At 41.8% G+C, this 284,837-nt stretch overlaps 10 protein-coding genes, 2 long non-coding RNA genes and 4 other non-coding genes across 65 annotated transcripts; 8 read left to right on the top strand and 8 right to left on the bottom strand.

Annotated features, from left to right (window-relative positions):
• Positions 1–21,516: 21,516 nt before the first annotated feature.
• Positions 21,517–23,090, bottom strand: LOC141425764 (uncharacterized). The gene is made up of 2 exons (XR_012450852.1): positions 22,559–23,090; positions 21,517–21,683 (listed from the first exon to the last, which is right to left on the bottom strand). It is a non-coding gene; the product is annotated as an uncharacterized lncRNA (long non-coding RNA).
• Positions 22,386–29,943, top strand: Atp5mc2 (ATP synthase membrane subunit c locus 2). The gene is made up of 5 exons (XM_020160308.2): positions 22,386–22,473; positions 25,407–25,475; positions 27,157–27,234; positions 27,963–28,156; positions 29,680–29,943. Exons 2-5 carry the CDS (start codon positions 25,437–25,439, stop codon positions 29,792–29,794), a joined length of 426 nt encoding a protein of 141 aa, XP_020015897.1. The 5' UTR covers positions 22,386–22,473; positions 25,407–25,436; the 3' UTR covers positions 29,795–29,943.
• Positions 29,944–62,881: 32,938 nt separating this feature from the next.
• Positions 62,882–153,788, top strand: Atf7 (activating transcription factor 7). Of its 5 annotated transcripts, none has more exons than XM_074083491.1 (12): positions 62,882–62,905; positions 83,517–83,585; positions 123,605–123,701; positions 128,207–128,325; positions 132,128–132,265; positions 135,559–135,716; positions 137,350–137,449; positions 137,966–138,079; positions 138,691–138,843; positions 142,725–142,922; positions 144,975–145,083; positions 148,497–152,197. In XM_074083491.1, exons 2-12 carry the CDS (start codon positions 83,538–83,540, stop codon positions 148,712–148,714), a joined length of 1,452 nt encoding a protein of 483 aa, XP_073939592.1. In that variant the 5' UTR covers positions 62,882–62,905; positions 83,517–83,537; the 3' UTR covers positions 148,715–152,197. The 5 variants fall into 5 exon arrangements, with proteins under 5 accessions (XP_073939592.1, XP_020015893.1, XP_073939593.1 ...); XM_020160304.2 differs by lacking the exon at positions 62,882–62,905 and adding an exon at positions 62,985–63,103; XM_074083492.1 differs by lacking the exon at positions 62,882–62,905 and adding an exon at positions 63,146–63,430 and having other exon boundaries at positions 152,054–153,788.
• Positions 66,641–66,803, top strand: LOC141425965 (U1 spliceosomal RNA). Its single transcript, XR_012451091.1, has one exon. It is a non-coding gene; the product is annotated as a U1 spliceosomal RNA (small nuclear RNA).
• On the bottom strand, positions 84,016–84,118 carry LOC141426020 (U6 spliceosomal RNA). Its single transcript, XR_012451134.1, has one exon. It is a non-coding gene; the product is annotated as a U6 spliceosomal RNA (small nuclear RNA).
• LOC141426015 (U6 spliceosomal RNA) lies at positions 130,220–130,326 on the top strand. Its single transcript, XR_012451129.1, has one exon. It is a non-coding gene; the product is annotated as a U6 spliceosomal RNA (small nuclear RNA).
• On the top strand, positions 141,598–141,727 carry LOC141410588 (small nucleolar RNA SNORA44). Its single transcript, XR_012435429.1, has one exon. It is a non-coding gene; the product is annotated as a small nucleolar RNA SNORA44 (small nucleolar RNA).
• A 130-nt stretch (positions 153,789–153,918) lies between the features above and the next one.
• Positions 153,919–157,571, top strand: Npff (neuropeptide FF-amide peptide precursor). Its single transcript, XM_020160223.2, has 3 exons — positions 153,919–157,040; positions 157,245–157,366; positions 157,469–157,571. Exons 1-3 carry the CDS (start codon positions 156,804–156,806, stop codon positions 157,569–157,571), a joined length of 462 nt encoding a protein of 153 aa, XP_020015812.1. The 5' UTR covers positions 153,919–156,803.
• A 585-nt stretch (positions 157,572–158,156) lies between these two features.
• Tarbp2 (TARBP2 subunit of RISC loading complex) lies at positions 158,157–163,325 on the bottom strand. 8 transcript variants are annotated; one of them, XM_020160301.2, is made up of 9 exons: positions 163,093–163,325; positions 162,380–162,544; positions 161,467–161,569; positions 160,797–160,892; positions 160,144–160,216; positions 159,810–159,927; positions 159,367–159,494; positions 158,738–158,939; positions 158,157–158,597 (listed from the first exon to the last, which is right to left on the bottom strand). In XM_020160301.2, the coding sequence occupies exons 2-9, from the start codon at positions 162,537–162,539 to the stop codon at positions 158,440–158,442; spliced, it is 1,038 nt and encodes a 345-aa protein (XP_020015890.1). In that variant the 5' UTR covers positions 162,540–162,544; positions 163,093–163,325; the 3' UTR covers positions 158,157–158,439. The 8 variants fall into 8 exon arrangements, with proteins under 8 accessions (XP_020015890.1, XP_020015888.1, XP_020015889.1 ...); XM_020160299.2 differs by having other exon boundaries at positions 162,380–162,549; positions 163,093–163,318; XM_020160300.2 differs by lacking the exon at positions 163,093–163,325 and adding an exon at positions 162,846–162,993 and having other exon boundaries at positions 162,380–162,549.
• A 566-nt stretch (positions 163,326–163,891) lies between these two features.
• On the top strand, positions 163,892–181,324 carry Map3k12 (mitogen-activated protein kinase kinase kinase 12). Of its 4 annotated transcripts, none has more exons than XM_074083490.1 (15): positions 164,462–164,993; positions 174,412–174,585; positions 174,760–174,893; positions 175,250–175,433; positions 175,615–175,806; positions 176,061–176,219; positions 176,370–176,528; positions 177,431–177,539; positions 177,747–177,856; positions 177,974–178,090; positions 178,206–178,343; positions 178,510–179,125; positions 179,301–179,371; positions 179,460–179,727; positions 180,132–181,324. In XM_074083490.1, exons 2-15 carry the CDS (start codon positions 174,449–174,451, stop codon positions 180,228–180,230), a joined length of 2,493 nt encoding a protein of 830 aa, XP_073939591.1. In that variant the 5' UTR covers positions 164,462–164,993; positions 174,412–174,448; the 3' UTR covers positions 180,231–181,324. The 4 variants fall into 4 exon arrangements, with proteins under 4 accessions (XP_073939589.1, XP_073939591.1, XP_073939590.1 ...); XM_074083489.1 differs by having other exon boundaries at positions 174,685–174,893; XM_074083488.1 differs by lacking the exon at positions 164,462–164,993 and adding an exon at positions 163,892–164,455 and having other exon boundaries at positions 174,412–174,893.
• A 147-nt stretch (positions 181,325–181,471) lies between these two features.
• Pcbp2 (poly(rC) binding protein 2) lies at positions 181,472–211,924 on the bottom strand. 25 transcript variants are annotated; one of them, XM_074083509.1, is made up of 17 exons: positions 210,277–210,292; positions 208,269–208,346; positions 205,214–205,357; positions 204,375–204,398; positions 204,257–204,289; positions 203,723–203,839; positions 200,983–201,114; positions 199,114–199,241; positions 197,529–197,616; positions 195,653–195,745; positions 194,393–194,434; positions 192,981–193,053; positions 192,419–192,457; positions 191,452–191,507; positions 190,257–190,426; positions 184,131–184,206; positions 181,472–181,950 (listed from the first exon to the last, which is right to left on the bottom strand). In XM_074083509.1, the coding sequence occupies exons 3-16, from the start codon at positions 205,280–205,282 to the stop codon at positions 184,137–184,139; spliced, it is 1,134 nt and encodes a 377-aa protein (XP_073939610.1). In that variant the 5' UTR covers positions 205,283–205,357; positions 208,269–208,346; positions 210,277–210,292; the 3' UTR covers positions 181,472–181,950; positions 184,131–184,136. The 25 variants fall into 25 exon arrangements, with proteins under 25 accessions (XP_073939610.1, XP_073939617.1, XP_073939615.1 ...); XM_074083497.1 differs by lacking the exons at positions 181,472–181,950; positions 184,131–184,206 and adding an exon at positions 184,213–187,545 and having other exon boundaries at positions 197,529–197,603; positions 199,113–199,241; positions 210,277–210,424; XM_074083494.1 differs by lacking the exons at positions 181,472–181,950; positions 184,131–184,206 and adding an exon at positions 184,213–187,545 and having other exon boundaries at positions 210,277–210,353.
• On the top strand, positions 207,115–210,118 carry LOC109684080 (uncharacterized). The gene is made up of 3 exons (XR_002212155.2): positions 207,115–207,361; positions 207,823–208,045; positions 208,286–210,118. It is a non-coding gene; the product is annotated as an uncharacterized lncRNA (long non-coding RNA).
• A 1,978-nt stretch (positions 211,925–213,902) lies between the features above and the next one.
• LOC109684075 (proline-rich protein 13) lies at positions 213,903–217,557 on the bottom strand. Of its 6 annotated transcripts, none has more exons than XM_020160271.2 (4): positions 217,472–217,557; positions 216,923–216,964; positions 216,213–216,559; positions 213,903–214,531 (listed from the first exon to the last, which is right to left on the bottom strand). In XM_020160271.2, the coding sequence occupies exons 2-4, from the start codon at positions 216,939–216,941 to the stop codon at positions 214,493–214,495; spliced, it is 405 nt and encodes a 134-aa protein (XP_020015860.1). In that variant the 5' UTR covers positions 216,942–216,964; positions 217,472–217,557; the 3' UTR covers positions 213,903–214,492. The 6 variants fall into 6 exon arrangements, with proteins under 6 accessions (XP_020015860.1, XP_073939630.1, XP_073939629.1 ...); XM_074083529.1 differs by lacking the exon at positions 217,472–217,557 and adding an exon at positions 217,416–217,439; XM_074083528.1 differs by lacking the exon at positions 217,472–217,557 and adding an exon at positions 217,067–217,409.
• A 7,189-nt stretch (positions 217,558–224,746) lies between these two features.
• LOC109684074 (proline-rich protein 13-like) lies at positions 224,747–228,430 on the bottom strand. Of its 6 annotated transcripts, none has more exons than XM_020160267.2 (4): positions 228,327–228,430; positions 227,778–227,819; positions 227,062–227,414; positions 224,747–225,378 (listed from the first exon to the last, which is right to left on the bottom strand). In XM_020160267.2, exons 2-4 carry the CDS (start codon positions 227,794–227,796, stop codon positions 225,337–225,339), a joined length of 414 nt encoding a protein of 137 aa, XP_020015856.2. In that variant the 5' UTR covers positions 227,797–227,819; positions 228,327–228,430; the 3' UTR covers positions 224,747–225,336. The 6 variants fall into 6 exon arrangements, with proteins under 6 accessions (XP_020015856.2, XP_020015854.2, XP_020015853.2 ...); XM_020160265.2 differs by having other exon boundaries at positions 228,319–228,342; XM_020160264.2 differs by lacking the exon at positions 228,327–228,430 and adding an exon at positions 227,951–228,264.
• A 10,547-nt stretch (positions 228,431–238,977) lies between these two features.
• On the bottom strand, positions 238,978–246,289 carry Amhr2 (anti-Mullerian hormone receptor type 2). Its single transcript, XM_074084853.1, is given in 12 exon segments — positions 238,978–239,046; positions 239,049–239,255; positions 240,327–240,463; positions 240,615–240,762; positions 240,967–241,139; positions 241,290–241,404; positions 243,738–243,968; positions 244,105–244,223; positions 244,418–244,489; positions 244,747–244,935; positions 245,210–245,392; positions 245,693–246,289. Coding segments are annotated over 12 exon segments (1,692 nt in total). The 5' UTR covers positions 245,742–246,289.
• Positions 246,290–254,254: 7,965 nt separating this feature from the next.
• On the bottom strand, positions 254,255–284,514 carry Sp1 (Sp1 transcription factor). Of its 2 annotated transcripts, none has more exons than XM_074083487.1 (6): positions 284,412–284,514; positions 282,990–283,141; positions 281,164–282,676; positions 263,457–263,625; positions 259,866–260,065; positions 254,255–258,958 (listed from the first exon to the last, which is right to left on the bottom strand). In XM_074083487.1, exons 2-6 carry the CDS (start codon positions 283,125–283,127, stop codon positions 258,645–258,647), a joined length of 2,334 nt encoding a protein of 777 aa, XP_073939588.1. In that variant the 5' UTR covers positions 283,128–283,141; positions 284,412–284,514; the 3' UTR covers positions 254,255–258,644. The 2 variants fall into 2 exon arrangements, with proteins under 2 accessions (XP_073939588.1, XP_020015852.2); XM_020160263.2 differs by lacking the exon at positions 284,412–284,514 and adding an exon at positions 284,194–284,317.
• Between the last annotated feature and the right edge of the window lie 323 nt (positions 284,515–284,837).

Genomic DNA, 284,837 nt, shown 5'->3' with positions numbered 1-284,837 from the left:
CTCCTGCTCTTTAATCCCCCAAACTCCCAATATCCCTCATAGTAGGAAGACAAATTCCTGGAATTCCAAAGACTGCATTCTTGATGTACCCCTATGCTTCATAATCCCAATCCCATAACCTAGGGCAGAGACTTCAATCTGTCTCAAAAATCCCATCTCCAGGGTTCTCCTGGCCTGGTCAATCACACTTTTTCTTTTTCTTTTGATACTCAGATAAGAGTAAAGATGTCCTTTTCCAACTCACAAAAGATTTTCTTTAATTGCGATGCACACCTGTAATCCCAGCTACTCAGGAGTCTGAAGTAGGAGGCTCATGAGTTGGAGGCCAGCCTAGACTACATAGTGAGATACTGTCTCAAAATTAAAAAGGGCTGGGAACATAGTTCAGTGGTACAATGCTTGCTACCATGTACAGGAGTCTGGGTTCAATACCTAGTATTGCTATGCCAAAAAAGAAAAGGAAGGAAGGAAGGAAGGAAGGAAGGGCCAGAATTTCTCTTCCTGTTTCTTCCATTTCTTACCCCCTTCTTTGCCTTTCCTCCTTTCTGAAACTGTGGGAATCTCCTGAATTAGTAAACATAGAGTCGTGGAAATCAATCAGGCTTTAGAGCCCCATAGACCTAGCTTGTCATACTTCCTAATCACATGACCCGGAACAAAATATTATCTCTCTGGGTTCTTACTTGCAAAATGTGGATAACTCCTACCTAGAAAAGTTGCCATGAAGATTAAATGAGACCACATGTACAAAATACCTGTACTGAGTCTGGCTCACAGTAGGCACTTGTATTTTGGGTTTCCCCCTTTGCCTCTTACCCCTGCAGATTGGGAGAAGTACAGAAAGATACAGAATAAACCCAGGACTGTATATAAGATCTCATATAACCTTAAAACCAAAAGGGTTCTTAGAGATATATTTCCAGCTTCTCATTCAGTGCAAAAATTCCCTGGTTCACATCCTTCATTGGTAGTCATCCAACCTCTGCTTAAACATCTCCAGGGGCCATTCATTGGTTCACTCAACAAACAAGAACAAGGCACTGTGGGAGCCACAAAGAAGGACAGACACAGATCTTGCCATTAAGGAGCGTATATTTTAGCAAGAAGATATATAGAGAAAAATCTATAAGGTAAATGTGGTATGTATCCATTAAGATGCTATGGCAGAGAGCTAACAACCTTGCAAGTTAATTCATGCTCAACAAAGGGTACCTTTAATTCCAAAATCCCTCCCAAATCTCAGAGCTCAATTTTCCCATTCATTTCATGGAACATGGAACAAGATGCTCCCATACCAGGTCCACAAATTGCCCTCAAGGAGTCCTCCTTCTGCAATAGCCTTAAAATTCCAGGAGAATGTGCACAGAAAAGAGGTCAGCATGTGTGAATGGCAGCACCCATGTGGGGGAGAACTGGGATCAGTTACAAGATCCTCCAGCCTGTTCTGAATCACAGAAAGATTTTTGAGAGTCCCTAAATACCCACCCAGCCCCCTACCTACTGCTCACAATTCCTGTCCCCACCTTGGAAAGGTTTTCACATCCCTTGTGCAGATGTTTTTTTGTCTGTACTTTCTTCTCCCTCTTTTTCCTGTCCCTATTGCGTCTTTTATCATCACCTGTATAATTTCTTTGTGTCCATCTCTGCTTCAGTCCGTCCCTTTTGTCACTTTGATATCTGCTTCTGTCTCTGTCTGTCTGTCTCTCTTGCTCACTCGCTTTCATCATTCTATATTTCTTGGTCGATTTCCATTTTTCTGTCTCTGGCCTTGCTTTCTCCCCAGCTGCTGCAAAGCCATAAACCTAGCCGGCCCTGCAGCAGGCAGCCGCCAATCACTGAGCTCCAAGAGTTGAGGAGGAGGGGGCAGCAGAGAGATGGGGATGGAAAACCTTGTTGCTGCAACAAGGGAGGGGAGAGGCGCAGAAAAGAACAGAATGGTGCCCCTCCCAGAAAGCAGTCACAGCTGCCTCTACAGTCATGTCTGGACCTCTTTCCTGCAGAATACAGACATCTGTTGTCTCTGCTGTGAGACAGGAACCTGGTCCCTCTCCTGTCCCAAACCAAGGTGTTTCACTCAAACCCACTGATCACAGATCACTCGATGACAGATTTGCCTCTTTTATTCTTAGGCCCTCCCAAGATGAGGAAGCTAAAGGACCCTGGGGGTCTGTGGATACCCGGGGCAGATGCTCATATGGGTATCGGGACAATAAAAGAATGGTCAAGACAGGGTGTGATGGAAGACACTGAGACAGGTCTGGGAAAGCACTGAGAGGAGGGAAAAGTTCTAAGCAGCCGAGGTGGAAGCCAAAGGTTGGATGCTCCAGGCTTCTTACCAGTTCCCTGGCCATTCCTAAAACAAGACTGTCAGCAGAATCCTTGGTTCCTGGTCTGGCTTGGGGGTTCAGCAACTTAGAGGGCTACCTGAGGGCAATTACTCAGCTCATCCTTAGAAACCTATAGGATCTGGTGGGCTAGAAGGGGAAGGCAGGAGAAGGGAAGGATCAGCAAGGTATTTTAAGAGAAGAGCATAGGATGAGGAACATTTCTGTCCTGTTGGGGTAGAAGGAGGCATACCTGGAAAGTGATAATTCCTGGTGTGCCGGCGACCCCTGCTGGCTGTGCATACCACCGCCTAGGAGATGGGAAGTTAAAGCCAACCTGTGTGTGAGTTCTGGTGTGTGTCAGTTGTGATACTGTTATATGAGTGTGTCACTGTACAATAATGATGGTGTATGCAGCACTGCCCACAATCATGTTTAGGCACCCCTGGGTGAAGGCAGTAATGTGACCAAGCACGAAAGCCACCAAGTTCAGGCGCTTAACTCTTGTCTCCCCTCTGGAAACTCTGGGTATCTGGGGAGAGAGTGAGGTGACCAAGCCCAGTGTATCTATCTCCCCTCCAGTGTCACGTCAATAGTAGAGATCCACTTAGTGAGGCTCTGTTGGAGTCAAAGTAAAAAGTTAACCAATCCAAGTAGAGGGAGAGTACACACTTTGGAATTAGATTTACCTGGATTAAAATTCTGGTCTCCTGGCTGCTACCTGGATGACCTTAGGCAAGTTACTTAACTACTTTGAGCCCAATTTCCTAACCTATAAGGACACAGGGATATTGGGAGTGTTCAGCCTACCAATGGTAAGTATTTAATAATTTTGTGCCTTCCTCTTCCTTTATGTACTTCCCACCCTCAAGGTCAGGCAGGGATTTCAAAAGGCAAATAAACTGGGGATGATGTTGACGATGAGTGGTAGATTATATTTACGCCACTCATGCAAATCACTTTAAACATATTTTAATGCATGTTTTTTTTCCTTTTTATTAGCCAAGCACATCGTGATCATGTTTTATTGGGATAGAACTATCCTGATGTTATGGCAGGTTTCTAGAAGAATGGCCTTATGAAGTGATAACAAGGCATGACAAATCTTTCTTTATTGTGATACATTTTCATTACTCAGGTTAATCAGGAATTACCCATTAGAACAAGGGCTTAAGATAAGTACATGACAGTCATCTGCAAAGATCAAAATCTCCTGATTTTCCAATGGGTATCTAATTGTTATTGCTATTGTGGGGGGACGATTAATGCTTAAATTGAACTGGTCTTAAAACATTAGATAACTCAAGGAGATATGGCAGGTAGAATTAGTATATTCTGAAATTAAAAAGAAGACAGATTTCAATTCCACCGAAGAATATTCTAACCCCTACAGCTGTCCAGCGCCAGGGGCAGACTGCATATGAAGTAAAGAGCTCCATTTCAGCAGGAATGTCAAAGCAGAGGTCGGCTGACTCCTGGGCAAGCTTACCATGAAAGACATTCCAACTGCAAAGGAAGATTGGGTAAGAGGTCCTCCGAGGTCCCTCTATAAACACACTCAAGTGTACGATGAATACTTAGCTCAGTACAAGTGTTGTTCCAAACAGCATTACTGCCATATCCACAGTCATTGTTTGTCACCACCGGGAGTGGGGGCAGAAATAATAACAGTGGTGCCCTTTTCCTCCCTTAGACTTTGTTCTTCCCAAGGAAAAGCAAGAGTCCAGGATCATTCCCTCTCCAACCATCCCCACGTTTCTCCTGATTAATTCTGCAGTCCTCACCTTTTTCTTCATAGGATCATCTCCAAGCACCTTAAAGCAAACCTTACTTAAGGAAAGAGCTTTCTTCAACTTTTAGTTTCTTGCCTCTACGGAGTGGATAAGCAATGGGGGGGGGAGAACACAAACATTTGCTAGATACTACAAATGTTGACCTTGACTAAGAAAGGTGTATATCTGGTTTTATGTCGGTAAATGTGTGTGCGTGTTGCTTATACACAGAGATGTAAATGTAGAAAGGTCTGAAGGAATTCTTTGCTATTAAAGCCCCTCTGAGGGCTCTCCGTATCTAGCTTGCTATGGGGAAGTCTGTGTGCACTCCTCTGAGAATTTCAATACCTTCCATGTGCATACAGACTAGCCAGGAGTTACTCTTCTGGTTTCTAGATCTTTGTGCATGATTCCCAGGTGTGTCTGTCTCCATCCTGGGCATAAGTATGTTAACACATCAGGACTTCTCTGCTTCCTTGCTTTCCACTTGTGCATCATTGCATTTCCCATCTCTGTCAAGGTACATGCAGATCCATGTATCCAACCTGTCTCACATGAAGCCACGTATGTCCTGCAGCCCCTCCTCCCAAGGAGGACTCAGCAAAGAGTCCTTGGCACCTTCCCCTCCCAGCCACCCCCACTCCCCACTTTCCATGCCAGGAGAGATCTAATTACACAGAAATTAGTACAGAGAAGGATCGTTTGCTTTTATGGCATCAGCGCCAGGGCAGCTGTAAATCTAGAGCTGCTGCTGTAGCCGCCTCTGGGCACTGTGCAGGATATGGGGGGGTGGGCTGACACCTCCACACACCCCTTTACTCTTGGGTCTATACCCTTGTACAGGACCTGACACCCCTTTTAGGTACCCATCTCAGCAGAGGCAGGGTGCTAAAGGGGAGGGTGTGGTCAATCAAAAGAAGACACATAGTAGGTGCTCAATAAATGTTCACCAAGTGATTAGAGAAGACTAAATCCCAGCAATGTTAACCACTACCCAACTGCCTAAATCCAATGACCAAAGGGAGAATATTCCTAGTAAAATTTCTCTTAGAACCTTCAAGCTCTCACCAGTCTTCCTGACTTTCTTATGCACTCATATAAAGTATATTGAGCGATCAGTCATCCTTGCTTCTATTTTAGAGGACTTGAACTCCTTAGGTAGCATCAGCTAATGAAGACAGATCAGTTTTGGGTCTTGATTCTTCTGTTAATTAGCTAAGTGACTTTGAGTACACCTCCCCCAACTTGAGCCTTGGTTTCCCCATCTGTGAAATGGTAGTCATGAAACCTACATCTCAGCTTATTGTGAGACATCAATAACAAAGCACTAGGCCAGAAGGAAAGTGGTCCACTAATTGTTGTTATTATCACTACTAACATCTTGCTAGCTAACACTTCTACTTTCCTTCCACTACTTCTACCTCCTCTCTCCCACCACCCTCTAAGGTAGCCTTTATCACAATCAATCCCCACTCAAGTGCCATGGCACAATATGACATGCAGGCAGGCTGTGTCCAACCAGGAGTGTTTCTTTATTTTAAGAGTCTTATCAGAAGACAGGATGAGGACGGATGAACCCAGCAATCCCTAGGCACCAGGAGGCAGTACTTCACCTATAGCCAACATACTCTAAGCTCCTACCTTGGAAGTGGTTATTTAGATCTCCATTATTCCATAGAAGGTATGAATTTGTACCTTGGAGTACTGGAGGATTTAGTTGTAAGTGACTGAGAAGAAAGTATCAAAGATTCAGGAAATTGGGAGATAGCAGGAGCTGGGGAATTGGCATGAAGACAGGAGACTTGAACTCATCCCAGAACAAAGTCAAAGAGCCCTTTAGTGAGAAGCAGAGTCAGAAACCAACTGCCCAGACTCCCAACTTCCTGCCAACACAGTTCCCAAATCCAGGGCCTTGGAGTCTCCTTCCTCTTGTTCTTCCTACTCTGAGATCTCCTTCCCAAGGCACTGTAGCCAAGAATTTCTGAATGTACTCCATGTGGATTACCTGGAGAGCTCTAAGTGGTGTGCAGATCAGGAAGGGATGAGTCAAAGAAAGGAAGGGTGCTTCCCTTCCCCTAACCCCAACCTACCCAGATCTCCAAGCACCATTTATGCAGGACCCCCTGCTCCCATCATTCAGGGACAGGAAGAGGTGGAGGCACATCCTCTGTGTCTGGCCTCTCACCCCCTGATCTGCGTCCCAGGGAGGGTGAGGATTTGGCGTGAAGGGCAGAGTGGTGGGGGGATCTCTGGCCCCCGCCTCCCCCACCCCCAACCCCAACTCAGGCTGCAGTCGCTCCTCGTTGTAGCAGAGCGAGAGCAAAGGGACGGGCAGTAAAGATGAGTGATGGCGCGGAGACAAGCAGAAATACACCATCATGAAAATGCTAATGACTCCTTGCTCTCTTTCTTTATGGTTGGAGTAATACAGACTTCAATCATAAAAACAATCTCCCAACATTTTAATGGGCTCCATCATGCCCGCACTTGTCGGTATATTTGAAGAATAAATCACCCTCCCCGCTCGGAATGAATTCGCTGTCAAACTCGGCTCCCTCGGAGAAAATGGATGGGGAAAGAGGATGGAGGGGGGTTTTTTGGTGGGGAGCGCTTTTCCCCCCTCTAACTCCCTCCTAACCCGGATTGTTGTAAGAGATGCCTGGACCCTGAGTGGGAGGCAGGGGCTCTCAGAAATTGAGGGGAGCTGAGCTCAGAAAATGTTTTGGGAAACAGGGGGCAGTGACTGAGGGACTCCACACGAAGAAAAGCCGCCCCTGGGTAGACGTGGAAGAATAAAAGGGGCAGGAACAGTAGCAGCATTGAAGGGAGGGGACAAAATTCTGACATTGAACTGGGAGAATGCAAAGAAGATGCAAAAAGTATGCAAATCCACATTATTTTCGCGTTATTTGGTCGGATTTCTTTCAGACTGGGCCCCAGGCAGGAGTGCAAACAGAAATGGGGAAAGGTTCGAGAGATCTTTTTATGGGAAGAGAAGGACTAGGCAAGAAGCAAGCCCAGGAGTTCCGGCTCTGAACTTGCAGGTTTCAGCGCCGTAAGCCACAGGTCTGCACTGCTGAGAACTGCCAGAGTACCGGGTAATTCTCATTTCCATACAGGTGGCCGTTAGCCAATGAAAACTTGTGATGGGCCTGGCACGAGTAGCCAATCCCAGTTAAGGATGAGCTGAGCTGGCAGGTTTAATTGCATCTTGATTGGTTGTGATGTTGCTAGGCAAAAATCGGATCCTGGAGATTGATGCGGGCAAGACTGAAAAGACAGGTTGAATATGAAAATATCTGGAAATCTAGACTCCGGGGTTGACACTTTTTTTCTTCCCGATATCTTTCATTCTTAAAGGATTGATAGGGTCAGGCGAATGACTCTCCCTTTTCTCCTGTCAAGTGGGCCAGAGCCAAATAGTTGTTCTATCTTTTCCCACCCCCCAAAAGCCTTCAGAGAAATCTACTTCGAGGGTCTTCTAATCCGAAAACTACCCAGGGGAGGTATTTCAACTTCATCCTGGTCTTCCTGAAGCTTAGCTTCAAGCTTTTCGGCTGTAGTTTGGGGCCAATTTTCTCTAATATGCTCAGGAAATGGAGACATCGTGCCCCGTATTCTCCCTTCACATCGCATTATCAAAGAGCAAGAGATGTTCCTACCTCCTGGCCATTCTGCCAAGACTCAGCGGCTGCCCCGCAGACCCTGAGATGGGTCAGAATCCCACACCCAAAGGCCTGTGAAATGGTATTCCCAAATTCGCAGCTTCTGAGCCTTCATTTGCATCTAATTTGTATAAATCATCCTCCGGTCCCAACCCCGACCAAACGGCACCTGCAGCCCCTCACGCCTCTCCCCGCCACCTGGCGTCTCCGGTTCCTCTCCCTCTGAGTCACCCTCCCCGCCCGACCCCGCTCCGGGTCGGCTCGCCCCCACCCTGGCGCACCCCCGCCTGCAGCGCCCCCTCTGGCTACGGGGCCCGGAGCTTCCCGCAGCGAAGTCGCAGCCTCCTGGGAGGCCGCAGGGGCACGAAGGAGGGGGAGAGGCTGGGGCCCCCACTGGACGCAGCGAACCCGCGGGTCTCAACTAGACCGTCCGTGAACAATATGCCACCATTTAAATCTGAATGCGCGCCAGCCGCCGATTGTGATGTTAATTCGGCGATGATTTAGGGGGGCGGGACGAAGAGGGGGCTGGCCGCCTCTCTGTCAAAGTGCTGTCCGGGGGCTTAATATTTGTAATTGAAGCTGATGAGGACTCCGTCTCTGTTTCTACTGATAAAAAAAGGCAGGGAGGGAAAAAAGCGCAACTAAATTATGGGGCCGGGAGAAAAACATGATTAATCAAAGGTTTGAACTGTCGCCGTGTTCGAGGCCCAGTAAATCTCACCCGGCGGGGGCCTGCAGAGGCCGGAGGATAAATCTGAGGCGCCTGATGTCTGCCGCCCCTTTCTGTTTGCCTCTCGGTTCGCACGTCAATTAATTCGATAATTGGATTTGAAGAGATGTCAGAAGATTATCCAGGGGGAGCCTCGAGGGGCACTGGGAATAGGGAGAGAAGAGGCCAGCGCCTTTGGGGTCAGGTCGTGCAGGGACAGGAGAGCCAGGCCTGCCCGGAGCACTTCATCCAGCTCGCCTTTTCTAGGGGGAGAAAGGAAAAGGCGCTGGCCAGTGCCTTAACCCTCCAGTGCCTTAACCCTCAAACTGTGGTTCTCAGCCTATCTCTTGGAGAGAGCAGGGGAGTGCAGAGATAGGCTCTGCCCTGTGCCAATGCTGACTCCTTCCCCAATTCTCTCCTTTTGAAGCTTTTGGATGTTCCTCTGTGAATTCATCTGCAGTGTTTGTATCCTGATTTTAAATAAAGAGTCAGTGTTCCCAGGTCCCCTGTGAACACCTGATTCACCCCATGTGGCTAGGTATTTTATGCCAAACACTGAGCGTTCCCAGGAAGGCAGGGACCAACATTTCCCTTTGAATCCCCACCCTCAGTAGTCAGAACATTTTTTTCCCTTACCTAGCCCCCCCCAAGGTCCCTTCCCATAAACATTTAGAATCTAACCTACCATCAAAGCTTCCATCTGTTTAGTGAAAATAACTTTACAAACACATTACATACACATGCACACTGACCCTAACCCACCAGGCTCTTGGCTGCAGCCTGCCAAGAAGTAGATGCTTCAGAAATTCAACCTTTCAGCAACCTCGGGTGGATCCCCCAAAACAGTGGACCTAGGAGAGTCACTCCTAGAAGGGGAGTGACTTGAAGACTCAGGGGCACCAGACAATGGTGGCTCACCTCTGTAATCCTAGCTACTCAGCAGGCAGACATCAGGAGGATCATGTTTGGAAGCCACCCCGGCAAATAGTTCACAAGATCCTATCTCGAAAAAACCCAGCAGAAGAAAAGGGGTGACGAGTGGCTGAAGGTGAAAGCCCTGAGTTCAAACTCCAGTACCAAAAAAAAAAAAAAAAAAAAGACTCAGGGGCATGGTAAGGTCAGGGGAAGCATTGGAAGGTTGGGAGAGAGATGAAATTGGCCTACCACTGTAAGGGTGTGTGAGTGTGAGTGTGAGTGTGTGTGTGTATATGTGTGTGTGTGAGAGACAGACTGAGAGAGTTTTTGAGGATTTCCCCCTCCAGTTTCTGTCAAATTCTATGCAAGGGTGGAGAAAAAGGTTGGGGAGAGCAAGGTGCTAGTGGGTCACACCTCTAAGCCTAGCTACTCAGGAAGCAGAGATTAGGAGGATCTCGGTTCAAAGCCAGCCCAGGTAAACAGTTCAAGAGAACTTATCTCAAAAAAACCTAACACAAAAAAGGTCTGGTGGAGTGGCTCAAAGTGTAGGCCCTGAGTTCAAACCCCAGTACCAGAAAAAAAAAAAAAGGATTGGGAGGAGGGCAGAAGAACCAGGCAAATAATTCTGAAAACCGACATGATGAAATTGGAGGAAAAGGAAGGTAATAAAGGCAGGCACACAAGGCCTATCCTGCCAGGCTGACTGGTAGTAAAGAAGTCCTGGGAAGGACACTAGTAGGCACCCTAGGGGAGTACCCATCCTGAGGCTCCCTGGTGAGGACAGAATATATACCTATCCTTAAAACATAGCAAGGGAGGATAAGGAGGGAGAGCTGAGTCAAATAACCACATGAGCAATACAGCAAGCCAGTTTTTATTTAAGCATACCAGTTTAAAACACTGATGCCACCCAACCATGCACACTCATTCAGATAATCATCCTTTGTCTGTATAAATGGGAGGCAAAATTCCATCTATGAAGGGAAAATGTGGAGGATTTAGGCAGCTTTGGTTTCTAGACAGAGGCTCCTCAAGAAGTCAGCTTTTCTCTGCTCTTTCTTGTTATCTGGTCTGTCTCATGAAAACATCAATGGAGCTCCATACTGAGAAAGAAACTGGACCCACCACCTGTCATAGTTTTGGTTATGTGCTCTCTGAATAGGCCCTTAACTGGCAAGTATTCTGAATACTGGAAAATACTTTCATCTAAACCTAGGAATTGAGAGGTAGAATCACAGGAAGAAACCAGGACAGGTTTCCTCTTCTGCAGCTCTCTTTTTACTCCCCATCAGCCAAGGACTTCACGAAGCCATCAGTGTTCTTACATTACCTCTTAAAAGAGGACACACTCAGGACAGGGTGTGATGGTACATGCCTGTAATTCCAGCTACTTGGTAGGTATGGCAGGAGGATACAAGTCTGAGGCCAGCCTGGGCAAAAGCACAAGACTCTACCAGAAAAACAAACTAAAACTAAAAGCAAAAGGGCTAGGAACATGGCTCAAGGGCTAGAGAGTTCAATTCCTAGGACCACCAAAAAAAAAGACAAAAGATACACCCAGCTTATGAAAGACAGTTCCACAGCTACCCAATACTACTACTACTACTACTACTACTACCCCTACTTTACAGAAAAGGAAACTGAGGCACAGCTAGTAAGTGGAGGCAAGATTTGAAACCAAGAAGTCTGATTTCACACTGTGCTATTTGTCTATTCAACAAATTGGAAGAGCGAAGGACTAAGGTCTTGAGCTGACCCTGCCATTTACTCATTATATGATCTGTAGCAGTCATTTAGACTCTCTGGTCTTCAGCTTTATGATCACAGAAGACAGTATAGGACTTAAAGTCCAGTGCCCTTTCCGACAGCCTTGGCTGCCTAAATCTAGAGTTGTGGTTCAAGTAAAGAAGTATGGACACAATGTCTAGCACATAATAAATATTCAATAATAGCTGTTTTTTATTATGACAATTGATAGAGTTCTCATAACTGATCAACTAGAATCATACAACTGGCAAACAGTATTCATCAGTGCCTGTAAACTGCTTGTGACCTAATCATGAGGCCTGCAACCAGGAGTGAACCCTGCCTTGAAAAGACAGTAAGCTCTCCACGCTGGTGACTCTAAGGACCATTGCTATACTTCAAGTCTGCCAGATTTAGGTCCATATAGGAGGGGGACCTGAACTGCTTCATCAGGGGCTCATTGCTCAGTTCTTTCATTTCATTAATTCATTCACTGAATGCCTATTTGAAAAGCAGCATGGTTCATCAATCCATCAAACCTATATTGAGGTCCCATTATGTCCTTAACACTTTTATAGGCAGTTATCAAACTATGAGTCCATTACATTATTAGCTCCTCCAGTGACATAGATATATACATATATAAATATATATATATATACATAAAACCTCTGTATCCCCAGCATCTAGCACAGTTTAGGCACATAGGAACTTCATCCATGTATATTAAATGAATACAAAAATACCATGGGAAATAAGAGAATTAGAAATATAGTTCCTGCCTTTTTTTTTTTTTTGAAAGGTATAGTCTCAAACTGGCCTTGACCTTTAACTCCTGGGCTCAAGTGATCCTCCTGCCTGTCTCCTGAGTTGCTAGGGCTAGAGAGGTGCACTACAGGGCTCAGCTTAGTTCCTGCCCTTAACAAACTTAAACTGCAGTTGGAGAAACACATGTGACTTATACACATGAGAGAGAAAGAGACTAATGCAAGACAGTGAACATATTAATATATTAGATAAATAAGTTCCAAGTGACATAGGAAGAGCTCAGGAAGGGTGCTAGAGTGGGCAAAGATGCTAAAAGGGAAAGAGTGTGCCTAAAAGAGTAAAATAGAATTTAGAATGTCTGAGAAGAAGGAAGCAGGGCATTTCAGCTGCAGGAGCAGCAAGAACTACAGCATGTGGTAAGAATCTGTACATGTTCAGAACAATGACTAAACCAACAAGGGTCAGTCTGTATTTAAAAACAGGAGCCATGCGTGTTTGCAACCATCCATTTCTCTCTGTGTTCCTGGTCACAGGGTGTTTAGATTTTCTGTTATTTTAGATTATTCCTACTTTTTCTTCCTCCGTCTTAACCTGAAAACTAAGAATCAAAACAGCTGTTCTCCTCTGCAAAGCAAGCAGATTGTAAAAGCAATTATGCTACTGCACTATCACCATTTCTCATTTATCTGCAAACAAAACAACTTCCCTTCCTCTTCCACATGGTACCAGCATGATCTGGGGTCACTGACGCCTAGATTATTACTATCTCCTTTGTAAAATCTTTTTTCCAGATATGCTTCTGCAAGACAACTTACTTTTAAAAAAAGAAAAAGAAAATCATTTTTCTCCCCAGCTTCCATGGTTACTTCGAGGGAAGCATGGTAGTGAGTGTGAAGGAAACCAATGTGAATTAAGCAGTGGTTGATAAATGCCAGGTGCTTTGCATGTAATAGTTAGCTTTTTAATTTAATTTTACTTTTTTGCAGCACTTGCTAGGCAGGCACTGTACCACTTGAGCCACTCCACCAGCCTTTTTTTTGCATTGGGTATTTTTGAGATAGGGTCCCAAGAGCTATTTTCCCAGGTTCAAAAAAGAAAAATAAATATTGGGTTAGGGATTTGAACCACATCTGTAGGATTTCAGAGTTCATGCCCTTAGATCTGGCAAGAAGGACTTACCATGGGCACCTGTTTTAAAGGGCCACCTCCTCCTCTACAGTGAAGATAGTTTAAGGCCAAGTGGATTTGCTACCCACATCTCATGCCCCTTCCCCTTTCCTGGACCTGATGCAGTTACCAGGACCCCTGCTGAGCAGGGCAGCCCAGCACTCCCTTCTAAGACCTCTTAGAAAACAAACTGAGCTTCTGGAACCACAAACCTAGTCCTGTTGGCCTGAGTAGATGGCGCTCAGTCACATGATTGCACTGAGCACTGGATTGTGTGTGACGCCCTTCAGGTAGTGGGACAGAGCCAGAAATGGAATTAAAATCTGAGGATCAGATGAGGAGCTGGAAGATTCCCAGAATTCTAAATATAACCCTTCCAGTTGGTGTTGGTATCTGTCAAGAAGCTAGAATATGTTTACCAATTTCTTAACTGACATACTAAATACGCTTTTTGCGTATTTAGACATTTGGTATGTGGGGCTATGCTTTTATCTTGTGCTGGGCCTACTCATCTCACTATCACACTCTGACTTTTCCTTCTGCTCCTTCTTTTCTCTCCTTCATGGCCATAGAACCCCAGACTTGCTCACCAAGCAATTCTCCTCTGTTTGTCCTCATAGTTCCCAAATTCACCCTTCACCTGAAACTTCTTTAGCTTACTGAAAAAGGAGGTTCTGATTTCCTCTGGTCTGCCCTTTCCTAGCTGCCATGACCTCTGCCATTCCTGACCTGAAAAGGATGTAACTAAGTTACTGTGTATACCTGTAGTCATTTTACTATCTGACCTGCCATTCTCTGTCCTTTATGCCTGGGAGTCTTCAGGCAGCTTTTGATATTCATCAGTGGCTCCCTTCAGCCACAACCCTATTTCAACTTCTGTAGAAGATATTGAGGAAGGTCCTTGTTCTTAGATGAGCTCCAAATCAAATATACAAAGCAAGTCCTAGGGACTCATGCAAGACTGGAAAAACAAGGACATAAACAGAATATCTAGATGGAACCTTCAATTTCATTTAGTGGGGAGAAAAATGGAGGGAGTAAAGCCTAGAGGAAAGGTTAGATGAATGTGGGGTGATTGGGTATGATACCAGGTTTAGAGGAAGGTCAGCAGAGGAGATAGGGCTCCTAAGTTATGGAGCCTGTGGGGGCAGTTCCTAGAATTTGGATGTGGAAGAGGTCCAGCCTTGGAGAGTCAGGGAATGGCACCACTCAGTGGCCTAGGCCAGAAACTGCATACCACCTTTACTGCTCCCTTCTCATTCTTCACAATTAATCACTGAGGCTGTCAGTTCTTCCTTCTAAACCTCTCTGAGCTCTGCCTACATCTCTCTATCCCAATTATCACCCTAGAACTCAGGCTGCCATCATCTCCCACCTGGATTATGTTAACAGCTTCTTTATTGCTGTCTGTGTCCTGAGTCCTACCCCCCACTCATCAGCTGTAGAGCTAGAATGATCTTTCTAAAATGCAAGTCTGATGGGCTGGAGGCAGCTGGGAGTATAGGTCAGTGGTAGCACACTTGTCTAGTATGCACAAGGTCCTGGGTTCAATCCCCAGCACTGCAAAACAACAATAACAAAATGAAAATTTGAACTTCTCACTCCCCTACTTAAATGACTGCTTTGGGCATTCTGGGTAGAATCCAAATACCTTAGTTTGATGTTCAAGCCCCTTAAAGGTCTAGCTACCTCTCTGCACCTTGCCACAGTCATAGCTGTTCATTCTGGCTACACTGAACTACTTGCCCTTTATATAAATCATCACTTAATCCTACACTGCCAAGATTTTGTACATATTGCTGTTTCTCCAGGAGACACCTTCCATTTCTGTCCTATACAGAACCCTTACACATTTCATAAATGTTGCCTCTTCCTGGAAGACTTCCTTGACTACCACTTTTCAGGACTGGGATACATGTACTCCCATAGCACCCAGTGCGTACCCCTCTTATAACATTATTATACAGTAACTGTTTAAACTATTTACCTTTTAGGGCTGGGGATGTAGCTCAGTAGTACATGCTTGCCTAGCATGCACAAAGTCCTTGGTCCTATCCCCAGCACCAAAAAACAAACATACACAAAAAAAAAGTTAGGCTGGAAGTGTGCCTCAAAAGGTAGAGCACCTGTCTAGCAAGCTGGAGGCCCTGAGTTCACGCCTCAGAATCATTACCAAAACCAAAATAAAAAAAAACCCTTGAGCCTGCATAATAAATTCAAGGCCAGCCTAGGCTAAATAGTGAGACTCTGCCTCAAAAACTTATTTTTTAAATTATTTGCCTTTTAAAGCCAGGTGCCAGTGGCTCACCGCTGTAATCCTAGCTACTCAGGAGGCAGAGATCAGAAGGATTGAGGTTCGAAGCCATCCTAGGCAAATAGTTGCACGAGACCCTAGCTCGAAAAACCTTCATAAAAATAGGGCTGATGCAGCTGGCTCAAGGTAAAGGCCCTGAGTCCAAGCATCAGTACCCCCCCAAAAAAATGCCTTTTAAATCTCTGAATCCCCTGTTAGAGTATTAAACTTTTTAAGTACATTGACTCTAGGCCAGGTGTGGTGGCATACTCATCTGTAATCCCAGCATTCTAGAGGTTGAGGCAAGACAATCATGACTTTCAGGCTAGCCTTGGCTACATATAGAGACCCTGCCCTATCTCCAAACAAAAAAAGACACTTCTATCATTCACAAAATTGCAGCTGAGAGCCTCACAAGTGCCAGGCCCTATTCTAGATGCTGGGGAAACAGTGATGAACAGTTACTACCCTAGGAAAGTTCATCTTCCAGTAAGGAAAAACAGTTATAAAAATAAAAATAAGGGCTGGGGTATAGTTTAGTGGCAGAGTACTTGCTTAGCATGCATGAAGCCCCAGGATTCAATCCCCAGCATGATAAAATAAATAAATAAACACACGCACACACACACAAACAAATAAATAATGGTAAGTGCTAAAAAGAAAAACCCAGGAGGATAAGAAATTTGGTGGCTATTTAGACAGGTGTTGGGAAAAACCTCTCTGAAGAAGGGATGCTTGAGATGAGGCCTAAGTGACATGAGAGTGATCAAGGCATGATTCAGTAAAAGAATGTTTCAGGCGGAGGGAACAGCCAGTCAGTTCGGTGTCTAAGAATTAGTAGGAGCCACTGTAACTGGATCCTGAAAGTTTTTTTCCTACAAGCATAGTACCAAAAAACTACTTCTTTTATGGTGCTGGAGATTGAACCCAGGGCTTTGGGCATGCTACACAAGTTCTCTACCACTGAGCTACATCCTCAGCCCTACTGGGAGGTTTTAAGGAGCATGATCTCATGTATATTTGAAAAGAATATATTAGCTACTTACTTTGTAGAGAGGAGACTGGAAAGGCCAGACTGGAATCGAGGAGACCAGGAGACTACTGCAGTATCCAGCAAGAGACGTCAGGGGTTTGGACTAAATTAGATTTTGGAAGTGGTAAGGGGTAGTCAAACATGGAATATATTTGTATACTCAGTATCTGGCAGTATGTCTAACTAGACATTCAATAAATATTTGATGAATTAATTAAGAATTAATTAATCCAACTAAAACAGTGCTCTGAGTTGCAACTAAAATCATCCATCTTTAGAAAATTCCCAACCTCTCTACAACTGGAAGTAGACAGCTGCCACTAGCAAAAGATCAGAACTAAGAGCTCAGATAGAAAAATAGATAGATAGATGCTCAAGATCCTTCATAGTCTAGTTAATTCCTAAAGATCAATGGGAGGGATGACAAATAACCCAATAGGAAAATGGACAAAAGACATACATTACAAGGCATTTCACAGAAGAGGGAACACTAATGGTCGATAAATATATGAAAAGATGCTTGAGGTTGACCTCATTAATAATCAGGGAAATATAAATTCAAATCACCATGAAATTCTACTTTATACACAATAAATTGACTAAATACTACTGTTTGCAAGGATATGGTAGCAACCAAAACTCTTTTATACTTTGTTGGGCATAAATAATGGAAAACAAAGTCAGATGAGCAAGAGAAGTTGAAGACAATTTATTCTCTTTTTTCCTCTATTTTTTCATTGTACTGGAGATGAAATCCAGGGCCTCAGGCAAGACAGGCAAGTGCTCTACCACTAGACCACCTACACACACACACACACACACACACACACACACATGCATGTGTGCACCCACGCATGTGGAGAAACTCTTGCTCACGTACACCTGGAGACATACAGAAAGCTGAAACAAACCTAAGTACTCATTGGCAAGGGAATTAATCAACAAATTGGTGGGCTATTTATATGTTAATGAAAATGAATTAAGGGCTGGCAGAATGGCTCAAGTCATAGAGCACCTAACTAGTGAGCATGAAGTCCTGAGTTCAAACCCCAGTACCACCAAAAAAAAAAAGAAAATGAATTAAGTACAGTTACCTACATCAACATGAATGAATCTTAGAAAGATAATATGGAATGAAAAAGAGCAAGCCAAAGAAGTCTACAAACAGTATTATCTCATTCTTAGGATGATTTACAAAAATGAAGGACAAAATAATAGATGGTAAATAACAGATATAAAATTCAGGAATTACTATAGGAGAGAAACACATATGATCTCTCAATGATACTGGCATTTTTTTCCCCTTAAACTGGGGGATTGTTTAAGAAGCGTCCATTTTATTATTATGCTTCATAATTTAAAGAAAATGTCAGCTCTGAGAAGGCAAGGATTTTTTGTCTTGCTTTGTTCACACTTGTGTCCCCAGAATGAGGAACAGTACCTAGCACATACTAGACGATTAATAAATAACTGTTGTGGGTACTCAGGAGAAGGAGGCTGGGGGATCCTGAGTTCAAGGTCATCCCAGACAATATTATTGAGATGCTATCTCAAAAACAAAACAAAACAAAAGGATGGGAAGGGAGCTGAAGTGGTAGAGTGCTTGCCTAACAACTGTGAATCCCTGGGTTCAGTCCTCAGTACCACAAAATAAATAAACAAATAAATAAAACTGTTTAGAGACTGGGCTATAGCTCAGTGATAGAGCACTTGCCTAACCGCTATTAGGCCTTAGGCTCAATCCCCAGCACTGAAAAAAAAAATCTGTTTGATAAATGAATACATATTACTCACATTCTTTTATATGATTCAAATAGTTCATGATTTTTAAAAGAACTAGATTGGGTTGTAGCTCAGTGGTACAGCACTTGCCTAAAAGAAGAAATAAGCCTATTTAATCATGATGCCCCCTTGGTTATTCTATCTGGAAGTCATACTTTTTCCTGAACTCCTCTTACCCATATGGCCTTTTAAATCCTGCTGCATATTATGGTTACATAAGTACATGTCACTTTTAGTGATTATACATTTATGAAGACAAGGGATTGTACTTTCTCCTTTTGTACACCCATCCACCATATGTGGCACAATATTTTTACAAAGTAGATGCTCAATAAATATTGGCTGGTTACTTGAATTTACAGGAGGCAACAGCAGATGAGGAAGGCAAGACCTATGCTATGTAATAAAGTTAAAGATAAAAAAGAACTTAGTAATCATTTTATTATTTCCTACATTTTACAGGTAAGAAAACTGAAGCCCAGAGAGTTGTTATTCTCATGTTAGCATGCTCAATGCCCTGGATTCAATCCCAATCACAAATAAACAGAGAGTTCAAGACCTTTGAATAGTCCTTATTAGAGTGCAGTTAGAAGAAAGAGAATCCTGGAAAATTAATGCTGGATAGAGTATCAAAGATCACCTGCTCTTTTCCCCTGATTTTTCCAAATGAGGAATCTAAAGTGTTGAGGGATGAAGTAATTTGAATAGTTATTCAACTAGTTAGTAGCAGGGTTGGGTCTAGACTATCAGTCTCCTGCCTCCAAGACAGCTGTGCATTCCATGTTATAGACTGGCCATATGTGCATCTGATAAAACATGTCACAAAGCAGCCTCATTTAAGCCATCAGGAATGAAAACCCAATGATTTGAATGAACCCTTCCTCGTCTCTCTGAAAATATGTTTTTTGCTTTTAATTGGTAAATAATAATTGTATATATTTTTGGGGTACAATGTGATTTTTTGACCTATGTATACATTATAGAAAGATTCAATCCAGTTAATTAACAAATCTATCACCTCACCAATTTATTTCCGTGTGTGTGGTGAGAATGTTAAAAATCTATTTTAGCAATCTTGAAATGTGCAATACATTAACCATGGTCATCATTCAGTGCAACAGATCACTAAAACTTATTCCTCCGGTCTCACTGAAACTTTGTACCCTTTGATCAACATCTTCCCTTTCCCCATTCCTCCTCCTACCTCCACAACACTTTTTTTCTTTGTCTTTCTCTGTGCCCTAGTCTCTCTCTCTCTCTCTCTCTCTCTCTCTCTCTCTCTCTCTCTCTCTCTCTCTCATACCATTTATGTTCCTCCCTGTCAATCCTTTTCTTTAGGGTTTCAGTTTGAACTATGGTGTGCCTGCATGATTCTTTTGCTTTTTCTTCTCTAAACTACTGTTTCCTGATCAAAGGCAAACATGTACAAACCAAACAAGATCCTTTCTTGGTGACCTTTGTGGAAAAGAACACAGGAATTTCAATATGAGAGATGCTGAACCTTTCTTCTAGCCTATCCAGTCAATTAAAATGAGTCTCTTGCCCCCCTGGGGGTTGTTAACCAATCCAAGAAAAGAAAAGATCAATCTAATTTCTTCGTCACTACAGTGCAGGGAGGCTGCTAACCAGTCAGAACCTACCACTAGCAGTCATTAGAAAAACTGGCCTATCAGGCCAACCTTGTTACATGGTCTGGTAGGAAAAGAAAAGGATTGATTGGAAAGGATAGTTCTGGCTCCACACCCTTTCCTTCCTGGAGCCCAGTTCCTTCAGTGGGGTGAAGGAAGGACTCTTCCCCAAGCCCCTGGTTAAGAAGATCCCTAGACTCTCAGTTATTCTTCTCTTGGATCATCTGTTTTGTTTTAAAATTCACCCCTCTCTCACATACCTTTATTCACTTCTTGTGGTCTCACTGCTCTGCCACGGATCTAATTTCTTGCTTCAAACCTTGTTGCAAAGGCCCCCAGGATTTTCAGCCTCCGCACAGATTTCCACCCACCAATGTCAAATAATTCATTTTGCATGATTTATGTGAGTGAAAAAGTTTTGTAAGTGATACTTGAGTCTCTTTCAGGAGATACCACGCAAGGACCTTGCAATAATTTCTAGGGAGCAGTGTAGAATTAAACTGTGATGATTATGATGTTGACAGCAATTATCAAACGCTTACTGGTACCAAGCACCTTGCAAAGACTTCACGTACATTTTATAAATATATAATTCCCAAGATACATGATATTGGCTTTAGGGTAAGCACTTACGATTCTCAATTTACAAGGGAGGAAATTGATTTAGAGGGATTAAGTAACTTGCCCAAGGTCACACAGAGATTTGGGAACCCAAGTCTGTTGGAACCTGCAGCTTAGCACTATATGGGGTTATCAGACATTGCAGGTTGTGACAACTTTTCCAAGGGGCCAGCTTTCCCTTCCTTTCAGGCCCCTTCTCTGGTCCTCTCCTTGGATTGTTAGTGATATCTGAGATTGTCTAAATTGTCACAACAAACAGCTGCAGCCAGCGTTTGGCAGTCCATAGTCTAAGAACTATGAACTTTCTGCTTCTTAAAATTTTAAGTGAGAGCTGAAAGGAATCCCTGTTTCAGCGAGGGTGGGGCGTTCCGGGACCTCACGGGTAAACTAAATCCCTGCCAGTTTGCCCTCTCTTTCTCCTGCAGCATCTTACACAATGCTCACACCACTTAGTGCTTGGTAAATACCTGTTGATAGATTCCCAAAGGTCCCAGTCCAGCCCCTGCCCCAGTCAACAACCGGAACTGGAGAGAGATTTGGAGGATTTCAGGGGAACCCGTGAGAATCCTAAACGAGCTGAAATCGAGAATTTAGGAAAGGCGGGAAGTCCCTCACCCTTCTCTCCTCTCCCGCTTCTCCTATTTCTCCCCACTCCTTCCCCTCCCTTTCAGGAGCTCAGGGCCATAAAAATGCAGATGGAGGATCGGTGTGAAATAACGGGCCCATATAAATCCCTCTGCCGCCCGCCTGCAAGATGGATTGGCCGCATTGAAATTCCTCCGCGAGGATAATTAAACTCGGGGCCTCATCCGGGCAAAATTACATTCCTGTAATGGCGTCGCTCGGGGTCCCGGGAAATTGCTCCGTGGGCTTTCAGCGGCGGTTTTTATCGCCGGCCGGGGTGTGCCTGGCTGCGGCTCGCCTCTCCTCCGGGACCGTAAAGCTGCTGCCGTGATTTATCCTCCCCTTCTCCCAAATCCGATTAAATGGAGGAGCTCGGGGCCGGGGCGCCGCGGGGCCGAGGAGCCGGGAGGGGGCGGCGAGAAGGACGGGGCCAAGGAGGGGAGGACAAACAGCCCCTCAGAGGGTGGCGGATTTGGCTTTATTTACAGCCGCGGCTTTTTTATTTTTCTTTTTTTATGGGGGTTTGGTGAGCTTTTCCCGTCTTTCTCGTGCTGCATTCAAGCTCGATGCCCAGGCGGCTGAGGTTTGGAACTGGGTAGGCCTTGCCGCCCTCTTCCAGGTCTTGGTCAGGTCCTGGCAGGAGACAAAAGAGGCCTACAAGAGACGAGGGCCAGGAAGCCCCCACCTCCCTCCTCCAGGAGAAAGAGGAGGGAAGGCTTTCGGGGGAGCACAGCACCTCTTGGGGGTGCAACCTGGGCTGAGGCTCGGGCTTGCTTGGGATGACCTCGCGCCTTACTGCAGGACGTATTTGCCTGTTATTCCTAGTCTATGGTTTTCTCATGGCTTATCAACAGAATTTTAAAAAAAGGTGGGGGGGGGGCGGAAACTAAGGGGAAGCCAACTGTGGCATTTTGTTGATTATTCGCCCATTAAACCTGTTTTCTATCCGGCCATGCCAGGATCCCATGACTTCATTTTCCTCCTGCTGTATTTTAGGTACTGAACCCCAAGCCCTATTGTATTGTATTTAACACAGAATTTCTGAGTGGACTTTATAACCCCTATCAACCCAATGTGGTTGCGCATACTCAAAAAGGAGGCATGAGGCCAAGATTCCAACTGCTGTGCAGACCAAGCCACAGGCCACGTTACAGACGGACTTACTCTGCAGAGTTGGCGGCCTTTCTGCACGCGATCGGCCTGCCTGTAGTTTCTCTTCTAAAACGCCAGGTGGAGCTTCTGGCCGGACGCCGCCACAGAGTTGATAGGCGGCGCTGTGGCGCCGGGACCGACCCTTAGCTTTGCGTTCACTCTATCCACGACGGAGCGACTCGTTGGCCGCGCATGCGCCGAGCTTTCCTTTCGCTCTTCCCGTTCCCCCACTCCTCCCCCGCCCCCTCTGTCGTCTCTACGCTGGGAGCAGGTAAGGCCTAGGGGCCTCGTGCCTTCTCTGCGCCGCGCAGGCGCGCGAGGTATCACTCCTCACGCGGGTGGTTTGAGGCCCTTACTTTGCTTGCTCCCACCGTGGTCCTCGCACTCTCCCGGGCTACCGGTGTCCTTAGGCCTGAAAACTATCCCTTCGGTGTGTGGGTGACCTCCAACCGCGCGGGCCTGGCGCCATCTTGGGTGTCTCGTGGGGGCTGGTGGGGGGAGGAGGAAGCCTTGCAGCTGGCGGAAGCCAAGTGCCTTAGTGCTGGTTTCACCTGTCGCGACCCAGCCCTGAACACAAGCTCGTTGCTCACCCTTTTGCTCCTTCAGATTTGTCCCAAGTCTTAGGCTCTTCCCTCCTATCCTTACTTTCCTCTTTGTACTCACTCTTGCCGCCTTTATTCTGAAATTTCCAGGACCTCAGGCGCTGCGAGCAGTGGAGATAGTGCATCTAAAGCCACCAATCCCTCTAGTCAGCATCCTTCGTTTCAAAAAAAACCAAACCGTAAACGTAGAAACGAACAGAACAGCCAACAGAACAATGGCTTTGGGAAAGCTATGGCAGAAGAGAGACCCGGTTTTTGGGAAACGCTGATTATTGTCCAGTACCTTTCTGACTTCCCTGGCACTCTGGTGAAGTTAGAAAGGCCACAGGTGGTGGACTAGAAATGAGGTGTCTGTTAGAAGTGGGCCCAGAGATGAAGTTAAGGCCAAGCTCCTAGGACCAGCATTAGTTTCCACCTGCCGTATTTACTGGCATGTGTTTATTAAGCTCCTTAGATTCTGCCAGCAAGCGGAAAAGAAGGCTTACGGAAGGGAATGGTCACTGTAGCACTCCTGTAATTGTGGCAAAACCCAATGATGATTTAGGAGCTCTGATCCTGGAGAGTGCCTTTGCCCAAGTGTAGGCAAGCAATTGCAGGCTTCCCAAGGTTTGGTGATCAATGGAGGAATCTGCAGCAAGTGTAGGCTCCCTTAATTGCCACTCTTGTGGGCTTATTATATGCCAGCACCATATATTCTGTCATGTTAATTTGTAAATTAACAGATTTAATCCCCCTCAGGATTACATTTTACAAGTGATCATTTTAAGGCTTAATAATTGATTTTGGAAAAAAACAGGCCTCTCTTTTCTAAAAAAAAAAAAAAAAGTATTGGGTTTTGACTCAAGAAAACCTGACTAGCTGGGCAGCAAAATTGGGTTAAAATTATGTATAAGCTTAAATCTGAGTTCTAGATAGGAGAAAACTTAAAGACATCCATTCATTATAAGTAATTAAAGATATGGATTCAGAAGTGGTGTACCCTGGGACAGTTTGATTCCAGTTCATTTAAGTATTTAATAGGCCTGTATTTTAGCCTGAGTATTTTAGCCTGTGGTATGCTAGAACTTAAGAGTGAAAATACCCAAGTTCAAGTCCCACCTCTGGCCATAACCATAGTTTCAATACTGGTATTAAGACTGGGCTCTTAATTGGAAGGAGAGTTCATTTGGAAAACTCTTGAAATACAAGACATGTGGACCTTATCCCCAGTGACCTGGATCTTGAGCCCAAGAATATGGTTGTTTTGCTTATTGTGTTTTGTTTTTTATTTTTTGGGACAGGGTCTTATATAACCAGGTAGGTCTCAAATGTTTGCTCCTTCTTAGTGCAGGGATTATAGGTGTACACCACCATATCTGGCAGGAATATGTGTTTCAAAAAATTAGCATATATGAATTACACAAAGGGATTTCATTCTGATATTTCTATACATGCATATAATGTACTTTGACCATATTCAATCCCTCGATAATACGGACTTTTTTTGGATGGGGGGTGTTATTTTTTATTTTGATGGTACTGGGGTTTGAACACAGGGCCTCACACTTGCTAGGCAGGCATTCTACTGCTTGAACTACTCCACTAGCTCAGAAATACACATTTTTTGGTACATACATCACATCTGCCCCCAGATAATTCTGGCTCTGAGTTCACTTGGAGAAACCTTGCCTTTCGTGTTTAACTCACACTCTCTTCTCTCAGGTAAGTTCAACGCTACCAAGTTAGTCACATACAGGGTGTTAGAACTTCTTTAGTTCTTAGGGATACAAAATTTAATACCTCTTAGTGCGATGAAAGAAATTAGTAGTTTACAGTTGTTAAAGTAATGGCAGAGTTCCTCACTGATTTGCCCATCCTGTTAATTAAAATGTTTTGTGGAGTCAAATGCTTCTAGCTAATTCAGTAAAAAGATTGTTGGAGAACTTCCAGTGTCTTGACCTTCAACAGATATCTCCTGCCAGGTGCACACCTGTAATTCCAGTACTAGAGAGATAGAGGTAGGTGGACTACATGCAGTTCGATGCCATATAGTGAGTTCCAGGCCAGTTTAGGCCATAATATCCTATCTCAAAAAACAAAACAATAACAAAAAAATATTTGCCAAGAGTAAGGAGTACAAGGACTCTAGTCTTTAGGGGCTAGCGCTAAGGTAGCATGCTCAAGGCCCTGGATTTTATACCTTGCACGACCACCACAAAAACAACATCAACAAAACTAGTCCTTAAAGACAGTTTTTTTAGGCCTAGACATGAGGTCTAGAGAAGAGGTGCTTTTTAACAAAGACTGAAAATAACTTAGGCAAAGAATACTGAGAAAATTATTCTGACGACCCCAAATCATGAGGCTGTGAAAATGAGTAATAGATCTTAAAGCAGGAACTCAGTGAGTATTTGTTCAAACATGAGAATATCACTTGATTGTAAGAAGATTTTGGAAACTTTATGGGGTTTTCTAGAGGAAATCATTATTTCACCATTCTGACTATGTCTATAACTTGAGGCACTTTGCTATATGCGAGTTTAGATTTCTAAAGCACCTTTTCAGTTCCTATGTAGTTTTGTGAGCAAGGACAATGTTTTCAGTGCTGCTTCTGTAATTCCAGCTCTCCTACCACAGCCCGACACCCCTGAAAATGTACACCTGCTCCAAGTTTGTCTCCACCCCTTCCTTGGTGAGTACAGCTTTTTCTGGGAAAGTTTTAAAGGAGGAGCACCCTATTTCTTCCTTCCTATCAGACCTTGTTCTTCACAGGTTGGCTGGGGGAAAGTCAATGAGATTCTTGGAAAGGGAAGGCCCTGTGGTAGCCTGACAGGAGAATGAATGCTTGCCAGTAACTCCCCACCCCATATCCTTTGGAGGGCAGTTAATTTTTCTCCAGCCATGACCAAGGTCATGTTCCTAATCCTGAAACTATATGTTCCGGTAACCTGAAATCTAGTTGGAAGTGGAAGCATAAAATTGAGGGCTGAGTATGCACTATGTATAGGATCTTGTTCTTAGTGAGCTATAGATAGGAGTTCATTCTGGGAACTTAAGTTTGGGTGAGAGACTAAAATATACATAAATGCATACTGGAAAAATATTTGGCCCAGAAGCAACAGCATGGAAGAAATTGAAAATTAATTAACTGGTGGAGCATTACTTCATCCCTAAGTAAAAAGTGACACCATTAGTAGATAAGTACCATTTACTGAATACTTACCATGTGCCTGGAATTAAGTTTACCAATTTGTATACTTCATCTCTTTTGCTCCTCAAATCAACCCTTAGAGATATTATTCCCATTTGATAGGTGAGAAGACAAGTCTAGAACAATTTAAGTGTCTTATCCGTAGATTCCATAGCTGACAAAACATGAAGATTTGAGTCTAGAGCTATCTGGCTCCAAAACTTGGGTTGTTAGCCACTCTATTAATCTGTTTTGGAGACAGCTGACTGAGGATTAGTCAGAAGACAACCAGGAGATGCTGAATTTTGAGCATGGATCTTTGTGTCTATTTTCCAAAAGGATGTATTCAGGGAAGGACACTAATCCTTGACTTCCTTCTTGTAGACTGGCCCTTACCAATGTATAGCTCCCTACTGAGTGAAGCAGATGTTTCTGAGACTTAGATTTCTTCTCATTCACAAGGGCTATAAAAGGATACAGCAAGAATGAGTAGACCCTTATACCCCTCAAAAAGCAAGTAAACTGACTTTCCTTAAAGCAAAGCCTAAAGCCCAGCATGCTTCAATCCCAAATAATGCAGAATGATCCTGAGTTTGAGGCCAGTCTTGGCAAAGGCAGCAAGACTCTATCTCAAAAACAAAAGGGCTGGGGATGTGGCTCAAGTAGTAGAATCCTTGCCTAGCAGGTGAGAGGCCCTGGGTTCAATCCCCAGTACCATAAAAAAAAAGGAGGAAGAAAGAAAAGAAGAAGCAAAGCTTAGAGAAGTGGTATAGTTCTTGAATCTAAAATTTCTTTTAAACATTTTTTATTAGCATATATTAGCTGTATGGGGGGGGGTTCGTTGTCACATTTCCAAATATGTTTACAATATATCTTGGTTAAACTTGATCTAAAATTTGCTAAAGATAGGTGCAGTGGTACATGGCCTACAGTTGCAGTCACTTGGGAGTCAAGGAGGATTGCTTGAGCCTAGGAGTTCAGATCCAACTTGGGCAACATAGCAAGACTCTATATCTTTATAAAGAATTTTTTCTGAAAGGAAGAGTAATCCAAGATATTGATTACTAAGTATGATGGAAGGGATATCAGAGAAGATCCTTCATATAAAGTAACAAGTTGGCATGGTTCTGAAAGTCCTCTCCACAGTCTTCCTTGATCTTCCAGCCCTTGTTATTCCCACTAGGTAAGGAGCACGTCTCAGCTGCTGAGCCGACCGCTGTCTGCAGTGGTGCTGAACCAACCACAGACACTGACAGATGAGGTACCTTAACAGGTGGAGTTGGGACTATGGCTTGGGAGTGAAAGGTAGGGAGGTTACGTGCCAGAACCAGTAGGGGGAGTACTGAGGACAATCATCACAGAATAAAATTTGGAGAGGATCAAGGCCATTGGCTTCTGTTAGAGATGGAAGACAGTTAATACCATGTATATTTTAGTACTCCAGCTTTTGCCACTGGCAGTACATGCTCCTGGGTGCCACTGCTAACACCATTACTTAGCCTAGTCTACTGACTTGAGGCCCCAGGCACCCAGGCTAGGACCTCAGATTTATAGTTCTAACCACACTTGAATTGTGAAGGTACTTGAAGTCCACCTCCTACGTTAAAATGTTCTACTTGGCTGGGTGCCAGTGGCTCACACTTGTAATCGTAGCTTTTCAGAAGGCAGAGATCAAGAGGATCAAGGTTCGAAGCCAGCCTGGGCAAATAGTTCACAGGACCCTATCTCAAAAAACCCTTCACAAAAAAGGGCTGTTGGAAGGCTGAAGGTGAAGGTCTTAAGTTCAAGCCTCAGTACCCAGTACCGCACACACAAAAAAAGGGTTCTACTTGTTTAGCATTTTAAGGAGTTTTCCAGGGAGTTAAAGATTTTCCATTTGGAGAAGAAACCATGGGATTTGACAGCATCAGTGGTTTAAATGATACAAATGTTTCCAAAGCAAAAAAGGGATTTCCAAAAAAACTTTGCCTTCTACCTTCCTCTTTACAGGGCCTCAGAAGCTTGGCAGTCCCACGTACCCTGACCTCACTTGTCCCCAGTCGCAGCTTCCAAACCAGCACCATTTCAAGGGACATCGACACAGCAGCCAAGTTCATTGGAGCTGGGGCTGCCACAGTTGGGGTGGCTGGCTCTGGAGCTGGGATTGGCACTGTGTTTGGAAGCCTCATTATTGGTTATGCCAGGTAAGATAAGTTGAGTTCTCCATTGGCTCTGATCCACAGATCTGGATAGAAACATTATGGGGTCAAAAGCTGCACTATCCTTAATAGTAGCCACTCCCAACATGTTGCTATTTTTAAGTTAAATTTTAATTAATTAAAAATACATAAATTGTAGGTTTTCAGTTCCTCAATCACATACATGAGGTGCTCAGGAATCACATGTGGCTAGAGACTACCAAATTCGACTGCAGATAAAGAGCATTTATATCATTGAAGAAAGTTCTTTTGAGCAACTTTGGTGTAGAGCAGGGTTAAGCAAACTCGGATAAATTTGGGCTGCAGCCTGGTTTTCTATGGTTGAGCTAAGAATGGTTTTTACTTTTTTTTTTTTTAAAGGTTATTTTTTAAAAATAGAAGATTTTGAATGTTCTTAGAATAAAGCAATAAATGTCTAAGGTATTGAATGTGCCAGTTACACTGATGTGATATGTATCAAAGCATCACATTATATTTCATGTATGTATAATTTGTTATCTGGCCCTTTACAGAAAAAGTTTACCATCCCTGGTGTAGAGCTCAGACATTGTAGTAGCTTTACTGCTGTTTTCCCCCATCTCTGGGAGTTCCTTCTGTACTCCTGGGACAACTACCTCTATACCCAGCCCTACTGGTCCCTGACACCTGGGATTATTTGGTCCCCACAAGCTCTGGATAACTCACTGTTAGAACTAAATTAATCCTTTAGAGACCAGCAAGTTTTTTTAATGTCTAGAGAAATAGCTGGGTTTTTTTAGAATTGGTATTAAATAAGAAGCCTGACTGCTTCTCTGTCCACAATTTTGTTAAAAGCTGCTGTTGCTTTACCTTATTACTCACCAAGACTTCCAGAAGTAACAAAGTAAGGGAAATACAGATTATATATTAACTTTCAAAATTGGGAGTCCTTTATACTATTTTGACTCATGTAAATACCACAGGCCACTTTTAGCATCTTAAAATCCAAAATCTTCTGATTATTTTGAGATGAGGGAAGTGAGCCCCTCTGACTCTCATGTCCTCTGAAGTGGTATTTTTCTAATTGTGTGAAGATAGGATCCAGAGATTATCTGAGAGAACAAAGCAGAAGACCAGACAAGCATTTAACATTCCCCACTTTATTTGCACCATTGCAGTTTAGCTTCTGTTTCCTGTTTGGGGATTATACTGCTCGAGAAAGATTGTGCCACTCTGGATGTCTCTTCCATCCTTTTCAGGGCTTGGGTGTTAAATGTCCAGGTCTAGAGATTTTAAGTTATGGTGATGGGGTCATGCAGAAGGTAATGTTTATACCTAGGCCAAGTTACAGGATTTTAAATTGTTTACTTCTGCCTCATTTTGTTGAGACTTTGATGTATCGGGGCAAGAATTGGACATGACAGTGTCCCCCTGAATGACTTCTTACATAAGATGAACTTGAGGGGAATTTTCCCTGAGCCCACCTTAGACGTTTGGCCTTTTCTTTGTATGAACTAGAAATTGAGTCTTTTCTCTTCCCTTTCTCCCAGGAACCCTTCTCTGAAGCAGCAGCTCTTTTCCTACGCCATTCTGGGCTTTGCCCTCTCAGAAGCCATGGGGCTCTTTTGCCTGATGGTGGCCTTTCTCATCCTCTTCGCCATGTGAAGGAAACGTCTCCACCTCCCATAGTTCTTTCTCCCATGTCTTGTCTGCCCTGTATGTTCCTTTTCCTATACCTCCCCGGAAGTCTGGGGAAAGTCTGGTTGGCTCAGGGTTTGACAGAAGGAAGACAAATAAATACTGTATTAATAAGATGTTTCTTGAGTCCCCGTGTATATTTCTTTTCCAAAGTTGGCTGAGTGCCTTGTGAGAGTACAAGGCCTAAAAGGTGGTGATGGTTCTAAACAGAGGTCTGGGCTCATTTATTCTTAATTCTCTGTTTCATTCAAGATTGCTAAAATAGATTTTTAACATTCTCACCACACACAAATAAATTGGTGAGGTTATGGATTTGTTAATTAACTGGATTGAATCTATAATGTATACATAGATCAAAAAATCATATTGTACCCCATAAATATATACAATTACTTCCTTTTTAATAATGATCACTTGGCATGTCCTGGTACTTGCCTTGGAGGATTAGGGTCACGAGCAACTTAGAGTACTGGCTTAAAATGATGACTAGTAGGCTTTCTGTTAACTATCACTGCCCGTGTCCTAGCTCAGGTACTCATTACAAGAATTCTCAACTGGCCACCTACCTCCAGTCCCTTCCCTCTAGCATTTACTTCTACCTGTCAGATGAACCTTATGTACAGGACTGGGTTTGTCATTTATAAGTATGATCTACGGTAAATTGTGGATTTGTGTGCACATGAACACTATCCGCAAAATTAGTTTGTCAGTTTCTTGAGACAGGGACTATGTCATATTCATCTTTCCCTAAAAGTATCTAGAAATGACATCGTAGCAAGTGCTTAATCAGATTTTTTATTTAGTCATTTTATCTGTTCCCCTTCACAAATGACTCAAAGTATTCTCTCTCAGACATTAACTCAGAGCCAGGGTCATCTCATGCAGTTCAGGGTATAAGACTATCACATTGTTGGTCTCTCTTCGCCCATCATAATGTTGCCTCTGATTATTGAGAATATATGAAGGAAGGGACAGAACAAGCAAAAATAACATTTTCCCTTAAAAACAACTCAAGATGGTCATTGAACTAGAGAGTCAATATAAAGATAAGGATTCCTTATATTTTCTAAAGGTTAGGTAAATTGAAAGCTTTATCTTACATGGCTTGAAGTAACTGGGTGTAAACTAATGTCCTTCCAAAATGATGTGTATGATCATAATGATTTTACTTTTACTTCAGTCAGTGACAAATTCCTTATCATTGACCCTGCCCTTTTGGTATTTAGGTGCTTGGGGAGAGCAAAACTATGGCACATAATTTTTGTTCTCTCTGAGGTGAATGACAAGATGGCTGCAAGAAGCTTAGAAGCAAATTTATTCAGGAGGAGTCAAGGCAACCTGGGTCCTCTCCATTTCAGGCCCCAAAAGCCATTTATTGGCCACCCAAGTTGCCAGCACATGGTATAAAGGAGTGCTGAGTTCAAGAACAAATTGAAGATCTCTCCAACTTTGATAACATGGTTATGAAGACTTTCTATTTGTCTTTTTTTGTGTGGTAGCATTAAGGTTTGAATTCAGGGCCTTGGGCTTGCTAGGCAGGCTTTCTTGAGCCACTCTACCAGCCATTTTTTGTGATGGGTTATTTCAAGATAGGGTCTCCAGAACTATTTGCCCCGGGCTGGCTTCGAACCCTGATTCTGATCTCTGCCTCCTTAGTAGCAAGGATTAGAGGCGTGAGGGTGCCTGGTTCTACTTGTCCTGCTTTAAAAACAGCACATGAGGGCTGACAGAGTAGCTCAAGTGGTAAGAGTACCTGCCTCCTAGCAAGCATGAGGCCCTGAGTTAAAACCACATGATTCACAGTACCACAGTACCAAAAAAAAAAGAAAAGGAAAAAAAACCTTAGTGAATGTCTATTGCTGGGGGCATGGCTTAAGTGTAGAGCACTTGACTAGCATAGACCCTGAGTTCAAAGCCCAGTACCACCCCAAAAAATAGCACATTATTTGAAATCAGGAGACTTCAGCTCTGATATCTCTTGTAGCACTGGCCCCTATGATGCTGAGCACATCACTAACCAATAACTTCCTAGAACCTTTGTTTCTCCTATCTAAACAGAAGTAATAATACTCATCCCAGGGATTATGAAAGTGTATACAAAGGTGCACTGGAATATGTATATTGAATGCATATATGTACATTGATTATAATTTGCTTTCCCACTCTTCAGGGAGTTCAGAGCCAATTACAGCCATTTTATAGGCAGTTTCTCCCTTTTCTGTTTGGCATGAAGGGAACTGGCCAGTCAAAATTTTTAATGTGGCCAGAAAGCATCTGGAGAGAGAACCCAGGGAAGCTGAAGGCAGCAAGATCTACTTCCCTCTTCTTATGCCTGAGTTTTTTCAGCACCTGGGGAGGAGTGTCAATAGGTTTGTGCCATCCTAACTGGAAGTAAATAATGCCCTTTTAAAATCATCTAAATGCTAAATACCAGTAATGAGGAGCCCTGCCCCAGCCTCCCTTTCAGGATGGATTTATTAGTGTGAGGCATCAAGGTCATCAAGATGAGAAAACTGCTAAGGAACAATACAAGTGATTAAGCTTGAGTTGATATCCAGGAAACCAGGGCAGCTCTGCATCTTATATGCACTCAAGGGAAATGAGGTGAAGGAATACTCTAGTTGAATTCTGCAAGAAAAAGCAATAGCATCCAATTGGTGAATGAAGTATTGTCCTAGTTTATGTTTTGAGCATCAAAACTTTTGTCTTTATTGAGCCATATCTCAAAATATTTTGCCTTTTCCAAAATGTATTCGAAGCATATACTGCTGGATAACTTTGTTCTCACCATTTGATGAGGAGAAATTAAAACGTGAAAAGATCTTTTAGTCCCCAAGCATTCCTTAAAATTTCTGTATTTTTGAGCATTTACCTCAAGGCACTGTGAATATTGGTAAGTTGTGATCAAAGAAGCCATTTTAGAAATAGCAAAATACATGTATAGGATACTAGGCAGAGGGTAGGCCTCTCATGTCAAATGTGTAGCTTTTTATTAGTATAAAATAAGGTAGAGATAATCTATTGCTATTTCCTCCTCTGTTTCCCCAAGAACATCATTTCCTCCCATCTTTTGAGTAAGTGCTATGGTAGGCAGAACTTTTTAAAAAAGCTAAGGCTGTAGCTCAGTGGTAGAGTACTTATCTAGCATGTGCAAGGAGGTTCTGGGTTCAATCCCCAGCACAACAAAATAAAATAAATGACTCCTTAAAGATGTTCTGTTCATTCTAATCCCAGAACCTGTTAATTTGATATCATACCCCTGGTTATGTTATATGGCACTGTTATCTTAGATTATCTAGATAGGCCTGATTTAATCAAATGAGCCCTTCCTTAAAAGCACAGTTTTCTCAATCTGGTGGCATTAGAGAAAATCACAGAGATTTGAAGAAAGAATTTAATGCACCACTTTGAATATGGAGAGGACCGTCTGTAAGACCCAGAAAGCAGCCTCTTAGAGCTGAGAGTGAACTCTAGCCACCAGCCAGAAAGGAAACAGGGATCTCATCTATTAAGTGCAAAGAACAGACTTGCTAACAGCCAAAGGAGTTTGGAAGTGATTCTTCCTTAGAACCTCCAGAGAAAGGCCCAGCCCAGACAGCAATCTGCCTCTTCATTGACTCTAATGCAGCTCAGAAAGGCTAAGTAGGAAAGATATTTAAGCCAAAAACGTAAGCCACGCTTTTTTACTATGGCTATTTAATTTAATATATAAAAGTTGCCTTTTTCTTTCATGTTCAAGAATCTTGACTCCAGGTTATATAGGTAGGAAGGGATCAAACAAAATAGGAGCCCTTGACAAAAGCTCCTTATATCATACCACTTTGCCTCCTGGAGGCCAGGATGTCATTGGAGAAGAGGGAAAAAAATCTGGACAGTTTCTGTAGTTTCTCGGTGAAAATGACTGATTGTTCTTAGAATTGCTATCTCTGCCGTTGTCTTGCAAACAGGTAGCATTTTGCTTACTCTTGGGTTATTTTAGCCCACTGATCATTTTCTGGGTTTCTGGGCAGACTCAACTTAATTGGCTCAGCTCTGCCTCCAAGATGGATATTTTTAGGCATTGTGTATTACAGCCTTCTAGGAACTGTGTAGCTGCTTTTACAGAAAAGAACTCGGCATATCTTGCTGGGGTGATGGCTGGGGTGTGTATGTTTGTGTGTATGTGTAGGGATAAACAGACTTGCAGCCCTTCTGTACCCTTACAGCTTCTCCATCCATATCTCCCAACAGCTGGACCAGGAACTTCAAGTTTCCAAAACACAGCTGCAAAGAGTAGCAAACAGCTAGCCCATAGCTCCCTTAGCAACAGGAGAACAGTCAATAGGGATTTAAGGTAGGGAGAAAGTTTAGCTCAGGCAAAGTTGGTACAGTACAAGACTCATAAGGGCTGGGGATATATAAGTAGAGCACTTACCTAGGGTGCAACAGGTCCCATGTTCAATTCCCAGCACCTTAAAAACAAAAACCACAAGAGACTTATAAAGCAGCTAAACTTGTAGAGTAGTCTTTATTGGAAGTCTTGGGCTGGAAGTGTGGTGCAAGTGGTAAAACCCTCGGCTAACAAGCATGAGATCCTAAATTCCATCCCCAGTACAGAAAGAAGGAAAGAAGGAAGAAAAAGGAAGGAAGGAAGGCTCAGAATCCTGGGTTCAAGTTACTAACTGAATAGTTTTTGGTTAACTTTCTGGGCTGCAAGTTTCTTCCCTTGTGTGAGATGGAAGATCTGCCTCCCTGAGATTTCAGAAATAGATGAAATTAGCTTGCTTTGGTGCTGTGTTTTGTTTTTATTTTTATTTTTTGTTTTTGGGTGCAGGGCCTCACCCATGCTAAGCACATGCTGCAGCACTGCGCTACACCCATATCCCAAAATGAGGCTCTAAAACTACTTGTTGGAGAGCTAGACTGTGTAAATTATCTCTATCTCTGCTGTTTCTTAGTTACCAATTTGCTAGGAGTAACTTAACACTAGGATTCTCTACTAGTACTAAAATTAGACTCAACCACTCTTCCTTTTCTCCCTCTTGCTTTTGTTTTTAGGGCATGGGGGAGACATCTGCACTGCTGGAGTTAATGATAAACTAAAGACTAAAGAAAATTTTCTCCCACTAGAAAACACTACTTCATCCTACCCACTTTATCATCCTTTCAAAGAAGTAGTCCAAATCTGCCTTGGATTTTGCTGATTTGATTCTCTTGTAGAAATGAACCCAAGAAAGCCTACAGAATGGCAGAGGATGGAATTAACAGAATCAGAATGGTGCGAAGCTGGGCTCCTGATCTTTCCAGCCTCCCTATCTTTCCCAGTCAGATAGGCTTTCAGCCACTAAAACTGAAGTTCCCTATCACATAACAAAAGGGTCTGGAGTGCTGACATCTCTAAGGTGGGAAGGTCAGGTATTAGACACTTTTCCTTCCTAGGGACATGGGGAAAAAGGAATAGGCAAGGAGGCACTCAATCTTTTCCAGCTGCAACCTAGAGAGAGAAAAGGAACGAATTCTTCACCAAGGAAGATTGTGTAAACAGTGACTTTGGCTGGAACCACAGAGTTAGGGAAGAAAAGAAAGGGATCTTTGTTCTCCCTACCCCAGCCAGAGCACAATCGGAGAGCTGGGATTGTTTGCTTTGGCAAGGGACTCCTGCCTGGAAGGCCTAGGCGTTCCAGAGACTGGTGAGGCCTCTGTTGGGTTTCCCTATGGAGTTGGAGAGACGACAACCCCCCCCTTAAATCTTTTACCTGAGGAAGCGGACTGGGGAGCCACAGGCCTAAGGCATCTGGCACATTCTTCTCTAGCTTTGTTCCCTTCCTTCCCTTCCTCTGTTTGCTTCACCATAGCTTGTTAGTTTAATCCCCGTCTTTGAGGGTACTTTTCATTCTTATGTTGGTGTTCTACCCCAAAAGAAACTACATTTTCACAGAGGAAAAAAAAACAATGCCAGGTCTCCTCTTAAGAAATCCACTAGTAAAAAAGGGATTCCAAGGTCATTTTGGCCATCCTATAACTTTTAGGTTGTATTACAAATGATCTTGACAGTTGCAGCCAGTTTTTCCAAAAACCACCATTAGTATCTCACAAATGTTGAGTAGTATTTAATGCCTATGTATGCCAGGTGCTTTACAAATGCCATTGCATTTAATTCTCATGACCGCCCTGTGACGTAGAGATAATTCTCCCATTGTACAGATTAGGACACCAGAGATTAGCAAGGTTCAATAATTTGCCCAAGGTCACACAGGTGGTATATTAGTTTGCTAGGGCTGCGGTAACAACAGAAGTTAATTACTTCAGTTCTGGAGTCTAGAAGCCCAAGATCAAAATGTCAACAGGGTTGGTTTCTTCTGGGGACTGTAGAGAATAATACATTCCTTTCCTCTCCCCTATCTTCTAGTGTTTTGCCGGCAATCTTTGGTGTTCCTTGACTCGTAGATCTATGCCTTCATTTTCATATTGTATATATATGTGTCCACATTTCCCAATTTATTTTTTATTTATTATTAATTTTTTTGATGGTACTGGGGTTGGAACGCAGGGCTTCATGCTTGCTAGGCAGTCGCTCTATGATTTGAGCCATGCCTTCTAACTTTTTTTTTCTGGTTATTTTTGAGATAGTGTCTCACGTTTTGCCAGGCCAAACTAGACTGTGATCCTATTTTATGCTTTCCACTGTAGCTAGGATTTCGAGCATGAACTGTCACACCCAGCTTTTTATTCGTTGAGATGGGTTCTCATGAACAAAAATTTTTTGCTCAGACTGACTTTGAACCTCCATCTTCCCAATCTCAACGTCCCAAGTACATGCATGAGCTACCAGTGCCCAGAAAATTTCGCTTTTTTATAAAGACCCTAGTCATACTGAATTAGGGACCCATCCTACTCAAATATTGACCTCATCTTAACTAATTACATCTGTAACAATCCTATTTCTAAATAAGGTCACATTCTGAGGTACAGAGGAGTATTACTTCAACATATGAATGGAGCAGGGAGTATAACTTAATCCTTAACAGTTAACTTGCTATGTGCCAAGATTTGAAATTGAGATCCATCTAACCCTTTCCCCTGTACTATGCTTCCTCCTAAAAGTCAGAAAGTTATTCAAAATGTCTTCTGGCTTCCAAACTCTACATTTATTGTTTTAATCTAAACTCTATGTTACTGCTACTAAATTATCTTTCTGAAATGTGGATTTGATCAGTCATACACCACACACACTTAAAATCTTTTAGTGACTTTCAGTGTTTAGACATCAGACAAAGTCCAGATACCTTTTGGTGGTAAACCAGGCCATTCTTAAGAGAAACTAGAGTATCAAGGGCTTTCTTTCATGCCTATCTTTTCAGCCTATTTTCTCATCACTCTCTCGTATCCAATCACCATCAATTCCAACCATACTGGTCGTGTGTAGTTTCTCAAACACATTATGCTTATTCACTCCTTCAGGTCTTGCTTTCCTCCATGCCTTCTCCCAATCTGTTCCTTTGACAATTATGCTTACATTTCAGGCATTCAAACAAAACACAACACTCATCTTTGATCTGTCCACTTCCTTCACTACTCATCCATCTCCACTGTCACAACTCTATTCTAAGCTATTATAATCTCTCACTTGTGCTACCATAATCATTTCCCACCTGGTGTCCCTGCTTCCATTTATGCCTACTCCCTAGAGAAGTAATTTCTTAGAGCAAAATTGTGGTTATATTTATTCTGAATAAAATAAATTCCCCATTGGGCTGAGAATAAAATCTGAAGTCCTCACAATACCGATATGTAATACCTACATATTATATATAATTATGTAACTTAGTGGCTTAAAACAACAAATATTATCTAATGGTTTCTGTGGGTCAGGAATTTGGGAGTTGCTTACCTGGTTGGTTTTGGTTCAAGACCTTCTCATGAAGTTGCAAATACAACGTCAGCCAGAGCTGCAGTCCAGCTGAATCAGGATTGGGGCTCAAGAATCTACTTCTAAAATGAACCCTCATACATTGTTGGTGGGAATGTAAACTAGTGTAGCTACTATGGAAATCAATATGGAGACTCATCAAAAAGCTAAAACTAGACCTTCCTTATGACCCTGCTGTACCATTCTTAGGCATATATCCAAAGGAGTATAAATCATTCAAGAGGGATACCTGCACACCCATGCTTATCGCAGTATTATTCACAATAGCCAAGTTGTAGAACCAGCCTAGGTACCCAACAACCTATGAATGGATAAAGAAATGTGATCCACACACATACAATGGAGTACTATAAAGAATTAAATTATGATGTTTATAGGAAATGGGTGAAACTGGAGGTTATCCTATGTAGAATCTAGGTCTAAAATGATAAAAATAACAATAATAATGGGACTTGAGTGTAAAAAGGGTACTGTCTGGGAAGATTAATAGGAGTGAGGTGGGGAAAGAAGAAGGTCCTGGGGGAATGAAGAAGTTCAAAGTATATTACATATATTATGAAGTTACATGATGAAGCCCACCAAATACTGTTTTAAAAAGAGGGGAGGTGGGAGAGGGGTTAAGGGAATATAAAAGGGGTGAACTTGCTCACAATACACTATATGCATTTATGGAATTTTCACATGAAACACCCTTGTACTATTAATGAATCTTAAATTAAAAAAAAAAGTAAAAAAATGTCAACCATAAAAGAAAAAAACCCAAATCAAATAGTTCTAGAGACCCTATCTCAAAAACCCATCACAAAAAAGGGCTAATGGAGTGACTCAAGGTGTAGGCCCTGAGTTTAAACCCCAGTACTGCAAAAAAAAAAAAAAAAAAAAAAGTATAACACTAAAAATAGCCCGAACTCAAGGAGAATTAAACTAGACTCCACTTTTGAAGTGAGGAAAGAATTTGTGGTCCTTCTTATTTTTTTATTTATTATTTTATTTTTCTACAGTACTGGGGATTGAACTAAGGGCCTACACCTTGAGGCTCTCCACAAGCCCTTTTTGTGAGGATTTCTTCAAGATAGGGTCTTGTGAACTATTATACCTGGGCTGGCTTTGAACCAAGATCCTCCTGATCTCTGCCTCCTGAGTAGCTAGGATTATAGGTGTGAGCCATGGCTCACGGTCATGGTCCTTTTTAAATTCAGATTTATCAAGGAATAATTTACATACAACAGACCATTTTCCAGTGTATAATTTATTGAGTTTCAGCAGATATATACAATCATATTACACAACTGAGATATTTCACATTTCTTTCACCACAACAAGTTCTCTTGTGCCCCTTTGGAGTCACACATACCATCACCACAGCTTCTAGCAACCACTGATCTGATTCCGGTCCTTTCAGCTTTGCTTCTTTTGTGAGAATGTTATTAAAGGCTTTGTATCTGGCTTTATGACTTTTTTTTTTTTTTGGTGGTACTGGGTGTCGGGTGTCGAACTTAGGGCCTTGAGCTTGCTAGGCAGGTACTTTACCACCTGAGCCACACCTCCGGCCCTTTTTTGCTTTGGTTATTTTTGAGATAGTCACAAGTTTATGCTGAGGCAGGTCCTGAACTGTTATCCTGTTTACACTTGCTATGTAGTTAGGATGACAAATGTGCACCTATATGTGCTACCATGCCCAGCTTTTTATTGGTTGAGATGGGGTCTGTTTTGCCTGGGCTGGCTTTGAACTGTGATCCTTCTGATCTCTGCCTCCTGAGTAGCTAGGACTACATGCCACCACACCCATCTATGTCTGACTTTTACAATTCATTCATGGATAGATAATACTTCCATGTTTTGGCATGTATTATTCCCATTGCTGAGTAATGATATGCTGTAATTTGTTTATCCATTCACCAGCTAGCACACATTTAGGAGGTTTACAGTTCAGGGTTGTTAGAATAAAGCTACATTCATGTACAGGTCTTTGTGTAGGAGTATCTTTTTATTTCTCTTAGGTAAATAAGAGTGGGATTTCTGGATTATGTAGTAAGTTTAGGTGAAACTTTAAGAAAAACTACCAAGCTGGCTGGGTGCCAGTGGCACTAGCTACTTGGGAAGTTGAGATTGGGAGGATCAAGGTTTGAGGCCAACCCAGGCAAACAGTTTGTGAGACCTCATCTCCAAAACAACCAAAGAAAAATGGACTGGAGGCATGGCTCAAGTAGTAGAGCTCTTGCCTAGCAAGCAGGAAGCCCTGAGTTCAAACTCCAGACCCACCAAAAAAATTCAAAAAAGAAAATGAAAAAAAAGAGCTGGGTGCCAGTGGCTGAAGCCTGTAAACCTAGCTACTCAGGAGGATTGCAGTTTGAAACTAACCCAAGCAAATAGTTTGAAAGACCCTATCTCAAAAAAACCCATCACACACAAAAAAAGGGTTGCTGGAATGGCTCAAGGTGTAGGCCCTGAGTTCAAGCCCCAGTACCACATAAAAAAAAAAAAAGAAAATTAAAAAAGAAAAATGAGGTTACCAAACTGTTTTCCAAAGGGGTTATATCATTTTCCATTCCCACCAACAGTATATGAGAGTTCCAGTTGCTCTTCAGCCCTGCTGGCACTTTGCACTATCTGTATTTTTCCTTTTAACCATTCTAGGAGGTATGAGGTAAGTATGTAGTAAATTTCCATTCCATAGGACTAGTGATATTCGACATCTGTTTATATACTTATTCATCACCTTTATTTTTTATTTAGTGAAACATCTTTATTTTTTATTTAGTTCAAGTCTTTTACTAGTTTTAAAAATTATGTTGTTTTCTTATTGAGTTGTGAGAGTTTTTGTTTGTTTTTTGAGACAGGATCTCACTATGTAGCCCCAGGCTGGCCTCAACCTCATAATCCTCCTGCCTCAGCCTCCCAAGTGCTGGGATTATAAGCATGTACCGTCAGAGTTTTTTGTTGTTTGGTTTTGGTGTCACTGAGGTTTGAACTCAGGGCCTTCACCTAGAGCCACTCCACCAGCCCTTTTGTGTTATGGGTTTTTTGAGATAGAATCTTGCAGAACTGTTTGCCCAGGTTGGCTTCGAACCCCAATCCTCCTGATTTCTGCCTTCTGAGTAGTTAGGACTACAGGCATGAACCACCAGCACCCAGCTTCCAAGATGTCTTTATATATTCTGTATACTAGCTCTTCACAAACATTTGCTCTCAGTTTGTGGCTGTGTTTTCACTTTTTTAAATTTGTACTAAGAATTGAACCTAGGGCTTTGTGCATGCTATGCAAGCATTCTACTACTGAGCTACACCCCCACCCCTTCTTAATTTTTAAAAAACTAGGGTCTTGATGAGTTGCCTAGGGTGGCCTCAGATTTGCAATCCTCCTGCCTCAGCCTCCTGAGTATCTGAGGTTACAGGCATGTGCAACCACACCTTTTCACTTTTTTTTTTTTTTTTTTGGTGATACTTGGGATTTTCACTCAGGGCTTCATGCTTTCCAGGCAGATGCTCTATCACTTGAGACACTCGCCACCACCTTTTCACTTTTTAAAAAGGTTCTTTTGAAGAACGGAGGTGCCAGGCATAGTGGTGCACACCTGTAATGCCAGGCTACTCAAGAGGCTAAGGAAGGAAGACACCAAGTTCAAGGCCAAGATGAACTACATACCAAGTTTCAGGCCAGCCTAGGCTACATAGTGAGACCCTGTTTCAAAGAAAAAGAAAAAGGTGTTTAATTTTGATGATGTCCAAATACTTTTTATGGTTTCTGTTTTTATTTTTGTGTTCTAAGGAATTTTTGCTTAATCAGAGATTACAAAGGCTTTCAGTTGTCTTCTTCTAGAGGTTTTATAGTTTTAGGCTTTTAATTTACATCTATTATTCATTTCAAGTTGACTTTTTTATATGGTACAAAGTATGAATTGAGGTTCTTTTTTTCGTGCGGACATCTAGCTGTTTCACTAATTTTTGGTGAAGATTATCTTTTCGCCATTGAATTAATGTGACACCTTTTTTGAAATTTCAATTGACCGCATGCAGCTAGGTTTATGTGTGAATTTTTTATTCTCTTCCATTAATATGTATGTCCTCATATCAATACCACAGTGTCTTCATTTCTCTAGCTTTCTGGGTTTGATATTTTGTTTTGGTTTTTATCTTTTTGCAGCACTGCAGGTTGGACTCTGAGCTTCAGGATTGCTAGCCAAGTGTTCTACCACTTGAATCCATTTGACCAAATCAGGTAATGTGATTTCTCTAATTATACTCTTTTTTCAAAATTCTTTTGGCTAGTCAAGATCCTTACTATCAGAAGTTCTTGATACAGCAATAGTGACAGTAGCATTGGCCCCTGCAAAGGAGGTGAGGTACCCTCCCCTGTTCCGTCTTCTTATACCTGACTCCTTATCATTCAAGTCTCACTTCAAATGTTTCCTCTTCAGAAAGGCCTTCTCTCACCATTTAGTTCAGTATGGACACACACAGGGACTGAGTGTGTAGCTCAGGGTAGAGCACTTGCCTAGCATGCACAAGGCCCTGGGTTCAATCCTCAGCATTAAAAAAGAAAAGAAAAGAATAGACACATACACATATACCATCCACATTCTCATATGACAGTAGGTTGCATTACCATATTTAACACTCCCACTACAGCGATACAGGCTTCATGAAAGCCCAGGCCTTGCCTGACTTGTTTATCACTGTATTCCTACCATAGTATCTGGCAGACTGTAGATACTTCAGAACTATTTGTTCTTTAAAGGATTTATGGCTTTTGAATATTGTTTCATCAAAATGAATACTCCTTCAACTGCAAATATCATGTTTATCAATTAAAACAGCTCAATCCAAAAGCTGAAGTTTCTAAACTCCCTCTAGAGTTTGTTGTGCCTTTTTTTACGTGGCTGTATATATACAATAGCACTTACTATATCATAATTATATATTGAACATCCCTAATCTGAAATACTCAAAAATCCAAAATTTTTTGAACATGAACATGATGTCACAAGTGGAAAATTCCACACCTGACCTCATGTCATGAGTCTCAGTCAAAACACAAATGCACTAAAAATATTGTATGGAATTACCTTCAGGCTATGTGCATACAATGTATATAAAACAAATGAATTTTATGTTTAGGCTTTGGTTCCATCCCCAAGATATCTCATTATGTATTAAAAATATTCCAAAAACTAAAATCTGAAACACTTATTTTGAGCATTTTGGATACTCAACTCATACATTTTCATCTTGGACAAAACCATGAAGACACAGTAGCCATGCAATAATTTTTTTAATTTTCTAATTTAATTTTTTGAGATGGGGGGGTCTCCCTGTATTGCACAGTCTGATCTTGAACTCCTGGCTTCAAGAGCTCCTCCTGCTTCAGCGTCCCAAATGCTGAGACTAGAGTTGTATGCGAACACTCTCAGCACAATAAATATTACAAATGGATGAATGAATGAAAGAAATGTCATACATTATGACTTATCTTACAACTTACCTTTCTAAAAATGGTTCAACTAAAAAGCAAAAAAAAAAAAACACACACATTACAAAAAAAAAAAAAAAAACAGAACCTTGGAGGACCACTCTTAATATTACATCTAATAAAAACTTAACATTTTTTAATATTATACTTTGTGGAAGACAAGGGTAGACCCAGGTTAGGTAAAATATGAAGCATTTATAATTTGGGGTATCCCTTTAAGAAAAATAATTTTTAAAATCACAAACATAAAATTAGGTGTAGGGCCTTGGAAGTAGTCCATGCAAATGAGAGCCCTTTGAACTTTGTCATTAGTGTTAGACAATCCTGTGAAATAGATGAAAGGTTAAGGGACAAAGAGGTTGCACAATTTTTTAAAAGGTCCTTCTGGGCTGGGGGATGGCTCAAGTGGTAGAGCACCTGCCTAGCAAGTTCAAGGCCCTGAGTTCAAACACCAGAACAGAAAAAAAAATGTATGGAGGATGGGAACCCAGGATGTCTGGCTTTAGAATCCAGGCTCTTAAGTACTACAGCCTCTCTGAATTTGTGTGAAATATTTATCAACTCTCATGGATACATTCCCCAACCAAGGTATCTTTTATATCTTAAACCTGACCCAATATAGCAAAATCTGCAAGGTACAGCTTTCTATGAATACCTAGAGCATATTCTCTAGCTAAAGCTTGTACTTCATCAGAGCCTAGTCAAAAATGAAAGAACAACCTTGAGTCTTTAATAATGTCCTGGACATAGCTATTTTGGTATTTGTTTCTAGATACCATTCTCCATTAAATTTGTACAGTGAGTAACTTCAAATATGGTTCCATTTGGTGAAGCTATACAAGTCAGAAGAAATGTTATCATAGAGTGGGGTGAAGTGACTGATGACTGTAATCCTAGCTACTTAGGAGTCAGAGATCAGGAGGATCTCATTTCAAGACTGGCCTGGGCCCAAAGTTAGTGAGACCCACATCTCAACCAATAAGAGTTGGGTGCAGTGGTACACATCTGTGATCCTAGCTACAGAGTAAACACAAATTAGGAAGATAGCAGTCTAGGCCAACATTTGAAGACCTTGTTGGAAAAATAAACCAAAAAGGGCTGAATCAAGAGGTAGAATACCGGTTTAGCAAGTCTGAGTCCCCGTGTTCAAACATTAGTACTGCCAAAAATAAAGAAAGAAAGAAAGATTTTAAAAACTGTGAACCTACCTGCCAATCTTCCTTCCTTCCTTCAGTCTAAAAGCTATCAGATCGGGAGGGAATGTAGGAGCCTACGGAGATGAGCAGCAATGTTGGCCCACCGTGGGACACTGGAGGCTGGAGAGGGTGACAAGGCTACTGAGGGTAGTGGGGTTAGCCTTGGGTGGAAAGGCTCTGTGGGTACAGCTCAAGCAGGGTAAAAAAGGCATCCATGGTAGGGGAAGGTCAGGCAGTAACAGCAACAGGAGATTGTTTACTTATGGGAGAGGGATTGATCAAATAAATAAATATACTGAGGATAAAGGAACCCAGATTTCTTCCTGCCAGTTCTCAACTGAGGAAAAAAATTAGGATGAGCCATATAATATTAGGTTAGAATAGAATTAGAGATTCCAATGTGACATATAATGAATATATGTGTTACCTCCCCCCATTCTGCTCACTGAGAGGGCTTGGGAATTGTGCCACCCAATATTATCAATTACACGTGGTACTGGTTTCTAAATACTATGCTCCATTAAAAAGAACCATTGCTCTTTGGAGGATCCATTCCATGCTGGCGAGGGAAAGTACAAGATGAACCTGAAATATCTGGTTGTGCCAGAAAGTTTGGAAGTGCTCAAAGAATATTGCGGACATGCCAAAGGGTACAGGAGCCAACTTAAAAAGGGCCAAATCTGGGACAATGAGAATATCAAACAAAATGATAACAATAAAAGATTATAATCCACTGACTATCACAGTAATCCATGAGTCATTCTGATAGTAATAAATTGGCAGAACATAAAGCTTTTCCCTCTAAAACAACAACTAACAAATGGAGGATTGATGGAATTAGAATATGTCATTTAGTGAGAGTATATCATTTATAATTAAACCACAAAACATCAACAAACTGCTAAACTTAGTAGGTGGAAATGTTTGATGAACTATAGGATATGTCCATAGTTTCAAAGTTCTTTCCCATAAAATACTCATTAATTACAAAGGGAAAAACTAATTTTACAGCAGAGAAACTTGGCAGATATTGCCATAATCAATAGACCAAAGTAAACATTAGCAGTAATCAAGTAATCAAAATAATGTGTAGCCTTAATTGTATGCAATTAGAATATCACTCTTCCCAGGCTGGGGGTGTAGCTCAGTGGTAGAGTATATGCTTATCATGTTCAAATCTCTGGGTTAAATCTCCAGCATTTAGGAGGAAAAAAAGTACATCACTTCTGTTGTAATTCTTTTTTTTGCAACATTGGGATTTGAACTCAGGGCCTCACTTTTGCTAGGCAGACACTCTACCACTTGAACCACTCCACCAGCTCAGTAATTCTTGACAAAAATGTATAACTGAATCTAATACTGAAGAAATCAATCATATGGTAGAATGAATGCCTAGTAAGTGTGAAGCTCTTGAGTTCAAACCCCAGTACCACCAAAAAAAAAAAAAAAAAAAAAAAAAATATATATATATATATATATATATATATATTGGCATGATTTAAAAATAAAAGAAAATGCCAGGCAGAGTGGTATATACCTGTAGTCCCCAGTTATTCGGGAGGCTAAGGCAGGAGGATCACTTGAGTTCAGGAGTTTATCCCATTTAAACTATTTTAAATTGTTTTTGTGGTGTTAGGGATAGAACCTAGGGCTTCAAGCATACTAGGGAAGTGCTGTACTTATGAGCTATAAACCCAGTAAGCCAGGAATCGCAGACCAGCCTAGACAACACATAGAGACCCCGTCTCAAAAACAAATAAATAAAAATAATATAAAGTCCAGGATGGGAGAATATAGCTCAGTACAGGCCTAAGCTTTTTTTTTTTTTTTTTTTTTAGTGCTAGGACTCAATGCAAGGCCTCACAAATGCTTGGTAGGCACTATACTGCTAGCTATATTCCCAGCCAGAGACACTGGGTTCTATCCTCAGGAAAGAGAGAGAGAGAGAGTGACAAAGAGAGAAACAAAGAGAGAGAGAAAGAGAGGGAGGGAGGAAGAATATAAATCAAGCCAGGCAAGATGTTTCATGCCTATAATCTTAGCACTCAAGAAGCAGAGGCAGGAGAATCTTGAGTTAAACCTGGGCTACACAGTGAGACAATGTTTCAAAAAAAACAAAGATAAAAGAAAATATGTGGGCTGGCTGAGTGGCTCAAGAGGTAGAGCACCTGCCTAGCAAGTGTGAAGCCCTGAGTTCAAAACCCAGTATGGCTAAAAAAAAAAAAAATAGATTTCAAGAAAATATGTTATCATTTGAAACATATAGAAAAGTACTGAGAATGAGGTAATAGACACCAGGGATCTGCTACTAGGATTAAACATTTTCTTCAGGGCAAGCTGGCTTACTCTGTCTCTATCTTACCTCCCCCTCTATTTTCTTTGTTTAAGAAGTAAAATGCTAGGACTAGGAGTGTGGCTCAAGTGGTAGAGTGCCTCCTTAGCAAGCTCAAAGCCTTAAGTTCAAACCCCAGTATCAAAAAAAAGAAGTAAACTGTTAAATAGATGTCTATTTTCACCACTTATATCTCAACATTGAACTCAAGATTCTACTTGGTGCAATCAAAAAGAAAATGAAATTAAAAGTATATGTTTGAGAAAGGAAGAATTAAAACTGTCTTTTTTTTCATAGATAACATGATCCTGTCAGTCTACAAAAAAACCCCACTAGACCTAATAATTGAGTTTAGTAAGGCTGCAAGTTACAAGATCAAACTGCAAAAATCAATTACATTTACATATACCAACAAAACTATTAATTGAAGCTTTATAAAATATTAAAGTAACACAAAAAGTGTAAAATACTTAGAACTGAATTTAACAAAAGATATGCAAAACCTGTGTACTGAAAACTATGAAACATTATGGAGAGAAATTAAAGGCCTAAATTACAGAGAGATATACCATGTTCATGGATCAGAATATTTAATAATATTGTTGATAAACTACAGTTCCCCAAACTGATGTATAGTTTCAACATGGTTCTAAAGTCCTAACAGGCTATTTTCTTTTTGTAGAAAATGACAATGCATATGGAAAATGGGAGGAACCTAGGATAACCAGAATAACTTCAAGAAAGAACAAAGTTAGAGGTTTTATACTACCCAATTTCAAGGCACTTAAATCAAGGCAAGTGTGCTGCTGAAGTAAGTATCAGTAAATAGAGCAATGGGATGGAATACAGTCAAGAAATAGATCTATACATACATGATCAGTTGAATTTCAGCAAAAGTGCCAAAGTAATTTAAATAGGTGAAAGAGAAGGCTAGGGATATAGCTCAGTACTACACCACTTACTAGCATGTGTGAGGCACTGGGTTTGATCCTGAGCATCACACATACACACGCGCACACACACACACAACCCATTCTGTAATAGTAGAAAGGATATACTTTATGACCTTATACATACTGTGAGATAAACACCGAATATTTTGCAATGACTTTGTGTGTGTGTGTACACATGTATGCGTGCATGCATGAGTGCAGTAAGTTCTAGTTCTCATGCAAGAGGAGACCTATATCCTAGCTTGTAAACAGTCAGGCAGGACTGGGAGTGTGGCTCAAGTGATACAGCACCTACATAGCAAGCAGGAGGTCCTGCTTTTAAATACCAGTATTGCCAAAGCGGAGCGTGACTGCTCCTTTACCCATTTTTTTTTGGTGGGGAGGTATTGGATATGTAATCCAGACTGACCTCAAACTCCCTCTGTAGCCCAGGCTGGTCTTAAACTTATGATGCTCCTGCCTCAGCTTTCAGAGTGCTGAGATTATAGATTATAGACTTGGGCCACCAGGCTCAGCCCACCTTTTGTTCTATTAAGACTTCCAATGCATTGGGTAAGGCCCATCTACATTGGGAGGGCAATCTGCTTTACTCAAACCTACTGATTCAAATGTTTCTCATTCAGAAATACCCTGACAGATGCACCCGGAACAATGTTTGATCAAATATATGAGCACTGCTTGTCCCAATTTGACATATCAAATTAACCATACACATCTCTTTAAACCATACTTAATCTCCAATAAAAACAATAACATGGTATAATTCTGCCTAATGTAATTTAACTGTCCTGAATATAACAAAAAACACATTAACCTCCTTCCCTCAAAGAAGAGGTAAAGTCCTTGAGTGACGTTTGTTCTTCTCTTTGGAAGGCTGCTATGCTCACCAAGATGCTCCTAATGCCACACTGTTCTTCTCTTTGATATCCATAAATACTATGATGTAAAATTAATAGTTCTTAAATCTTATGTTGTGTAGTAACAGAATAAAAGGAGGAAAACAATATTTGCTTAATACATTTACACCAATCCATCTATAAATAGATATGACAATTAACAGTCCTCATTTCTATAACTGCTCACATGGTCATAGCTGTTCTTTTTTTATTTTTACTTTTTTAGCAGTATTGAGATTTGAACTCAAGGCCTCATGCTTGCTAGACAGGCACTCTTCCACTTGAGCCACCCACCAGCCCTGTTTTTTGTTTGGTATTTTCGAGATAGGGCCTCATGAACTATTTGCCCAGGCTGGCTTTGAACCACAATCTTCCTGATCTCCGCCTCCTGAGTAGCTAGGATTACAGGTGTGAGCCACCAGAGCCTGGCATAGTTGTTATTTATAACTACTTTCTTCCATGACCCTTTGTATTCTTTTTTGCTTCAGGAAGTACCTCATCTGCTGGGCCCAGTGACTCACACCTATATTCCTAGCTACTCAGGAGGCAGAGATCAGAAGGATCTCAGTTCGAAGTCAGCTGGGCAAACAGTTCTTGAGACCCTATCTTGAAAATATCCATCACAAAAAAGGGCTGGTGGAGTAGCTCAAGGTGTAGGCCCTGAGTTCAAGCCACAGCACTGCAAAAAAAAAAAAAAGAAAGTACCTCAGCTGGTCATAGTTCTTTACCTGGTGAAATGAGCCAAACCTTCATTCCTGAGGTGTCTGGGCCATTAGCAGTCTTGCCTGGACCAGACTATTGTGGTTTTCCATGGACCTTGATCACAAGGCACTAAGAAATGTCCTAAGAGATACCCTGTATTCTAGACACACTTTTTCTTATTCCCTTTGTCAAGTAGTAGTGATTTGTTTCTTGGTAGTCACAATATTTACAAAGGAATGGATGGGTTCGGGGCACCAAAAGGATAGAACAATAACTTGAGGGTAATAACAGCAAAGGAACTATTCCAATCCTAAGGCCAAAATGCAGACATTAGGGAGGAGTTATTAGAAAGCTAAAACTCCACATAGATAGGATCGCCTTGATAGAGATGGTGAACCTCTAGGGATTCAGGAACAGTGTAAACCTGAGGCAATTTGGCAGAGGAGTCTAGGAAACTGTGACCTCAATCTTCTTCCATTCTCCAAATTCTTACTGGGGTTCTGCATGAGCTGAAGGCATGGGACAAAGGAGTCCTCTGAAGTCCATACAGGACACTGAGATAATGGAGAGAGTGGATCTGAAGGAGCAAATGAAAGACAATTCATTCTACTAGAATGTACTAGAATGTATTTAGTGGTTATATGAGCCACACTATTCTAGGCACTGAGGCTATAACAATGAACAAAACAGAGTCTCTGTGTTTATGAGCTCATATTCTAATGTAAAAAGACAGATAATAAATGTTAGCATATCAGATACTGTAAGTGCTAGAGAAGAGGCAAGATAATGAAGATAGAACTGGGTGTGGTGGCATACCTATAGTCCCAGCACTCAGGAGACTAAGGCAGAAAAACCAAGATTTCCAGAATAGCCCGGGTTCCAAAGTGAGGTCCTTTCTCAAAAACCGAAACAAAATAAAAAAGTTAAGAGTGTTGGAGTATTAGTGTAGTGTAGTCAAGAGAGTGTCTGAGGAAGTGTCACTTAAGCAATGATCTGAAAGAAATAAGGGGATGAGCCATCTGTATATCTAGTATTAAAAAAAAGCAAAAGTTTTGAAACAAGACTGTCTTAGTCCAATTTCTGTTACTACAACAAAATACCTAAAGCTGGGTACTTATAAAGAAACGTTTGTTTAGTTCACAGTTTGGCAGACTGAAAATCTGAGACCAGATGTTGAATCCTGGATATACTTTGCAGACAGAGGATTTGCTACCTCTATGGGGTTTGCTAGAGGATGTTTGAGAAAGAGAGACATCAAGGATGATACTAAAGGATCTAGCCTAAAAACAAATGGAGGGAAAAAAAGAACACATTTGGAAGGAGTAGCATCAACAAAAATGGTGAATTGAGAACCTCTAAAAATCCACTTATCCATAAAAGCAACAAGGTTATTAGCAAAATTGTCAGGATCAGCTTTTGTGAACTTCAGAAATTAATCAAAGGCTTGCAACAATGAAAGGTGTGTTTATTCAAAATGGTGGCTCTCATTAAGAACAGTGAGGGTTTTTTTGTTTTTGTTTTTCTTTTTTGCAGTACTTGGGTTTGAACTCAGGGCCTACACCTTGAGCCACTCCACCAGCCCTTTTTTATGATGAGCTTTTCAAGATAGGATTTCATGAACTATTTGCCCGGGCTGGCTTCAAATTGTGATCCTCCTGATCTCTGCCTCCTAAGTAGCTAGGATTACAGATGTGAGCCATTGGCACTCGGTGAGAACAGTGAGTTTTATGGCACTTTAGCTTCTCTTTTTTCCATCTTCCCTCCTCTCCAGTTCCACAGTAGCCTTAAAAAACCAACACCCTGGGTTGGCTCAGTGACTCAAGTGGTAGAGCACCTGCCTAGCAAATGGCAAGTGTGAGGCCCTGAGTTCAAACCCCAGTACTGCAAAAAAACAAAAACAAACAAACAAACAAAAAACCCCCAACACCCTGCAGTCACAGTGAAAGCCAGTAGCTTGGCAGCCACAAGAGGTGTAGAATGGAGTTGGAGTTCCTTCAAAGTCCTATTTATGCTGGGTGCTGGTGGCTCATGCCTGTAATCCTAGCTAGTTGAGAGGCTGAGATTGGAGGATGGTGGTTAAAGGCTGGCCTGGGCAAAAAATTCACAAAACCCCATCTCCAAAATCTCCAGCACAAAATAGACTGGAGGTGTGGTTCAAGTGGTAGAGCACCTGTTTTACAAATGCAAAGCACTGAAATCAAACCCCAGACCACCAAAAATAAATAAATAAATAACCCATTCACAGAAAACCCTCATTATTTGATGGTTATTTGTCTGTTTGGTTCCTGGGGAGATCCTACTCAAGGCTACCTTTAGGTTTTCTGGGTTCTTTGGAAGGGCCCCAAAAACTAATTTGCAAGAAAACCAGCAGTTGCAGTTGTTGCAGTTCTATCCTCAGCTCCATGATCTTTCCCTTAGCCAAAAACACATTAAGTATGTCAGGATCTGAAACATTCAGCAAGCAATAGCAAGACAGAGCCACCATCAACAAGCACCTGATTTCCTCGACAAATACAGTAATGCTGTCTTAGCAAATGGAGTCACCCTTTGTCTTACTCTGTGGACATATACAGAAACAGCAATACAAATTGGAACAAAATCAAACCTGCCCCTTTTGGCAGAGTTAGCCCAAAGGAATGGAGAAATCAGGAAGCTCGCCAGCTGGTGTAATATTGAACTGTTTCAAAACCAACTCATAATTGATGCCAAGTAAAAGTACTGTGTACCCATGAAAATACGCATGTTGAAGAAATAAAGTACATATGAAACCTTTCAGGAAAAAAAAAAAAGGCTATCATTATTTGTCCTGACTTGCAGCTTGCTGAGTACAAACAGCCTCTTCAATTGGGGTATTTCTCTAAACAATGAGGGCAACTGTTTAATATTGCAGAAGTCTGTGATGGTAGATAACAGTTGGGGCAAACAATAGGCTAAATGAAAAGGCCAAGAGATCCATTGAGTTTAGGAATTTAAGGAAATCTCTGTCCAATAACTAGCTGACTGGGCAGAGATTTGAGTGGACAAACATGTCAGAAAGAATATAGAATTTTCAGAATTATTTCAGAAAAGCCACTAACCAATCATCATCAGCAATAAACAACAACAAAATATATCCTAAAGAGGGAGGAGAATCTGATGTTCATAGATGTCGCTTTAACTCAAGTTTTCAACAAAAGTTATGAGACATGCAAAGAAAATATGGATCACACATAAATTTTTTTAAATAAAAAGTTTTGTTTAGAAAGTTTGTATGAAATTACTGAACAAAGACTTTATGCTATAGTTTGAGTCTTTAATGTCTCTCAAAGGACCATTCCACAGACTGATGCTATTGGGAGGTGGCCAAGTGGAGGTCTGGTTATTAGGGACATACCCTGAAGGGGGGAAGTGGGATTCCAGCCTCTTCCTGTTCTGCTGTTATGTCATGGCCATGAGGTAAGACATATTGCTATGTCACAAGCTCCCACCATTATGTGCTGCCTATGCTCCAAAGTCCTCAGAGCAATAGGTTCACCCGATCATGGACTGAAATCTCCAAAACTGTGAGTCAAATTAAAGCTTTCTCCTTAGAAGTTGATTAACCCAGGTATTTGTTACAGTAACAGAAAGCTGAGTAGTACACTTTATTTTTTTTTGGTGGTACTGGGGTTTTACTCAGGGCCTTGTGCTTGCTATGCAGATACTCTACTGCTTGAGCAATACTTCAGCCCAAAGACTGTTTTTATTTTGGCCATACTCAGGGCCTTTGTGCATGCTAAGCTCTACTACTTGAGCCATGATCCAGTTCTAGCACACTTTAAGTTAGACATTTAAAATATATTCAGTTGCCAGGCATGGTGGTGCTTGCCTATAATCCCGCACTCAGGAGGCTGAGGCAAGAGGATCTCAAGTTGGAAGCCAGCCTGGACTACATAGTAAATTTTCGGCCAGTTTGGGCTACATAGGGAGACCCTGTCTCAAAAAATACAAATAAATAAATAAATAATGTTTGGTGGGGGGCTATAGTTCAGTAGTAGAGCTTACTTATCATGTGCAAAGCCCTGGGTTCAATCCCCAGCACCACAAATAAAATATGTTCAAAGAAACCACATCTAAAATATGAAATGAAAATATAAGAAATGTGTCACCAAACAGTAACAATAAAGAGACAGAAATTATTTTATTTTATTTATTTATACTTTTTTGTCAGTGCTTTTTTTTTTTCTTTTTTTTAACTCAGGGCCTTGCTCTTGCTAGAAAAGTACTCTACTACTTGACCCATGCCCCCAGCCCTTTTTGCTTTACTTATTTTTATTTGCAATAGGGTCTCATGTTTTTCCTGGGCCAGCCTCAACCTCCTATTTAAGCCTCCCTTGTAGCTGAGATGACAGGTACATGCCACCACATCCAGCATTTTTTTTTTTTTTTGTGGTATTGGGGTTTGAACTCAAGACCTACACCTACACTCCACCAGCCCTTTTTTTTTTTTTTCCACCAGCCCTTTTTGTGTGTGTGTGATGGGTTTTTTTGAGATAGGGTTTTGCAAATTATTTCCCCAGGCTGACTTGAACCAAAATCCTCCTGACTTCTGCCTCCTGAGTAGATAGGATTACAGGCATGAGCCACCAGCGCCCCCCTGGCTTTTTTACCCATTTTATAACTATGAAACACACCCAACTTTATTGGTTGAGATGGGATCTTGCTAACATTTTCCCTGTGTGGGCCTTAAACTTTTGATCCTCCTGATCTTTGTCTCCTGAGTAGCTGAATTATAAGCATAAGCCACTATATCCAGCAAGACAGAAATTATTTTAAAAGAACTAAATAAAACTTCTGGGGTTGAAAAATATAACAACTGAGATGAAAAATTCACTAGAAGGACTCAAATCAGATAAGAGCAAATAGAAGAAAGAAACAGCAAATTTAAAGGCAGGCCAACTGAGATTATATAGTTTGAGGAACAATGAGTAAAAAAAAAAAAAATGAACAAAAATGTGCTGGGTGCCAGTGGCTCATGCCTACAATCCTAGCTACTTAGGAAGCAGAGATCAGGAGGATCACAGGTCGAAAAAGAAGCTAGCTAGGGCAAATAGTTCGTGAGCCCCCGTACCACAAAAAAAAAAAAAAAAAAGAATGAACAAAAATGAAAAGAACTTCAGAGTTGTAGTGCCATCAAACATACCACAGAATGTGAGGAGAAAAGAAAAGATGCAGAAGGAATATTTGAAGAAAGACTAGCTGAAACCCCCCAAATATGCTAACCCCCCCAAAAAAACATTAATCCACACATCTAATAACCTCAACAAACTTCATGAAGGAAAAATTCAAATATAACTACAGATATACATCAAAACCACATTGTTGAAAGATGAAGATAATAGTAAGGAGGAGGAGGGAGAAGGAGGAAGAAGAAAAAGGTAGAAGAAGAGGAGGAAGAGGAGGAGGAGAAGAAGAAGAGATAATAAAGACTTTTCAAGGGGTAGTGAGGCTTGAACTCAGGGCCTCATGCTTCCTTGGCAGGTACTCTACTACCTGAGCCACTATCCCCCAGCCCAAAGAAAATCTCTTTTTTTTTTGGTAGTACTGGGATTTGAACTCAGGGTCTCATGCTTGCCAGGCAGGTACTCTACCTCTTGAGCTACTCTACCAGCCCTTTTTTGTGTTGACTATTTTTGAGACAGGGTCTCAATTTATGCCCAGTTTATGTCAATGACAGCATGAACAAGGAAGGAGGAAATAAAGCTGCATAAGAGCAAAGTTTTTGTATACACTTCTTCTTTTTATTTATTTATTTTTGCAGACTTTTCAAGACTTTTCAAGGGGTAGCGGGGCTTGAACTCAGGGCCTAAATCTTGAGCCACTTTGCCAGCCCTTTTTTGTGATGAGATTTTTGAGATAGGGTCTCACGAACTTTGCTCAGGCTGGCTTTGAACCACAATCACCTCCTGATCTCTGCCTCCTGAGTAGCTAAGATTACAGATGTGAGCTACCAGTGCCTGGCTTTTCTTTATTTTTCTTTTTTTTTGACAGTATTGGGGATTGAACTCAGGGCCTCTTGCTAGGGAAGAGCTCTACCATTCGAGCCATATTTCTAGTTCTTTTGCTTTTATTTAGTTTGTTTTTTAGATGGAGTCTTGTGCTTTTGCACAGGCCAGGCTTGGACCACAATCCTACCTCTACCTCCCAAGGGATTACAGGCATGTACAAGCACAAGCAGTCAAATTTTGTATACTATTAAATTAATTCAGTATTAGTCCAAACTACATTGTCATAAATGGATATGTTAATTATAACACTCAGGTCAACCATTAAAAAAGTATATTATATCCAGCTGTAATGGTATGTAATTCCTGTAGTCCCTGGCTTCTTGGGAGGTTGAGGCAAGAAGATCACTTGAAGCCAGGAGTTTAAGGCTAGCCTGGGCAACCTAGTGAGATTTAAAAAAAAAAAAAAAAAAAAAAAAAAAAATATATATATATATATATATATATATAGTAAAGGAAATGGCAAAGGAATGATAAAATGGAAAATATCTATTTAATACAAAAGACAATAGTAATGGTAGATGGTGAGGGGAAAAACATAAGACACAAGTAGGTACATAGCAAAATGGCAGATATAAATACTGTCTTATCAGTAATTACATTACATGTAAATGACATTTGAAAAGCAGAAACTGGCATATGGATAACAACACATGATGCTGTATACAAGAGACACACTAAAGATTCAAAGACACATAGATGCTAAATGTAAAAGAATGAAAAAGATATATGATACAAACAGTAACCAAGAGATCTGAAGTGTCTATACTAATATAAGACAAAAAATACAGATAAAAGTTGCTAATGGAGACAAAGAAGGAAATTTCAAAAGACTAAAAGTCACTTCATCAAGAAGATATCACAATTATAAACATAAATGCACCTAACAACAGAGCCTCCAAATACACAAAGTATTAATTGACAGAGTTGAAGGAGAAACAAGCAATTCTATGATAATATTTGTAGACTTCAATGTCCCACATTCAATAATGTATAGAACACCTGGACAGAAGATAAACAAGGAAAAAGAAAAATTTAATAACAAAATATATCAACTGTTTTAATAATCTATAGAACATGGTCCAACCAACAACAGCAGAGTACAGATTCCTTTTTATTTTTTTTTGAGATGGTGGTCTCACTATGTTGCTCAGGTTGGTCCTGGGATGACTGGCTCAAGCAGTCTTTCTGCGCAATAGCTGGGACAACAGCTATAAGCCACTGTACCCAGCTTTGAATACAGATTCTTTAAAGATGCATGAGAAATCTTCTCCAGGCTAGAACATGTTAGGCCAAAATATAAGTCTCAGTAAATTTATAAGTATTGTAATAATTCAAAGTACATTCTCCTATCACAATGGAATGAAATTAGATGAATAACAGAAGGAAATGGGAAATTCACAAATACAAGGAACATAAGTCTCCCAAATAACCAATGGATCGAAGAAGATATCACAAAGGAAATTTGAAAAATATCTTGAGATGAATGAAAATAAAAAATCCTATTAAAATTTATAGAATGCGCTAAAGCAACACTTAAAGGGAGAGTTACAGCTATGAGTTTTTTTTTTTTTTTCTTTTGTGGTACTAGGGTTTGAACTCAGGGCCTACACCTTAAGCCACTCCATTGGCCCTTTTTTGTGTTAGGTATTTTCGAGATAGGGTCTTGCAAACTATTTGCCCAGGCTGGCTCTGAACTGTGATCCTCCTAATCTCTGCCTCCTTAGTAACTAGGATTATACGTATGAGTGACAAGCTGAGTATTATTTTTTTAAAAGACAATAAAAGATCTCAAATCAACAACGTAACCCAAAGAAGGAGAAAATCGGACTAAACCCAAAGCAAGTATAAGGAAGAACATACAAGAGAGTAGAGTAGAAACAAATGAATAGAGAATGGAAAAATAATGGACAAGAGTAAATGAAGCCAAAAACTGATTGTTTGAAAGGATAAACAAACTTGGGAAAACTTTACCTAGGCTGACCAAGATATAAGGAGTCTCAAATTACAAAAAAAGGGAATAAAAGAGGGGGCATTACTATCAGCCTCACAGAAATAAAAAGGATTATAAGGGAATATTGTGAACAACTATATGTCAATAAATATGACAACCTGAATGAGATGCAAAAATTCCTAGGAAGATAGAATTGACAGAAACTGACTCAAGAAGAAATATAAAATCTGAATAAACCTACATGGGACTGAATTAGTAATTAAAAAAAACTTTTCACAAAGAAAATCCTAAGGTCATATGGTTCCACTGCTTAATTTTACCAAATGTATATAAAATTATCACCAATTCTTTAAAAACTCTTCTAAAAAACAGACAAAGAGGCAACTTTTTCTTCTCTTCTTTTTCTAAGACAGGGTCTCACTATGTAACTCGGGTTGGCCTTGAACTCAAGATCCTCCTGCTTCATTTTCCCAAGTGCTGGGTGTGTAACACCACACCAAGCTCAAGGTAATTTTTTATTCATTCTATGAATAATGAATAAGAAATTTCTTATTTATTCTATGAGGCCAGTGTGATTCTGATAACCAAACCATATAAAGATATCACAAGAAAACTTTACAATTTCTCTTATAAAAAGGGAGATAAAAGTCTTCAGCAAAATAGTAGCAACCCAAATCCACCAACACATAAAAAGGTTATATACCATGACCAAATGAAAGCTATCCCAGGAACACAAGGTCAGATTAACATATGAAAATCAATGTAACACACCATATATATGTATATGTATATACATATATTTTTTATAATTTTTTTTTTTCTGTACTGGGGTTTGAACTGAGGGCCTACACCTTGAGCCACTCCACCAGCTAGGGTCTCGAGAGATATTTGCCAGGGCTGACTTCGAACCATGATCCTCCTGATTAGCTAGGATTACAGGCGTGAGCCACCACACCTGGTAGAATAGTTTTTTCAACAAATGACATTTGGGCAATTGGGTATCCACCTATAAAAGAATTTAATTGGACACCTACCTCACACCATATACAAAATTATCTTAAAATAAGCCAGCATAGTGGTACAGACCAGCAATCCCAGTACTTTGAAGGTTGAGGTAGGAAGATCATGAGTTTGAGGCCAGCCTAGGCTACATGACAAGTTCCAGACCAGCCTGGCTACACAACAAAACAAACAAACAACAACCAAAAAACACAGAATGCTGTTAGTATAAGTACACATGTAAGTCGGTCACTGATGGCTCAGGCCTATAATCCTAGCTACTTGGAAGGCTAATATCAGGAGGATCATGGTTCAATGCCAGCCCAAGCAAATAGTACTCAAGACCCCATCTCCAAAATAACCAAAGCAAATAATGGACTAGAAGCATGCTCAAGAGATAGAGAACCTGCTTTGCAAGTATGAAGTCCTGAATTCAAACCCCAGTCCTACCAAAAAACAAAACAAACAAAAACTAGATACATAGACCAGTGGAACAGTCTAGAATTAAACCCATTCATCTATAACCAACTGATCTTCAACAAAGATGCTAAGAACATAGGACAATCTCTTTAATAAATGGTTGTTCCCACAACCATTTTCCCAATTGGATATCCAGATGCAGAAGAATGAAACTAGACCCCTATCTCCCACTATTTAAAAAACATCCACCCAAGAAGACTGTAAAGACTTAAATGTAAACTCAAAAGTATGAAACTACTAGAAGAAAACAGGTGAAATGCTTCAGGATATTGGAATGAACAAGATTTTTTTGTAAAAGATCACCAAAGCACAGGAAACAAAGCAAAAATAAACAAATGGGCTTACCAACAAAGTAAATAGCTACAGAAGGGGAGAAAATATGTGTAAATTATGCAGCCAAAAAGGGGTTACTATGCAGAACATAAAAGTAACTCGACTCAATACCAAAATAAACCAAACAATTTAATTAAAAATAGGCAGTAGACATAAATAGACATTTCTCAAGAGAAGATGTATAAATGGCCAATAGATATATGAAAAAATGCTCAATGTGACTAACCACCAGAGAAATGCACATCAAAACCACAATGAGATATCACCTCATTCCAGTTAGAATGACCACTATCAAAAAGACAAATGATAACAAGTGCTTGTAAGAATGTGGAGAAAAGGGAACTATTACACAATATTGATCCCATAAACAGTCAGGAGTAGCTATACTCATATCTGACAAAGTAAACTTCAGACTAAAATCAATCAGAAGAGACAATGAAGGTCACTTAATATTAATATTAATGAAAGCCAAAATAATATAATGTGGAGGTTCCTCAAAAAAATAAGCTGGGCGTGGTTGCTCAAGTTTGTAATCTTAGCTAATTGGGAGACAGAGATCGGGGCCAGCCAGGACCCCATTTCAATCAATGGCTGTGCATGATGGCTTGCATCTGTCACTTCAGCTACCCAGGAAAGCACAAATAGAAAGACTGCAGTCCAGGCTAGCCTGGGCATAAAGAGAGATCCTATCTCAGAAATAACCAATGCAAAGAGGGCTGACAGCATGGTTCTAATAGCCCTGGCCTAGCAGGTTCAAGGACCTGAGTTCAAACCCAGTCCCACAAAAAAAATAAATAAATAAAGTTTTAGGGTTCATTGGCACATGGCCTGTGGTCCCAGCTACTTGGGAAACTGAGGGAGGAGTACAACTTGAGCCCAGAAGTTCTGTGCCATCCTGGGGGACATATTGAGACTCATAGCTCAAAAAAACTCATCTCTCAAGAAAAATAGGAATCATTTAAAAATATAAAAATACAAATAGAACGGTGATTTTTTTTTTTTTTTAAGATGGGGAAGACCAGGGAAGGAGTTGGAAAGAAAGGAGGAATGTTGTTTTAGACAAGGTAAGTTTGAAATACCCACTAGACATCTTCATGGATTTATTAAGTGAGCAATTGGAGATATTAATCTATAGTTCAGGGGAGAGATCTAGATTGGGGACACAAAATTGAGGAAAAACAAATTAATACATATAAATGTTAGTACTTATATGTTTAGAATAACAGTCAATTATTCCAACACAAGTTGTAGAATCCCTTCCCCTCTGATTTGTGATGCCACCTATCACACACAATTTTCCTTGCATATTAAAGGTCAATATCTATCATTGCATTGTACTGGGGTTTGAACTCAGAGCTTCATGCTTACTAGGCAGATAGTCTACCACCTGAGCCACTCCTCTAGCCTTTTTTGTGTTGAGTATTTTTGAGATAGAGTCTCTTGAACTATTTGCCTGGGGCTCTCTTTGAACTCTGATCCTCCTGATCTCTGCTCCTGAATAGTTAGGATTACAGATATAAACCACCAGCCCCTGGCTCATTGCGTTCTTTTTAAAGTAGGAATTGTTTTAGGAGAGAGTAGACTGGAAGCTAAATTTTCCTCAGCTTTTCTCAATTCACAAAAACATAAGTGATTTTTTTTTTTTTATACCTGTTTCACTTTATACTCTAGGCAGAAATCAACTGAACTTTTCCTACCAATCAGAGGGTTCCGGGAGGATGCATTAGATTCTAGGCAGGAAGTTCAGAAAACCGAGTAACAGAAAGCTGCAAAAGAAGAGAGGTTGGGCACCTGCGTAGGAAGCTTAAGGCCCTGGGTTCAAACCCCAGTCTCACCAAAACACACACACACACACACACACACACACACACACACACATACACACACAAAAGGAGAGAACAGAGATTCCATGGATAATTTTTTTGAGTCATTCTGCCAGCCCTGATGGGTAATATTTTAAGTCAACTCTCCTTATAATTTGCTCCATTTAAAGTTTTTAGCTGGGCACTGGTGGCTCATGCCTGTAATCCTAGATACTCAGGAGGCAGAGATCAAGAGGATGGCAGTTAGAAGCCAGCCCCGGGCAAATAATTCCTTGAGACCCTATCTGAAAAAAAAAAACCTTCACAAAAAAGGGCTAGAGGAGTGGCTCAAGGTGAAGCCCCTGAGTTCAAGCCCCAGCCCCACAAAATAAATAAATAAAATAAAATAAAAAATAAAAAGTTTTTAATTGTACTTTAAAAAACCCACATAATATTTACCATCTTAACCATTTGATAATTTTTTGAATACAGCCTTTGTATTTGATGATTCCCTGAAAATCTTCTCAAGGATATTTTCTCATAATTCAACTCCTGGTTTAAATGTTACTTTCCCAGCAGGTGAGGTAGCATAATCCCAGCACTTGAGAGTCTGAGACAGGAGGATCCTGAGTTCAAGGACAGGTTGGGCTATATAGCGAGACCTTGTCTCACAAAACAAAGCAAAACAAAACCACAGTTACTTTCTCAAAAAAGGCCTTCTGGGAACACTAGGGGTAGTTTCTTCCCTACTTTTAGTTATTTTATGTCCCATTACCCTGAGGCAAGCGCTCTTCACTTTCTAAAACACTTGTGTTTATTGGTTTATTGCCTTTTATCCTTCAACACTATGAATTCTGCCAGAGGAGGGACTGAAGCTGTCCACTCTTCTCCACACGACCAGTGCTTTTCACACGGTATGTTCTATTACAAAAAAACTTTTTGGCGGTACTGAGGTTTGAACTACGTGCCTTGAGCAAGCGCCCTAGCACATAAGCCACGCCCCTAGTCCTTTTCGTTTTAGTTTATTTTTCAGGTAGGGTCCTGCGTTTGTGCCCAGCTGGCCTGGACCATGATCCTTCTACTTACACTAAAGGCAAAGCCAGGATAACAAGCGCACCATCACGGCCAGCTTTTTTTAATGACTGAGATGGGGGACTCGCACCAAGTTTTTGCCCAGGCTGGCCTCGAATTAGGATCCTCCCCATCTCCACCTCCTGAGTAGCTAGGATTACAGGCGTGAGCCACCACCGGCCAGCTATGTCCTACTAAATTTTGTTAATATACTTGCTGAATAATGCAATACTTCCCCCGACCTCCATACTGGGAATCCAACCTAGGGCTTCTCACTGAACCACACTCCCAATCCTAGAATGCTTTTTAAAAATTGCTAATTGCTAAGTAATTTCATATGTCATTTGATATTACAACTTTTGAGTAAAATGAGATTGCTCCCTCATTGTACATACAGTCTCACAGAATCATCTCACTCAAGGTCATTGCTCTTGTAAAACAACACCACCTGAGATGCAGTACAGTTGAACTACTTTTTCCAATATATTCACTCCATTTCTAGTGCTAAGGGATTTTAAACTACTATGCCATTAAGGAAGTACTGAACCTGAGTAGTAGTAGAAACAAACAGCACATTCTTTAAAAAGTAGACAGTTTCTGGGGTTGAACTCTTACCACCACCTTCCTCCTTCCCCACCTCACTCCAAATACAAGCCATACAGTCACACACAGCAGAGATTGTAGCTACAATGATAATACTGAAGTGTACAGAAGAAAATACAATTTATTCACCTGTTTGGAATCTTTGCCTAGGTATAAAGTTTTTAAAGTGTGTTCCTTGAGATAATCTCATTCCCTAGAATATTTGCTTCACTTTTTGGATCTCCATCACTACAGGCATCTGTAAAGATTACCTTTCCTTTTTTTCTTTCTCCCTCTCCCTCCAGCCTCTACAACCGTGCACGTGTAACCCGTGTGTACAGAACTAGCTCAGCCTTTAACGCAGGCTCTGACCACGGTAAGCCCCGCCCCTCGGCCCCTTTCCAACGCAGCCCCACTAATCTCGCCCCTCCCACCTCCGGCTTCTCGCGAGAGGTGAGCGCGCCTGGCCGGACGGGAGGAAAGTATCTGCTCCGCTGAGGGGGGGAAAGGAGGAGCTGGAGACAGATTGTAGGCTCGAGCGCGGGCGGGCGGGAGGCGACGGAGCTACCAGCGGGTGAGTCCTGTTAACATTAGCAAGTCTATGATCTGACAGGAGTCTCCCCTTCAACTCTGACCAGTCCCGGCGTCTCGGGGCAAGGTCTCCCCTCCCAGTCTGTGTTGGACGGGGGCGCTGAGGCGGTGGCCGGGCCGTGTCTGAGGAAGAGGGTGGGGCATAGACTAAAGCTAACCAATAAGAGAGAAGGATCCCAAGATTGGCGGCGATGAGCACTAATGGGAGATCGCTTTACCTGCGGAGTGCCGCCCTCCTCTCTCTCCTCCCTCCTCCTTCCTTTTGGGGAAGGCGGGGCCAGAGAGGCCTGAAGTGTGGGGAGAACTTGGGGTAAGTAGCCCCGGGGGGCACAGGGCGTGGCAAGGAGAGGGGAATTGAATCTTGAGGGAAGAGTAGTTTAGTGGAGTCTAATGTGGAAGAATCATGGAATGTGAAAAAGAGGAGAACTTGTAAACTAGGTTGAAAACTCAGGCTTTCTAAAGAGTAGAGTTAGGGGCTTGGCATTGGAAATGGCAGGGGTAATAGGCAAGAGAGGTATGAGTAGGTGAGAAGGACCTTGATTAGGTGAAAACATGCGTTTGTGTTTGGCTGGGAAGAAGGTGTAGGGGTAGATCATTGGAAATGAAAGTCATGGCATTTAAGTTGCATTATCAGAGAGAAGGTATGGAGTTGGAAAAATTAAGTCAGTGAGTACAGAAGACACTGTGGGTGGGTTGGCTTTGGGAATAGTTGGTATGGGGTTAAGGGAGGTGTTTGGAAAGGACACAGCTGATATATGCAGGTTGTTAGCCTAGGTATGGAAGGGAGGCTGGGATGGATGTTGAATTAGAGATTCTGGTGGATATGACACCCAGTTTGGTGACCAGCCTACCAGAGTGCTGGGATAGGTGTCCAGAAGGAGAAAAATAGAACACTCATCACTTCTCTGATTTTCTTTTTCCTGTTCTCCTTTTCAAACTTCATGTCTTCCAAAACAGAGATGTGGGCTGGGGACTTCAGCAGTCCAAGTTAGAGCCCCATAGGGACTTATATGCTGCTCTGAATTGCTTGTTATGTTCTCTCACTGGGGTGTGTACTACCCATGGCACCTCCTACCCAGATTCCTGCATTGCTACTTTCCTAACTTGAAGTTTGTTTTCTACTTAACAGAGGTTGTTTTAGTATCTCTGAGTGAGGGCCTTGCCATATAAGTGTAGGTTTGAGGAGGTGTGCAGATTTTTTTTTCAGCAAGCTCACTTGTTTCCTGTGTTTAATAGTTTGTAGTAGTGTAGTTTTTGTAGAAAGTCTGTATAGACACTAAGTGCTAATATCCTAAGTGGAGTTTTGTTAAATGTGGCTTCTACACTCATTCTTTTGTTGTCTTTTCTTTTTTTGGTGTTGGATATCGAACCCAGGGCCTCGCACATACTAGTCAAGTGCTCTACCACTGGGCTACATCCCAGCCCTCTGCTCATTCTTAGAGTTATTAAGTGGATGATTACAGTTAGTCTTAATTATTTTATATATTTTTAAATGGTGTAAATAAAATAGACTCATAGTTCAGGAAAGTTAATATTTTTTAGTTTTTCCTTTGAATTCAGATTCAGACACTAAAGATATGTCATAATATCTTAGGACAAAGGTTGGGGAAAACAAACACAATTTGTATTTAAACATGGAGGACGTAAGGAAAGTGGAGGCTATTGCGAAATGTAACATGTCTGTAAAAAAAGAAGCTAAAGGAAAGTTTGGCAGCTATGCTAAGTAGTCTTACCAGTTTGTTCTTAATTTTGTACAGAAAAGGGACAGGACTTTGCCGTTTGTTTAATAGTTATGTATCATTTAATAATGAATTAGACTAATACAATAAAAATTTATTTGCTATTGCATAGATTTTTCTTTTATATTCCTCCTCTTCTTCTTTGCCATGCTGAGATCAAACCCAGGACCTTGCACATGTTAGGCAGGAGAAATGTAGCTTAACCACTGAGCTACATCCCAGCTGCTGCTTTTACTTTTGGGAATTTACTTTTGAGAATTATGTTTGAAATACCAGTAAAGGTAATATATGAAGAAAAACCAGAGTATGTAATTTTGTGTTAACCTTTGGTTTCTAGCAGCCACTTGAAGCTTTTCTTCCTGGCCAGGAAGTTGCACTTACAGCACACTGAGACCAATTAATTACTGACCCTCAGCATTAACTACTGAGTTGGGTTCCAGTATTTCAATACCATTGCTGTTGGGCATTCAGAACCCTTTCACAGTTTGCCTGGCAGCAGCACACACGCAAAAATACCCAATGAGAGAACAAAGTCCTTTGTTTTTGTCTCTCAGTCTAGAATTTATGATGACGTAAATCTTCCAGGCTCAATTTTATAATGGCTTTAACTTGAACACTATTAAGTGTAAGATTTTTTTTTTTCTCACTAGTGTTCCCACCTAGCAGAAAGCTAGACAGTGATAACACCGGTCATCTTACAACTTATCAAAGTTTACACCTTGTGGTAGTTTTACTGATACAATTTTTAAATGCCTTTGTTTACCATGACTTTAAAATGTTAATAGCTACTGTTACCATATCATACTGTTCTCTTTCCTTACTTCTAACCCAAAATGAAAATTGTTTTTCAGCGAACTCTTAAGCTACTACTTTGCCTCAAGTAAAGTCCCTGACTCTGCTTGAACATAGCTGCTTTGCAGTTCTCAAAAGTTACTGTTTTGTGCATGTTAAGATTGAAATTTTTTTGAGTGCTGGTGGCTCACACCTGTAATCCTAGCTACTCAGGAGACAAAGATCAGGAGGACTGCAGTTCGAAGCCAGCCCTGGGCAAATAACTTGTGTGACCCTATCTCAAAAACCCATCCCCCCAAAAGAAGGGCTGGCGGAGTGAGTGGCTCAGGTAGTAAGAGTGCCTGCCAAGCAGTTAAGCAGTTGTGAGGCCCTGAGTTCAAACTTCAGTGTAACCAAAAAAAAAAAAAAAAAAAAAAGACTGAAATTTTCCTAAACTGCCGTGGGAAGGAGTCTCTGATAAGGAGGAGCCTTCTTGCAAGGAAGTTTCAGGTGGAACAAATTGCACTGCCATGTAAGTGTTTTCTTCTTAGGATAGGCTGATATATAATTATCCCCCATCGCTTGATAAAGGTACTACAGTTAAGGTGTAGATATTGTTTCTTTGAGAAAAAAAATGCAGCATTTATTTAAAAAAAAAATTGTTAATTTCTGTTGCTGATTTCTCCGAAAATGTTTCTGTGATTTTGGAGTTCTTGAGGAAGTCCTCTATCACTTTAAAAACATGTCAAAGAAAACAATTTTTAAGCTTCTCTGACACTGCCTTTGGACAGAGTTGAGATTGGGTGTATTTGTCATATCCTATTTGGAATCCTTGATGGATGATCTTAACTTTCAAATGGATGTGAGGAAGAGGTCTCTATTCACAGATACATTGTTTCATTATTGGAGTTCTACTTTTTGTAACATTCTTTACATTGTGTTAAAGGTCTTTAGTTCTGTCCTCTGATGCCATAAAATAAAACTAAGTCTTTGTCAATATGATAGACTTAATACTTACCTAGCGGGGGAGATACCATGATACCAAGGAGGTTTTCCCAGGGAGAGGCTTATCCATTGCACTCCAGATGTGCTGACCCCAGTGATTTCTCCAAATGTGGGAAACTCGACTGCATAATTTGTGGTAGCAGGGGACTGTGTTCATGCTCTCTCCTTCAAAAAAAAAAGAAAAAAAAATGATGGATTTAAAATGTTTGACATTTATATACCTTCAAGACATCTCTTTCTGGCTGGGTGCCAGTGGCTCATGCCTATAATCCTTGCTAGTCACTTAGAAGGCTTTGATCAGGAGGATCGTAGTTTGAGGCCAGATGGGGCAAATAAATAGTTGGAGACCTCATCTACAAAATAACCGGAACAGGATGGACTGGAGGTGTAGCTGAAGTGGTAGAGTGCCTGCTTTGTAAGCAAATGAGAAGCCCTGAGTTCAAATACCAGTGTCTTCCCTCTCCTCCCATCCAAAAAAAAAGGAGACATCTCTTTTCTGGGTAAATATCCCAAGTTCTTTCAGCAATTCTTTAAATGACTGGTTTTTTTGTTTTTTTTTTTTTCAGGATTAGGGTTTGAACTCAGGGCCCAGGCTTGCTAGGCAGGTGCTCTTACCTCTTGAGCCATTCTGCCAGCCCTTTTTTGTGATGGATTTTTTCAAAATGGGTCTCATGAACTATTTCCCAGTTTGATCCATCTGATTTCTGCCTTGTGAATAGCTAGGATTATAGGCATGATCCACTGGCACCCAGCGTACATGACATTTTAAATAAAGTTCAGGTTCTTCTTAGTTGCCAGGTTTTAGGATTCCTTATGCGGTTCTGAATAATCTGAATATAACACTTCAGATACCATCAGATCAGTACAAAATAGGGGTGGGAGAACATAGCTTCTTTTTTTAACTTTACTCTATATCTTAATAAGGTCACATTAATTTGTTTAGTCAGTTTTTTTTATTTGGTGGTACTGGGGTTTGAACTCAAGAGCTCATGCTTTCTTGGCAGGTGTTCTACTGCTTGAGGCACTTGGCCAGCCCAAGTTTAGTTGATTTTTTAAAATATAATTGAGAACTTTACATTTATCCCTACAATTATTAACCTATTAGTTTTGGCTTATTATTTTAGCTTGATAGTGTTTTTTAGCTCATGTCTTTATATGATTGATAAATTTGATAGATATGATGCCTTTGTTTTCATTTTAAGTCACTGGTAAAAATATATAAGGATAGGGCAATACTGTATATTATTAGTAAACTATGATTGTGTTAACATTAACTCTTTGGGTAAAATTCAGTTACGAATCCCACTTGCTATTTTTTTTTTTTTTTAATCATCTAACCTTTATTTTCCGTGAAGTATCAACAGTTATCCTGTTGAAATTCAAATGTACTCATATTCAGTCTCTTATAAAGACTACCTCCTAGGCTAGTGACCCTCTGTCCAAAAAAAAAAAAAAAAAAAAAAGAAAGAAAATTAAGGTTAGATATTAATTTCTGTTTACTTATCTTTATTTTTGTTTTTTGAGATACGGTCTCTCTGCACAGCCAGGCCAGCCTTGAAATTGAGATTCTCCTGCCTCAGTCTCCCCAGTGCTGGGATTAGGCTTTAGTTACCTAAATAACTACTGTTTATAGATCATGGTATAACTTCCCAATTGTTCATAAAATAATCTATTTAATTCATTTTAGAGTCTTTGTGGGAAATAGTATCTATTTCACCAGTGTATAATTTGTGTATTCCACCTTTCCTGCACCACACTTAAAAATTACCATTTTTTTCCCCTTCATTTCCAATAATTCTGGTCCTGCCGGCTTGTTTTTCTTCTTTCCTTCTCCTCCCCCTCCTCTCCTTCTTCTGGAATGATTAACAGTTTACTATAATGGCCTGGTTTTCTTGGTCATTAGATAAAATTCTGTTTTAGAAACTTTTAGGAAAAAACTTCCTTCTCTGAACATTTTAAGTTATAAATCAGAAAATTAAACTACTGTCCAAAAAACAGTTGTATTGTAGCTCCCTTGTGACATTGATATTTCTGTTTTAGAACTTTTTCATTTTTATTTGGAATAAAACGTACACTAATTGTAAACATACAAATCCATATACACATAATTACCATTTATTGTTGTAGTTTGTTGGTGTGGTGGTTGAAGTTTGCCAGACTATGTGCTAGAGGCGAAATGGTGCTACAAACCAGATGGAGCACCAGAAGTCATCGCTAGTGGCTAAAGACTATATATTGGCAGCCAACAACTTTCCTGTGTGTTAATTTTAGACCTGACAGTTGAATTTATGTTTGAGCAATTTTAGCTGATAAATGCATTTTAAAGTACCTTCCTCTTTTGGGGTTTAAATTTTTTACTTTCTCTTTTTAAAAATTGCAAATTGTGAATGTAAATGTACGATTAAAGTAGCATGACAAGGTGCATTTTAAATATATATATATATATTTTTTTTTTTTTTACATATATCTCATCTTTCTGATACTGTAAATCATGAATTCTCCTGGAAAGTAGAAGGATAGGCTTGATGACCCTCAAGATCCTTTCTAGTCTAAGCATTCATAAACAGAAGCTCACATCAAGGAACTTACTGTTGAAGAATCAGGAAGAAAAATAGACTGTAAAGAAAATGAAATTAATATGGCCCTATGACCTAGTGGGAATGGAATACATAAAGTAAGGAACATGTATCATGAGAAATATAATAACTTCTTTGAACTAAAAACAACAATTATTTTGCATTGGGGTCATTTCATGTCTTAAAAAATACTTTATCAAAATAAAATAAAAATAAAATTAAAAAAAAAAACTTTATCATGATATTTTCTCTTCAGAATTTCCCTGGTGGGAATTTTGTTTTGAAAAGATACTGGTGGTTTGTTAAATCATAACATTTCCCTTTTTTTCCTTTTCTTATTTGTCCTTTTGTTTAGAAATTTTTTTTCGTTTTCTGAATAATATACTGCCTGTGTACAATGAAGCAAAATTCAGTTCAGTTTTGAAAGTATTTCCTTTATAGTTTCCTTAGAGAGGAATGATGAGTGTTACAACTCAAGAAAGAGTGTATGAAAGGATAAATTTGTTTGATTTAATTCTTAAAACTTTGTAGACTGACATTTAGCAAAGGTTCCTAACTAAACCAAAGGTGAGGTAGTATATAGTCTTGTGAAATCTTGTGTTTAGTACAAAATTGATGCTGGCGAAGTGACTCATTTAGTACGGTTCCTGCCTAGCAAATGTGAAGTCTTGAGTTCAAACCCCAGTACTGCCAAACAAACAAACAAATAAATAAATAAAACATAATTCATTGCAAACTCACAGCTTTGTTAGCTTTCTCTCATCTTTTGGTAATTTTAATCCTAAATGTTCTCATCCATTAAAAACCAGACTTTGCAAAAAAAATTTAGTACTGCATTCCTTGTTAATAAATATCAGTTTGTGAGAGTCTAATGGGAGCCAAGATTTAGCTTAAAAAGTTACTTGGTCAGTTTGTGCCTTGGGCCTCTGTTAACAGTGTTCTTCTACAGCCCCGCCTTCTCACAAAACCCAGTTTGCTGTCTTTTTGTTGTTGTTTATTTATTTACATATGCATACATTGTTTGGGTTATTTCTCTACTCTGTCCCCCTCCCCCACCCCCAGCTTGCTGTCTTTATACCTATTATCCTTACCTGGTAGAGAGCGTCTTTCTGAGATAGAGAAGAAAGGGTCAATTTTATTTTGAACTTAAAATTTACCATGCAGTAGAAAAAAAGTACATCTTTCAGATTTAAAAAGGGGAGAACTGAGAATGTATTTAAGTGGTAGGAGCATGTTTGGAGTGTGCGAAGCCCTGAGTTCAATCCCCAGCACCAAAACCTACCACCAACAAATGTCCATTCCTTTTGAAATAAGAACGTGCTTGATTATTATAAACTTAAGATGATCTGTTGATTGCTGTAGGTGACTTACATTGGCACCAGTTTCTTACTAGTTTTATTTATTTAAGCTTCATCAAACATGAATAGAACATTGTTGGTTTTATTTTATTTCTGATATCAAAATAACTCCTATAGCACCATTTTTCTTAAACTAACTATTTATTTATTTATTTTTGGTGGTACTGGGCTTTGAATTCATGGCCTTGTGCTTGTTGAGGTGGTGCTCTGTCACTTGAGCATGCCCCCAGCCCTTTTTTGCTTTAGTTATTTTTCAGATAGGGTTTCATGTTTTTGCCAGGGCTGGCCTGGGACTGTGCTCCTCCTACATACAGCCTCGCTCATAGCTGGGATTGCAGATGTGTACCACCATTATGGGCTTAGTTTTGAGATGAGGGGTCTCACTAACTTTTTGCTGGGACTGGCCTAGAACCATGATCCTCCCAATCTACACCTCCCAAGTATCTGGGATTATAGACATGTGCTGCTGTGGCCTAGCCTGAATTATCTTTTAGTTTTGCTCAAGCAGTACTTTGCTATACTGGGCCTAGGACTGGCCAGTGTCAGCTAATGAGTGTTGGAATACCCATAATGGATAACTGTGTTACAAATATGTACACAGCCAGGTGCCGGTGGTTCACACCTGTAATCCTAGCCACATAGGCAGAGATCGGGAGGATCTCAGTTCAAGGCCAGCCTGAGAAAATAGTTCTTGAGACCCTATCTTGAAAATACCCAACACATACACACAAAAGACTGGTGGAGTGGTTCACATGAGGCCCTGAGTTCAAACCCCAGTACCTCCAACAAAACAAAACAAGCATGTGTGCAGACTTATAAAATAGATCTTTTTTTCCAGAATTTTCCCATGATTGTTATTGTGAAATATTGAAGCTTTTCGTATCTAGAACCAAACTCATATTAAGGTTTAAATGTTAAAATTTAGTGTAAAGTTTGTTGTTTATAGCCTAAATCCATGAAGATTTAAAATTAGTCCTTAAAGATTAGTGTTTTTGATCCTGGCCTGGTGGTGCATGCCTGTAATACCCCAGCTTCATCAGGGGCTGAGGCAGGCAGGAGGATTGTAAATTTTGGGATTAGTCTAGACAACAAGACTCTGTCTCCAAAAAAAAAAAAAAAAAATCAATGTTTCATATTGATGGCTATTGGTTTATGTTTTAGAGATCACACTTTATCTGAAAATGAGTAGGAAAAAAACCACAATGAATGTTATATAATTTTCTATTGACATTCTACCAGTTTCCAGGACTTTTTCTACTTCTAAAATGCATGTTGAGAAACCTAGGAGTATATAACTCAGTGGTAGAGTATTTGCCTAGCATGCTTAAGGCCTTGGGTTTGATCCCCAACACAGCAAAAGATAAAAATTTTAAAAAGATGCACATTGAAGTCAAATATAGGTAGGTGTAATATTCTAACTATGCTTCCTGCTGTCATTTTAGCAAGTTGTAGCTTCTTTGGTTTTGCTTTATTATAGCTCAATATAGTTCCTCGACTCTTCCAAAACCCTAGGGAGGCTTAAAAGAAAACTTCTAGTCAAGTAGTTGCCTAGTAAAGCTGCTTCCAGATAGGTTCTAAGTCTTGGCCACGTATTGTCTAACTTATGATTCAGCCTAATTCTCACCAGCATGTGTCTTCTGTTATTTGCTACAAAACTACTTGGTGTACTTTGCTGGCTTCTTTCTTTGAAACTGGTCCGTGCATGTCTGAGTCTGAAATCCAGAAATTTATTTCAACCTTCTGCTTGATTGATTTGTCTAGGTACTCAACTGTTCTTGTAATTCTTAAAATAGTGGATCTCCAACTTTTCAGTGTAGTATCACCCCTTTTACTCTTTTTTTTTTTTTTTTTTGCCGTACTGGGGCTTGAACTCAGGGCCTACACCTTGAGCCACTCCACCAGCCCTTTTTTTGTGAAGGGTTTTTTTCAAGATATGTCTCTTGAACTGTTTAAGATACATTGTTTTGCTTTAAGTATGTGAAGAAAATGGGTCATGCAGATGTGTAACAGAAAATGGAAAGATTATTTTCAGATAATTATAGATAGTCTGCTTTGATACAATACCAAAATCTGAAAAGTGATAGTTTCTTAAAGGTTAGCTATAGTGTAGAATTTGAGACCACATCTATTACATTAAAATGCATTAGTCTGTTTTGTTCTTTAAATAGATCTTTTACCCATGAGTGATTTTTCACCCCTGTGAGCCCTCTGAAAGAGTCTCAGATATTTGTAGGGATCCATGGAGTTCATTTTGAGAACTGCTATCTTTTAGTTCCAAGCTTGAAAAATATAGCTATTTTCCTCATGGAAGAAATTATAACCTCTTTGATCTTCTTAGTGCTTTTCAAAGGGTGGGCTACTGGTCATTAATACTATTACCCTGTTGTACCTATTCACTTCTGCCATTCTAGTACAAAAGTAGCCATGTATGATATGTAAATTAATAAGCATGGATGTGAACTAATACAGCTTTTTTTTTGCCTATGTGTGTGGTGCTGTAGTAATCGATCCAGAGCATTGCACATGCTCGGCAAGTGCTCTACACTGCGCTACACCCCCAGCCCTATAACGTTTTAATGGATTTTTTTCTATAAATTTCCTATAATTTTTTTTTTTTTTTTTTTTTGGTACTGGAGATTGAACCCAAGGGCTACAGCATGTTAGTTAAGCACTCTACTACTCTACTTGGGTCATACCCCAAGTCGTTTTGTTTGTATTATTTTGTGTGTATGTGTGTGTGTGTGTGTGTGTTAGTGGTTTGAACTCAGGGCCTTGCACTTGGTAGGCAGGTGCTCTACCATTTGTGCCATGCCACCAGCCCCATGTAGTTTTTCTTGTTTTAGGATTTTTTATTAGCATATATTAGTTTGCAATCTTAATTAGATTTACCCCCTCCTTCATTGTCTTCTCCCCTCCTTGCTAAATGTCACCATCCTTTTTTTTTTTTGACAGTACTGGAATTTGAACTTGGCTTCACTCTTGCTGGGCAGGTGCTCTACCATTTGAGCCACATTTTAATGTGACACAAAATATTCTTTTTTCCTTTTTTTTTCCCAACAATTTAAAAATGTAAAAACCATTCTTAGCTTTTAGTTTATTCAAAAATAATTGGCAGGCTGAAAGATTTGGCCTATGAGCTGAACTTTGCCAACCCTTGGTATATGGTATACCTAGTTTATGAATTTAAAAATAAGCCAGGTGCCAGTGTCTCATGCCTATAATCCTAGCTACTCAGGAGGCAGAGATTAGGAGGATTGCAGTTTGAAGCTAGCGTGGGCAAATAGTTCTGGAAACTATATCGCAAAAATGCCCAAGACAAAATAGGGCTAGTGGAGTGGCTTCCATGGTAGGGTGAGGTCCTGAGTTCAAACCCCAGACCACTCCCCAAAAATAATTAAAATATGCTTAATGTTGATACTATGAACATTACAGTGTCCCTCTCCTTATTTGCAGTTTTGCTTTCTGGTGTTTCAGTTATCCCTTGTTAATTGAGGTCTGAAATTATTAAGTTGGAAATTGCAGAAATAAGCAGTTCGTAAGTTTTAAATTACACACTGTTGTGAGTAGTATGATGAAATCTGGTGTCATCCCAATCTGTCCTGCTCAGGATCCTGAGATGTGCCTCATCTCCTTTGTCAAGCCAGTCTTTGAATCTATCCAGTATGCTGCCTATTAGTTATTCTGTACCCTTCTCAATTATCAAATTAATATCCACCAAAACACAGAACTTGTATTCAAGTAACCCTTATTTTACGTAATAAAAGAATGCACCAGGGCATCAAACATGTGACCATACTTCTGGACATATAGGAAATAAACATATATATCATTTGGTGTTAAGTGTAGTTTCTGGCACTTTGAGTCTTGGAAGGTATTCCCTGTGATAAGGGGGATTTCTAAAACTAATCTTTTTTTTTTTCTGGCCATGCTGGAATTTGAACTATTACTTGACTCATGCCTTCAGCAAGGGAGGAGAACTTCTGTACTTAATTTTCCTAGACTAAAAAAAAAAAAAAAAAAAAAAAGGATACTTTAAGGCCAGTTGTAGTGGTACATACTTGTAATCCCAGCACTCAAGAAGCAGAGGCGGGAGGATCATGAGTTCAAGGCCAGCCTGGATTACATAGTGAGATACTGTCTCGAAAGAAAAAAAAATTTACTTCAAAAATTTGTAGTCCATCAAATAAATGTTTCTAGACATTCATTTTGTATAATAAGCATATAGGAAACACCTGTTGTGTGCTAAATTGTTGCAAATACATAATTCAGTTATAAGTAGTTAAACAATATATAAATTGTCATATGACTTTGAGGAGTTATAAAAGGATGTGTTGTACATTTTGTGGCTTTTTGTTTGTTTTTTGATGGTACTGGGGTTTGAACTTGGAGCCAAACTTGCTAGACAGGCACTCTACTACTTGAGCCACTCTACTAGCCCCATCTTGTTCATCTTTGTATCTTGTTTGGAGTATGTGAGAACAAATAACTACAATTCAGACCAACCTCAATCTCTTGACTCCTTTTTTGCCAAATTTTTATAACTCTTGCCTTAGTTTTCCAGCGTGTTAGCAAGGTGCTTCACAAAATGCTGATGTAAAACAATAGGCTAATTAGTTTAAGATTATAGTAGTCTGTGTACTTTTTACATCCTTTATAAGTAGTTGCTTTACCTATTAACGACATCATGTATGCTAAACCATTGTGATACAAATAATAGAATAGAAAATTAATCCAGATTTATAAACAAATTTTAATTCCTAAATAATCTACTTACCTGGTAAAACTTGAATTTACTTTGTTTTTTGGGGCCCATATAACCTGCATTGTAGCCTAACTTTTTCCTTAAGGTGGTATTGTATATGTAATGTATATTCAGAGCATCACTGAGTAGCCTATGAAGGATAAAATGTTGAGACTGCTGTGAAAAAGAACTTCAGTGTGTTTATACTTTTTGCTTAGCAGCAGCTAAATTATCTTAGATTCTGAAACTTGTTATAGTAAACTGTATTTTTTGAAGAGAACTGTTTGGATATAATCTTTCTTTTTAATATCATAAGGGAATGGAGCCTATAGAGCTCTGTTTGGATGCCTGTCTAAATTTTTCAGCTTGTTTAAAACTAAGCTAAATGGCATTCAGTACCTGCTAAGCTTGGTTTCAGCTCTCTTTGTTCCCTTTGAGATGCATGGTTGGGACAATTTCTAATTGTTTACTGTTATTATTATTTATTTATTACTGTAAGTAATATGTCTTGTTAAGGAACATTAATGGGATTCTGAAAATGGGTCCCTGAAAGTAACAAGAAGGAACTACCTTGAACTGCTTGGCTTACCATGTATATTAATGTAGGTTTAAATTTCCACCATGTCTTTTAGACCTTATTGTTGTGTTGTGTGGGGTACATTGTGACATTTACAAAGGTTCTGACAATGTTTCAAATATATCATACTTGAATTCACCCCCTCCACCATTCTACTTTATCCCCTTTGCCCCCCAGTTTTAGACTTTTTTGATGGTTCTTTTTGAACTTAATTTTCTAGTTGGTTCTATTGCTTTATAGTAGAGAATGACCAACTTGGTATGAGTTTTAAATTTACTGTTTAGTGCTTTAGAATAGTCTGTTAGATGCAGGCCTTTTTTTCCCCTTTTAAAGACATGTTTTTTCACTTATTCCTGTCGGTATTCTTTTTACTATTAGATTACATTAAGATTTTTGATTTTTGAAATATGCTTATTATTTTGTTTGCTTTTTATGGATTTATAATTATGATGCATATGTCATTTTATATCCTGCTTTTTTTCATTTAATACTTAGCATTTTCTCATGTCATTAAATAATTTTCAAAATATTCTTGACTGACGGAGTGGCTTAAGTGGTAGAGCACCTGCCTAGCAAATATAAGGCCCTAAGTTTGAACCCCAGTACTGCCAAGAAAAATAAATAAAGAGAGAGAGAAGAGAGACTCAAAATGTTATTCTTAACATTTTAAGCATTATCTGTTGTAAAGCAATTCCTTAATTTATGTTTGTCAGTTCCTCTTAAATACTTAATTTAATTCCTATTCTTTTTTGGTCATAAATGTTACTATAATGAACATTTTATTTGTTGAGATTAAAATTTTTTTTCATTTTTTCATATGTACATACAATGTTTGGGCCATTTCTCCCCGCTACCAAGATATAATGTTTTTGTGAAAGCAATTATACCACGTTCTTTCTTTCCAGTTTTTTAGTTAGTTTGTTTTTTGTGGTAATTGGGATTGAACCCAGCATGTTAGGCAAGAGTGCTAACATGTATATATATGCAAAATTTTAGTGTAAATATATATATATATATATATATATATATATATATATATATATATATTTCTGGTTTTTAAACTAGAATTCTAAAAGAATGATTTATTCAAAGATTTGAAGCGTTTAAAAATATTTACATAATTAATGTAAATATTGCCAAACTGCTTTCTAGAAAGATTGTCTAAATATGTAGTCCTAAAAGTACTGTATAATGGTGCCTTTTCTTCTGCATACTTAATGGGCTTTCTATTTGTTTATTTTTAATTTTTTTATTGTTTTATTATTCATATGTACATACAAGGCTTGGGTCATTTCTTAATGGGCTTTCTATTGTACTGGAATATACAGTTGAACAGCTCTAAGATAAGGATTAATTTAACAAATACCTCTCTTTTCCCCATTTTTTTAGCTCTCTAAATAAAAAAACATAGAGCTGCTTTTATGTTATTTGGGTGATAAGCAAAGCTTAGAATTGGTTGGGTATAGTCATATTCATAACTGGTTGGCACAAAGTATACGCAAATATGTATTTATAACTTAAATGTATATAGCCTTAAATACATAAATACCTGCATAGTAAACGTTTGAACCCAGCAGTTTTCTGCAAAAACTCACAGGGTAAACTTGAATATTGTCTTTAAATAGTTATTGAACATTAAATCACTTACGGGGGGAGGGTCTTGCTATGTAACCCAGGCTGGTCTTGAATTCATGATCCTCCTGCCTCTGTGTGTGTGTGTGTGTGTCTCTCTCTCTCTCCCTCTCTCTTTTTATTTTTTATTTTTTATTTTTTTATTTTTGTGGTACTGGGGCTTGAACTCAGGGCCTACACCTTGAGCCAGCCACTCCTCCAGCCCTATTTTTGTGAAGGGTTTTTCAAGATAGGGTCTTGCAAACTCATTGCCTGGGCTGGTTTCTTACTGCGATCCTCCTGATCTCTGCCTCTTGAGTAGTTAGGATTACAGGCTTGAGCCACCAGTGCCCGGCCTGCCTCAGTCTCTTGAGTGTTCAGACTACAGGTATGAGCCAACACACCAAGTTTACTAAATATTCATTGAACATCTGTTGTTTTATAAAAGGAAAGACTTCTTAAAAGTTTTTAACCTAGATCTCTATATTCTACTCCATTCCCTTTTTGATCACACATAATACAGTGATTCCCTTTATAATCAAGAAACTAAAGTAGCCATCTCTTAGTCATTAACATCACCATTTCATTTCTTTAATAGAAATTACTTGCTGTTGATCTATACTTACTTTGTTCATTTGTTTGTCTTTTTTTAGAATGTAAGAAAGCTCTATGGGGTCAGAAAATCTTGTCTATCTCATTTACTATTGATTTACTGGGGCCCCAAAAATATGGTAGGCATGGAATAAAATATTTGGTGAAAAAAATTAATGGATTTAAAAACTGACTAAATGTATATAATCCAAAAAAGTAAGTTGTGATTATTAATTTCATATTTCTTCCTTGTTAAATCTCTTACTAAGACCATTACTCTCTTTGTGTGTGTGTGTATGTGTATTCTTGTCTATACTATGGAGTTGGTAACACAAGAATTTAATAAATGACTATAGGTAATAGGAGAAATAGCAAGGGAATTAAATAATATATATGCTGATCAACTTCTGAATAATTGAGTTAATAAATTAAGCTATCATTCTTACCACTTGCCTGACTTCTTTTATGCCAAATGAGTAAAAGATTGTTATTTTGGTGGGGGGCTGGAGGTATGGTACTCAGGTGGCAGAGCCTTTGCTTAGCCAAGTGCAAGGCCCTGAATTCAAACCCTAGACCCCCCAACCCAAAAAATGATTTTTTTGTTGTTGTTAAGGCTGTTCCTTTTTTATTTTTGTATCTACTTTTCCTGGTACTTAATAGTTCCTTAGAAGTGTTTTTGAATATGTAAATGATAGCTAGGATAATTCCTTCCCTTTTTTAAAAATACATTTTAATGTATGGGTTTTTTTGTTTTGTTTTGTTTGGTTTTTTTGGTAGTACTGGAGTTTGAACTCTGGGCCTCACACTTGCTTGGCAGGCGCTCTTACCGCTTGAGCCACTCCTAGATTTCTATGACTCTTAATATTTATGGTACATATGCCCTTCTCATTTTTTGTACCTAGCAATATCTGCCTTTTGTTATTAGGAATCTGTTAGTCCCCTGATGTACATGATTTTATTCCTTACTTAGAGTTGGGCCATCTTACTAACATCAGTTGGTTACTAGAAAAATAATCCATCACAACCAGGCTTAACTTACTGGGGTTTGAACTAGGGCTTCGTGCTTGCTAGGCAAGTGTTCTGCCACTTGAGTCACACCTCCAGCACAACCAGCTTTAGATAATTGGCTTTATAGCCCAAAATAACAGATTCCATCCTTACTCCATTTAAAAAAATAGAGTTGGATATAATAGTGCATAGCTGTGATCTCAGCCCTTGGGAGGCTGAAGCAGGAAGATCTCAAGTTTGAGACTAGCCTGGCTACATAGTCAGACCTTGTCTCCAAAAAAAAAAAAGTATAGATAGATAGATAGATAGATAAATCTATGTACACAGAATCTATTCATCTGGATTTTTTTTTTTTTTGGCAGTATTAGAGTTTGAACTCAGGGCCTCATACTTGCTAGGCCACTTGCTTTTACCACTTGAGCCACTCTGCCAGTCCTGTTTTGTGTTGGGTATTTTTGAGATAGGGTCTCTCAAACTACATTGCCCAGGCTGACTTCGAACCTCAGTCCTCCTGATCTCTTCCTCCTGCGTAACTACGTTTATAAGCATGATCCACTGGCACCTGGCCTCATCTGTTTTCTTACTTGCATAGTGACCACATTTTAGGATCTACCTCTAGCTCTGACAAAACCTTTAACAGAGACTTTTTGAAATTATCTCAATTATTAAAAATCATTCTCTAATGCATATATGAATAATAAAAGAAAAAAATCATTCTCTAATCCTCAGATTTTTTTCTAACTTCTCTTTCCAGCATTCAGGTAACTTCTTTTTTGGGTAGATCATAATTTTTTTGTGGGATGGGATTTGAACTCAGGGCTTAATGCTTGCAAAACAGACACTGTACTGTTTGGGCCATGGACTGCTTGGACCTCTGGTCCATTTTGCTGTGGTTATTTCTTTATTTAATAATAATTTTATTATTGTATCATTGTTGTACTGACAGTACATTGGGACATTTGTAAGAACAAAAGTTCCTACAATAGATCATAGTTGAACAACTGGTTATTTTGGAAGTGGGGTCTCACAAAGTATTTGCCTGGACTAACCTTGAAACACAGTCCTGATCTCAGTCTCCGACTTACAGATGTGAGCCACTGGTGCCTAGCAGAATCCTAATTTTTATCATTTACGCATTTTGTTTCCTATGAATACAGGAGTGTTTTCCTCTTCAGACTTGGCCTGTAGGACAGCCTTTTAATGCATCTTTGTTTTCCTGCTTTAAGATATTGGCTGAAAGCATCTCACTTAATCTTAACAATGCCTCTTAATGTATGTATCCTTCTCCTGTTATTTATTGTTTACTTCTATAAAATGCTTAGATCGAGGAGCCAACACACTGTGAGTGCCATGCCCAGACATATGATTTACTTGTTAAGCAGTAGAATTATAAATGAGGTATGAGTTAAATTCTAGTGAATGGCAGCGTGGTTATTCAAGATTTCATGTTTTGTCTCCATCTGTTTATACTACAGAAATATATTGCTTTTTGTCTTAGAGAGAACATCAGTTTGACCTCTCTGATAACTAAAAATTTGTTTTGAGTGTCAGAAATAACCAACAGCATTCTTCATATGTAACAATTGATGCAGCAGACAAAGAATGAAAGAGAAATTTATTTTTTGGTGGGATTGGGGTTTGAATTTAGGCCTTTGCATTTGCAAAGCCTGTTCTCTACCACTTGAGCCACATCTCCTGAAGGAGAAATTTAAAAGCAAAAGATGTAATTTGGAATTTTTTTTAGGTGGGGGGACAGATCATTCTTATTGTTAAATATTTAAATTTTCTTTAAAGCAAGAGTGATAGAAATGACAAGGGGCAAGAGAATGAGGGAATGATTTAAGAATAGATGTGGGCATTTAAGAAAGCCAGCCTTCTTCCTCCCATTGTGGTCTCTCCTTGGTGAAAATGGTAAAACAAAGGCCAGCAGATTGGGAAGGAAGCAGGAAATCCCAGTTAATGGCTGTTAATTGAACATTTAAGAGCAAAGAAAATACTTTCTTCTGTTAGATTTTCTTCCCCAAGGTTTATTATTATTATTGTTGTTGTTGTATTTTAGACAGACATGATTTTTCATCTCAGATTCCTAGTAAAGATTCCATTAAATAAAATTGAAAGCCATATATTGATATATTGTGGTGTGATTGTGCAAAGCCAAATTAAGATTTGAATTTTGTGACTTTAAGGAGAAACTGGTACAGAATTATTTTAATCACTTCTTATGCTAGTGCTGCCCCCTTCTCAGCCAGAACCTTTTCCCCCTTTTAGAAAAATGAGAAAATTTAGTCCCAAGTAACAGAACCAAAATAAAAGTAAGGAATTTCTTCCTGGTTCGTATGTTGTGTATACTCCCAGCCCTTTTGAACCTTCCTGGTTCAAGATATGTTAGAGGACCTTTTTGAAATTAAATCCTCATTTTACAATTATGTTAGGAAAACAAATTCTGGGACTAGGAAGTGAAATTATCCCTAGCACAGCAGTTAAGAATTTATCCAGGCATGAATTGCTTTCCATAGATGATCTAAATTTTCAGTCATAATGGCCTTGATCTTCGTATTTATTTGCTTTTATTTACTCATATTTATTTGTTTGTATTATGTTGTGGTTCCAGAAAGTATTTAAAAAAAATCATGTATTTAAAACAAACAAACCAGAAAATCTCCTTGTCCTGGGGCTGTGTGAAGAAGAATGAAGTTCTCATTTCCTAGTACCCAATCATCAGCATGAACTGGCCTCTCCTAGGAACAGAATTTATTGAAGCAATTTATCCTGGCTAAATGTGATATAAATCTGTGTACACGTATGTACATACAGGGTCTCTTCCAGTACAAGCAATGCTATAGCAGCACTTTCCTTCATAGGTAGACTGTGTTCCTGTCACATTGAAAGATGACCACGAAGCTCCTTCTATTTTATGGGGCACCCCACAATTTTAAACACCGATTAGTTGTGGAATTACTGATTAGACAACCAGAAATACTGGTTTCTAACTCCAGAGTGAGTCCTAGGAGAGGAGGGATGTAACCTAGTTCTTCTCCACTTTTAAGCATGGTGTGGCAGTTACCAGAGTCATTCTAGCATGTTGACATTTTATTTTAATGCAGACCTGACTGAGATTGACCTGACATTTCAGTTTATCTCCAAGATAAAATTTGAAATTTGGTTCCAGTTCTGAAGTCATTTCCAGATATATTCATATTCAGATGATGGTTCCTTTCATCTTCCCTTGTTCACATTCTTCTGTATACCTTTCTTTATTGTGAAAAGATGTTTGAAAATGTCTAGGAATTTATTCCATAATACTATTTTTACTCCTCCCTCCATTTTTCTCTTCCACCTTTCCAAAATACACTTATCTTTTATATCTTTTTATTTTACTGTGATTTGCATTTCTAATCCTTATTCATTTTTATTCCTAGTTGAAATGCGAGAGGTGTTACCAACACATTCAGGTTAAAATTATTGATTTTTGACAAAAAATTTTGATCAGCATTTCAAGAGTTTAGCTTTAGTAATTAAAAAAAAACCAATATAAATGCTGTTAAATTCTTCAGAGAAATAGAGGGGATGGATGATAATGCCTTTAAGTGTCATTTCTTTTATCCCCTGCAGCAGCACACATCTGTTGGCTGCAACAGAACAGCCCAAGAACTCCGGCCGAGAGCAGCACAAACAGCAGGAACATATTCACCCAGTAAACCCCCAAAGAGTCGACATTTGTTTTATTGCTGCTTTTAAAAACCTAGCCATAAATAGAATCAGAGGGGGGAAGGGCACCAATATTTCTCCATTTGCCACAGATGATTGGTGGGGGGGGAGGAGGAGGCTCCTAGTGGGGAGAGGAGAGGTTCTTGTTTTTATTTTTTTATTAATGAATATCATTTCCCATGTAACCCAATAAGGATGGGTGCTTTGTTTTCTTTGGCAATAATCTGGGATAAACGACCCTTGCCAACAGGTTCGTAGTTTATACACCAGGGAGCCAGATTATGGCCCTGTAAAATGGAGCACCCCTCCTATAATCCCTTAATTAATTAAGTGACAAATTTTGGTCTTCTCTAGATCAGAAATATGGCTTCCGCATCGAGCGTTCAGTGGATTTATTGACATAGGGAACTGCACTGGTTGTAATTCAGCAGGCTAGAGAAGTATGTATATACTATAGCAGAAAAGGAAAACCTACCAAAGGTTTGAAATTCCTTGACTATTTAAGTCGAAATTTTTCTAATTAAAAGTTTCAATTGTGACATAGTAGATCATGTGCCACCTGTCTAATGGGTCTCCCCAAAGTAGCTTGTGTTTACAGCTTTGATAGATGGCATTCTTGGAACACCTGTTTCTAGGCTTGATATTTTTGAAGCACATTTTTTTGCTCCAGCGTATTTAACATAACTTTTCCCCTACCTCCCCCCTCCTCAGCTCCACTCTGCTATATGAAATATGGGAGACGACAGACCGTTTGTGTGCAATGCCCCAGGCTGTGGACAGGTACGTTTACAATATACTTTATTGTGAATGTCTCGTTGTGAATCAAAGTGGCTGTTTTATCACTAAGGCAAAGAGTTTAAAGCCGGTATTTTACGTGATCACTGGAGGTAATCAGATCAGAGGATTTGCAGTGTGTAAATCCAAGTTATGAGGAAGTGTAGGCACTCTACCATAATGAAATCTGCCTTGCTTTCTTCCATATTGTTATTCTACTGGTGTTGTTTTCCAACACTCAGAGTTAAGAACACATGTTACTCTCTCCTCCTTTCTGTAGCTATCCATCTAAATACAAAGCAGATTTAGAAATATCTTTTCAACCTTCATGGATATAAAAGTCCGCCTAATATATTTGGAGAGGCAGCTGAGAATGTACCCATTCATTGTAAACCCCAGTTTCACAGTCTATTTGGATTTTTGGTTTTGGTTTTTTAAAAATACGGAATGCTTCACGAATTTGTGGGTCATCCTTGTGCAGGGGCCATGCTAATCCTCTCTGTATCTTTCCAATTTTAGTATGCATGATGCCAAAGCAAGAAAACTGTTTAGATTTTTTAAATAAGAAAAAAATACGTTTCTTTTGATTGTTGATCCAGAAAATCATTGTTAACAGTTAAAGCAGTTATCTATATAGAAAAGACAAATTCAATATAGAACCTGAGATCTCATAGCATTATATAAATATTTCCTGTCTGATGCCATGAAATACATTATTCTGTGTCAAATGCCATGTAATTGTATGTCTGTTTATTATATCAGATATTTTTCATTGAATGCTTTTTTAATAAAATGATTTGTTGAAATTGCCTTTTTTCCCCTCCTTTTGAACTTTTTTTGCTCTTTTTTCCTGGTCCTTTTCCTGTTGGCATGATCTACAGAGGATGAAAAAAGGAATGCAAAAAGTTTTATCTATCTTCATTAATTCATTTTATAGAACCTGAAGGATGACTCTCTGTTCAATTAGGAGTATGTCATGTGACTGTCCAGTGACACTTACTGGTGGTATGTGAGATTGCAGACTGGTTCTATTAAACGTTGTAAATGCTCAGACAAAAAAGAAGAGCTACATTCAAGAGATTCTTAAGAATTAGAATTTGAGAGGTAGGTGAGGTGATGATGATGGCAAGGAGTGGACAGAAGGAAGATTCCAAGTTTCAATATATGTTGAAATTTCAGATTTTTCAGACTTTAAAATGGGCAACCCTCTCTTGGGATCCTTCCCAGCTGTATTCTTTGCTACTTTCTATCAATAAACTTTTCCCCTTTACATACACATACACACACACACACACACACACACACACACTCACTCACTCACTCACTCACTCACTCACTCCTTCCCAGCTGTATTCTTTGCTACTTTCTATCAATAAACTTTTCCCCTTTACACACACACACACACACACACACACACACCCACCCACCCACCCACCCACCCACCCACCCCCAGTGGGCAACCCTCTCTTGGGATCCTTCCCAGCTACTTTCTATCAATAAACTTTTCCCCTTTACTTACACACACACACACACACTTCAAAGCCATTATATTCAGCATCATAGAGTATATTTCCTTCCTTGTCAAAGTTTTTTTTTTATTGCCTCTTGTTTCACCATATGGCTTATGTGTGTGTGGGCAAACAGTAGAAACCAGTTGGGAAAATAGGGTAAATTTGTTTCACTTTTGGGGCAGGTGCTTTTTATCACTTGAGCCACTCCACCAGCCCTTTGTTTCACTTTTAAAACAGCTCTATTAAAGTGCAAACCCCACCATCACCAAAAACAACAACCACAAAAAAAGCGTATATGTAAAAATGATCTCTCCAAAAATTTGTGGGTGAATTTTTTTCTTTTTCTTTTTTTGGTGGTGCTAGGGTTTGAAACACAGGTTTTCAAGCTTGCTAGGCAGCACTCTATCACTTGAGCCACTCTGCCAGCCCTTTTTTGTGTTGGATATTTTCAAGATAGGGTCTAGTGAACTGTTTGCCTGGGCTGGCTTTGAACCTCTATCCTCCTGATCTCTGCCTCCTGAGTAGCCAGGATTATAGATGTGAGCCACCAGCACCCAGCTTCCATGTGTGAATATGATATTGCTATTTATTATGACTCCCACAGCTGAAACCTGGTACCCTTTTTACTTCTTTCTCTACTTGAAAAATCTGAATTTTTTGATGAGTTTATTTTCCTCATATTTACCATTATCTTCTTCATTTATTATTTAATCTACTCAGCTTCTGTACTCCTCTTTTATGTTGTATGCTTAAAACCACCCAAACACAGACTTCTTGAAGAAATAAAAATAGATGATAAAATAAGGGATACATAAGAAAAGTATCTCTTAAGCTCCCTGAGGAAGAAAGATACAAGTAGTATCTCTTCAGGTTGTCTTGTTGGAGAATAGTGTTCATTGAAATTTGTAAAATGTCACAAAGCTTATGAAATTTGTGTCTGTTTCCTTGTTTGTCTTTTGCCTTTTAAAAATGTTTTTAAACTACAAGTAGAAAAATACTAAGAACTTTTTTTTTTTTTTTGCTTTGGTTCTTCTTTTGTGATATTAGGGTTTACCATAAGCCTTTTCCCTTCCCCTACTTTTCTCTCTCATTTCTGACTCATTTATGAATTATGTGTTGGTATTTTTGTAACTTGGGTTCACTATAACCTCTGGCTTAGGTTTTAAAAGCTGTCCCTATCCCCTCAGTGGGAAGGTGAATGTGAAACTTGGAATTTGGGAAAATTGCTACCTTCTTTTGGATTCAAGTAATTTATTTCATAGAAAAAGGATAGAAAGCAACAGCTTAAGACTCAGAAAGTAGCATGATTCATTCCTTTGCCTCCTTTGCATGTCAAAACTATGATCAGGTGAGATTGTAGTTTTGAAGTTATATTTAGTTTCCTTCCAAATTTCTTCCAGTGTCTGGTAACAAATAGCTCTAGAGTGGGATCGCAACAAGATGTACTGCGATTGCTTTATGTTATATGATATAGTGAAAATCTGGTAGAGAAGATAAATTTGGTAAAGTTATCTACCGTTGGCATGTCATCCAACTTCCTTATATCCCTTGAGAACAGTTTCATTCTGGAATCACCTTGAAGCCTTCAAATTACTTGTAATCTGTTTGTCATTGATGCAAATTATATTTTTCAGAAATAATACAATACTAAAAAGGCTATGTAAGCTCCAAGAGGGATATAATAAGGATCATGATAATTTTTGTAAAGTGTGGTTTAGAACCTGTTACTAAGGAGTCTCAAAAAGCAGTGGTTTCGCTGGGCAGTCGTTTAGCTGGGCATGATGGTAGAAGTCTATAATTCTAGCATAGAAGAGGCTTACTTAGGCAGGGGGATTGTGAGTTCAAGTCAACCTGGGCTATATAGCAAGATCCTGTCATTAAAAAAAAAAAATAGAGGGAAGGAGGGAAGGAAAGAACAAAAGAAAGAAGAAAAGAAGGACACTGGCTTCTACTAGGTAGAAAAAGAAAGAATGAAAGCAAATTTTAATTCAGGAGACTAGTTCTTAAAAAGCACTCAAATAAAACTATAGGAATATTGCTTTATTTCTCTGTCTTTTTCCTGCACAGACTTTACCCTGAACTCAGGAGTCATTCTACAGTTTAGTATTAAGGGAAGGTGAAAGGAAAATTTACCTAAAATAGACTAGTGGATTATGCCCTCCACTATATAATCAAAACCACCAGGCCTTCAGTGGATACGTAAACATGTTTTGGTTGCTAGGTCTTTAATGGCTGTTATTTTTGGATTCTGTTCATGATCCACTTCCCAACAGTAAGTCTGATGTGACACAGCTGAGTTCTAAATATGCTGCATGTACTTTTAAAAAAAAAAAAAGTGGCTGCCGAGGATTGTGCTGTCTACATTAATCTGAAAAAACAGGTGATGGGGCTTTTTAGCCCTCTTATTCCTATTCTCCTATTGAGACTTTGTTTCTCTTGAGGCCTTATCACCCTCATGAAGAGGATCTTGGGGAAAGCAATATTCCTGCTAAAACCTCTCTATGGAATGTGGTAGCAGGAGTCCTTAATAGAGCTGCTTCCTGAGAGAATGGGTTAGTGTTGTTAAGGCAACAGTGCTCTAGATACCCTATTGGCAGAGGACTTCTGAATCAATTTTGAAATGTTTATAAGATAGCATATATGCCTGTAATTCCAAGTACTCTGGAGTTTGAGGCCAGCCTGGGCAATTTAGTGAGACCCTGTCTCCAAAAAAAAAAAAGAGTGTAATTTGCATGGTAGAATATTTGCCTAGCTTTCTTAAGGCTCTGGATTCAATCCTAGTACTGCAAACAACAACAAAAAACCTATTTAAAAATATTATAACTTTAAAATGGCTTTGCCTCTTGTTAAAATAATAGAAATATAATTAGGTGCTGAATCTAGAAAATCATGTAAGCTTTTTGTCTTTATTTTTTGGGAGTGGGGTTAGGACAGATTCTCACTATTTTACCCAGCCATTGTCAAACTCCTGGGCTCAAGTAATCCTACCGTTTCAGCCTCCCAAGTAGCTGGGACTATAGAGACGCATCATCATACCTGGTTTAGTGTTGCAAGTTTTTATACTTTCAGGAGCTACTTTTACTTGAAGGTAAGTTATAATGCCATTTAATTGTATGTGGAAGCAGGTATACATATTATGTCTCTATCAGAAATCTTGAATTTGAGATGTTATTTCATATGTATGCAGTTAGATAACATATTTTTTAATTGGTTTTTGCCCAGTTTTTATTATCAGTAGTCAACAAATTCCATTCTCTTATACCTTCTTCTCAGGCAATAGAAATTATGCAGATTTAGATAGACCTTCTGGATATCATTATCAAGTCTTTGAGTAAGAGCTGGTCAAATCAGCTTATTACATAAAACATCTGTTTCCTGAAGAACAGGAGTCCATTTCCTTTGAATTAATACCACCAATGGACAATTAGTATCATTCCATTATCAGCCATTGAGAAAAGTTTCTGTCAAAACTACTCTGCATCAGTTCTGCTCCTTTTTTTTTTTTTTGTACTGGAATTTGAACACAGGGCTTCACACTTGCTAGGCAGGTGCTCTACTACTTGAGCCACTCTGCCAGCCCTTTTTTGTGGTGGAGTTTTTGAGATAGGGTCTTGAGAACTATTTGCCTGGGACTGGCTTTGAACTGGGATCCTCCTGATCTATCTCCTGAGTAGCTAGGATTACAGACATGAGCTACTGTCTTCCACCCCAACTCTGTTCTTTTAAGGGAAAATCCTTTGGTTTTGTTTTTTTGTTTTTTTTGTTTTTTTTTTTTTCCTGTCCAGTGTAACCCTGAAGGGCTAAAGATACCTATTCTCAGATCTCCCAGAGAACTTCTAGGTACAGGTAGAGATTCTCTTCATATCTTTCTGAGACATGAAACATACAACTAACTCAAAGATCTCTAGGATCTGTTTTTCTTTTCAAAGGCCAAGAATAGCAATGGCATTGTGGTAGGATTGAGGGCAGCTTCTTGTACCTTCTTATCTTGTCACAGTAGGAATAATGTTTATGGTGCTGCAGTTCTGGCTTCACTTGGCATTTAACCAACCTTCAAAGCTGTTTATTGTTTCGTATCCTCTGCCTTCATGAACATTATCCCTTAAATCTCCATTGCTGTGTAATATACGAGGCAACAAATAGCTCCTGTGATTGGTTAAATGCTGGCATGCTACAAAGGTATATGTTTTACTGCCTATATAACACAAACCTATAGAGATTATTCCTGTTATCCCAGCCTTCCCATTAAAAGGGCCATACTGGTATTATGGGACTCTGGATCTTTCATTCTATCCCATTGGCAAGTTTCCCTATTACCTGGCATGAACACAAAAGAAAATCAAGGAAGAATGAATTGGTGCTGATTACTAATTCTTTATGATAGGGAGCATCTCGAATTGGAAAATAATAAGGAAATAAATGATCTTGGTAGGTAAATGCCATTTGTGTTAGTATATGCTATGTTTACATGCTATGACAGGTGAAGGCAATTTCAGGCAAACAAATAAGCCTTTCTTCCTTACCCCTTGCCAAGAATTTAAAAAAATTCAAATTTTTATTTAATAATTCATATTTCATTCAATAATTCATTCAGTTCCCATCTGGTAAGAGTGCCTGCATGCTGTCAGGCAGCTGAAAATACACTGTATTATACACAATTAGGCCAAATGCTAACCTTTTTTTTTTTTTGTAATATGTTGATTTTGCAATAACTTTCAGTTCATTCTAAGTATGCTACAGTTTCATGTAACCCTGGCATGGAAGCAGACACTGTTATGTACCATATAGATAAAATTGGGACTGGGATTTTTTAAATGCAGAGGTGTGAGGAATAAGGAATTAAACTCAAGTTTCTTACTGTCATATCTGGTAGGTACTCTTTATACTGCCCTAAAAACATATGGTTGGTGATTTTAGTTTCTTATGTTGTTTATTATGATATTAAGAAGCAGATAGTATATGAAAAATTTTAGTCTGCTCCTTCCCCCCCCAAACAACAAAAAAAGCTGTATGAATTTAATTGGAGCTATACCTAGGAAATTAAGATGAAATTTTTTAGTTATCCACTCTTGTTTTCCTTAGATACAGCTTACTATTTGAAATGTATTTGATACAGCCCAGAAGCTGTTCTCAGAGCATTTTGGTAAGGAAAAAAAAAAAATTCTGAATATTTGTATCTGTTTTTCCCAAGTCAGGCGAGAAGGGCTCTTTCCTAGTCCCTTCTTTCATAAACTGCTGAGTTTATAAACTGCCTCTGGATCTGAGAGCCTCTCCTTCTTTTATCCCTCTTTTGCCACCCTTGCAAAACCATATATAGCCAGGTTTTTTACTTTTAAGATATTGTCATATAGAATTCTTTATTCTTTTATCAAATAGTCTTTCACCTAATGCAGCAGATTAAAAACAAAAAAAAGCCAGTATATTCCCTCTGTCTGGTTTGTGTATTTCTTTAATGTAAATTGACTTGCTCAGCAGACGCATTCTGTCTGACATCCTTGTTAGGGCCTCTCTATATGTGGATTCATAACACATCTGTGTGTACATCTACAGTGCTGTATAAATAATAATAAGTAATCACCAGATGGCCTATAACTGCTCCTCTGGACCCGCTGGGTCTCTTGAAGCCGTTAGTAAAGTCTTCTGGCGTTTTGCTAGGGAAAACTTGTCATAGATTTATTTCTAAAAAAATTCAAACTCACAACTGGGTGTTTAGGACTAGATATTGCTGTCTGTGTTGTAAATATTTAACAGGCTTTGTACAATGACAAGTAAAAGCGCCATTACTAACCATACACAGTGACTGTGGAGCTCTTCTTCCCTCCTGGCCATTTAGAAAGGAAAAGAAATGCTGATAAATTGTGCATTATGAGCAAGTATGAGAGATACTCTCTGAAAGATCTTTCTGAAGAGAAAAAAGAGAATGTCAACATTCTGCTCAAAGGATTGTAATTGGGCAAACTTAAGCTTTTTAACCAAATGCCAGGGGCTTCAACAACACTTAGTGCCCTTTTAAATTGGGCTTTATAATAGTTTCAGAAAAGCTCTTTCAGGCGGAGTTTGGTGAGATCCAGATTTTAAGCTTAATGAAGTCTTTATAACCAAATGATAAATACCTTTGAAAGGGTTACAGATGCAAGTATTAGTAAACATTTGGCTAAATTTCAGGTATTTGGTGGTTTCTAAAAATTTAAGGCATACATTGTTTTGCTATTATTATTTATAAGACAAAATGTCTTTATTTTTGTTCTCTTTCCATTAATTTTTATGAAAGGTTATGTATTTTGCTTGGGATAAAAAATCTGTTCTGGTTTTCTGTTCAATTCCTTTGCTTCAGTACCTATTCCAGAGTACTTGCTCAGTATAATCATGTATATTTTAAACAATTAAAATAGAACTCACTACAACCAAGATAACCAAAATGTTTTAAACAAAATTTGAGTATCTTCTCTCTCATTCTTAGCCTTCTTTTCTTGGTGGAGGATTGACTCTACCCACCACAGAGGTGTACTGTCCTTTAAATCATAGCACATGGCTATTATTTTTGAGTTGGGATGTAGAGAAAGTTTTTCTCTTTCAAAACTTCAACTTGAAGAGATGAGGTAAAAATTGTGAGGAAGAAATGCTATCTATCATTTATTGTAAGGAAATTTTGCTTTTTAAATTTTCTTTTACACAAAATTATGTTGACAATAGAATTTTAAGAAAGAAAAGCATCATGTAATAAAGATGGAAGCTTTGAGGTTTATCTCTGTAACAGTGTCTTTGTGTTTTTACTTTGAGATTTCTTTGTGTATTGAAATGTGCTACCTAAGATTGTGCTTGGATAAAAATCTGAACTGTTTGCAATGGTCGTGTAAAAGTACAGAGAGAATGAGAATGTATTTTGTGGAATTAGCTCATTCCCAGTCTGGCATACCATGTGGTCTATGTGGCTGCTGATTCTGCTGGCAGATTGAAGTGCAGAACCAACTTCTGCTCTAAACACTAAAATTGTCAGCTATCATTCCAGCTTTTAAATCTTGTTCACATCGTCATATCGATGATGCCAGATTTTGAGCAAACATAGCTCTGTCTTTAGATCTCAGGTGAAATTTGCAATTTCCTAGGTTGGAATGAATGAGTTCTTTTTTGCCTTTGAATAACTTGAGTGGCTCTGTAGCCTTGCTGTGTCCTTTGAGTCATTGTAGAAAGCTGAGTGGCTCAGTTCAGCATTCAGCAGATTGGCTGTCAGAGTTGTAGCTCTACTTATCAAAGATGTGGTCTCTTGAAGAGCAATTTATGTTATTCTGGAGAGAATCATCCTGTAGCAAAAGGAATACCTCCTTCTTCCTCCCAATAATACTAGGCAATTATCCCTTGATTTTTCTGAAAAATAGCTCAATCTACTATAAAAATTGGCATCAGCACAGGTTGCAGACTTTGTTACAACAACCAACTCTGGTTCCTTAACCACATGGAGAGGCATCAGGGTGCTATTCCTAAGCATGCCAGAGACTTAATGGTGGTTTTTTTTCTGCTGAGAATCTTAGTGACCCCTAATAAGCCTCTTGACTTTTCTTTCTCTGAGGGAAATAAATTTGTTTTAGTTGTTTGCCCACTAACCGCTGTAAAATGCCATTGTGAAAGTTGTCATTCTCTTTTTTCCTTGTTTTTAGTCATTATCCTCTCTAGATTGAGATTAAGTTCTACAGTTTGAGATTTTACTTTCTGCCTTTCTCTTGTACGACTTGTCTTGGCTGTCACTAGCCCTTGTAACTGGTGGGTATTATTACCCAGTTTCTTCTTTATAAGTAAATATATGTATACATATATATATAAAGTGTATATATATACTTTATTTTTAGAGCATTTGTATGTTTACAGAAAAATTGAATGATAAGTACAGAGTTCCCTCTGTCCTTTCTACCCCACAGTTTCTCCTATTATTAATGTCTTAAATCAGTGTGTTACATTTGTTACAACTGTTTAGAAGATATTGACACATTATTATTGACTGAAGTCCCTTACTTAGCCTTTACTCTGTGTGTGCATTCTGTGGATTTTGACAATTGTATTAAGATATGTATCTACCGTTACATCTCATTTTGTTTATTTTACTTAGTGTTTCTGATAGGCCAGTTAGTTGTGTGTGAGTGTGCACTTCTAGGTTTTTTGGTGGGAGCTATTTTTTTGTTTTGTTTTGTGGTTCTAGGGTTTGAATTCAGGGCCTTGCGCTTACTAGGCAGGCACTCTTTCGTGAGTATGCACTGTGTGTGTGTGTATCTGTGTGTGTGTGTGTGTGTGTGTAATATGCTAGTAGTTCCTATAAAATTTAAGTGCAAAGAAAAGGTGATTCAGGGGAGCAACCTACAGATTAAGACATGTTAATGCTAAGCCTCAGTTACCTTCTTTTTTGTGACTCAAACTCACTGACCAAAAAAGTAAATATTTTATTGATAGGTATATTGGGATCAAGTGAGAAGAGGCATTGTGAGAGTTTTGAAGATTTCAGTTGTGTTATAAACATGTAGTTAGCTATGTAATACCAGAGTAGGCAGACAGTATTACAGATACCTGTCAGTTCAGTAATCATCTTTTTTTTTTTTTTAACAAAGTGGCAATCTGTACACATTTTTTTCACTGTATGTGTTCCTAACTTCAGACATTTGCCATTTTACTTCAGTTTCAGGTATTTCTTAAGATTAAGGGAAAAAGTAATTCCCTAGGCTGTATTGAGAGGGGAGGACAATGAAAGCAGTCATTTGCTCTAAAAATTTCTGAGACTAGATGTCTATTATGTTTTATAAAAGATCATTTAACACTTCAGCTATTCCTTCAGTCTTACCTTCCATTCTAGGTTTTGCTTATGTAATTGCAGTCATGGAAGGGGGAGATCTTATTTTATCATTCTTTCACTTTCTATGCATTTGAACTACAGTTAGACAAAGCTTTATGGAGGTTTGTACTTTTATTATGCACAGAAGAGAAAGGGTTGTGTGAACATACTTAGCAGCTCTTGGCAGAGCAGTGGTTAAAGGTTTGAACATACTGTACCTTGTTGGCTATTCCTTTAGTCCTTAGGGATGCATTTTGCTCCTCCATAGATGGTAATCGACTTTGTCAGATTGGAATGGTGCTTTGTTTTTTCCTTTATCTAGTAAAATGCAGTGTGCTAAGGCTTTGTGGGAACCGGTTTCTTCCTCCATGGTATGAACAGAAGGTAATGGATTCGTCTTTGAAACAAAAGGGAGGAGGTAATAGAAAAATCAGCGGCTAGAGTATTATTGGATTGGAGCTCTGTCAAGGAGACAATTCTTGCTTGGAACCCGAACTTTCTGCTATGCTATGCCTTCTTGATTTTTTTTTTGAGACAGGTTCTCATGGTGTAGCCCAGGCCAGCCTCAAACTTACTATGTAGCCCAGGCTTACGACTCTAGATCCTCCTGCTCAGCCTCCTGAGTACTAGGATTAAGGTGTATACCGATGCCTGGCCTCTTTGTGCTTATTTTTTAGGCTCTTTTTTGGGCACTCTTTGAGAATAAATGTGCAAGAAACTATTCATTTTTACTTGGTTGTTTTTAACCTTTTTATGTTCTCTTTTTTCTTTTTCTCACTTTTTTTTTTTCAAGACAAGGTCTTGCTGTGTAGCCCAGGTTGGCTTCAATTTCATGATCCTTGTGCCTCAGCCTCCCCAGTGCTGAGATTACAGGTATGCATCTCGATACCTGACTGTCTTCTGTGCTTTAGTTCCTTTTTTTTTTTTTAAAGCTTTGCTTTTAGAGCAGCTTTAGGTTTATAGCTGATACAAAATTAAGTGGAAGAGTTCTCATATACAACCTTTTCCACCATCAACAAACTGAACCACAGTGGTGGGTTTGTTACAATTGATGACACAGTATCACCCAAAGTCCATACTTTAGATTAGAATTCACTGTTATTTACATGCATAGGTTTTAAGAAATGTATAATCACACTTATACACCATTGTAGTCTCATGTAGAGTAGTTTCACTACCCTAAAAATCCTATTCTTCCCTCCCTCCCTCACTAACCTCTTGCAACCACTGATTTATTTTTTCATTAATTCGTTCGCTTGTTTATTTATTTATTTCAGTGCTGGGGTTGAACTCAGGGCTTTGCACTTGCTAGGCAGGTGCTCTACCACTTGAGCCACACTTGTAGCCTTCAGTGATCTTTGTTTGTTATCTCCATAGTTTTATCTTTTCCAGAACACCATATACTTGAAATCATATGTTATTTAACCTCAGGTTAGCTGCTTTTGCTTACTTGATAAGCATTTAAGTTTTTTCCATGTTTCATGGCTTGGGTAGCTCATATCTTTTTAATGCTGCATAATACCCTGATTGCTTCATGTTCTACAATTTCTTTATTCATTTACCTACTGAAGGACATCTTGGTTCCTTCCAAGATTGGGCAATTATGAGTGCTAATAACATCTTTGTGCAGGCTTTTGTGTGAACATAAATTTCAATTGGGTAAATACCAAGGAGCATGTTCACTAGATCATTTGGTAAGAGTATGTGTAGATTTTTTTTTTTTAACTGCCGAGCTGTCCTCCAAAGTGGCTATGCTATTTTGCATTCCTGCCATCAATGAATGAGAATTCCTATTGCTTCAATACCTCACCAGCGGGTTTTGGATCTTGGTCTGTTTAACAGGTGTATATACATAGTGTTTTGCTGTTTTAAATATTCAGTTCCCTAGTGACATTGATGTTGAACATCTTTTGATATACTTATTTGCCATCCGTGTATTTTCTTTCCTTTTTTTTTTGGTGATACTGGTGTTTGAACTCTGGGTCTTGTGCTTGTGCTGTACCACTTGAGACATGTCCCAGTACATTTTTTGCTTTTAGTTTTACTTTTTAGGTAGGGTCTCATGGTTTTGCCTGGGTCGGCCTCAGACCATGATCCTCCTACCAATGGCCTCCTGCATAGCTAGGATCATAGACACGTGCCACCATACTGACACATATTCATATTCTTCAATATAAAGAATAATTTTTATTAAGATCATAATTAGTAAAAGGTTGCAATCCTTTTAAAATATTCCAGAATTTATGAAAAACAGGAGCTAGGGAATAAACATCAAAGCATAATAGCATATAGGACTCCAGTGTATTACATTAAACAACTTTGCATTTGTCTCATTAAATCCATATTTTCTCCAATTTAACACCTTGCTTATTTATTGAGATGGAGTCTTGCCAATTTTTTGCTTTGACTGGTCTTGAACCATGATCTTCCTGATCTCTGCCCCCCAAGTAATTGAGATTACAGATGTAATCTTTGCCTAGCCATCTGTGTATTTCTTTGGTGTGGTGTCCAATTAGGTCTTTCATCCCTTTTCTAATCAAGTTGTTCATTTTCTTATTGTTAAGCTTTAAGAGTTCTTTGTAAGAGCTGGGCATCAGTGGCCCACACCTGTAATCCTGATTGCTTTGGAGGATGGAGGTTTGAGGTCAGTCCAGGCAAATCGTTCATGAGACCCCTATTTCCAAAATAACCAGAGCAGCTGGCTGAGTGGCTCAAGTGGTAAATGCCTGCCTAAAAAAATAACCAGAGCAAAATGGACTGAAGATGTGGTTCAAGTGCTAGAGCATATGCTTTGCAAGTGTAAAGCCCTGAGTTCAAACCATAGTCCCATCCAAAAAAAGGAAATTAAAAAAAAAAAAATTCTTCGTAGGGCTGGAGGTATGACTTAACTGGTATAACGCCTGTTTAAGTAAGCTCCAGGCCCTGAGTTCAAACCACAGTCCTTTGTATCTTTTGCACGTTTTTCCTTAGTCTGTGACCTGTCTTTGTATTCTCTTAACATTGTCTTTTGCAAAACAGAAGGTTTTAATTTTAATGAAGTCCCGTTTATCAATTATTTCTTTGGTGGATCATGCCTTTGGTTGTATCGAAAGGGTTATTGTCATCTTTTAGAATTTTCATAGTTTTTGTTCTGTGATCCTTCCCTCCTCTCGACACCCCCCTTTTTGTTTTTTTTTTGGCACTCAGGATTGAAATCAGGACTTTCATGCTAACCATATACTCTGCCACTGAGCTACACCCCCAGCCCTGTGATCCATTTTGATTTAGCTTTTGTGATGGTTGTAAGGTTAGTGTATGGATTTTTTTCTTTTTTTGCAATTAGATCTCCACTGTGTTGTCTTTGTTCCTTGTCAGAGTTTCCTTAGGTATATTTATGTGCATTTATTTCAGGACACTATTCCATTGGTCTATTTGCCTGTTCTTTCACAAGTAACTACACTGTCTTGATTACTATAGCTTTTAGTAGGTTGTAAAGCCAGGTAATGTCAGTCCTCCAAGCTTGTTCTTCTCTTTTAATATTGAGTGGCTATTCTGGGTCTTTTACCTCATCATATAAACTTCAGAATCAGTTCCATCAATATTCACTAGATAACTTGCTGGAATTTTGAGTGGGATTGTGTTGAATCTATAGATCAAGTTGAAAAGAACTGACATCTTGACTATTGAGTCTTAATATGCATGGACAGAGAATATCTCCATTTATTTAGTTCTACTTTGATATCTTTCAGTAGAGTTTTGTAGCTTTCCTTATATAGATTTTGTATATATTTTGCTAGATTTAATGTAGGGTTTTTTGTGTTGTCATTGGGTTTTTTTGTTTTTTTTTCTAAGACAGGGTCTTGCTCAGTTGCCTTGTCTGGTCTCAAAATTGTGATCCTCCTGCCTCAGCCTCCTGAATGCTGGGATTATAGTTATGAGCAACCAATGCCTGGTAACTGTATGGGTTTTCTAAACATTCCCTTCCTTTTAGTTTATTAAGAAGTTTCCCTCCTTCCTTCTTTTTCTTTCTACCCTCCCTCCCTCTTTTCCTTCCTTTCTTTTTTCCTTCTTCCCTTTCTCTCCTTTTTGTTTTTTGTGCTGCCTTGTGTGTGCTAAGCATATACTCTTACCACTAAAGTACATCCCTAGCACTAGTGTGCTAAGGATTTTTTTTTTAATCGCAAATGGGAATTGATAAAATTCACATGAATTTTCTTCTTTAGCTTGTTGGTGTGCTAGATTATATTGATTGATTTCAAATATTGAGTCAGCCTTGCATAATTAGGATAAATCTCACTCAATCATGGTATATATTTCTTTTTATTTATTATTGAATTCAACTTGCTAACATTTTATTGACTTTTGTTCATTACAAAAATAGTTGGTAGTTTTCTTGTGATGACTGTCTAGTTTTGGTATTAGGATAATTCTGGTCCCATCGAATAAAATAGGAGTATTCCTTCTGCTCTGTCTTCTGAACAAGGTTGTAGAAAATTGGTATAATCTCTTCCTTCAATATTTACCAGTGAACCATCTGGACTTGGTGCTTTTTGATTTGGAAAGTTATTAATTACTCAATTTCACATTGTTCATTTCCATTGTCTATTTTTTCTTTTGTGAATTTTGACAAATTGTCTTTCGAGGAATTCATCTATTTCATGTAGATTATCAAATTTGAATATAGAGTAATTCATTATATTTCTTTATTATCCTTTTAATTCCATGGAATCTGTTGTTGATGGTCTTTTTTTTTTTTCCATTTTTTATTATTAGTAATTTGTGCCATATTCCTTTTCTTCCTAGGTAGCCTAGAGAAAAGCTTATTGATTTTATTAGACTTTTCAGAGACCCCACCTTTTGGTGTGTGGTGTTTTGTATTTCTTATTTTCTATTTCATTCATTTCTGCTCTAATTTTTATTTTTTCTTCTGCTTACCTTGACTTAATTTGCTCATTTTTTGTTGGTATGTATTAATTGTACACAGTAAGGGGTTTCATTATGACATTTCCATACATGCATACAGTGGACTTTGATCATACTCATCCCTCCATTACTTCTTTTTACTACTTTCCCCTCCCCCATTTTTCCTTTTCTGCCCTAGTAGTCCCCCCTCTATTTTCTTGACCTTGTTTTTTTCTCCCCCAACTTCCACAAATGAGAGAAAACATGTGATATTTATTTTTTTTGTGGTACTGGCTTATTTTACTTAACATAATTATCTGCAGTCCTATCCATTTTCCAGCAAAAACATAATTTCATTCTTGTTAATGATGAGTAAAACTCCACTGTGTATATATAACACATTTTCCTTATCCATTAATTCATTGATGGGGCTCCTAGGCTGATTCTATAATTTGGATATTGTGAATAGTACTAGAGTAAACATGGGTATATATGTATGTCCATAGTAAGCTGACTTTGATTCTTTTGGATATATATCCAGAAGTGGTACGGCTGGATCATGTGGGAGTTCTGTTTTTAATTTTTTGAAGAGCCTCCATACCGATTTCCACTGTGGCTGAACTAATTTACAGTACTAACAGAGAACTGTGTTCACTGTGTCCTCCTCAGCATTTGTTGTTATTTGTTTTCTTGATGGTAGACATTCTGACTGGGACAATGTAATTTTGATTTGCATTTCCCTGATGGCTAAGGAGGTTAAACTTTTTTTTATGCATTTATTAGCCATTTGTACCTCTTCATTTGAAACATTTGCACATTTATTGATTGGATTATTTATTATTTTTGTGCTTAATTTTTTTACTTCTTTACATAGTTTGGATGTTAATCCCCTGTTATATCTGGTAAAGGTTTTCTCCCACTCTGTATGCTTTCTTCACTCTGTTGATTGATTCTTTTGCTATACAGAAGCTTTTAATTCTTCCTTTTGAAGTCCTATTTCCTGAGCTATTGAAGTCTTATTTGGAAAGGACTGTATGCCTATGCCTATATCTTAAAGTGTTTCTCCTATGTTTTCCTCTAGTAGTTTCAAGTTTCATAGTAAGCTCTTTGATCCATTTTGAGGTGGTGTTTATTTATCTATTTAGTGGAACTAGGCTTCACACTTGCTAAGTAGGCACTCTACTACTTGAGCCACACCTTCTATCCTTTTGCTCTGGTTATTTGGGGATAGGGTGGCTCAAACTGTTTGCCCGGTCTGGCCTTGAACCGTGATCCTCCCATCTCAGCCTCCCAAGTAACTAGGATTATAGGCGTGAGCCACTGGCACCCAGCTTGAGGTGATTATTTTAGGGGTCTAGTTTCAGTCTTCTACATGTGGATAGCCAGATTTCCTAGCACCATTTGTTAAAGAGGCTGTCTTTTCTCCAGGATATGTTTTTGGCACTTCTGTCAACAATCAGATGGCAGTGCCTACTTGGGCTGATTTCCGAATCTTCTGTTCTATTCCATCAGTCTCTGTGTCTTTTTTTGTGTGTTAGTACCATGCTGTTGTTGTTACTGTGGCTCTGTAGAATAGTATGGAGTCAGAGATTGTGATACTTAATGCATTGCTTTTTTTTTTTTTGGTGATAATGGTCTGGTGATACTCAGAGCCTCACACTTGCTAGGGAGACAGCACTCTACTACTTGAGTCACACCCTCAAGTCCTTTTTGCTTTGGTTATTTTTCCAATAGGGTCTCATGCTTTTGCCTGGGAGTATAGGTATGCATGCCCAAGCCCAGCCTTAGCATTGCTCTGTTCGCTCAAGATTGCTTTGATGCTGGTGGCTCATGCCTGTAATCCTAGCTACTTGGGAGGCAGAGATTAGGAGGATCACAGTTCAAAACCAGCCCAGGCAAATAGTTCACAAGACTCTATCTCGAAAATATCCAACACAAAAAAGGGCTCAAGTGGCAGAGCACTTGGCTAGCAAGCATGAGTCCCTGAGTTCAATCCTAGTGCCACCAAAAAAAAAAAAAAAATTGCTTTGGCTATTGGGGTCTTTTGTGTTTCCATAGGATTTTAGGGTAGTTTTTTTCATATTTCTATGAAGAATGTCATTAGAGTTTTAATGGAGATTGTACTGAATTTGTATATTACTTTTGGTAGTATAGCCTTTGTGTTGTTGTGTGTGTGTGTGTGTGTATATGTGTGTGTGTGAGACACTGGCGTTTTAACTCAGGACCTCAGTTTGCTAGGCAGTCACTCTACCAGAGGCCCTAAGCCTCTCCTTTGCTTTTAGTTCTTATTCAGGTAGGGCCTCATGTTTTTGCCTGGGCCAGCCTTGGACTAAGAAGGCCTCCCACATAGCTGGAATCACAGGTGTATACCACTACACCCAGCTTGTTAGTTGAGATGGGATTTCACTAACTTTCTGCCTAGACTGGCCTCAAATTGCAATCCTCCTGATCTCTGCCTCCTAAGTAGCTGGGATTATAGGCATGAACCACCAGTCCCAGCCATAGTATGGCCATTTTAACTTATTATGTTGATTTACAAACATAGCAGGTCTTTCCGTCTTATAACATCATCCACAAGTTCTTCAGTGCTCTATAAGTTTCATTATAGATATCATCAACATCTTTGTTAAGTTATGAGACATCAGCACCTTGCTCTAGTTGTTTTTGAGATCTTTATGCCTGGGCCAGCCTGGGCTTCAATCCTCCTACTCATGCTTTCCACAGTAGCTGGAATGACAGGAGTGCACTACCACTCCTAGCCTTTCCTGTTGAGAAGGAGTCTCAAGAACTTTTTGCCCAGGCTAACCTGGAACCGCTGTCCTCCAATCTCATCCGCCAACTCTCAGCCTCCCGTGTAGCTTGAATGACAGGCACACACCACCATGCTCAGCTATTCCACTGTCTTCTTGCTTATATGGTTTCTGAGAAGTACTTCTCAGATTTGTTTTGTTTTCCATTAGATGGGACAGGATGGTTAGAGGGAGGTGAACTTGAGTATTACCCTTCTCCCAGTTAGGTTATGATAAGAGCCCAGCATGTTAGGCTTAGATAAAAGCCCTTCTCCTGAGGGGCACGCTTTGTTAAGAAGAACAGAATGCTCTTGTGTATTTCAAAATGGTTACTTTTCCCTTACCCACCCTTGTCAGAAGCAGGAAGTTTTTCTCTGGTATTCACTGTAATAAGGTGGTAGAGCTCCCTGCTAGAACTGAGTGCCCCTGGAGTAACTCAGACTTGTCCACACTGAGCCTCCAGCTTCATCAGTTACGGTTCAGGTTTTCTTGAACCCTGGTGGGTTTCTGCTCCTTTAAGTTGTGATTGCTTGTGTCTGCAATCACAGAGGGGATGGGTAAGTTTGCCTTGTGACCTTGCTTCTCTGCTGGATTTAAGAATTGTTTATTTATCAGTTCAGCTTTTTACTTGTTGATAGGATGGAGTTATGGCTTCTGAGCTCCTTAGCTGTTGGACCATAAACCAAAAGTCTCAATCCTTTTGGTTTATGAACCAAATTAAGAAATACATTTTATGCTAGGTGTGGTAGCACATGTCTGTAGTCACAACTACTTAAGGATGCTGAGTCAGCAGGATAATTTGAGCTCACCAGCAATTTAGCAAGGCCGCCCAAAGAAAAAAAAAATCTTTTTTACATGGTAATTTAAAACGCATGTTTGTGTAATAGAAATTAAAAGTCATACAGTAGTTCCCACCCTTACCTAATGTGATGCACTCTGAGTTTTTGTTGTTTTGGTGGTAGAATTTTCTTTTTTTCTTTTTACTCTTTGTTTTCCTTTTTTCTTTCTCTTTTTCTTTTTCTTCCCCTGTGCTGAGGATTGAGTCCAAGGCACTCTACCACTGAGCTTCATGCACCCCCTGTTTCTTTTTTTAAATAAAATGCTCCTTACAAACTACAAAATTGATTTCATTAGCCACTAATCATTTTCCAGTTTGAAAATCACTGTCTCTTGCTGGGTGCTGGTGGCTCATGCCAGCAGCTACTCAGCTGTATCCAGTAGCCACCAGCTACTCAGGAGGCAGAGATCAGGAGGATTGAGATTCAAAGCCAACCCAGGCAAATAGTTTGCAAGACCCAATCTTGGGAAAAAAAAAATCACAAAAAAAGGGCTGGTGGAATGGCTCAAGGTGTAGGCCCTGAGTTCAAACCCTAGTACCCCCCTCCAAAAAAAAAATCACTGTCTTAGCCTATTCCAGAGCATAATTAAGAAGAACAGAATTACCCAATGGAGGCTTTTCTGGCCCCCTGGCCCCCTTCCTCTCCATAGAAAAGTTCTTTCTCAGCATTTCTGGTGCCTGTAGTAAGTTGTACATGAATGAGTTTAATGTTCTTACTAACTTTGAATTGTGAGGAGAATGGATAAGCTGATGGCTCCTAAGTTGATTACTTGAAAAATGTAGCATATTCTTCTTACTCATTTGTAGAAGCTGAGGAGGTTGATCACATAGAGGTAGAGAAGGGATTGCAGAACACCAGAGACTAGGCAGAGGACAGGGGAGGGAGGATAGTGAGAGGGTGAGTAATGGGAACCAAAACATGTAGAGAGGAGGAAGTAATTCTGGTGTACTATGTCACAGTAAGGCAAATATAGTCTAAAACAACTGCTTATACATTTCAAAATAACTGGAGAAGGGCTTAAGGGTTCTCAACACATAGAAACAATAACATCTGTAGAGATAGAAATGCTGATTTCCCTGATTTGATCATTATACTTGTATGTATGTATCAAATTTTAAGACTTTGCCTCATAAATATGTACAAATACATGCCACTTTAAAAAGGATATATTTAGTCTCAGTCATTCCTCTGACTCCCTGCTATGGTTTGGATATCCTTCATAAAACTCAGGCTGAAACTAATTGCTATTGTAACAGTATTAAGAGATGGGACCTTACCTGGTGCTGATGGCTCATGCCTAACTACTCAGGAGGCAATGATTAGGAGGACTGAGGTTCAGAGACTGCCCGGGCAAATATTCATGAGTCTCCATCTGGAAAATATTCAACACAAAAAAAGGGGTGGTAGAGTGTCTCAAGTGGCAGAGTACCTGCCTAGCAAACATGAGACCCTGAGTTCAAACCCCAATACCACCAGAGGGAGAGAGAGAGATAGGACCTTGCTAGTCATGGTAGTGCATCCCTGTAATTCCATCACTTGATAGACTGAGGCTGAGGCTGGAGAGTTGAGAGTTTGAGGGCAGCCTAAGACTGTCTCAAAAGAAAAAAAGATGGGAAACCTTTAAGAGGTGATTAGGTCATTAGGGTACTACCATCACGAAATAGATTAAGGCTGTTATATCAGGAGTATCTCAGGAATGGGCTCCTGATAAAAGGATGAGTCCTGCCAGTTTTTTTTTCCTCTGACTTGTTCATGTGTGTCCTCACCATATTATATTGCAGCAAGAAGGCCTTATCAGATGTCAGGGCCATGTATTGACTTTCTCACCTTCAGAACTGTGTGCCACATAAACTTCTATTTTGGGGCTGGGTATGTGGCTCATTGGTAGAGTGCTTGCCTAAAATGAGTGAGGCCTGGGTTTGGTCCTCAGTGCCACACACACACACACACACACAAAGTAAGAATGTCTATTGTTCATAAACTTCCCAATCTTGGTATTGTGTCATAGCACTAGGAAACAGACTAAGACATTCCCCCCAATAACTTTAAAGCAAAAGGAAACAACTTTTTTTTTTAGCTGTCATATCAAGCAGCCAGTTGAGTATTTCATTTAACTTACCTTACTCTAGGAGATTGATATCCTCTCTTTGTTTTTGTTTTATTAATTGTTTTTACTTTTTAAAATTTTTCTTTTACTGGACGCCTGTGGCTAATGCCTATAATCCTAGCTACTTGGGTTGTAGAGATCATGATAATGGTTTGAAGCCAGGCCAGACAAATAGTTCTCAGTGCCCTATCTTGAAAATACCCAACACAATAAAGGGCTGGCAGAGTGGCTCAAGTGGCAAAGCACCTGCCTAGCAAGTGTGAGGCAGTACCAAAAATAATTTTCTTCATTATTCAATTTCTTCTCTTAGTCCATTTTTTGAGTATATACCTGGAGTTACAGAATTGATTAAGGTTCTAATTAGGGCTTTATGTTTCTTTAAAGCAAGTTTTAGTGGAACAGAAAAAATCTTGTCATTCATTTAACAGATTTTTTTTTTGTGTGTGTGGTAATATTAGGGTTTGAACTCAGGGTATTGTGCTTGCATAGCAGACTCTCTACCACTTGAACCACACCTTCAGTCCAGTTTACTCTGATTATTTGGAGATGGGGGTGGGTCTCATGAACTATTTGCCCAGACTGGCTTCGAACTGTGATCCTCCCCGTTTCGGCCTCCCAAGTAGCTAAAATTACCTGTGTGAACCACCAGTGCCCGGCTTAACAGATATTTTTGAGTGTTGCTTATATACTAAGCATTGTGTTATTCTCTAGGAGTATAATACTAAGTAAAATGGACATGGTGCTTATCAATGAACTTACTACCTCCTGCAGTTAATCTCAACTTTATATAATCAGCAGAAGTTCTCTGATCCTGATAATATTGAAAAGGTGAATGTGATTTATGACTCATAAATCATAAGGATTATCTTTAATAGTTGTCTTGTTTTGCAAATAGTGAAAAGATGAATGTAATTTATGATTCTTTCTCTGGTCTTCTCAATGGTACATTCTAAATGTTTCTGTTTCTACAAAACTACAACCTTGGGCTAGAGTGTTGTTGAAGTGGTAGAGCATACCAAATATGAGGCCCTGCGTTCAAATCTCAATACTGTCCCCCCAAAAAAGAAGAATCTGCAACCCTCTTTAATTAATGCCCTATGCTTATAGATTCTATTGTTAAAACATCTTGAGCCAGGCACCAGTGACTTGCACCTCTTAGCTACTTAGAAGGCAAAGATCAGGAGGATCACAGTTTGAAGCCAGCCCAGGCAAATAGTTCATGAGATCCTATCTCAAAACAACCCATCACAAAAAAGGGCTACTAGAGTAGCTTAAGGTGTAGGCCCTGAGTTCAAACACCAGTACCAAAAAAAAAAAAAAAAAAGTCTTGAAAATAAAATTTTAGGGGTAGTGAGTCAGAAGAAAAGCATAGACTAAAGTAGTGTGCCTCAGGTGTGAACTGAGACACCTAAGAAGACCACTCAGGCAATTCTGTTAGCGCATTCTCCCTTATGACAAGTCTGCACAGTGGGTCCTAGGCTCACCCTAGTATTGTAACTTGGTCTGCCAATTGCACAGAATAGTGTTTCAGGGGGAAAAAAAAGGAAATTGCTTTAAGTGAAATTTCCACAGTTAGAAAATTCAGATGATTAAGGACTGCATATGTAGATAGAGGGTAAGAATCACATAGGTCAGTCAATAACACATCTGACACTGTGGAATTCAAAATCTTATTAAGTAGAGTGTTCCTTAGGAAGAACCAAATTGGAGCCAGGGGCAGTGTCTCACACCCGTAATCCTAGCTAATCAAGAGGTGGAGATAAGGAGGATCAAGGTTTGAGTCCAACCCAGGCAAAAAGTTCAAAAGACCCCCATCTCAACCAATTAAAAAAAAAAAAAAAAAGCCAGGCATGCTGGTATGGACCTATCATCCTAGCTACTTGGGAAATGTAAAAAGAACAGTGGCCCAGGCCAGCCCAGACATAGATGTGAGACCCTCTTTGAAAAATAACTAGAGCAAAAAGGACTGGAGGCGTGGCTTAAGTGGTATGGCACCTGCCTGCCTAGTAATTGCAAGGCCCTGAGACCAGACCCTAGAACAGACCAAAAAAAAAAAAAAAAAAAAAAATCTGGAGGTAGATATAATCTCTGTGACCCTCAATTATTTCAGAATCTGATCTGTAGTAGAGAAAGGAAGGTTGGTGGGTGAGAATGGTTCCTCTTATAAACTCTTATAAGGGTTAAATTAAATACAATGCTGATATCTGGTTCCTTTTTGTGTGTGTGTGTGTGAAACTGGGGTTTGAACTCAGAGCTTTGCACTTGCAAACCAGGTGCTCTACCACTTGAGTCATACCTCCATTCCAATTTTATTCTGGTTATTTTGGCGATAGGGTCTCACAAACTATTTGCCGTGCCAGCCTTTTTTTTTTTTTTCTTTGTGGTACTGGGACTTGAATTCAGGGTCTTCACCTTGAGTCACTCTACCATCCCTGTTTTTGTGAAGGGTTTTTCAAGGTGGGGTCTTATGAACTGTTTGCCTGGGCTGGCTTCCAACTGTGATCCTCCTGATCTCTGCCTCCAGAGAAGCTAAGATTACAGGCATGCGCCACTGAGCCCAGCTTTTTTTTTTTAAAGCTGTGCCAGGGATTGAACCTAGTGTCTCACATATACTAGACACTCTATCACTGTGCTGTACCCCCCTGCCCCTTGTTCCTATTGAATGATGTTTTATTTTCAGGAGCAAACAGGTGAGGGATTTATGGTTGTGGATATAATTCCTTGGAACTGAAGTGTCACCTTTGTTATCTTTTGTCTTCTGGTTCCTTTCCTGCTCTTAGAATTAGAACAGTCATGTTTAGATTGAGATTATATGTATATTAGATTCCTATAGCTGCTGTAACAAATTGCCCTAAACTGGGTGGCTGAAAACAATAAAATGTCTGCCAGATCTCTCAGTACTTGCAAATACTGATACCCATCAATATGTTTAATGACCCGAGTATCCTTTTTCTCCTTTCTTCACCTAACAAATTAGGTTGTGGCAATTAATATGAAGGTTAATAGGATCCCATTAGCCCCCCCTGGTTTGCCTACAATCTAGTATAATAGGGTGGGGCATTCTACATAATTGAATAATTTATCATAATTTTAGGCCACAATAAAAAATTGAAGATGAATTTTTGGCAAATGTCTGATGAGACCTTAATACACACAAACCTTATACTCTGTTCTGACAGATATCTCTAATTTTGAAACTAGCCCATGAATAATTTTCTTAATTCAATCAGAACTTCATTGGCCTTTATGGATTCAATTCAGTAAAAAATGTTTGAACATCTACAATGTACCAGGCAACATGCTAGACACCAGTAACAGAAAGACATCAAACTAACTGTTCACTGTCTCATAGTTAGACACATAAAGATACAAGTACATTGTAATATGATAAATACAATAATATATTTGCAAGGACTGAGAAATCTGGCAGACATCAGGGAAGGCTTCATGAAGGAAATGATTCTTTTGAAAAGTAGAAATTTGCGAGACAGAGGTAGTGGAGAACATTCCACACATAAAAGCAGATGTGAAAAAAATGAAATAACATATGTTCAGAAACAGTGCATGTAGCTTGATATTGACAAAACAGTATGTAGAGCAGCAAGAGATGAGTCTAGATCAGGATAGTCTCCGAAGCTCCTGATGTTCTCCTGTATTAGATCCCTATGACTGTTGAGAAGTATGCATATTTGTGTTGCTGTATGGCAGCAGAGATTGCATTCTTTTTCTCTGCCTGCCTGCCTGCCTTCTTTTAATGTAGATTTCTTATCAGTGACCAGCATGCTAAAAAATGTCTCAGCTAAAACACCTAAAATTGAAGGAGTTTCCCATTTGCCTGGTTTTATTAGAATGTAGCTCAAAAATAATCAACCAGTTGAATATGACAACAAATCAGGCTAAGAATTTTTTTCTGCGTTAAATTAAAGTGGCAAGGCAGAATTAGAGCACCATGCTAACTAGTGGTTTATTCAACAGTCCTGCTATAAACCCTTTCAACCATTGTCTTTGACTTTTATTTTTTTTAAACTAGTCTACAACTTCTGTAGTTACTGAGTCACTGAGCACTTAAGCATTGATAGCTTGTTTTAAACAAAAGCTTATTACTCCATTTGGGAAGTGTGTGTGTGTAATCTTGTGAGCTTGCCAGCTTGTGTGTGTGTGTGTGTGTGTGTGTGTGTGTGTGTGTGTGTGTGTGTGTGTGTGTGATCTTGTGAGCTTGCCAGCTGGTGTGTGTGTGTGTGTAATCTTGTGAGCTTGCCAGCTTGTGTGTGTGTGTGTGTGTGTGTGTGTGTGTGTGTGAGATCTTGTGAGCTTGCCAGCTGGTGTGTGTGTGTGTGTGTGTGTGTGTGTGATCTTGTGAGCTTGCCAGCTGGTGTGTGTGTGTGTGTAATCTTGTGAGCTTGCCAGCTTGTGTGTGTGTGTGTGATCTTGTGAGCTTGCCAGCTTGCCAGCCCTCTAAGTACTGATTTTAGAGAATGATATTTATCTTTTTCTCCCCTCCCTAAGCTTTAGTTTTCTTTTGGCTTCACTTTCATTGTATCAAGTTGTCAGGGCAGAGTTTTGGTTATTGTAGGCTCTGAACTGAATCATATGTGCTCTGCTCATGGTAAGCATTCAAAAACTGTTTTCAAGTGTTTACAGTATTGTTTTTCCACACTGAAATTTTCAGTAGCTTAAACCGAAACACAGTGTAGCAGATTTTCAGAACTTTAGAGTTTACAGTTTATCTTTGTCCTTTCTACCCATTTGTGAAAGCCAAAGATTGTAACACTTTCTGTGTAGCAAATTAGAATATAAAAAGCATTTGATGTTTTTTCAAAGACTATATACCTCCTAACATCTTAATAAGAGTTTAGGAAGAGATTATATATTAAAAGTATAAATGCATAATATCAATATGCATAATTATTTTGATTCAAAAAGAAGCTTTTCTTGTTAAGAAATAATGTATACCTTTAGGGACTTTAATGGTATCCCAACTAAATGGCTACATGTGGAAAGGAAAATGCTAAAAGGCAAGAGCTGTGGAGAAAGCAATTAGCCATGTAACTGACACAGGCCCATACCCTACTGAATTGCCCCTATGATTTTTCTGTTCCTAGGAACTAGTGCTTTAAAGTTTTGTTGGTCATTCAGTCCATCCCCATAAGTAGCTACCATCTAAGGAAAGATAATGGAGCTGACCTTGTTAATTCTTAAACAGAATTCCCAAGAGTGCCCTGGAGCTTAATAAAGATCCAGAGGTTGGGTAATGAGGGAGGGGGAAGCCAGGAATAAGAAAAGATGGAGCTACAATCTAAATCCCCATCTTTAGTGAAGAGTAAGCTCATCTCAAATTTCCTGAGTTTCAAGAGCAACATCAGAAGATGCCTCTTTTACCATTTTGTTCTTCCCCAAAGCCAAAACAGTATTTCTAAAGAATCTTAGGGTAATAGGTGATAATGACATAGAGTAATTTATTTGGTGTACTGTATGAAAGTAAAAATAGAATTCTCTACTAGTGTACAACTGCTATTCATAAAGATGTAAATGATTATTTTTGCATGTTCCAAGTTTGTCAGATAGAAAATGAAGAATCTCTACATCCTGAAAACCATTGTTTATTGGTTACTAATGGCTTTAGCTCAGAGTACACTAACATTAGCTTAAAACTGTGTGAACACTTACAATACAAGAAGTTCAGAATTAGGACTGTTTTAAGAGCTAATCAAGTTTATCAAGGACCTACATTCTTAGCCAGACATGGTGGTTATCCAAGCTACTCAGGAGGTGGTGTCAGGAGGGTTGAAAGTTCCAGGCCAGCCCTAGGCAAAGGTAGTGAGACCCTGTCTCAAAAACAAAATATGAAAGGACTGTGGAGGATGTGGCTCAAGCAGTAGAGGGCATTTCTAGCATGCAGGAGGCCCTGGGTTCAGTCCTCAGTGCTGGAAAAAAAAAAAAAAAAAGCCTACATTCTTTCTGCCTCTGCCGATGCACCAATTTTACCTTTTACTCCTCATGCTTGTTCCCTCACTATCAGAGGACAAGAAAGAAGGGAAGGGAGGGAGGGAGGAAGAAAGGAAAGAGAGAGAGAGGAGAAGAGAAGAGAAGAAAAAAAAGGGTGGCCCCAGGAACTCTCATTCTAGCATTTCCTTTTATAAGGAGACAAAAGCTTTTCTAGAAAATGCTGACCTCCATCCCACCCCCACTGGATTTCTGGCTGCATGGGAGGCTGGGAAAGTGAATATCTAGTTTTTCAGTCTTTATATTGGGGGCAAACAAGGGAAAAGGGTGAGAATGAGGGTTAAGTAATCAACAGCATCTTCCTCAAACCTATTCCTTTTCTTAGCCTCCCTACTGGCTCCCACCCTAAGCAATCCAGTTATTCAAGACATTATTTGACAAGTCTTTTCAGGCCTGATAATCCATACAGATTTCCAGTTTTAAAGTGATTGGACACATAATTTAGTTTAAGTTCTTACTGAGAAAAATCACAAAAAAACTAGTAAAAAGAAAATATATTTTATTATTTTACTGTGATACTTGAGAATCACAGAGCAGAAGTTGAGATGACCAGGACTTTGGCTAAGTACATTTAAACCTTCAGTAAAATTGTATTTCTCACTTCCATCAAATTATAAGCAAATTTTAAAAATATATGGCTGAGCTAGGTATGATGGTGCATGCCTATAATTACTAGCACTTGGAAGGTACATAGCAAGAGCCTATCAAAAAAAAAAATTGGACTGGAGGTATAGCTCAAGCAGTAGGGTGCCTGCTTTGCAAGTGCAAAAGTCCTGAGTTGAAACCCTAGTTTCACCAAAAAAAACCCAAAAAAGAGCATGGGAGTGTAGTGGTAGAGTGTGTCCTTATCCTTGGTATGCCCAAGCCCCTGGGTATAATCCACAGTAACATAGTCCATAAATTTAAAAGAACAATACCTAGCCCTTTCCACCTAAACTGATAAGTAATATTTACAATAGTCTTCCCTTATCTGTGGGGAATAATGTTCCAGGATCCACTGTATACCTAAGAACATGGATACCAAACCGTATATACGCTCTACTTTTTTTCTTTTTTCTTTTTTCTTTTCTACTTTTTTTCTGTACATACAAATCACCTGTGATAAAGTTTATCAATTAGGTATAATAAGAGATTAATAATAATAGCTAGTGATGAAGTGAAGTAATTATAATAGTACACTATAATAAAGTTATATGAATGTGGTATTTCAAAATATCTTTGTGTCCTCTAGACCTTAGCAACCTCAGCATATGATTTTTTTTCATTCCTTAGAGCAAGAGTTTTTACCTTTTTTGGTTTTGATTTGTTTTGGCAGTACTGGGATTTGAACTCAGGGCCTTGCTTTTACTAGGCCAGTACTTTACCATTTGAGCCACACCCTCAGTCCTTTTTGCTTTTGTTATTTTTCTAGTATGGTCTTACTTTTATGCCTGGGTAGGACTGGACTATGATCCTCCTATTTACCTTTTCTGGGTAGCTGGGATGACGTGTGTGCCACCATGCCCAGTTTTTTTTACTGTTTTTGATGGGAAATCTTGCTAAATTTTTGCCCAAGCTGGCCTGACCTGGAATCCTCCTGATTTTTGCCTTGGAAACATAGGTGTGAGCCACAGTGCCTGGCAAGAACTTTTACCTTTTAACTTAAAGGAAGCACTTTATAGCTTTCTTCAGCATACCCAAATTGTCAGCACTACTACTCTTGTGGTTTGAACCCTTATTAAATCAAATAATTGTTACTTGAACAGAAGAACTGTGCTACCATGACAGTTGCTCTAATAACTAATTTAAGATACTAAGTGACTGACAGGTGGATAGTATGTACGGCATGGATACACTGAACAAACAGATGGTTTACCACCAGGGTGGGACAGAGCAAGACAGCGTGCTATTTTGACACACCACTCAGAACAGTACATAATTTAAAACATGTAAGTGCTGGGTACAGCTTAGTGGGTAGAGTGCTTGCTTATAAGCATGTATTAGGTCCTGGATATAATCCTCACCATTGCTAAGTAAATAATAAAAATAACATCTACAAATTATTTATTTTCAAACCAAAGTTGACCATGGCTAACTGACAGCAAGGAAAGTGAAATCATGGATAAGGGAAAGCTACTTATATCAATTTTTTTTTTCTTATACTGCCCAGCCCCTATTGGTGTTGGCCTATATGACCTCTAAAGCTCAAGTTTTCTTTCTGCTGTGGTTTATTGAGCATTTGCAGTTCACTTGGCACATACAGGAGGCTCTTGAATTTTCACGTTTGTCATAAACAGAAGGGAGCAAGGAACCAAGGTAGAAACAAATGATGAAATATGGCTGAGTGCCTAAAACTTAGGCTACTTAGAGGAATAGTTATACTGTTGGCCTGTAAAATGTTGAATAATGCACTGATACTAATCTCAGATCATAGTGATCAGTACAGTGTTGATCATGGCTTTCAGATTATGTTTTTGTTTCCCTCACTGGCTTATTGAATTGTTCATAACATAACTTTTTCAATATTCCATGGTGCACTTTATAGGACGAGGAGAATCCAGTTCTTGACACTGTGGTACCTTTGGGATGCTGATACTCATAAAATTCAAGTAGTTTGAATCCTAAAAGAAGATGCTCAAAGAGATATGATTAAATTACTACTAGAGGAGCCAGGCATGAAGACACATGGCTATAATCCCAGCTACTTGAGAGGCAAGGGTAAAAGGATCAGAACCCTATCTTAACACCAAAATAAAGCTGGGTGCCATTGGCTCATGTTCTTAATTCTAGCTGCTAGGAGGCAGCAATCCAGGAGGATTGCGGTTCAAAGCCACCCCGGGCAAATAGTGCCCAAGACCCTATCTCGAAAAACCCTTCACAAAAATGGGGCTGGTGGAGTGGCTCAAGGTGATGAACCAGAGTTCAAACCCCAGTACCAGAAACAAACAAACAAATAAATAAATAAATAAAACAGGATTGAGGGCATAACTCAAGTGGTAGAGTGCTTGCCTAGCAAGCATGAGGCCCTGGGTTCAATCCCCAGTACTGAAAGGGGGAAAGAACAAAAAAAAAGAAGAAGGAACTTAAAGGGATGCTGTTTATTAATTGACTTTTTAAAAACAGATGTTTTTTGCAGAGAGCATTATAGTTGGTACTAAAAATTACATTCAGCGATGGGATTAGCTATCCCAAGAAAATAAATTAAGCCACAAAAACATGACAACACCAATGTCCTTCATACCAAGAAGTGTTATAATATATTGAAATTGTCTTAGGTGCCAGAATAAGGGGGAGGATACACTAATTCTCACTTATTTGTATAATGAAGTTTACTTTGGAAATGGAGATGGAAAGCCATCAGATGTTTCTGAAAGTATGCCCTGTTGATGTCTTAGAAACTAAAAGTAATAGAGTTTCTGAACAGTTATTCTGTTACCACCCTGTGAAATTGTACCCAGAGCCAGGCATGATGGTACACACCTGTAATACTGGCCCTTAGGAGGCTAAGGCAGGAGAATTTCTAATTCAAGGCCAGCCTGGACTATATAGGGAGACCCTGTCTCAAAACAACAACCTCCACCACCACAAAAAACTGTACCTAGAATTTTGTCAGCTGCTAGAACCTTCTAAGGTATTTACACAGCCTTCCCAAACAAAACCCCTCACTCCATAGACAAATTAATTTAGCTTAGGTACAATTTGGTGAGGATAGTTCCTCCTGTTTTCTCTCCTTCGTTTCCCTGACAGCATTTTCTCTTCGAATATTTTGGGAAGAAATTTCCTGTTCTTATTTTTCCTCTGTAAATTACCTTGCTCACACATGCAGCATACAAGCTGCTACTGCTGTGGTTATATTTATTTTGTTGAACAATCCTGTGCTTTGAAATGATTCATTCAAGAGCCATGAAGCGTTCAAAGCAGGATGTGTGACTCACTTAGTAAACAGAGCATCTTGAAGGAGAAAGCAGTAGCCTAGACCTGACTGAGGTAGAAGTGAAAGTTCTGTTGGCTTTGAAGTATGTATGTGTGTGTGTATTCTGTCTCTTCCTTTCTTCTCTTTTCCTTACTTTCCCTCACAAGTGATATTGTGCAGTGAGGGTGAGAAGCCTTGTCAAGACTATTGAAGACCTCCTAGTTTCTTTTTTCAGAATATGTGATTAGTTGAAATGATAACTCATATCCAAAAAAAATCATTTGGTTATGCTTTCCACTACCTGCTCAGCCCTCATATTCTGTACTCTAAATCTTGCTCCTCAGTTCCTCAGTGTCTCAGGTTTTCTATGACTTTTTTTTAAAAACTATTTTCTTTCAGCAAAAATATGCCCAAGTATAGATAATTATAATAAAGTAAAGCCATTCCATCCATGAAATGCTGCCAAACCCAGAAACTTTGGAGAGAGAGGTAGTTAGATTTCAGCATAAATGACTTTTCAGACTATCACAAAAGTAAACTCAATTCCTTGTATTGTTCCTTGATAGTTTAGGCATTCAGGGCTCATTTCCTAATAATTAAAGAAGTCTGATTATTCTCCTCTCCCCTCTCCCCCTTCTAAAATGAAGAGACTTGAATTCATTATAGCTTAGGATATAAGAGCATTTTAAAATATGAGGCAAATCCACACAGAAACTGGGGCTATGGTAGCCAAAACCAACATTTCAGGAATGAATCTGGCTAGGAGTTGAGTGCATATTGCACAAAAATTTCATTGGTCACAATGCTTTACCAAGGATTTAGCTGAAAACTGTTACAGTCCTAATGTCCATATGCTTGTACCTGGCTCAGAATCAAAAGGCAAAAATTAAGCTTTAGTTTGTCTTGAGCTCTTATTTGACCTGAACCTTCTTTTCAGTTCTCTTCAGTGCTGCTATTTAAAAATACTTTGAAGAGAACATAGCAAAAAGAAAAAAAAAAAAAAAAAAACTTTGAAGAGAGTAGGCTGAATGGTATTCGGAAAAGAACTATTTCTAAACATTGACTTATTTTAAATTATTCTGCAAGTAATAGTTACTTTTTTAGTATAATACTTGTCTACTTTGAGATTTAAAAATGGAAAGCAGGGAGAAACTAGGTGAATATATGCTGCATGCCAGGTACTATACTGTCTTATACATTTTAAAGTGTAAGAGAAGGGGCCAGCAGAGTGGCTCAAGTGGTAGAGTACTTGCCTAGCAAGCATGAGGCTCTGAGTTCAAGCCCCAATGCTGCCAAAATCAATAAATAACATCAAGTGATAGAGTGCCTGCCTAGCAAGTACAAACCCCCAGTCACCCCTCAAAAAAAAAAAAAAAAAAAAGCCTAAGACAAGGATATAAGAGAGCTTTCTGGGGTGCCTAAAATGTTTCATATCTTGATCTGGGTGGTAATATACAGGTATTTGTTTAAATACAAAGTCATTGAGATGTCCACTTAACATTTGTTCATTTTCTATATGCTATATTTCAATTTAAAAACATTAAAAATCTTAAGATTCTATTCATTGAAATTTATTCCTGACTTACAATTCCCACCATCTTTGTTCTTCAGGCCATTCCTATCTCATTTTATTTAGCTCTGTTCATTTCATCAGTTTGCTAAGAAGTAGGATTCCAGATTCTCCAGTTACAGAAATGCAATGGATTTTTTTTTTTTTTTTTTTTACCAGAGATGTCCCAAGGAAAATTAACTATTAGTAAGAAACACCCAGGTATTGTGGCATACATCAATAATCCCAGGAGGCTCAACCTCCTGAGACTAGGGTGCATAGAAAGAGCCAGGCCAGCCTGAGAGGATGTCTCAAAAAAACAAGTGCTACTTGAGAGGCTGAGATTGGGAGGATCTCCATTCAAGGCCAGCCTGGGCAAATAGTTCATGAGACAACCCCCCCATCTCCAAAATAACCAGAGCAAACGTGAAGTCCTGAGTTCAAACCCCACTACCGCAAAACAAAAACAAAAACTTCCTTCTTGCTTTTTTTTAATCCATCAAAGAGTAAAAATCAAAAGTAGCCAGAATTGTTTTGATGAGTTTCTTCTGTATTATCTCTTTGTTACTAACAAGGCAATGCATGAGAATTCATTTAATCTGTTCTCCCAATTACATTGCCTTCTGTCTCCATCTTCCTAATTTCTCTACCCTAAGTATTTGCAGGTCTGTACTACATCAGCCATTTTATAAAATGAGTTTGGGAATTTACTGCCTGTGTTTTTTTCCTTCCAAGTTTCAGGTCCAAAAACATGTGCTGGCAGTTTAGCAAAAAAAACCTAAAAAACAATCTTTTTTTTCTTCCCTCTTTCTGTTACTCTGTAGTGGGTTTCTGAACAGAGAAACAACAGGCATTTTGCATTAAATTATTGTTGTGGAGGTTATCCTGTGCATTATACAGTATTTGTCAGCATCCCAAGCCTTTACAGGCCAGTAGCACCCCTGTAGTTGTGACAGGCAAGAATGTCTCCAAACATTGCCAAATGTTTCCTAGGGAGCAGAATTGCCCCTGGTTGAGGACCACATCCATATATAAACTGCACTGAGAGAAAGTGGATTTAAAGGGAAAGGAAAGATTGGCATATGCAATACAGGGGACTGAATCCAGGGCCTTGCAAGTGCTCTACCCTACCATGGAGCTTCATCCCAAGTTTTTTGTTGTTGTTTTTTTTTTTTTTTTTTTTTTTTTTCTTTTTGTAGGGAGGGGGAGGGAGAGGGAAAAGGGGAAGGGAGTGGGAGGGTGGAGAGCAATCCTGAGGTTTGAACTTAGGGCCTTGGGCTTGCTAGGCAGTTGCTCTATCTTTTCTTTTATATTTTCCTAATAGAATCTCACTTTTAGGTTCAGGCCAACCTGGACTGAGCTCCTCCTATTTACACTTCCTGCATAGCTGGGATGACAGGAACATGCCATCTTGCCCAGCTTTTATTTGTTGAGAGTGAGGTCTTGCAAACTTTTTGCCCAAGCTGGCCTCTAACTATGATTCTCCTGATCTCTGCCTCTTGAAGTTGTTAGGATGCTACAGTGCACTGTACCCACTGTTTGTTTGTTTGCTTGCTTTTTTTTTTTAATGAGGTTTTACCATGTTGTCTGGACTGGCATCAAACTCCTGAATTCTAGCAATCCTCTTGCTTCTGCCTTCCCAGAAGCTGGCACTACAGGAGTACACCACCTCTCCCAGTTCCCATAGTTTCTTTGGGCATATTATCTAGATCAGAACTGTTGAAAAGAAGTTTAAGGCAAGCTACATATCTGAGCCACATATATAATTTTCAGTTTTCTAGAAGCAACATTAAAAATTAAAAGTAAACAAGTGAAATTTAAATAATATAGTTTATTTCGCCTACTATGTCTAAAATAGTATTAGTTTAACATGTAGTCAAACATTAAAATTAACAGTGAGTATACTGAGTAAAATACATCTCAATTCAAATTAACCACATTGTGCCAGATGTGGTGGTACATGCCTGTGATGCCAGTGCTGTGGAGACTGAGGCAGCAGGATCAAGAGTTCCAGGCCAGCTGAGGATGCATAGCAAGACCCTGTCTCAAACAACAACAAATTTAGCCAAATTGCAAGTGTTCCATGCCTATGTGTGGCAGGTGGCTCTCATATTGGATAAGGCAGATTTAAATGATGTTGGTCTCTGGATGGGTTGCAAATTGGCACATAATGTATTTTCCCCCACCATTCATATCAAGAAACACTCCTCATCCATTTACTCGTCTTTCTATGCTCCCATACAAATCCTCTCATGTGACAAACTGCCTTTCTAATCCAATGTGACTCATTCTTCGGACCCATTTTTAATATCAGTCTTCTGCTGCCTTGAAAATGGTTAGTATCACTACATTTATTGAAAATTATTATTTACCCTGCAACCAGAATGAATGTTCCCTAAGGGAGTGGCTGTTTGCCAAAATGTTAGTCATAGGTAACTCCAAAGAACAAAGGAAGACCATTAAGGGTATTAACAAATGGGGCGCTAGATTTTTAAATAAGCAATAATTTTAAAAGGAAATCCTTTTGAGAGCTCCTCCACTCCTTTTAATTCAATGGGATAATCTCTGTTTTTACTAAGGTCAAAAATTGTATCACTTAATAATTTTAGCTCTGTTAATTGAGAAATTGCTTTTACAGGGATGGTTTTCTAAGCATGAAGTTCAAAACTTCCTGAGGGGGTATGTGGAATGGCTCAAGTGGTAAGAGTACCTGCCTAACAAGCGTGAGGCCATCTTTAAAAAAAAAAGTCATCTTTTAAAAAGCCATCTTTCAAAAAAAAAAAAAAATCAGGTGCTGGTGGCTCATGCCTATAATCTTAGTTACTCAGGAGGCAGTAATCAGGAAGATCATGGTTTGAAGCTAGCCCACACAAATAGTTCATGAGACCCTATCTCAAAAAAACCCATCAGAAAAAGGGCTGGCAGAGTGGCTTAGGGTGTAGGCCCTGAGTTCAAACCCTAGTACAAAAAAAAAAAACAAAACTTCATGAGGCCCTGGGATAGATCCCCTTATCCATCCCACCCCCTCCACAAAAAAAAATCTAGAGATTTCTTTTTCAATGCTAGGGATCAAACTCAGGGTCTCATGCATGATAGGCAAGCACTCTATCATTAAGCTAAACTCCCAGCTCCTGATCTAGAGTATTAAGTCTTAGTAAATGAGAGAAAATATAAGGCACATTGATATTTACTTTGACAAAAAGCTTCAGTAAACTATTATTCTCCCTTTCCTACCCCAGAGGACAAGAATTATATTAGAAATAGCAGGGACAGGCAAACCCCAGTATCACCAGAAATAGCAGGGACAGGTGAACTGGGGCCAAGATCAGGCTAGTGCCCTGCTTCTTGAAATTATGCCTCTAGATTCCTCCTCCTCTGAAGTGCACTCACGCTGTTCATTCAGGGAATCTGAATTTTTTTGGTATCATGAACCCTCTTTAGTAGTTTGGTGAAGTCAACCAATCCTTTCTCAAAATGCATTTAGTCAATTTTTTTTGTTACGTTTTGTTTTGTCACTGTGACAGATACCTGAGAGAAACAATTTTAAAGGAGGTAAGATTTATTTTGGCTCATGGTTTCACTCCATGGTCAGCTGGCCTCCATGCTCACCATTGCTATGGACCTGTACTGAGGCAGTGCATCACGGTAGAGAAGGCACAATGAAGGGGGTATTGGGCAGAAGTGCTTACCTCATAGCCACAGAGAAGCAGACAGAGAGGGGTCCAGAACAAGGTATAGCCTCAAGGACATGTTCTAGTGACCTACTTCCTCTAACTAGGCCCCACTACTGAACATTTCCATCACGTCCCAGTAATGACATCAGATTATGAGTCCATCAGTAGACTCATATGTGATTCAGTCACTTTTCAATGATTAAATCCATCAGCTAGGTAGGAAGCCTTCAGTATAGGAACAGCTTTGGGAGATACTTCATATCCCAATCATAATACAGAGAAATGTTTTTAAATTCATAAAATAAAATACATAGAGGACTGAGTGTGTAGCTCAGTGGTAAAGTACTTGCTTAGAATGCACAAGGTCCTTGGTTCAATCCCCAGCACCACAAAACAAACTAAAAGCAAAAAAAAACTTGCCCCTTTTATCTATGCATGGTAGCATACCTGTAGTCCTAGCACTAGAAAGTCCGAAGTAGGGGTTCAAGGCCAGTCTGAGCTGTGTAGTGAGTTGGAGGCCAGCCTAAGCTACATAGTTAGACCTTGTCTCAAAAAATAAAATAATCAAACAAAGTAAAAACGATTACGAAGGAAACTAATTACATTATAAATATTTGATAATTTATGTAAGTTCTAGAACATTGTGAAATTTTTTCAAGCTACCTACATGAAGTTTCCTTAAAGTACCTATAAATATATTTTTTAAAAAGATAGTATATAACAGTACCAATACTTACAAGCCTGTTGAATCTACTTTTCATATCTACCATAAAAGAATGGGGGTTTTTCTCCCCGACTCCATTGTAGACTAGGTCCTGATCAGTTCCTTTCATCAAATACCTGGCAATCTCAGATCCTGTACAATTACATGGTGTTCATTTGTTTGTCTTACAATTTTTATTAGCATATTAGTTGTATAGGGGGATTCCATTGTAACATTTATACATGTACTTAGAATGTATCTTAATTAGATTCACCCCCTCCATCATTCTCCCTCATCACCCCTCCTCCCCTTTTTAGAACAATTTCAACAGATTTTGTAGTTCTAGTTTCATACATATATACAAAGTACATCCACCATATTCCTCTTCCTGCACCCTCTCCATTTACTACCACCACCCTGAACAGGACCTGTTCTCCTGTCCTCCTTTTTTTTTTTTTTTCCCCCTTGCAGTACTAGGGTTTGAACTCAGAGACTCATGCTTGCTCTACCATTTGTGTCACTCCACCAGCCCTGTTTTGTGTTGTATTTTTTCAAGATAGGGTCTCTTAAACTGTTTGCCCAGGCTGGCTTCAAACCGTGATCCTCTTGATTTCTGCTTCCTGAGCAGCTGTGCTGTAGGCATGTGCCACTAGTGCCAGATCCTTTTTTTTTTTTAAGTGTTTATTAATTGTTCAAGAGGGTTTTGCCTTGGCATTTCACATATATATATATATATATATATATATATATAAATCCGATTAAGTCCCTCTATTATTTACTCTTTATCACCCTACTCCCCTATTATTTCAAGAGCATTTCCTTATGCTATCTTTATACACAGATGCAATGGATTTCAATGTTATTCATTGTTGTTCTCTTCCCTCTTCTGCCTCCATATAGTCTCCTCAGTTAGACTTACTATTACAATCATGTTCTCTCTTTCTCTCTATATATGTGTGTACATATATGTATGTAAGACCATTTATGTATTTATGAATATGTTTATCTTTTAGGTCTAGCTTCCACATATGAGTGAAAACATGCGACCTTTGTCCTGAGCCTGGCTTACATCACTTAACATTGATCATCTTCAGTTCTATCTATTTACCTGCCAAAAAACATAATTCATTCTTCTTTATGGCTGAATAATACTCCATTGTGTATATATACCACATTTTCTTAATCCATTCATCAATTGTAGGGTGTCTGGGCTATCTCCAAAGCTTGGAGATTGTGAATAGTGCTGCAGTAAGCATGAGTGTGCAAGTGGCTCTATCATATCCTGGCTTACATTCCTTTGGGTATATGCCCAGGACTGTTATCACTAGATGGTATGGTAGGTCTGTTTTTAGTTTTCTGTGGAACCTCCATACTGCTTTCATAGTAATTACAATAATAATTTACATTCTCACCAACAGTGGATAAGCAGCATTTGTTGTTGTTTTTGTTATTGATGGTAGCCATTCTGACTGGAGTGAGGTGAAATCTCTTATCATTTTGATTTGCATTTCTTCATATATTTACTGGCCATTTGTACTTCTTTTGAGACTTGCTTGTTTAGTTTCATTTGCCCACTTATTCCATGAGTTATTGATTCTTTACGGGTACAATTACTTCTTTAACCTACAAATATCACACTCCTGGTTAACAGACTATTCCTTTCCCAGACCTATCCCTTAGAAGAAAATCTGTAACTGAAAAAGTTGGTGTCAAAAATAGAAAAAAAAAACTATAGTTTTTGGTTAAATTTTCCCATACTTTATGATTTATGATGGATCTAGGACAAAAGCGAGTAGAGTCCATTTGATTGTTTGACTTCCTGGATCTTCTTTATTTTTTATTGAAAATTCCTTTGCCCTTCAGTCCTGTATGCCTTGCCTGGAAGGATTGTGGATGTTAAGCTGGCTTTAGTTGTGAATTCAGGGGAAATCTTTTGGATAAAATAAAGAAGCCAAGACAGTTCCATGTTGTTTTCCTGACTGGGTGGGAGCTAAGATGAGGCCAATTCCTGTGCATTTATTTTGCAGAGAAGCTGTGAGAAAGAGGGCTAAAAGGTGCAGTGTTTGGTGGTAAGTATGTATGTAAAGAAGAAAGTAAAAACAGGACTAACCAGTCACTATTTTTAGAATCAAAAAGACAAATAGAACATGTTTCAGAACCTTCTTGGTCAAGGAGCTGTGGAGCAGCACAGCATCCAGGCTGTTTCTGTGTTGCTGGCATGTTTTAATGAAGGGACATGGCCAGTGGCCTCAAAGGGACTTTTGGGGGTACTATTCTTTTGAATTATGGCTGTTCATCTTTTCCTTTCACCTCCTCCTTTTAAAGGGTAGAAGCATAAATTATTGTCCAGTAACCCTGTCTGTCCTACTCATAAACTGGGGTAGACATCGCCTCACCTCTTCATTATTCTTTCACTGAAATCCCTAAACAAATAAAATCTCTATGATACCTCCTTTTCTCTTCCCTCACCCTGCCTACAGGCTCCTCCCTACCCTGAAAATTTTTTTTTGCTTGCATTTTTACTCTGCCATTATACAGCCAGCCGCATTGTACTGGCCCCTTTATGGCTGTTGGAGCCCAGGCGGGCTTGCCTGATGAGGGGAGACAGCATTTGGCCAATGGGGCTGGTATGTGCCATTATTGCTGGCCATTGGGCCTCAGTCCTCTACAGCTCCATCCTGGCTTATTAAAACCCCGAGCCAAATAGCTGCACAAGCGCCTGCTGCAGCACTGTGGGGGCCAGGAAGTTAAATGGTTCTACTAATCCTGCATAATTTATCTCCCTGTTAGCCCTCTCATAAAATAGTACAATTCAGCCCCACCATGGAGAGGTTTGTTCTGAAATTTCCTATTTTCGTGATGACCAATGAGTGCCTACCCTTTCCCTCCTTTTTTCTTTATTATTATTATTAAAATTTGTTTTCCCTTGTTTACTATGAGTTTGTCTCAATGGTTTTTTTTCATTTGGACCTCCTGCCTGTACCCCACTTCACCAGCAATCTGTCTGCTTCTCTTGTTTGGACCTTATATTACTGAGCAGTTGGTACTGTGGTCTTCTTCCTCTCCTTCCTGCTTTCTGGGGCCTTTTTCTCCATCTCCTCACCTTTTCCAACATTGCTTTTCTCTTTTCAATTTCCTTCTCAATTCCCTCTTTCTAGGGAACAACTTCATTGCAGTCATTTCGTAGGACATTTTAAAAGGGCACTGAATTGATAGGGTGTTTTCTCTCTTTTTTCACATCTCCATTTCTGTTTCATTTCAGAGATTTACAAACGAGGACCACCTGGCAGTTCACAAACACAAGCATGAAATGACATTGAAATTTGGCCCAGCTCGAACTGACTCAGTCATCATTGCAGGTATTTGCTGCCCCAAAAGCCACGTGTCTTGCTATCACCATACAGTTAAGATTAATTCCAGGGACCAGATATACTGGGAGCTGTTCTCCCCTTCTCCCATCAAGAGCCCTTATGTGATTTGCATTTAATCTGGAGAAAAGAACACTAAGAGCTCCGAAGTTTCTATCGTGCCTTGCACTTTTTTAATAACAAGATTGTGTTCTGTGGTTTTAGAAGATAGGTGTGTTAAGGCTTTATGTTAGCTTTTTTCATTCTGTTCCCTCCTTACCTTCTGTTTATTAAGACTTTGGAAGATTTACAGACAAAAGATGCCTTTGACATTTCTTCTATCCACAATGAAGAGGTGAACAAAAGAAGACAAAAAAGCAGACCTAGCCTGGCTGCTTCTCTTCCACTGGGTGTCAGTTTTCCTCCAGCAGGCAGATTATCAGCTCATAAATTCAACTTCCCTTGTGAGCCCAGACACTGTTGAGGGCACATTTCCAAAACACAAACAAGACATTTAGTCAGTGGGACTTTTCAAAGCGAATTTGTGTGACCTGGAACCTCTCCAGTTGTTTTAGATTGTCTTGCTTCCATACACCGTTCTCAAGGGAGCACTCTTAGCAACTGCAGGAGTTTTGTTGTGCTATTTGCAGCTAGATATACAAACTAAAGTAGGATTTTTCTTTTTTTTTTTTTTTTTTTGGTGGAACTGGGGTTTGAACTCAGGGCTTTGCACTTGCAAAGCAGGCGCTCTCCCACTTGAGCCACACCTCCAGTCCGTTTGCTCTGGTTATTTTGGAGATAGGGATGGGTCTCACAAACTATTTTTTCCAAACTGGCTCAAATCGCAGTCCTCCCGATCTCCTACTCCCAATAGCTAGAATTACATGTGTGAGTCATCAGTGCCCAGCCAAAGTGGGCTTTTTCTTTTGATACCATGAGAGGTTCTGATTTAACCCAAGCCAAGCAAGCTTAACTTAAAATTTAATTTATAATGTATTTGGATGGTGGTTGTTACATGAGTTAAATACCAATTAAAGCACAATTTCTCTTAAGTACTACTAGCCAAAATGCTTCCCTAGACATGGAGATGGTAAGATAGAACCTTTTTTCCATACAAATATACAAGATAAAAGGGACTTGCCCTTATAAATTTCTTATTCTTTATGAATTCAGCAATATTTATTGAACATCTGTACATGCTAAACACTTTGCTAGGAACTTGTAGATTTTTAATTCCTGGGCAAAGGATGACTGGGGACAATATCATCATGAGTCCTAAGAAAACCAGACTGAGGTCTGAGGGAAAAACGAGTAGGGTGTAAGTATCTGTGGGGTAAAACATATTAAATCAGGGCATATATACATGAAAAAAAATTATTTTCAGACAAATAAAAGTGAATAATACAAATAGCAAGAATACTTAGAGAATTAAGTATTAAGTGGAATTAGAAAGTTTTTGAAAGAGATAATATGGGCAAGGTTATCAAGTTAGAAAGGTTCTTCCAAATGGGTGGAAGGGTCTATGCCAAGTCTCCAGGGTTGGTGATAGAATGTGCTAAAAGACAGTCCCAAGGGGGAAAAAAAAAAGTGTGTTTTGTTTGTTGAGACAGGAGTTCGCTGTGCAGTCCAAGTTTGCCTGGAACTTTAGATCCTCCTTCCTCAGCCTCCTGAGTACTGCTATTGCATTCCTGTGCCACCTCACCTAGCTGCTTCTTTCTTTTGTTACTCACTAATACCAGTTTTCTCAAAATCTTTAGTCATTTTATTCTTTGTCCAAATTCTCTCTGTTCTGTTTTTTCCTTGTATTAGTCAGCATTCCATCACCGTAATAAATACCTGACACAAATCAACTTATAAAGAGAAAGGTTTATTTTTATTCAGTTTTGGAGGTTTCAGTCCTTGGTTGGTTGACCTTATTGCTTTTGGCCTCTGGTGAGGTAGCATATTATGGCAGGGAGTGCATGATGAAGCAAAGCTACTCTCCTAATGGCTGAAACACTAAAAAGAAAGAAAGAAACCAGGGTTCCACAGTTCCTTTCAAGGACATGCCGGTGGTGACCTGAAACCTCCTACTAGTCCCCAGCTCTTAAAGGTTCCAACACCTCCCATAGCACCAAGGGACCAAGCCTTAACACATGGGCACTTGGGAAACACTTATCAAAACTGCAATGTTCTTATTCTTCCTGCTACCTCCCTGTAAAGTCTCCTAGCTGGCCTCCTTGACTAGTCTCACTGTAATCCATCCTGCATACTATTAAAAGGCCTGTCTTCCCTGGATTCTGTTCTGAAGATCACAATTTGTTGTTATCTTCCTATTTTCTTTTACTTTAAGCCTTCACAGACTTTTACTACACCTCCAGCCCTAACATTATATACATCTTACATACATAAAATGGTTACCTTTTGACCTAGACATATTGTTTTCTCCTCATCCATACACAATGACCATACCCTGCTTTTCTTATGCCTTTACCTGCATTACTCCTCTTAGCTTCCAGATGTTCTCTGTCTACAATCTACCGCCACAGGTTATAAATACATGTATATCTACATAAATATAATAAATATGTAAATGTTTATAATAAATCATATATATATATACACACACACACACACACACACACACACACATACACATAAGTACATATCTAAATACCAATCTAAGGCCCAGCTTAAGTCCCACTTATTGAAATCTTTCCTAACAACTCTGGTTGTTAATGTGCCTTCATTTAGTTCCTATAATAATTTTATTCTCCATTTCACATAGCACTTATTTTTGTATACTATGATACTATCTAGGTATATTAGTTTTATTTCCTTAACTAGAAAACATTCTCTTAATTCTCTAGGGAAAGATCCATGTCATATAGTTAAACTGTACTCCTCCCCATCCCCCAAATATATACCCAAGTATATGTGTATAGCACCAAAACACATATGTATTCAGTAAACACTTACTGATTTCTTAGTAATGATCAAAGCAGGCTCAGGGCTTTCTTACATATTTTCAAGCTGTTTGTTCAGGAACCAGAGTCAGCTGAAGGTAAGAAGTCCCTCTCCTGCCATTGCTATGCCCTTAGCTACCCTTCCTGTTCCACTTAAGTTGTGATTTTCTGTGTGCTCTTACTAAAGCACTGTGAGCATAAAGGATGATACTATTCTTGCTCCGGGATGGAGAGAAAGTGTCTTTATCATTAGCCAACCAAAGCTTCCACAGAACCTTTTAAAACTATTTTAGAAGGTAGTGGTAACTTTTATAAACACTAATTCAGAAGAGGTTTTGTTGAAATTTTTAAAAATGTTTCCATGGAAAATCCCACTGGACTATTTCCAATTGATGACACTACAGGAGCAGTTTTAAACCTCAGGTCTCTGATGATCTTGTCCTCTGCTTCCCTTGCCTTCATCCTGTACTTCCCCCATGCTCCCTTTTGCTGCATGCTCACCCCTAGGATGGGTACCTGTTAGAATATAAGCTGCAATCCATGCTGAACTGTACCAAGAACTTGTACACTAGAGAAAAAGACTAAGTCACTGGCCTGTGTCTTTGCTCGTGTCCCAGCCCAGAATAAAGATTAGTGTGGTGTCAAAAAATATATAATTTAAACATTATTCTATTTCTTTTATTCTGTCTAGTTGTTTAGGATAAAAGATGAACCTTTGAGGTGATTAGCATGTCAAGGAAAACCATCATAATAGAAGTAGGATCAAGGAACAAGATTTGACTTTAAAAAAAGCAGGGTGGGGAAAAAGAAGCTCAAATCTGAAATTCAAGTTGCTTGAAAAGTTCCCATGGATTATCAAGAGCCTTCCTGTCCTTAGGAGCAAAGGCACTGTGTTGAGGAAAAGATTTGCACAGCCCCTGTGGGGATATTTTGGCCGGCAAGTCTAAATCCAAATATCCTGGCTTCCGGAATTTGCTCTGGGCCCAGGTCTCTGTGAAATGAGCCCTATTGTTTGCAGTTTCCTTTTCTAGCTCATGATATTGCTGTCTTACTCCCCAGTTCCTGGATTTGCCTAGAATGCCTTCAGAAAGTAATAGACCCACAACTCAGTGAAAAACAAGGCACCACTTCTTATTTGGTAGCTCTAACAAGCAAACTCAGCCATCTGATCCTCAGTTTCTTCTCTTCATCACATTTTATCCCTCTGCTTATTCCTACTCACTTCACATCTAGCAGGGAGTAAGTTTAAAAAGAAAACATTGCTTAACCATATTTGATTTTCAAATGTAGAGGTTTCACAAAACTTCACTTACATAGGTGGTGGTTTTGTTTTATTGTGCTTTCTTTGGGGATAAATGAAAGAAAACCAGACTGAGAGAAAGGTGGGTGTGTGAATAGTTACACAACAAAACATTGTCCTGTCTTCCCACTGCTGGCCTTGAGGCAACACAACACAGACACCCTCTGGTGGTCTAGCACCAGCCTTTACCTACTAGAGTTCAATGAAAGCAAATTCTCCACATAGGAGAATAAAAAGTCAGAACTAAAACAGTTTTCTTTTCATGTCTACAGATCAAACTCCTACTCCGACTAGATTTCTCAAGAACTGCGAGGAGGTGGGGCTCTTCAATGAACTGGCTAGCTCTTTTGAACATGAATTCAAGAAAGCAGCAGATGAGGATGAGAAAAAGGCAAGACTGGGACTTCTGTAAAAAAATAAAACAAAAGAAAAAAACTGTTATTTAGATCTATAGACTTAAGCTATTTTCATTGTGCCTTGGTATAATTTGCTTAGTTGGCTAAAAGACAAAAACTATGGAGTCAGTTCTATTAAACTGAACAACACTCACTAATCCTAGTCAGGCGTCCAGATCTTTAGGAGGGTTCAGATCAGCACCGGTCTGTCTTCACCAAGAATCAGTCCTCCTGTTTTCCAGTGGTGGTGGTAATTCAGTAATCTATTTTTAAAATTACTTATGTTATGAATATATTGAAGATAAAAGATACTCCAACTTTGTTAGGTAACGTTTATTGCCAAGTCCCCCTTTTTTTCTGGACAGATCAGACTTTTCACCTGGATTATTTTTTTTTCATTCAGCTAGCCAACATTTGTTGAATTTCTTCTCTTCTTTGTTTCAGTATATGTGGTTTTTACTTCAGGTAGCTTTCTAGCACTATTCAGGGCATTATAGTTAACAAAGAATGTTTGTAATGCCTTTCAAAGGAGATCAGCCAGGATATTCACCATCCTGAACTATAAATTATGTCGCTTCAAAAACAGTTCAATAAATTGAAGACATTTTTCTTGGAAAAGAGATTTAGTATGAATAATACTTGAAGACTTGAAATAATTGAAGAGCTTTCATATAAAAGAGGGATTACATACTGGACATAGTAGTGCCTGTAATCCCAGCATTCGGAAGAAGGGAGTGAAGCAGGAGGATCTGGAGTCCAAAGCCAGCCTGGGCTACATAGCAAGTTCCAGGTGAGGCTGGGCTACAAAAAAAGAAAAAGGGGATTAAGTTAGTTTTTTGGACAAGAAGGCGCACTAAGTAGAAATAGATACTATCACAAAGTGTATTCAGTTATATGTAGCCACTTAATAACTTAATAATAAGATACTGTAGTAAGGATTAAAATGTTGGACTTCCTTTCAGTCCTGAGGTGCTGTGATTCTGGTTTTATCTTCTATATATTCCACATCCCTAGAGAATTCTTTAGTTTGAAAGACTAGAGGAAATTGTTGAAGAAACAGAGTTAAAAGAAAAAATTTCCCATGGAATAAAGAATTTGTGGGGAAAAGAAAACTGGAAAGACAACAAAATTGGAGAAAGAGGGCAGAATAGGTTCTGCCCGAAAGCGAGGGAGGTATGGGGGTAGAAGGAGAGGGGTGAGGCAGTGGGGAAAGATGGCCTAAACAATGTATGCACATATGAATAAATGAAGAAAAAAAGAAAACTGGAAAGATCAAGCTGGGTGTGGTGGTGTGTGCATGTAATCCCATAAACCCAGCACTTGGGAAGCTAATGCAGGAGGATTGACTACATAGCAAGTTACACAGTGAGATCCTGTCTCAAAAAAAAAAAAAAAAAGAAATATCAAAGTTTACTTACAATTAGAATTCTGGATTGTTCATTGCTATTTAAAATCAGGTCCATATTGCATAATAATTCAGAAAATATTGCAATATCTGTATCCCAAAATATATATTTTAACACATTACTTCACAGTTGCATGGTATGGTGAGGCACGGAATCCCATCAGAATATAGAAAACCCAGGACATAAGAAAAAATTTCCATGAGATTTCTTTCCTTCTAAGAAGAAGATGGCAAGTAAATCAAAATAGTTAAGCCGGACTAGAGGTGTGGGTCAAGTAGTAGAGTGCCTCCTTCGCAAGTGCAAAACCCTGAGTTCAAATCCCAGTTCCATAAAAAAAAAAAAAAGTTACACCTGACTTTTCTATCCAGCTTAAATTCTAGGAATGCAGGATAAAGTATCTTTAACATTGGCATTCCCTCCAAGTTTCCTAGCTTTCTATGAGTTTGTTTACATGCTATTTCCCTTTAACTAAAAGGAAGCAGGGGTGTTCGCTTCGGCAGCACAGATACTAAAATTGGAACGATACAGAGAAGATTAGCATGGCCCCTGCGCAAGGATGACATGCAAATTTGTGAAGCGTTCCATATAAAAGAATAATATTTTTAAAATAAATAAATAAAAGGAAGCAGGGAAACTCAGTATATTTATAGTTTCATTTTCATTTCTTTTTTTTTTGTGAAACAAGGTCTTGCTATGTGGCCTCAAATGCACTAGAATTACAGGCATGTGCCACCATGCGTGGCTTGTGGTTCTACTTTCAAGTGACAGAACTAGCCACAGTCTTGTAGCCATTCTTTTTCCTTTAGAAACCCAGGTTTCTCGTCTCTCAATTACCTCAACTTATGTGGCATAATTTTACCTATAGCATCCCTACCTCACCTCCCTTGCTATTTCCTCTTTCCCTCAAAACAAAATAAAACATAACAGATTGTTTCCACAAGATGTGAGAAATTTTTATACCAAACTCTTCATAGGCAAATTTTTTTTAAAAAATAGCCTCCCTTTAAAAGCTTCAAGTCTTTCCCACTGCCATGTTAGTTCAGTTGATACTTCTGGGAGGCCAGTTTATACTCGGTCAGGCTTTTTCCTCAGTGAGCATCCCTTGATGTTTCTTCCTACCGGTCCAAGGGTGGTCCCTACCTTGCCTTGATGAGAAGTACAGACATAGTGGAAGATTGTCTCCAGGAGTGTTTAATGAGCCTGAAACTTTCCTGAACCACACTTTTCTAGGAGATGCCCCTTGGGAATTTTAAACATTTGGTTGTATTTACTTAGAGGTCTCTCCTTTCCACCAATCTGTATAACTTCAGAGATCTCAGAAGTAGCTAAGTTGGCTCTGTTATCTTAGCAATGAAGAAAAAGTGAGGTAGAAATGAAACTATCATTGCTGTTGCTCACCCTCATCAGATTGGGAAGAAAGAGCCATTACTACTGTCTTTAACATAGTAGATACCAGATTAGTTTACTCAGCCAGCCACCCAGAAGGCCTCTAGGGATTAAGACAGCAAGGGAAGAAGTTAAAAACAGACTCCTCTTTCACCAAGAAACCTAGGATATGGGAAGAATAGAACAAAGGATCCACTTTGTCATGAAACTGAACTGCAGTGCCAAGCCTCCTGTCATGGAGCACTGTCAGAGCTGTTATCTCAGATGGTTTACTGTTCCCTGCAAAGCTATTTACAGCTCCACATTTCTGTGAGGTGACTGCACCATTGCCAAGAAAGTACTCTCTTTACTTTCTGGTTTCTCCAGTCCTGCTCCTAAAACCAAGTCCCATTTCTTTCACTGATCAGATGCTCTGCCTTTTCTTTTTCTGTTATCCCCAAAATGCTATCTGCCTGAACTGACTAACCTCCAGCCCCAGATTTTGAAGTGCTGTCACCATCCAGCATGACATTTTCCTGAGAAAAGATCTTTGTTATCTTATTTGCAGTATTTTAATAGCCAGTTTGTCTTCGTTTGCTTTTGATAATTGGGTAACCCAGTCATTTTGGTTGGCAGAGAACATATTGACAGCTCTACAATGGCCAACAGAACTGGTTGGGAATAAGCAGGGATCATTTTGCTTTCTTGAAAAAAAAAGTTACAGTTGTAATATCTGTTTGAATTTAAATGACATCTCTTCTGTTTGTTTGTTTCCAGGTTTTTATAAGTATTTGCTTACAACTGATATTATCTTCATTTTATGGTTAGGCAAACAGAAGCCTCAGGAGATAAAGTGATTTGGCCAGAATTACACATAAAGCATAGGGCCCACATTTCCTTGACTTCAGTTCAGTGCTTTCACCAGGAGCTGAACAGCCTAGAGAATATGCCCTCATCTTCTAAATGCAGAGATACAGGATTCAACCCAAAGAGAATCATGAACTCTGTTCACTCTCTTTCATAACAGGGTGCTTCTGGGCCCCTTGACATGTCTCTGCCTTCCACACCAGACATCAAAATCAAAGAAGAAGAACCAGTGGAGGTAGACTCATCCCCACCTGACAGTCCTGCCTCTAGTCCCTGTTCCCCACCACTGAAGGAGAAGGTAAAACTCTGTGCCAGGAGTCATCCCAAATGTTTTTGATTCATAAATAGTGTAAGAGGAGGATTGACTGTATTTAGGGAATGGGGTGGGTTTTTGGTTTGATTTTTTGGCGGGGGGTGGGTAGTATGTTGGCTGTGTAGCCCAAAAACTGGCTACTTGTAATCCCAATAAAGTATGTGCTACTACATCTGACTCAAAAGAAATGTTAGTTATTTAGAAGATTTGTATAAATCATACCTATCCTCTCACCCAGAATTCCTACTTCCAAGTGTAATATAAATTAGTGTGTATGTCTAGCAAAAGAAGAATGTTCATAGCAATGTTCTTAATAAGGAGCCAAAAAAAAAAAACCTGGAATCATTCCAAATTTCCATCAACCAAAGCGAATAAATAAGTTGTGGGAGGTGAAGACAGAGTACTTGCTTAGCATGCACAAAGTCCTGATTCAATCCCAGCATAAACAGAATAAATACTGATAGTTTTCTTTTTCTGTTTTCTTTTGGCAGTACTGGGTCTTTGGACTCAGGGCCTTGTGCTTGCTAAACAAGTATCTACCCCATGAACCATGCCTCCAACAAATTCTACTTTATTTCTGAATTGGAATACGACATGGCATTAAAAAAAGAACAAAGTGGGCTGGGGATGTAGCTTAGTGGTAAAGTGCTTGCCTAGCAGCAGGTGCAAGGCCCTGGATTTGATTCCCAGCACTTGCAGGGAAGAAAGTCAAAGAAAGAAAAAAAAAGTGAGTGAATTCATGATTACACAGTAATATAGGCAAATCTCACAAACATATTGAACAACAACAAAAAAAAGTTAAGCCAGCCGGGTACCCGTGGCTCAGGCCTATAATGCTAGTTACTCAGGAGGCAAAGATCAGGAGGATCGCAGTTCAAATCCAGCCCATACAAATAGTGCACTAGACCCTATCTCAAAAACCCTTCATAAAAATAGGGCTGGTGGAGTGACTCAAGGTAAAGGGCCTGAGTTCAAGCCCTAGTACTGCAAAAAAAAAAAAAAAAGTTAGGCTAAGTACTGGTGGTTCACACCTGAAATCGTAGCTACTCATGAGACAGAGATCAGGAGGATCGTAATTTGAAGCCAGCCTGGGCAAATAGTTCATGAAACCGTATCTCAAAAAAACTTATCACAAAAAAAGTGCTGGCAGAGTGGCTCAAGTGGTAAGAGCATCTGCCAAGCAAGCATGAGGACCTGAGTACAAACTACAGTACCACCAAAAAAACAAAAAAAGCTAGCCAGATGCAAAAGTACATACTATATGATTCCATTTACATAAGAGGCAAAAAAAGGCAAAATTATTTAGATATAGAACTCAGAATAGTGTTTGCTAATCAAGGCATGGTAGTGAGTAGGGGTCTATATTTCCAGCTATTCAGGAGTCTGAAGTGGGAAAGTCATCTGAGGCCAGGAGTTTGAGACTAGCCTGGAGCAACTCAGCAAGACCCTGTCTCAAGAAAAAAAATAAGAAATGGGGAGCAGGGATGAGAGGGGAGGCAAAAAAGAGAATAGTGTGTACTTCTCATGAAGTGCATGAATTGGGAATGGATAGAGGAAAATCTGGAGTGCTGAAAATGGTCTCTCCCTGATTTTTTTTTTTGTGGGACTGGGACTTGAACTCAGGGCTTTGCACTTATAAAACAGGAGCTCTACCACTTGAGCCATGCCTCCAATTCATTTTGCTCTGGTTATTTTGGATCTTGAGAGCTATTTGCCTGGGTTGGCCCCCAACCATGATCCTCCTGGTCTCAGCATTTTAAGTAGTTAGTATTACAGGTGTGAGCCACTGGCATCTAACTTAACAATTTTTTTTTTTGTGGTGCTGGGTTTGAACTCAGAGCCTCAGTCTTCCTAAGCGGGTGCTCTACCACTTAAGCCATTTTGCCAGCCCTTTTTTGTGTTGGGTGGCAATCTTTTTTTTTTTTTTTTCCCCAGTATTGGGTTTGAACTCGGGGCCTACACCTTTAGCCACTCCACCAACCCTTTTTGTGTGAAGAGTTTTTTTGAGATAGAGTCTTACAAACTATTTGCCCAGGCTGGCTTCAAGTTGTGATCCTCCTGATCTCTGCCTCCTGAGTAGCTAGAATTACAGGCATGAGCCACCAGCACCCAGCAACAATCATTATTTTTAAAGAATACTTTGTAATGGAATTTGTTGAAGTATAGTATGCATGCAGAAAAGTACATAAATTGTAAGTATATAGCTCACTGAATTTTCACAAAATTAATAGCCTATAGTAGCCAGCACCAGATGAAAAACAGATACTATCAGAACCTCAGAAGCCCCCTTATGTTTCCTCCAATCTCTACTTCTCTACTAGTGGTTAATTTTAACATTCACTGTGGATAGAACATCATACCTCCATCTTACCTGCCTCCAAATTTGATTTGATAACTTCTCAATGTATCTGTAAACATTACAGCATCCCATGGGATATTTCTTTCAGCAACCAAGGCTTAGAGACTGTCTAGGGATGCTTAAAGTTTCCATAGCCCTTTTTTTTAAGGAGTCTATAGGAGAAGTATACTGGGTTGCCCTTATCACCAGAATACCTGCCTGCCTTTTCCCTTTGGAGGTCAGAGGACATATGAGCATCAAGTTTAGAATGAGAGTATCTAGACTGTGAAAAATCATAACAGTCCCTAGAATTCATATGGTACTATAGTGCATCTCCAAAGATTTTAAGTGATTGTCCAACTGTCATCTCATTTACATAGCCATCATCCTTGAAAAAGAGATAGCTAAGAGATTTGTGTGTGTGTGTGTGTGCGCGCGCGTGGTATTGCGGTTTGAACTCAAGGCCTCCTGCTTGTTAGGCAAGTCCTCTACTACGTTAGCCACACACCACAGCCCTTTGTTGCTTTAGTTATTTTTCATGGGGTTTCACGTTTTTGCTTGAGGCAAAAATCTCAGACTGCAATCCTCCTACCTAGGCTGTCTGTGTAGCTGGGATTATAGGCAAATACCACCATACCTGGCTTGTTTTGGGGTCTTGCTGACTTTTTTGCCCAGGCTAGCCTCGAACCATGGTCCTTCCGATCTCCACCTCCAGAGTAGCTGGAATTACAGCTACTCTGTAGCTAAGAGATCTTAAATCAGCATTCCTACTGAATGAGTGAGTGAAGTATAGGTGCATGATTATGATGGAATCAGGTCATGAATTACATAAGTGACTGTTTTGCTCTTTTCAATAAATCCATACTAAATTTTACCAGCTATGTATTTTCCTATAAGCAGTCCTTAAAGCATTTTTGATCTGTTGGTCTCTTTTTCCTAGGAGGTTGCCCCAAAGCCTGTTGTGATCTCTACCCCCACACCCACCATTGTACGTCCTGGCTCCCTGCCTCTCCACTTAGGCTATGATCCACTTCATCCAACCCTTCCCTCCCCAACCTCCGTCATCACACAGGCTCCACCATCCAGCAGGCAAATTGGGTAAGTAAAGAGAGTAGAGAGATACGTGAAGCTTAAATCTGTTTCTGTCTCATGAAATTATTTAATGAAATGTGAACTGTTTTGTTGGTGGTGTGTTAGTTTTAGCTTTTTGAGACAGGGTCCCAGCATGTAGCCAGGGCTGAACTCAAACTCTGCATTCTCCTGCCTCTGCCTCCTGAGTGCTAGGATTACAGAAGTGCACCACCATACCTGACTCCAGGAACTATTTTTGCATACTCAAGGAAAATGAATTGTTGAGATTGTTTCTCAAAATAAAATTTTCCATATGGGTGTGGTAGCACATTATAATCCCAGCACTCAGAAGTTTGAGGCAGGAGGATCATGAGTTTAAGGCCAGCCTGGACTACATAGCAAGACCCTGTCTCAAAATAAAAGCTCAGTGCCTGTAATCCTAGCTACTCAGAAGGCAGAGATCAGGAGAATCACAATTGGAATCCAGCCCTGAGCGAATAGTTTGAGACCCTATCTCGAAAAAAAACATCATAAAAAAGGGCTCATGGAGTGACTCAGGTGGTAGAGCACCTGCCTAGTAAGTGGAAGGCCCTGAGTTCAAACCCCAGTTCCACCAAAAATACACACATATATACACACATACATATATACATATATACAGAATATTTACCTTTTTTACTAGACAAGCAATATTTGATGGAGGGAAAGAGTAATGCATTCATAATTTGAGGGTTTAATACTTTTGTAATATAAAAAGATGAATCCTTAAAACTATAGGAAATTCATCATAGTGGTGGAAGCCAGATCAGGAAATATATTGAATTCTCAGTTTGATATCCTACAGACTGAATTAAAGGCTAGAACCCATTACGTCATCTTTTTGAAACTAGTGCTTCCCCTAGTTAAGTTTTTTTGTCTTTACATCTCTAATTTTGTTTAGTTATCTTCACTCCTGGGATGGCCTATACAGGTTTCCTGATGGGATGACTTAAATTTCTACCCCAAGTCCCCATGGGTTAAGAGGCTGTCAGATATCAGCTTCTTAAAACTTATTCTCTGGACCCACTAGGAAAAATAAAAAAGGATAACTTCTTTTTGGGGAAGGAGAATAAAACATGGAAAGAAACAAGAGAAACTTACTCTGATTTGACCACTGTATAACATAATTCATCTTTGCAAAATGACAACTTTGTTCCTTCTCTTTTTTGCCTAAAGCAAGACTTATACATATCAGTGATGGGATGTTTAACTCTAAACCCATAATGGGATTAGCTCTCTACCCATTGAGTTTGCTTAATTTTCAAGGTATAAAGATTTCGCCAGGCTGAGGGTGTAGCTCAGTGGCAGTGTGCTTTGCCTAGCATGTCCAAGGCTCTTGGTTTGACCCCCAGCTCCTCAGGGGAAAAAAAAAGAAAAGGAGAGGAGAGGGGAGGGAAGGGGAAGGAAGGGGAGGGGAAGGGAGAGGAGAAGAGAGAAGGAAAAAGAACAGACTGTCATTTCTCTCCATCTGTTTTTCCCATCTCAAAGAGGGTGTCAAGATTTTATAGTGCTGCTCTATACCTTCCCTAACTACAGAAGACTACAAAATCTGCTCTAATTATGGAAGACCCATAGGCAAAAGATCTGTATTGTGAGCATTTTACTTCATGTCTCCTTGTAGGTCTCCTACTGGCTCCCTCCCTCTTGTCATGCATCTTGCTAATGGACAGACCATGCCTGTGCTTCCAGGGCCTCCAGTACAGATGCCTTCTGTTATATCGGTGAGTTCTATAGTTGGGGCAGCCAACCCTACCAACACACTAATCCCTCTCTTCCACCTGAATGTTCAGAAACAGAGGGCCCTGGAGAAATGTGGGCTCTAGTCTATATTAGCTGAGCGTGATAGCCTGCCCAAACTCTTGGTAACCTCTGCCAATCCAGCACTGTGGAGCACTAAACAAAGACTCATCTGGACAATTGGCTCCTAGTCTAGGAATTGATCTTGCCAGCTCTGCTGATTGGTTGATTTCACTTGGCACATAGCTTCTCCCAAATTGCTCACTACTTTCTTCAAGATACAGCCCCAGCCTTTTCCATAGAAATTGTCCCAGCAGTGAAGGATTAGATCTCCTATCCTGTGATGCTCCATAGGTGATGGTATTTCCCAAACTGTCCCAGCATGCCCTAAAGGCAGGTTGCACAGAACAGACCCTGGCATATTAATCTCAGAAGCACTTCATTTTGGAAAACCAATAGTATTATGTCTCCTTCTGGTTTTTGGTCCTTTTCTTGATCAGCTGGCCAGACCTGTGTCCATGGTGCCCAACATTCCTGGAATCCCTGGTCCACCAGTTAATAGCAGTGGCTCCATTTCTCCCTCTGGCCACCCTATGCCATCAGAAGCCAAGATGGTGAGTACATCCCAGCCTGGGGTAATGTTCGCCCTTCTGAAAGAAATGGTTATCAGTCTAGGTTTTTCAAGTGAGCTGAGCAAAAGATCTTCTGGGGCTCGTGAAAGCTAAGGACACCCTACTGTGGGGCTTGGAAAAGACCCTGATTCATGATTCTCATCTTCTCTCCCCACCTTTAGAGCCTGGTACATAGACCATGGCAGCGAAAACAAGCAGCACAGATTGTTTGGAATGGAACACTTGCCATTTTAGTTCCAGGGTGACAGATGGAGGGTGGGTTAGTGGGCAGGGGAGCTGGCCAAGAGGTGAATAGCTGCGTACCCAGCAACTGGCTGGGTTCCAGGAGAGAGCTTTCATCTGGACTCTATTGCTTCAACAACCCTCAGCCCCCAACTGTGCCCAGGATGATAGCCAGGGAACAGAGTAGGCATTTTAGGGATCCAGGTGCATTTTCTCTCCCTGTCATTTTCTTTTAATTCCTCCGTTAAAAGAAAATTGGAGTGGAAATTTTAACTATCTGTTAGGTCAGTAATCAAGTCTAAGCCCATCCGTCTCACCTATAATAGAATCTCACCCTTGACAAGCTTTTTTTTTTAAATCTTTCCTCACAGAGACTAAAAGCCACCCTAACTCACCAAGTCTCCTCAATCAATGGTGGTTGTGGAATGGTAGTGGGTACTGCCAGCACCATGGTGACAGCCCGTCCAGAGCAGAGTCAGATCCTCATCCAGCACCCTGATGCCCCATCTCCTGCCCAGCCACAGGTCAGTTGAGCCCTTTAATGGGGGAATCAGTTGCATTATCCTTACTGTTTATGTCATATTTGTTTTTCAAGGAACAGGAAATTGAAGAACAGATTTCAGCTTTCTAGGTATCTTCCTGCTACTTGGTTCTTGTTGACAGCTTGCAGCAAAACACCATTTTTTAATTTTTTTTTATTTATTTATTTTTTTTTTTGCAGTACTGGGGTTTGAACTCAGGGCCTACAGTTTGAGCCACTTCACCAGCCTTTTTTTTTTGTGGTAGGTATTTTCAAACTGTTTGCCCATACTGGCTTCAAACCAATATCCTCCTGATCTTTACCTCCTGAATAGCTAGGACTACAGGCATGAGCCACCGGCACCCAGCTAAACACACCATTCTTTGTGTTAGATGTACATTCAAACAAACTGAATAACACAGAGCTGTTGCAGAGGACTCCATTTTTGTTTTTTTCCATGTATGAATGATGTCTTAATGTATCTGCAGAATCCTATGAACTGACAAAATCTCACCTCAAGCCACATTATACCCTAATCAAAGGAGGCTCCCCTAGTGTCTTTCTCACTAGTCTAACAAAGACTAGGCATCGTGGCTTACATTTGTAATCCCAGCTACCTCAGAGGCCAGTGGTCTACTATCTGAGGCCAGCCACAGATAAAAATGGGAGCCCTTATCTGAAAAATAAAGCAAAAAAGGGGTGGGGGTGTGGCTCAAGTGATGGAATGTCTCCCTAGCAAGCACAAGGCCTTCCAAACTCCAGACCCACCAAAAAAAGAAAATACACTGGACATGGTGGTGCATACTATAATGTGATGCTACCGTAGGAAGATGGCTCAGTCAAAAAATAAGAAAACACACAGAGCTAGGTGCTAGTGGCTCATGCCTGTAATCCTAGCTCCTTGGGAGACTGAGATACAGAGGGTTATGGTTCAAGGCTAGTCCAGGCAAATATTTCGTGAGACCCCCATCTCCAAAATAACTAAAGCAAAATGGACTGGAAATGTGGCTCAAGTGGTACAGCACCTGTTTTGCAAGCAAAAGCCCTGAGTTCAAACCCCAGGCCCACCAAAAAAAAAAAGAAGAAAATACAGTGGACATGGTGGTGCACACCTATAATCCTAGAACTCAGGGAAAGGAAGCCAGGAGCTTCGTGAGTTCCAGGCCAGCCTGGGCTACATAGCAAGTTCCAAGCCAGCCAAGGCATAGTGAAGCCCTGTCCCAAAAATAAATAATAAATTACTTAATTAAATAAACAAAACCAAAAAGCACGTTCTCATTACCAATTCAGTCTCCTTTTATCATAGAGAAATAAAAATTCTTAAAAAAAAAAAACAGAGGGCTCCCATTTAGTTACCTGGTTCTCTTCTCAAGAAGGTCTCAGCTTTAACAAGATTCTTTGGAAACAATAGGCTTCAGTTTTCATAATAGTCTGCATTGGACAGGTGACATGAAATTGTTTTCTAGAGTTACATTCTTTGCCCAGTCCCTCTCTTCCTGATGTCACCACCTGCTTCATCAGTTACCACCACATGTCCAAACATTTCATGGCCATATGCTCCCTTAAAGCTTGGCCAATAACAAGCTTTCATTTGATTTTTCTTATTAGAAGCTAAGCCTGCCCACCCTCCTGAACCCCATCACCTCTCAAGCCAGCCAGTCCTAGAAACGGCAAAGCAGCAGCCTCCTGCCAAGCTGTGCTGCTTTTCCTCTTGGAAAAAAAGATGTGGCTTCCTTTTTAGTCACCACTAATTCCTTTTCTTCTCACTCTTACCTTCTCTTGGCCTATTCTTTCACTTCCACTCCAAGTGAGTTACTGAACTACCTATGAGAGAACAGGAACTTACCCTTCCTTTTCCCCCTTTGAAAACACTAATCTTTACCTGTGCTTCTATGAGCTCAGAACAGAGAAAGTTAAAATTCTTGGAAGAATTTTGTGATTTTTGTTTTGTTTTGAGACAGGGTCTTGATATGTAGTCTAGGCTAGCCTCAAACTCACAGACCTCCTGCCATAGCCTCCAGAGTGCTGGAATTACAGGTTTATACCACCACTTCCAGCTGAATTTCTTAAAGAAAGGGTCTTCTCTCAGAACAATGATTGAAGGCCTCTAGTTCATTAAATGAATTTTAAATTTCCTCTCCATTTTTTTAATTTTTGGTGGTACTAGGGTTTGAACTCGGCCTTGCTCTTGCTAGGCACTCTACCACTTGAGCCATTCCACAAGCCCTTTTTTGTGTTGAGTATTTTTGCGATAGGGTATCTAGAACTATTTGCCCAGGACTGGCTTTGAACGGTGATCCTCCTGATCTCTGCCTCCTGAGTAGCTAGGATTATAGGAATGAGCCACTAGTATCCAGCGTCCATTTTTTTTTCTTTTAGGAGAGATAATATTAATTTGAATAAATAGAATAATCTAATTAATTAATGGAGAACACAATTCAGTAGGACTTGAGTAGAAAATTCCATTGTTTTGATAGTTCATGCTTGTTTTCATAAAACTGGTAAGAGCACTGGCACTGGGGAAATGCTAAAATAAATATTCCTACTAGCAACAGATCAAGAAGAATTTACTTTTGGCATTGCTTTATATTATATAGTTTCTTCTCCACAGATGGTTGACCTTTCTTCATTTTGCTAAATTTTGGCTGCTCTCATAGTCTAACTTGTCTATATACATACTAACTATCAGAAAAGGAAGGTGAGCCAAGTTTTAGTGACAAGGGACTTCAGTATGAAGTTTAAAAACAAAAGACAATAATAGCATGTTTCCAAGGGCTATGGATGCTTGTGGCCATGGGATCTCCCAACTATGCAAAAGCAATCTGGAAAGTGTTTGACAGCTCAGGTCACCACAGTACCTTCAGTTGCCACTTATCTTTCCTATAATAGAAAAAAAAAATAAAAAGACAAGCCCAACATGGTAGTACACAACTATAATACCAGTACTTGGGAGGTAGAAGCACAATAGCAAATTTAAGGCCATCCTGGGCTACATAGCAAGACTCTGTCTCATTAAAAACAAGAACAACAACAAAAAAAAAAAACAAAGGCGCTCTATTGTCAGTTTACAAAGGAATTAAGCGGTTTTTTTCTGTTTACAAGCAAAACAGAGGGGTGCTGAGTTGAGGATGATTAAGTACTGATTATAAACAAAAAGAATATACTGGGTTGGGAATGTAACTCAGTGGTAGAATGCTTACCTAGCATGTGCAAGGCCCTGAGTTCCATCCCACCATTGAAAAAAAAAAAAAATCCCTATCTCTCCATAATAGCCTATATCTCACTGCTAGAGAAGTAAACAGAAATATTTTTTGTCCTTTTCTGAAACTTGGTAGCGCATGCAGTTGTATGTATAGATTGCTTGTCCAAATTGGTGATTCTCAAACTTTACTTCAGTCTCCATAAAATAGTTCATCACCCTGCCCACAATTCTGAATTCCCTGACTACAAGATTCCCTACATTAAGAAACAAAAAGCGGTCCCAGTTTCATTCCCTCTGTGTCTCAGAAATAATCAGTTTCCAGCTGAAGTGTTTCTTGTCTAAGAACAGTGCTGAGAAAGGTGGAGGCAGTGGGATGTAGAAGGAAACACTACTTACTCCAGAAGAGAAGTGGAGGGACATAGTGATAAGACTTGCTGGTGTTACCAGAGACTGGGATATCCCTTTACCAGATCTCTACCAGACTTCGCGAATCTACTTAGCATCAGGTTTGATTTGAGAAGGACTGATGTGCCCTTCAAGACCCCTTTCTCTTCTTGCCACCAACTCTTGTAATCCCAGCATTGAGGAAGTTGAAGCAGGAGAATCACAAATTCAAGGCTAGTCTAGACTACCTAGTAAGATCCTGTCTCAAAACAAACATTTCTCCTCTTCGCCAACAACAGGTCTCTCCAGCCCAGCCCACTCCTAGTACTGGGGGACGCCGGAGGCGCACAGTGGATGAAGATCCGGATGAGCGGCGGCAGCGCTTCCTGGAGCGGAACCGAGCTGCAGCCTCCCGCTGCCGCCAAAAGCGGAAGTTGTGGGTATCCTCCCTGGAGAAGAAGGCAGAGGAACTCACTTCTCAGAACATTCAGCTGAGTGTGAGTGGGTCCTGGCTGACTGTTGGGATTGTTGAATCTAGAAAGTGGAGTTAAGTCAGAAAAAAGGTGCTACCATATAATAGAAGATGGTAGTTCTTCAAGTAGGATAGATCCAGAAGTTGTAACAGAAAGTGCAGAATTTCTTAACAGAGTTGAGACCTCTTTCCTAGCACCTTTCACCTCCAGGTCTGTCACTAGAATGAGTCATTCATAGACCCACTTGGGGGCTAGGGATGTAGGTGCATGGCAGAGCACTTGCAAATGGAGGCCCTGGGTTCATCCGCAGTACCATAAAAACAAAACCCATAGACCTATTTGGGTGAAGGAAATTAGATTAAGCACCTCAGGGTCCTCTTTTAAATCATCAGTAGAGGGCTGGGGTTGTGGCTCAAGTGGTAAAATGCCTGCTTAGCAAGTGTGAGACACTTGAGTTCAAACCCCAGTACCACAAAAAAAAAAAAAAAAAAAAATAGAATCTGACTGGGGCCATGGTACACTCAACAAAAACTGTGTTTAGCCTAAATAATGCAGCTTCATACAAGAAAGAAAGAAGCTGGGCCTAGTGGCACACATCTATAATCCTAGCACCCAGAATGCTAAGCCAGGATGATTGTGAGTTCCAGGCCAGCCTTGAGTACACAGTGAGACCCTATCTTGAATGAAAGAAAGAAAGAGGAAGGAGAGGAGGGGAGTGAAGGGGAGGAGAAACAAAGGGGGAAAGGGGAGGTGGGGAGAGAGAAAGGGAAAGGAAGAACCACCACAAGCACAAATAAGACAATTATAATCCAGACATTGTCTTGAATATTATTTTCCCTTCAGATTATTAAAATGTTTAATTACAGGTATGCATGATATTTCACACCTGTAATCCTAGCTACTTGGGAGGTAGAGATAGCAAGGATTGAGGTTTGAGACCAGCCCAGGCAAAAAGTTAGAGCCATTTCAACAAATAAACTGGAAGTGGTGGTACATGCCTGTGATCCCAACTACGCAGGAGGTATAGGTAGGAGGATTACAGTCCATGCCAGCCAGGGCAGAAATGCAAGACCCTGTCTGAAAAATAAAGCATAAGCCAGTGGCTCACGTCTGTAACCCTAGCTACTCAGGAGGCAGAAATCAGGAGGATTGAGGTTCAAAACCAGCCTGGGCAAGTAGTTTGCGAGCCCCTATCTCAAAAAAAGGCCATCACAAAAAAGGGCTGGTAGAGTGATTCAAGGTGTAGGTCCAGAGTTCAAGCCCCAGTACCACAAAAATAAATAAATAAAAAATAAAGCATAAAAGGACTGGGGGCATGACTCAAGTTATAGTACCTGCCTAGCAAGGACAAGACCCTAAGTCAAACCCCAGTATTTCCAAAAAAGGGGGAGGGATTAATATATAAATATGTTTATATTATCTTACACACAGACTAAACGCAAAGTCCCTTTTTAATATACTTCCACAGCCCATTCTCTTCCCTGAAAATAAATCATGTATACCTGCCAAATGTATTTCTAAATTTTTTCACTTACAGTTTTTGTGTAGGAATTGGAGGGACTGTGAGTTGGTTCAGACATAAATGGTTTAAGAGTATCTTCTAGAGACCTGGCTATGGATAAGGAAGATCTGCCTCATTAAGTAGCTGTAGAATATTACATTCTGAGTATGGTAGCATCATATAGTATGGGTGCTGATACTGTTCATTAGAACAATAATGTTGCAGTGAACATCGCATGTGCTTCAATAGCTCTGTTAAACAGAACTATGGCTAGAAGTAGGTTTTCTTAGTCGAACAGCATATGCATTACTAATTTTAGTATACTCATATTTATCTTAAGTACAAGTAATTTTTTTCTTTTACAAGTCCTTATTTTCACGGTAGGCAACTGCTGTCATTGAATTCATGACTGTACTGGCCCTGGGCTATCTGAAGACTTGCTGGATCAGGAGTCATGTTCCAGTTTAGGGAAGAAAATCCAGGGAGCATTCTGCCCTCACTCTGGAAATAGCCACTGGAAGTCTAGAAGCAGAGGATGAATTTTCTTGATACTCTTTTCTTCCCTCCACCCTCAGAATGAAGTCACATTACTACGCAATGAGGTGGCTCAGTTGAAACAGCTGCTGTTAGCTCATAAAGACTGCCCAGTCACTGCACTACAGAAAAAGACTCAAGGCTATTTAGGTGAGTGGCTCACAGCCTAAGCAAAACCAATCAGTAAACTGCACAAACTGAGTGTCACAACTGTTTATAACCCCATCTTAACTATGCTGGGAACTCTCAAGACTGATCAGTGAGTAGCCCTTGTGGAGCAACCAGTCCTACCCAAAAAAATAAAATAAAATAAAAAATTATCCTAATTACCAATAATAGTTGGGGCTAAAGGGTAGCATATTGACTGGGTATCTGTTTTGTGTAAGGATTTTACCACCTTCCCAGTTCCCTCCTGAAATAGGTATTACCTCTGTTAATAGGTGAAAAAACTGCACTCAGGTTGATCACTTACTTGAAGTTGTACAGCTGGTAAAGTGATGGAGCCAAGATTTATATTCAGGTGTTTCTTATTCCAGACATACAGTCTTGACCTAGAGAAGAGATAAATAGCCAATGATACTTTGAGATTTAGTATTGGGATTTGGTGGCATGTTTATAGAGAATATTGGTTTTAGTTTGTTATAATAGTATTAGAAAAAGATGGCCATTGCTTAAACACAATTCTAACCTTAATATTACTGTGAATAATTTGCTTAGGGGTAGTAAAAACTAGTAAATGCTAGTTTCCCTTTACAAATTAAATTCATGGGAATGTTAGTTATCACATTTGATATATTGAATTATTTTTCCACTAACCATATTTATCATTTCAGAGATGTGTTCCCATAGAAAAAGAGGAACCATGTCACCATTTTTAAAGATCTCTGTTTAAATTTTAATATGTGCTTCAGGGTACATTCATTCATTAAGCAAATATTGTCTATTCTGTGCCAGGCACATGCTTAGGATACAATAGGAAACCAAATAGGTTAGATTAAGGGCCTGCCCTTGAGGAGCCTATAATATTTAGTAGGTGAGACAGATAATGACAAATAAGTAAAATAGATGATATCCTGTATCTTATATGGCAGTAAATGATAAAAGGAAAAATAAAACAGGGCTAGGTATGGTGGTGGTGCATGCCTGTACTTGAGAAGCTGAGACAGGAGGATTATGAATTCAAGATGAGCCTGGTCTACATGGTGAATGAAACCTGTCTCAAAAAAACGAAAAGAAAACAGAAAACGAGGAAGGATAATGAAGTGTTGGCAACAGGATTAAAATTTTAGATGAGGTGGCTTTTGAATCAAGACCTGAAAGAAATGAAAGAGTTAGCCATGCTTTTATTATTTATTTGTTTGTTTTTATTTTGGCAGTACTGGGATTTAAACTCAGGGCTTGTGCTTGCTAGGCAGGCACCTTGTTACTTGAGCCATACTGCCAGCCCTACCATGCATTTATGTGGAGGAAAAGTACTGCAGGTCAAAATAGCAAATGCAAAGACCCAAGGAGAGTGAGCATGCCTGGTACAATCTAGGAACATCAGGAAGCTAGTGTGGCTGGAGGGGAGAGTAGTTGGAGATGAGGCAGAGGAAGTATTGGAGCATTTCATATAAGGTCTTGATGGTCATAGCAAGGATCAAAGTTTTTATTCTTCATTGGGAACATGGAGAGGGTATTCAACATAGGCGCGATATGACTGATCTCACTTATATTTGAACAGGATTGTTCTGCTAGGCAAAAGTAGGCAGTCCACCTTAGAAGGCTATTGTAATACTATGAGCAATAGATAAGGAGTCTTGTCCGAGATAGAAGTAGTGAAAGTGTCAAAAAGTGGTTGAATTCATGATATATTTCAAAGTTAGAGTGATAGGCCAGATAAGATAGTTTATATGAGAAAAAGAAGAATCAAAAATTGCACCAAAGCTGGACTTGGTGACTGAAGCCTTGGCTCATGGTAGAGCATCTGCTTTGTAAGAGCAGAACCCTTAAGTTGAGCTTTGAAAAACAAGCTCAAAACTTTCAGGGGTTTTTCCTTCAAATTTTGAACCAAAGTTTTGTTTATTTCTTGTCTGCCTCTGACACTGGGGTCCCAGGTGGCAGGACAGGCATTTTAATCTTAAATGTTTTGCAACCCAGCATGTCCCAAGCAAAGAGGGGTGTCCTTGGATCCCAAGGTTCCATAAAGGAATATAGCAAGGGTGTAAATATTTACAGTTTTTTATACCTCTTGTAAGATGTGGAGGCAGCACATTGTGGTTTTTTTATGATGAGAGATGAATTTAATACCACTAACTATAGGCTCAGTATTGCTTGTGGAGCCAGTACTGGTCACAACACATTCCACTCCCATACTAGATGGCTTATAATGTGGAAAGAGCTCAATTAAAACTTTTATAACAACAACAGAAAAAAAACCTGGGTGCTGGTGGTTCATGCCTGTAATCCTAGCTATGCAGAAGGCAGAGATCAGGAGGATCTTGGCTCGAAACCAGCCTGGGCAAATAGCTTACAAGACTCTATCACAAAAAAGGGCTGGTGGAGTGGCTCAAGGTGTAGGCCTCAGGGCCCCAGTACCATAAAGAAAAAAAAAAGGACCCCACAAGAGTACTGCCAGGAAGGTAGGGGAGAAAACAGCTGAGTAGTTAGATGTGGTGGTATATAAATCACAGTAGGAAAGCATTTCAAGAAGTTTAGCGGACCGGGCGCCTGTAACCCTAGCTACTCGGGAGGCTGGGATCAGGAAAATCACAGGCAACTAGTTCATGAGACCCTATGAGGGGGGAGTGTGGGGGAGAACATCACAAAAAAGGGCTGGTAGGGTGGCTCAAGTAGTAAGAATGCCTGCCTGGCAAGCATGAGGCCCCGAGTTCAAACTTGTGCCACCAAAATAATAATAATAGTAATAATAATGAAATGATTCAGTGTCTTTGAGTTTCTTTGAGAATTAATCAGAAAGGATAGATAAAAAGAGATCTTTTTATTTTATTTATTTTGTGGCACTGGGGTTTGAACTCGGGGTCTTGCGTTTGCTAGGCAGGCACTCTTAATGCTTGAGCTACTTCACCAGCCCAGAGACCTATTTTAAATTGACTTTAAAGATAAGAATAAGGGAAAAATTGTACAAAATAGGGTAATTAACTATGCAGAGACCTAGAAGCCAGTGTAATTAACGCGTTGGGGGTTCACTTTATTGGGATAAATAGGTTAATTTTGGTCTAGTTCTTGCTTCCCTTCTCACATTTCCTAGCCTTTTCATAAGTTACAAGTCAGAATTCTGGGGAGTTTTCTCTCTTTTTTTTTTTTAAATGTTTTTATTAGTTTATAATAGTTGTACAGGGGGGTTCATTGTGACGTTTCCATATATGAACGTAATGCACCCAATTTGGTTCATCCCCTCCATTATTCTCTCTTTCCCTTCCTTCTAGAGAGTTTTCCCCACAAAAGATGAGTTTCATTTTCCTTTGGACACCTTTGGAATTATGGCAAAATGTAGTCCTGCCTGTTTTCCTGTTCTGTTTTCTAACCACTTGCTCTCTGCTGTTTGCTCTCATTTCTGGCAGAAAGCCCCAAGGAAAGCTCAGAGCCAACGGGTTCTCCAGCCCCTGTGATTCAACACAGTTCAGCAACAGCCCCTAGCAATGGCCTCAGTGTTCGCTCTGCAGCTGAAGCTGTGGCCACCTCAGTCCTCACTCAGATGGCCAGCCAAAGGACAGAACTGAGCATGCCCATACAGTCGCATGTGATCATGACCCCACAGTCTCAGTCTGCCGGCAGATGATGCCTCCCCTGGTGGAGAGGTCCCCAGCCAGAGCTCGCCCACCCAAGAGCCAAGAGAGATATCATCTTATCCCTCCCATCTGCCTTGGACGTGGCAATATGGGGGGAATATTTGTGTGTTGTGAATATGGACAGATGTGGTGGGGCTTTTCTCTTTAGCCACATGGTCGTGTACATTTGACACCTGTGCTAGGGGCCTCCCAGCCCCAGAGCCACATAGAACATCCCCCAGGGGTGGGGTTTCTGGTGTACCCACAGCCAAAGGCTTTTCCAGATGGTCCGAGCAATCACCCCTGCCCCATGCACGTATACCTGTCTCTCTTAACACTAACCCTTGCACTTCTGGGTTTGGGGTTTCTCCGTTTCCTCTCTTCTCATTGCTGTGGCTGTTACCTTCTTGTTCCTTACTAGCATGTCACTTCCTACTAGATAAAGGGAGGCTAGATTAGATGGCATATCACCTGCTGTCCCATCTCTAGCCACCCCATAGACTCAGGACTTTGTCTCCCAGTAGCTGCTTATTTATCCCTTTTCCCCTTCCTAAATTTTAATTAAAACATTTACTTATGGAGAATGTAAGGTCACCTTTGATATATGAAGTAGCAGTATTTTCCAGCTCTTCCATACTTTATTCCTCTCCCTACCTGCCACCACAAAAAAAGAAAAGAAAAAAAACCATGCAAAATTCCAAAACTTCCTTTTCATCTTCCAAAACTATTTGGGTACCTCATTTTGTCTCTTGACTTTACCTAGGCTAACAGTGGAGTCTTTCCCACTTTCCACTAAGCCTGGAAACCTCATCTTGTGGCCTTATTGTTAGGTATTGCTTGGCAATGAAACAATGAAAAGGGAAAGAGCTGAGAGCCTGGGATCTTACTGGGCTTCCCTCTCACCCTCCCTCCTCCTCCAGTTCTAATCATCAGGGCAGACAGGAACAATGTAATTTAAAGTTTGTTCCATCAGGTTACCAGATGAATTGATTCTTTTATATTTTTCAAGAGTTTACTGGCCAAAGTATGCATAACGACATCTTTGGTCATTTTTCTGCTCCTGCATCTCTCTCTTCATTCGCTTGTCCACATTACTGCCTCTGTCCCTCTACCAAACTAGTTCAGATCAGCCATCTTGGAAGCTGTCATGTAGGATACTCTTGCATTCCCTTGCTCTTTCTCCATTTCACAGCCTCACGCGTCTGTCTTCCAAGCTAGGTCTTGTATTTATCAGGGCCCTCTGAACACCTTTTTCTCTCACCAGGTTCCTAGCATAGCCATTGGTCCTGCAAGTTTCCTCAATTCACTTCTGCACTCTGCTCCCTAAATGCAATGCTTTTTCTGTGGTACAAGTACCAGGACGCTGAAGATCATGGTCAAGATCCTGAATGGCTTTCCTTGCGTATAAGATTGGGTGGAAGGAGAAGGGGGAGAGGGAAGGGGTAGTAGTAATCTCAGCAGAGGTGCCTAGGTTCTGGCCTGTCTGGGAGATTGTTGACTATGGTTCTCAGCTATTCTTATTTTGAAGAGTTGGGTAGCAGGGAAAGGAGTTCTTCCCTCTTGTTCCTTATCTTCCCTTGGCTCTGAACTATGCAGTTTCTACTATGGCCATAGGAAGCAATCCAAAGCCAGAGGCCTGTGGATAGATAGGTCAGCTTTAATAACCCTTCAGTATGAAACCCTTCCAATTGTCCCAGAGCCACCTTCTGCCATCTGCCCAAGCCAAAAATGTCCTTTTCTCCATCTCTTCTGCGTGCATCCTTAACATTCATACAAAGTACCCGCCAGCTTCCTTTCTTATTTTGTCTTCCAAAATTGACTGTCATTGAGGAATGAAAAAAACAAATGTTCTAAGCTACACAGTTCCCATCTTCTCAGAATCATAAACTGGTTAGCCAATCAGTTGACGCGTTCTGCCGCATTTGTTTTAAATTTCCCCTCCTGCTCTTCAAAATCAGTGCTGAGCAAGCCACACCTGGTGAAGACAAAGGAAAGAAACATGGTTTTCTCATTCTTTACCGCCAAGGACCCAACAGGAACAGCCCCTGAGGTGATCAGACTAGCAAATGTCATGGCAGATGGTCAGGATGCATGTTGTCTCCTCCAGGGATGTCTTTAAAAATTCACAGCCATAACTTGTGCTCAGGATTTCTCCTTTAGACGGCTGCTCCCTGGGATTTTTTCCCTGCCTTTGAGTCTTGTTTCATTTTTTATTGTCTTGATTTCCCACTAGCAGCCTTGCCCTAAAGTATGAGTGAGCTTTTGGCTCCTAAGGAGCCTTCATAAGATCTTTGAATATGTTTCTTCCCCCTCCGTGAAGCATTTTTAAAGTTAGGAATCAGTTTGTCACTGCATACATGCCCCACCAGTCTGACCCTGTGTTGGCAGGCTAATCTATGTAAAGGGTCTTTTTTTATATCTTAGCCCTCATGTCTAATTCTCTTGAGTCTTTATTTTGTTTTCATCAGTGGGAAGTTAGTATCAGGGACCTAAATGAGGAACACTGCCAGAACTATAGTAATGAAGTGGCAATGAAATTAGGAAGGGGCAGGACAGGCCCCACACAGCTTTTTAATTGGTCCTCATTCTCACTAAGAAGACCAAGCAATTGCTTACCTGAAGCTTCTCTTAGTCAAGAGAGTGTCACTTACCTTGCTGTTGCTGGGAGCCATGTGTCACTCTTCCCGATCTTTGCCTTCCAGACTCAGCTGGTCCAGAATCTGGTATCATGGAAGGCATTGCTTAGCCCTTCTTAAGGACCGTGGCCTTTCTAGGACCTAAGGAGGGGGAGACCCCTATCAGAAAAGAGCTGAGAGAGTGGTATCTTGAGACTCTTCTGAGTGAACACAGGACTTGGGCCTTCTGTTCTGCACACTTGCTGCCCCAAAAGCCTGCTTAGAATTGAAAAGACTGAGAGAGCCTTCCAGGGAGACTAAGGAGAACTAGAAAGAATATAGTTTCTTTACTTCTTTCCTATTGGTTAGACACCCGAATCTGCTTCTGCCTCACTCCTCTCCTTGGCCCTAAGTACCAGACCATACACTGGGCTAAAGAGGAAACTGGGCTGGGCACCAGTGGCTCCTCCCTATAATCCTAGCTACTCAGGAGGCAGAGATCAGGAGGATAGTTCAAAGCCAGCCCAGGCAAATAGTTTGTGAGACCCTATCTTAAAAAACCCATCACAAAAAAGGGCTGGTGGAGTGGCTCAAGGTGAAGGCCCTGAGTTCAAGCCCCAGAACTACAAAAAAAAGAGGAAACTGGGCTGAGTGAATATTCCCTTGATGCCTTCCTTCCCTATTCTGTTCTGTAATTCTTGGCTCCTTTCTTGATTCACCTCTCCATCTCCTCAGGGACTTGCTCTCCAGCACCACCATCCTGGGAGATGGAGTGCTTCACCATAGCCATGTACCATCTACAGCCTGAACCACCAAGCAGACGCCAAAAAACTCTTCTGGTTTCCAAGGCTCTTCTGCTCTACACTGAGAGGCTCCTTAAAGGTGCTAGCCCCTGAAATGGCTCTTCCCACAAGAGTGTTCCCCTTTCATAATTTTCTTCCTATTAATTTTACACATTGTATACACAAGAAGGAAATGTTATTTTTTTTTAAATCTCATAACCATTTGATGTAGACTCCATTCTTCCCAGCTATATCACATATGCCTTTGTTGATGTTCTCTCTACTTTCTTGAAACTTGTGTTTGATCAGGGTGGAGGTATGGAGGAACAGAACAAGTGAGGATCCTAGAGCAGATTAGAGGACCCTCACCCCACTACAACCTCCCTCATCACCCTCTCATAGCATTGAACTGGTTTCTCTGTTTCTGTTTGGATAAATCCGCACTTGCCCGGATGGTGACCCACCCGGAAGGAATGAGCATAGGTGACTGCCAGCATTTCCACCCTTGCACCAGTTGAATTGTTTTTCTTTGAAAAAAGGCCAAGTATAGTAGGGCAGGTTAAGGCAGCATATGTCCTTTGTAGATGGAGGTTTGTATTGTAGCTACCGGGCTTTATTTTTTTAGTGGGGAGCTAGTAGCACAGATTATCTCACCGCAGCTGCTGGTAAGTGATGCTTCAGCTGTATGTGGCCAAGAGCACTAGTTTCATTGACTATACTTAGGGCATTGGTTCTCAAAATAGGGTCCAGGACCACCAGCAGCAGCATCACCATCACCTGGAACTTGTTAGACATGCACATTCTTGGTCCGTCCCAGACCCACTAAGTCAGAAATTCTGGGGGTGGATTTTTTGACAAGCACTCCAAGTGCGTCTAATGCACACTAATGTTTGAGAACATTGCCCTTAGGGGCAAGCTCGGAGCTCCTTTGAAGACATGGAGGATGCTTTTAAATACGGTCCTCGGCCTTAGCACTAACGTATTTTTCTATTTCCTCCAGTACCTCTTTCCACTCCCATTAAAACCACCACCACCACATCACTCATCTCATATTCTAGATTTGTCTTCCTTCAGGTCTTAACCCTAAAACCTGTCCCTGCCTCAGTCTAGGCAGGAGTTGTCTGTGTTCCCTTGCAGGCTGCTCTGAGTTCTTGGTTACATTAAGGACCAGCAGAACTTTAGCTACTCCATTCCTCCCCCGCCACACACCTTGCAGGCCTGGAGGAGATGAGCCTCCAGCTCCAACAGAGGAGGCTGCTGCATCCTGATGTAGTATCTCTTGAGAAAAAAGCAGTGTGTATCTATGATTATATCTCTGTTCATCTATATATTTTTGACATGTAGCAACACCTCTCCATCTCAAGGAGCTCAACTTGGTCTGGGTCTCTCCAGGCTCCAGTGATGAACTCTTGACAGGTGGGAGGATGCAGTGCTATGGGTTATTTTGTTACACAGCCGTCTTTCCCTTCCCCTCCACCTGATTCAGCATGACCCCTGTGAGCAGGTTCTCACAATCTCCTGGGGTGGGGCTGAGGCAGGGGCTTCGCGCTCTTCTTAACCATCTCTACTTCCCTCCCCCTTGCCATTTAGCAGTTACCCCCCAGCCTGGCCTTCTCCTTCCCTCCCTCGCCCTGACATATATTGTGCCTTATTTATGCTGCAAATAAAACATTAAACTATCAAGAGAACCACTGGTGTGTCTGATGCTTCACTATTCCAAGCCACAGGTCCCACTGGCTACTCTTGGGGACTTACTAGCATTCACGTTTGTGACCTTCTTTACTCTCCCACTTCTTAAGACAGAAGGAGCAGATGTTCTCATCCCTATTTTTTGTACAGGCGAGACGCAGCCTCCAGAACGCAGATGATTGATATAAACTACACAGTGTGACAGAAGGCATAGAGCTGAGGCTCTATAGACTGCCTTAGAGACAATGACCCTTGACATCAAGGGAACACTCACTAGGAAACTTAATGTGTGCTTTATGTGGATGGTGGGGGGGTTGTCTAAATATGAGTGCCCTCTTTTAGCGTTTTGCCTGCACCCTGCACCACCCCCCAACAACTGGAAGAAAAGGCCCTGCCCTCGAAGTTTCCAGCACTGCTGGGCACCAGTAGCTCACACCTGTAATCCTAGCTACTTGGAAGGTTTGAGATCAGGAGCATTGCGGTTCAAGGCCAGTCTGGGCAATTAATTTGTGAAACTCCATCTCCAAAATAACCAAGACAAAACAGACCTGGAGGTGTGCCTCAAATGGTAGAGAGCCATCTGCTTTGTAAGTGTGAAGTCCTGAGTTCAAATCCCAGTTCTACCAAAAAAAAAGCTGTTTCCAGCATAAACACAGAAAGTGAAATTTTTGATAAGGAGGAGGAGATTGATCTAGAAGTGTAGGCCAAAGTTTGTTTGTTTAGAAGCAAGTAAGGGCTCATAAGAAAACAGATAATGCTCTTAAAAACAAGGGGATGAGGAAGAGGTATAAGTAAACCATTAATAATTCCTTGCATCTGTATATTCCTTTATTGTTGTAAGGGAGAACAGTGAGTCAGGCTGGAGAACTTGACAAAAGAGATAGCAGGTGCCTCTGAGGTTTCCCAGTAGGAGAGAAATCATTTGAGAAGCTGTTGGTGGCTGGTGTTTGGTAGACAACTGGCATAAACAGGGAGATGGAGCCTCCTTAGGAGAATGGTGGCCATCATTGTGTTGTGGTCTGGGGCACCTGGAAGCTCATGGAAGGGTGAAAAAAGGAAGCTGCTGAAAGCCAAATACCAAAGCCAAGATGGAGAGATCTTTGAGGTTGGAATGCTGAAGGCAGAGCAGTGTACTAGGTTAGAAGGATTAACCCATTTTGTCTCCTAACCAGAGACCAGTCACCCCTGTCCTGGATATAACCAAGCCCCTTTCTGAGTGCATCCAGTGAAGAGTGCCTGCTCTGTGGTAGGTGGAGTAGCACCGTGCTTTGCATTTGGTCCATGCACTGTTGACAGCAGCCCGTTAGCAGGAGGAGTTGGTTTGATGTTTAGTGTTGGAGAGTGAATCCAGGGCCTCGTGCGTGCAGATTCCTTCATTTTATTGATGAATTGAGGTTTAGGTAAGTCACACAGTGAAGCACAAGAGCAAAGATAAAAACTGAGCTTTCTCTGGTCCACAGCCGTAGTTTGTGGTGTCCCACCTGTCCTCACAACTCTGTTTCTGTGGACCTGTTGGACAGCAACAAACCAGGACCACAATATGATGTAAAACCAGCTACCCATGGACTTGATCTCCTTTTAATAAGTGAACTACAAGAGGTAATGATGAATGTCAAGTTCCATGTTTGGGACCAACCATGAAACAAAACTTACAAAAAGGTTCACACAAGCTTAGTTTGATAGAAATATTATCGAGACCATTCAGATGAAAACCTGCTAGGATCTACAAACCTAACATGTAAACTGGTATCAACAGGGAACCAATTTAAAGAGGATGACGCTTCCCTTGAGGGAAAAAAAAAAACAACTATAGAGTGGAAGGATGAAATGTCTTCAAACATATGAATGACTTTTACACAGTGCTGAGATGGGTTCTATGAGACCTAATGCGCAAACTAAGATGCCTGGGGGAAGCCACAGGGAGACTAAAGCCAGCTCAGCACAAGGATACATCTGTCCAAAGACTGGCTCAGGAGATGGTGTGTTCCTAGGGCCAGGGTGTGAAGGTAATGACAGCAAACGTTTTTAGGATACTTTATGCCATATTACAAAAGGTATCTCAAATAATACTCATGCAGGAGATAGTTTCTTTTAATGTTCCTGTTTTAGGTGAGGAAGCTGAGGTTGAAAAGTGAGCTTGCCCATGACTGAGTCAGAGGCCTACACCATGGTTCTCCTTTGGCATAAACCAGAAACCCACACTGGTGCCAGTGCCCCAGCAGGGATTCTAGGATTAGCATAAACTAGCAGATGACTTGAAGGCCCTCAAGAAGCGGTGATTCTACTCATCTACTCCAGTATGTCAGAGTCAGAGCCAGAGCCAAGCAGAGGCTGTACCACCAGAGGTGAAACAAAATGACAGCCATACAGAATACAGTATTCTGCTGCTGCCCCTTAGTCAAGATCTTTGGACCTCCACTGGACCTCACCCTCCTTCAGAGTGCTGTTCTAAGAAAAGCGAACTGCTGGACCTGGCAGTGAGTTGAAGTGGCCACAGGGTGGCAGTAGAGCTCTAGTTGTGGAGGCTGGTACCCCATGCACTGGTGAAGATGGGGCCTGCCACAGATATGAAGCCAGTATGAACTACAAAACCCTTCAGTCTCCTGTATCTCACTTTTGTGGCCACAAATTTCAGAGTGGTTATTCCATGTTTAGCCTTCCAAGAGGCACATAAGCAGGGGTGAGAATGGCCTGTGACCTGTCAACCCAGGCAGCAGGTGACAACTTCCCTAGCTCCCTCTGATCCAGGACATGACTCCTAGCCCTCCTGACAGGAGTTTCTTCACACTTTAGTCTGCAAACTAGGGACGAGAGGTGATCAATTGATGCTCTCCAACCTGTTGAGGGATTTGGGGTTCTTGTAAGTCCCCCCCAGGGCCTGGCTCTGGCAAAGCATTTGCAATTAATGGTACCTCTTGAGCTCTGGAGGTAGGATTTATGTAGCTAATAAAGTCTATGACTCCAGGCTTAGGGCTGGGGGCGGAAGGCTGAAAGCAGGAAGTCCCAGGGGGACCATGGGAGGGGATCCCAGGTGGCTCTTAATGGAGCCATGCATTTCCATTGCCTGTCTAGATTCCCCCCCAGGCTGCATGGGGAGCAGGGGGACAGCAGGTATAAGAGGCTGGTGTGGCTGTAGGGAGGTAGATGGCAGCATGGATTCCAGGCGGGTGGCTGTGCTGCTGCTGTTGCTGTTAATGGACTGGGGCCATGCTGAAGGACCAGGGGTCCAGGATGAAGACCCAATCTTTGTGGTGAGTGAGCACCTTGCCCCCACATCACCGTTTCCCCTACCTCAGTTGGGACTTGTACTTTATGGTTAGATCCTCCGTGGCTGCCGAAGGAAATGGCCCGCAGCCTCCTTTTACTTGCCCCGGGAAGCCACCCCTTTCTCCGTGACTCTAGTGTCCAGGGCATTTGTCCACCTTCCATCCCCGCCACCCCCCGCCATGCTATAGGAGGAAGACAGTGGACCCCACCCACAGCAGCATGCCCAGAACCCTGGGTCCCTCTTGCGCTCTTTGCTGCAGGCAATGGAGAGACCTGGCAGGAGCCCAGCTTTCCTGTTTCAGCCCCAAAGGTAAGTATCAAAGGGATACACACATGGCAGGGGCTTGGAAGGGCAGGGGACTCAAGAAGGGAGAGTAGAGGGAGCAACGTCTGAGGATGAATCTCTCCTCAGGTTTGGCAGAAATGCCTGGGGGTCCTGGAGCAAAGAGCGGCTGAGTCCTCGGTCTGGAGCGTTCTGGAGCTTGGCTGCCCCTCAGCGTTTTGGGAAGAAATAACAGTGTCATCCCTTGATGTGTTTGCATGCAAGGCCACACCCCAAAGTGCTATATGTTCTTCAAATAAAATGGTCTGGCTTCTGAATCCATGTGTCAGGGTGAGACGTTAAAGGGCTGGGAGGGGGCCCTGGGTAACAACCACTGCCCACTCCGTCCCCACTAAACTAAACTCCAGCAATACAGTTGACAGGGCTCTCCGAGGCCACTGTACCCAGCCTTCTACCTACAGAAAGATTATAAAAATGGGAAGCGGGGGGGAACGTTAAAAAAAAACCTAAAAGTGACAAGGTACCTATAATCCTAGCTGCATGGGAGGCTGAGATTAAGAGGATCATGATTCTAGGCAAATGGTTTGAGACGCCATCTCCAAAATAACCACAGCAAAATGAACTGGAGGTGTGGATCAAGCAGTAGAGCACCTGCTTTGCCAGTGCAAAGTCCCCAGTTCAAACCCCAGGCCTACCAAGAAAGCTAAAAGTGGAGACAGCAGAGGAAGGATTGCGGCACTGACTTCTACCGCCATGACCTCTGACTTCTGACCATGACTTCTGCCATGACCACTCACAGCCACAGAAAGAGCAGGGCTTAAGAAACCAAGGAGCAGCACGTTTATTCTGTACTCTAGTAGAGCCCCCAGTTTCCTTCCCACTCATCATCTTCCATACAATGAGGGCAGGTCCTGGGCCAGCTAAGGCCATATGGTCCCTGGCTCCTCGCCCTGTGCCTTCCTCACCCTCAAGGCAGGCAGTCTGTATCAGAGGTAGAGATGGCATCCACCAGAGGGTTCCAGAGCTGGATAGATGCATGTGCCCAGAGGCAGGAAGAGCAGAGAGCAAAGGGATGCACATCCATGAGTCCAGCAGGGGCCCTACTTGCTGCCCACCATGATCCTGAGGTACTGCAGGGCACGGCAAGCTGCCTCACCTCGGGCTGCCTCCCTGGTGGTTGCAGAGCCATGACACACAGTAGCTGGCTGGGTGGACAGTTCCACTAGGCATTGGCAGAGCCCACTCAGGCTCAGTTCCTCTGGAGACAAAAGTGGAGGAGAGGCACTGTTGAAGAGAGGTAGCCCCAGGGAGGGTGCACGTCATTGTCACCCCCTCCCAACACTTTACACTTGCTCTGGTCCAGTCCCCACCATCCCCTGGCTCCCTGACTGGCCATACCAATATCCAGGTAGCTGACATGGAAGGCCTGCTCCTCAGAGAGTTCACTAAGGACGCCGCAGCAAGCAGAGCCCAGAGCATCTAGGGAGCCCAGGGAGCAACTACGAAGAGACAGGATCTTCTCTCCCACTGAATTTCGCAGAGAATCCCAGGTACAGCCTGGGCCTCGGTTCCGAAGTCCATCCAGGCGAGAGCCCATACCCTGACAAGATGGGGGTAGAGTGAGAAAGATGCAGCCAGGCATTATAGGACCTAGGCATTTAGACAGTCAACATCCAAGGAGAGAAAAGCCCAAAGAACCTGCCTCCAGCTGGCCTTTATCCTATCAATCCCTACATATACCCTTTAACTTCTAGACCCTGGACCTGATGACCAGGCAACCTTCCTGACCCCAGGAACAGAAGCCTGCAGGGCCCCTACCCTAGGCCAACTCCCCCTCAGCACTCACCAATGGGCCTACAGTCAAGGCTGAGTGGGATCTGAAGGACCCAAGAAGACCTAGGTCTGGTAGGAAAACTGAAGTGGAAGCAGGCCCAGGACCCAGAGAGGCTCACTCCTAAGTCACAGACCCAATCCCTGGTGCTGTGTCTTAAGAGGGTGAACCACATGCCCAGCCACAAGCCACTCACAATAGAGAAGTGATCATCATCAGGCTCCACCTCATTGCCATCCCGGGCATCCAGAGGCACTGTGTGCACTCGAAGCAGCATTTTAGCTGCTGCATTCCGCTTTGCCAGCTTTTTGGAAGTGCCACTGCCTGCATGTGGGGACAGGAGTACTGGATTCTAATCCCAACAGACCAATGCTTTCCTCCCAGGTCATACTTGGATTGAGAGTCCCCCTGTGGGATGTCAACTAGAAAGGGGAGCTCAGAACCTGCCCGAGAACCTGGCAGGAGAGAGGAGGGGAGATGGGGTGCTCAGAAGAAGCTAGGAGACAGGAGCGAGCATGGGGCTATGAAGCAAGGAGAGCCAGGATGGAGCAAAGCCAGGCTGAGAACTGCCTTGTGTCGAGAACTGGAGGGCTGTGCTGTGGGGACAGGAGCTGCAAGAAACCCCTTCTGCCCAGTTACCAATCTCAATGAAACGCTCCACTCGACAGGTCATGGTGAACTCTTTGCGGTGGGCTGGCCCGGATTCCTGGGTCACTGTGTATTCTGGCAATCGCCAGCCTTTCTGCACCACCAGTTCCTTGGAAGGGAGACACAGGGAGCAGAAGGCTGAGTGAGACAAGGTTCATATCCATTCTGGCATCCACTCAGGAGCCTACAATTCCAGGTCAGGGGAAAGATGGAGGAGTGCAAAAAGGACATGGGTAACTGCACCGCCCATAAGCACACATTCTTCCCTCATAGCCCTGGTTCAGGGAAGACAGGCATGCACAGGAAATTAGGATGGGAGCCACACCTGCAGAGCACCAACAGGGTTGCACTCAGACTGCTGAGGGGAGACAGGGGGCTGCATCTCCATGGGAGGGTTCCTGAAGGAAAAAGAGCGCAGGCCAAAGCTGAGGAAAATGGTTCCTTCTGGAGCTGCCATGAGCACAAGTGCCAACTGCTGCTTGGCTCCCCACTGCCATCTCCCTATTTCCCACCAGGCAGGCAGCTGTCTGAACATCTAGCCTGGCTTCTCCTGCTCTACCTGCTTCCTCCCTCTCAGTCAAGTGAGGCAGTCTCATGGTCTAGAAGCATTTCGAGTCTGGAACATCTGAGTATCATCTCCCAAGGACAGTGGGAGAGGGATAATAGCTGGTTCCTGGAAGCACCTCATGGATCTCAAACACAGGACCATCAGGTAGCCAATCCAGAAGAAAATGGGACCTGTAAGACCCTTCAACATGATCAAACAACATCCACATGGCTATTTAAGATTCATAAATTACCTCCTGTCTCAAAAGCTTACCAACTGGTGCAAATTCTCCAAGCTCTGGTCCCCAACTATTGCATTCTCTGTTTATTCTCAGGTTTCATCATCCTGACCAGTCTGGGTCCAAGGACTGTGGGGGCAGGAGCCAGAACCCTTTTCTCCCACCCTCAGAGAAGTCAGGGAACACAAGATACCTGGTTAGGACAGCAGATGGAACAGGAGCAGCAACTGCCACAGTGATAAAATCAGGAATGTCCTCAGGCAGTGAAGAATCTAAGGGAAAAAAAGAACTTCCCGAGGGGAAGGGGGCCTTGGATTCACACCCATGTCGGGGAGAAGAGGGATGGGGACTGAGGTCCTCCTGACCTGCCATCCCTAGAGAACTCCTTCCCAACTGGGCCAGACTCAGAGAGGCTCAACAACAACTCTCCTCCTGGGATCCTTTGCTGCCTGACACTGGCTCAAAAGGACTGAGAAAAGAGGGTCTCAGAAAAAAAGGGCCTCTTCTTAAGAACCATGGGAACAACAAACCCCAAACTGAGTGTGAAAGAGGGAAGGACATCTTGCTAGAAAGAGGGGGCATGTCAGGGAACAACTGTCAGTCTCAACCTCCACCCCCTTCCTCCCTAACCCAGCCCCGTAACAACACAACCCTTCAAAGGGACTAACTAGCTTCCTCCAAGAATTCTTCACAGCTGCAGAAGCCCTGGAAACACCCTGTTCAGCTCCACAGGAAATTCTCAGGATGGGGCAGATCAGGGTGGCCATGTGTCACCAGGTCAGGCCTAGGGGGGTCAAAGGGGTGGTGTAGGGGCCTGGGCTCCTGGCAGGGTATCTACTGTGCCTTGGCTGTTCCTCCCTCACCTGCTGTCCTCCAGGGCCGGCTCCAGCATGCTCCCCCCTTTGAGGTGTTTGAGGGCCACCTCAGCTGCCTTGTGCTTGGCTGCCTTCTTGCTGGGGCCCTGACCTGAGAGAGGGGATGTGGGCAATACTGGAGGTCACTGGCCAGACAAAAGAGAAACCAGCATCCCCAGGCCTCTCTCTTCACAGCCAGAGGGAGTCAACCAACCCTCTGACCAACCTCCCCCTGCCCAAGCATGGAAGGGTACCACTAACTGCTGGAAGGAAGGGCCCTAATCTTTCCATTAACTCCCAGAATTAATCCAGGCCAGACAGGACTTCTGAGCTCACACACTTTAGGGCGAGATTCTCTCTGCCTTACTTTCCTCTGCAAAGCACTTTCTTTTCCCTTAATAGACAGTTGGGACAATAAAGGACAGGCTCTACAGTCAAAGCCCTACTCTGCCCTTTACTAGGTATGTGACCAAGGTGGAGCCATTTAATCTGATACTCAGTTTCCTCATGTTCAGCCTGGAACACAGCTCAGCATAGTAGGTGCTCACTACCCCAAATAGCCACTGAATATTCAGCATCTCCTCTACTTTTCCTCTGGGGTGATGTGAACCTGCCAGATCCCTGTCAGTCCTGCTCACTCTACTAACTCTATCCACCTTCGCACAACCCTGTTCTCCCAATCCAGTCAGTGGTTTTTCCCCTAAAATCCCTCCCTCCCAACCTAGCCTTGGAGAAGAGGACTGGGAAAAAAGACCAGTGGCTCAAGTGGTAGAGCGGCTGCCCAGCAAGCACAAGAACCTGAGTTCAATCCCCAGTAACACCAAAAAAAAAAAGAGAGAGAGAGAGAGAGAGAGACTCCAGGATACAAAGCCATGGGCCCTGTGAAGGCACACCCCAGCCAGGCTGCCCAAGCCTTCCTCACCAGTGCAGCTGGTGTCCCCAACGGTGACCCGGAAGGTGAAATTAGGCTGATGGGCTTGGCCCTCGGCTTTGAGAAGGTCGTACACGGGCGTCTTCCCTATTCTGGTCCCATACTCCTGCAGAAGGCTGATCGGGGTCTTGCCCGGGTTGGCGGCCAGCATTTGCTCTATACTAGGAGAGGGGCACAGACCCACATCACACCTCCCCTCTGCACCCACCTGGCCAAACAGTGACACACCAGACCTAGGCACATTATGGGGAACATAGGGTCCAGGGGATCCCAAGCAGTACAGCATCCCTTGGCTGGGTTCAAAGTGGGGTGCAGCTGGGAAAGCAGGGTCCACTACCCCAATACAAATAGGGAATGTACTGTTCCTGTCTCAATTAAGGTGAGGGATCCTGTGCCCCACTGCTGTTTGGAAGTGCATGCCCCCTGACACAGTGCAGACCAGGAACCCAGTACCCACCAAATGCACTAAATGTGGGGGCATAAAGCCCAGTGCTCCAGTGCAATCTGGGAACCGAACCAACCCCAAACTATTTAGAGCTGGAGGCGATGGCCACTAACCCCGGTGAATGCCGGGAACCACTGCCCGCTACCCCAATGCTTGCCGGGAACAACCCTCAGGCCAGGTGCATGCTGGGGCCGCGCCGCTACCCCTCCGTACCGCCCCACACTTTTCGCCCTGCAGAGATCGGGACGAGGCGGCTCACCTGGGTAGCCCGCAGCCCGTGGTAGTGCCGGAGCCCTGCTCCTCTTCACTCATTCCCTCCTCCGTCCCCGCGGGCGCCACCGTGACTACAGCCTCCACGCGCCCCAGTACAACGCCGACGAGTTAGGGCCGGGGCCAAGCCCCAAGTCGCGGCCGGTAGGGCCTGCCGCGGGGCATACTGGGATATGGAGTTCCCCGCCCACCCTGCTTCATGAGACTCCATCAGGAGGGGAGCTACCCGCCCCACAACCCTCCGCGTCGCTCGTCCAGGCTGCTGCACCGCCTTCTGGGAGGAGCGGACCCCTTCGCAGACGCCTCCCGAGCTACAAATGTTTTTTGTTTTTTAATGTTTATCCCGCCTTCTTTTTTCCGCACCGCCTCTCACCGAAGCCGACACTATGAGCATGCGTACTAGCCACTGGGGGGGCGGGGCGGTAAGGGCTAACTCCAGTTTAGGGTTGGGGAGACGCCGTCTGAATCCTGAGAAAACTACAGAACCCAGAAGCTCGCGTGCCATCTTGGTCACAGCTGAAGGGGCAGGGTCAAGCACGCAGGATATTTCGCGGCGTCATTGGATAGTCTGATTGCATTTACTTCCCCAAGATGCTTTGAGATTGGTTAGTTGGCCCAGGGGGGCGGGGACAAGGGAAAGAGGTAGCGTTCCCCCCTTGCCCCGCCTCCTTCTCGAGAAAAGATTGTGATTGGTCCGGCAGGTTGCCGGCGGATCCAGGCTTTTGCCCTGTGGGAGGGTGGGCCTTACCAGGACACGAGAGGGGGCTGTTCTGTGCTCTCAGCTTCAAGGCACTGAGGCTGTTGTAGGTCCAAGTTCAGCTCAAGCAGTTCTGTCAGCCCTCAGCATAGCCCATGCCATTTTGTTTCCCCTCTAACGCCTTTTTACCTCGGCCCTAGTGAACTTCTCTTTAACTGACCAGCAATCTGGGGCCCGCGAATCGGGCTGGAGTGGGACAAAATTAGGACTAAGGCATCGTTTTTTCTGCTGTGAGGCTCAGTCGAAGAGAGCAAGAGATTAAATCTAGGTGCAGAGCAGAACGTGTGCTTTTGGATCCCGGAGCCCCATTCCCTACCCCCATCACAACCACGGTGCTGAAAGATGTCGGGGGAAAGAACGTGTGACCTTGGAGAGAAATCACGAAAAATGTCTGATTCCAATGGGTGTTTTGAGAATGAGCCTGGAAGAGATGTCTTACTCTGAAGAGGCGGGGAATGGAGGCCAGAGGAATCTTGGAATGATAATGAGGGGTCATCCAGGAACACTGGAGGGGGATGGGGCCTACAGCTGAGTGGATTCCAATTGGGTGAAATTGGAGCGGTGACAATCATAGGAAGCAGAGCTGGCAAGATCGGTATGACAGAGGGAGACGCCAGAGCGCTAGGGATCACGAGGGGCTGCTCTCTTCTTGGTATATATAGGAAGGAGTCTATTAGACGTGTTATAGAGGCTTCCTCCAGAATCCGCATAAGGTCCAAGGTAGGGCCACCCTAGGTCAGCGAGGAGGCGCGGGGCCCTAGCGGGCCAGGGACAAGCCTGGAGCGCGCCGGATGGCAGCAGTGGGCTCCTTTAAGAGGCCGGCGGCTCCAGCGCAGCATCCCCCGCTCAGGGCGTGTCCGTCCCGGGAGGCCAGGGGCGGGGGCCTCGGAAGGAGCGGGAGTTCAAGCCGAGTGGGGACGGGGCTAGGAGTCGGGGGTCGGGGCAGAAAGCTGGGGCTGACACCCGTGCACCTGGACACCGCGCAAGCATCGCCTGTGACAGCGCCCCGGGTCCGGTCGAGGGCAGCGCGGGGAGGAGGGAAGGAGGAGGAGAAGGAGGAGGAGGCGGGAGCAGTATCCGGAGCGGAGCTGCAGCAGCGCCGCCTTTTGTGCTGCGGCCGCGGAGCCCCCGAGGTGAGAGCCTGGCCGAGTTGTTGGGGGGTGGTGGCCAGGGATGGGTCCGGGTCCTGGGATCCGGGCCCTCCGGATCCTGGGAGGGTCAGGATGCAGATGTAGCGTGGTGGGGGAGGAGGTGACGCGGGGATGCTGAGTCTGTGGGGATGGAGGAACTGGGGACCTGGACCCGATGCCTGGAGATAGGAAGGTGGAAAACGGAGCTGAGGGATGCCACGGCCCAGGTTGGGGACCGAGAGCCTCCAGAGATGTGATGGATGTGTGGGGGTGGGGTAATTGGGGGACAAGCTTAAAGGGCAGCGGGCAAGAGAGCATCCTCTTTTCTCACTTACCCTCAGGACCAAGAGAGGGACAGTGGAGGGAGAGTTGTGGCCCCCTCCAGGGAAGGGGAGGAAGGGCAAGGCCTGATGTACCCGCTGCCTCTCCCAGTCTCCCTCTCTCCCCACACACCTAGCAGGCTCTACCTGAAGATCACATGGGCAGCACCTGTTCCTGGATGCCCTGCCAGGGTCTCCCTCCCCTTCCATCAGTGATGCCCCTAATCCCCTCCAGCTGTGGCATTTCCCCTCCATCCAGCTGTTGCAGCACCACCCCCTTCCATGATTTTCATGTGGCTTTCTCCTTCCTCTTTCCCTCTCTCCTCTGGCTCCTCTAACCCATTTCCCAGATGAGGCCCTTCAAGAACCTCCCTTCCCTCACATACTCCTCAAACTCCTTGGCTTAAAATCAAGCAAGAAGGGCTGGCAAAGTGGCTCAAGGGGTAGAGCACCTGCCTAGCAATGGTGAGGCCTGAGTCCAAACCCCAGTACCGCCAAAATCCAGCAAGAATCCTTTCTATAGAGTTGAGACTTTCTGATAACCATGGTTTTGACTAAGGGGAGGGAAAAGAAGGGGTCAAGGCTCCATAGACAGTACTCTGGAGGTGGAGGCAGGAGGACTGTTAGAGGCCAGTTTGGGCTCCATAGTGAGACCCTGTCTCAAAAACAACAACAACAAAAAAGACCCCATAGACTGTGGGAGAAGCTAGGTGTCTTCCCAACAGAGGAAGAATAAAAAATAGAGGGAGGGGACGCATGTTTTAGCTCTTATCTGCTACCTCTTTGGCCTTAAACCAGGAGAGAGTACACACTAGGTCTCTTTACCCCACCTAGAGTCCCCTTGAGCCACAGTCAGTGCCTCCTTCTAAACACCATTTTCCTTCCAACTCTCAGGGTGCCTTCCTCACTCTGAGAGCTCTAGTTTTCAACCAGAGAATCAAGCCACACTAAGGCCAGCACAAGGTACTCGGGAAGGAAAGGGCCAAGTGCCCCTGAGCCTTTCTGTGGAGACACTGAAGTTTCTCTGAGCTCTAGGGCCCTGCTCCCTCCTATCTCACACTTAAGGGTGAAAAGGTGTCCTGTCCAAGCCACCATTAATCCACTCACTCCCACAGCTGCCTGACTTGATGTGAGGAAGTAGCTGAGGATTTCCTGGGCTTCCTTACATCTGAGGATAGCAGGACCCTCTAAAAAGCAATTAATTACTCTTCCCAGTTCTTTCCTGGTGCTGATGAGGTGGTAGAGTCTGGAGATGGTAGGAAGAGGACCCAAACTTGTAGCACCCAACCCACCTCTCCCCTACCTGTGCCTGGGGAGACAGAAGGGATCGGGAAATCAAGCCCTTCCGGAGTACCTGCTGGGTCACCAGTGTTGAAAGGATGCCATCAGAGGACATGGAGTTTCAGGAGGGTTGGCCAAAGAGACTGGTCTGTCCCATTCATTTGCTCCCAGGCCTTGGGTCAAGTGTGCTCTGGGAAAGCAGTGACACTGCTCCAGAAGAGAATAGGATCTTCCAGGAAAGAAAGCTCGTGCCCTTAGCTTTCTTCTTTCTTTGCTCTTTTTTTTTTTTTCTCTTTTTACCTGCACCCTTTCTGTTGCCTCTTGTTTGGAGGAGAAAAAGTGAAAGAAGAGAAAGAAATCACATTGATACAAAGCCTACTGGCTGGGGGCATGGTTCAAGAGGTTGAGTTACTACCAACAAGTGCAAGGCCCTGAGTTCAAACTTCAGCGAAGCCAAAAACTTACTACTTTGGGCCACACCTTCTGGCTCCTAGCTACCCAGGAGGCAGAGATCAGGAGGATCAAGGTTTGAAACCAGCTCACACAAATAGTTCCTGAGAACCTATCTCAAAAATATCTAACACAAAAAAGGGCTGGCAGATTGGCTCAAGTGGTAGAGCTCTTGCCTAGCAAGTGTGGCCTTAAGTTTAAACTCCAGTAAGCCCCCCAGCAAAAAAAAAATTACTACTTCGTGTTAAACACTGTTCACATGGCTGCTGCTTGTACAGTGCTTCCTGTGTGCCAGGTACTGGGCCCAGAACTCAGTACTGCTCATAACAAGACTAAGTTAGACAGTGTTATCATCATCTCTATTATAAGAATGAGGAAACTGAAACTTAAGTTATTTATTCAAATGCAAAAAGTTAGCCTGCTATGGTGGTACACTCTAGTAATCCAGGAGCTCAAGAAGATCAGGCAGGCCAGGCACCTATGGGTTACATCTGTAATCCTAGCTACTCAGGAGGCAGAGATAAGGAGGATCACAATTCAAAGTCAGCCACAGGCAAATAGTTCAGGAGACCCTATCTCAAAAACTCCCATCACAGAAAAGGGCTGGTGGAGTGGTTCAAGTGGAGAGCACCTGCCTAGCAAGCATGAGGCCCTATAAAACAAAAAATGAGGCAGGAGGATCTCAAGGATGAGGACAGCCTAGGATACACAGCAAGATCCTCTCTCAAAAACCAAAACTAGGGCTGGGGGCATGGCTCAAGTGGCACAGTGCCTGCCTCACAAGCAGGCTCTGAGTTCAACCCTAGTGCTACTAAAAACAAGCACAAGTTAGTATGTGGCAAGACCTAGGATTTGAACCTTTCTCAACCAGAGCCTGTGTTCTTACTCACGTCCTCATGTAGAGAGAAGAAAGAGTTTTTAAGTGTCGTATGCTGCTACAGGGTATGGTCAGGTAAGATACGAGACTGGCCTCAACAGGCCTCTTTGACCCAGAAGCCTGTCTACTTGACACTGTCCACCCCCCCTCCACTGCCCAGCTGCCTGCCGTAAACCAGGGGAAAGGAATAGCTGGGCACTCCATAAATCTTTTTTCTTTTGCAATTTAAAATAAATTTTCTTATTTTAAAACCAGTTAGGAATGATTACTGAAATACTAGAAAATATAAGTAAGCAAACAGAAGAAAATTAAAACACACATAATTCTACCTACAAATGGTTACATTTTTGGTATCTATCCTTTCAGAGTTTTTAGTGTACTTTTTTCTTTTCTTGAGACAAGGTCTCACTACATAGCCCAGATTGCCCTTAAATTTGACATCCTCCTGCACCTCAGCCTCCTAACTGCTGGGATTACAGATGTGTACCACCCAGCTTGTTTGTTGAAATGGGGTCTTTCCATAACTTTTTGCCTAACCCAATCCTCCCAGTCTACCCCTCCGGAGTAGCTGGGATTTTAGGCATGAGCCACCACATCTGGCTCCTTTCAGATTTTTCAAATGCTCATTCGGCTCCAGAACTATTAGCTAAAATATACTCTGCTTCTTCTACATCTACCTGAGGTCCTGTGGGAGGGACCCTGTGCCAATCCCACACTGCTCCTGCCTTCCCCTTCCCTTCAGACTTTGGTGGGTAAGGCTGAGGGGTGATCCAGCCACATCATCAGGACAGATCTTAGTGGAGAGCAGATCCTAAAAGGAACTGGGCAGGGCTAAGGGTGGGACCAGGCCTTCCCACCATCCACAGGAGGTGGAGCAGCAGGGTTTGCAGAGGGAGGACACCTGATCCTGTACAGGGTTGTCTGGGGGGGCGGGGCGGGGAAGGAGGCAGAGCCACTGCCATTTGACCTGTGGAACCTAAAGTCACAGCTGGTCCTGGGGTGAGCAGAAGTTCAGAGACCAAGTCTTTTTCTGGTCAGATAGAAAAAATGGCCTCTCCAGAATCCACCAAGAAAGGCCTGTTGTCTCACTAGCCTGGAAGACAGTGCTAGGAGGCAGGCATGACCCCATCTTCTTACTTAACCCTCACCATAAGATGGGGCTAGGAGTCTGAGATCACTGATGGGGCCCACAGCTGGAGTTGTAGCTCTGCTTTCTCCAAATTCAAAGTCGGTTCTTTCTTCCTGAACAGCGCTGCCCTCGCCTTTACCACCCCAACTTAAGTGTGGCGCTCGGGGTGTCAAGGCTTGACCTGTAAGAGGCTGAGGACCTGATTTAGGGGCAAGCTCAGCTTTGCTAGGTCTCGGGAAAGCATCTTCCCCTCATAAGGGGGCCCTAAGAAAAGCCAGTGTTCTTTCCGTCCTAGGAGAACTCTAGGGCCAGGATTCTGTCAAAAGGAAAACAATCTGCAGCCAAGTGGACAAGAGTCCTGACCCAGGCTTGTCAGAGTCTTTCATCCTCTCAGGAGCTGAGCCTGCGAGGTAGAACCAGGATTCCAAAGTCACAGAGGCCCCTCCTCACGCGGACTCTTCGAGAAGGGGAATCCTCCTCCTGGGTGGAAAATGAGGTCTGGGACAGAGCGCTTTAAACCTCCAGAGCCCAAGTTTAGACAGATAGCCAGGACTGTGAGCCCAGCCCCCAAGACTGCCAAGCAGCTTAGTGTTGAGATTCTGCTGTTAGGATAGTTGGGAACTAGAGAGAATTCAAGGGTTCACCTGCCACATCCTTTCAACATGTGAGGCAGGAAACCTAGGAGGGCCAGGTGGAGGTGGCTTCCGGGCTCCACTGTACTCCATAGACTCAAGGGGTAGGTCTGGAAACCACTTGCAAAGCAAAGGAGCGCCCAGCTGAAATTGAAATAAAGCTTTCTGGGTGTCCACAGAGACTCCACCCAGTCTGAAAAACGCCCAGTCAACATTTGGTAATGGGGTTGACAGAATGACTGAGCCACCACCCCTTGTATCGTGTCCCCTGCCCTCCCCCATGCTTTGCATAATTGATGGACCAGCAGACAGCTCCCCTCCCCCAGGGTGACTGAATGTCTGGGCCAGGGGCTCCTAGCCATGATATTCCCCCAAATCCCTGGCGCCAAGGCCCAGCTGGGGGGCAGTGGGACACAGCTGGCAGGTCAGGAATAAAGGAAACAGAAAGGGGGGGTGTTTATTAGAAGACAGGAATCTCCATTTTACTAGGCTCCCTGGGGCCTCAGCTTCCCCTCTATTTCTTCAGGTCAACGTGGAAGAGCTGTCATTAGTCTGAGGTGGGGCGGGGTAGACTGAGCCTGGCAGATTTCCTACCTTCCCCTTGGTCCCTTCTCCTGCTTCTTCAGCTACTCCTACTGCCCTATAAGGCAAACAGGTGAAATGGCTTCTCTGCTCCTCCAGGCAGCTCTGGCCCTGGATACCAAAGGGGCCTCCAGGGAAGCCTGTGTGAACCGGAGGGAGGCCTGGCTGCAAGTGTTCCTGAGCAGGTCACCCTCTTTCTGCCTAAGCCTACTGGCCAAACATCTCAGTGAGGGCTGAAAAATTCCTTTAGAAATCCAGGTGTTGTGCTACTCAAAGCTCAGCTTCTAGATAGAAAACGAATTGGGGAGGGGGCAGTGAACTCAGTGTTTTTCTGTCCCCTTTCATCTCCATTTTCTCAGGGGCTGTTTTTCAGCCCGTACTTCTCCAGATTTGACGCTCCTGCGCTTCATGCTATTGGTCTTTCTCTGCCTGTGCCTTTCGCCCTTTCCATGTCCGTCCCCCATATGTCCATTTCCTGCTTTTCTGCTCTGTGGCATTGCACCCCTAATGTCAACCCCCTTCGTCCCCTCCCTCTAGCATCGGTCGATTTTCCTCCACCTGAGGACCCAGCCGAACCTACGTCTGTGTGCGGGGCCGGGGGAAAGTGCGGGGGAGAGGCGACACATGGGGCAGACCACCAGGCCCGGGTCCGCACCTGCGGTGCCCGCAACCATCGCGGCCACCAGCCACATGCTCCTTCGCCAGGTCAGGGGCAGGGCTCAGGCGCGGCCCCGCCCCCACGTCGCGTTCACGTGACTCCAGGCTAATCTTGTCCTGGTGACTTCACGCGCCGCCACGGGCCCAGTCGTCATGGTTACGCCGCATCGCCCAGCGCTTACCCCCAGCCCTCAGTGTCCTCCCTTTCCCTCCCCACCCGGACCCCCTCCTCCCGCGGCCGGGCCCCCGCCCCCAGCCACCCTCCACGTGACGGCCGGGAAGGAGGTCGAGAGGGGGAGGGGGCGCTGCGGCCGTAACCCTTTCTCTCCGCCTTGGACTATCCTGACATGGGCTTGGGGAACAAGGAACTGGTTGCCTAGCGGTCCAGCGGGTGGACCCTGCCTGCTTGCTGCTCCTTTCGGAGCACTCTGGTCCCGGCTCGCTTCTCCTCCCCTGGCCTGGTGCAGTCGAGAGCATTCGAGAGACACGGCCCTGGTTCTGGGTGAACCAGAAGGAAAGCCCAGGCTTGGGGCTGCAGTGGGAAGGCGGAAGCTTTCGGGTCCTCCAGAGACAACTCTCTGATGTACTGGCATGTCGTTTGGCCTGTGTTTGGCTGTAACTTGCATTACAATCACCACCTTCTATCGAAGCCGTACAGTGGCATGTGTTGGCGACTCCAACGCTGGGCTCAACTGTGACTTATTTCTGGATGTCGGTTTTCTCAAGAACATAAGGCAACCAGTAATCCCCTTTTCTGGGCTGTTCTGTGGTCGGAGGGAGCTAACACTTGCAATGTGTGCGCTGGCCTGGGCTGGGTAAACCAGTGTTTCTACCTTAGCCAGCGCCTCCCTGGGCTCCAGGTGTTGGAAGCCCCATGGGGCCTGTGGTCAGATCAAAAGAGGCATTTTCGTAGAGTTTAGGATAAGAGGGAAGACTTCCAAGATAAAATGAGGCTTGAAAGACAAAGAACGAGAAGAACCTTCTAGACACAGCAAGCCTGAGGGTAAAGATTCAGCTTACTAGCTATGATGACTTAACAGTTTATTCAATACTTCTATGCCTTAGTCTATAAAATGGAGCTAATAATGTCCTCCTTACAGTTTTGAGAATTAAACACCCAGGCTAAGATACATAGTAAAGCTTTCATAAAAATTAGCCATTGTCATTAGGTGTCCTGGTTCAAAAGCCTCGGGTCTCTCCTTCTAAGTTCTGTGTGGCCTGGGTAACAACAGCAGTGGAGAATAAGGCTGGGGTGGCCAGAGCTGAGGCTGCAAGCTGGATCAACGGTCCTGGGCCACTGAAGGGTAACAAAGCCAGAAGGGGGCTAGCGAACTTGTCTTAGAAAGATCCTTCTTAACCAGGCATGGGTGGCTCACGCCTGTAATCCTAGCTACTCAGGAGGCACAGATCAGTAGGATCGCGGTTCAAAGCCAACACAGGCAAACTGCCGCAAGATCCTATCCCAAAAAACCCTTCACAAAAATAGGGCTTGTGGAGTGGCTCAAGGTGAAGGCCCTGAGTTCAAGCCCCAGTACTGCAAAAGATAAAAAAAAAAAATCCCTCTGAAGGCTGGGCAGAGAATTGGGGGAGAACTTGGCATCATTTAAGAGGCTTTTGTCCTGGGTCAGGTGATGACAACTAATGAAGCTAGAACTAAGGTGGTAACAGTGGGACTGACTAATCGAGAATACAATAGAATGGCACTGGGTCGGTTTTCTTGTGTGCTAGTCATATGCAGATCCTCGTCCTACCACATTCAGTGAAAAAGTCTTCAAGAGAAAGGCCTGAAAACTGTTAGGAGAGCTGAAGCTATCAGTTTCTCAAACCTCCTTGTGTACCTACATCATCATCCCCTGAGCCTTGTGTATTTTCCTGCCACTCCCCTTCCACTGTGATTCAGAATGTGTGGCACTCATTCCCAGGGAACTGCAGACTACAAGCAGTCTGGAAGGACCTGCCTAAGTAATAATAAGAGTGATTCCTTGTTCTCAGGAATCTTGATTTAGTAACCAACTAGATATGGATAGGAGACTAGGATGACTCCTGGTGGCAAATTCTCCCAGGTATAGGTTGGAGAGGTTGCTGTACCTGAATGATATTTCTGCCCTTTGGATAGCTGGAGAATTAAGGCTCAAATTGTATTTCACCTGAGGTCACAGAGTCATTAAGTGCCAGAAGCAAGCCTAGGATTTGAAGGGTTTTTCTTTGTTCTCTGTTTGTGGTAATGGGGATTGAACCCTTTGGACTTGTGGTTTCTAATATTTTTTGGTTTTGGCAGTATTGGGGGTTGAACTCAGGGCCTCACACTTGCTAGGCAGGCACTCTACCACTTAAGTCACTCTGCCAGCCCTTTTTTGTGTTGGGTATTTCCAAGATAGGGTCTCACCAACTATTTGCCCGGACTGGCTTCATACCTTGAGTCACCAGCGCCTAGCTCTAATGGTTATTTTTTAAAATAACACCCAACTATAAATTGAGAAATTTCCACTGCCTACAAAGTGGAATCTTGGTCTGGGGAGCTGGGGGTGGAGCAATGGAGAAGAGGAAAGGCATGAAGGATGAAGCAGTAAGGCCACAGCTTGTTCTCATACATCTTTGAGTCCCCATTGGATAGTTCTGCCTTTTTGGCCAACTGTGCTGGAGGATAGTGCAGCTATGTGGTTACTGCCTTCCCCAGGTGTGTTTTATGAGCATACCTGAGAGAAGGCCCCAGATGTGAGCCCTGAGTGTGTCAGGATAAGGCTCGCACCTGAATTGAGTGTTTCTGAGAGCCTCAATGATACCCTGGTGGAAGAACCTGAACTGTGAGGCCTATGGATATCTGAGGGTGCTTCAGTGAAAGGCATACCAGTATCATATGTGCCTTAACATGAGGGGTGGGTTACCACTGTGTGCTTGAGTTTGAGATCCAAGGTAAAAGGTGCCTGACTCATTACACCTGTGTGCACCTGTGAGTCTCATTTGAAAAAATGAAGTACTGAATTACAGTAATCATACAGGGAGGCGGGAAGTAGGTTGGTATCACTAGGTACTTTCGGTTTTGTGATTTTTGCAATGTTTAGTGTGGAACTCAGTGCCTCCAGGTTGCTAAGCAAGGGCTCTATGAACAACATCCCTAGGCCATCCCCCTTTCTTTTGTGGTGCGTGGGAGTTAACCCAAAAACCTTGCATTCTGCACTACCACTGAGCTACACCTTAGCCCCTCTACTTCGGTTTGAGACATGTTTTATCAGCACCTGAGTAGAACTATTGCTTGGGTCTACCTAGTACTGATACTAAGTTTGTTCCCTATAAGCCAGAGTACTACTGACATTACTAATAGATGACTGACAGAAAGGCCAAGTATTATCAGGTGTCCTGTAAAGGGTATCTGAGAACAGAGCTCAAGTGCTGCCTCCAGTGGAGATACTGTGAGCCCAGCTCTCCAACCTGAATCTTGGGCAGGAGCTAGCATGCCTGTGTTTTGATAGCTCCTCTTCCCTTCCTCCCACAGGGCCTGCAGCTCAGCACCATAGTGGGGCACAGGGGTCATGGCCTGCCTCCATGAGACACGCACGCCCTCCCCTTCCTTTGGGGGCTTCGTGTCTACCCTGAGCGAGGCATCCATGCGCAAGCTGGACCCAGACACTTCAGACTGCACCCCTGAGAAGGACCTGACGCCTACCCAGTGTGTACTTCGAGATGTAGTGCCTCTGGGTGGGCAGGGTGGGGGTGGGCCCAGCCCTTCCCCAGGTGGAGAGCCGCCCCCTGAGCCTTTTGCCAACAGTGTCCTGCAGCTGCATGAGCAGGACACAGGTGGCTCAGGGGGAGCTACTGGGTCACCAGAAAGTCGGGCATCTAGAGTTCGAGCTGATGAAGTGCGGCTGCAGTGCCAGAGTGGTAGTGGCTTCCTTGAAGGTCTCTTTGGCTGCCTGCGCCCTGTGTGGACCATGATTGGCAAAGCCTACTCCACAGAGCACAAGCAGCAGCAGGAAGGTAGGTCAGAGTCCTGTGGGATGCTTCTCCCTTTACGTCTTCTTGAGCCCAAGCTCTGCTGGACAGTCTACCTAAGCCATCAGTCTAATTCCTGACTTTCCTGCATTTTTCCCTCCTGGAGCTGAGAACTAAATCCTGGGTCTTGTACGTGCTAGGCAAGTGCTTAGCCACACCACTAGCCCTTCCCCCAGCTTAAGGCCCCCTTCCCATCCACCAGACCCAAAGTCGTTTCAGCCTCATGTGGTTACTTTTCTGTCTTGTCCTTGATTCACTTTGTCCAACCCAATAGTGTCCTGTTCCTGGCCCTGAGTGTGTCACAAGGCCTGACTGCAGATTTCTGTGCTTTCTGCCCACAGACCTTTGGGAAGTTCCCTTTGAGGAAATCCTGGACCTGCAGTGGGTAGGCTCAGGGGCCCAGGGTGCTGTCTTCTTGGGGCGCTTCCATGGGGAGGAGGTCGCTGTGAAGAAGGTGCGAGACCTCAAAGAGACTGATATTAAGCATCTGCGCAAGCTGAAGCATCCCAACATCATCACTTTCAAGTGAGGTCCTGGGCATGGTATGGGGATACTTTGCTGAGGATTAGGACCTGCCCGGGCAGTGGAACATACCCGATCCTCCCCAAAGATGGCCTCAAAAATGACATGGGTGGGAATGAGAGCTCCAGACACACATTAGGTTAACGATGAGCTGACTGACACCTTCATCCTGTTTGGCCCCCAGGGGTGTGTGTACCCAGGCTCCCTGCTACTGCATCCTCATGGAGTTCTGTGCCCAGGGCCAGCTGTATGAAGTACTACGGGCTGGTCGCCCTGTCACCCCCTCCTTGCTGGTTGACTGGTCCATGGGCATCGCTGGTGGCATGAACTACCTTCACCTGCACAAGATTATCCACAGAGACCTCAAATCCCCCAAGTGAGTAAGCAAACAGGGAGAGGCTGATGTGCATGTAGGTGACCCACCCAAGGAAGTGTAGCCACCTACCTGCTTTTAGGCGCTGCCTAAGTCTACGTGGCCATCTTTTCACTGAGAGCCCTATCTTGGGAGGGCTGTGGTGAGATTTTTCACCTTTGGATTCCCAAAGTATGTTAAACAGGAAGGCAGAGTTGCAGCAGTTAGATGGGGTGTGTGGAGAGGCATGGACCCTAGCTGACTACACTCTCTACCAGCATGCTTATCACATACGACGACGTGGTGAAGATCTCAGATTTTGGAACTTCCAAGGAGCTGAGTGACAAGAGCACCAAGATGTCCTTTGCCGGGACAGTAGCATGGATGGCCCCTGAAGTGATCCGTAATGAGCCTGTCTCTGAGAAAGTCGACATCTGGTGAGGGCTAGGTTGAGGACTGAGAAGAGTGGGCAGCCAACAGGGTGGGGAGAAGGCACTTCCAGGACTTGGGCATAAGGAAGATGGGACTGTTGCGACCAGGGCCTCTGAAGGGACCTTCTCCCAAGTAATGTTTCCTCATATCCCCAGGTCCTTTGGCGTGGTGCTATGGGAACTACTGACCGGTGAGATTCCATACAAAGATGTAGATTCCTCAGCCATCATCTGGGGTGTGGGAAGCAACAGTCTTCATCTACCTGTGCCCTCCAGCTGCCCAGATGGGTTCAAAATCCTGCTTCGCCAGTGCTGGTAAGAATGGCCTGGCCTGGGAGACTGGGCTAAGGTGAGAACCAACGTTGTGTTATCAATGGATAGCCAGCACCTAGAAGCCAGGCACTCAGACCCAGAGTTCTCTACCTTGATTTATCTTTCCAAGAACATAGGATCTAGGATGTGAACCAAAAAAAAAACCTAGAACACACAGGCTGAATTGATCAAGAATCTGCAGGGGGAGCCAGATGTTAGTGGCAAACACCTGTAATCCTAGCTTCTTGGGAGGCCAAGATCAGGAGGATCATGGTTGCAGAACCAAATTGTTTCTGAGACCTCATCTCCAAGGTGTGGCTCAAGCAGTAGAGTGCCAGCTTTGCAAGCAGTAAGGCACTGAGTTCAAACTCCAGTACCATCCAAAAAAAAAAAAAACCACTACACAAGAGCACATTAGATTTAGAGACTGGTCCATATCATTGCTACCCTTTTAAGCTGAGTGACCTTTTTGGGAATGTGGTATTACCTCTGAACCTGTTTCAACATCCGTAAAATAGATGTTAACAATACCTACTTATCAAGTATGTGGAAGAAAAAGGAGAAGGCATCAGTATAATTGGCTCAGCCTCCAAAGGATAGCACCTTATAATCTGGGAGGGGAGGAGGTTGGAAGATTGTTAAATGGAGCATTTCTCCAAGTGTGTTTCTTCCAGTTTTACTTAGACAAACAAGTTGGAAAATATGGGGTTAGAGAGGTCTTATTATTGCAGGATTTTAGCATGTTAACAGTTAATGTGTTGTTTTTCCTAGAGTGGACCATGGAATTCTTGCCACAGAATATACTCTAGGATGGATTCTCCAAGACATATACTTGGGGAAAGGATGCTCTAGTTTCTATCAGGTTCTCCCTGAAATTCCTTTCTCACCCAACTCCATTCCCTCAGGAATAGCAAACCACGAAATCGTCCATCATTCCGACAGATCCTGCTGCATCTGGACATCGCCTCAGCTGATGTGCTCTCCACACCCCAGGAGACTTACTTTAAGTCCCAGGTGTGCTGTGGTAGGAAAATGAATACTTAACTCCCCAAGATAATGGCACCTTTTGAGAGGGAGGCCGGGGGAAAAAAAAAAAAAAGTCCTGTAGCCTACTCTCTTTTGCTTCAACTTTCAAGTTGCAGTGGTGGTGGAGACACCCTCCAGGGATCACATCTATCCAGTGAAGAGATACGGTCCTCACTCATGTCTCTCCACCCCCAGGCAGAGTGGCGGGAAGAGGTAAAGCTGCACTTTGAAAAGATTAAGTCAGAAGGGACCTGTCTGCACCGCCTAGAAGAGGAACTGGTGATGCGGAGGAGGGAGGAACTCAGGTGTGTACCTATTTGGTGATTTTACCAATAGCAGGGCTTGACCACTAGTTCCCAGAGAATGGGGTCCATTATGACACCAGATGAACTCATCACGGGGAACAAACCTGCCTGTTACAGGCACGCCTTGGACATCAGGGAACACTATGAACGGAAGCTGGAGAGAGCCAACAACCTGTACATGGAACTGAATGCCCTCATGTTGCAGCTGGAACTCAAGGAACGGGAACTGCTTAGGTAATCCTGCCAGCCCTTACACACAAAATCCCAGGTCTGCATGGAGCTGCATAACTTGGGAGACCCCACTGATCCCTTCCTGGTCATACAACTGAGAAGGTGCATCAATTTTTAGGAGGGAACAAGCCTTAGAGCGGAGGTGCCCAGGCTTGCTGAAGTCACATCCATCACGGAGCCTCCTCCATGGTAATACAATGGAGAAACTCATCAAGAAGAGAAATGTACCACAGAAGCTGTCACCCCATAGCAAAAGGTGGGGCTCAGGTTCATGAAGACTGAGGTTTGAGTAGGGCAGTAAGGATGGATGCTTCCAGAGGTCCTGGATGCTTGGGGGCAGCCAGACTTTCATTGTCTTATCCCAAGCTGAGTGGGTCTTGCATTTGTTAATCTCAATCTTGTACTTTCCCTCTCTTTACCAGGCCAGATATCCTCAAGACAGAGTCTTTGCTACCTAAATTAGATGCAGCCCTAAGTGGGGTGGGGCTGCCTGGGTGTCCTAAGGGCCCTCCCTCACCAGGACGGAGTCGCCGTGGCAAGACCCGTCATCGCAAGTCCAGCACGAAGGGAAGCTGTGGGGACCTGCCTGGGCTTCGTACAGCTATGCCACCCCACGAACCTGGAGGACCAGGGGGCCTAGGAGTAGGACCCCCAGCGTGGGAGGCCTGCCCCCCTGCCCTCCGTGGGCTCCACCATGACCTTCTGCTCCGCAAGATGTCATCATCATCCCCAGACCTGCTGACAGCAGCACTGGGAGCAAGGGGTCGGGGAGCTACAGGAGGAGCTGGGGATCCTGGCTCACCTCCTCCACCCCGGGGTGACACTCCCCCAAGCGAGGGCTCAGCTCCTGGCTCCACTAGCCCAGATTCACCTGGGGGAGCCAAAGGGGAGCCACCTCCATCAGTAGGGCCCTGTGAAAGTGTGGGGCTGCTGGGAACTGGAAGGGAAGGGACAGCGGGCCGGGGAGGAAGCCGGGCTGGGTCCCAGCACTTGACCCCAGCTGCACTGCTGTACAGGGCTGCTGTCACTCGAAGTCAGGTAAAGTGTGGGGGAGATTCTTCCTTCCCCTTTCTTTGTTCTCCTTAGGGGTCCAATTGTCATGCCACATATTGCACTCAATATTATGCTACTCCCTAAGTAACTTTGTTCCCTTCCCCTGGATAATTAATGGCCTCTTCCCATGTTGACCACAGTCCCCTCATTTCTCCTAAAGAAACGTGGCATCTCATCAGAAGAGGAAGAAGGAGAGGTAGACAGTGAAGTAGAACTGACACCAAGCCAGAGGTAAGTGATGTATAGGCTGTAATGACACTGTTCTACTCTCTGGGTTTTAAGGTGCAGAATAAGCTGTAACCCCTACTCCAACATTTAGGTGGCCCCAGGGCCTGAACATGCGCCAGTCACTATCTACCTTCAGCTCAGAGAATCCATCAGATGGGGAAGAAGGTACAGCTAGTGAGCCTTCCCCCAGTGGTACACCAGAAGTTGGCAGCACCAACACTGATGAACGGCCAGATGAACGGTCTGATGACATGTGCTCCCAGGGCTCAGAAATCCCACTGGACCCACCTGCTTCAGAGGTGGTCCCTGAACCCAGCTCCCCGCCTATCTCACACCAGGACCTACTTAGAAGTGAGCAGGTAAAACAAGATTACAAATAATAATGAACAGGAAAAACAGAACAGATTCCAAATTATTAGAGAGCTTTTTAGAGATGCACAGGCTGGAATGATAGGTATTTAGCCTCCTTTTGTTCCAGTTTCTAAACTTAACTAAAAGAATGAAACTAAGGTGGTAGAATTTGAAAAGTCTGATGCAGAGCACCAAATTTGGTGCCTAACACATAACTTGCATGGCAGCTATAAACCAGTCAGGGAAGAATACTCAAAGAGTAGGAATCTGGCACGTTAAGAGAACAGCCTCTGAAACCTGAGATATAAAGGCAGCTATTAAAAAGACCACAGTGAGGGGCCCTAAAGGAATCTATTTGTAATGTCAAGAGATGCTGAGCTCCACCTCATTGCATTTCTACTCTTCCTCACAGGGCCCTCCCAATTCTGAGGACTCAGACTGTGACAGCAATGAATTGGACAACTCCAACAGCGTTGAAGCCTTGCCGCCCCCAGCTTCCCTCCCTCCATGAAAGCCACTTTTATTCCCTGTACATAGATAAATATTTATAATACAAGTAATATATATGCGCCACATAATCACAGAAAGATGGGGCTGTCCCAGCCTTAATTCAGGCTTGAGGGAGACTGGCCCCCTGGACCAATTTACCTAATTACTCTAGGGACACTGGCAGCTGTGGAAATGAATGACTACTACTGCCCTAGAGCTGTTTGTAAAGGGAAACTGGCCCCTTGTTGCTTCACCCCATTCCTATGTTAAGCAAGCAGCTAGGCAATAGGAAAGCCAGGCTTGTCTCTACCTTCTCTATCCCCAAACACTGGGGACAGGAGAGGAACCACTAAAACTGCACTTTTTTCTGTTTTCCGTTTACTGTTTACATATTTTGCACTTGGGAGGAAAGGAACTAAGGCTGGGTCCTCCCCTCTGAGGTTTCTCAGGTGGCAATTTAACTCATCTCTGTCTCTCCATTTCTCTACCCAAGCCCCAGCTTAGAGCCCAGGGGGGAATTAGGAAACTGATAGCATGTGATGGCTCAGGCTGAAGAACTGGGGTGCTGTTTAAATCCCTGCTCTTATCCTGGTGCCTGATTTGGGGTGGGGACTGTCATATTGTAAACCCCTGTGAACAACCTTGAAATATAACCACTCCATGCAGGCCCAGCTGTTGAGGGTTTTCTTGATGAATGAATGGGGTAGAAAACATGTTTAAAACAGAATTTTACCTGAGGACTTTTTACAAGTTACTTTCTGCTGCTTCTCACTAAATTAACTATGTCATACTCCAGATTTCCAAAGGTTTTGGCATATATGGTAGCAGGTACACTTTCTAAATGATTATAAACACTTGTTGTACGCAAGACTACAAATGAACTGTTATTAGAAACAAGACAGTTAAATTTTCAAAGTATGCAAGCGTGAACAAAGGGACAGACATTCCCAAGAAGCTGAATCCCAATCACATTCAGTTCCATCTGTTTTCGTAGGTACACATGTGCATCCTCCCTCTACCCTCAGAGAAGTGCCTGTCTACTCTATACTTAAAGTCCTAAGAAAATATATCCTCAATCTTTGGGCACAAGCTTTACAAAGACCAACCAGGTACAGTGTCATGGGAAAAAAGGACCAAAGGCCAATAAAAAACATGGAGTGGTAAAACAGAAGAAAATATCTTAGTTGGAATAGTCTTCTGTTCAAAACCCAACGGGGTCCTGTGTGGGATAAAGGTACAAAAATAACAGCAAGACAACAGGAATAAAACCCACATGAATCACTGTGGCATCCAGTTTCTATTCACAAAGAAAAAGCTCCAGTCCATCTTTTAATTTTTTTTGAAAAATTCCTGACATTACAGAACTAAACTGAAATGTATTAATATTCCACTCTTACATTTTCCATGACAAACAGAAAAATTCATGAGCCAAAAAAAAAAAAACAAAAAAAAAAAAAAAAAAAAGGGGGGGAGAGGGAGAAGCTTATAAAACTAAATATGGATCTCAGCATTAACAGCTGAACAGAGAAAGGAATTAAAACGCTTTAATTAAAAAATCACGAGTGGATGATAAAGTGTGTGTAGAAACTGAAAATTTACAAACTATTTAAAACCTGGAATCGCTGACTGTTCAGAAACTACACAGATGGATCATGGGTGGTGGTGGTGAACAGCAGAAAGGGATTATGGATGAATCTGCATTGTTCTAGCTGCTCCCCATGCCACCCGTCTCCGAGGAAAGCCTGTAACACAGAAACAAACAAGAACTCAAAGTTAGTTTTCCCAGTGCCACCTCACCTCTAGAACTTTCAGCCTGGTTGGTAAAATGGGCACTTCATTATTAGGAAGACACACCAAGGTTTCTTGGAAAACCACAACCATCTATATTTTCTCCAAGGCAGTCCAAGTTTCTTTAGGCAAATTAACTAAACCCAGCACATTGGTGACATTGTCTAAAACCTTTGTTCTAGGCTTTTTTAAAATAAGCCAGGCTCACACTTATAATCAATCCCCTAGCTACTTAGAAGGCTGAGAGCAAGAGAATCAAGGTTCAATGCTAGCCCAGGCAACTAGTTTGCCAGACCACTATCTCCAAAATAGACTGGAGCAAAATGGACTGGAGGTGTGGCTCAAGTAGTAGAGCACAGGTTTTGAAGCACAAAGCCCTTAACTGAAAACCCAGTCCCACCAAAGACTTTGTAAAGATAATGTCAATCTAGACTGGAGTGCCTCTGAGAGGGTATGAATACACAAAACCAATCCTGCTTCATTTGTTGCTTCTCCCAAACTTCTAATAAAGCAGTTTGGGAAAGGAACATCTTGTGTTCCTTTCTGGAAGTAACCTCATAAAAATGTTTATCCAATTCAAAAATCTTTAGAATACCTTGGGTTCCTTTCAGTGTGAAGATTATTACTATGAAGAGATTATACAATTTTAAATGCTAAGGGATGTCAGAGGGAACATCAAGTAATGTAACTATGCATCAAAAACTCAAATCTATCGGTGGTTCACACCTGTAATCCTAGCTACTCAGAAGCAGAGATTAGGAGGATCTCTGGTTCAAAGCCAGCCTGGGCATATAGCTTGCAAGACCCTATCTCAAAAAAAAAACCCTGCCTGGTTCACACCTGTAATCCTAGCTACTCAGAAGCAGAGATTAGGAGGATCTCTGGTTTGAAGCCAGCTTGAGCATATAGCTTGCAAGACCCTATCTCAAAAAAAACCCTTCACAAGAAAAAAAAAAGGGGGTGTGAAGGGCTCAAGGTGTAGGCCCTGACTTCAAACCCCACTACTGCAAAACAAAAATAAATTTTTTAATTGTACTGGGGTTTTAACTCAGTGCCTACATACTGTGACAGAACTTTTGTTGTGATGGGTTTTATTGAGATAAGAGTCTCTTGAACAATTTCCCCAGGATGGCCTCAAACCACAATTCTCCTAATCTCTGCCTTCTGAGAAGCTAGGATTACAGGTGTGAGCCACTGGGTCCAGCTTTAATCTACTGTTTTTAAGCCTTGATGTCAGGACTTAATAACAGGAAAAAAATGTCAATTTTCTAGCTCACTTTTTTTTTTTTTTTGCAATACTGGAAATAGAACCCAGGCCTTCACAATTGCTAGGCAAGCTCTTTACCACTTGAGCCATACTTCTAACTCCCTAAATTCACTCTTAAAAAGCCTAAATCTAGTCTTGTGAAGCTAAATCCTCCAAACAGTCTGTTTCAAATAGGTCACTTTTAGTCCTAGAATCTCATCAAGGTTTTGAGGGAAAAGGTATTTAGTACACTTCACTGTGATTAGGCAGACAGGACTAGTTTTCCATTTTGAATAGAACTAAATGTGTTAAGTGTCTTTCCAGGCCATAAAGTTACTTCATAAAGATTGACTGATAGTACCTATTTGTAGTGTTTTGATAAACAGCATAAGTGTAACATCTGTATCTCTTCCACAACAATGAAAAGCCCAAAAAAAAAAAAAAAGCCAAAAAAGGACAGAAAGGAGGGGAAACCAAGGGTCAGGAAATCAAGGAATCCTCTACCTATGAACATACCACACCTGTTGCCTATGATCTTGCAAGCTAAGCAGGGTTAGGCCTGGTTTGTATTTGGAGAGTAGAAATTACTTCACCTCAACATGAAGGAGAATATATTGTTCTTAACAAATGGAGTAGCTGGGCATTGGGAACTCATGCTTAAATCCTAGCTACTCAGGAGACATGTATCTGGTTCAAAGCCAGCCCAGGCAAATAGTTTGGAAGACCCTATCTCAAGAATACCCAACACAAAAAAGGGTTGGTGGAGTGGCTCAAGTTACAAGCACCTGCCTAGGAATCATGAGTTCAAACCTCAGTACCACACAAAAAAAAAAAAGCGGGGTGGGGGTGGGCTAAGAAGCAGAGCCCTTGCCTAGCATAAGCACAGACCTATATTCAATTCTCAACGCCAATGATGGTGGCAGGAACAGGATATAGATTCTTGCCAATCTCAAAACTGGATGATCTAGGGCAAGGCAAACAAAAGCTTTGAATTAGTTGGGAACCAAAGTTTTAAGGAAGGAACTATTGGCTACATGTTTTATCAATGATCTAAAGGAAAAAGCAAATCATACAAGATCACAGCACTCTATCTAGAAAGCTCAAAAACTTCCAGAACTCTCAGAATTCTTAAAAAAAACTGTCCAGTACACAAACTGTGTGTGTGTGTGTAGAAGGGAGGTAATCAAACCAGAAATACATTCAGTGCTCAGGACAGAAGGAACACATTGGGGGGAGCTCCAAGTTTAAAAAAAAAATGTAACACCTCATACCTAGAACTTAGCAGAAGGTTGATAGCCCTCGAAAATCTAGATTTCTTCCCAGCAATCCTTCTCTTTAGGGAATATTCATTAGGTTAAGATGCCTTCCAATCAACAATTAGGATAAACTAAAAGACCAAGACCCTGGGGGATTTTTGAGGCAGTACTGGGCTTTGAACACTGGGACTACACCTTAAGCCACTCCACCAGCTCTTTTTTGTGATAGGTTTTTTTCGATATAAGGTCACATGAACCATTTACTAGGGCTGGCTTCAAATTGTGATCCTATTGAGTAGTTAGAATTACAAGCATGAGCCAACGGTGCCCAGCAAGCATGGTAAATACATGAAGTTTACCCAAAGGGGAGCTGGAACACATGTAAACTGCTATCTGGACAATAAAGTAGAAATTTGTTCTTCCAATACTTCATGCACACTTGGAGGAGTATATTAACACTAATTCAATAAACCCAGTATGGGATGGAGAAACACTACCATCACCAAAAGGAGATGTAGGAAAAGATCATAAAACAAATCTCTGGTTAGTATTTAGATCAGAGAAACTGAGGTCTTTACTGCCTGGGGAAGTAGTTTCTGTATAATGTACTTTGGTTGAAGTCAGGTATGGTGGTGCCAGGTATTAATTCCCAGCAGCTCAGGAGAGAGGCTGGAGAATCTTGAGTTTGATGCCAGCCAGGGCAAAGACTCAAAAATAAAATATAATCCCCAAGAGGAGGTGGAGGCTGAAGTTCAAGTGGTAGAGCATTCAAGTGGTGTGATTCCCTGGGTTCTATCACCCTTACCAAAAGAAAGAAGCCGGGCATTGGTGGTTCATGTCTGTAATCCCAGAGATCCAGGAGGATTGTGATTTGAAGCCAGCCCTGGCAAAGTTTCAGAGACCCCCATCTTGAAAAACCCATTACAAAAAAAAAAGGCTGGTGGAGTGGCTCAAGATGTAGGCCCTGAGTTCAAGACACAGTACCACCCAAAAAAGAAAAGATTCTGGTTGAATGGAAAAAAGTAAGAGGTCTTCTGCCATAAGATCTAGAGAATTCTAATTTTATTACTGTTTTTCCACCGTCTTGGGGCTCAAACCTGGAGCCTCACAAATGCTCTATCACTGCCTAAGCTGACTCCCCCAGCCCATCATCTCTATTCTTTTATGGTAACAGACATGTTTCCATCTTGAGATAAAAAAGTGAACAACTGGGCTGGAGGAATAGCTCAAGTGGTAGAGCGCCTGCCTAGCAAGCATCAGGCCCAAAGTTCAAATGCCAATACCACCAAAAGAAATAAAAGTGTACAAAAGCATCTGGAAGTGTAGCTTAGTGGTAGAGCACATTATGCACGTACTAGGTTCAAGTACCAACACCAAAAAAGAAAATGAATAATTGAGGGGAGGAGGGGAATGAATAATCACAGAGGCAATTACACTGAATGAAGCAAAAGTTATTAGTCCTGGGGCTGGAGGCACAGCTCAAGTAGTCGAGTGCCTATCTAGCAAGCATGAAGCAAGCCTAAGTTCAAACCCAAACTACTACCAAAAAGAAAAAAAGACAGAAAGAAAGAAAAAGAAACTATTAGTTCTGGTCAGTCACTTACACAATCTAATTTATTTTTAATTTTTTTCTTGCTAAGAACAGGTCTGATGGCTAGTGAATCCCTAAGGTTCTTTCAAAAGCATATAATTTCCTATTCATGACAATGTCTGTGAGAAGGTACACAGGAAACAGAAAGGTAAAAGAACTTTGCCTGACTGATCAAGACTTAACTTAGGGTAACCACTAAATATTCTGTCAAGTTCTGGGTAATGTCACAGGTTGGTGTTCAAAAACTTCCTGTTTGATAAGAGGAGTGTAGACAGAAGTTGCCTAACTTTGACTTACCCACTTACCCACCATTCTGGGTAAAAGAAGTAAGTTCTTTGTATGTATGTCTTAGGAGAGAGCCTCACAGTAGCCATTCACCAGAGCAAACACCCTGGGATGGACACCCCTGTTACCTGATGCTGCTGGCAAGGTAAGGAATCTAAGAAACTGTCTGCTGAAGCTTCTTGCCAATTCTGAAGGAACCTTAGTATCTAAATTGCCAAAGGCCCTTCTCTTTTTGTGGGAATACTGACAAAGAATTATAAAAAAATTAACCTGGATACAGTAAAGCCCAATTCAGTTGTACACACTTTCAAGTTGACTAGCCACACATCACAAATGCCCACCCTTTTACCCGTCACAGCACACGCATGGTGAACTAAGGTTCTTACTGTGGCAACTTTATTATCGCTAGAAACACAAATCTGGCCAATAAGGCCTGCTGATAGCTTAACCATTAAATAATTAAAAAAAAAAAAAAAAAGGTTAAAGGAGAAGCTTTTATTCATTAACACAGAGCCTAACACAGTATTATATAGCAAGGCAGAATAAAGCTACAAAAAAAGGTAACAGAATGAGAAAGAGTAAGAACTGTGGCTCTAGATAAAGATTTCAACATGTCAGACTCTGAAACAGGCACTCTGCTGAAATGGCCTAAACCTAAACAAGGATTACCTTTACCCCTGGTTCCCCCCCACACCCAGTTATCCCCCAAAGTAGTAAGAAGACGGTAACAAGCTCACAATAGTTTGGTTCTCACCAATATTAACAAAGGAAAACAAAATGAGCCAATAAACACTTTAGGAGGTGCCTCAAGATATGCACTCAGTAGGGGGAGAATCTCTGTTTCTCGCCTTTCAGTTTGTTAGTTACACATGGCACGGCAGAGGTGGTGGTGGTGGCAGCTGAAGCCCCGGTACCCTTAGCAGCAGACACAACATTTAGAGCCAGGAGAGGGATGGGTTTCATGCCAAGCAGACTGGAGACACAAGGGGCGGTCGGAAGAGGGTTGGGGAGGCTGGAGGGTGCGTCGGAGGTCCCCGCTGTGGCGAGCGAGGGGGTGGTGGTGGAGGAGGAAGAAGAAGAAGAAGGGGTGGAGGGTTGAGAGAGGTTGATGCTGAGGTGATCAGGGATCGTGACGGAGGCTGCCTGGGAGGAGGGTTTAGCGTTTTCTAAACTGTAACAGAGGAAAAAAGGAACAAAAAAAAAGGGTGGGTGGAAGGGAAGACCACAATAGGGAAAAAGTACAGGACAAAAACTGCTTCAAGTCATATCAGTAAGTGCCTCTGGTTGTCAATTAGGAAGATTTAATATCAACTTGTTGACAAGTTGTCTCTTAGTCTGCGACCCACCCTCTATTTATACTTTGCCACCTTCCATTCCACAATCCAATTTTAAAATCACTTCAGTGAAGAAAAATCTGACTGAGGGAAGGAAATCATATACAGCACATACTTTCAAGTATGTGATACACTGAAAAGAATGATTTATGGTAGAAAATAAAAGATTACTCAAAAAAGGGTGAAATGATTCCTTCTAATAATGTGTCAATTTCCATTTCTAATGGAAAATCAATTATGCAACAATTACTTGTGAAAATTTTTAAGGTTATGCTTTTAGGTTATACTTAGGTGCAGCCAGGCTGACCTTGAACTCATCCCAGCCCAACATTTTTCTCCATATTGAATATTAAAATCTACTTTCACCCCCACAGCAAATGAACCAAATTATTATGATGGAAAAGGGGCAAGAGTCCAAAGTAGGTCACTGACTAATTTCAAAGTTTAAAGAAATGCTAAGAACAGAAATGTAGTTAAGAATTGGGAAGCACTTCTGGTGGGAGAAGGTAAGAAGTATTAAAGGCTCTTTGTTTTAATTGACAATACTTCTAATGTCTTTATAGAACTGAGAAAAATTCAAGCACTACCAAAACATTCACGTTAAGAAAAGTAGCTTCTATTCCTAAAATAGTCTCCAAATAAAAATGATTAACATCTCCCAATTGCCTTTATGAGTTTAAGCCAGAATTGCAGATATTTGCTGAGGTTTATCTATACAATCTGCCCAACAAAGCTACTTCACCAAGGGAAGGAAAGTGCCTCTTTACAGTACATTTATTTTGTTTACCTCACTCAGGGTCAGCTGTAATCTGTAAGGGAGGGACACAGTAATCAACTATAGAAAAGACCAAGAATACTACAATGAACACTCAAAGAGGGTAACAGAAATGCTCAGAATTCATTAATGAAAACAGATAAATGTTTCTTGCCTAATAATAAAAGGTTTGACTTTCTGCATTTAAACTGGGCCAAGATAAGAAGGTAGAAGAGCAAGCTTTGTGCCTATTTCTTACTTTGGTTTTAAATAAATTAAGTCCTAACCCAAATCCATAGCTTGGACAATTTCCTTAAATAGGATGTTACTGAATAGTCAGCTATTCAATAAAATAATCCTGGGAAGAGTGACTCGAAGAAAAGTTCTGTTTCCTTAAAATGTAGCCACTGACCTACTATAGGCAAGCACTCTACCATTTGAGGCACTCCACCAGCACCACTGACCTACTATAAAGGCCAGGCAGCAAGCAGGTCACATTTAAGCTGTCACAATTTGAACTACCTGTCCACAATTTGAACTATGTTCAGGGCAAGTCTACCCAAATCAGAAGATAATTTCCAGATTCCAGGAGCATGATTTCTGCCACATAAAACTTCCCAACTAGAAACAAGAACACCAATCTTTGCAAACAGCTTCTGTATAGAAACAAACATTTTACTCTGAACATTTAAGGACTTGATGTGCTCGGTAGCTGAGCAAGAGAAGCTAATGTAGATGTAGTAAATCTTTTCTACATAGAGACTAGAAGTACTTCAAGGCAACTGAGGGAAATGCCAGGAGCAGAACTACAGAATTGACAAGTGTTCAACTACGAATCATGACATAAATACGTGATCAGAACCAACATGACAAAAATATAGACTTGTATTTAATAATTCACTTCTACTATACTCAGGAAATTGTACAACATTTATGTACAAGACACCAAGTTTTTAAGAGATAAGTAAATGAGAGCGGCAGGCATCAGTCCCCAACAAGAGTTATCAAAGGCCCCTGGGAAATGGGCTAACACTGGCTCAAAATGTCAGTAAGCATTTAAGATTGTAACTTAAACTCATGATCTAAGAAATGTAAGCAACCTGCAGGATGCTCACTTGATGATCAAAAGTTGTTTTACAATTTTAAGTATAGTATTACCTAGGTGTGAAAAAAGGGAAATAAAACCACAGGAAGTCATTAAGGGATGAAAATGGAGGGAACAATGAGATTGAAATTACACCTGGCATTTTTTCTGAACGTTCCTATACTTGTGTATCCCCCTTTCCCACAAGCTCTGAACAATGGAACACACTTGCAATTTGAGAAAAATGGATGTTTGCAGAGTAAATGGAATGGCTGTCTCCAAAGAAACTGCTTTGATGTATCATTACTCCATTATCCTCAATAAAAGGTGCTTTGGACTCCAAAACAAATCACAAATCAATGAATCTACATGACATGTAAAGCAAGAGAAAGTGTATTTTAACAGTATGGCTGCTGTAGCCAGAGCACTGTCCTATTAGTGAAGATATACACCTACCTTTCCAATCCCCAAACCATCAGAAGTCAAATACAAGCAATCTATGCCACCCCATGCAAACTTACTGCAATCTGGTTATTTTTTCTGCTTCGTCAGAGATGAACAAGGCAGAAGTTTATTTAAAAAAAAAAAAAGATTTTTTGCCATATTTCTCCATCCACCCAGTAATCCCACATTTAACAGTATATTGCAATGTTCCCAACATACACACTACTGTTTTAGAATTAATAAGGCAAAAGGAAGGGCAACCTTACCTGACATTGATTAGATATTGAGCCAGACTAATGCTGGCAGCAGATCCAGTGATGGTAACCTGCCTGTCAGTAGATCCTTCCACTGGGTTCGCAATTTTGATCTGCGCCCCAGACATCTGACGGATCTCATTGATTTTAGCGCCTTGACGCCCAATTATGCAGCCAATCAACTTAAGGAGAGGGGAAAAAAAGCATACCAAACTAAGAATTGTATGGCTAGGTACAAGATTTCCATCATATCACACTCTAGCTTCTACAATTTGTTTAAAACTATAGCAATGGAAACTATTACCTACATTCTACAATCTCTATCCATATATTTCTGGTCAACTACTGAGTTACCTTTCTGTATGAACAGGAACAGGTTAGAGCCAACTTCAAACTAAATCTTAAGTCTAAGCATTGGCTCATCATTATTTCTATACTCAAGAGTACTGACTCCAAAGACAAAATAAGCCAGGGCCAAGAAAATATTACACCTAGTTAGATGACTAAGAATAAATAAAGATGCCTTCAGTTTTCATGGTCAAAATGTTTAGAATTCATCCCGCCATGATTATCACCTTACTACATAGACAAGAGTTCTCCAAAATTTTGAAAGCTTTCGCCTTAGAAAAAGAAACAAAATTATATTTGCACTGCCTGTTGCTATAAACAGTAATATTTGGTTACAGAGCACCTGAACTGTGGCTGAGACTGAGATATTGAATTTATAATTTCTTATTCAACCCAAATAGTCACATGTGGTTTCAGTAACTACAATGTTGGACAACACAGATTTAACATTCAAGGACCATTGCACCCAATGCATTTAAGGATAAAACTCCAGATTCTACAAAAAAACAAAGGCAAACAGGAATTTCTAAATGAGAAAAAAAGGTTAATTCGGCCATGTGATGATTCCCCACAATCATTATGTCAATCTTTTCTATCAAGTTTGTACTGGCGGGGGGGGGGGGGCGGGGGGCGGGGGGGGTGTACAACTGAAATGATAGAGCACCTGCCTATCAAGCACAAGACCCTGAGTTCAAATTCCAGTATTGACAAAAAAAAAAAAAAAAGTAGAATTTACGAGTTTTTATTCACAATTCTATGTATTTTAAAATTTTTAATTTAGTGACCAAAAACCCTCTTTTCTACAATTTTAACCAGTTGTCTCATTTTTATCCCATGCAAGCCGATTAACTATACTTACATCGTTTGGAATGGTGAGTTCATGAGAAGTAGTCTGAGCAGATGCATCCAAACCTGCTAAAAGACAGAAGAGAGCAAAAAAGTTCAATGCACAGCATTCAAAACCACAATGATTTGCACATTAAACTAACAGAAGGAAATAAACTGGAAACCCAGCATTGGCTGTTGGGATTCATCACTAACTTGAAAGCCTCCAAGGAGGAAAGGGGGGGGAGAGGGGTGTAGAATAATGCTGGAAAGGTTCTTCTGTACACTGAGAAAAGCTGATTTCATGCCATTTCCTGCAAAGCCCAGACTATTAGGAGTAGGGGGGATGGAAACAAGGGCCAAAGGAGTGTGGTATTCTCAAACAGGATCAAAATCTAAACATCATTCCTTCTGTACCCCTTTTCTGCTTAGGATTTCCTGCTGTTGTGTTCCAATACTCACTAGCACCAGTGCTAATATCATGCCTGTTGTTATGGGGTACCATGGGCTTTTGGCACACATGTATAGTTGCTTTAGTGACACCTGTTATCAGATTACACCCTCCATTTCTATCCTATTAACCTATGCTTAAAGGTCAAATAAAATGAAATGGCAGTTAGGTTGAGGGGAGTTCATGTCTTCAGATTTATTCCCTATCTTTTGCTCAATTTGTTCTGGCTTTTGTTTGGTTTTCCAAAGAAAAAACAACAAAAAAAAAAATCTCATCAGCAAACACCATCCCATTTATTAATAATGCCTAGACTGGACCAGGCCAGCTGGCTAACCTTCACAAACCTAACTCTTTCAATTGCTTTTTTAGAAGGGGGTTAGCCAGATCCATCAAGGGACCCTAAGGGGCACCAGGCCCACCCCTTTGCTCTCTCAGCTCCTCTCTGCCATGTGAATGTTGCTGGTGTATGGATCATGGGCAGTGAAACAAGACTCCCACCAGTTTATTAATATAACAGTAGAATACTACAGATTTTTTTTTTAATCATTACCCCAATAGCCTTTCACCTCTGGAGAGCTGGATTCAATGCCTGTTAAGATACAAGTGAAAATGAGTTTGGTGGTCTCATCCTAACCCTATCGGACAAGTTATTCCTTATACAGAAAAAAAAAAAAAAAAAAAAAAAAAAAAAAAAAAAGCCCAAAAAAAAAAAAAAAAAAAACCAAACCAAACAAAACAAAAAAAACACTACACAATTTGGCACAAATGGATTGTCTCTGGTGGAGAGAAAGGGGGTGCTGATCAGATCGAAGGGGGCAGCAGTTAGGATGGGTTACAAGAAATATCAGCCTACCCTTTGCCTGACAAGCATCCCCAGATCTCACCCCAAACCTTCCAGGGCCCTTTTTCTTTTAGAATAACTCACCCCAAATGAAAACCACGTTAACAAACACATTACCTCCTTGGGTTTACCATAGTAGACAGGACAAGTTTAAACCAGCAGGATGCTGGGTAACGGAAGTTTGTTTTAAAACAGATGTCAAGCTGAGACCTAGGGACTGGTCTCTGTCTTGCACTATACCTTACAGAAATAAACACTGAGGTATCCGTACCACTGAATCCGGTGTTGCCATGTGTCATGGGAAAATGAGACTGTTGCATTGCCAACTGGTGCAGCTTGGTCAACTGCAGGAAGGAAACAAGAGAGGCTGACATTAGAAAAGTTTAACGCAGCCAGAACTCAAGCACATTCAGATGTGAAAATGCAGAGCTCCTGGTCCCCAAGGTTGACTCTGCTACTCCAACTACAACAGAGGGTATGGATGGGGATTAAAATATAATCCTAGGGATAGACAGAATATGAAGGGTAAAAGTTAGAAAAACAAGGGGTGTCAGTATAATAAGAGAATGAATACATTGTGATTATGTGAAAAGGAACGCAATAGCACCCGCCCAACAACCATCCTCTGTGGACTACTTAATGAAGGTGTTTGCAGCCAGTGCAACAGTTGCCCCAAGGACAAGCAGACAGGCTAGGTAAACAAACTGTGCAGTGGTGCTAGGGAAAACACACCATGCAGGGATCCACCAGTATTGGGGAGAAGGAAGGAAATGAGGGGGGCAGGGAGACTGCAAGGAAGAGTTTAAGAAGAAACCAAACTAGGCTTAAAAATACTTTTCTTTATATGCATAAACTATTCTGGCTGAGCCAGTTTATGTAGAAGGCCTATAATCCCAGTACTTGGGAGGCAGGGAGTCATCTTGGCCTATGTATGGATACCCCGTTTTCAAAAAAAAAAAAAAAAAAAAATCCAAAAAACAATACAACAAAAAATATGTCCTGGCTGGTGTAAAATAATCACTCTTCAGGTCTACTTCCACCTCTCCTGAGGCCTACCACTAACCAAGAACCAAACTCAACTTTCCAAATCTAATGCTCAGCACCTGAAAAGGTTAGTAAAGATAAAGAGTGCAGAAAGAAATGCCTTTAGACAAAGTCCAAATACCAACATTTTATATAACAGTTTTTAGCGACAAGGTAGGTTTGTGTTGAATCACCAAATGTTCAGCTTCCTAGTCTCCCTGTGTAACTCTCCCCCCAATGCTTTTTAAACATGCCAGCCATCTCAGATTGAGGACCATCCAAGGGCAAACCCAACCTCCCACTCCCCCCATGGAAAGAGGAATACCCCATTCAAGGAAAAATAGTCCACTGTCAACCTAAACTATACTCCAAAATACAAATGACAGTGTACCACGTAACATTTTTCTTTTAGACAGAGTAATCTGACACATGAGAAATAAGCTGATAATTTACTAAATTATTATTTCTAGAGGTTAGGTGTCAAAAGGTAAACAAGGTGCTACTAGATCATTTAAGGAATGAAACCTGCTTCACGTTCTGACAACTTAATATTGCAAATGTTTAAGACCCAACTCACTTCTGCCTACTGGGGAGAAAGGAACCAGACAATTTTGGATGGAAAGGGAGCTTTTCAAAACAAGAAGTGAAAACAAAACTTACATCTGGCTGTGGAATGGCATACTGTCCTTGAATGGTATAGGCCTACAAAAGGAGGAAAACAGTTCCTATTAAAAACCAATCACGGACAGCCACCCAGTGGGGAAGGAGGTGGGGAGGAGACAGATTTCAACCAGCCAGGAAGCCGGAATTGAACTAGAAAATGGAGAATGGGGAAACCAGGGATTGAGGCACTAGATGGAATCTCACAAATATAGTCAGATCTGAGCTGGCATTATTTGAACCTTAAGTATAATGACTTTATTTCAGGGATCCTATAAAAGTAGCCAAGTCCCCTTCAATCAAGGAAAATATACATTATCTGCTTCTTAATGAAAATGTGCGAAGTGAGATTAAGCCATGCCTCAATTGACCAAGTCCCCTCCCCTTTCCTCCCTATAATACAAGATAGCCAACGAAGGAAAATGATCTCTTCCCTCACCCTCAACTCTTCTACTAATCACGGTGATGTGAATGATTTTTATCTGTACAAACCTACATGGCATATCTTAAAACACTTCTCTTTTCCATAACTTATTTTCCTACATCTGTCTGAAGACCTTACGTGTACTGAAAGCTATCTGGGTCCCTAACCTTAGGGAACTAACCACAGGAACGAACACACACACACACACACACACACACACACACACACACTCTCTCTCTCTCTCTCTCTCTCTCTCTCTCTCTCTCTCTCTCTCTCTCGCTCACAAATCACTGGGCTCTAAATTCTGCCTCCTCCCACCTTCCCTTCATTTAAAAAAAAAAAATATATCACTCAAGCTCCCACACCTCCCCCAAAACCATAACCTCCCAAAAGGGAGCTGGGTCTTTAGTGCAACAGAGGGAGGGGAAGGAATGATAATGGGAAAATGGGGAAAGGAAGGAAAGTGGCTGGAAATAAGATGTGAAGCTTCTCACATCAGTGGCCAGTATCCCCAAAACTATACCCAGGTCGGGGTGGGAAGGTGAAAATGGGATGGGAGGAGTGGGAGGGGTAAAGGGATTGAACAAAAAATAAAAAAATAAAAAAATAAAAATTTTTTAAAAAATTAAAAAAAAAAAAAAAAAAAGAGTTGGTGTTACCATCTGGTGGGCTACGCGGCCTGTGTGAAATGAGTTGGGGGGGTCAGTCCAGGTCCCCGTGGACAGGTGGTGAACACAGCACAAAAATCACCATCGCCACTGGCCCCCCGTGTGTTGGCAGTCTCGGCTGAGGCGGAAGGATTGAGTGAGCCTTGGAGACTGAACATCCCCTCTCACCTCTAGAGGTGGTCCCTCCAGGTCAGGGTTGAGGCACATGGACGGGGTGGTGTGGGGAAAGCTCGCACTGTCGCTGCCTGTGCTGTACCTGTCCTGTGGATAAATAGAGGATTTCAGTCTCCAGGGCTGTCAATCCGGCACCTTGTCACCAGCATGAAATTCACACAAAAAAAAAGTTGTTTATTTTTTATCCTCTTTCCTTTAAAAAGGAGCTCATAACACAGATCTGAAACGAGCTGCAGTGAATTAAAAAAAAAAATTACCTAGTGGCAGATTTCACACTGCACAACTAAATGAAGGGGTGGGACAACAGTGCTAATGTCAGCTCCTGGTCACTGTGGGATTAAATTGAACCCCTACAGAGTCCACTTTGCCTCAAAGAACAAAAGAGGTCCATCTGTGGACATTGTATGAACTGGTCCATTTAAAAAGGCCCATTGGAATGGCCCATTGCAGGGCAACTCATGGAAGAAGATGCAAGCTTTTAGAGGGTGGTCAACTGAATAAAGGGGGGATGGGGAGGGAAGCAAAGAGGTATGAAAAGGAAGGCTGAATAGGGAGAGGAGTAAGGGATGGAACTGTAAGAGAGGATTGGTGCCACACAGCATAGGACTCCTGGAGTGAAAGAATCCAGAAAAGCAGGAATCTGAGTTCCAGGGGAGAAGGGAAAACTCTAAAGCTAACCCTCCTGGCTACACTGACTCTGAGCCTTTGCTTATCCTGCCCAACTATCTATCTAGACTGAGAGCCCTTTGACTAAACCAGTTTGTACAAGACTAGTGCTAAAGCAAAGTACTAACCTGCCTCAAGATAAGAAACATAACTTGCTGTAAAAGCTCCCAGAATACATAACCAAGTTCCCCAAACCTGTAAATTTTATGCCAAATCAGTACAATGTGAATGAGATGGACTCCAATTTTATGCTTCCCCCTAAATGGCATCCAGAACAAATACAAACACACGGAACTAGTTAAGTAAAAATCCTTGTTAAGAGGCCAGTCCCAAATGGGAAAATGCTCTTTGAACACTACTTACTCATTCAGCTACCAAAACGAAGGTCACTATTCCAACTCGAATCCCAGTATGTTAAAAACTAGCCTACCTATTCCTCAAACACTAACCATCAAAGCATAAAATGACCATGGTGCTTCTCAATGTTCTTAGACAAATCTTAACTTCAGAATAAACCATGTGTCAAAGATGAAGAGTTTAGGTTGGTAAGGAAGGAGTAGAGGCACCAAAGGGATGCCTTTGGTCATCCATGGCCCAACATGCTCTCCCCAACTATTCTTGCACGCTGAACTCTTACCCCAGCTGATTTCAGTTATGCCATGTGGGTTCAAACCAGTGTTTATGAGATTAAAAGCCTGGTGGACAACACACTGGAGCTTGGGAGTGAAGGGATAGGAGTAGGGGAGGTGAGGTGGAGGGAAGGAGAAGTTTGTAGGTCACTCAAGTTCAAGAGCCCCAAATTTGAGACCAGCATCCAGAATATCCAGAGGCCAAACTCTTTGCTCCCTTTACTCAGACCTCTAAAGATTACTCCCATCCATATAAAAGCATGAAAGGGTAGGGATAGGCACTGAGGTAATTTAAGTCTTTCTTCTGGCCCAACCCTTCTTAAATTAGCAAGTAAATTACCTCCTCGGAGTGAGTGCCTACAAAACTTCCATTGCCAGATAAAAAACTAAATAAGGGGCTTGGCATTCAAGGGTTTCTCCAGTACCAAAAAACAACAACAACAACAAAAAAGCAGGTCAAACTGTGGCCAGAGTACAGGTTTCAGCAAGCATGCAGAGTGGTTTGGTGTGCTGCTGGCAAACGACATTTCAAATATAATCTGTTCAATGTAGCCCACCAATAAAAATTTTCTTACCTGACCACCTGCAAAGATGACTGGAGAGCTTGACGGCTTGGGCCGGTACGGGATGGTCACGCCCTTCGGGGGGGACTGGGAGAGAGTCAGAGGGGAAAAAAACAAAAAGAGATAAGGTTTCAAAACTGCTTCATCTGTGTGGCTTTAGCACACACAGGTCAGTAAAATTAAAAATTACTAGTTCTGTCCCCTCACCCATCAAGTTGTCTCTGGTATCAAAGTAGTCCCAAGTATTTGTGGGTATTTACCTTTAAATGAGAAATACAGTCCATGGATTCCATGGCTCACATTGATTCTCAAGGCACTATTTTCATATTTTAAAAAAATTTAATGAGCACAAAGAAAAAACATCTCTAGCCGGCTCCAGCTAGTAGGCTACTCAGGAGGCAGAGAACAGAAAGATCAAGGTTTGAAGGGAGACCCTATCTCAAAAATATCCAACACAAAACAGCTCTGGTGGAGTGGTTCAAGTGGTACACAGAGTCTGCCTACTAAAGTAAAGCACTGTGCCCCGAGTTCTAAACCTTAGTACAAAAAAAAAAAAAAAAAAGAAACTATGTATACATTTTGGGAGGAGTAGAAAATTAGGAAATAAAGCCAATGAAAATAAAGTAGCCAATGTTATGCAAAAGATAGTTCACTGTCTAGTTCAAAGGCCCAAAGCAGATTTTGCTAACCTTACTTGGAAATTACACTTTCCTTTCTGATTAATATAGGATAGGGTGGGGCACCAGGCAAATAGTTCAAGAGACCCTATCTCAAAAACACCTAACACAAAAAAGGGCTGGTGGAGTGGCTCAAATGGTATACAGTGCCTGCCTAAAAAAACATGAGGCCCTGAGTTACAAGCCCACCACTGGAAAAAAAAAAAAAAGATGGGGGATGCGACCAACACTAACTTTAAAAAGTCTTATCTAGCTGGGTGCTGGTGGCTCAAGCCTATAATCCTAGCGAGATCAGAAGGATTGAGGTTCAAAGCCAACCTGGGCAAATAGTCCACAAAACCCTATCTCAAAAAAAACCATCACAAAAAAAGGCTTGTGGAGTGGCTCAAGGTATAGACCCTTAGTTCAAGCCCCAGTACTGAAAGGGGAAAAAAAAAAAAAAAAAAAAAGTCTTATCTATTAGCAGAACTTCGAAAGGCATTCAAAAATAAACCATAGATTTTTCTATTCTATGTAACTATTATTTTGAATATATCCTGCTTCAAATAAATTAAGAATGGGTCAAAGTTCCATGTAATCAAAATATAGCAACCCAAAAGGTAATTTAGTTTTTCAGAAATCCAAATGCATCTTCTGTCCACTTGTTTCAAATATCAATTCCCCTATCAACTCCAACAGAATTGCTCTGAACCAATCTACTAAGCAGTGGCTGCTTAGTAGATTCTATTTTTGCTCATAAACCATAAGAAAAATCAAAGCTAGGGAAAAGAAAATATGAACTCCAGGAACCTCTTTCCCTACCCCCATCATTGGAGCCTTCTAACAGTTTCACCTAATTCTAGTCTTTCTAAATATAGATCAGTTCCTCTGTCCCAAGAAGCACCCTCCCCCAACTCTCAGCATGAGCCTGAGGGCTTACCTCCAACATGACCACGCAGATCTGTTTGACACACTCAATGATGGATTGCGGAATGCCAGCAATGGTGATGGCCCGCTCAGTTGAGTTAGGGAGCATATCCCCTGCCACCTGGACCTGGGCCCCTGTACTCTTTATGGCAAAAAGAAATTAGAAATCAGAGAAAAACAACTCATATTCTTCCAATTCCACACAGCAGAAATCTTAAGAGTCTAAAGCTCAGTAGATACTTATTTTCCTCTTTCTTTCTCCCTTCCCATTCTTTCCTCATTCCAGACAGTACTGCTTAATGGGAGTTAAAAATAAATTAGCCTCTAAAAGACAAGAATAAATCTGAATAGCAGCCTAAATTTAACCTGCTCTCATGAAAAATGTCCTCCTAGGTAAGTTTTTAATCTCAGCTATTGATAGTGTTTGTGCCAAACAAAAATCAAACAAATAAAATCCACTTTTAATTCTCATTGAATAAATATTTATACAAAGCTCATTCTATGTACTAGGCACCATTCCAATTGATTCTAACAATCAAAATCAAGATTTTGTTCTCACAGCATTTACAGCAGGTTCCCCAACTAGAATCAAAGAATGATTCTGTTAGGAATCATTCATGTTTCACTCCGACCACAAATTCAGTAACCCCAGATGCAACTAAAAGCTTCCAAAGTTCAATTCAACTTAACTTCAATTATTGAACCAGACCACACCAGTCCTTTTTTGCTTATTTTTCTGATAGGATAATGCCTCTTTTGCCAGGGCTGGCATGATGCTACCTATCACCTCATAGCTGGAATTATAGGAATGTCACCATGTCTGGCTCCTGTGTTGAAACAGGGTCTAACTTTTTATCAGGGCTGTCCTGGAACAGAAATTCTCCCAAGTTCTGCATCCCAGGTAGCTGGGATTATAGGAACGAGATGAAGCACCTGCCTGGCCTTATGCTCTTTAATTATGGAAAAGAATTACGCAGTCTCAAAGAGTTTCGAAGAGTTGCTAAATTATGCAAGCATGCTAAAGAAATGGAAACTATATGCAGTAGTTAGAAATTCAGGTTAAGTTTGTCATATTCTGACTTAATTAAATGAGCTAAGCACGATGGTGCACACTGTAGTCCCAGCTACTTCAGAGGCTAAGGCAGGAGGGATAGCTTGAATCTAGATGTTCCAGACGAGCCTGGGCAACATATCAACACCCCTCTAAAAAACAAAATGGGGAGGGAGAGACTGACTGTAGAAGTGGTAGAAGACCTGCCTGGTATGCATGAAGCCCTGGGTTCAATTCACAGCACCATGAAAAGTTTGTAAGTGTCTCTCTGTGGTGCAATCAGTTAACATGTTCAGCTATTAACCAAAAGGTTGGTAGTTCAAGCCCACCCAGGGACACCACGTCATATTACTGGGCACTGATGGCTCATAGTTATAATCCTAGCTAGATGGAACGCTAAGATTTTGGCAGTTCGAGGCCAGATTGAGCAAAGGGTTTGAGAGACTCCATCTCAAAATTTACCAGAGCAAAATGAACTGAAGGTGTGTCTCAAGTAGTAAAGCACCTGGTTTGCAAGCACAAAGGCCTGAGTTCAAAACCCAGACCAACCAAGAAAAAAAAAAAAATGTGTAATCTATGAATTGTGTTTAAAAAAAAAAACACCACCTTTATTCCAGTAGTGATATCAGAGGTCAGGGTTAAATCCATAGTATCACAAAAATGTTATAAAATCTGAGTTGTGTTAAAAAAAAAATTAATTCTATACTTTTATTCCAGTAACAATTACAGCATATTCTTTAGGAGATGAGTCCTCATCTCATCAAATGCTAACTTTTCCTAGACATAACAAGAGCTAATAGAAGCATTCCTAAAATGAACAGAAGTCACCAACCTCTCGGATTTCCTTGATCTTGCAACCACCTTTTCCAATGAGAGAGCCACACTGACTAGCAGGGACCACCAGCCTTAGAGTGACTGGGGGTCTACTGGCAGCTGTGCTATTGGTCATAGAGCTGCTGATATCCTACAAAAAGAAAATTGATCAGAACAACCAGAATATGCAAGTTTAAGCAAATTCCTTAAAAGAACCACTTGCTCTTCACCTTATAATGGATGTAACTTTATTTTCATCGGTTCAAAATACCATGTACCACCCACAAACAAAGTAGAGTAAAACTTCTAAGCCTTGGTTTTGGGGCGGGGCGGGGGGGGGGTGGCTCAAATGACAGTGCTTGCCTAGAAAGCACAAGATTCAAACCCCAATATTAACAAAAAAGAAAAAATTTTCTAAGCCAGGTATGGTAGTAGACACCTATAATTCCAGCACGAAGATCGCAAGTTCTAGGCCAGCCTGGGCTGCACAGACAAACCATGTCCCCCAAAAAATAATTGGGAATTTAATTCAGTATTAAGAGTTCTTGCCCTGAGTTCAAACTCTAGCACTAAAGTAAATAAATCTAAATACTGGGAGCCGGTGACTCAATACCTGTAATTCTAGCTACTCGGGAGACAGAGATCAGATTTGAAGCCAGAACAGGCAAAGAGTTTAGTGAGACCCTATGTCAAAAATACCCTACACAAAAAAGGGCTGGTGGAAGAGCTCAAGAACCTGCCTAGCAAGCATGAGGCTCAGAGTTCAAATCCCAGTACCGACAAAAATTTTATCTAAATATTGGGAGATGAAAAAAACGCAACCCAAATCAAACCAATTTCCTCTTAGAAAATTAAAAACAATGCATGAGCCAGGTAGGGTGGTACACAACTGTAATCCCTAGACATTGAGGCATGAGGACTGGGAGTTTAAGACCAACTTGTGCTACATAGTGAGACTGCTTCCAAAAAAATTTACAAAATTAGAAACTAGAAAACCTTGAAGTAGTCTACAGCATAGCTTTTATTTACGGGTAATAGTACCATTATGTTGACAATGAAATCGAGGCTCAAGAGTACTTGCTTCAAAAAGCTCAGAGCTGGAGGAGTGGCTCACATGGTAGAGTGCCTGCCTTCCAAGCATTGGGCAAATGCAAACCCCAGTACCACTAAATAATAATAATAATAAAACTTAACAGCTGGGTATGGTGTTACATGCTGGTGGGGAGGCAGAAGCAGGAGTATTTCAAGTTCAAGAACAGTCCAAGCAAGCAGAGAGCCCTTACCTCAAAAAACCTGAGTTCAAACCACAATACTGCCAAAATAAAATAAAAGTCTTAAAATACAAAGACTGTTAGGGGTTGGGGCAAAGCTAGGTGGTAGAGCTTGCTTAGCATGGATGAGGCCATCCAGAGTTTAACCTCCAACACCAAAAACACAATAATCAAAAGGAAAAAAAAAAAAAGCTTAGTCTTTCTGATAATATGCTGCATTCAAAAAGCTAGTTTGAACCCAATTAAGCTTAGCTTTTCTGAAGAATCACTGTTTAAATATTGCTAATCTATACTCAGTAATAGGACCTGAAAATTGTTTAAATATAAGCCCTTGAAGTCAAGGACATGTTTCTTATTTGGTTAAAGAACAAACAGTACCCTTTCTAAATGTTTAAGCCCCAAGTTCTGGATAACAAGGACCTATGGGTCAAAAGATACCATTTTCAGGCTCGAGGGATACTCAAGAAGTAAAGAGCCTGCCTAACAAGCACAAAGTTCAAACTCCAGTACCACCAAAAAGAAAAAAAAAAGAAAAAAGGTAACTATCATCTGCTCCATGCAAGGATAAGATTTCAGTCAACACAAAGTACCAACTACCAACAAAGCAGCACTCTTCTGCTTATGTATCAACTGCACAATTAAGAAGGTGGAGAAAGGAGCTGAACACATGACCTAGGACAATGGTTTTACAGCTTCTGAAGGTGGTGGGAAAAACTTCCTTAAAACAACACATCTGCTATGGTGATTTTGCCTGTGAAAACTTAGAGCTCTCCCTTTAAGTATAATTTTGACACAATATTCACAGAATATAAGCATACACTTATTAAAACATAGGCCAGATGCTGGTGGCTTGAGCCTGTAATCCTAGCTATTTGGGAAGCAGGCAAACAGTTGGTGAGAACGTATCTTGAAAATACCCATTTTCACGTGCTGGTGGCTCACACCTATAATTCTAGCTACTCAGGAGGCAGGGATCAGGAGGATTGAGTTAGACCCAACAGTTCGAAAACCTGTCAAAAAAATCCATCACAAAATAAGAGCTGCTGGAGTGGCTCAAGGTGTAGACCCCTGAGTTCAAACGCAAGCACTGCCGGGGGGGGGGGGGGGGGGGGGGGGGAAGAGGCCTGGCCTACCAGGCTTGCAGCTATGATATATTACTTTGTTCAGAAGGCCCCTAACAAGAGCATATTAATTTATTTCACTTAACTAAGTTAAAAGGCATAAAACTCACCAAAGAAATGGTATGCCCTCAAAACTACTGAATCAAGAAACTGTAAAGGAGCTGGGAGTGTATGTATGTACCTCAGTGGCAGAACTTGACTAGAATGCTTTTGGCCCTGAGTTTGATCCCCAGCACAAACAAATAGGCCCAGAGGCATGGCTCAATAATGCATCCGCCTAGAAAGCATGAAACCCTGAGTTCAAAATCCCAGTACCACCAAGAAAATAAAATTATAATAAAAATCTAACTTGAGAGAAGTAACAAACCTCTTCCAGTTTGTCAATGATCATAGCAAAGGCTTTAAAGATGGCATTAGTGGGTCCAGCCAAAGTGATAATTCTCTCAGGACAATTCCCTTCTGAGATGTTGATACGTGCACCACTCTAGGTAAGAGGAGAAAAAAAAAGTTTAACAGACCAAAAAGTGTACTTTTACAGAATGTAAATTCACCCTAAATAGCTGTCTATGTATTAAAGGCACCATCATTTCTATTCATGTTCATCAATATCATTACATGTTTGCCCTCAAACATAGCCTACAATGCTACCTTAAGACTTGAGTGAGTTCTGGGACTTGTCAGAAATCTGTATATCATTACAAATAACCAAGCTAGTGGGCAGGGGACGTAGCACATGTGGTAGAGCACCTGCCTAGCAAGTCATGAGCTCAAACCCCAGTAACTGCGAAAAAAAATACAGAGTCTCCTTTCCGAGATCGTCTCTCTCTAATCTCTCAAACAGAACTGTGTTGCTTTTTACACTTCCCAAGGTTAACAATCCCAAAGTATCTCATTTACTTACCTCCTCTCGCATCTTCTTAACTGATTCTCCTTTCTGTAAAACGGAAAAGTCAAGTATGAGCTCCAATTGCTATTTCAGCACTGACTGACTAAATAGTAATTACAACTGTAATTCTTACCTTTCCGATGATACTGCCAACTTCCTACAATGGAGAAAACTAGTGTCGATAAGAGGAAACTCAGAAGTGTCCATTATTATGAAATGTAATTTCTGTCTAGCTAACCAACTGCCAACTATGCTAATTACTAACCCAAAGGAAAAAAGACGATTTTAAATTTTGGGGGAGGGGTTTTCATTCACTTCTTTGCTCAGAATTTAAGAACGAAGCTATCAGAGATTTTTGCAGGAATAATCACATGGGCATGAGTAAGTACTAATTAAGCACTACCTTTGTGTTTAATATGCTTTCTGTTTAATTGTCATACATTAGTAGAAGTGAATTTCATTGTGGTAATTCCATACATACATAAAGTATAACTTGAACAAGTTCACCCCCTCCATTTTATTTCCATGACCCCTTTCCCAAACAGTGACTGATGGGCTTCATTATGCTGTCTTCATATGTATATACATAGCATACTTCCATTCTCTCCACCTTTTCTTTCCCCCTACTGCTGATTCCCTAAACTTAGGCATACACCAAATATGACTTCCTCCCTTAGTTTCCTAAAATTCTTTGGGAAATCTACCTATTACAAGCTACAGTAATGTCCATTAGAAAAAAATCTTACAATCCAGGTATGACAGTCTGTGGCCCTAACCACTACCTAAGCTTTTCCTGCTCATTGGAGCTTCCCAATAAAATCTGTCTGTTTTCCCCCCACAGTCACTCCAGTAGAGAACAGTCCTAAAGCCAGATGCCCCACAGTGCTCATCTGATGAGCTCCAAGATGCTTATCTGCTCTTCCTAGCCCCGCCCCTAGCAATTACTATGACCCAATTTCCAAAGCTGCATACCTTTCCATGCATAAGTAGCCGGATGGTGAGCGTGACATTTAATCCACCTTCAATCACACCGGTGTCCATGTCGAGCAGTGTTATAGGGAGCGGGACTTTGAGTGGTCAAGTCTTTGGTCACTGGTGAGGGTGAAAGCCAAAAAACTGGAATGCAAATGTGACCAAAAAATCAGAGGAAAATAGCAATTATTTCCCAAACTTACTTCCATCATTATCAATGTTTTCTGATTCATTTCCATAAATGACAGCTTACCAAACTTGTACACACACCCAAACTGCGTAACATTGACAGCTCAGGTTCTGTTACAGACTAGATCATTAATAATAAGGTTTCCGCTGACTCTCAGGATGAGGAAGGTTCTTTCTACCGGCAATGGTTCTAAAGGAACTGCATCCAGTTGTCCTTCAGCAGAATAGGCTTCAAAAGTATTAAAAATCACCTGGGCAAACCTCATACTAACCAATTGAGTGTGAAAGCTAGAGAAGAGAACATATATAAATTTTCTTGGTGGCAGCAATTTCTAGACAGAGATGTATCCCACATTACAAATTTCAAATGTTGATGAATGACATCAACGAACTAAAATAACTCAATAACCTCACTGAAAAAGGCACTAATTTCAGATGACTCTATATATTGAACATAATAATCCTTGTCTCCTCCCAAACCAACCTGCTAGCTACTCAGATTTGAACCTCTTCTTGCTCGTCTGTATTAACCTTTACCACAACCTTTACCACCACTTAGTTTTTATTCATCTATTAAATCTTAAATTTCAAGTAAAAAAGCTGGTAATGCTAAAATTTTATTTTCTAATTGTTTTAAGCAACAGTAGTATTCTGCCTTTCAAACTACCTAGAATGGCCCTTTCTCCACCCATCTTCAGAAACAATGTTCCTAACATTTTTGCTTTGGAATTGCTACTTATGTGTATAAATTTGGTTCTGGGTATGTCTTTGCCTTCAAAGACTCCTCTCACTATCTAATCCTGATAGCTTTTAAAAAGTCTCTCGAATTCTGGGAAATTTTTCTTAATCACATCTAAGGTGGCCATTCCTTCCAAAATCAATGGCTCTCTCTCTTCACAAAACCATCCAGTCCTTACCACAAAACACAATACACTAAATATTTTTAATGTGTCTAAGGAACTGCCACACCATTCTGTATATAGAAAGTGTCCCCTACTTCAAAACATGAGTGATTATATACAAATGCATCCTCAAAGCACATCACTTCCCTAGCTTCATAAAATAGTTCATTGTTGCCAAAAGCTCACAAGTCAACACTTTTCACTCATGGAAAAACATGACTTGCTAGGGGAAGTGTTGCGTCCAAAGAATGATTTTCTTTTTTTCCTAAGGTATGCTTTTAAAAGAAAATCTGGTAGTTTTAATTCCTTGTCTCAACTCCGTTAATAGGAAGCACATTACAAATACCATAATACAAGTTCAAAAGAACAAGAAAAACTAAAAATCTATTTGAAGCCATTTCTTGAGATATAGCACAAAGATGCATTTTTAACTCCAAACCATCTAAGTAATCCGAGAAATCTCTGTCATATTCCTGACTAGGTCAATAAGTGTACCCCATCCCGGGAATCCAGACTTTTAATCCTGCAGCCAATTACCCCTCTATAAATAGCTTGGTCTGGGTTTCTATCGGCAGGCATTTTGTATTTCAAAATTCGTTACCCCGAAAGAACGTCCTGAGTAACTCGGTAACTGGGAGCCCCTCTCCCTTGGTCATCCAAGCATTTTCCACCTCAAAAAAAAAAAAAAAAAAAAAGCCCCCCTACCGCCCGATTAGAAAAGAGAGAAAAAAAAATAAACGGCTCGGTCGGGGGGGGGCGCTGCGATCCAGGGGGAGGGGCAGGAGTAGTAGCGCCTCCTCGTGTGGCTGCGCCAGCGCCTGACCCCCGCGGGGAGCCGCGCTCACCCGCCCGGCCAGCGAGCCGGCCATCGCCTCCCCACCCCCCTCGACCAACAAATCCACCGCCGCCCCCCCTACCGCGCGCGCGCCCTCCTTGACTCCTGCGCAGCCGCCACCGGGAAAAGGCGGGGGGAGGGGGGAGCAGGCCTCGCGCAAGGCCTACTAGGCCGCGCTGGAGCCAGGCCCTCGCGTGAATGCCGGGCAAGCAGGGTGAGGTGGTAAGCGCTCACGCGGGACTAGGAAAGGCCGGGGCTCGTGACTGGGGCCGGAGCCCGCTAAGAAAGATGGCATGACTGGAAATAGGAGCCATAACCGGGAGAGGAGGAGAAATTTTTAAGCTTACCTGCAGGCGCGAGACGACTGAGGGGAAAAGGGGAGCGGGCGGGAAGGGGAAGGGCGGGAGGCCGGGGGCGGAACAATAGGGGCGGGCGGGAAGGCAAGGGGGGCCCTGCGGGCGGGCGGAGGAGGAAGGGGGGGTGGAGGAGGAGGAGGAGGAAGGGGGAAAGAGACCCCGGGGCGGGTGGAGGGCGGCGGAGGGCGGGCGGGCGGGCGGGCGGAGGGCGGGCGGGCGGGAGAGGGCGCAGGCTGCGGCTGCTCCGGCTGCTGCCTCTGCTGGTCTGGGAGGGGGACGGGGCGGAGCGGCCCGCTTTCAACCCCGCGCACCCTTCGACCCCGGAAGCGCTAACCGCCCCGGGGGCCGGCGAGGCGACTGCGTACTCCAGACCTTCCCCCACGCAATGCGGACGGCCTCCCGTGAGCCTAGAGCGGCCCCTTGGACAGCGTCGGTACCACAGAGACAACGATAGATAGTGAATGGCGAGTTGTGTGGTAGAGCGGCAGCATGCAGCGAGAAGTTGGGAGGAAACCGACGCCCCCTCGTGGGCAAGCTGGAATCCTCAAGTGTAAGTGCGGAGAGAGGTGGCAGTCGCCATGGATCAAGAAGGGAGAAGGAAAAAGGGTGGGTGGAGAAAGAATAAGAAGAGAGGAGGAAAATCCAATAGCATATACTGATACCAAAAATAAAAAAGGGTAAATAAAACTAACTTGCCACATTGAAGGTAACTTTTACAGAAGGTAACTTATTCTGAAAGTTCATAATTAAAAGGAAAAATACTAAGCATTTACCTTTAATTTTTTTTTAGGAAAAACTTGTAATTCATCAGTAATTGAGAGGGGAAAAACCGTTTCTGGAAGAAGTCCCATCTAGTAAATGTAGAAGAAATGAAAGAGTTAGAAAAATCACCCAGTTCTGCAACCCAAAGTGAAATACTAATTGATTCAGGCAAGTGCCATCAGTCATTAAAATTTTAAGAGGAAGATTGTTAGTGATTGGTGTATTATCATGGTGCCAAATTTCATCACATAGATTATTTCAAATTGCACAGTAAAAATAAAGTAACATTAAATGTGGAGACCTGGCAGTCACCAACTTACCCTGTTAACTGAACAAACTTTGCATCACTTGTGGTTGGACAACTTGAGTGGTGTAAGGTCCTTGATAAGATGCAGTAAGTCACATAGCATAATCTATTTAAAGTTTTTTTGGTTTGGGCGGTACTAGGCTTTGAACTCAGGGCTTCACAATAGCTAGGCAGGCGCTCCGTCTGGAGTCACTCCAGTAACCTTTTTTTGTATTGGCTATTTTTCAGATAGGGGCTCCCAAACTCTTGCCCCAGCTGGCTTTGAACTCTGATCCTTCTGATCTCTGCCCCTAGAGTAGCTAGGACTACATGCTTGAGCCATTTATCTTGGCTTCTTTAACTATTCATAATGAAAGTGTTTAATCTTAACCTAACTAAGCCATTAGATTTAATTTGCAATTCACAGAAAATTTATAACACAAATACAAGATGTTTCACAGGTGGGTGCCTGGTGGCTCAATCTGAAATTCACAGCACTCAGAAGGCTGAGACAAGAAGATCCTAAGTTTGGGACCAGCCTGGGTTACATACTGAAACCTCATCTCAAAAAAAACCAAGGAAGGGCTGGGATGTAGCTCAGTGGCAGCCGCTTGCCAAGCAGGCATGAGGCCCTAGGTTCTCTCCTAGCACCACACCAAGAAGAAAAAAAAAAAGGTCTGTACATCCAGAACACTATACATTCCCTCAAGAAAACTAGTGTATTCTGTTCAAAAAAGCAATGTAATTTTAAAAATGGAGAGAAACAATGAAAAAAATGTAAAGGCAATAACAACCAAATATAACTGTGGCTCATAGTTGGATCCTGTTTTTAAGGGGGCTAAAAAAGCTACATGAGAGCTAAAGGCTTGGCTCAAGCACTAGAGCACCTGCCTAGCAAGTACCAAAGAAAAGCAAAAAAGCTGTATTGAGAAACTACTTTGGAGCTGGGTGCCAGTGGCTCATACCTGTGGCTCATGCCTGTAATCTTAGCTACTCAGGAGGCAGAGATCTAGAGGATTGCTATTCGAAGCGAGCCCAGGCAAATAGTTCACAAGACACTATCTCAAAAACACCCTTCATGGAAAAAAACTAAGAAAGCTACTTTGGAAACAAATCAGAAAATTCAAACAGGAGTAAGTAATATTAGGAATTACTCTTATGACAATGGAATTGTGGTTACAAAGAGAAATGATTTTTAGGACATACATAATGAAATATTTAAGGGTATGGGCCCATGATATATGCAATAGATTTTCAAGTATTTCACATAGGTATATTGATAAAATATGGCAAAATATTAAAAATATGTTGAGTGTAGGTAGTAGATTTATGGATGATTGTGGTGCCATTCCTTAAAAGATTTTCATTTTCATAGCAAAAATTGGGAAACAAAATATAATGTGGAATGGAATAAGAATGGCAAAACTAAAACTAGATGTGAGAATATATGACTTCATTGTTTTTTGTATCTTCTATATATCTGTAAATTTCCACATTAAAAAAAAAAGTATTACCTGAGTTCAAAACACAGAACCATGAAAAAAAAAAAAAAGTTTTTAAAAAGAGGGGAGAGAATATGAATGAGAATGATGGAGGGGGTAAATCAAATCTAATTAAGGTACATATAAGCACATACGTAAATGTCACAATGAAACTGTCCTGTACAACTAACAAAAGCTAATAAAAATATAAAAAGAAGGCTGGGAACTGGTAGGTCACACCAGTAATCCTACCTGCTCAGGATGCAGAGGTCAGGAGGATCGAAGTTCAAGGCCAGCCTGGGCAAATAGTTCTCAAGATCCTATCTCAAAAAAACCCATGACAAAAAGGGGCTCATGGGGTGAATTAAGGTGTAGGCCACATTACTGCAAAAAAAAAAAAAAAAAAAAGTTTGAAGCCAGCTTAGTTGTACACGCCTATAATTTCAACACTTAAGAGGATGAGGCAGAATGGCCAGGGCCAGGCCAGTCTGGACTACTTAGCCAGACCCTTTCTCAAAAAAAAATAAATAAATTGAAAGAGACAGCAAATACTGCTTATTACTAAACCTTCTTCAAGTTCTTTGGGTATCTGTTCTAGCTTTAATGTCAGTCATATTTAATTGGACTATACCCAATCAGTGAAAACATCTGAAGACAGATAGCTTCCTAAAGTACAAAATAAGTTTTCAGGACTCTAATCCATTCTTCCCACTGTCCAAATAAGGGGCTGGGTATTAGCAATGATGTGAAATGGTTAAAGCAGCTTATCACTTGACAAGGGCAAACCAAATACCAAGACAGAAAAGGAAGTAGAAAAATAGTATGACATCCAGAAAAATAGCAAACTAACAAGCGGTCTTAGTGCAGCCTGAGCTGAAAGGTCTGATTAACCTCATGATTTGGAAATTGGACTATGGAGCCAAATTCACCAATGGGGAATATACCCATGGAGCTCCCATCTTTGGACACATGTACTGATGCACAAAGCATAGGATGCAAAACCAGTATCTCAGGAGCCAGGCAAGAAATGTGATTGGGAAGAGCCAACAGGTAGTCTGAAGGACTATGGGAAGACTACAGAGTGAGGATTCACCTGCAAAGAATCACCACTACTCGGGGCCAGAGCATATGCCTTCAGAAATATAAGCCCACTCTTGCTAGAGTTCAGCAGAAAATCTGAATTTTTGGGGGGCCGGTGGTACTAGGGTTTGAACTCAGGGCTCTACACTTGAACCAGGCCTCCAGCCCTTTTGCTCTAGTTATTTGGGGACAAGATCTCACTTTTTGTCCAGGACATAGTGAACCTAAATCCTACATGCTTCCATTGTACCTGGAAAGTCAGGCATGCACCACAATGCCCAGGTTTTTTCTTTTGAGATGGACTTTTCCGTATTTTTTTGGGTGGACTGGCCAGGAACCTCACTCCTAAAGATCTCAGCCTCCCTCATGGCTTGAGGTGACAAATCAGAATCTTTATTGAATGGCTAATGTTTAAGAAAAGTAACTCCAAAAATCTCAGAGCCAGATATAGCCACAAGCTCCAATTTTTCAATCTCTGTTTACTACCAAAGTTAAAAATATATTGAGACAAGAAACAACATAAAATTTAAGCAACAAAAGGTTCATCGAGCTGGGCACAGTGGCTCACACCAGTAATCAATCCTAGTTACTTGGGAGACAAGGATCAGAAGGATCACAATTTGAAGCCAGACCTGGCAAATAGTTCAGGAGACCCTATCTGGAAAATACCCAACACAAAACAGGGCTGACAGAGTGTTTCAAGTGGAATATCACCTGTCAAAGAAGCATGAGTCCATGAGTTCAAACTCCAATAATACCAAAAAAAAAAAATTTTTTTCTGAACTGAATTCTACTAATATATAAATCTACAAATTTTTACATTCATATATGTATATATATATAAATATATACGTATATATATACATATATGTATATATTTATATATATATATATATATATATGCAGTCATGCATTACTTACAGATAGGAAAGTGGTCCAAGAAAATCATTAGGCAATTTCATCATCATAGGAACACACAGCATGCACTTACACAACTGGTGAAGTGACTCAAGTGCTAGAACGCCTGCTTAGCAAGTGAGGGGCTGAGTTCAAACTTCAGTACAGTCAAAAATTAAAATTCTACAAATGCACTTAAATAAACTAAGATTTTTGTTGTTGTTTTGCAATAGTGGGGACTGAATCCAGGGCTTCACCCATGTTAAGCTATGCCTCTGCCACCCAAGAAGCTAGGATTACAGGCACACACAACCTTGCCCAGGTTGAGTATAATCTCAAGGGACCACCAAAGTATATTCAGTCAGCTTGATTGAGATGTCATTATGCAGCACAGAGTCCTCTCTAGATACACAAACATATATATAATGCATGTTGTATATGCTTTAAAGCCAATTACAGTCACCTCCAAGTTAGATGGTTAAATGAGAAAATATTAGCTCCAAAAAAGAGCCAACAGCATGTTCCTACTTGATACAATACTTGAAGAGGGGCAAACAGGAATGGTGTAAGGTAAAAATAAAAACAGAGGACTTTCTGCATAGATCTAGAGGTGTACAAAACAATTGTTTTGTACAAGTCTTGGTTGCCTTGGGAGATTCTGGGATGAAAGGGAAAACCTTGCTTTTCTTTTGCTCAATTTTTTTTTTTTTTTTTGACATAGGGTCTTCCAGTGTGGCTCAGGCTGGCCTTAAACTCACAATTCTCTTGACTAAGGCTCCTGAAGGCTAAGATCACACATATACACCACACACAGCCACACTGGGTTCTTAAGATCAAGTTAGTGAAGCTGGGCATGGGAGAACAAGCATGTATTCCCAACACTCTGGAAGCTCAGGCAGGAATATGATGAGTCTGAGACCATCCTGGGCTATAATAGCAAAGCCCTGTTTCAGAAACAAACAAACGGGCTGGTGGAGTAGCTCAAACAGTAAGAGCACCTGCCTAGCAAACATGAGGCCCCAAGTTTGAATCCCAGTGCCACACACAACACACACAGAAACAAACATAAGAGCTAGCGGCCCTCAATTTTACAATGTACAAATATCATACAGTTGTTTTTATTTTTTTTCTTTTTCCAGTGCTAAGAATTGAACTACGACCTTAATCGTGCTAAGCAAGCACTCCTCCACTGAGCCACATGCCCTGCCCTGTACAGTTCCTTTAAAATGCACATTTCAGAATTGGGTGTGGTGATAATGCCTGTAATCCTAGCACTCAGGAAGCTGAGGCAAGAAGATAGTGAGTTTGAGGCCAGATGTACTCTTTGGGGGCAAAGCCCTAAATTGCCATCATACATGATGGGCAAGCAGGGTTGACAACTGCTGTAGCTGTCAGGCACCAGTGGTTCATGCCTGTAACACTAGCTACTTGGGAGGCTCAGATTAGGAGGATCAAGGTTCAAGGCCAATTCAGGGAAATAGTTTTTAAGAGCTTCCCCATCTACAACACAACCAGAGTAAAATGGACTGCAGGTGTAGGTCAAGACATAAAGCACCTGCTATGTAATTCAGAAGCCATGAGTTCAAACCTCAGTCCCACCAAAAAAAAAAAAAAAAAAAAACTCCGTAGTTACTTAGTAGCTGTATGAAAACCTCTGTAGCATATAGGAAAACATGTTGTAGGCCTACATTCCTTCAGGTAAGGCAAGGCAATAAGACTTAGCTGAGAACCCTGAACCAATTCTGAAGGTTCCTCCCACTGAAGAAACATAGCACTAGAGTGATGACTACCTCACTAATGCTCTGGTTCCTTTCCATAAACCTGATAAACTCTAAAGGGTCTGAGGAAGAGTAGTAAAAGTAGTCCAATGTGCTTGGACACAGCCAAGGTGACGGCACAGGTGAACAGAGATGAAAAACAGCTTTATTTGGACTCGAGAGTTGGAGAATGAGAGTAGGACCTGAGACTGCATATTGAACTAAGGAGTACAGACTAGGTTCCAAAAGAGCTCATCAACCAAATGGACTCTACTTCCCAACAGCCTTGCGGTCACTGTGATCAATAAAGGCCTGCTGGGAATAATATGCCACTAAATCACCCTAGTGTACAATCATTACCAAAAAGTACAAGTTTTTCATCATCATGGTATTTCCACAGAATCTCCCAACCACAAGTATTACAAAAGGAAATGAAAAGAAAATCACATTTTACAGATTTTAAACTTGTCTTTACCATCTTCAAAAACCAGCTTCTCTGCTAAACTCTTCAGATACAAGATCTAGCAAGCAGGGAGAAGGCAAGCATGGCTAGCCAGCCCATTACAATCCTCTTTCCATGTTCTCTAGCCAGGCAGGGCTGAACAGCAGGGTAAGGCTCAGGTGGGAGTGGGGTGGGGAGCAGAGGGCTAATTTTCCTCAGTACAACACTGCAGCTGAAGCTTGATGGGAGAACAAAACTGTTGAGTCTGGAGGGGATGGTCCAGGCCCTGTTTTCAGTCAGAGTCACTGCTGGAAGAGGAAGAGGAGGAATGCTGCAAGGGGAGAGGGGAAAAGAATAGCATCAGATCCAAATGACCTTTGATCACTCCATGGGCTTCTTTGGAGCCCTCCACCTCCACCCTAGTACCCAAAAGGCAGCAATCTTGAACTAGACTGTCCTTTAAACAGCAAAAGCAAGGGTTTCCTTCAGTAATGAGCACACAGGAATGGAATAAGTCATCCTAAATCATTGACCATAGTAGCTTTGGAGCAAGTTTTGGGTTTTTTGGTGTTTGTTTTCAGAGGGTTTTTTTTTTTTTTCCCTCAGTACTGGGGTTTGAACTCAGGGTCTTGAGCTTTCTAGGCAGGCACTCAACCACTAGAGCCAGTCCACCAGCCCTATTTTTTCTGTTGGGTTTTTCAAGGTAGAGTCTAGATGGTGAACTATTTGCCCCAGGTGGTTTCAAACCTCGATCCTCCCGATCTCTGCTTCCCAACTAGCTAGGATCACAGGTGTGCGCCACCGGTTCCCAGCTTTTGGAACAAATTTTAACTTTCCACACCTAAACTAATGCCTGGGCAAGGAATACATTATAAGCACAAGCACAGTACCATGCTAGGAAACAGCTGCTTCCTATTGATGAGCTTCTGTGTAATGTCACTCTAGATTCTGAGTCTAAGAAGAGAAGCAGCAGCTGTGAATGCATATTGCTCTCCTTTCCTTAGCTCCACCCAGGAGGAAGTGGGCAAGGTGGGAGGTAAAACAGGGGAGTCCTATTCAAGGTCCTTACATGTATATTTCCATCAACTCTACCACTGAGAAGATTTAGACTTATGGGGAGGAGAGAAATGACCCAAACATTGTATGCACATATGAATAAAAAAAAAAATGAAGATTTAGTCTAGGGACTGGTAGACTGGCACAAGTGGTAGAGCACCAGCCCAGCCAAAATGAGGCCAGACTTCATGATCCCAGTACCACCAAAAAGAACATTTAACTTCTCCAGGGTTTTCTCGCCTATTCAGTCTCACCTTTCCTTCTCTTCACATTTCTACCAATGTCTCAGAATCAAGAACTGCAGCCGAAATCCACAAAACAAACAAATATTGGGCAGTAAAATGTAATTGAAGGCCTCAAGGTCCAGGTTGGTATACTCAAGTCCTCAGAAGTGCTCCCACCCTGGTTAATTAGCACTTCCGTAAAAGGAACATACACTGCCTTGGGGTTGAGTGTGAGACCCCCTCAGCCATAGGTTTTTCTTTGAGGCTGAGTCACTGAAGGAACACCTAAGGAATTAGCCCAGCATCTGGGAATACTGAAGGAGAGAAGGAACTCCAGGCCACATTATTATTCTGTTAATTATTATACAGGACTTTGCTTTGTGAATAGATTGAGTGACTCAACTGACATTTGGACAACCTCTGCGGGTGTGTCCACCTTTGCTAGAGCACACACCTAAAGGGTAAGAGAGGCAAAAGTTCTGGGAACTTTTGATTTTGAAATCCATTGTGAGGCTAAGTTTTCCTCTACCAGATAGGATGGGGTCTGATAATTCTCTTCATAATGACTAGATTTCTCCCAGTAGGATTCCTTTACAGAAGAGAAGTATCTACCAGAGCAACACAATTGCCATCCCCCATATCCACAGACTGTGGATCCCCTCCTCAAGATCCTGCCCACCTAGACCCTCCAAGGGGCACCCCTTCTTTAGCCAAACTCCAGAGAACACTGACCTTGCCATGCTTGTGGTGTTTGTGCATCTTTTTATGAGCCTTCTTCAATTTCTTCCGCATCTTCTTGTCAATTGGCCCTACCATGCCTGGAGCCAGGGGATTCACTGGACCCGTTCCAGGGGGAGGAGGTGGGTATGGATGATGATGGGGACCTGAGGGTCGGCTCCCTGGATGCCCTGGCTGTGGCACAGGGCCATGGGGCCCACCGGGAGGGAAACCCGGATTTGGCCCTGGGGGTGGGGGACATGTGCCAGGAGGAAAGGCTGGATTGCCAGGTGGGGGATAAGCAGGATTGGAACCTCCAGGGCACCCCACGTTGGGGGGATAGGAATTTGGCCCTGGATGCCCTGGTGGAAAAACCAGAGAATAAAGATTAAAACTGCCCAGAACCTCTGACAAGAACCAACCACAAAAGCTTGACTTTCTTGACACTTAAAGGGAAGTTGAGGGCTGGAGGAGTGGCTCAGGTGGTAGAATGCCTGCATAGCAAGTGGGAGGCCCTGAGTTGAAACCCCAAAGCTGCCATAAAAAAAAAAGTTCTCTAGGAGAAATGGCAATGAGGAAAATGAAGTTAGGGAAACAAAACAAACCTCAGTTGGGACATGTCCCAGGCTGGGCGGGGAAGGGTAGATTCAGAAACTTCCTATTTTGTAGCCCATCAGAAAACAGAAAACGGTGCGGAGAGAAAGGAGATTCCCCCAAACCCTTACCGGCATTGGGATTCCACATGTCTGTCAGGTGTTGCCTCAAGCCTGAGGAGAAAGAAAAGTGGCAGTAAAATGACGGTCCGGGTCCAAGGGGACCGGATTTAGAGCCCGAGCCCAGCCACCCACATCACCCGCTTGGGAAACGACCAAAACCCCGACTTCGAAAAGGTTTCTACTTGCTCCTGTGTCCTCAATAATCTGAGTCCTGGGCTCCTCCACCTCGCACTACCTGCGGCCGCACCTCGCGAAGTGTCTTAACTCCTTGGAGAGGGCAGAGTCCACAAATCTCACATCCCCATCACTCATCTCCCTTTCCCGGGTCCACAGTCCAGAGGACTTTAACACCCACAGGATAACGCCCCCCGGGGAGGACCCCCTTGAGCAAAGCAAGAGGAAGGGAGCTCAAGAGCCTCAAACGCCCAAGTCGACACACCCCCTTCCTCCAAAGAAGGGACCGGTGGAGGTCCTAGCTCCCACATGCAAAGGGACCCCTGACCCAATAAAGGGGAAAGGAGCTGATGGGGAAGTCCAGAGGTCGGGTCACCTTCCCACCTCCGCCCGGGCTCGACGCTCCCTTCTTCTCAGTCTCACTTCCTTGTTCAGCCCGCTGCCCAGACTTCAGCACCCGCCTCTGCTACCGCCTAATTGGTAATTAGGCGGCCACTCGGCGTGGTGATTGGACAGCACATTTGTCAGTCGCTGTGCTCCGACTAGACTAGGAGGAAACGGTTCCTCTGGGGGCGGAGCGGAGTCCTCTGGGCGGGGCGGGGCAGAAAGCCTGCAAAAGACCTCTGGGGGCGGGGCAGAAGGGCAAAGGCCTGAGACGCCCAGAAGAACTCCCCTTGTTGTCTGAGCTTACAGCGGGTGGATGCCTTGTAAAGTGAACCCATCGTTAGATATGCACAGAGCTGTAGAAAAGGTCAAGGAGCTGCCGAGTCCCAGCCCCAGGCCTCAATATTGCCAGCTCCCTCTTACCCCGAGTAAAGTAATGAAACAGTCCTTGGGAAAGACAAATTTCCTAATCTCTTCCAGGATTCCCATTCTCAATTGCATGGCTCCCCGATCATGCTTAAAGCTAGATCATCCTTAATGCCTCTCCTTCACCTTTCTCCACGCTCCCCCCGCCCCACCACGCAACACCAGAAGTTATCCTTTTTTGTCTCCCAATCTGAAATCCCTCCACTTCCATCTTTCTCGCTCGCAAGGTTTGCCGTAACCTATATGTTGGGTTTCAGCAATGGTCTTTTTTCTTCTACAATTACAAAAATAAAAAACCTATTTTACAAACTTGATTTAATGATTATATATAGGACCATGTAACCAAGTTTTAAAGATTGTTCGTGGGGTTTTTCGTGGAGGGGGACTGTAGTTTGAACGCAGGGCTTCATGTAGGAAAGGCAGACAGCACTACCACTTGTGCGTGCCTCCACTCCATTTTGCTCTGGTTTGGGTATTTTTGTGGTTTGAGTTTTTTCGTTTTGCTTTTGCAGAACTGGGGTTTCAACTCAGGGCCTTGGGCTTGCTAGGCAGGAGCTCTACCACTTGAGTCCCTCCACCAGCCCTTTTTTGTGTTGGGTTTTCTTTTCAGAGACAGGGACTTCCGAACTACTTTTCCAGGGTTGGCTTCAAGGGACAGTGTCCTGATCTCTGCCTCCTGATTAGTTAGGGTTACAGGTGCTAGCCACAGACTCCAGGCTTGCTGTTTTGAGATCAGGCTGGCCTTCATCTGGAAATCTCCATGCCTTTACCTCCTGAGTACCGAGATTACAGGCATGCACCATCTCACTGGGCTGAAACCACTATCTTAAGAGTGTGGCTTGGTAGTAGAGTGCTTGCCTTGCTTGCTTGAGGTCCTCTGATCTATTCCTCACAGTGCCTCATCCAGGCCAACTATTCTTTAAATTTCTTTTTGTGGTGCTGCTATCAAACTCCTAGGCTCAAGTGATCCTCCTGCCTCAGCAACCCAGGAAACTGGATACTATAGACACACACCACCATTCATTCCCAACTTGGCTTTCACTTTTCCATAAACTTTAGAACTGTTTTAGAGTTACAGAAATATTAAAGATAGTACAGAGTTTCCACATGCCCTACACATGGTTTGCCCACTATAAACTTCTTACATAGTGCGGTATGTTTGTTATAATTAATGCAGGAATTGTGAGTGTCTGTCCGTGTGTGTTGGGGATTGAACCCAGGGCCTTACCCATGCTAAGCACATGCTCTACCATTGAGCTACACCCTCAGCCCCAATGAACTAATATGAGGCCGATTGTTAATGAGACTCCACACTTTTTTATTTATTAAGATTTCTTTAGTTTTTGCCTAATGTCCTAGTTGTACAATAACTCAGTCCTAGCATATGAAGACCAGTCCTCTGGGCCACTGTGAGACCAAAGCTAGGCAGACAGATCTAGGATTGCATAGAGTGCAATTTATTGACCTGATGACCTTAAGACCAGTTGGATCCCCAAAATTAGAATCAGAAGAAAGGTACATAATGGTTTAGGACAAAAGTAACTTCATTCTTGCTGGAATAGACTTGGTTTATTTTAAGCTCCTATCAAGAGTCAGGTAAATTCCTGGAGTCAGGGTCTGTTCATAAAACCTTTCATATGACTTTAATTTTCTTTGCTGGGGGCAGATGTGGGGAGGTGGGGGGCAGTACTGGGTTTGAACTGCAGGCAAGCTCTTTGTCACTTGAGCCACACCCCCAGCCCTTTTCTATTTGTGTTTGAGTTAGCTTCTTGCTTTATGCCTGGGCAGGCCTGGACTACAATCTTAATCTGCACCTCCCAAATAGGTAGGATTATAGGCGTGAGCCACCACAGTAAGCATCTAATTCTTTTATCTATTTATGATTGCCTGGGAAACTATGGAAACCATAGGGGAAAACATGGTGGTTATGACTAACAATGACTACAATCATATCAAGATGAATCCATATAATTTTTTTTCAGTCACCACATGACATTTAGTCATCATGTTTTCTTATGATCCTCTTGGTTGTGGTAGTTTCTCAGATTTTGTTTCAGGTCGGAGCAGTACTGGGGTTGAACTCAGGGCTCACACTTGCTAGTAGCCTTTTTTTGTGTGGAGGATTTTCTAGATAGAGTCTCATGATTTGGGTAGGGAGGGATTACAATTTTTGTTTTTGTTGTACTTTGGTTCAAACCCAGGCCCTTATATATGAGAATAGGGGAAATTTTGAGACAGTTTATTATGTATCCAGGTTGGCCTTGAACTGGTTATAGACCATGCTGGTCAATCTTGAGATCCTTCTGCTTCAGTCTGCCCAAGCCTCAGCACCATGCCTAGCTTTCAGCATGATTTTTTTTTTTTTTCCATACTAGGGTTTAAACTCAGGGCCTTGTACTTGCCATATGAGCCACACCACAAGCTGCACATTCTTTTCAAATGACATTATCCTTTTGACAAAATACATTGAGTTTTTCAGGTGCTTATGCTTCAGGCCTGTAATCCTAATCCTAGCTACTCAGGAAGCAGAGATCTTGATCTAGGTTCTATTGAGCTAGGAAAATAGTCCGTGGAACCCTAACTTAAAAAAAAAAACCATCACAAAAAAAGGAATGGTGGAGTGGCTCATGGTGTAGACCCTGAGTTCAAGCCTAGTAACACCAAAAAAAAAAAAAAAAAAAATTGAGTTTTCCTTAACTTTTTTTTTTTTTTTCCAGTGGTGTTGGTACTAGAGGTTAAATTTAGGCTCACCCTTGCTAGGCAGACTCTGTTATCACTTGAGCTATGTCCCTGTTCCACTTGGTTATTTTTGAGATAGGGTCTCACTGGTCTGGACCTCAGTCCTCCTATTTGTGCTTTCCAGTGTAGCTAGGAAGACAGGCATGTCCACCCACACCTAGCCATTGGTTGAGATAGAGATCTCTCAGGAACTTTTTTCAAAATTCGTTTTAGTTTTTGTGTTACTGGATTGAACCCAGAGCTTTGTGCATGCTAGGCAAACACCAAACCACCAAGCTACATCCCAGAGCTCACAAACTTTTTGCCTGGGTTAGCCTTGAACCTAAATTCTCCTGATCTCCACCTCCAATGTAGCTAGGACTACAGCAAGGAGCCACTTCACCAGGCCAGAACTTTTTTTTTTTTTTTTTTTCTTTTCACAGTGCTGGAATCAGGCCCAGGGATTTATACATGCTGCTAGGCAAGTGTTCTACCCCTGAGCTATTCTGCACAACCCCCCAGTCCATAAACATCATTTTCCTTGCTGAAAATTCTATTTGTTTTTGGTGCTGGAATTTGAACTCAGGGTGTATACCTTGAGCCACTCCACCAGGCCTTTTTTGTAAAGGGTTTTTTTTCAAGATAGGGTCTTGTCCAGGCTGGCTTAGAACTGCTATTCTCCTGATCTCTGCCTCCTGAGTAGCTTGGGTTACAGGCTTGAGCAACCTGTCCTTGCTTCTTTAAGTATTCTCTCTCTCTCTTTTTTTCTGTGCTCAATTTATTTATTTATTATCGTTTTTACATTTACTCACATGTGCATACATTGTTTGGGCCACTTCCCCCCCTCTTTAAGAATTCTTAATAAAAGTGTTTAATCTTAACCTAACTAAGCCATTAGATCTAATTTGCAATTTACAGAAAATTTAAAACACCAAGACAAGGTGTTCCACAGGTGGTTTCCTGGTGGCGGCTCAGTCTGGTATTCATAGCACTCAGAAGACTGAAACAGGAGAATCCTGAGTTTGGAACCAGCCTCGATCACATATTGAGAACTCATCTCAAAAAAACTGAAGGAGGGCTGGAATGTAGTTCAGTGGCAGAGTTCTTGCCTAGCACACACAAGACCCCAGATTCTATCCAAGCACCAAAAAAGAAAAGGAAAAAGAGAGGGAAGGAGGGGGAGAAGGAAAGAAGGGGGGGGGGGGGCGGCGAGAGAAGGAGGAAAAGAAAGAAGGAAAGTTCTGGGTCTGTAAATCCAGAATATTGCACATCCTGTAAGAAAAGTACTGTGGTCTGTTCAAAAAGGCAATGTAGTTTTAAAAATGTGGCAGGGTGTGGTACTGGGGTTTGAACTCAGGGCTCTACACTTCCTACATAGGCAGGTGCTCTACCACTTGAGCCAGGCCCCCAGCCCTTTTTGCTCTGGTTATGTTAGAGATAGGGTCTCACTCTTTGTCCAGGGCAGCGTAAACTGTAATCCTACTATATGCTTCCACTGTAGCTGAGATGTCAGGCATGTACCACCATGCCAGCTTTTTTCTGTTGAGATGGGAATCTTGCATATTTTTTTTTGTATGGGCTGGCCTGGAACCTCAATCCTACAGATATCAGCCTCCCACATAGCTTGAGGTGACAAATCAGAATCTTTATTAAATGTCTAATATTTAAGAAAGGTCAGTCCAAAAATCTCAGAGCCAGATATAGCCACAAGCTCCAATTTTTCAATCTCTGTTTACTACCAAAGTTAAAAATATATTGAGACCAGAAACAACCTAAAATTCCAGCAATAAAAGACTGATTGAGCCGGGCACAGTGGCTCACACCTGTAATCAATCCTAGTTACTTGGGAGGCAGGGATCAGAAGGATCACAGTTAGAAGGCAGACCTGGCAAATAGTTCAGGAGACCCTATCTGGAAAATACCCAACACAAAACAGGGCTGACAGTGTTTGAAGTGGTATATCATCTGCCAAAGAGGCATGAGTCCCTGAGTTCAAACTCCAAGAATACCAAAAAAAAAAAAATTGAAGTAAATCCTACTAATATATAAATCTACAATTTTTCACATATATATATGCATATATATATATATATATGCAGTCATGCATTATTTAAGAATAGGGAAGTGGTCCAAGAAATTCATTAGTGGATTTCATCATCATAGGAACACACAGAATGCACTGACACAACTGATGGAGTGACTCAAGTACTAGAACGCCTGCTTAGCAAGTGAGGGGCTGAGTTCAAATCTCTGTACTGTCAAAAATTAAAATTCTACAAATGTACTTAAAGATTTTTTTTTCATCCTAAACAATGCCCTTTATTTTTTTCTTTTATTATTCATATGTGCATACAAAAGTTAAGATTTTTTTTTTCTCAACACTGGGGACTAAATCCAGGGCTTCACCCATGCTAAGCTATGCCCTAACCCCTTTGGGACTTTTTTTATTTTGTGTTTTAGATAGGGTCTTGCTAACATTACTTGGTCAGGGCTCAAACTCAAGATCCTCTGGCCTCTGCCACCCAAGTAGCTAGGATTACAGGCATGTACAACCATGCCCAGGTTAAGAAGTATAATCTCAGGGGACCACCAAAGTATATTCAGTTCACCTTGACTGAGATGTCATTATGCAGCACAGAGTCCTCTCTAGATATACAAACATATATATAATGCATGTTATATATCCTTTACAGCCAATTACAGTCACCTCCAAATTAGATGGTTAAATGAGAAAATGTTAGTTCCAAAAGAGAGCCAACAGTATGTTCCTGCTTGATACAGTGCTCAGAGAGGGGCAACAGGAATGGTGTAAGGTAAAAATAAAAACAGAGGACTTTACTCGTAGATCCCAAGTCTTGGTTGCCTTGGGAGATTCTGGGATGAAAGGGAAAACCTTGCTTTTCTTTTGCTCCATTTTTTTTGGGTGGGGGGGGGTGGACATAGGGTCTTGCAGTGTGGCTCAGGCTGGCCTTAAACTCACAATCCTCTTGCCTAAGGCTCCTGAAGGCTAAGATCACACATGTACAACCACACACAGCCACACTGGGTTCTTAAGATCTAGTGAGTGAAGCTGGGCATGGGAGAACAAGCATGTATTCCCAACACTCTGGAAGCTCAGGCAGGAATATGATGAGTCTGAGACCATCCTGGGCTATAATAGCAAAGCCCTGTTTCAGAAACAAACAAACGGGCTGGTGGAGTAGCTCAAACAGTAAGACCACCTGCCTAGCAAACATGAGGCCCCAAGTTTGAATCCCAGTGCCACACACAACACACACAGAAACAAACATAAGAGCTAGCGGCCCTCAATTTTACAATGTACAAATATCATACAGTTGTTTTTATTTTTTTTCTTTTTCCAGTGCTAAGAATTGAACTACGTCCTTAATCGTGCTAAGCAAGCACTCCTCCACTGAGCCACATGCCCTGCCCTGTACAGTTCCTTTAAAATGCACATTTCAGAATTGGGTGTGGTGATAATGCCTGTAATCCTAGCACTCAGGAAGCTGAGGCAAGAAGATAGTGAGTTTGAGGCCAGATGTACTCTTTGGGGGCAAAGCCCTAAATTGCCATCATACATGATGGGCAAGCAGGGTTGACAACTGCTGTAGCTGTCAGGCACCAGTGGTTCATGCCTGTAACACTAGCTACTTGGGAGGCTCAGATTAGGAGGATCAAGGTTCAAGGCCAATTCAGGGAAATAGTTTTTAAGAGCTTCCCCATCTACAACACAACCAGAGTAAAATGGACTGCAGGTGTAGGTTAAGACATAAAGCACCTGCTTTGTAATTCAGAAGCCATGAGTTCAAACCTCAGTCCCACCAAAAAAAAAACAAAACAAAAAAAAAAAACTCCGTAGTTACTTAGTAGCTGTATGAAAACCTCTGTAGCATATAGGAAAACATGTTGTAGGCCTACATTCCTTCAGGTAAGGCAAGGCAATAAGACTTAGCTGAGAACCCTGAACCAATTCTGAAGGTTCCTCCCACTGAAGAAACATAGCACTAGAGTGATGACTACCTCACTAATGCTCTGGTTCCTTTCCATAAACCTGATAAACTCTAAAGGGTCTGAGGAAGAGTAGTAAAAGTAGTCCAATGTGCTTGGACACAGCCAAGGTGACGGCACAGGTGAACAGAGATGAAAAACAGCTTTATTTGGACTCGAGAGTTGGAGAATGAGAGTAGGACCTGAGACTGCATATTGAACTAAGGAGTACAGACTAGGTTCCAAAAGAGCTCATCAACCAAATGGACTCTACTTCCCAACAGCCTTGCGGTCACTGTGATCAATAAAGGCCTGCTGGGAATAATATGCCACTAAATCACCCTAGTGTACAATCATTACCAAAAAGTACAAGTTTTTCATCATCATGGTATTTCCACAGAATCTCCCAACCACAAGTATTACAAAAGGAAATGAAAAGAAAATCACATTTTACAGATTTTAAACTTGTCTTTACCATCTTCAAAAACCAGCTTCTCTGCTAAACTCTTCAGATACAAGATCTAGCAAGCAGGGAGAAGGCAAGCATGGCTAGCCAGCCCATTACAATCCTCTTTCCATGTTCCCTAGCCAGGCAGGGCTGAACAGCAGGGTAAGGCTCAGGTGGGAGTGGGGTGGGGAGCAGAGGGCTAATTTTCCTCAGTACAACACTGCAGCTGAAGCTTGATGGGAGAGCAGAACTGTTGAGTCTGGAGGGGATGGTCCAGGCCCTGTTTTCAGTCAGAGTCACTGCTGGAAGAGGAAGAGGAGGAGGAATGCTGCAAGGGGAGAGGGGAAAAGACATAGCATCAGATCCAAATGACCTTTGATCACTCCATGGGCTTCTTTGGAGCCCTCCACCTCCACCCTAGTACCCAAAAGGCAGCAATCTTGAACCAGACTGTCCTTTAAACAGCAAAAGCAAGGGTTTCCTTCAGTAATGAGCACACAGGAATGGAATAAGTCATCCTAAATCATTGACCATAGTAGCTTTGGAGCAAGTTTTGGGTTTTTTGGTGTTTGTTTTCAGAGGGTTTTTTTTTTTTTTCCCTCAGTACTGGGGTTTGAACTCAGGGTCTTGAGCTTTCTAGGCAGGCACTCAACCACTAGAGCCAGTCCACCAGCCCTATTTTTTCTGTTGGGTTTTTCAAGGTAGAGTCTAGATGGTGAACTATTTGCCCCAGGTGGTTTCAAACCTCGATCCTCCCGATCTCTGCTTCCCAACTAGCTAGGATCACAGGTGTGCGCCACCGGTTCCCAGCTTTTGGAACAAATTTTAACTTTCCACACCTAAACTAATGCCTGGGCAAGGAATACATTATAAGCACAAGCACAGTACCATGCTAGGAAACAGCTGCTTCCTATTGATGAGCTTCTGTGTAATGTCACTCTAGATTCTGAGTCTAAGAAGAAAAGCAGCAGCTGTGAATGCATATTGCTCTCCTTTCCTTAGCTCCACCCAGGAGGAAGTGGGCAAGGTGGGAGGTAAAACAGGGGAGTCCTATTCAAGGTCCTTACATGTATATTTCCATCAACTCTACCACTGAGAAGATTTAGACTTATGGGGAGGAGAGAAATGACCCAAACATTGTATGCACATATGAATAAAAAAAAAAAATGAAGATTTAGTCTAGGGACTGGTAGACTGGCACAAGTGGTAGAGCACCAGCCCAGCCAAAATGAGGCCAGACTTCATGATCCCAGTACCACCAAAAAGAACATTTAACTTCTCCAGGGTTTTCTCACCTATTCAGTCTCACCTTTCCTTCTCTTCACATTTCTACCAATGTCTCAGAATCAAGAACTGCAGCCGAAATCCACAAAACAAACAAATATTGGGCAGTAAAATGTAATTGAAGGCCTCAAGGTCCAGGTTGGTATACTCAAGTCCTCAGAAGTGCTCCCACCCTGGTTAATTAGCACTTCCGTAAAAGGAACATACACTGCCTTGGGGTTGAGTGTGAGACCCCCTCAGCCATAGGTTTTTCTTTGAGGCTGAGTCACTGAAGGAACACCTAAGGAATTAGCCCAGCATCTGGGAATACTGAAGGAGAGAAGGAACTCCAGGCCACATTATTATTCTGTTAATTATTATACAGGACTTTGCTTTGTGAATAGATTGAGTGACTCAACTGACATTTGGACAACCTCTGCGGGTGTGTCCACCTTTGCTAGAGCACACACCTAAAGGGTAAGAGAGGCAAAAGTTCTGGGAACTTTTGATTTTGAAATCCATTGTGAGGCTAAGTTTTCCTCTACCAGATAGGATGGGGTCTGATAATTCTCTTCATAATGACTAGATTTCTCCCAGTAGGATTCCTTTACAGAAGAGAAGTATCTACCAGAGCAACACAATTGCCATCCCCCATATCCACAGACTGTGGATCCCCTCCTCAAGATCCTGCCCACCTAGACCCTCCAAGGGGCACCCCTTCTTTAGCCAAACTCCAGAGAACACTGACCTTGCCATGCTTGTGGTGTTTGTGCATCTTTTTATGAGCCTTCTTCAATTTCTTCCACATCTTCTTGTCCCTTGGGCCTACCATGCCTGGAGCCAGGGGATTCATGGGACACATGCCAGGTGGAGGTGGTGGGTATGGATGATGATGGGGACCTGAGGGTCGCCATCTGCATCCTGGATGTCCAGGATGTGGCACAGGCCAATGGGGCCCACCGGGAGGGAAACCCGGATTTGGCCCTGGGGGTGGGGGACATGTGCCAGGAGGAAAGGCTGGATGGCCAGGTGGGGGATAGGCATGACTGGAACATCCTGGGCACCCCACGTTGGGGGGATACCAATTTGGCCCTGGATGCCCTGGTGGAAAAACCAGAGAATAAAGATTAAAACTGCCCAGAACCTCTGACAAGAACCAACCACAAAAGCTTGACTTTCTTGACACTTAAAGGGAAGTTGAGGGCTGGAGGAGTGGCTCAGGTGGTAGAATGCCTGCATAGCAAGTGGGAGGCCCTGAGTTGAAACCCCAAAGCTGCCATAAAAAAAAAAGTTCTCTAGGAGAAATGGCAATGAGGAAAATGAAGTTAGGGAAACAAAACAAACCTCAGTTGGGACATGTCCCAGGCTGGGCGGGGAAGGGTAGATTCAGAAACTTCCTATTTTGTAGCCCATCAGAAAACAGAAAACGGTGCGGAGAGAAAGGAGATTCCCCCAAACCCTTACCGGCATTGGGATTCCACATGTCTGTCAGGTGTTGCCTCAAGCCTGAGGAGAAAGAAAAGTGGCAGTAAAATGACGGTCCGGGTCCAAGGGGACCGGATTTAGAGCCCGAGCCCAGCCACCCACATCACCCGCTTGGGAAACGACCAAAACCCCGACTTCGAAAAGGTTTCTACTTGCTCCTGTGTCCTCAATAATCTGAGTCCTGGGCTCCTCCACCTCGCACTACCTGCGGCCGCACCTCGCGAAGTGTCTTAACTCCTTGGAGAGGGCAGAGTCCACAAATCTCACATCCCCATCACTCATCTCCCTTTCCCGGGTCCACAGTCCAGAGGACTTTAACACCCACAGGATAACGCCCCCCGGGGAGGACCCCCTTGAGCAAAGCAAGAGGAAGGGAGCTCAAGAGCCTCAAACGCCCAAGTCGACACACCCCCTTCCTCCAAAGAAGGGACCGGTGGAGGTCCTAGCTCCCACATGCAAAGGGACCCCTGACCCAATAAAGGGGAAAGGAGCTGATGGGGAAGTCCAGAGGTCGGGTCACCTTCCCACCTCCGCCCGGGCTCGACGCTCCCTTCTTCTCAGTCTCACTTCCTTGTTCAGCCCGCTGCCCAGACTTCAGCACCCGCCTCTGCTACCGCCTAATTGGTAATTAGGCGGCCACTCGGCGTGGTGATTGGACAGCACATTTGTCAGTCGCTGTGCTCCGACTAGACTAGGAGGAAACGGTTCCTCTGGGGGCGGAGCGGAGTCCTCTGGGCGGGGCGGGGCAGAAAGCCTGCAAAAGACCTCTGGGGGCGGGGCAGAAGGGCAAAGGCCTGAGACGCCCAGAAGAACTCCCCTTGTTGTCTGAGCTTACAGCGGGTGGATGCCTTGTAAAGTGAACCCATCGTTAGATATGCACAGAGCTGTAGAAAAGGTCAAGGAGCTGCCGAGTCCCAGCCCCAGGCCTCAATATTGCCAGCTCCCTCTTACCCCGAGTAAAGTAATGAAACAGTCCTTGGGAAAGACAAATTTCCTAATCTCTTCCAGGATTCCCATTCTCAATTGCATGGCTCCCCGATCATGCTTAAAGCTAGATCATCCTTAATGCCTCTCCTTCACCTTTCTCCACGCTCCCCCCGCCCCACCACGCAACACCAGAAGTTATCCTTTTTTGTCTCCCAATCTGAAATCCCTCCACTTCCATCTTTCTCGCTCGCAAGGTTTGCCGTAACCTATATGTTGGGTTTCAGCAATGGTCTTTTTTCTTCTACAATTACAAAAATAAAAAACCTATTTTACAAACTTGATTTAATGATTATATATAGGACCATGTAACCAAGTTTTAAAGATTGTTCGTGGGGTTTTTCGTGGAGGGGGACTGTAGTTTGAACGCAGGGCTTCATGTAGGAAAGGCAGACAGCACTACCACTTGTGCGTGCCTCCACTCCATTTTGCTCTGGTTTGGGTATTTTTGTGGTTTGAGTTTTTTCGTTTTGCTTTTGCAGAACTGGGGTTTCAACTCAGGGCCTTGGGCTTGCTAGGCAGGAGCTCTACCACTTGAGTCCCTCCACCAGCCCTTTTTTGTGTTGGGTTTTCTTTTCAGAGACAGGGACTTCCGAACTACTTTTCCAGGGTTGGCTTCAAGGGACAGTGTCCTGATCTCTGCCTCCTGATTAGTTAGGGTTACAGGTGCTAGCCACAGACTCCAGGCTTGCTGTTTTGAGATCAGGCTGGCCTTCATCTGGAAATCTCCATGCCTTTACCTCCTGAGTACCGAGATTACAGGCATGCACCATCTCACCGGGCTGAAACCACTATCTTAAGAGTGTGGCTTGGTAGTAGAGTGCTTGCCTTGCTTGCTTGAGGTCCTCTGATCTATTCCTCACAGTGCCTCATCCAGGCCAACTATTCTTTAAATTTCTTTTTGTGGTGCTGCTATCAAACTCCTAGGCTCAAGTGATCCTCCTGCCTCAGCAACCCAGGAAACTGGATACTATAGACACACACCACCATTCATTCCCAACTTGGCTTTCACTTTTCCATAAACTTTAGAACTGTTTTAGAGTTACAGAAATATTAAAGATAGTACAGAGTTTCCACATGCCCTACACATGGTTTGCCCACTATAAACTTCTTACATAGTGCGGTATGTTTGTTATAATTAATGCAGGAATTGTGAGTGTCTGTCCGTGTGTGTTGGGGATTGAACCCAGGGCCTTACCCATGCTAAGCACATGCTCTACCATTGAGCTACACCCTCAGCCCCAATGAACTAATATGAGGCCGATTGTTAATGAGACTCCACACTTTTTTATTTATTAAGATTTCTTTAGTTTTTGCCTAATGTCCTAGTTGTACAATAACTCAGTCCTAGCATATGAAGACCAGTCCTCTGGGCCACTGTGAGACCAAAGCTAGGCAGACAGATCTAGGATTGCATAGAGTGCAATTTATTGACCTGATGACCTTAAGACCAGTTGGATCCCCAAAATTAGAATCAGAAGAAAGGTACATAATGGTTTAGGACAAAAGTAACTTCATTCTTGCTGGAATAGACTTGGTTTATTTTAAGCTCCTATCAAGAGTCAGGTAAATTCCTGGAGTCAGGGTCTGTTCATAAAACCTTTCATATGACTTTAATTTTCTTTGCTGGGGGCAGATGTGGGGAGGTGGGGGGCAGTACTGGGTTTGAACTGCAGGCAAGCTCTTTGTCACTTGAGCCACACCCCCAGCCCTTTTCTATTTGTGTTTGAGTTAGCTTCTTGCTTTATGCCTGGGCAGGCCTGGACTACAATCTTAATCTGCACCTCCCAAATAGGTAGGATTATAGGCGTGAGCCACCACAGTAAGCATCTAATTCTTTTATCTATTTATGATTGCCTGGGAAACTATGGAAACCATAGGGGAAAACATGGTGGTTATGACTAACAATGACTACAATCATATCAAGATGAATCCATATAATTTTTTTTCAGTCACCACATGACATTTAGTCATCATGTTTTCTTATGATCCTCTTGGTTGTGGTAGTTTCTCAGATTTTGTTTCAGGTCGGAGCAGTACTGGGGTTGAACTCAGGGCTCACACTTGCTAGTAGCCTTTTTTTGTGTGGAGGATTTTCTAGATAGAGTCTCATGATTTGGGTAGGGAGGGATTACAATTTTTGTTTTTGTTGTACTTTGGTTCAAACCCAGGCCCTTATATATGAGAATAGGGGAAATTTTGAGACAGTTTATTATGTATCCAGGTTGGCCTTGAACTGGTTATAGACCATGCTGGTCAATCTTGAGATCCTTCTGCTTCAGTCTGCCCAAGCCTCAGCACCATGCCTAGCTTTCAGCATGATTTTTTTTTTTTTTCCATACTAGGGTTTAAACTCAGGGCCTTGTACTTGCCATATGAGCCACACCACAAGCTGCACATTCTTTTCAAATAACATTATCCTTTTGACAAAATACATTGAGTTTTTCAGGTGCTTATGCTTCAGGCCTGTAATCCTAATCCTAGCTACTCAGGAAGCAGAGATCTTGATCTAGGTTCTATTGAGCTAGGAAAATAGTCCGTGGAACCCTAACTTAAAAAAAAAAACCATCACAAAAAAAGGAATGGTGGAGTGGCTCATGGTGTAGACCCTGAGTTCAAGCCTAGTAACACCAAAAAAAAAAAAAAAAAATTGAGTTTTCCTTAACTTTTTTTTTTTTTTTCCAGTGGTGTTGGTACTAGAGGTTAAATTTAGGCTCACCCTTGCTAGGCAGACTCTGTTATCACTTGAGCTATGTCCCTGTTCCACTTGGTTATTTTTGAGATAGGGTCTCACTGGTCTGGACCTCAGTCCTCCTATTTGTGCTTTCCAGTGTAGCTAGGAAGACAGGCATGTCCACCCACACCTAGCCATTGGTTGAGATAGAGATCTCTCAGGAACTTTTTTCAAAATTCGTTTTAGTTTTTGTGTTACTGGATTGAACCCAGAGCTTTGTGCATGCTAGGCAAACACCAAACCACCAAGCTACATCCCAGAGCTCACAAACTTTTTGCCTGGGTTAGCCTTGAACCTAAATTCTCCTGATCTCCACCTCCAATGTAGCTAGGACTACAGCAAGGAGCCACTTCACCAGGCCAGAACTTTTTTTTTTTTTTTTTTTCTTTTCACAGTGCTGGAATCAGGCCCAGGGATTTATACATGCTGCTAGGCAAGTGTTCTACCCCTGAGCTATTCTGCACAACCCCCCAGTCCATAAACATCATTTTCCTTGCTGAAAATTCTATTTGTTTTTGGTGCTGGAATTTGAACTCAGGGTGTATACCTTGAGCCACTCCACCAGGCCTTTTTTGTAAAGGGTTTTTTTTCAAGATAGGGTCTTGTCCAGGCTGGCTTAGAACTGCTATTCTCCTGATCTCTGCCTCCTGAGTAGCTTGGGTTACAGGCTTGAGCAACCTGTCCTTGCTTCTTTAAGTATTCTCTCTCTCTCTTTTTTTCTGTGCTCAATTTATTTATTTATTATCGTTTTTACATTTACTCACATGTGCATACATTGTTTGGGCCACTTCTCCCCCTCTTTAAGAATTCTTAATAAAAGTGTTTAATCTTAACCTAACTAAGCCATTAGATCTAATTTGCAATTTACAGAAAATTTAAAACACCAAGACAAGGTGTTCCACAGGTGGTTTCCTGGTGGCGGCTCAGTCTGGTATTCATAGCACTCAGAAGACTGAAACAGGAGAATCCTGAGTTTGGAACCAGCCTCGATCACATATTGAGAACTCATCTCAAAAAAACTGAAGGAGGGCTGGAATGTAGTTCAGTGGCAGAGTTCTTGCCTAGCACACACAAGACCCCAGATTCTATCCAAGCACCAAAAAAGAAAAGGAAAAAGAGAGGGAAGGAGGGGGAGAAGGAAAGAAGGGGGGGGGGGCGGCGAGAGAAGGAGGAAAAGAAAGAAGGAAAGTTCTGGGTCTGTAAATCCAGAATATTGCACATCCTGTAAGAAAAGTACTGTGGTCTGTTCAAAAAGGCAATGTAGTTTTAAAAATGTGGCAGGGTGTGGTACTGGGGTTTGAACTCAGGGCTCTACACTTCCTACATAGGCAGGTGCTCTACCACTTGAGCCAGGCCCCCAGCCCTTTTTGCTCTGGTTATGTTAGAGATAGGGTCTCACTCTTTGTCCAGGGCAGCGTAAACTGTAATCCTACTATATGCTTCCACTGTAGCTGAGATGTCAGGCATGTACCACCATGCCAGCTTTTTTCTGTTGAGATGGGAATCTTGCATATTTTTTTTTGTATGGGCTGGCCTGGAACCTCAATCCTACAGATATCAGCCTCCCACATAGCTTGAGGTGACAAATCAGAATCTTTATTAAATGTCTAATATTTAAGAAAGGTCAGTCCAAAAATCTCAGAGCCAGATATAGCCACAAGCTCCAATTTTTCAATCTCTGTTTACTACCAAAGTTAAAAATATATTGAGACCAGAAACAACCTAAAATTCCAGCAATAAAAGACTGATTGAGCCGGGCACAGTGGCTCACACCTGTAATCAATCCTAGTTACTTGGGAGGCAGGGATCAGAAGGATCACAGTTAGAAGGCAGACCTGGCAAATAGTTCAGGAGACCCTATCTGGAAAATACCCAACACAAAACAGGGCTGACAGTGTTTGAAGTGGTATATCATCTGCCAAAGAGGCATGAGTCCCTGAGTTCAAACTCCAAGAATACCAAAAAAAAAAAAATTGAAGTAAATCCTACTAATATATAAATCTACAATTTTTCACATATATATATGCATATATATATATATATGCAGTCATGCATTATTTAAGAATAGGGAAGTGGTCCAAGAAATTCATTAGTGGATTTCATCATCATAGGAACACACAGAATGCACTGACACAACTGATGGAGTGACTCAAGTACTAGAACGCCTGCTTAGCAAGTGAGGGGCTGAGTTCAAATCTCTGTACTGTCAAAAATTAAAATTCTACAAATGTACTTAAAGATTTTTTTTTCATCCTAAACAATGCCCTTTATTTATTTTTTTCTTTTATTATTCATATGTGCATACAAAAGTTAAGATTTTTTTTTTCTCAACACTGGGGACTAAATCCAGGGCTTCACCCATGCTAAGCTATGCCCTAACCCCTTTGGGACTTTTTTTATTTTGTGTTTTAGATAGGGTCTTGCTAACATTACTTGGTCAGGGCTCAAACTCAAGATCCTCTGGCCTCTGCCACCCAAGTAGCTAGGATTACAGGCATGTACAACCATGCCCAGGTTAAGAAGTATAATCTCAGGGGACCACCAAAGTATATTCAGTTCACCTTGACTGAGATGTCATTATGCAGCACAGAGTCCTCTCTAGATATACAAACATATATATAATGCATGTTATATATCCTTTACAGCCAATTACAGTCACCTCCAAATTAGATGGTTAAATGAGAAAATGTTAGTTCCAAAAGAGAGCCAACAGTATGTTCCTGCTTGATACAGTGCTCAGAGAGGGGCAACAGGAATGGTGTAAGGTAAAAATAAAAACAGAGGACTTTACTCGTAGATCCCAAGTCTTGGTTGCCTTGGGAGATTCTGGGATGAAAGGGAAAACCTTGCTTTTCTTTTGCTCCATTTTTTTTGGGTGGGGGGGGGTGGGCATAGGGTCTTGCAGTGTGGCTCAGGCTGGCCTTAAACTCACAATCCTCTTGCCTAAGGCTCCTGAAGGCTAAGATCACACATGTACACCACACACAGCCACACTGGGTTCTTAAGATCTAGTGAGTGAAGCTGGGCATGGGAGAACAAGCATGTATTCCCAACACTCTGGAAGCTCAGGCAGGAATATGATGAGTCTGAGACCATCCTGGGCTATAATAGCAAAGCCCTGTTTCAGAAACAAACAAACGGGCTGGTGGAGTAGCTCAAACAGTAAGACCACCTGCCTAGCAAACATGAGGCCCCAAGTTTGAATTCCAGTGCCACACACAACACACACAGAAACAAACATAAGAGCTAGCGGCCCTCAATTTTACAATGTACAAATATCATACAGTTGTTTTTATTTTTTTTCTTTTTCCAGTGCTAAGAATTGAACTACGACCTTAATCGTGCTAAGCAAGCACTCCTCCACTGAGCCACATGCCCTGCCCTGTACAGTTCCTTTAAAATGCACATTTCAGAATTGGGTGTGGTGATAATGCCTGTAATCCTAGCACTCAGGAAGCTGAGGCAAGAAGATAGTGAGTTTGAGGCCAGATGTACTCTTTGGGGGCAAAGCCCTAAATTGCCATCATACATGATGGGCAAGCAGGGTTGACAACTGCTGTAGCTGTCAGGCACCAGTGGTTCATGCCTGTAACACTAGCTACTTGGGAGGCTCAGATTAGGAGGATCAAGGTTCAAGGCCAATTCAGGGAAATAGTTTTTAAGAGCTTCCCCATCTACAACACAACCAGAGTAAAATGGACTGCAGGTGTAGGTTAAGACATAAAGCACCTGCTTTGTAATTCAGAAGCCATGAGTTCAAACCTCAGTCCCACCAAAAAAAAAAAAAAAAAAAAAAAAAAAAAACTCCGTAGTTACTTAGTAGCTGTATGAAAACCTCTGTAGCATATAGGAAAACATGTTGTAGGCCTACATTCCTTCAGGTAAGGCAAGGCAATAAGACTTAGCTGAGAACCCTGAACCAATTCTGAAGGTTCCTCCCACTTTATGCCTGGGCAGGCCTGGACTACAATCTTAATCTGCACCTCCCAAATAGGTAGGATTATAGGCGTGAGCCACCACAGTAAGCATCTAATTCTTTTATCTATTTATGATTGCCTGGGAAACTATGGAAACCATAGGGGAAAACATGGTGGTTATGACTAACAATGACTACAATCATATCAAGATGAATCCATATAATTTTTTTTCAGTCACCACATGACATTTAGTCATCATGTTTTCTTATGATCCTCTTGGTTGTGGTAGTTTCTCAGATTTTTTTTGTGCAGGAGCAGTACTGGAGTTTGAACTCAGGGCTTCACACTTGCTAGGCAGGTACTGCCTCTTGAGTCACTCCACCAGGCAATTTTTGTGTTCAGGATTTTCAAAATAGGGTCTCATTACTTTGAATCACATCCTCCTGATCTCTGCCTCTTGAGTGGCTAGCTTTACTGGTGTGAGCAGCCTACACCCAGTAGTACCAGAGTTTGAATTCAGATTTTCCTGCCTGCTGGACATGCAGTAGTAGTGGTTGAGATATACCTCTACCCACACTTCTTGTTTTCATGACCGTTACAGTTTTGTGCAGGTGATCAGGTATAGCATTAGTCAGTTTGCTTCACTGGGACTAAAATGCCTGACAGGAAGAATTTAAGGGTGGAAGTATTTGTTTTGGCTCACAGTCAGAGGTATCAGTCCATCATGGCATAGTGGTTTGCACCATGGCAGGGACATAGTGGTTTGCACCATGGCAGACAGAAAGCAGAGCAAAGCAAGCATAGTAAAGGCCAGACAGAGCACATCCTCAGTATATATCCTCAGGGACCTACTTCCTCCAGTTAGGCCCACCTTCTTCCTTTCACTAACTCCCAATAATATCATCAGCTCTGAATTAATTTGTTAGGTCAGACCTCTCATGATCTAATCATCTCTGAAAATGCTCTCACAGACACACCCAGAAGTGCACTAATCTCCTAGGTGTTTTTTCATCCAGTCAAGTTTCAAGATTAACCACCATATTTTGCAAAATTTCCCTCTGTTAGAATTTGTTTCTCTCTCTTTGTTTTTATTTTTTTTAATTTTTTGCAGTGCTGGGTATTGAATCCAGGACCTCATGCATTCTAGGCAAATACTAAACCACTGAGCTATATCTCTATACTTTTTTTTTTAGAGAGTTTTGCTGTGTAAACGAAGCTGGCCTCAAACTTATGATCCTGCTGCCTCTGCTTCCTGATATATACCACCACCTTAGCTTCCAGCATGATTTTTTTTGGGGGACGTAAAGAGGGAGTAAAAAAAAATATACATATATTTTCTTTTGTGGTGCTGGGGATCAAACCCAGGGCCTTATACATGGGAGGTGGGAGATTTTTGACACAGTCTTATTATGTAACCAGGCTGGCCTTGAACTGGATATGTAGCCCATGCTGGCCTCAATCTTGAGATCATTCTGCCCCGGCCTACCCAAGCCTCAACACCATGCCCAGCTTCCAGCTTGATTTTTTTATTTTTTGTTTTTTTGGCAGTACTAGGGTTTGCACTCAGGACTTCATGTTTGCTAGGCAGGCGCTCTACCACTTGAGCCATTCCACCAACCCTGGCTGAAAATTTTTGTTCTGTGTTCTGTCATTTAAAAGCTGTGTATAGGGTTGGGGACATCGTTAAAGTGGTAGAGCACCTGCTTTGGAAACATGAATCTCTGAGTTCAAACATCAGTCCCACCAAAAAAGAATGAGAAAGAGAGAGAGAAAGAGAGAGAAAGAAAAGTTATGTATAACCTTAGACATGTTTCTGAATTTTTTTTTTTTTAAATGGGAGTAGGGTTTGAACTTTGTTGCTTGCAAAACAAGCACTCTACCACTTGAGCCACATTTCCTGTCCATTTTGCTCTGGTTATTTTGGAGATTATGTCTTGTGAACTATTTGTTTTGGCTAGCCTCGAACTGTGATCTTCCAGATCTCAACCTCCCAAGTAGCTAGTATTACAGGCGTGAGTCACTGGTGGTACCCAACTTCTGAACTTCTTTAAGCCCTTAGTTTCCTTTTCTGTTAATGGTGCTCACAGGATTGCTGTGGAAAACACAAGTAGGCTGTTGAGCAAAGGCAAGACAAATGAAAATTGTATTTAAGGATTATTCAGACTGGGCACCTTCTGAGATCAGGAGGATCGAGGTTCAAAGCCAGTCTGGGGAAATAGTTCTGGAGACCCTTATCTCAAAAATACCCAATAAAAAACAGGGCTGGTGGAGTGACTCAAGTGGTAGAGCACCTGCCTAGCAAACATAAAGCCCTGACTTCAAATCCCAGTGCCAACGAAAACAAAAACAAACAAACATAAAAAGATTATTCAGAAAGTTGGGAACGTGGCTTAGTCTTAGGGCACTTCCCTAGCATGTGTGAGGCCCTGGGTTCAACTCCAAACACTGCAAAAAGAAGAAAGCAGCAACAGCAGCCTAGCGTCAAGGTCCATGACTACAATCACAGCACAGGAGAATCTCAAGTTCAAGGTTAGCCTGGGCTATACCTTGAGACCCTCTCTCTAAAAAAAAGATCATCCAGGCTGGCACTGGTTGATTATGCCTGTAATCCTACCTACTTGGGAGGACCACAGTTCGAGGTCAGCCTGGACAAATAGTTTGTGGGACCAAATCTCCAAATTAACCAAGGCAAAATGGACTGGAGGCATAACTCAAGCAGTAGAGTACCTGCCAGTCTCACAAAAAACAAAAAACAGCAACAAAACATTATCCAGGGAGTGGCGTTTAGCCTAGATTGGGATTAGAGTAGGTATCCAAAAAGTAGAACTTCCCAGAAGGGCTCAAAGGACATACCCTTACACTGGTGGAATGGTTCAAGGTGTAGGAACTGGGTTCAAACCCCAGTACCACAAAAAAAAAAAAGATAAATAAATATTTTAAAAAATATAAATAGGGGGAAGTGGGGAGAAATGACCCAAACATTGTATGCATATATGAATAAAAGAAAAAAATATATATATATAAATAAATGTTGCAGGGCACCAGTGGCTTACACCTAATCCCTGCTACTTGGGAGGCTGAGATCAGGAGGATCACAGTGTGAGGCTAGCCCAGGTAAACAGTTCCCAAGACCCCATCTCCAAAATAACCACAGCAAAATGAACTGGAAATATAGTTCAATTAGTAGAGTGCCTGCTTTGCAAGTAGGAAGCCCTGAGTTCATACCCCAGTCTCACCAAATGAACAAAAAACACATAAATAAATGCTGGTGGAAAAAAAGATAAATGAGAGGGAGGGCTCAGAGTCACAGGAAGGGAAGAAGGCCCAAGGAAGAGAGTCAGGAAAGCTAACTTTATTTTCTTTCCTGTGCGTGCCTATCCCTTTTCATTAGTCAGATCCACCATGGACTGGATGTCCACAGAAGAATTGAATGATTCAGCAAGTGGGAAAGGCAATGACAGGCAGACCAAACAAATATATGATAACTACATATGATAACTACATTTTTGTTTACATGTACATAGATTCCACATAAATTGCTCATTTACAAATGAGAACTGGAGCTAGGGCCTTGCTGAACACTGACGTGGCAGGCACTCAGCTAAGGCCGCTCCTACAGGGGAGAATGTCAGCAGCAGGTGTTGAGGGATAGTCTTCTGAGAAGAGAGGTAGACAGCTGTGTGGATAGTCCTCTGGATAAAGGTAGGCCTCCTGTGGGTGGGCCAGGGCTGCCAGGCGCTGCTGTACACACTCAGCAGTCAGCCGTGCTTCTGGGTCTGCATCCCAACAGTCCTCTAGGAGCTCCCTCAGCCCACTGGGGTCCTGGAAAGAATAACCAGGAGGCAAGTTTAACTCCAGGGACTGGAGTGAACCCCAGGATTGAAAGCCATCTTCAATGTCCACTACTGCCATTTTCTTTTTCTTTTCCTTTTCCTTTTTGCAGTGCTGGGGATCAAACCCAAGGTCTCATCTATGTTAAACACATGCTCTACCACTAAGCTATATCCCAGCCCCATCAGTTCCATCTTGTTTTCAACACTCCACTTCTGATCCTTCCTGGACTTTCCCTCTCCTCCTTCCTCACTGAAGTCTAGCCCTCTGAGGTGTGTTCCCTATGAGACAGGTTCTTGGTTGCCTTCTATAGTTCTACCTTTTCCTCTGAGGAGCATGACAACTTGACATACTAATGGAAAGTTACACTCTTTAACTTTGTTTTGTTTTTTTGGCAATACTAGGGTTTGAACTAAGGGCCATATGTTTGCTAGGCAGATGTTCTACCACTTGAGCCACTTTGCCAGCCCTTAGAAAGTTACTCTCTTTTCTCTCAGGCAACCAAGTTGTCTGCAGACAACAGCTTGCCTTCTATTACCTAACCCTTCCATTATGTAATTCTATTTGTACAGTAGAAATTTCAGAACAACAGGAAAGGGAGCATCTCATTAGGAAATCATTTATATAGATCCCTAAATTTTCACTGTGAAGCAGCTACTCTAATCCATTATACCTAAAACTGGCTTTTATTGAGTCAATCAGAAATATAGACATGGGACAGAATGAGGGGTCACTGGCTTGAATTTTAGGGTCCAGAAGAGGCAGCATTTTAGGGGCAGAGCTCAAGTAGGAACAAAGTCAGAGGGCTTCCTAGAGAAGACTGAGGTACAAGGCTGCCTGATGATGGAGGGGAGAGAGGGGCTAGGCAAGTCTCAGCAGGAAGGTGTGTGTCTCAGGTAGGCAGAAGGGTGCAGCTTTACAGTTACATAAACATGAACTAGGGAGTGGTAAGAGAAGAGAGGAGACAGGAGTAGATGGACTGGCCCTGGCAGAGAAGTCATTGAAGCCTATGTCCAAGTCTCATACTCCAGGTCCCCAGGCAGCCAGCCTGTGGTCTCTTACTGTGGCAATACAGCTCCAGGTGGATGGGATGTAGGGGCGCCTCCTCTCCTCTACTGCCAAAGTCCAGAGCTCACAGGTTCTAGGAGTGCTGCCCAGTTCTGCCTCATAGGCCAGTTGGAAGGGTGGTGGTCTGCTGTCTGGGGGAAGGTATAGGGCTGGGTGTCAGCTTACACTGGAAGTGCCTCCCATGTAGAGAAGCAGGAAGAAAGGTCACCACTCTCTGGAACCAGGTCAGGAAGTAGATGAGCTTAGAATGAGCAGGTAGGGAACCAGGTATGGGAACTTTACCAGGCCTCAAATCTGGGCAGCGGCTCAGGATCTCCCATAGGAGCAGAGCCAGAGAGTAAACATCTGCTCGCCGGAGGGCTGTGCCCCAGTCTTGTAGATCTAGAGTCTTGTCCAAGAGCTCTGGAGCCATGTACCTCTGGGTGCCAGCCTGGAGAGCAAGGTGTGGAAGACCAAAAATTATCTCTGTGTCAACCCTTCTTGCAGACCTAGTTCATGCAACATCCCCTCAACTACAGATTCAGTAATACCTCAGCCACTATAGGCATGGCTGCACTGTTGCTACAACAATGGTCACATCACCATCAGCAGCACCACCATCATCCTGATCCTCATCCTTATCCAGAATACTCACCTCCATGATGGCAGCTGGGCCTTGGGGTTGACTAGGGGCCCAGGTAGAGGGCTGAGTGAGCCCAGGGAGTACCAAAGCAAGGCCTAGGTCTCCAATGGCACATGACCTGTCTTCCCGAATGAACACATTCTGGCTACTTAGATCTCGGTGAGCAATGCCTGGTTTATATTGACCTGTGGGGAAATATAAGGTTGACAGGACACAGATCTTCTGTCTCTCTCTCGCTCTTTTAACCCAATACTTCCTCTTAAATCTAAGGGAGAATCAGACACATGGCAATGTAGTTCCTGTTTCCTGTGGCTCCCTGCAGTCAGCTCACTTACCGTTCTGCCAGCGTTCCTCATGGAGAAATGCCAACCCCTGGGCCAGGGACAGTGCCATCCGCAGGGAACTTCTCCAGTCACTAGTGTGCTGGGTCAAGTAGTGGCACAGGGAACCCTGGAGAAAAGCAGAGAGAAGAGGGGAACATACAAAGCTAGAGGCAACTGATCATCCCAGAAAACAGAGATCAATTGACAGACTCACTCCCACCCCTACACTGCACCACCCCAACAGGCAGACACCCTGATAGACCCAGGCCAAGACTACAGACAATAAGGAGTGAAAATGTGCATCAGAGTGCTAGAAAAAATAGCAACTCTAACATGGTGGTATATACCTATAATCACAGCACTAGGGAAGCTGAAGCAGAAGGATAGTGGGGGTTCCAAGGCATTGTGGGCTGCATAGCAAGTTTGAAGCCAGCCTGTTGTATATAGTGAAACTTGGTCTCATAAAAAATAAAATAAGCCAGATGCAGATGCTATACCTGTAATCCTAGTTACTCAGGAGGCAAAGATCAGGAGGATCATGGTTTGAAGCCAGCCCCTGGCAAATAGTTTGCAAGAAAGACTCTATTTTGAAAAAAATCCATCACAAAAAAGGGCTCAAGCAGTAAGAGTGTCTGCCTAGAAAGTTTGAGGACCGGAGTTCAAACTCCCAAAAAAACCAGTACCACCAAAAAAAAAAAAAAAAAAAAAAGGCTAAACCAAAACCTGGGTGCAGGGGGATATACCTGTAATCCCAGCACCCAAGAGGCTGAGACAGGAAGATTGCAGAAGCTCATGACCAACCTGGGTTACATAGAGAGTTCCAGGTCAGCCTAAGCTACATAGTGAGACACTGTCACAAACAAACAAACCAAAAAACAAGATAAAAGCTTTAAGTCAACTGTGCTGTGGCCAGGCCCGAGCACAGGGTCTCCTACACGCCTCATGATGACCCTAGGAGGGGGGTATCCTGATCACCCCAGTTTTGAGGAAGCTGAGTAAGCTTGTTTGAGGTTAGTTGGTGAGAGTGAAGTGGAACTTCTATCCAAGCCATCTGACTCAAGAGTCACCACTTATGCCAACTAAGAGGACCTGGACCAAGGCAGAGGAGACAGAGGAGACAGAGCAAAGTCTGAAGGGTCAGGCCTGTGTAGACATGGATGGCTAGAGGTGGTGGACAGAAGAGCAACCAGTAGAGAGAAAGTAGGAATAGGAAGAAAAGGAGCAATAGAGTCCCCCATTCAACAAACAGTATTTATGATAATTTTTTTTTGTGGGGGGGAAGTACTGGGGTTTGAACTCAGAGTCTCATGCTTGCTAAGCAGGTACTCTTCCACTTTAGCCATTCTGCCATGCCAACAAAACATATCTATTATGGAGGTAGAGGCATGGCTCAAGTGATAGAGTGCTTGCCTAGCATATGAGAAGCCCTATGTTCAATTCCCAGTACCACCAAAACAAACAAAAAAAACCAAAGCAATTTTCAAAGAAATCCACATTATTGAGTGCCATTCTGTGCCAACAACTGTGCCCAGATGCCAAAGAGGTATTGGGACAGGTAGAGATCACAATAACATCTAAACACAATGAGAAGAAAAAGAAGAATGACTAACCCTGACTGGGGGAATCAGAGAAATTTAAACAAAAAGTGATTTTTTTTTTTTTTAAAAAGCAGGGCCAGGAGGAATGCGATCAAAGAGGGGACTTTCTAGAATTCAAGCTCTCAAAATGAGGAATGGAGGTGTGGCTCAAGCAGTAGAGGGCCTGCTTTGAAAGCATGAAGCCCTGAGTTCAAATCCCATGTCTACCATGTTAATCAAAAAATTAACATGGTGGAGTGCTTGCCTATAAATGGGAGGCCCTTAGTTCAAGCTCTACTCCCCCAACAAAAAAACTAACACAAAACCCAAACATAACGTCTGTAATCCCAGCACTCCAGAGCCTTAGGCAGGAGGATTGTGAGTTTGAGGCCAGCCTGGGTGACACAATGAAACCCTATCTCAAAAGAAATAAATAAAAATAAAAATAAATTAATGAGACAGGTGGGTGGCATACACCTACAGTCTCAGGTAGTTGGGAGGTTGCAGAAGGAGGATCACTTAAGCCTAGGAATTCAGAGTCAGCCGGGGCAACATTAGTAAGACCCATTTCAAAAAAAAAGGGTAATATGTATTGTTTGTGTAATAAAAAAAAAAAAAAAGAATAAAACAGGGCTGGGGGTATATCTCAGTGGTATATTGTTTGCCTAACATTTGTGAGGCTCTGAGTTTGATTCCCAGCACTGCAGGAAAAAGAAAGAAAAAATAATAAAAATCATTTTAAGTGAAACTCTAAAGCAGAAGTATGAGTGTGAATAGGGCTCCTCCCCACTGCCATGCAGCCCTCCCACCTCCATGCACACACGCATAATGTACACGTACAGGTAGAGCGCATATATGCATACATACATTCCTCGGTCCTCACCTTGGGGTATAGTTCCAGTACCAGCAGCGGCCCAGAGAACAGGGGGCCAGGCCCCCCCTGGCCAGCAGTAATAAAGCGCACAATGTGATCGTGCTGTAGACCTGGTAGCTGGTACACCGCTCTCTCAGCTTGGAACTGGGCTACAGCCCTTGAGGGGAAGGCCTTGATGGCTACCAGCTCGCCTTGGAACCTCCCAGCCCACACCATTGCGTGACCTCCTTCCTGGATTACCTGGTGGGGACACTGTGCTAGGTGCCAGTCTCTGAGCTACCACCAGGGCCAGGCTTTCTCCTGGGCAGAACCTCCAGGACTGTCCAGAGTAGCCCTTCCCTCCCTCCCTCCCTCCCTTCCTCCCTTCCTGGGACACCTGGGAGAAACACAGCTCTGGCAGCTCCGGAAGCTCCTCACTCCAGTCTCTCCTTGAGTCTGGCTCTGGCTCTGGCTCTGATCCACCTTGCACTCTGTAGGTTTTTCGCTGTAGCAGGGCTGGGGCAGAGAAGAGCCAAGGGTCAGGATACACAGGCATGGGAACAGGGAAAGGGGTTTTGTGGGAAAGAGCTTTGTGCAAAATAATGAGAGGCTATAGAGATCTCAGGACCATGGGGTCAGGAGAGCCTACAGAAGGGTAAGTTTTGGGGCAGTGTCTTGGTGTCACAAGGGAGGGATGGGGAAATTAGTACCCAAGATGATGCTGCCCAGCAGCAGCAGGAGAAACAGCCCCAGCAGCACCAGTGCCATCCAGATGGACTCACCTGGACATCAAGGCAAGAATGCAGGCTTATGAGCAACTGCCCCCAAATTGCTCTCTGAACCTCTCCCCGCCTCAGAGAGCTTGCTTTTCAACCCACCCCCATTCTTATCTCCTGGTCACCAAGGCAACCAACTTTCCAAGGCCAGGCAAGGGAAGCTTGGGGCGGGGGCAGGGTGAGGACTGGCCCTGGTTTTACCTCTCATCCTAACCTAGGGCCCAGACCCCACCATACTCCAATACTCCCAAGAGGACAGCTACCTGGGGTGGCCTGGGGACCCTGGGGGCTGGCCCCCAAGTTCCCTGGAGGAGGCAGATGGCTGTAATTGGCATTGCAGAAGTCAGTGCTGCAGGAGCAGGTGAAAAGAGTGGAGCCAGGGCTGGGGTGGACTCGGGGGCTTGGATCACAATGGAGGGACTCACATCCTGGCTCATCACTGTCTTGGCATCCTGATGGGAAGGGATTAAGGAGAAAGGAGAAAAGAGGAAGCAGAGAGCACAACGGGATTTGGGCACAAAGGATAAATCTCTTCTTTTTCTTTGGCAATACTGGATTTGAACACAGGACCTCACACTTGCTAGGCAGGTGCTCTACCACTTGAGCCATTCCACCAGTCCTACAGATAAATCCGTTCATCAAAGGCATCCCTTCCACCCGCACCTCAGGATGTGCCTGTCTTCTACCCTTAGCTATCTATCACCTGCCATATACTTTGCCATTCACCTTGCATCTCCACCTGTGTATGACCTTGGGTCAGGTTCCAGATCCCAAAGCAGCAGTGACTGTAGAGGCATCGGATACCCCTGGGGGGCCCTGGTCCTGCATCTAGCAGCTCTCCTAGCATCTTTGCGCTTCCCTGCACTCCAGGGGCTTCAAAGAACACACAGGTCCGCCTGTTTGGGGGTGCTGAGGCCCAGGGTGGAAAAAGGGGAAGATTAAAAATTAATTGAATGCAAGGACAAAACATTAGCCAAAGGGATGGACAAAACATGGTTTTCATATCCCAAGGTTAGTACAGCAGAGGTACAGGAGGAAACCAGGCCAGGAAAAGGCTGGGACTTGACCCGCACCATGGGTACACATGGCCCTGCTCTTCACCCTCGTTCATCCAGCCTACTTACCTCTTCCAAAGGGTGGCTGCTGCTTCCAATGTCCCTTTCCCTCACTGGGTGGGTAGAAAGACCTGCCCTTTCTGTACACACTTACCTTGCACAGCTGTAGGAAGCAATGCCCAAAGACCAAATGTCCCCAGCATCCTGCTGAAGGATGCCAGCAGGAGGACAGCAAAAACCAGCACAGCTGGCAGGGCTTCCAAACCCTCAGTCCCCAACTCCGCCCACTCTGTCCTATCCCAGTCTCGTCTCTGTGGGGGAGAAGGCTGCTGTGGGGGAGATGGTGTGTGTGAGGAAAACAGGGAAAGAAAGGGAGGAGCAGAAAGCAAATCTCATATCCTCCTCTCTTCAGCCACCTCCACCTCCTCTTTTGTCTGAAGAGCAGGAGGAGAGGACCTTGGAGGCCCAGCTGAGAACCCTGTGATACCTCATTTCAAATTTCTGCCCTTTGTTGACCTTAGAAGAAAGTGCTGGAAACTGTCAGCCTTTTTCAGGCTCTAAACCAAAGTGAGGTCTAATGTTTAGAGTCACTCAGCACTGCCCAACATCCCTTATTTATTTTTTGTGGGGGTGAAAACGGGGTGCAGGACTGGGGTTTGAATTCAGGGCCTTGCACTTGCTAGACAAGGACTCTACCACTTGTGTCACACTCTCAGCCCACTAATATCCCTTCATGGCTCAGATTTGTAGCTCCCTGGGTAGAGGGAGGCATCATATCCTATACTAGAATTTATTTCATTTTCCAAACTTAAGAATCAGAAAGTTTAAAAAAATAGTCACATTGAAAATGGTTACAATGGTAATTTTTTAAAACTCAGGACCTTAAGCTTGCTAGGCAGGTGCTCTACCATGTGAACTTTTCGGGTGGGCACTAGTGGTATAGCGGTGAGCACAGCTGCCTTCCATTTGAACCTTGCCCCCTAGCCTTGTAAATTTTGCTGTATGCATTTTACAATAATGAAAAAAAACAAAACAACAAAAAAAACAGCTGGGGATGTAGCTTGATAGAGCACTTACCTAGCATGTACCTAGCCCTGGGTTAAATTCCCAGCTTCAGTACCACAAAAAAAACCAAAAACAGCAACAAAAAAACCACATTGACTTACACAGGGAGCAAACCACTATTATTGAGGAGAAAACTTTTTATTGAGCATCTACTATATGAAAGGACACAGCCATCTAACTTTCCCACTGAGATACTTATTATTTTTTCTAATAATTTTTTGGGGGGGTGGCGGGGAGCAGTACTGGGATTTGAACTCAGCAGACTGCATATGTGCTAGGTAGGCACTCTACTGCTCGAGACATGCCTCTAGCCCAAAGATATTTATTGTTATGTCCATTTTACAGGTAAGAAAATTCAGCTTAGGTAAATTGCTCAAGGTCACTCTGCTAGGAAATACTAGAGCTGGGATTTGAACCTAGGTAAGTCTGACTACAAAGCCCAAACATTAATCTTTGTCTCATACAATGCTGTCTGAAAAATGCAAAATTCAGCAATGAAAAAAATATTTCCATTGCGTACAATAATTGCACTATTTCAATTAGGATTGTTGAGAAAATATGCAGCATTATTTGCCAGTAGGCCACTAACTAGAAAGGAAGAGTACCACTCAAACTATCACCACCAGAGGTCAGCAGACATAGGAGAAAGTCTGGTCTGTGGCAAGAATGTAGAAAGGACTTCTCTGATGACTAATACACATAGTACGCCTGTATGTATTAAACTGCAAGACTATAAAATGTGAAAGGAGGGCATAGAGTGTGTAAAGGGAATGTGAACGTGGAGATAAAAGAAGATGTATGGATTATTAAACTGGAGCCCAACTCTACCAGACTCTCTCAGCATAAGATGCCACTCATAGGTAATCATTTCTGCACCTGTGAGTAGCTGGCTTCCACGAAAATTAGAGTTAGAAGGAACTGGTTCTCTGTTTTCCTATCTTTCTGTCCTCCTGCCTAGAAGTCCTTTCTCAGAATTGATTTGCCTTAAATCAGAGATGAGGACCTGAGTACCAGCTTAGATACTGGGGTCTTTCTCCAGAGGAGCCTACACGAAAGCAAGTGAGAATTAAAGCTCCAATAGTTCTGAAGCAGCAGCTGGAAGAATGATCAAGGCTAGAGACAGCTTCCAGTCCTTCCTTGGGCCCTTCTGGGAGTCTGTGTGGCCTTGCCAATGAGGTGGAATGTTGGGTTTCCTTCAAATACCTTCCATCACTAGCTCCCAGATCAGATAAATTATAGGGATGGGGAGGATGAGGGGGAGACACAGGACAGTTGAAGATCAAAAAGCTTCTTCTGTCTGGAATGTCTCAGGAAACTATTGTCTCCAGACTGGGAACTGGGGAAGGCTGTGGCAAAAAGGCAATCTCCTCAGCAAAAGGTTTGGGTAACTACTCCTTTCAAAGAACCAATTCAGCCAGGTTGACGGGCACTACATCTGCAGTTAGATTTTAGAGTTGATTTACAGATAAAAAGGGTAATAATCTGAGAGTTGAGGGATTAGGAAGATCCTGAAGGATTACAGCATAAGAGCAAAAGCTTCTTGGATTCCACATACATAATGACTTTCAGTAGGGTCCTCTGATTTAAGTCAGCAGTGACTCAGTAATTTACCTTTGATCCTAATGATTACAGAACTAAAGTGAGTTGTTTATTCATTCAATTCAGCAAGTATCTGTGAAGAAAAAGTACCAGTGAAGAAAAGGTATTTCATTAGGTGCTGGGCCTTCAATGACAGAAATGACTCCTGTCCTCCAGGAACTTATTCTCTAGAAAGGCAGGCATAATATACACAAATAAGCAACCAGGAAATTATGTGTCATAAGAGGAATATGAGCAAGAACTATACAAGCAGAAAGACTAAGCAATTATGCCTAAGACATAAAAGATGAGGGCAGAAGAATGGGAAAGAGGGTTTCAGAGAAAGGGATATTTAAACCATCTCCATATGTAAACATGATTTTAAGAGGAAAGTGGTTGCTCCAAGCAAAGGAAATAGAAAGAGTAAAGGCACAGAGATATAAACAAAGCATATGTGTTAGGGTGGAAGAAGTGAGAAGAAAACAGCAGTATGAAATATGAAGCAGAAAATCACCACCATGGAAGACAGGCGGGGAGCATATTCCACATCTGTAATCCTAGCTACTCAGGAGGCAGAGATCAGGAGGATTGAGGTTTGAGGTTCAAAGCTAGCCCAGGCAAATAGTTCAGAGATCCTATCTCAAAAAAACCCATCACAAAGAAAGGACTGGTGGAGTGGCTCTAGGCCGAGTTCAAGCCCTAGTACAAACCCCGCCCCCTCCCCCCCCCACCGCCAAAACAAAAAACAAAACCCTAAGTAGTAATCAAAGTAAATAGTACTGGGGCAGTAGAAAAAACAAAGATAGGCCAGGCGTGGTGTTTCAAGCCTGTAATCCTAGCTACTTAAGAGGCAGAGATCAGGAGGCTCATGGTTCAAGGCTAGCCCGGGCAAGAAAATTCATGAGACTCCCTCTAAAAAATGGTGAGCCATAGTGGTGGCATGAACTTATCATCCTAAATACACCAGAAAATACAAACTGGAGGATTGCAGTAGATAGAGGTCAGCCTGGATATAAAACAAGACCCTATCTCAAAAATAACCAAAACAAAAAGGACTGGAGGTAAGACAGCCTGCCTAGGAAGCATGAGGCCCTGAGTTCAACCTCCAGTACTGCCAAAAATAAAACAACTAAGATGAAGTTGGGTATAGTTCCAGCTACTTAGGAGGCTGAGATAGGAGGATCACTTGAGTCCAGGATTTGGGGACTAGCCTGGGCTAAATAAGGTAAGGAGGGCTGGCAGAGTGGCTCAAGTGGCAGAGCAACTGTCTAGCAAGTGTGAAGCCCTGAATTCAAACCCCAGTATAGCCAAAAAAAATAAAGAGTCTTTAATCCCATTTCCTGCATGGGCAGGAAAATAGATTTATGTTCTGGCACGTTCCTGTAATCCCAGCACTCAGGAGGTTGAGGAAGGATGATTCTGAGTTCCAGGTTAGTTAGCCTGGGCTCCATGGCGAGTCCCTGGCTCTAAATAAATAAATAAGTAAGAAAAATTTGAGATTCATTGTGTAAGTAATAGTAATAGGACTGGTAATCAAATGAATGTTGGCAGGTGAAAGGGAGAACTAAAAATGATTCTAATGCAAGCATAAGTGATCAAGAGCTAGGCAATATTGTTAAAAGGAGATGGATATAAAAGATTATTTCCATCTAACATGTTGAGTTTCTCTATAGGACATTAAGATAAAATTGTCCATCAAGTTAGAGCTCAAGATTTGGGAGTCACCAACATGTATATAGCCACAGTGGATGAGACTTGCTTAAGGGAGAGAAAGTTAGAATATGGAAAAGGACATAAGACAGAAGAACTTTTAAAGGACAGAGGAAGACGTGACTATGAAAACTAAAAAAAAAATTGTCAGAAAGCCTGAAGGAGAACCAAGAGAATATCAGTGTCAGACTCTATGGAAAGAAAGCTTTATGGTGCAACAGTCAGGACTGGAGGTGTGGCTGGAGAGTGCCTGCCTCACAAGTGGAGTTCAAACTCCAGTACCAAAAAAAAAAAAAAAAAAAAAAAAAGTCCAGTCAACAAACAGTAGCACATTGTCACAGAGATCTAATGACTAGCAACTAGATGCTGGTGCACCTAGGTCACTGATATTAATAAGAAATGATGGGTGCTGAACAAAGTGGCCTGAGGAGTGAATAAAGAAAGAGAAAAATGAGTGCAAACTGCTTTCACTAACTTTGGAAAAGAATTAGATCAGTACCTTGAAAAGGAAGCAGGGGGTTTTCAGAATGGGGAAGAAGGGTTGACTGGATAATGCTTATAATAGGTTAACAAAAGGGAACCAAAGGAAAGACTGAAGATAAAAGGAGAACATAACATAGAAACGAAGAAAAAAAGTAAAATAAATGCAGGTGGGAGCACCAGTGATAGGGTTGGCCTTGCAAAGGAAAAATTGTATTTCTCTCTGAGGAAGAGAGGGAGGGCCTAAGTTGGTGGAAATATGTCTGTAATGAAGAGTTTGAAGAAATGTATGCTTCTATCTTCTTCATGAACTAAGAGACAAATCATCTGCTGAAAATGAGGTTAAGATTGGGAAGCTAGCAATTAGTAGTGTCTTTATTTGCCAAACTATGAAGTCCTTGGTGGCAGGGCCTGTCTTATTTAACTTTTCATCCTCAACTGTAGTACCTGTACAGAGTAAAGGTTCAATAAATGTTTACTAAGTGAAGAGATAACAATACTACTATTGTCATTTTAGGGTGTAAAAACTAAGAACACAAAATGAACATGCACCCCAAAACAGGCAAGTGAACTCCCAACATCAAGTATTGAGGGGCTGGGGATGTAGCTCAGCGGTAGAGTGCACTTACCTGGCACACACAAGGCCCTGAGTTCATTCCCCAGCACCCCAGCAGGCTAGGGAAAAGTCAACTATTGAAATGTTATATTGCCAATTGCTGTATGAGGAAACTAAATGGCTGAGTATTGATAAAGCAGACAAAATTCAGATAAGCAAAATAATTGAGAATGCTTGTCAGCATAGTATAAACAACTGACCTAAGATTTCTTGGATAGGAAAGGAAGTAAAACCATAACCTGATGGGAAATTGGGGAATAACCTTTATTTAGAAGGACCATAGTCCAGATTTAATGTTAGATATAGTCTGGTATTCACTAAATGTAAAATATGTTGTGGCTAGATCTTGTTTTTTTTCTTTTTTCTTTTTTTTGGTGATACTGGGGTTTGAATTCAGAGCCTCGCCACCAGCCCTTTTTTGTGTTGAGTATTATAGAGATAGGGTCTCATGAACTATTTGCCAGGGCTGGCCTCAAATCGTGATCCTCCTTATCTCTGCCTTCCGAGTATCGAGGATTACAGATGTGAGCCACTGGCATTCAGCTAGATCTTGGTTTCTAAATACTGTTCTCCAATAAAAGGAACCAAGGTTCCTTAGAGAAAATAGCTGTTCCTAGTGCTAGAGCAGATAAAGACGTGTCTAAAGCACCTTGTCTACCAAAAAGCAAAAAAGTGCTCAAAACACAGGATATTAAATATCAAAGCCAACCTGAAAGACCTCCCAATGGCCAAAGCTGGGACAATTTAAGCAATAATGTAAAATTACATTATAACAAAGTATAAAATAAATATACATGAATTTATACTAATATAAATGACTAAGAAAATGGAGCTAAAAATTCCTTAAAGAACTCCAAATAATAAATGTAGATACTACCAGTTCTAGTGGGTGGTTTAATTCCCATCAACTTCACTGATGTTGGGATATTACTGATTTACTTCCAAAGAGTAAGGAGAAAAAAAGTAACTTCCTAGTGGAGAAACCTGGCTAACACTAAATCAAGTGGCAAATATTATCACGGGTAGTATTATGTGCTTATCACATAGCTCTTGATAGAATGTCAAGAGTACTTCACCTCTGTGGTATTCTTTCAAAAATCCCATATGCTAAGACTAACAATGAGCAAAACATCAGACAAATCCAGATTGGGTTGATATTCTATAGGTTATCTGGCCAATTTTCTGAGACTGTTCAAGTCATAATAAAACAATGCTGAGGCCAGGTGCTGGTGGCTCATGCCTGTAATCCTAGCTACTCAGGAGGCAGAAATCAGATTTTGAAGCCAGCCAGGGCAAATAGTTTCATGAGACCCTATCTCCAAAAACCCTTCACAAAAACAAGGCTGGTGGAGTGGCTCAAAGTGAAGGCTCTGAGTTCAAGTCCCAGAACCTCAAAATTAAAAAAAAAGTAAAATTTAAAAAATGCTGAGGAACTGTCAGAGAAGAATGGGAAGACTAGTAAATGCAAATGTAGCACCTGGAATGGATCCTGAAACAGAAAGGTGACAATGGGAAAACTGTGAAATCTACAGTCTGAAGTTAGCTAATGTCACATACCAATGTCAGCTTCTTTTTTGCAATGTACCATGGTAATGTGCTTAGAATGGAGGAAACTGGTACAGGTTTTATGGAAACTCTGTAATCTCTTTGCAGTTTTTCTGTAAATCTAAAATTATCATCTCCCCCCGAAAAAGAAAATTATTCCAAAATTGTGGGGTTTTTTGGAGGTGCTAGGCTTTGAACTCAGGTCCTCATGCTTGCTGGGCAGGCACTCTTACCATTTGAGCCACTCCACCATTAACTATTCCAAAATTAAAAGCTAATTTAAAAAATGGTTAGGGCTAAGCTTGGTAGCACATCACAAATTCAATATTCAGCATGAGGCAGAAGGATCATGAGTTCAAGGCCACCCTGGGTTACATAGCTAGACACTGTCACACACACACACAAAAAGATTGGGACTGCCTATCTTCTTCTTGGTCCTCTCCAACCTTTTTTCTTCTTTTGAGGGTACTGGGGACCGAATTCAGGGCCTCACACTTGCTAGGCAAGTTATCTACCATTGAAGTACACCCCTGGCCCTTGGTCCTCCACATTTCTATGAAGTCATGGCACACTTACTTGATCATGAAACTTTACCTGGGATTAAAGTGTATGTGTAACTGCACTGATTAACATGTATGAAAGCACAACACTGTGTAGGTGGAAACCTTTGTGGGGTTCAGAATATGAAGTTATAACCATATACTCCCCACTCCCAACCCTCTCAATACACCAGAGACATGTCTTTTTTATTAAAAAACTTTTTTTAATTGGTTTACAAAGGAGCTACAGACTACATTGAAACTAATCTTTGTACAAAAAGGCAAAAATAAAGAAGGGGGGAAAAAAGAGCCCCAAAATATCCAGAAACAAAAAGTAGGGAAAGAGACAAGAAAGGAAGCTACAAAAGGTGCAGGAGGAAACTTAAAGACAAGAGATTAGCATCATACACACAGGAGTGAGAGGGGAAAAGAGCAAGATGAGAGAGCATTTAAAAGTATTTACCCACACAGCCCTGGTGATAATTGGATTGGAACCAACAACAAACACAGCACGAGATCATTTAAGAGGTTTAAAAGGCAACAGTGGTATGGAGACTGGTTATTGCCAGTATTAAGAAAGTGAAATAAACTTGTTTTAGGCACCAGATTGGAGCACCAACCCCTCGCACCAGGATGACAGACTTGGGCAGAGGGAGGAGGTCCTGGGGCAGCTGCCATTGGTGTGTGTAGAATGGATCTCCTTGGGTCAATCTCAGCATATTCTCCCCCAAAGCCTTTGTGTACTAGACTCTAGGTAAGGACTATGGGATGTCACTGAGAGAAAAAGGATGATCAGAAATATGAAGAGCTGCTCTTATCCACATTGTTCAAGAGGAGTTAGTTACTGGAAAAGCTGGGTAAATGGGGCCCTTGGCCCTGTGGAGAAGGCACAATGTGATTCCTGAAGGCAAGAATGGGAAAGCGCACAATCCAGGGGAGGTATCAAAAGTCCTCAATACTTACAGCTCCAGCCTAATCCCATTTGTCATACCTTTTTTCTGATAGTAAACTGGGACTCAGGGAGTGGAGGGCAGATCACTGTCCCTCTACTCCCTTAGCCAAGACAAGGAATGCTGGGCTATTTGAGTAACAAGGGGCAAATGTGAAAAAATACCCTTCTCTCAAATGAATATTGTAGAGAAATCTTTTTTTTTGCAGTACTAAGGCTTGAACTCAGGGCCTACACCTTGAGCCACTCTACCAGCCCTTTTTTTGTGATGATTTTTTTTTTTTTTTTGAGATAGGGTCTCGTGAATTATTTGCATGGGCTGGCTTTGAACCCCAATCCTCCTGATCTCTGCCAACTGAGTAGCTAAGATTACAGGTGTGAGCCACCAGTGCCTGGCCTCTTTTCCAGTCCTTTGAAAGTCAAAGACCTAGGGTAGGAATGAAGCTGGGACTCCCCTTCTTTTCCTTTCCCAGTCTTCAATCTAAGGCAAGTGAGCCAAGTCTGGAAGAGGGAGTAGGAATTTTAAGCTTAAGGCTGCTTCCTGGGGTGAGGGGGTGCTTAGGGAAGGCAGACAAAGAAAAAAAACAGGTCATTCTCAGAGCTGGTCTGCTCATCCTCCTAGAAGAGGTTTGTAACCCTCGGAATAGAGCCAAGAGAAGCATCAGAGAGAACACAATCTCACAAACAAAAGTAATAAGCTGCCCATATTTTATCAGCAGTTTTCAAAAGCAATGTTTTCCGGGGTTGGAGAAGTGCCATATCTTCCTCTTTCCCCAAAGCTACTGCTGCCACCGTTCATCCTTGTACATAAGTTACCACCTCTCTTCTAAAGGAAGATGAAACTCTGAGATTTTATATTTCTCCTCCCAACCCAAGAGGCTACCCAGCTTTTGTCAAGGGGGAAGGAGAGCTAAGCAAAGGGACCCTTACTTGAGGCAGCTAGACTATCCTCATTTCCTTGGTTCCTGATCTCAAAACTCTTCTGATCTGATCCCAAGGTCCAAAGGACATCAGGGTACTTACAAGTGAATGAAAATTTTAATCATGTAGCACCAGGGCTCCCCCGAAGCATGAGAGGGACCTGATTAGTACCCCCTAAAAGAACCCCTTAAAAAGTATATAAATTTATTGCGTCCTAGCAAAGACCTGCAGCTTCCAGTATTCACATCATGTGAAGATATTAACAATACAAAATATATTCTGAAAGTCAAACACCTGCAGTTCATAGTGCTTTCTCAGATTTGTTAAAAAAATACAATGCTTAGTTTCCTACATAGGAATATACAAAAGCAAAAAATATATATATATATATGTATATAGTAGAAATAAATCAGCCATAGTAATTTACAGCTTTTGTCTCCAACCCTCCCCCAATCATAATCTTTACCCCATACTTTAGTCTATACTTTTTGGGATCAAAGGTTCTATTTATTCGGAAACCAAACTGAGAAATATCCATTAAATTGCATTTTATATAGCACCCACATATTGCCAGCTAGAAGTTCCCTGAAAGGAAGATGGTGTGAGTTATCAACTTCTCTGGGTAAAAAGTGAAAGTTAAATAAGCAGATGAATGTGAATGGGCAACATGAAAGGACAAGGAATGAGTGCTTTAGTATTACTATTTGTCTGCATCCCCTACCCTGCAAAGTTTGGTCATTAAAAAATTTTAAAACTTATGAAAAAATTTTCAGAGTCAATATGCATGTCAGATACATTAATTTCTGCTAGCCAAAAGTTCAGGGAAAGAGTATTTTCAGTGATGATCTCCTGACTCAAGGAATGTAATCTCTTAACTTCCTGTGGAAAAGATAGAATGGCTCACTGCAGCTTGGAGACTGAAGCAGAAGCCGCTTCCATTTTAGGGCCAAACAAGATACCGGATCTGAAGCTTCCTTGATGAGAAGGTAATAGGACAAATGGAAAAGAATAGGATATTAATTAACTTATGGCAATATTAATGAAAGGGGTGTAGAGGGTAAACCAGTAGCTTTTCACCCAAGAGAGAAACACCATCAAATAATTTTATCTAAAAGCTTACAGTCCTCAACATCATTTAGTTAAACATCTAATAATTTCATAGTGGAGAAGATTCTATTCTTTGAAATGCTCTAGCCAAATACTGCACACTTCAATTGAGTTATCCTGCCCCCTTCTTCCAAAAGATGCCAAAGTACATGATTGCTAACATAATTAATAGGGTATGAGTTCTGCCTTTCAGGGCAACGAAAGGCTTTGAGTGGGAATAAAGGATGTGATGGTTGCTAGGTATGAATGACTTTTACTTCAGCATTACTAGAATGTATCTGAGGAAGTTTCTTGCAATAGTTCCCAAGTGTTGATAACAGTATTAAGTCTACAGAGAAAGGATCAAATGGAATGAACTATTGTTTAGAGTATTAACAGCTATTATATTTCAGGTTAACAACAACACAAATTTACCCAAAACCTAATTTGGATGGATTTTATATAAAATTTATAGTAAAATCACAGTGTCATCTACTTATAGGCAAGATAAAAAAGACTTAAGAACAAGAGCTCTGCTATAGATCTGGATGTTGGTTTCATTTTCAAACACAAAAATAGTTTCTTCTTTAAAAGTGCAAGAGAATATACCCCATTCATAATTTTAGCTGATTTAGCATAAGCAGAGAAATGACCTCAGGAACATACCCAGGTTTTCAGTTAGATTTCTAGGTAATGGCCTGAAAGGCATTTTGATCTGAATTTGATTTATTTTCCAACAATTTCAAATATAATTTCTCATCTGTATGTAGATAATATACAGGCACAAACAGACATTCATACACTCACTCATACACAAATACTTCACTTTTTCTATCAGATCAGGGTAATCTTTTTTATTGCAGGTCTTTTTTAATATTGGCTAACAGAAAACCTGTCCCCAACCTAGCAGATTACACACATACACACAGCCATTTCCATACTTGCTCACAGTGAAAAGCTCTCTGACAAGATACCAGGTCAAGAGAGACAATGCATTAATGGCTGGTCCTTGAGGACAATTCTGGTTGCGTTTAAATATCCGTGCCAAGTGCACAGAGTTCCCTGCCGCTATAATTTTTGAATCAGTCTCTTCTGGAATCAGGCCATCAAAAAGCAGGATGATTTCTCCCAATTTCTCCTATAAACCACAGTGGTAAGACAAGATTTCTTTTTGTTCTGGGCTATCATTCCCATGATTGTGTGCTTCCTTTTCCTTTAGAAACCACCCAAGTACATTCAAGGAAGAGTTAAGGGAAAAGAATCGTAAGAACCACTGTCTTGTCACTGGCACATGCTCTTGAGTTCTGCATAATGGAAACCCGGAACAGATTCATTGGCTGATACTCCTTAACATAATGGGAAAGAAACTACCAGAGATGTTCAAAAGAGGAAGTGTACTTACTTTCAAAATGTGAACTCAAAAGCCCATATGTCAAAGCTTAGAGCTACCTTGGAAGACAAAATCCAAATGTTCTACTAATTCCTGAACCCAAGTACTATGTGTCACTTCCTCTTCTGAGCACATCTTTTTCCTACTGCAAGCTCCTGTCTATTATTTGACCATTTTCTTGACAGTTTATACAAACCAGTCTCAGATTATTCCCTTCAAAGAGTCTCTTATACAGTTCCACAGAAAGACTTCTGATTCCTGATCTTAGAGCAGTTAATGAAGGGAGATGTTTGACTCTCCAGCACAAAGAAGGTGCCTGCGTCAGTAGTATTTTGAACACTCCCTCCTCAGCTACCCTCAAGCATTAGACTGGGCTTCAAGGTTTCTGCTGCTGGGACTAAAGTCTTTAATTGAAGGTTGACAAAAGTGCCTAATTCAATGATCACTATCAAAACCAAAACATGAAGTGATCGGTGAGAGGAGGGGAGACAGAAAAGGTTGAGTCAGGAAAGGAGTGCAAGAAGCTGATCCCAAATAAAAAGACAAAATTAAGAAAGAAAACACATTATGTATGTATATATAAACTAAAAGCAGAGCATATGAATGCTTACTCTGGTGGAAAGCCAAGACAACATCTATAGAAAAGCTTGATGTGTCACAACAAGGCTCAGCCATAGGGAAATAAGGCAATATTAAAAAAAAAAAAAAAATGACCAAGGTATTTTGGTCACAGAATGGTCTTCTTCCTCCTCCCAGCCAACCCCTGTGAATGCATTTTTATATATCTTTATATATATATATATATATATATATATAATATAGAATCTGTTTTGTTAAAAAGTATTTCAATGATCATATATATTTATCAAGGCATGATGGCTTTAGGAAAAGGGGGGGAATCCATCATGGGAGAGCTGAGAAGGGGAAACGCAGGAAGGGGAGGAGGCTGGGGTAAGAAGTGTAAGAAGAAACTGGGATCAAACAAATGCTCAAAGGGTGGCACCAACAGAATTTTCACTAATGTTTCCCACCTTCAAAGAGGCACTGATGATATAGGTGGGTACCAGAACCCCATCTCTTCTCTTGTATCCCTTCCCCAATTCTTCCCACCACCACGCATTTTAATGCCTCATGGCTCTCTCCCACATGTCTCTTGGACCCATGCTACCTTGCATCCCGGGGTTGATGGGTATTGGCCCATGTGTCTCTGGCCCCAGTTGCCTAATCTCAGAAGCCATTGCCACTGATATTAATAGACTGCAGATCTGCCACCTGCATAACGTTGATACCACTGTTGGCAAGACGGGCAATACCCTCTGGACAGATGGCCTCCATGGCTACCATATTGGTGGTAATAAGGGCTGAAGGGGTGGCAGAGCCGCTGCCTTCTGAACCTGCCCCACTGTCCAGGGGCAAAGTGCCCACACTCAGGGCTACACCTGGGCCTCCCTTCTTATTCTGGTGGGTCTTGATATGCTTTGACAGGTGATCACTCCTCATGAAGCGCTTAGGACACTCAGGGCAGGCAAATTTCTTCTCACCTAAGTAAAGGAAGAGAAAGAAGGTAAGAAATGGCCACGTCAAAACTGGGAGTATTTGGTCAAATTCATCACCTTTAAACTACAAAATATAAGGCTGGTCTTAGAAGGCAGTAAGAGTAATCAGGCAAGTATCTTTTCCTTTTTGAGAGAAGAAAAGCAAATGAAAGTTGGGAAATATTTAGTAAGCAAGGCAGAACTTAGCAGAAAAATAGGCAGGACAAGAGCAGAGAGCTATAGCTCACACCTGTAATCCCACCTACTTGGGAGGTAGAGATTGGGAGGACTTCAATTGAAGGGCAAAAAGTCAGCAAGACCCCACCTTAACAAATAAGCCAGGTGGGGTGGCACATGCCTATGGGAGGATAGAAGAATCATGGTCTGAGGGGGGCCCAGGCGAAAAAAGCAGAGAACCTATCTGAAAAAAAAAAAAAAAAAAAAAAAAGTTGAAAGTTGAAAAGTAGGCATGACAAAGACTAGAAAAGAGCCAGGTGCCTGTGGCTTTCTTCTATAATCCTAGCTACTCAGGAGGCAGAGATCAGGAGGATCACGGTTCAAAGGCAGCCCAGGCAAATAGTTTGTGCCTCAATACCCTATCTTGAAAAAACCCACCACAAAAATGGATGGTGGAGTGCCTCAAGGTGTGGGCCCTGAGTTCAAACTCCAGTACTACCAAAAAAAAAAAAAAAAAAAAAAAAAGACTAAGAAAGAGTAACAGGACTGGCGTCTCTCCTGCAAAATCTCACTTGAAGCCTAGATCCTTAAAAATTTTCAAATTAGCTTCAATTCCATTTGACTCATATTTGGTTTCACACATAAGTTGCTCAGAAATTTTAGTTATTTCATAGGCATACTGTATCTTTCCATTCTGGTCTATTACTATTTCTCTTTTTCTTAGGCTCTTGATTACCTGTGTGTGTGCGTTTGTGTCTCTGAAGCTCATCTGAACGTGTGAAGCGTTTCCCACAGTATGACCAGGTACACATGAATGGCCTCTCTCCTGTATGCCAGCGCAAATGTGCCCGTAGATGTGAGGTCTTGCCATATACTTTGCCACAGCCTTGGATGTGGCAAATGTGCTGTTTCTTTTTGCCAGGATCTCCAGAGCCTCTGAAAGTTGAAACACAATTATTTATAACTCATTCTGGAACAGAAATTAAAGAACCACAAAGTAGAACTGGAGCTGTGGCTCAAGTAGAGCACCCTGCTTTGCAAGCTTGAAGCCTGAATTTAAACACAAGTCCACCAAAATAAATAAATAAATAAATAAACAAATTCCAGAAAATATTAACAGCAATTACCCAAACACCCAAAACTAATTCAAACTTTTTTATTTACTTGTTCATACATTTCTTTTTTGAGACAGGATATCATATGTTGCCAAGTCTCCCTCCTAAGTGTTGGGATTACATACAGGTGTGCATCACCACACCTGGCCCCAAACTTTTGTTTTTTAAAAAAAGGCTTCTTTTAGAATCATAAGATAAATCTTGAGCTGACTTTGTGACTCTGGTTTGTTTTTTTGGGGTGGGGGGGTACTGGGGTTTGAACTCAGGACCTATACCTTGGGCCATTCCATCAACCCTTTTTTTGTGAAGAGTTTTTCAAGATAGGGTCTCAAAAATTATTTGCCTGGGGTGGCTTCAAACCAAGACTCTCCTGTCTCTGCCTCCTGAGTAGTCAGGATTACCGGTGTGAGCCACCAGCGCCCGGCTTGACTCTGGTTCTTAATTCCCAAAACACAAGTTGTTAGGTTTCCTTTCTACTGAATTATTTGCTCTTTCTTGCTCTATTGTTCCTTAATCAACTTCATAGATCGTTAAGTTTTTTTCTGTTGTTGTTGGCTGTACTGGGGTTTGAACTTGGGACCTCACTGCTTGCTAGGCAGAAGCTCTACTAATAGAGCCACTCCACCACCCCTTTTTCGAATTGTGCATTTTCAAGATAGGGTCTCTCGAACTATTTGCCTGGGCTGGCTTCAAACTGTGATCCTTTTGATCTCTGCCTCCTGAGTAGCTAGGATTACAGGTGTAAATCCCTGGCACATGGCTAGGTTGTAAGTTTTAAGAGATGATTCTTATGGTGACTTGTGAAGTAGGGAGGCTTTTTGTTGTTATTGTTTTGTTTTTGGTTTTTTTTCCCAGAAGTTTAAGTTTCAATCCAAGTATTTCCGATGGTGACAATTTTTGGCTTGGGATTAATTTAATAAGCAAAATATGTGTTGACTTAAGTACCTGGTAGAGAACTTTAAAAGAAAATATATTTTACAATGATAGAACTTCTCACCTAGAGTAGGGGTCAAGAACCAAATGGAAAAGATTGAAAGCTGAAAAGGGGGGCTGGTGAAGTGGCTCAAGTGGTAAGAGTGCTTGCCTAGCAAGTGTGAGGCCCTAGGTACTGCCCCCCATAAGGGGAGAGAGAGAAAGAGAGAAAAGAAAAAAGAAAAGAAAAGCTGAAAAGGTAGGGCAATATCAAGAGACATGGGGAAAAGGAGGATGGGCTGGATAAAATTATAAGAAGGTGTAAGAAAGGAACAGTCAGATGTGTGGTAATGCCTGTAGTCCCAGCTACTAGAGAGGATGAAGCAAGAGACTGCTTAAGCACAGGAGTTTGAAGTCAGCCTAGGCAATACAGTAAGACTGTGTCTCAAAAAAAAAACAAAAACCAAAAGGAACAAGATACATTAATTCCACCCCCACACACAGAGCAGATTCAAACTCTAAGAAATCAGCTCTGAAGCTGGGCGCTGGTGGCTCAGACCTGTAGTAATCCTAGCTACTCAGGAGGCAGAGATTAGGAGGATCATGGTTTGAAGCCAGCCAGGGCAAAGAGTTCAAGAGACCCTATCTTGAAAAAAAACATCAAAAAACGGGCTGGTGGAGTGGCTCAAGGTATGGGTCCTGAGTTCAAGTCCCAGTACAAGAAACAAACAAACAAAAAAGAAATCAGCTCTTAAAACATCCTTGCCAAACCAAACCAATTTGTTCCATAAATGGACACCGAGAAGGGAATTTTTTCTTTCCTTTTTCTTTTTGGTGGTACTGGGGATTGAATACAGGGCCTCTCTACCATTTTCAGCACACCTCTAGTTGTTTTGCTTTTAATTTGTTTTTCAGATAGAGTCTTATCTGCTTTTGAGCAGACTGGCCTCAGACCACTATCCTCCTAATACTACCTTCTGAGTAGCTAGAATCACAGGCATGTACACCACCCCAACACATCACCCTCTGGGGTTTTAAGAGCAAAGGAAAAAACCTAACAGAAATGAAATTATACTTAGGTGGAAATCAGGGAACTTCCTTCAAATATATAAGCCACTTTAGGCTTTGTTAGAGGTTAGTTGTAGTGTGCTCAATGCTTTTGACTAAGGGGCAACACCTAGTCTTTTTCCAGAAACAACAAAGGGTAAACTCCAAATAACAGAAATGATTTTGTTTTGGTATGTTTCTTGATTTTTTTATTTTTGTGTTTATTTTATTCAAACAAAACTTTGCATTTAAAAAGACTAAGTAATTTTCTATTCTTTTTCAAAAGCACAGATTTCAAGTAAAAAAATGGTACTTTGAACTCTCCAGAAGTAAATAACAGAAGCTACTAATTACAGAACAACTTTCAGAACTCTACTCTTCAGGATGCTTTAGATTCCTTTTCTGTCTGTAGTAAGGATTTTTGTCTACTTTGAGTCAAAGGAAGACTCTGGAAAACTCATGATTCTCACAAAACTACTGTAAAAAATTCATTATAGGAGGTAGGTTTCTTTTTTTCTCTGCTGTTTTGCAAGCTATCATGGTAAAACCATCTCAAAACAGGAATTTGGTGGTAATCATTAGACTAACTGGCTCTATGTGATTTCCTTATCTGTAGGTTAAAGTGGGGAATTACTAAGGCCCCAATGTCTTAAGAATCAATGAAGTCAGACAGGGCGCTGCACCCCTAAAAATCCTAGGACTTTGGAGGCAGAGGGAGAAAGATTGTGAACTTGAGGTCAGTCTGAGGTCATATCTCAAAAAAACAAAACAGCAACAAAAACTCCAAGGACTCAGGCAAGCTCAGCGGTAGAGTGCTTGGCAAACATATACAGGCCCTGGGATGGATCCCCAATATTACAAAAACAAAAATAAGTCAATGACAGGTCAGAGATGGACTCAAGAATCCCATAATATAACCCATTAAAATGTACCTGTACTTTCCTTTGTAACATTGCTGAGACTTAAATATTATAAAATTTACCTTCTTCCTCTTACTTCCAAATCTATTAATTTTTCTTTATACTCAAAAGAGTTAACTGGGGGCTGAGCAGGATAGCACCTTCCTATAATTCTAACTATGTGGGAGAGAAAAGCTTGAGATGATCTAAAAAACTAATGCAATAAGGGCTGGGGGCATGATTCAAGTGGTTGAGGTAGAGCACTTGCTTGGAAGGTCCTGAGTTCAAACTCCAGTACCACCACAAAAAAAAAAAAAAGAAAGAAAAACGTTAACTAGATTTGGATCAACTCACCTTCCTTCACTATCTTTACAGTAGGGACAGGTGCACGCTTCCCTCCGGGTCCTCCGACCAGCTTGGGGCTGTGGATCTGGGCTGTTCTCTCCTTCTTCTCCTCCTGCTGTGTCATCATGTATTCCATCACCACCAGTCCCATGAAGGCCAAGCTGAGCTCCATGATCGCCTGAAATTAAGAGAGAAAAGGGTCAAGGTGGAAAGTGGGAAGCATATGATAGCCACAAGAATCTCACTGACAGCTCACATTCAAAGCACCGTTTCTTCAATATATTTTGCCCATTGAGGTGAGGTCTTGCTATGTTATCCAGGCTTACCTTGAATTCCTGGGCTCAAGCAAGCATCGTATCTCAGTTTCCCAAGTAGCTGGGACTACAAATGTAAGCCACCATGACCAGCTCTATTCACAGTTCTGAGGTCACATTCAATGACAATACCCATATATTAAATTTCAAGAATTGTCACTGAAAATCAAAAGAGCCAATAGGTAAATAAGGGCTGGGGGTATTGCTCAAGTGGTAGAATGGTTGCCTAACAAGTGTGAGGCCCAAAGTTCAAAACCCCAGCAACACACACACACATACACACACACACAAACACAAACCCAGAAAAGTCATTAAGTAAATTAAAAAAAAAAATTATCTTATGGTGGTGCTGAAGATCAGGTCCAGGGCCTCATGCATTCTTGGCAAGTAATCCAGCACAAAAATACACCTCTAGCCCCATCTCAGAATTTTAAAAATTCAAATCTACTTGTAATTTTCACCTACCAGATTACCCAAAGTTAAAAAGTCTGATAAATTGGACATGATGGTTCATACCTATAATCCCAGCTGGGGCTAATGTGAGATGAGTGCCTGAGTCCAGGAATTTAAGGCCAGCCTGTTCCACATAAAAACTCTGATAACATTCATACTGGCAAATACTAGCCTAGGGAAATAAACATTTTCATATCCAGGTGGTAATAAACTAGTACAACCTTTTTATGTTTTGTTTCAGAGACAGGGTCCCACTATGTAACCCAGGCTGGCCTCAAACTCAAGATCTTTCTATCTCAGCCACGAAGTGCTGGGATTACAGGTGTGGGCATTATGCTAGGGATTGAACCCAAGGCCTTATACACGGCAGGCACATGTTCTACCACTGGGCTGTAGCTCTCCAGCCTATGGCTGAGACTTATAGGTATGTGCCACTGAGCATGGCTTTATAGGTAATTTTATTAGGAAAGTACTTTTTGCTCTTTTTAAATTATCTTATGTATGAGTTTTATAGGAAAAATATCTTGAGGAGTGATTTCCCATGGTGGTAAATCATGGACTAAGATATACACTAATATTTTGTTTAGTCAATCTACTTTAAAATCTGTACTTATTACTGAATGGAAACTAGTGAGATGGAGAATTTATCCCTTGAAATTAGCCCACAAGGCTCAGCAGGCTAACTAGTACCACCAGAAATCTACATAAAAGTTAATTTTCATGAGAAAAATTTATGAGACTAGATCCAGCTACAACACGTATTTAGAAATAAGAAAAAACTATGGCGCAAGCCAGGTGCCTGTGGCTCATGCCTGTAATCCTAGCTACTCAGGAGGCAGAGATCAGGAAGATCGTTATTTGAAGCCCTACCTCAAAAAAACAAAAAAAGGCAGGCAGAGTGGCTAAAGATGTAGGCCCTGAGTTCAAACCCCAGTACTATAGAAAACAAAACAAAAAACTTTGGTGCATACAAATAAACCATCTTCTGTAATCATTTTCCAAGTCAACCCAATTTCATCAAAATTTAAGAAACAATTCATTGCTGGACTCCAGTGGCTCACGCCTATAATCCTACTCAGGAGGCAGAGATAAGGAGTATTTAGGTTTGAAGCCACCCCTGGGCAAATAGTTTGCAAAACTCAAATGCACTCTAGTTTGCACTCTACTCAAAATGGTATAGTGCCTACCCAGCAAGCGTGAAGCCTTAAGTTCAAACTCCAGTGCCAAAAAAAAAAAAAAAAAAAAAAAGTCAGCCAACCAACCTATCAATGATAGTAAACAAAACCACCATATCTCCAGTTGTTTATAATTCCTTTAAAACAGACAGTAAAAATTAAAAGTTCTCCCAGACCCCCACCATGACATCAAAAGGTTTTGCTTTTTTGGTGGACTGGGGTTTGAACTCTGGGCTACAAATTTGCAAAGCAGGCACTCTACAGCTTGAGTCACAATTCCAGTCCCTTTTGCTCTGGTTATTTGGAGATGGTCTCATGAACTATTTGCCCAGCCTGCCCTCAAATCGAGATCCTTCCAATCTCAGCCTTTCAAGAAGCTAGGATTACAGACATGAGCTACGGGTGCCCAACTAAATTTCATTTGTTTTTTTAGAAAAAACAATGAAGAGTCTGGTCAGGAGCTTGAGGCTATCCATGTAAACATAGTGAGACTACAATCTCTAAAAATGACAGGAGGATCAAGAGTTTGAGGTCAGTTTGGGTTACATAGCAAGAAAATGTCTCAAAAATAAATAATTAAAGATTAAAAGTAAAAATTATTTAAAAGGATGAAGGTTGGGGGTATAGCAGTGATAGAGGGCTTCCTTAGGTTCAATTCACAGTACCATCATCAAAAAAAAAAAAAGAAAAGAAAAAGAAAAAAGGATACGAACTGCCAACAAAGCATCAACATCACACTAGAATTTGTTGCCCGCCCCTTTTAATAATAATTTGAGAAAATAACAGTTTAATCTTAAAATGTGGTACTGGTTAAGCAATGAGATAAATTAAAAGATTTTCCTTTCAATGATGAAAGTAACTAGAAAGCCAGAAACACAGTATAAATGACAATCTTCCTCAGTTCAGTGGTTGCCTCTAGCATCAGTTTCTGAAAGAGCTATCGCTGTTACACACTTTGTTTTCTCAGAGTGAAGAAGTATATTGAAGTCATGATCGTCCCAAGAAGATCAGCAAGTCAAAACCCTATCCTCCTATGACAAAAAATTTGAGCAATACTAAAATAAGATGAAATAAAGACTTCCTCAGTCGCTGATGGAATAGTTTAAGTGGTAGAGTGCCTACCTAGCAAATGTGAGGAGGCCCTAAATTCAAATCCCAGTACTACCCACCAAAAACAAAAAAAGAATGTCTTAGAGCTGGGTGCTATGGCTCAAGCCTGTAATCCTAGCTACTTGGGAAGCAAAGACTGGGGAGGATTGCAGTTCCAGGCCAACCTGGTCAAAAAGTTTGTGATAACCCATCTGAACCAATGATTGGGTGCTGTGGCCTGTGTCTATTATCCCCAGCCATGCAGTGAAGCACAAACAGGAGGACTGAGGTCTAGGCCTGCCTGAACCCTATCTCAAAAATAATTAACACAACAAAGAAGGGCTGGGAAGTGGCTCAAGTGATACTGGGGATTGAACCAAGGTGTCTGCACACTAAGCAAGTACTCTAACATTCTCAGGAACTTTTATTTCTCTTTATTAGCATATATTAATTGTACAAATGAACTTCATTGTGGTATTTCTAAACATGCATATAATGTACTTTGATTAAATTCACCCCTTTACTACTCTTTCTACGCCCTCCCCTTTTTTCCCCCAGTACTGGGGCTTAAACTCAGGGCCTTTATCTTGAGCCACTCCACAAGCCAAGTTTTTTGTCATAGGGTTTTTCAAGATAGGATCTCAAGAATATCTGTCCAGGCTAGCTTTGAACTGCAATCCTCCTGATCGCTGCCTCCTGAGTAGCTAGGATTATTTTGGTGGTACCACTCCCTTCACTCTCTACTTTCAACCCCCACCCCCAAGAGTTACCCTCCTTTACATTCATGTCATTCTTTTTTTTTTTTTTTTTTTTTACATCTAGATTCTGCATATGAGAGAAGGCACAGTTATTTTTTTTGTTGTTTTTTTGGGACTAGGGTTGAACTCAGGGCTTCCCTCTTGCAAAGCAGGTTCTCTACTGCTTGAGCCATACCTCCAGTCCATTTTGTTCCGGTTATTTTTGGAGATGGGTATCTCTCTATTTACCCAAGGCTGGCCTCCAACTGCAATTCTCTGGATTTTAGCTTCCTAAGTAGCTAGGATTATAGGTATGAGTCACTGGTGCCTGGCCAAAAATGATTTTAAAAAATTTTTTATTACTTTTTTTTTGTTGTTGTTATAGCCCAGGCTGGCCTTGAACTTAGGATCCCCTGCCTTGGCCTTCCAAGTGCTGAATTACTACAGCATGCCACCATATCCAGCTCCATGTGGTTCTGGAATTTGAATCAGGGCTTCATGCTTGATAGGCTTGAGCCGCTCCACCAGCCAGATTTTTTTACTTTTAATGTCCAACAGTTTTTAGATTGTGTCTCAGTTGGCCATTCTGGGTTAATTTCCACAGGAATAATTTGGGGAAGTTTTCTTTCTTTCCAGTGGCTTTGGTTTTCTTCCTTGGAGATGGTTCCTTTGAAGACTTTTTTTGTTTGTTTAATCTGTGGTACTGGGGATTGATCTCAGGGCCTACAGCTTTCTAGACAAATGCTCTACCACCATGCCTCCCAGCACTGAAGACTGGTCCTGTTTGTATTTCCTATTTTCTTTCAATTTTACTTTTCTCTTATTCTAAAAGCTACCTTCTTTTCTACTACATATACCTTTTGTTCTCATTTTATCTTAAAATTAGCATGTTAATTGTACAAAGAGGATTTCTTGTGACATTTCCATACTTATAATATACTTTGGTCATATTTACTGTCTTTATTACTCTTTATTATCTTTCCTTCCCCTTTTCTTTTTTTACTGTTGTTTCTTTTCTTTGCACAGCACTGGGGGTTGAACTCAGGGCCTCACTGTGCTCTACCACTTGAGCCACATCCCCAGTCCTTTTGCTTTTAGTTTCTTTTTTAAATTCAATCTCAGGGTAACTTTTGCATGGGGCTAGTCTTGAACTTTGATTCTCCTGCTTCTACCTTTGTAGTAACTGGGATTAAGGATATGCACCTACACGTACAGTTGTTTTTTTTTTTTCTTACGATTTTTAGTGGGTTCCATTCTGTTTTTAGACATGCCTATAGTGTTACTTTGCTCACATAACCCCCCCATTACCCTCTCCTTTCCCTCCCTGCTGGTTCCCCATTCTAAAGAGTACCCCCAAACTTATTTCTTGCAAACTTTCCTGACAATACAGAATTATCAGATCATTATGCATTACATGATTAATTTTAAGGTTTTACTTTGTATACTTAAACTTACAGTCCTAAAAAAAATGTGTGTGTGTATATATATATTTTTTTTCTTTAAATTTTACCTCTACAATACCCTATGCCATATGAATTTCAAAAGAACAGGCTACAGAAATGTTTGTCAGTTATAAACTGCCTATTATTCCAGATAATATATTAGGCTCGGAAAACTCAAAGATTCAGTTCTTGCTGTTGAAGAACTTATAGTTTACTAGAGAAGAAAGGAACACATAATTCCAATATAATATGATAAATGTTAATAGAAAAGGGTGAATTTGATCAATATCACACTTTAAGCACTTTATTTATGCTAATAAAAATGTCTTAAAATGTTAACATATAAGACATTCAAAAGGTTTTACCACTGAAAGAGCTCATTTCCCCAGCCTGGAATTTCATAGACTTCCTAAAAGAGCTAACATTTGGGCCAAACTTTAAAGAACATGGAAAAGTTAGGTAGGTAAAGAATGAAGGCAAAAGAAGGGTGGTCCAGGCAGAGGAACACAGCAGAGTAAAGGTAGTGGTAGCTCAGGTCTATGTAATCCCAGCTAGTCCAGAGGTGAGGACTGAGAGGCCAGCCTAGGCAAAGGAAAATTAACAAGACCCCATCTCAATCAATAACTGGGTAAGGTGGCTCATGCATATAATCCCAACCACGTGGGAAGTATACATAGGAGGACTGAGGTCTGAGGCCAACCCAAGCAAAAAGTATGGGACCCTACCTGAAAAATAACTAAAGCAAAAAGGGTTGGTGGAGTGTCTCAAGTGACTCAAACAATGTATACACATGTAAGAAAATGATAAAGGAAAGGAGGAAAAAAAAAAGAAAGAATACAATAAGGGGGCTGGCAGAGTGGCTCAAGTATTAGAACACCTGCCTAGGAAGCATGAGGCCTGAGCTTAAACCCCAGTACCACCAAAAAAAAAAAAAAGAGAGAGAGAAAATACAGTAAGTTTGTTTTAGTAAAAGGAGAGTGATAAAAGAGAAAGTGGTAAAATTAATTTTGAATTTATTTTACACCTCCATCATTTCCTTGAATAAGAGGAGAAATGAACACAAGCAACCTTCCCAATCTTTGGGTTTTAATCAGGTTCTTTTGACTGATCTTTGGATTGCCCATATCCATCAAGTGACATTTTAAAATTACTGAGAACCTCTGACACTTTAAGAACAATTACAGTATACTGCAGTGTACTATTATGGTGCTGTTTACAAACCTAGGTTTGAATCCTGTTTTAACCACTTATTAGCTAAGTAACTTCTCTGAGCCTTAGTTTCTTCAATAGCAAGGAGGATATAATTAAGATTTAATAATAAAGTTAATGTTAAGCATATCTGGTACTGCTCCTGGTATATCAGTGATTTACTAATCACTGTATATCAGGAAAAATAACAGGCCTTAATGTACTTTCAGTATTTTTTCTTCCAACTAAGCCGGGTGCCAAAGACTCACACCTGCAATCCTAGCTACTCAGGAGGCAAAGACCAGAAGGATTGAGGTTCAAAGCCAACCTGGGCAAATAGTTTTCAAGACCCTATCTCAAAAAAAACCCCATCACAAAAATGGGGATCATGGAATGGCTCAAGGTGAAGGCCCTGAGTTCAAACACCAGAACTGTAAAAAGAAAAAAACAACAACTATATGTGTGTGTAACTTTCCTATCCACAGTATGTTAATTTCACTAAGGAATCTTTTTCCCCCCTTGGGAGTCCTTTGTAACACCAAATTCAATCACTGATAATATTTTAGTATCAGCAATAAAATACTATACCTGGGTGTTGGAGGCTCACGCCTGTAATACTACCTACTTGAGAGGCTGAGATTGGGAGGAACAAAGGTTCAAAGCCAGTCTGGGGAAACAGTTCTTGATACCCCCATTTCCAAAATAACCAGAGCAGACTGGAGATTTGGTTCAAGCTGTAGACCCATGACTTCAAACTCCAATCCCACCAAAACAAACCAAAAACTATAAAGCAACAATACACAGTAATCCACCATTTTGTTTTTCATCATTGAATTTGACATTGAAAAAAGGATAGTAAGTACAAGAAATTTCGGGTTGTAACTTAATCCCCATGAAAAAAATAGCTTGGGGGCTTGGAAGCATGACTCAAGAAGAAGAATGCCTGCCTAGCAAGAGTAAAGCTGAGTTCAAACTCTAATACCACCAAAAAAAAGAAAAACTTGAAGTTGATTAGTAATATAGAAATAACTGTTCTGGCCGGATGCTGGTGGCTCATGCCTGTAATCCTAGCTACTTAGAAAGCTACAAGCAGTAGGATGAATGTGTGAGGCCAACCCAGGCAAACAGTTTTTACTACCCATCTCCAAAATAACCAGAGCAAAATGAACTGGAGGTGTGGCTGAAGCAGTAGAGTACCTGCTTTGCAAGTGTGAAACCCTGAGTTCAAACCCCAGATCAACCCAAATTGAAAAAAAAAAAAAAGAAAGATAAGCCAGGCAAGATGACTCACGACTATAACCCTAGCAACTCAGGAGGCAGAGATTAGGAGGATCTTGCTTTGAGGCCAGCTTGGGCCAACAGTTCCAAGACCCTGTCTTGAAAATACCCAACACAAAAAAGGGCTGGTGGAGTGGATCTAGTTTACAGCACCTGCCTATCAAGCATGAAGCCCTGAGTTCACAAACCTGTACTACCAAAAAAAATAGGAAAATGAGGTGTCTTTTTGAGGGAAGGGGTAGTGCTGAGACTGAAACTGAGCTTCTATTACCAAAGCTTCGGAACCTTAAAAAAAAAAAAAAAAAAATGGTACAGAGAATCAAACTCCAGGGCCTTGCACATGCCTGGGAAGAGCTCTACCAATGGGCTGTATCCCTAGCCCACATGTGGTCTATTTCTTAAGTTTAAGTGCCTACTTCTAAAATAAGGCACATCTAGATTATGTGATAAAATATTTTGCAATACTTCCATTTTGGTTATTGCAATAAAAATTTTAAGACTAAAAAAAAAAGATTTTAAGACTTAAGCCAAGTAGCTATCAGAATATTTTCAGGTATAAATGAAAGAGTCATCAGCAATTTAAGTCAGATGCTTTGAATTTGCTGCACACTGCAGTTTTAAATAATATAATGTAGCCAGGAGCAGATCCAGGCCTGTATTCCCAACATTTAGGGAGACAGAAGCAGAATTGCTAAATTCAGGCCAGCTTCCAGACCATGTATCGAAAAGAAAAGAAAAAGGAAAAAAGGGAATTACAGCTCTGACCAGTCACTGGCAAAAAGAACAATTACCATTACACCAGGATGCTTAGTTGGCTATGTTAAAGTTTCCTAAGCATCAACATAAATTAGAGATAGAAATCCCATTGTCTGGATAAGAAACAGTCATTTTCTGAGCCTTGGGGTGGGAGAGTCAATGAATAATTCCAACAAAGGGAAATGCTTTCCAGTAATAAACCGTTTTTGCTTTCTGTAGTCATTACACACCAATAATTAAAAACAGGATTATTGGGCATAGTATTTCACACCTATAATCCCAGTACTTGGAAGGCTGAGGTAAGCAGACAGGCTATACCTCAGGCTGGTGAGTTCCAAGCCAGCCTGAACTGCATACAGAGCGAGGCAGAGGCCAGTCCATGCTATAGTGAAAACCTGCCTCAAAACAAAAGCAGTAGCAAAAGCAAAAGGACAGGAGCATGGCTCAATGATAAGTACTTGCCTAACAAACCCAGGACCCTGGGGAGTTCATTCCCCAGTACTGCAAGTAAGTAGATAAATAAACAAATAAAATACCAGGGAGGTAAGCAGTTAACAGTTACCTAAGAATAATGACTTATCTTTAAAAGCATGCTCAAACATGTGTATGTCATGATGATTTTTTCTTGTGCAATCCTAAGCTTAAGATCCTAAACTTAAGATTCCAATCTTAAGTTTCAACTCTTAGCTCCATTTTAAGCAACTTACTTTACAATTAGCCAAGATTTAAATAAAATATAATCAGCTGGATATCAGCCATAGTGTACTTGTCTCATTTAGGTTAAGAAATTAGGAAAAAAGAAAACTGCTCAGATAAAAAAAGTTTAAAATGAGGGCTGGAACTACAGTTCAGTGATAAAACACAAGAGCAAGGTCCTGAGTTCTATCAAAAAATAAATAAATGAAAGACACTTAAAATGTAGTTTTGACAAAAAACACAGTGGGGAAAAATGAGTTTTTAAAAGAAATGTCTGTTTACAGGCACTAACAGCAAAGGTACAAAAAATGTAGGTTCAAAATATACTTTCTAAAATATTAAACACAGAATTATCATATGTTCTTACAAAGTTAATTCAAAGCAGAATCTTCTTTTCTTTCTTTCTTCTTTTTTTTTGGTGGTAATGAGGTTAGAACTCAGGGCCTCATGGTTGCTAGGCAGGTGCTCTACCACTTGAGCCACACTCCCAACCCCAAAAACAGAATCTTGATTATTTACATACCATATTCATAGCAGCAATATTCACAGCAGCAAAGAGGTGGCAACCCATAAGTCTACTGAGGCATGACTAAATTAGTAAAATGAAGTGTGTGTATGTATATGTGTATAAAATATTACTTAGCCTTAAGAAGAGGTATCTGCATTGAGGATACAGCTCAGTGGAAGAATGCCTGTTGAGCATGTGTATTTACTACCTAGCACCACAAAAAAAGGGGAAAAAAAAAATTCTGTCACATGCTAGAATATGAATGAACACTAAGGGCATTGTGCTAAGTGAAATAAGGCAGTCACAAAAATGTAAATAAAGCATGATTTTACTTACATGAGGTATTTAAAATAGAAAAATTTGTAGAAACAACATGTAGAACGGTAACTGTCAGGGGCTGTAGGGAGGGAAAATGAAAATTTGAAACTCTGTGTGTATGTGTGGTGTGTGTGGTTCTAGGGATAAGACCTAGGGCCTTAAGCTTGCCAGGAAAGTGCTCTAGCACTGAGCTATACCTCCAGCCTGCCATTTTTACTTTTTTTTTGATGGCCATACTACATAGCCCAAACTCCCTTCAATCTGCTGATTGGGATTACAGCACTCTGTAATCTCCAGAGTGCTGAGATTATAGATGTGTAACACCAGGCCCATCAGTTTCTCATTTGAGCCCACTGGGAGCAATTTCATTACAAAGTGTAAGAGTATTCAGTAACCACCTTAATATATCGTAAGTATGTGTGAATTTTTTTTCTTCCTTTTTTTTCTCCATTATTTCCAACAAGGAAATCCTTTTTTTTAAGGTGCTGGGACCAAACCCACACCTCTCACATACTTACTAAAGTATTCTTAATACTGAGCTTTACCCTACTGCCCCTGGATAAATTGTTTTAAGTATTTGAAATGCAGAAGGTAGGGAAAGCAAAGTCCTGAAGGAAATTTCCAGCATAACATGGAAAACAGATGTGGAACAATAAGGAGATAAAACCTGTTACAATGTCTCAAGTTTATTCAGGGAAAGTAAGAAAGAATAGGCAGGAAAACATGTTATATCTTCCTCAATATAACCCTCTAGATATCCCTCCCTCCCTCCCTCCCTCTCACATACACACACACAGAATAGGCAGGAAAACATATCTTCCTCAACATAACCTCCTAGATACACACCCACCTCCACCCACCTCTCTCTCTCTCTCTCTCTCTCTCAACCGCCCCCCTAGATACACACAACCCCACCCACCCACCTCTCCCTCTCTCTCTCTCTCTTTCTCTCTCTCTCTCACACACATACACACCCTCCCCCTCTCTGTTGCCAGGCTCCATGCCTATAATCCTAACTACTCAGGAGGCTGAGATCAGGAGCATCTGGGTTTGAAGTCAGCCCAGGCAAATAGTTCTCAAGACCCTATCTTGAAAAACCCATTCACAAAAAACGGGCTGGTGGAGTGGCTCAAGGTGTAGGCCCTGAGTTCAAACTCCAGTACTGCCAAAAACACAGAAAGAAAAAAAAAGACCTGTGTCACTTTTTAAAATGTCAAGAACCTGCTGGCAAGTCAATGAATCTTTCTACATCTTAGATTCTGTCAAAATGAAAGCACTGGAGAAGATAAAAACTTCTCGCCCTAGCAATCTTTTTTTTTTTTTTTTTTTTTAATGGCACTGGGGTTTGAACTCAGGGCCTCACACTTGGTAGGCAGGCACTCTTACTGTTTGAACCACTCTGCCAGCTCGCTCTAGCAGTCTCACATTTAACAACTATAACCATGGATGGATGGTCTGGTTTGACTGCATTATGGTTTTTTTTTTTGGGGGGGGGGAGGGAAGAACACTTAAACTTTTTAAGCCATCAAACCAGGGTCATACACAGGGAAAACATACTTAATAATTTGAAAAGAGCCATCTCAACAGCATTTAACCTAATTGAGATTATTTGTAGCAAACATTTGCCTTCCTGTGAAAACCAGTAATATGTGTTGTATTTTTTTCAATTTTCAGACTTACATATTAGCCTAATTCTTTCATCTCTTTAAATATCAAGTTTTTGTCTTGACCTACTTATTTTATATTTTAACTCTTTCAAAAGAGTTAAACTATTTTTTTTGTGCATAGGTGAGAAGGCAGATTCACAGAAAGTTAGATATGCAGATCCAAACTTGTCAAACAAGTAATACTGCCCAGATTCCATAAACCATTCACAGTTTAAAAACCATTGAAGCACAAATGCAAATTCAAATTATAACTCAGATTTGCAACCAACTCGCGAAAGATTCGCTTAAAAACTTTCTACACAGTCAGGTGTCAGTGGTTCAAGCCTGTAATCCCAGCTACTCAGGAGGCAGAGATCAGGAGGATCAAGGTTTCAAGCCAGCCCAGGCAAACAGTTCAAGAGACCCCATCTCAAAAAAAACCCATTATTAGAAAAGGGCTGGTGGAGTGGCTCAAGGAGTAGGCCCTGAGTTCAAACCCCAGTACTGCCAAAAAAATAAATAAATAAAACTTTCTACAAAAACATTTTCAGAGGGGTTGGGGATTTAGCTCAGTGGAGGAGTGCTTGCCTGGCAAGTGCAAGGCCCTGAGTTCGGTCCCCAGCACCGAAAAAAAAAAAAAAAAAGCACAAAATAAACTCAAGATAATAAACTTTAAAAAAAAAAAAAAAACATTTTCAGGGTCTTCTAAAGAACTCATAAAATAATATTAACAATATACTCATATTATGAGTAAATACATACTAAAATAATTCTTTAGCACACCAGGCTCTATCTATTGCTAGATGTTTCATCTTTTCTCTTTCTTTTTCTTCTTTTCTTGTCTTGTTTTGTTCTGTTCTGTTGGGTTTGTTTGGTTTTTGAGAGAGGGTCTCACTTACGTAGCCCAGACAAACTCAAGATCCTCCTGTCTCTGCCTCATGAGTGCTGCCATTATAGCAGGCCACCAGCCTGGCTATAATGCAGCTTTTATACAGATGTCTACATTATACTTCAAAACACTGACAAAGAAGGGAAAACAAAACAGAATGAATAAGCATAATTAAATTTACATGCTACTTTACAAAACAGAATTAAAGGGAAAGGCGAGTTGGGCACAACAGCTGGAACCTATATTCCCAGCTACTAGGAAGTCTGAGTCAGGAGAGCTCACTTCAGCCCTGGAGCTTGAGTCCAGCCTAGGCAACAAAACAAGATTCTGTCTCCAAAAAATAACAATGATTATGATGATGAAATAATAAAAAAGGAGAGATATGCGAACAGGAAAGACCAAACTTTTCTGAAACACTAAGCGCTCTTGTGTTCCTGTTACTTAATTAAGAATTAAAATGGCCATATTGCACAAGGCAACATGATTTAACAATGACATCATTCAGAAAAAGCCACTGGAATGAATAAATAGGAGTAACTGAAAATGTCTGAAGATTTCCCATAGCCCACTGATTTTCAAATCAAGCAAGGTTCTAAAGGAGACCTTTTATATATAAATGAAAATCACCATTTAAAAAGCACTACAACCCCCTAAGAAACAAATATAATATTAGCGGACAAAAGATTCAAAAACAGTTGGGAGTACTTGACAAAATACATTAGTTAAAAATAAAAGGTCTCTCATATTAACCTTCTCCACTAAAATGATCATTCTGAAGACATTTTAGCAATCTAAAACTATTTATTACTAACATTCACATGCAGTAATTTAAAACACAACCTTCTAGCAAATTAGGTCTCAGCAATCTGATCCCATGTTTAATGACACTGGTGGAAAACCAATCCTGTATCACATTCAACTTAACTTCTAAGACAAAAAAATTTTCCCAACCCTAATAAAACTTAGCAGATGTGAAATTTTTCTTTTTAGTGCCTGAAATTTTCTTCTTGAGAGTAGCCATCAAGGATATATATTCTATTCTCATGTCAAAACCCAACCCTACATTCTTTATTAGGCAGAAATCCCAAGAAGTCATCCAAACTCAAGTTTTCACCCCCCCTCCCCAAAATCCCAACTGCAAGTTGAGTACTTAGTAGAGGCAAAGAAAAATCCGAAGCTTTAAACTGGGGAGAACAACTGAAGAACTGTGAGAGCGAGGCTACAAAATCAGAAGGAAAGGTGTTGATAGAAAAAGGAAAGAAAAAAACCCTAAGAACCCCATAGATCATTTCACTGAAACTAAGCTCAGTTAACTGGGTGGTCCTTTCTTCACTACCAGCCAACAGGAAGAGAGCCATGAAAAACAAAGTAACACAGAGGTAGCAGGTTTATTTTGGTTTTACTTTAGTAGGCTGGGGGCGTGGCTCAAGTGGTGGAGTGCTTGCCTAGCAATCCCAAATCTGTGAGTTCAATCCCCAGTACAGCCAAAGAACTAAATTTGTGTCTTATGTTCAGCAAACAGAACAAAAGTCAACAGAAGGGCTGAAGGTGTGGCTCAAGTGGTAGAGTGCCTGCTTTGCAAGCATAAAGTCCTCAGTTCAAACCCCAGTCCCACCAAAAAAAAAAAAGGAACTTGGTAATAAAAGCCATTTTATAAAAAAAAAAAAAAGTCAACAGAAAATGTTACATTTAAAAAATGATTTTTAAAAATAATAAAGGTAAACAAATTAAGTGAGCACCACAAAAGCTGTTGTTTCCCACAACCAAGTAATAATACCTCATTTTGTAGGGCAGTGTGTTTGTATGTTTTACAATATGATTTCACATTTAATGCACCTTCTACCACATTATGCATAACCAAGAGGTTGAAAGTATTCAACAGGTTTGATTTCTTCAGTAAAATAACTATAAACGGGGATAAAATGAGATACTCTGTAGCACTCAGGTAACAGCTGCAAAGTATAAACTTCTAGGAAATTATTTTATTATCTTTCATTAAGGATAAAGTCTGATTAATTAAAGGGAGGGAAAAAGTTACCCAATTATGTTTAGCCAGAAAAAAAGGAAAGCTGTATCTTCAAAAGTCTTGTTAATGAAGCAAACAATATTAACTCTCACAAAATGGCCTTTCAATGTCTCATTTGTGAATCTCAAACTGCTGGTACCTTACAGAAATGCATGTACTTTCTTGAGCCCAGGAACCATCAATAACAACTAGGTAGCCCTATCTTATGACAAATTAAATGGCAGACTTCCCCACAGCATGATTTAGTAATGAAAATAACCCACAACGGTTCTCTAAAGTGTACGTTATAAACCTTTTAGAAATTGCAAGAATCCAAATTATTAGCTGAAAGAATTCCACAGTCTTGCTCTCTTCTGAAGAAAATCAAAACTGTTGAATAAAACAACTGAACAGCAAACAGAAAACAAACATGTTGGTGTAGATTATCCAGAAAGACTCCATTTCTACTTCCACAATTTTTAGACAACACCTAGAGCACTGAATCTTAAAAAAAAAAAAGCAAAAACACTTCTTGTAAAACATTTTAACATGATTTCTCAGGTCCAGAGTTAAAACTAACAGGAATCCCCTAGAGTAAGAGAACTAACCTCAAGATGCAGCTCTAGCTATTGGCAAGTCACTGAAGCGCTTCTCGCCATACCTCAATTTCATCATCCAGAATAAGGCAGTTGTACTAGATTACTTTTAGGTTCCCTTCCAGTTCTAACTTTCTACTCCAAGATCTCCCTTTCATTAAGACTATTACTGTTTTGTTAACAGTCAAAATGTTATTTTAGCAGAGGACTGGTGGCTTACATCTGTAATTCTAGCTACTTGGGAGGCTGAGATTGGGAGGATTGAAATTCGGGGCCACCCCAAGCAAATAGTTCTTGTCACTCCATCTCCAAAATAACCAGAGCAAAATGGACTGGAGGTGTGGCTCAAGCAGTAGAGCACCTGGTTTGCCAGTGCAAAGCCCCCAGTTCAAACCCCATCCCACAAAAAACTAAAAAATAAATGTAGTCATTTTAAATACAAGAATTTAAGCAGACTCTTTCCCTGCCCCACCAAGAGTTTCCAAAATTGCAGCAGACAGGAAATGTTTGCCTATTTGTTATCCCCACTTATATAAGATCTGATCTAAATGGAATGAGAACTCTATAACAAAAGTATACAATTCATGAACCCACATATATTCCAACAGAACTATAATTTCAGTGATATTAAACTATTTTCAAAAGTAATTTGTACGTATCATGGCAGAATATAAAAATGTCTATAGAGCCAGGAATGGTGGCATGTACCTATCCTCTCAGCTACTTGAGAGGCTAAGGCAGGAGTATCACTTGATCCCCAGAGTTTGAGGCTAACTCAAGCAACAGAACATAGTGACATCCCGTCTCAAAAACAAAAATGTATTCTTTTATTGTGCTTTATTAAAGATTAGCTTCATATGATGGCTTTTTGTTTGAGACAGGGACCCAGACAAGCTGCTTAGAACTCATGACCATTCTGCCTCAGCCTCAGATGCTGAGATTATAGACATTTGGCACCATGCCCAGCCATGCAATGGATTTTAAAGTGGCAAACTCTAAATAAGCTTATTTTATTTTATGGCTATGTTTTTAATTTAAATTAGTCAACGTAGTTTAAAACCAAATACTGACTATTGTGGTCAACTCATTCAACATGCATTTCCCTTCAATGTTCTCCTTATTTTGAATTCCTCTCAACCTCACCTCTCCACTTCATTCCATACCCTTTCTCCACTCCCTTTCTTTCTCCTCCCTTTCTAAGTTCTGTGTATGACAAACTTTAACAGCAATCTAAAAAGTCCTCCTCCACCTAGGAAGTATCAGAATCACCTACAAAGTTTATTAAACATATATATTAGTGTGAGAAGTGACACAACAATTGCTTTAAACTAAATAGGAGGAGGCTGGGCATGGTAGTCCACACTTGTAATTCCAGCCCTTGGGAGGTAGAGGCAGGAGGATTGTGTGTCCAAGGCCAATGTGGCCACCTAGAAAGTACTGGGCCAGGCCAGTGTCTCAAAAACAGAGCCTGAGCTACACAGCAAGACCCTGTCTCATAAACCCAAGGACTGGGGATGTAGCTGAACGTCAGAACACTACATGTACAAGGCCCTGGGTTAGATTCCCAGCACTGCAAAAAATAAGTAAATAAAAAATTAGCTACTTTAAAACAAACAATTAACCAGCTTATACAGAATGTGGAATGTTCTAGTTAACTAAAGATTAACCAGGAATGGCTGGGGATAAAGCTCAGTGGTAGAGCACCTGCTTAACATGCAAGACGTCAAAAAAAAAAAAAAAAAGTTTAACCAGGGAACTTACTTTGTTGAAAAAAAATCTTTCTAAACTCCATTAGATCAAGATCATTTTTTTTTTTCCCTCAATTAGGAGCCAACTCATGAGAATTACCTGATTATTTAATGACTCTTCTACAAACAAGTCAAGTTCCATCATAAATTTATCTTTTTGGTGGTACTGAGGTTTGAACTCAAGGGCCTCACGGTGCTAGATAGGCACTCTACCACTCGAACCACATCACTAATTTTTAACCTATGTGGCCCATAGACCAAAGAAGACCCTAGATCTAAGACTGGTCTTACAATTTTTATTTTTTATTTTAAATTTTTTCTAGTGCTGGGTGTCACCAGGGCTTCACACATACTAAACAAATGCTCTACCATACAGCTACAACCCCAGCCCTACTTTTACAATTTTTTTTTTCTTTTGTGGTACTAGAGTTTAAATTTAGGGCTTCAGGCTTGCAAACCAGGCACTCTTACCACTTGAACCATATCCCCAGCCCATGGTTTTACATCTTTAAAAGAATGGAAATATATATATAACTGAGATCATATATGGACTACAAGGCATAAAATCTTTATTATGTGACAATTCACAGAAAATGTAACCACCTTTATTCTATAGTACCAAGAAACTTGGAGTACGGAGACCACAGGACACTGGCCACAAGTGCTCTTTTCTCATCAGATTTACTGAAAAGAAATTTCCATTAATTCAGTTCCATATACTTAAATAAAATCACTGCTATTTTTCTAATTTGCTTGCCTAAATGATTAGTCCTTGAGAAAACACCATCCCCAAAGGCTCTATTCCCGACTTTAGATTCAGTATTTTCAGCTAAGTGCTAGAGTTAGTCTTAATAAATGAAAAAGACTGCAAGCCTTACCTGGGGTATTTGCTATAGCCAACGGCAGGCCTGGAAGCTGGTGCACCTGGATCCCTGAAGTACCCAAAGCACTGAGGTTTATGGTCTGGAGGCCTGGCATGGAGGAGAGTTGAGCAGCATTCACAGTGACTGTGCCAGCAGGGATGGAGGCAGCTGAGGCAATGGGCGTAAGTGTGGTGTTGCTGCTGCTAGTTTGTCCCAAGGAAACACCCTGCATTGGGGCCAAGGTGATTGTCTGGGCCTGTGGATTCTGAACTTGGAGGTTCTGCAGCTGAAGAGTCTGCCAGCTAACCTGTCCATTAGGTCCCACTGTTGGTGTCCGGATGATGATGGGGCCAGAGTTTGGAACAGCCTGAAGCTGGAGATTCTGAAGGGTTTCCTGGGAAATAGCTTGAGTTGTAAAGGTCTGTCCTGACAGTGGTGCTGCTTGGAGGGCCTGAAGAGCCTGTCCTCCTTGAACTAGCTGAGGCTGAATAAGAATTTGTTGTTGCTGTGTCTGCTGGTTTTGCTCTCCTTCTTTTTGCTGACTTGCTTGCAGTGAACCTCCAGATGTCTGGCTCTGTTGGATATTCAGAGCATCAGACCCCTGTAGCCCACTGACCCTCTGGGTTGTCTGACCTTGAGAGCTGGTCCCTGATGATCCGCTGGTGGTGAAGTTCATAATTCCCATGTTGCTGGTGGTAGTAGTTGTTGAGTAGCTATTGGCATTGGTGAAAAAGGAGCTGGAACTGGCTTGTGATGACACCAAGCTGGCAGAACTGATGGCAGTCCCTGAGGTGACAGGCTGTGAGCCACTCTCCTGGGACCCAGAGCTGCTTATCGTGACTGCCTGAGAGCTGGGAGTCAAGGTGGCTGCAGAAACGCTGTTGACAGGTAGCAAGGTGATATTCCCATTCAGGGCCACCGGTACATTGGTCACATACTGGGTCTGTCCTGAGAGCACATTATTAGCCAGGCCTTGAAGAGGGACAGCCTGCTGGAGGAGGTTTGGCATAGCAGCAATGATGTTGCCTCCGCTTCCTCGATTTGTGATGATCTGTTGGTTTGCACCTGGTATAATCTGTATTTGACCAGAACCATCCTGCTGCACTTGGGCTCCAGTGGCAGCAAACTGCAGCTGTTGCCCATCAACGGTCTGGAATTGTGGGATTACTTGATACTGAATGTTAGGCATCACTCCAGGTAGACCTGTCAGAACTTGCTGGTTCTGTAAGTTGGGGGTGGCAGCCACAACATACTGCCCACCAGAGACCGTGCGATTCTTGGAAGACTCACTGCCATTGCTGCCATTGGTACTGTTGCCACTCTGTTCCTTTGAGGTAGGGGTAGCCCCAGAGGAGGAAGAGATGATCTGCCAGCCATTGGCACCCTGTGAAAGTTGTGTGGCTGTGAGGTCAAGTTCACCTGTGCTCCCTGACTGGCTCGGACCCTGGGAGTTGTTGCTGTTTTCATTGGGTGACTCAATTGTGCTGCAGGTTGCTGCCAGCAGAGCCAAAGGGGATGGCTGGGATTCCTGGCCAGAAAACAGGAGAGGAATGGAGTTAGTGACACCCAGCTGCCTGCCTAGGGGGCAGTATACAACAAATAAACAGCAACACAGTGCAGACAAAGAGCAAAAGGCAGAAACAAAAACCTGATTTATGTGTATTGCCGAAATTCTCATGCTTAAGGAATCTCCCAGTCACTTGTCTCTTTGGGCTTACTTCTCTATCTATAAAGTGATTTAGTCTTTTTCTACAAGGCTTTCTCTGAAGGTTAAAGTGATTTCTAAGAATTTTTACATCCTATCAACACCTTGTTCAACTTTGGCTCTGATGATCACTCACCTGCCCTCCTCCTCCACTGCTGCTGCTGCCTGTGCTGCTGCTTCGAGTCTGAGAAAAGGCACCACCACCAGTACCACTGCCCCCGTTATTGCCACCAACTCCTTTTTCAATCTTCACTACTGCAGTCATTTCATCCATAGAATGATCTTGGTCTAAAAAAAAAAAAAAGATAAAAACGTAAAAGTGGGGGGAAGAAAAAGGATGTAGTAAGGAAGCATAAAAGGAGGCTATGACGAAACAGCAATGACTAACAGGAAGGTGAAAGGCGCCAGTGTAAAGAAAATGGATTGGGGCGGGGAGTTCTAAGGCATGCAGTACTTGAACTAGGCTCAATGGTGCCAAACCTGGGACTCAATTTTCCTATGCACACAAAATTAAACTTAAAAAACACTCCAAAAGTGCTTTTGGGATAGGAAAGGTGAGGGGCGGTGGACAATGTTGAAAGGGTTTCAAAAAAAGAAAAAAGTATCCTGAGGAAAAAAAGGAGAAGGGTAAGGAAGGCAAAAACCAACATGTGGGTGGATGGAAAGCTTACTAAAATTAAGGTTAAAAGAGATGGACAAAGAAAAATACAATTGTAAAAAGTAACACCACAGGAAGGGAAAGGGAAAAGGAACAGGTACTGAAGGTGCGAGAGAAACATTTGTGTATACAGGTAAGGGGCTATAGGGGTCCAGGGGCTAGAAACCAGGTTTCGGGGCTAAAAGGGCGGGCCCTAGAAGGAAGGGGCGGTTTCGGGGTGAGGGGCGTGGAAAGGGCGGGACGGTAGGGGGAGGGGAAATCTGCGGGGGTGGGGGGAGGGCCTTGGGGGCAGGCGGCGACCAGAGGGCGGACTGGGGAGGCGGTTGGCCCAGGCGGGGCCTGCACTGCTCGGGCCGCCCCCGTGGTGCCAGCCCCCGGCGGGAGGAGCCTCAGGCGGGCGGCCGAGTAGTGGGGGTTAAGGCCCGTCCCCCGTGGCCGGGGCGGGCAGGGGGCGGGCGAGGCCACGCTGCCCCCTCCCCCGGGGCGGGTGGCCCATCCCCCTCCTGCTCCGAGGCCCCGCCACTGCCCCTTCTCCCTCCCTTCCCTCCGCCCCGGGCGGGACCAAGGCCGCCGCCGCCGCCTCCCGCCCGCCCCCCCTCACGGCGGGGACCGCCCGGTCGGCCCTCGCGCGCGCCCCCTCATTCCCGTTCCACCCCTAAGCTTGGAGTGGACTCATCCTTACCGCTCATGATGGCAGCTGAGGGACGAACTCAAGGGGGTCCTGTCCGGGGGGGTTGGGGGGGGCCGGGAAAAACGCGGACGCTGACGAGGCAAGCGAACCCGGACCGGACAGGGAGGGGGGGGGTTAGGAGGAGGGAGCAGCGCGCCACAAGCCCTGGCTAGGCTCCGCCCCTTCGTTGCTGCCCCGCCCAATGAGGGTGGGGGAAGGGAAGGACTTACAGAAGAAAAGCAGGCAGATTACCCAATGGCAAAATTCGTTCCCCCCGCTAAGGCGTGTAAGACAAAGTTGGCGTGCCTGGGATCCTCCCAGAAAGACCTTCCTCTCAGTTTTAAAAACCAATGAAAGATGCAGGAAGTAAAGATGGGTGGGAGGTGACGACGATAGGCTTGGAAAGAAACCAGTCATCTGCCAGGCGGGCTCCCTGAGAGATGATGATAGGAAGACCTTTGATAGGACTGGCAGAACAACGACCAACCAGAATTCTGGTCATGCCTGGGCAAAGGCCTGGTTGGGAGGAAAGTAAGAAATAGGCCGGAATGGGATAGGATAAAGCTAAAGTAAACCAATCAGAAATCAGGCGGGCAGTTAGGAAAGTTATGATTGGATTAAAGCTGAAAAGAGACGGACTAGGACGCATATTGACG

This window comes from Castor canadensis, chromosome 8 (assembly GCF_047511655.1).
Source record: "Castor canadensis chromosome 8, mCasCan1.hap1v2, whole genome shotgun sequence".
NCBI classification, from domain to species: Eukaryota; Metazoa; Chordata; class Mammalia; order Rodentia; family Castoridae; genus Castor; species Castor canadensis.
Note: the sequence above shows the minus strand (reverse complement) of the source record. Positions and strands in the feature narration are given on the sequence as shown.

Bases quoted from the DNA above. Each gene is read 5' to 3' on its own strand.
- Tarbp2 (XM_020160299.2), bottom strand. From the start codon at position 163,145: ATGAGTGAAGAGGAGCAGGGCTCCGGCACTACCACGGGCTGCGGGCTA. The intron at 160,217-160,796 runs GTATCTTGTGTT...TTTTTCCTTCAG, and splicing joins CCATCTGCTGTCCTAACCAG to GAACCCTCCCATGGAGATGC. The intron at 159,928-160,143 runs GTGTGGCTCCCA...CTCCCTTCCAAG, and splicing joins ACCCTGTTGGTGCTCTGCAG to GAACTGGTGGTGCAGAAAGG.
- Sp1 (XM_020160263.2), bottom strand. The intron at 263,626-281,163 runs GTAAGGCTTGCA...TCTTAATTTCAG, and splicing joins GGCTATAGCAAATACCCCAG to GCGATCATGGAGCTCAGCTT. The intron at 260,066-263,456 runs GTGAGTTGATCC...TTCAACTTTCAG, and splicing joins TGTAAAGATAGTGAAGGAAG to AGGCTCTGGAGATCCTGGCA.
- Atf7 (XM_074083491.1), top strand. From the start codon at position 83,538: ATGGGAGACGACAGACCGTTTGTGTGCAATGCCCCAGGCTGTGGACAG. The intron at 132,266-135,558 runs GTAAAACTCTGT...TCTTTTTCCTAG, and splicing joins CCCCACCACTGAAGGAGAAG to GAGGTTGCCCCAAAGCCTGT. The intron at 138,080-138,690 runs GTGAGTACATCC...CTTTCCTCACAG, and splicing joins TGCCATCAGAAGCCAAGATG to AGACTAAAAGCCACCCTAAC.
- Atp5mc2 (XM_020160308.2), top strand. From the start codon at position 25,437: ATGTACACCTGCTCCAAGTTTGTCTCCACCCCTTCCTTG. The intron at 27,235-27,962 runs GTACCTTAACAG...TCCTCTTTACAG, and splicing joins CACAGACACTGACAGATGAG to GGCCTCAGAAGCTTGGCAGT. The intron at 28,157-29,679 runs GTAAGATAAGTT...CCTTTCTCCCAG, and splicing joins CTCATTATTGGTTATGCCAG to GAACCCTTCTCTGAAGCAGC.
- LOC109684075 (XM_020160271.2), bottom strand. The intron at 214,532-216,212 runs GTCAGTGTTCTC...CTCCCCTTGCAG, and splicing joins AACACCACAAGCATGGCAAG to CATTCCTCCTCTTCCTCTTC.
- Pcbp2 (XM_074083494.1), bottom strand. From the start codon at position 205,282: ATGGACACCGGTGTGATTGAAGGTGGATTAAATGTCACGCTCACCATC. The intron at 195,746-197,528 runs GTAAGAAAATTT...ATTTATCCACAG, and splicing joins TCATCTTTGCAGGTGGTCAG to GACAGGTACAGCACAGGCAG. The intron at 194,435-195,652 runs GTGAGAGGGGAT...CTCCTTTTGTAG, and splicing joins TGGAGGGACCACCTCTAGAG to GCCTATACCATTCAAGGACA.
- LOC109684074 (XM_020160267.2), bottom strand. The intron at 225,379-227,061 runs GTCAGTGTTCTC...CTCCCCTTGCAG, and splicing joins AACACCACAAGCATGGCAAG to CATTCCTCCTCCTCTTCCTC.
- Map3k12 (XM_074083488.1), top strand. From the start codon at position 174,449: ATGGCCTGCCTCCATGAGACACGCACGCCCTCCCCTTCCTTTGGGGGC. The intron at 176,220-176,369 runs GTGAGGGCTAGG...TCATATCCCCAG, and splicing joins TCTGAGAAAGTCGACATCTG to GTCCTTTGGCGTGGTGCTAT. The intron at 177,540-177,746 runs GTGTGCTGTGGT...CTCCACCCCCAG, and splicing joins AGACTTACTTTAAGTCCCAG to GCAGAGTGGCGGGAAGAGGT.
- Npff (XM_020160223.2), top strand. From the start codon at position 156,804: ATGGGAGGGGATCCCAGGTGGCTCTTAATGGAGCCATGCATTTCCATT. The intron at 157,041-157,244 runs GTGAGTGAGCAC...GCCATGCTATAG, and splicing joins ATGAAGACCCAATCTTTGTG to GAGGAAGACAGTGGACCCCA. The intron at 157,367-157,468 runs GTAAGTATCAAA...ATCTCTCCTCAG, and splicing joins TTCCTGTTTCAGCCCCAAAG to GTTTGGCAGAAATGCCTGGG.